The sequence below is a fragment of the Perca fluviatilis genome, chromosome 24 (genome assembly GCF_010015445.1).
Source record: "Perca fluviatilis chromosome 24, GENO_Pfluv_1.0, whole genome shotgun sequence".
NCBI lineage: Eukaryota > Metazoa > Chordata > Actinopteri > Perciformes > Percidae > Perca > Perca fluviatilis.
In genome coordinates, this window is record NC_053135.1 from 11,342,883 (window position 1) to 11,558,393 (window position 215,511).

Below are 215,511 nucleotides of genomic sequence, written 5' to 3' on the forward strand. Positions count from 1 at the left end.
TGTTTTCCAAACAACAAAGCGCAGTCGATCTGTCTCGCTCGTCTCTTTTCTTTCTCTCTTTCTCTGTGACATTAAGCTGAAACACCAAGCTCAATAAACGATCTGACGGAAAACACTAACTGTGAAATATGAAGTCTACCTGTGCTGAATTGTCCAGAACAGAACAGGACATCGCGCAAATGGGCCGTTTTAGTGACGCTCCCACACTGCCGCGCAACCCTGCAGCAAATCAGAAAACTAGAGTCCTTCAGAAGCTTTTGGAGGCAAAACAGAAATGTCTCGGGAAAAAGCTACCTCTCCTTATGACCTGTCTCTCTTAGTTACCTGTTATAGTTACGCTGTTATAGTCCTAGACTGCCGGGGGACTTCCTTCCTTTGACACACTGAGCTGCTCTCTCTTCTCCCTTTCTATTACTGTTTCTATTACTGTTACTATTACTATTACTATTTGTGTGCAGCCCGTCCCAGAAATGCTTGTTACTAATCCTAGCTTCTGGGGAGTTTACTCCCCGGAGTCCTTATGCTTTTTTCCCCAGCGCGTATTTCCTTGGAGAACGTTGGCACCAAGACCCTGGTTGCAGCTGTCGCCGCGTGGTCCTGCTGCCCTCCCTGCTGAGCTTAGCGATGCCCTGCAATGTCATGCTGCGTCCTGCTGAACCCTGCAGCTTCCCGCTACATCCAGTCACTGTTCCATTATTAATGTGACTACTATCGCCACTGTTCATCACACCCCCAACCGTTTGGCGTCAGACACCGCCTACCAAGAGCCTGGGTCTGTCCGAGGTTTCTTCCCAAGAGGGAGTTTTTCCTCGCCACTGTCGCACTGCTTGCTCTTGAGGGAATTACTGGAATTGTTGGAATTGTTGGGGCTTTGTAAAATATAGAGTGTGGTCTAGACCTACTCTATCTGTAAAGTGTCTCGAGATAACTTATGTTATGATTTGATACTATAAATAAAATTGAATTGAATTGAACTCTGACAGCCAAACAGCTACACCAAATTCCGCCTTTTAAAGTCTTCATTACGTGATTCCACATGAGCTGAAGAGTAGGATGAAGAAAACAAAAGGTGACTCACCTTCTGCAGCAAACGTGGGTAATGGGTTTCTGGAAATAATCCTGTTGGAAATAAAAGAGTCAGCACTGACCGTGACTTTGGGATGAATTTACAATGATATAAAAGCAGAAAATCCTCACAATTTAGAAGGTCTTGTTATGAAAGATGTATTCTTTTTCTACCTCACTGATTACAGAATGTGAAATCCCTTCTGTTGGTGCTGAAAACAGGCTATCTACAACATGACCAAAGACAACAGACTGCACTGTACCTCCATTAGAAAGACACTGTCAACGATGAGGTGTCCTGGGCGGTTTTGGTCAGTCCTGGTTTAGGTGTCCTGTGCTGTTTTGGTCAGTCCTGGTTTGGGTGCATGATGAGTAAAAAAATAAATAACAACAGAGAGGGAAGGGCGGTCAGCAATTCATCATTTTACTCTGTTTTTGACAATTTACATAAATACACTGGCACATGCACATACCTGAAGAGCAGCTCCAGGGCCACAGTGTCTCCATAGTCATGGGACACCAGAGTCACTCGCTGGTTGCTCAGACCCAAGTGAGCCACCAGGGCCCCCACCACACTGGCCTGCTCGAAGATGGAGTACCTGTGGGGACCCTGGGATGGTCAGGCACAGGAGAAAATCAGCTACGGGTAAGTACAGTAACAGAGCACCAAGCAGGAAACCACAGAAACATGATTTACTAAATTAATCTGTAAAATAAAAGGCACTTAAACTGACACCAGATTTTACTCACTGGCTTGTCGCTGAAGCCAAAGCCCAGGAAGTCCAGTGCAATGACTCGATGGAAGCGCTGAGTGAGTGGCTCCCAGATCTGTATGGAAAAAGTCTCTGGCTTGCTCACATAAAGGCCCTCGATTTTTCCAGTGGTGTTGAGGTGTGTTGAATTAGCTACCGAGCGTGTGCAGTGGGTACCTTGTTCCAGTCGAAGCGGGAGGTGGGGAAGCCATGGAGCAGAACGACGACATCGGAGCTTCCCAAAGCCCCATAGGAATCTGGAGAAAAGAGAAATGCACGTATGTATACTATACATTGTATAGGCACAGAGGCAGATACGTTAGGCACAGAGGCAGATACGTTCACAACACAAAGAAGGCACAGTGACAGATACGTTCACAACACAAATAAGGCACAGTGACATTTTTTGCATGTTTTAATCCAAGTATAAATGTGACTGCTGGCATTAATGTGTGTATGTGTATGTGTGACGATGTGCGGTGACAGAAAAAAAAAGTCACATTTGAAGCTAAGATGACTCGCAAATTAATCAACTATTTAAGTGACAATTAACTGACAAGTATTTGACACTATATATTATTTGACACTATATATATTATTAAGTTAAACCATTAATCATAATTTGAAAGGATAATTAAAACAATAACTATTGTCAGCCATATAGTCACAGTTGGATACCATTACAACACTGTTGACAACCCATGGGGGTATTTAACAATACTACTGTGCATTGAGTCTCTCTCTTACCTCTGTAGAAGATCTCCCTGCCTCTGAAATGGAACACCTCCCCGGCACTATGCCACTTTTGCAGGGCAGCTAGGTGACAGCTGAGGGGGCGGGATGTGCAGGGAGACGGCCACCAGCGGGATGCAGCTCAAACCCGCATGAACCCACCACTCTCTCATCTTGAGCTCAGCAGTAGGGCAGTCTCATTCCTGCCTCTAAATAAAAGACAACAATAGAGTGAAAGGTAGGTTTTTGTGAATGGAACTTCCTACAGGTGAGATCACGCATAGAGGCGTGACCAGAGGCAGCAGGATCAGCAGCTGTTACTCCTGAGAGAAAGCATGTCCTACCTCAGAGCTTCAGCTCAGAGAAGATGTCCCTTCAGCTGGTCTGTATCTAGAAGGTTCCTCCTCTTCTTCCCAGATGGCATCCACTGAGGCTGCACATCTGCAGGTATGAGATAAATCAAAGCACTGCAGTCGCGACACAGCGGACGGTCAAAGTAAAAAGCATACAACGATAATCAACTGTTATGTAATGTACAGTTATATTTAGAGTTTACATTAGCACTGCAATGTGGAAATGTTCATGAATACAATGGGCAAAGACAAACCTGCGGACTTCCAGCTCCAACGGACCATGTAAACACCAGTCCACCTGCAACCGTCTATTTGCCGAAACACAAACAAAAACGATATCAAACGCCATATTCCTTCTCACGGCAATGCAGACTTTTCGCCTAGCGTCATTCCGGTGAATGTGACAGCTGGGTCGTTTGTTTATTCGCCCCGAACAGCCAAAGTATCAGCTGTACAGACGTTAGCATAAACTAGCTGTGAGTTAGCAACGGGACACAGGAACCGTGTGTTTGTTTTGTTCATTCCTGCAGCACAGTGGATAGTGCCGCGGATGATTATTGCCTAAGGACGGAGGGAGGCTGCTGTGTGGCATGCAGTCCAGCCTCTGGCTGACCTCATAACGTCCTCCATTCGTCTTTATGAAGCTGATTCATGATCCATAAATCCATCCGCTCAAGTTGCTAGCTACATGTTCAGAGGTCGCCGAGTCGTCTTTGGGTCAGTTGAAGTCGGCCGGGGGTCTGGAGTGTCAGTGCCACATGAGGGTCATCATCAGATACCTCTCACTTAGCATCATCATCATGATTATTTACAGAGGCATACCAAAAGAAGGGAAAGTGAGAAAAAAAATTAAGGATGAAGTTTTTTATAATTATTTTGCATTTCTCGAAAATTAAGTCGAAATGGCGAGAATAAAGTCGAAATGTCGAGAATAAGTCAACATGACGAATAAAGTTTAACTACCATTTCGATAATAATGTCGAAATTTCGAGATGAAAGTTGAAATGATGAGAATAAATTCAACTCCTTATCACTTAATCATATTAGAGCGACTGTCCTCCATATGCCAGCTGCCATGTAGGCAACATCATAGATATAGGCTACATGGGCAGTGACGGACTGGGATAAAAAACGGGCCTGGCATTTGCTACACACCGGCCCTATTTTTGTCAATGACCTAGCTTGGAAATCAGGAACTCTGCCTTAGTGTATCTTTCCACGCACCTCGCTACAGTAGGCTACAATCTTTAATATTTGTGGCTGCATGCATAAAATAACTTATCGAAATTTACCAAAGACACATTATCAGTAGTGGCCCATAGGGAACAATACCGGGGCGGCCCTTCTGGCATTTGCCCAAATTCCAGATGGCCAGTCCTCACTGACTTGGAGTGCAGCGCTCTCGCCTGAGCCCAACTCCTTCAGGATAAAACAATTTGATCAGTTGTCTTATTGTGTCTTGTTATACAACATATCCTCTCTGTAGCCTATTGCCCGTAGGCTATCCATCGATACCCTTGCACCTGTCCATAACAAGTTAGTTCAGTTTGCAGCCTTGAATACACGGCCACCTCTTCCAAGTTAGTGTGGTTTCTCCTTCTGAACAGACGCAATTTTCGGCACAATCTCTTCAAAATCCTAATCAATTTATCACCATACTGTGTTTTATGCGCTAAAATATGAAACATTTCCTTGTTATTAAAACCGATTCTGAAGTATAATTTCACGAGTTCATATAGGCCTTCAATGCATTTTGTAGAAGACTGTAGGCAAAGCTAAGTCCGATTCTTGAAATAGCCTATCAAGTTTTTTCTCGACATGTCGACTTTATTTTCGACATTTCGACTTTATTCTCGACATTTCGAATTTATTCTCGAAATGCAAAATAAATAAAAAATCTTCCTCCTTATTCTGAGCTGTACTGACACCATAGACCAGGGGTCTTCAACGTTTTTTAAGTCAAGGACCCCTTAACTGAGAGAGAGACGGAGCAGGGACCCCCTACTACATATATTGTATAAAATGAAGTTGGATATTAAACTGGGCCTACAATAATGTGTAGGGCAGCCTAAAGCCTTTATAGTTATCATTTTAGTGCATAGAATACTAAGCTATCAAAATAATAATTATTGGCATGATTTTATAAATAATATTTTAATTCTCAACATAAATGTGGCACAGTGAATCCTTTGGGATTAACTGTATCTGTGGATGGCTACCTTACTGACAGCGTAACCTATAGGCAAGTAAGCCCATCATCAGTGGGGATTTATATTTGCTAATAATATATTGGATTCATGTAAAGACTTCATATAGGCCTTCAATGCATTTTGTAGAAGACTGTAGGCAAAGCTAAGTCCGATTCTTGAAATAGCCTATCAAGTTTTTTCTCGACATGTCGACTTTATTTTCGACATTTCGACTTTATTCTCGACATTTCGAATTTATTCTCGAAATGCAAAATAAATAAAAAATCTTCCTCCTTATTCCCCCTTTATTGTGGCTTTCATGCTCCGTCGTAGGAAATGGCAAAGAACAACAATACAAAAACTTATCACAAAATCGGTGTGTGCAGGACTCTGTCAAAAACATGTATGACTCTGTGGTTGCGTCTGCAATCTTGTATGCAGTAGCCTAGCCTGCTGGGGAGCTGGGAGCACAGAGAGGGACAGGAAAAGGCTAAACAGACTGGTGAAGAGGACTATAGCTCTGTTCTGGTCTGCCCTCTGGACACCATAGAGGAGGTCGGGGAGAGGAGGATGTTAGCCAGGCTGGCATCAATCATGGCCAACACCTCTCACCCCCCCTACATGAGACTGGGAGTTCCCTGAGCAGCTCCTTCATTCCAGCAGCAGTCAGACTCTTTAATGCAACATCAGCAAGTATTTATCACACTTTGTTACCTCCAAATGTGCAATATGTCCTTTCTATTCATCTGCACCTTATTCATCTCTGTGTTTATATACTGTCTGTTTATATAAAGGGTGTTTATTGTGTAAATATGTTTTTTATTACTATTATTATTTTTAACTAATTCTATTTTTTTCTATTTCTTATATTTTATGTACATGTTTTCTAGGGATGCACCGAATCCAGATTTTTTGGGGTTCGGCCGAATACCGAATCCACTGGTTAAGATTCTGCAGAACCCAAAACCGAACCGAATCCTACTCCCATCCTCAGTCCATTAACACAGTAAACACATTAATGAAGTAAACAACGTCCACAGCCTCTGAAATAGTTAAATGTGCAACCAAGGGTTTCTTATATCGTCTAGACTCAGGTTTGGCCTTCAAATAAAGACACGGGCTTCCAATGCCGGTGTTGCACCAAATTCCAAGTTCATCTCGCTGCAGCCCCAAATTCTGTGACCTGTCGAATTTTGTGACTCTAGAGGGCGCTGTTGTATTGGAGTCAATGTCTGTACTGAACTGTACTGACACCATAGACCAGGGGTCTTCAACGTTTTTTAAGTCAAGGACCCCTTAACTGAGAGAGAGACGGAGGGACCCCCTACATATTGTATAAAATGAAGTTGGATATTAAACTGGGCCTACAATACTGTGTAGGGCAGCCTAAAGCCTTTATAGTTATCATTTTAGTGCATAGAATACTAAGCTATCAAAATAATAATTATTGCCATGATTTTATAAATAATATTTTAATTCTCAACATAAATGTGGCACAGTGAATCCTTAATCCTGTGGATGGCTACCTTACTGACAGCGTAACCTATAGGCAAGTAAGCCCATCATCAGTGGGGATTTATATTTGCTAATAATATATTGGATTCATGTAAAGACTTTTTAATTTTTGAAAAAACAACAAAACAAAAATTCAACAATAATTTGGAGGCACCCATGTTGAAGATCTCTGCCATAGACAGCATATAAGAAGATTGACACACTGACGAGGCACTTACGCAAAGACTTTTGCGCCAGACTTGTCTGTAGCAAGTCGGATCCACCGGAGTTGCGCAGACCGGACGCGCCACAACTGAATTGAGTCCGCTCGGCGGGTGTGGGCCAGATCCGCAGGAGCTGCGCAGACCAGACGCGCCACAACTAACGGAACGCTTTTTCCCCTGCATAAACCCGCAACTCTATTTGAAATGCAGAAAGGAAGACTGCAGGCTGCACCGTCTTTGTGATTATTGGTAAGTGCATTATACAAGTAAAAATGTAAAAAGTAAACTGCTGTTGATGTCATGTTAATCTGTTAAATATGTATAGGTTAAACATAAAAGTTTACAAACTTCGTTTACACTGACATTCTGACAACCAGAGACTTGTCAGACAATACGCTGGGTAGGCTAGTAGACCTATAGCTAGGCTATGCTTGTAGTAGCTATAGGTTCTTTTAAACATCCACAACTAATGTGAACAGGCTTTAAGGCTGAATCGGTGATCTTTGCTTATTATTCACCAAAATTACTGAATATCGTGTCCATTGTGTGTTAGCTGCAAAATCGTTTGTTAGCGCTATCCACTAGGCTAACCAGTCTTTTGTCTGTAGCTACCCTAACAATAAAAACTAATTCAGTGAGATGGCAACCAAGGCCATTATGGCTCGTAAGCATAGCCTATATAGATGCCTTTCACTCAGTCTTTACTTAATCACACTCTCACTCATTCACTCACTACACACCACGTCACATTTAGCCTAGCCTATTTGTGCAAGCATTTTACTATAATGTCATGTAATAAATAATCTTTGAATATTTAATCTAACATACTGTTTGTTTGCTTTGTGTGGTTTTTGTAGGCTACGTCTTACAGGAGCAGTGAGGAAGAATCGCATGTCTGACAAAGCCACGGAGATAAATCAATACGCCATCAGATGGTTTAATCTGCCTTGCGACTGCGGGGGTGGACGCAGTGCCCGGTCTCACCCAAATAATGAGCAGTAAATATACAGTAGGCGCAGTGTTCACATTAGGTTACTTGCTTTAGTATATTTCTTTTTTTTTTGTAATTTGAATAATTAACATTGATCTTTAATCATATGCTTTTTCTCTTTTTATTCATCTGGATTCACGTCAGATGGTTGTTCATGCTGTAGTTTTCTCTTATGCCTTTTTAAAATAAAAAATAAAAACTATTTTGAAAATTACAAATTGCTCGGGTATTTGTAAATATGAATCACAGATCAGGGCCAGATGAGCCCCAGATGTAAAATATGAGTCTGGGCCAGATCCGCACCACACGTCATGGCATTAATAACTGTACTGGGCCAATTCTGGCCCAGATCTGTCTCTGATCCGTAATTCCAACCTGTTCCGGTATTGGGCCGTTGGAAAGGATGAGCCCGGCCCAGGTCCGTTTAGCGGATCTGCGCCAAATGCTAATGAAGACCTGGTCCAAATCTGGCCCAACTACATTGCTGTCTGGGGGCTACTAAAGAAATGAACTAGGCCATAGCTATACTTACTGAAATTCGAATTCAGATATATTTACTGAAATTCTAACGCACAGTAAAAACCAGCTGCTCAATTTCATTTCATCCATTTTCTTTTAATTAATTAATCAATTCTACACAATTCTATTCTCTTTGTTGTTCACATGAGTGATGAAAGCTGTTTGGTTTAACATGGGAAAGTAAGAGGAGTCACCTGGGATGGTTTTATGTGTGTATCAGTCAATTTCTGCAGCTGGTACCATAATTTGACAGTAGGCCTACCAAACTATGTGACTGTTCATATGTCTTTAGTCCTCTATGAGCTTACGTTATTCGCGTAAGTGCCTCGTCAGTGTGTCAGTACAGCTCAGAACAGTCATCGACTCCAATACAACAGCGCCCTCTAGTGTCACAAAATTCGACAGTCAGTCACAGAATTTGGTGCAACAGGTGAGATAAGCAGGTAAGACGGCACTGCACGTCTCACTTTATTCCACCCCAACACAGTCAACAGTCAGAAAATACCACTCTTTATTCACTTCCGGTTTTCCCGTCACAATAAAAGCTCTATGTTTACTGTAACTTCCTTTTAACCTTCAACTGAGAGGTTACACAATAAAATACCTTACAAACGTAATGTTGAATTCACACGCTCTTTTCACAAAGTAGGAAAGCACATCGCTATCGCCAGATGAGTGACAATTTTGTTTGGCAAATTTTCGCTAACCGGTGTACGATGAAGGCGTGCAATTGGGTGGGTGAAATTAGAACGCTAACGTTAGCTAACGAGCAGCCGTCGCTCCGCTCCCACCGTAGGGAGACTCCGAGAGAACGGCTGAGAGCCCTGGAGAGGCTGTCTGGTTAACACCAGTTTTTAGCTGCCGTACCTGGGGTTGCTGCGTTTTGGCTGCTGTCTGTGGATTCCTTCATGCGCGGCTCGTGTTCTTTCGGATGTTTCATGCGCAGGTGTTCTGGCAGCGGCGATGTAGTGTGTTGTTTGGGGGTCCTTGCCGCCGCGGGACAGGTCGGCATTGCGGACTGTGCGTGTGGCTCGGCTTGGGTCGCTTTCCTTTGGGCTGGGGGTGCTGCCGGGCAGCGCTTTTTCTGCTCGCGAGTTCCATTTTCACTTTCTCACAGCCTACTGCATTGAACAGTCCACCTACGTCGACCAGCGTAGCGCCTATCATAAGTCTAGTAAAGTAGCCTACGCTATAGTTTGATAGGCCTAATATGTTTTTGATAAACAATTAAGCTACAAATAGCCCACGAATTTCTTTCAAATCACATATATAATGTAAACACATTGAGCAACCCCCAGCTTCGGGTGCTGGACCCTCAAAATTCACTAACACACTCAAGATTAACACCACAAAAATCTGTTAATTTCACTGAGCAAAATGCACAGGATGTTACAGAGTGTCAAACCTCGCAATCAAGTGCAAGTCTCATGAGGATTTGAACTCACCGGCCATTGTGTTCTCCTAACCAGTGTTCCATCACGCAGAGCTAGCCAGCTGAATGTGTAGTCAGTAGGTTATCTAAGTGGAATAATCAAAGAAAAAGGTTAAAGAAATGGCAGTTCAGTGTGTTTTCAACCCTTTTTTTGAAGAGAGAGCCCCATCTAGTGAACTCAAAAAAAAGAGAGAAAATGGTTCTTGAAGCTTAATTTGACCATCACTAGGTGAAAGACCTCGTGTTTCTGGGTGTTAAACCTCATAATAAAGTGCACCTCATGAGTATTGAGCTCCCCACCATTGTGCACTTCCAGCCAGTGTCCATCACACTGAGCCATCTGATTTGATAAACCACAGTGGTTGGAAGTTGTATTTATCGTTCACATTTCAGAGGCGAGACGTTGAAAAGCTGTGAGGACAAATGTGGGATTTGAGCCCTCAATCTCAGATGCTAAGTCAGTAGTTTATCTCAGTGAGCTATTCTTGAAGCTGACATTTTAAACTTTCATTCTATTATTTGTTGTTCACACTTTGTATTATAAACCTCTAAATAAATTGTCTGTCAGGATGACTGAACCCATGACCTCGTGTCCTCAAACCAGCATTCCATCCCGCTGAGCTATCTGATCTACTGCACTGTTCTACTGTTTAGAGTATTTGACTTTTCCCTTCTGGTTTTAGACTTTGAAAATTGACAGCACCTCAGAGGGCTTGAACTCAAAACCTCTAATTTTCTTGAGAGTTTAACCTTCACCTTATTTTGCTGCGCTATTTGCAAAGCTTATAAAGGCTGTGGTTGGAAGTTGTATTTATCATTCACATTTCAGAGGCGAGACGTTGAAAAACTGTCAAGATAAACTCAGGATTTGATTCTGCAACCTCAGATTGTGGAGTCAATAGCTTATCTCAGTGAGCTATTCTAGAAGCTGACGTTTCAATCTTTCGTTCTTTGTTGTTCACACTTTGTATTATAAACCTCTAAATAAATTGTCTGTTAGGATGATTTAACCCATGATCTGCGTGTCGTCAAACCAGCATTCCATCACACCGAGCTATCTGATCTACTGCACTGCGCTACTCTTTCGAGTATTTGACTTTTCCCTTCAAGTTTTACACTTTGAAAATTGACAGCACCTCAGAGGGCTTGAACTCTCAACCTCCAATTTTCTTGAGACTTTCACCTTCACCTTATTTTGCTGCGCTATTTGCAAAGCTCTAACAGCTTCCAGAATAGCTCACTGAGATAAGCTACTGACTCCACAATCTGAGGTTGCAGGATAAACTTTACTAAATTTCAACTTATCTACTCTGAAATGTTGTCACGACCTGGCTCAAAGGTATGACAAAAAAGGGGGAGACACACATGTATTTCCAATCAAATCAAATTTATTTAAATAACCAAGATAAACTTGAATTCAGTAAATCAGTAATGTGTGTAATGTATGGGTGTCTGTGAATGGATCAAAGCCACAACGCAAAATAACTAAACCCAAAATCCAAACAGCCTGGAGGAGGGAGAGACCATGACTACTCAGGCACTCCTATTTATAGACAGGTGAGCAATCAATTGCTCCAGGTGTCACTCATCAGTCCTCATTAGTCAATGCCCAACTCCCAGCCACCAAACAGCCTCCAAAGGAACTTAGGCCTAGGAGCCGTCACAATGTGAACGATAAATACAACTTCCAACCAGACCCTTTATAAGCTTTGCAGATAGTGCAGCAAAATAAGGTGACTGTTAAAGTCTCAAGAAAATTGGAGGTTGAGCGTTCAAGCCCTCTGAAGTGCTGTCAATTTTCAAAGTCTAATACTTGAAGAGAAAAGTCAAATACTCTAAACAGTAGAGCAGTGCAGTAGATCAGATAGCTCAGTGGGATGGAATGCTGGTTTGAGGACACGAGGTCATGGGTTCAGTCATCCTGACAGGCAATTTATTTAGAGGTTTATAATATAAAGTGTGAACACAACAAAAAATGGTTCTTGAAGCTTAATTTGGCCATCACTAGGTGAAAGACCTCGTGTTTCTGGGTGTTAAACCTCATAATAAAGTGCACCTCATGAGTATTGAGCTCCCCACCACTGTGCACTTCCAGCCAGTGTCCATCACACTGAGCCATCTGATTTGATAAACCACAGTGGTTGGAAGTTGTATTTATCGTTCACATTTCAGAGGAGAGACGTTGAAAAGCTGTGAGGACAAATGTGGGATTTGAGCCCTCAACCTCAGATTGCTGAGCCAGTAGTTTATCTCAGTGAGCTATTCTTGAAGCTGAAGTTTTAAACTTTCGTTCTATTATTTGTTGTTCACACTTTGTATTATAAACCTCTAAATAAATTGTCTGTCAGGACGATTGAACCCATAACCTTCGTGTCTTCAAACCAGCATTCCATCCCGCTGAGCTATCTGATCTACTGCACTGTTCTACTGTTTAGAGTATTTGACTTTTCCCTTCTGGTTTTAGACTTTGAAAATTGACAGCACCTCAGAGGGCTTGAACTCACAACCTCTAATTTTCTTGAGAGTTTAACCTTCACCTTATTTTGCTGCGCTATTTGCAAAGAAAACTTTTTTCAAGAGCTGTGGTTTGGAAGTTGTAATTATCATTCACATTTCAGAGGCGAGACGTTGAAAAACTGTCAAGATAAACTCAGGATTTGATTCTGCAACCTCAGATTGTGGAGTCAGTAGCTTATCTCAGTGAGCGATTCTAGAAGCTGACGTTTTTCTGTTTGTTTACAGTTTATTATAACACACTTTGTATAAAATAAAAATTGCCTGTCAGGATGACTGAACCCATGACCTCGTGTCCTCAAACCAGCATTCCATCCCGCTGAGCAATCTGATCTACTGCACCATTCTACTGTTTAGAGTATTTGACTTTTCCCTTCCGGTTTTAGACTTTGAAAAATGACAACACTTCAGAGGGCTTGAACTCACAACCTCCAATTTTCTTGAAAGTTTAACCTTCACCTTATTTTGCTGCGCTATTTGCAAAGCTTATAAAGGCTGTGGTTGGAAGTTGTATTTATCGTTCACATTTCAGAGGCGAGACGTTGAAAAGCTGTGAGGACAAATGTGGGATTTGAGCCCTCCACCTCAGATTGCTGAGCCAGTAGCTCATCTCAGTGAGCTGTTCTCAAACAAGCCCTCTGAGGTGCTGTCAATTTTCAAAGTGTAAAACTTGAAGGGAAAAGTCAAATACTCGAAAGAGTAGCGCAGTGCAGTAGATCAGATAGCTCGGTGTGATGGAATGCTGGTTTGACGACACATAGGTCATGGGTTCAATCATTCTAACAGACAATTTATTTAGTTTATAATACAAAGTGTGAACAACAAAGAACGAAAGATTGAAACGTCAGCTTCTAGAATAGCTCACTGAGATAAGCTACTGACTCCACAATCTGAGGTTGCAGAATCAAATCCTGAGTTTATCTTGACAGTTTTTCAACGTCTCGCCTCTGAAATATGAACGATAAATACAACTTCCAACCACAGCCTTTATAAGCATTGCAAATAGTGCAGCGAAATAAGGTGAAGGTTGAACTTTCAAGAAAATTGGAGGTTGTGAGTTCAAGCCCTCTGAGGTGCTGTCAATTTTCAAAGTCTAAAACCGGAAGGGAAAAGTCAAATACTCTAAACAGTACAACAGTGCAGTAGATCAGATAGCTCAGTGGGATGGAATGCTGGCTTGAGGACACGAGGTTATGGGTTCAGTCATCCTGACAGGCAATTTATTTAGAGGTTTATAATACAAAGTGTGAACAACAAATAATAGAACGAAAGTTTAAAATGTCAGCTTCAAGAATAGCTCACTGAGATAAACTACTGGCTCAGCAATCTGAGGTTGAGGGCTCAAATCCCACATTTGTCCTCACAACTTTTCAACGTCTCTCCTCTGAAATGTGAACGATAAATACAACTTCCAACCACTGTGGTTTATCAAATCAGATGGCTCAGTGTGATGGACACTGGCTGGAAGTGCACAATGGTGGGGAGTTCAATGCTCATGAGGTGCACTTTATTATGAGGTTTAACACCCAGAAACACGAGGTCTTTCACCTAGTGATGGTCAAATTAAGCTTCAAGAACCATTTTCTCTCTTTTTTTTGAGTTCACTAGATGGGGCTCTCTCTTCAGAAAAAGGGTTGAAAACACACTGAACTGCCATTTCTTTAACCTTTTTCTTTGATGATTCCACTTAGATAACCTACTGACTACACATTCAGCTGGCTAGCTCTGCGTGATGGAACACTGGTTAAGAGAACACAATGGCCGGTGAGTTCAAATCCTCATGAGACTTGCACTTGATTGCGAGGTTTGACACTCTGTAACATCCTGTGCTTTTTGCTCAGTGAAATTAACAGAGTTTTGTGGTGTTAATCTTGAGTGTGTTAGTGAATTTTGAGGGTCCAGCACCCGAAGCTGGGGGTTGCTCAATGTGTTTACATTATATATGTGATTTGAAAGAAATTCGTGGGCTATTTGTAGCTTAATTGTTTATCAAAAACATATTATCAAACTATAGCGTAGGCTACTTTACTAGACTTATGATAGGCGCTACGCTGGTCGACGTAGGTGGACTGTTCAATGCAGTAGGCTGTGAGAAAGTGAAAATGGAACTCGCGAGCAGAAAAAGCGCTGCCCGGCAGCACCCCCAGCCCAAAGGAAAGCGACCCAAGCCGAGCCACACGCACAGTCCGCAATGCCGACCTGTCCCGCGGCGGCAAGGACCCCCAAACAACACACTACATCGCCGCTGCCAGAACACCTGCGCATGAAACATCCGAAAGAACACGAGCCGCGCATGAAGGAATCCACAGACAGCAGCCAAAACGCAGCAACCCCAGGTACGGCAGCTAAAAACTGGTGTTAACCAGACAGCCTCTCCAGGGCTCTCAGCCGTTCTCTCGGAGTCTCCCTACGGTGGGAGCGGAGCGACGGCTGCTCGTTAGCTAACGTTAGCTTTCTAATTTCACCAGAGGTGTCAAGTAACGAAGTACAAATACTTCGTTACCTTACTTAAGTAGAATTTTGGGGTATCTATACTTTACTGGAGTAATTATTTTACAGCATACTTTTTACTTCTACTCCTTACATTTTCACGGAATTATCTGTACTTTCTACTCCTTACATTTTTAAAATAGCCTCGTTACTCACATTTCAGTTAGGCTTGTTTTCATTCCGGCTCGTCATCGTTCAAACACACACACTCAAAAAACCCTATCCGTCCGGAGAGAGTTAATTTGATTGTGGTTGGATGAGAAGTATAAACATAGCCATTCTGACACCCTATTGGTTTGTACGCGATCCATCAAACCTGCACAGACCCGGTGCTAATACGCCACCGGTGCCTTAACGACCGTTATCTACCGGACCGAATAGCAACGCGGATTTTGGTGCCTTATGTAGGTGCCACTTAAATGCCTGCGCTTCTCTCTGATGCTCCGAAAACGGACGTTAGAGGGAACTGAAACATCGCCGCACGGGACGCTAGTTAACACTACAGTTGGCAGCAGCTAACGTTAGCCTACGGTTAGCTAGCAGCTGCCGGAGTGAACACGGTTACAATTCTGACAGCTAAATGGTGTAAAAGTGTGTCTGTATTTCACTGGAGAGGATTCTAACACCAGACTGTAGCTGCCGTTGTCTGAAAAACACAGAAGAGATGTGTCACCTTTTTCAGCCCTTCTGAGTTTGCAGGTATGATTTTAATATAACATTATTATAGTTATATGATTTTGTCCTAACATTTTGGGGTTAAGCTGTTGTCCTTAATGGCAAGGACCCCTTAACTTAAAGTGAGATGTAGCAGGGACCCCCTACTACATATTGTATGAAATTAAGTTGCATATTAAACTGGGCTTACAATAACTGTTAGGGCTACCTAAAGCGTTCTTACATACCCTTTTTTCATAAGCTATTAAAATATTAATTGTTGGCATGATTTTATAAATCATATTTTAATGGTACATACTGTATGTGGCAATCAGTAAGCCTATCATCAGTGGGAATTTATATTTTCTAATAATATGTTGGAATTATGTTAAGACATTTTAATTTTAAAAGACTCAAAGATAATAAAAAGACTCAAAAATTTACAATAATTTGGAGGCCCCCCTGCAATGACTCTGAGGACCCCCTGTCGAAGATCTCTGCCTTACATTACTTTTACTTTTATACTTTAAGTAGTTTTGAAACCAGTACTTTTACACTTTTACTTAAGTAAAAAGCTTGAGGTAATACTTCAACTTCTACAAAAGTCTTTTCAAACCCTAGTATCTATACTTCTACTTGAGTAATGAATGTGAATACTTTTGACACCTCTGAATTTCACCCACCCAATTGCACGCCTTCATCGTACACCGGTTAGCGAAAATTTGCCAAACAAAATTGTCACTCATCTGGCGATAGCGATGTGCTTTCCTACTTTGTGAAAAGGGCGTGTGAATTCAACATTTCGTTTGTAAGGTATTTTATTGTGTAACCTCTCAGTTGAAGGTTAAAAGGAAGTTACAGTAAACATAGAGCTTTTATTGTGACGGGAAAACCGGAAGTGAATAAAGAGTGGTATTTTCTGACTGTTGACTGTGTTGGGGTGGAATAAAGTGAGACGTGCAGTGCCGTCTTACCTGTTTATCTCACCTGTTGCACCAAATTCTGTGACTGACTGTCGAATTTTGTGACACTAGAGTGCGCTGTTGTATTGGAGTCGATGACTGTACTGAGCTGTACTGACACACTGACGACGCACTTACGCGAATAACGTAAGCTCATAGAGGACTAAAGACATATGAACAGTCACATAGTTTGGTAGGCCTACTGTCAAATTATGGTACCAGCTGCAGAAATTGACTGATACACACATAAAACCATCTCAGGTGACTCCTCTTACTTTCCCATGTTAAACCAAACAGCTTTCATCACTCATGTGAACAACAAAGAGAATTGTGTAGAATTGATTAATTAATTTAAAAAAAAATGGATGAAATGTTATTTGCGTAAGTGCCTCGTCAGTGTGTCAGTAGCTTACGCCTCCAAGACTGTATGGGTACTACAGCTCAGTACAGTCATAGACTCCAATACAGCAGCGCCCTCTAGACTCACAAAATTCGTCAAAACACAAAATTGGTTAAACATGGGGCAGAGTCACCTGAGATGGTTTTATAGTTTTATGTGTACGTATCACTAAATATATCTGTATTCGAATTTCAGTAAGTAGGAATATTTCTTTAGTATCCCGTTCATATGTCTTTGCGTAATTAAGTGCCTCGTCAGTCTTCTTATATGCTGTCTATGGCAGAGATCTTCAACAGGGGGTCCGGGACCACTAGGGGGTCCTCAGAGTCACTGCATGGGTGCCTCCAAATTATTGTTGAATTTTTGTTTTGTTGTTTTTTCAAAAATTAAAAAGTCTTTACATGAATCCAATATATTATTAGCAAATATAAATCCCCACTGATGATGGGCTTACTTGCCTATAGGTTACGCTGTCAGTAAGGTAGCCATCCACAGATACAGTTAATCCCAAAGGATTCACTGTGCCACATTTATGTTGAGAATTAAAATATTATTTATAAAATCATGCCAATAATTATTATTTTGATAGCTTAGTATTCTATGCACTAAAATGATAACTATAAAGGCTTTAGGCTGCCCTACACATTATTGTAGGCCCAGTTTAATATCCAACTTCATTTTAAACAATATATGTAGTAGGGGGTCCCTGCTCCGTCTCTCTCTCAGTTAAGGGGTCCTTGACTTAAAAAACGTTGAAGACCCCTGGTCTATGGTGTCAGTACAGCTCAGTACAGTCATTGACTCCAATACAACAGCGCCCTCTAGAGTCACAAAATTCGACAGGTCACAGAATTTGGGGCTGCAGCGAGATGAACTTGGAATTTGGTGCAACACCGGCATTGGAAGCCCGTGTCTTTATTTGAAGGCCAAACCTGAGTCTAGACGATATAAGAAACCCTTGGTTGCACATTTAACTATTTCAGAGGCTGTGGACGTTGTTTACTTCATTAATGTGTTTACTGTGTTTACTGTGTTAATGGACTGAGGATGGGAGTAGGATTCGGTTCGGTTTTGGGTTCTGCAGAATCTTAACCAGTGGATTCGGTATTCGGCCGAACCCCAAAAAATCTGGATTCGGTGCATCCCTAGAAAACATGTACATAAAATATAAGAAATAGAAAAAAAATAGAATTAGTTAAAATAATAATAGTAATAAAAAACATATTTACACAATAAACACCCTTTATATAAACAGACAGTATATAAACACAGAGATGAATAAGGTGCAGATGAATAGAAAGGACATATTGCACATTTGGAGGTAACAAAGTGTGATAAATACTTGCTGATGTTGCATTAAAGAGTCTGACTGCTGCTGGAATGAAGGAGCTGCTCAGGGAACTCCCAGTCTCATGTAGGGGGGGGGGTGAGAGGTGTTGGCCATGATTGATGCCAGCCTGGCTAACATCCTCCTCTCCCCGACCTCCTCTATGGTGTCCAGAGGGCAGACCAGAACAGAGCTATAGTCCTCTTCACCAGTCTGTTTAGCCTTTTCCTGTCCCTCTCTGTGCTCCCAGCTCCCCAGCAGGCTAGGCTACTGCATACAAGATTGCAGACGCAACCACAGAGTCATACATGTTTTTGACAGAGTCCTGCACACACCGATTATGTGATATTGTGATAAGTTTTTGTATTGTTGTTCTTTGCCATTTCCTACGACGGAGCATGAAAGCCACAATAAAGGGGGAATAAGGAGGAAGATTTTTTTATTTATTTTGCATTTCGAGAATAAATTCGAAATGTCGAGAATAAAGTCGAAATGTCGAAAATAAAGTCGACATGTCGAGAAAAAACTTGATAGGCTATTTCAAGAATCGGACTTAACCAAACTACTATGCCTAGTCTTCTACAAAATGCATTGAAGGCCTATATGAACTCGTGAAATTATACTTCAGAATCGGTTTTAATAACAAGGAAATGTTTCATATTTTAGCGCATAAACACAGTATGGTGATAAATTGATTAGGACTTTGAAGAGATTGTGCCGAAAATTGCGTCTGTTCAGAAGGAGAAACCACACTAACTTGGAAGAGGTGGCCGTGTATTCAAGGCTGCAAACTGAACTAACTTGTTATGGACAGGTGCAAGGGTATCGATGGATAGCCTACGGGCAATAGGCTACAGAGAGGATATGTTGTATAACAAGACACAATAAGACAACTGATCAAATTGTTTGATCCTGAAGGAGTTGGGCTCAGGCGAGAGCGCTGCACTCCAAGTCAGTGAGGACTGGCCATCTGGAATTTGGGCAAATGCCAGAAGGGCCGCCCCGGTATTGTTCCCTATGGGCCACTACGGATAATGTGTCTTTGGTAAATTTCGATAAGTTATTTTATGCATGCAGCCACAAATATTAAAGATTGTAGCCTACTGTAGCGAGGTGCGTGGAAAGATACACTAAGGCAGAGTTCCTGATTTCCAAGCTAGGTCATTGACAAAAATAGGGCCGGTGTGTAGCAAATGCCAGGACCGTTTTTTATCCCAGTCCGTCACTGCCCATGTAGCCTATATCTATGATGTTGCCTACATGGCAGCTGGCATATGGAGGACAGTCGCTCTAATATGATTAAGTGATAAGGAGTTGAATTTATTCTCATCATTTCAACTTTCATCTCGAAATTTCGACATTATTATCGAAATGGTAGTTAAACTTTATTCGTCATGTTGACTTTATTCTCGACATTTCGACTTTATTCTCGCCATTTCGACTTTATTCTCGAAATGCAAAATAATTATAAAAAATCTTCCTCCTTATTTTTTTCTCACTTTCCCTTCTTTTGGTATGCCTCTGTAAATAATCATGATGATGATGCTAAGTGAGAGGTATCTGATGATGACCCTCATGTGGCACTGACACTCCAGACCCCCGGCCGACTTCAACTGACCCAAAGACGACTCGGCGACCTCTGAACATGTAGCTAGCAACTTGAGCGGATGGATTTATGGATCATGAATCAGCTTCATAAAGACGAATGGAGGACGTTATGAGGTCAGCCAGAGGCTGGACTGCATGCCACACAGCAGCCTCCCTCCGTCCTTAGGCAATAATCATCCGCGGCACTATCCACTGTGCCGCAGATAGACAACAAACACACGGTTCCTGTGTCCCGTTGCTAACTCACAGCTAGTTTATGCTAACGTCTGTACAGCTGATACTTTGGCTGTTCGGGGCGAATAAACAAACGACCCAGCTGTCACATTCACCGGAATGACGCTAGGCGAAAAGTCTGCATCGCCGTGAGAAGGAATATGGCGTTTGATATCGTTTTTGTTTGTGTTTCGGCAAATAGACGGTTGCAGGTGGACTGGTGTTTACATGGTCCGTGGGAGCTGGAAGTCCGCAGGTTTGTCTTTGCCCATTGTATTCATGAACATTTCCACATTGCAGTGCTAATGTAAACTCTAAATATAACTGTACATTACATAACAGTTGGTTATCGTTGTATGCTTTTTACTTTGACCGTCCGCTGTGTCGCGACTGCAGTGCTTTGATTTGTCTCATACCTGCAGATATACCGCCTCAGTGGATGCCATCTGGGAAGAAGAGGAGGAACCTTCTAGATACAGACCAGCTGAAGGGACATCTTCTCTGAGCTGAAGCTCTGAGGTAGGACATGCTTTCTCTCAGGAGTAACAGCTGCTGATCCTGCTGCCTCTGATCACTCAATGCGTGATCTCACTTGTAGGAAGTTCCATTCACAAAAACCTACCTTTCACTCTATTGTTGTCTTTTATTTAGAGGCAGGAATGAGACTGCCCTACTGCTGAGCTCAAGATGAGAGAGTGGTGGGTTCATGCGGGTTTGAGCTGCATCCCGCTGGTGGCCGTCTCCCTGCACATCCCGCCCCCTCAGCTGTCACCTAGCTGCCCTGCAGAAGTGGCATAGTGCCGGGGAGGTGTTCCATTTCAGAGGCAGGGAGATCTTCTACAGAGGTAAGAGAGAGACTCAATGCACAGTAGTATTGTTAAATACCCCCATGGGTTGGCAAGAGTGTTGTAATGGTATCCAACTGTGACTATATGGCTGACAATAGTTATTGTTTTAATTATCCTTTCAAATTATGAGTAATGGTTTAACTTAATAAATAATATATATAGTGTCAAATAATATATAGTGTCAAATACTTGTCAGTTAATTGTCACTTAAATAGTTGATTAATTTGCGAGTCATCTTAGCTTCAAATGTGACTTTTTTTTTCTGTCACCGCACATCGTCACACATACACATACACACATTAATGCCAGCAGTCACATTTTATACTTCGGATATTAAAAAATAAAAATTGTTCCTTTTTGTTACGTAACTGTGCCTTCTTTGTGTTGTGAACGTATCTGCCTCTGTGCCTAACGTATCTGCCTCTGTGCCTATACAATGTATAGTATACATACGTGCATTTCTCTTTTCTCCAGATTCCTATGGGGCTTTGGGAAGCTCCGATGTCGTCGTTCTGCTCCATGGCTTCCCCACCTCCCGCTTCGACTGGAACAAGGTACCCACTGCACACGCTCGGTAGCTAATTCAACACACCTCAACACCACTGGAAAAATCGAGGGCCTTTATGTGAGCAAGCCAGAGACTTTTTCCATACAGATCTGGGAGCCACTCACTCAGCGCTTCCATCGAGTCATTGCACTGGACTTCCTGGGCTTTGGCTTCAGCGACAAGCCAGTGAGTAAAATCTGGTGTCAGTTTAAGTGTCTTTATTTTACAGATTAATTTAGTAAATCATGTTTCTGTGGTTTCCTGCTTGGTGCTCTGTTACTGTACTTACCCGTAACTGATTTTCTCCTGTGCCTGACCATCCCAGGGTCCCCACAGGTACTCCATCTTCGAGCAGGCCAGTGTGGTGGGGGCCCTGGTGGCTCACTTGGGTCTGAGCAACCAGCGAGTGACTCTGGTGTCCCATGACTATGGAGACACTGTGGCCCTGGAGCTGCTCTTCAGGTATGTGCATGTGCCAGTGTATTTATGTAAATGTTCAAAAACAGAGTAAAATGATGAATTGCTGACCGCCCTTCCCTCTCTGTTGTTATTTATTTTTTTTACTCATCATGCACCCAAACCAGGACTGACCAAAACAGCACAGGACACCTAAACCAGGACTGACCAAAACCGCCCAGGACACCTCATCGTTGACAGTGTCTTTCTAATGGAGGTACAGTGCAGTCTGTACAGTACATTCTGTTGTCTTTGGTCATGTTGTAGATGGCCTCTTTTCAGCACCAACAGAAGGGATTTCACATTCTGTAATCAGTGAGGTAGAAAAAGAATACATCTTTCATAACAAGACCTTCTAAATTGTGAGGATTTTCTGCTTTTATATCATTGTAAATTCATCCCAAAGTCACGGTCAGTGCTGACTCTTTTATTTCCAACAGGATTATTTCCAGAAACCCATTACCCACGTTTGCTGCAGAAGGTGAGTCACCTTTTGTTTTCTTCATCCTACTCTTCAGCTCATGTGGAATCACGTAATGAAGACTTTAAAAGGCAGAATTTGGTGTAGCTGTTTGGCTGTCAGAGTTCTCACCGAGACATTTCTGTTTTGCCTCCAAAAGCTTCTGAAGGACTCTAGTTTTCTGATTTGCTGCAGGGTTGCGCGGCAGTGTGGGAGCGTCACTAAAACGGCCCATTTGCGCGATGTCCTGTTCTGTTCTGGACAATTCAGCACAGGTAGACTTCATATTTCACAGTTAGTGTTTTCCGTCAGATCGTTTATTGAGCTTGGTGTTTCAGCTTAATGTCACAGAGAAAGAGAGAAAGAAAAGAGACGAGCGAGACAGATCGACTGCGCTTTGTCGTTTGGCAAACATTTAGCTGTTAGACAAACTCCTGAGCAGTTCAGTGGTTGTGTTTCATGTTTTAAAACTTTCTTGTGGCAGCGATAGAAGCAGTACAGTTTCCTGTTTCCTGTACGGGACCCTCACGCCGCCTCCAAACCGACTGACAAGTCTGATTGCCGGTTACACGATTGGCCACCGCAGCGTGACGGGGTTGCGTTTCTCCAAAACTTGATTCAGTCTCAACTTTTCGCCGCAGCACGCTGCGTTTTTTTTGCACGTTCCCCCTGCGGCAATTCAAAATGAATGGAAAGACTTGCGGTTTTGTGTGAATGCCCACTTAGCCATGGTTTCTGAGCTGGTTCTTCAGAAGGAAATAATGTGGCCACCCTCCAGATATAAGTGCTTAAATCAAAAACTGGTTGGTTTACCAGTTAAATATATGAAAATGTAGACCTCATATCCACAACTTGTATTTGACTATTATCCTCCAATTTTAAACCAAGCCACCGTCCTTAAAGACTTGTCTTTTGTAACACTCCTCTATTTCTCAGTGTTCCATGATCCATCTTTTCCTCTATATGACTCTCTCTTATCCCTCCTTGACTTTCAGCGCACATGATCTACGGACCCCTGGACCCAGTCAACCCTCATCCTCAGTTGATCGGTCTTTACCAGTGAGTGCCCCCGCCTCTGATACTTAACCCTGGTTGAGATTATCTGCAGTACGCTCATCTCCTGCCGGCAGATCTTTGTTCAGCTCATTTGCTGGATGTAAATTAGGAAGAATTGCAGGGATAATTGCGGTTTTACAGATAATCTGAACTCTTTTCTCATTTTCTGCTGTTTTCTGTGATTTGACCTTAACAACATGAAGTAGTCTCCATAAAGCATGTTGTTTGGTTCTGAAATGTGGACATCATTTTAAAATAATGTCTGCTGCAATTACAAAAAATTATTCTGTATTTTTTAATTATTATTTCAAATTTCTTTACTTACTTTTTTTTTTTTGTTGCTTGTCCTGCTGCCTCGCTGTCAAATAGATGTTAAGCCATTCTCTTAGTGTGAGAGAGATGGTGTAGTGGTAAAGGAATGGCCTGGGACTGAATAGGTTGGTGGTTCTAGTCCTGCTCAAGGCTGAGACTGAAATTAACCAAAAAAAAGTCATTTTTTGCCTAAAAAAGTGAAAAAAATAATATTTTTTTTCCTTTTCCACATTTTGCCTGGCTCCTCTATCTCCTTCCCACGTTCCCTGTCTCCGTCTCCATCTCCATCTCTCCATCCCGGCCACACTTCTCCTACTTTTGGGAATCTCGTTCGTTTAGCGGGTCAACTCAACTCGTTTCACACCATCTTTCGGGATTTTTGTTTCTGGGAATCTCGTTTGTGTCTCTCTCTCTCTCTTTCGCTCCTCTGACTTAGCTCACTTTCCACCAACTTTCGCCGTTTGTATCTCGTTCGATTCAGAGTCCTTCCTCGCAGACCCAGTTCAGTCTTGAACTCGCAACTTTGCCGTTCTAAGGCCCTCGCCTTTCCACTGCACCATCTTTCGCATACATGTCATGACCGGGTTATGTCCGCTTTGATGGTGCAGTGGTAAGCATTCATGAGGACAAACTGAAAAAAGAGATTCCCTGCTGGATTTGAACTAACAACCTGTGGCACAACACATCACTGATATCTCCACTAAGCCACAGTGACGATGACTCAGTAGGTTCAGTTTGTTCACCTGAATGCAGCAGCAGGTGTTCAAGAGGACAGATATAAGAAAAAGTATGTCATAGCTGGATTTGAACCGGGAACCTTCAGAGTCACATACCATTGATAATACCACTACACCACAGCAGAGATGCCAGTGGAGCTTTAGTTTGTTTTTATGAATGCAGCAGTAGGTGTACAAGAGGACAGATTTAAAAGAATAGGTTACAGTAGGATTCAAACCAGGGACCTTTGGAACCATGTACCATTGACTTTACCACTACACCACAGAAGAGATACTCATGCAGCTTTAGGTTGTTGTTATGAATGCAGCAGTAAACATTCATGAGGACAAACTGAAAAAATAATCTACAGGGGGATTCAAACCAACACCCTTTGCAATCATGTACCCAGAACATTGCCTCTTATAAGAAAAAAAATAAAAATAAAATTGGCCTTGGCTGGGGATTCAAACCAAGAACCTTCGCTATCCTGCACCAATGCCATTGCCTCTACACCACCATCAAAGGACTGCAAGATGAGTTCATCTTTGTCCCAAAGAATAATCACTAGTCAGAAATGTTGAATATTTGGTTTAAACTGGGTTTTCTACTTATTGTTTGAGTGAAAATAATGCCACATTACGCAACTGTGTGCCAAAGAAAGTTTTTCTCCCAATTTATAAAAAAAAAAATAGAGTTCATAAATGGTTTCAAACCAACAACCTTTGTAATGCTGCATGCATAACTTTACCACTACACTATCATCAATTCACCGCACTGGCTTGTCGTCTTTGTCCTAAAGTATAATCACCAGTCAGAAATGTTGAATATTTGGTTTAAATCTGGGTTTTTACTTATTGTTTGAGTGAAAATAATCCCACATTACACAAGTGCGTGCCAAAGAAAGCTTTCCTTCAGTTTATCAGAAAACTAAAAAAAAATTGGTCATAGCTGGGGACTCAAACCAAGAACCTTTGCCATTCTGCACCAATAACATTGCCTCTACACCACCATCAAAGGACTGCAGCATGAGTTCATCTTTGTCCCAAAGAATAATCACTAGTCTGAACTGTTGAATATTTGGTTTAAATTGGGTTTTCTACTTATTGTTTGAGTGAAAATAATGCCACATTACGCAACTGTGTGCCAAAGAAAGTTTTTCTCCAATTTATAAAAAAAAAATAGAGTTCATAACTGGTTTCAAACCAACAACCTTTGTAATGCTGCATGCATAACTTTACCACTACACTATCATCAATTCACCGCACTGGCTTGTTGTCTTTGTCCTAAAGTATAATCACCAGTCAGAAATGTTGAATATTTGGTTTAAATCTGGGTTTCTACTTATTGTTTGAGTGATAATAATCCCACATTACACAAGTGCGTGCCAAAGAAAGCTTTCCTTCAGTTTATCAGAAAACAAAAAAAAAAATTGGTCATAGCTGGGGACTCAAACCAAGAACCTTTGCCATCTTGCACCAATAACATTGCCTCTACACCACCATCGAAAGACTGCAACCTGAGTTCATCTTTGTTCCAAAGAATAATCACTAGTCAGAAATGTTGAATATTTGGTTTAAACTGGGTTCATCTACTTATTGTTTGAGTGAAAATAATGCCACATTACACAACTGTGTGCCAAAGAAAGTTTTTCTCCAGTTTATAAAAAAATAAATATATAGTTCATAACTGGATTCAAGCTAACAACCTTTGTGATGATACATCAAGAACTTTACCTCTACACCACCATTTAATCACTGCAATGTGCAGTTGTCTTTGTCCCAAAGTATAATCACTAGTCAGAAATGTTGAACATTTGGTTTAAATCTGGGTTTCTACTTGTTTGAGTGAAAATAAGGATACATCACATTAGTTTGTGTCAAAGAAAGTTTTCCTTCAGTTAGTTAGAGGTCCACGGCATGAGGGTTTGCGGGTACTTTCCTTTCACACCATCCACACCAACCTACTTACACACCAATCTACTTAACCGGGGCACACCGGACGTGAACGCCAGTCTCCTGGGCGAAGGGCTGATGCATATTTGACTCTGCCACCTCCTCCGTTAGGGGCTGTTGGGTTTAGGCAAGAAAGACATTTTCCCTGAAATGCAGGACACTGAGTGTAAAGCCTCTTAATGAAGTGGACCTCATGAGTATTGAACTCACAAGCATTGTGGTCTTCTAACGAGCGTTCCGTCACTCACGTCAAATACTTGACACAGTAGTGTAGTGTACACTACTGTGTCCAGTATTTGACTTTTCGCTTTCAGTTTTAGACTTTGAAAAAGAAGTGCACCTAGGAAGGACTGAACCCTCAACCCTCCAGTTTTCATGTGCCTTTAACCTCCACCTTATCTTGCTGCTCTATATGCAAAGCTCAGCAATGCTTTGGTTGGAAGTTGTATTTATCGTTCACATTTCAGAGGAGAGAAGTTGAAAGAGTGTCAAGACAAAAGCAGGATTAGAGCCTTCAACCTCAGACAGTTGAGCCAGTAGCTTATCTCACTAAGCTACTTCTAAGGCTGGGGTTTCAATTTTTCGTTCTATTATTTGTTATTCACACTTTGTCCTTGTAGACTAATTGATTTCATGTGACAAATACAATTGATTGATTGATCGATTGATTGATCTGGTAATTGACCTGTCAATTGGTTGATTAATGTATTAATTGATTGGTGAATTTGTTGATTACTCAATTGATTAATTAGGAATAGCTCACTGAGATAAATTGCAGACTCAATAATCTGAGATTGAAGGATTGAATTCCACTTTTGTCTTGGCAGTTTTTAATTTCTCTCCTCTGTAGTGTGAACAATAAATACAACTTCCAACCTTGTCTCAATTTCTAGGGACCTTCCTTTCATTCTAGGTCTAGAAGGTATAGCCTTCTATGTGTTTATTTCTCTGGCTATGCTTTCTGTTTATGTGTCTGTTCCTCTGTGTAAGAGGGCAGCATGTGGCTCAGAGTGTTGGGAGTTTGGCCCTTTTCCCCGAGATTGCCGGTTCAATACGGGGCCTGGTCCTCCCTGTGCTAAATCCCGAAATGCTCTGGTTTGATTTTGTACTTAATGTTAACATTACTGAACTTAATATTTAGTGCCCCTCAAAAGGATCAAACTCACAACCTTCTGAACAGACCACAAGATATTCATTGCTCTGAGCTATTTGTGAAGCTGGAAAAGTAGCAGTTCAAGGTTGTATTTATTGTTCGCATTGCTGAGGAAACACTCCAATGACAGATGGGTTTTGATCCAGCAACCTGGAATTGACATGCCAGCTACTTATCCTGATATCCAAGTTCTTGCATGCGATGGTGCCATCAAACTCTGCTTGGCTCCTGTAGTTTGCGGTTCAGGTTGGGGTCAGACCCACAAACACAACTGCATCAACAGAATTAAGGCTTTTGTTTAGTTTCAGTGAAGCATTATTCTCCAATTCCTCTGCCCAATGGTTTTGGTTCTTAATGTTTATTCAATTCATTGTTTGTGGTTTGTATGTTTGGTTCCATTCAAATCATATAAACTGGCTCATGCACTCCGGTTTTCTCATCTGTAATACATATTTTTAGAGTGTGTTAGAGTGTATAAATTAGTGGACAACTTGTGTTTAATTTCAGTATTTGCAGACAATGATTTACATTAATGGAATTAGTCCATTAACATCTATTGTAACAACACAGGTTTTTGCACCACCTTTTAACAAATCCAATTCCCTGTCGATATGTTTGGAAAAAAGAAATGATCAACAAAACACCACTTGGACAATTTCTCATTTAGCATTTATGAAAAAGAGGAGGCATTATTACATAACAGTCCATATATAATTTTGTATGATAAAACAAATGGTCAAAAATAATTAGGTTACATCTAATCAATTATGAGTACAGTAACAGGAATATTCCATATATTAATGACAATTTGTTTGCTTTATTACTGTGCAAAACAAAATATACATATCTACTGAATGTGTGAGAAGTACAGTATCAGTGAATGGGCCCACGTAGTGACACAACGCTCGTTTTACATAACTAATCATATGACTGACAAAACAACTTAATGTTCCTATAAATACTCCTGTTTGACGATGAATTCCAACAAAACAAGTTATCAACAGTAAGATGCTATGTTTTTAGTCATTTTCTGGTGTGTCTGAGCCAAATATTACTTATTGATATGCAACGTCACCAACCCAGGTCTTATAATAATGTGTCCCCTTTGGAAAACTAGCTGCAAATATTGTATCAGGGGAAAAACAGAAATTAGAGAAAAATCAAAGAAACAGGAACATTTGATTGACAAGAATTTGTTAAACATAGACAAATAATGTAATAGCTCGTAATATGGTGGATTTAATCGTCACCCCTGCCTCATCTAGGTCAAGTCGCATCACAAGGCTGCTACGGAGGCTCTTAGTCAAATCCACGGTTTCATTCATCAGTCAACACATGGTATTGTCAACGCATATGAGGGAGATAACAAGAGGCCTGCCAGAGGCCACGCTGCTCCTTAGAACTGCCTGGACCAACATCACCATGTAGCGCTAATAAAACAATACCGATTCAATGTGTAGGTCCACATGTGATCAATGAGTTAAAAAAAAAAAAAAAGGAAAATTCCACCCTCAAATCATTTTTTGATAATTTCCCAGAATGCCTTTTTTTTGGCAACTTGAATGAATAATGAGTAGTACTGTGACTATCTCTGCCTCTTCTGGGATTTATTTGTCCAAAAAGGTCTATGTGAAATGACAACTACATGAAAGAAAATCGGACATTTGCGGTTCACGTTTCGGATCTACTAAACTCCGTCGTAGCTGCGCTAGAATGATATCAACATTACGCCATGTCAATCCAACAGAATAAGACCACCCAGCCAAATACCATAAAAGGACCCAGAGGTGCAAAAATAAATCACCAACAGCTGTTTATTACCAGTTCAGAGTGGATTTCACCTTTAAATCTGGACCGAATTAAACCACCTTTTGTTTTCAAAGGTGTGTCTCCTCACCAGACACAGCATACTCATTACAAAGTCCTGAATTTTTATTTTTTACAGCCTACGTGTACCGCGTAGAAAAAAAAGAAAGAAAACATTGTACTTTGAAGCTTATGAAAACCCAACCGATAAACCACACTGTAACCTTTTTTTGCATCATACAACTGTCTCTTACCATATCAAATACAGTCTGTAAAAATGCTGTGAGAAATTCAAGTTTTGTGTGTAGGAACAGAACCCATAGGAGGAGTCCATCCTGGCCCTCTTGTCTCTGGGGTCATAACATCTATTGACATCCGAGTGCAGATACATTGCATTTCGGCTCTCCATCAATCTTTTAAACCACCTTTGGAAATCTGCATCCGAAAAAACAAAAGCAGCTGCTCTATCACTCTCATGTGCAGATGGTTTGATATTCATATTAGTGTCTTACTTGGCTTGTCATATGGCTTATTGTTTTTGGTCTATACCAATGAAGAAAAAGAAAAAAAAAAGGGATTTTAATGGTTTACACTGATTTTCCAACTTACTGCCTCAGGGTTCAGAAAGTTGTATTGCTTCTTGCAGCAAAAGGACTTTTTGCCCCCACCTATTTTGATACTAGAATTAAATAATCTAAAAAACAAAAAAAGTATCCCATTTATTATGCAATGCTGTTTTGTAAGCAGAGTTTAGTATACAAATTGTGCTAAAATCAATTTGTTTACAGTAAAAGGGAGGACTGTACTATAGAAAATAGACTGTACTTGCAGAGTGCTGTCCAATCATTTTGTTATTAGTGAACTTAACAACTCCTGATCACAACTTTTTCTGATCAGATTCTTTCGTAACGCTGTCATGATTATTGAAAATCACGTCGCTCTAAAAACTCTAAAATGACAGCCGAGGATCACATGTGCTTTGACTGCAGACAAATAGTGTGATCATTCACAACATTAGGGTGTGTGACAAAGATGATGTTATTCCAAAACGTTTAAAAAGAAAAAGACATCTACAGCACGTATACACCATCTGCTCTTTCAATGACGAAATGACTAGGCTGATCGACTTTATTTGCATGTAAATCTTTCCAAAAATAAAATAAAAAATCCTTTCCACTTGATTCCTGCTTAACAAATCCCTGCATCGTTTGCAGGAGCAGACTGTTGAATCCATGAGAAGTCCAGTACCCAGGATTCATCGCTACTACTTTATTAACTGCACTTCGTGACACTGCAGAAATGTCCTTAAAAAAAAAATAATTAAAAAACATGCATCCATCCATTCGCTCACATCAGCTGGTTCACGGTAAGGCTGATAGGGAGAAAGTTACAAGGCAAATTACAGGTTGTTTTTTTTTCTGTTTGACCAGGAGGTGGCAGTGATGACGCCATCAAAGTCCCTAAACGGGATCTTGGTTTGATACTGGGAAGGTAAAAAGCTCAGTCAGCTGTGAAGCAGTCTGTGTTCTGGTGGGCAGTGACAGCTGGTGCTGGTGCTGGTGCTGGTGCTGGTGCTGGTGCTGGAGCCCCTCGCCGGTGTGGGTATATCCGTTTTGTACGCCGTTTTTGTTTCGGGGCTGAGATGAGAAGTCGAACACCGTTAGCTCGCGGCCCCTTGGTGCCTGAGGACCGTGTAGACGTTATCCACTTTGCTCAGCCTCTCGAAGAAGGGGATGAGGTCCAGCAGCTCGGTGTCGGACATGTCGTCGAACCACGAGGCCACGGGCACCTGGTCGAAAGGGAAAGTGGTCAGCGACAGCATTGTTGAATCTTTTTTGCAAGAAACTAGTTTGTGTGCTTTAGGCAGCGGTGGGAGAAAGGTTATCATTTTTTTCCCCACAAGCCATCACTCTGATGAACAGCTGACTTCTGACTCACGTGTCAGGTTCAATTCCTGTGCAATGACCCAGCAACACTGTCTCTAATCAGCACCTGTTTACTGGTTCCACTTATTATTTATTCATCATTCTCTATTTCAGAGCTGTTCATACTGTAATATAATACTTATATAATAACATAATACTTATTTATTCCTTTGCACCTTTGCTCCATAATTAAAATAATAATTTATCATAAAAATGATTTACTCCTGCACACTTTATTGCACTACTGCCTCAACCGGTCAATATAGTTTCTGTTTATAGTGTGTATATATTGTTTGTTTTGTATGAGTAAGCATTGTGAGCATTGTAAAATTCAGCAAAATTCCTCGTATGGCAAATAAAGCGGATTCTGACTTCAGCTGGACTTGTAGGCCGTTATATTGTTGGGTAGTTGAATTGAAAATAAAACATTGTATTTTATAAACTACCTGTTTTTGTGTAAAAATCTTAATTTGTAAAGTAACTAAAGCTGTCAGATAGTGGAGTAAGAAGTACAATAGTTCTCTCTGAAATGTAGCGGAGTAGAACTAGAAAGTGGCAAGAAAAGACTCAAGTACAAGTACAAGTACCTCAAATGTGTACTTAAGTGCAGTACTTTGGTAAATGTACTTAGTTACACTCCACCACTGGCTTTAGGAACTTTCTCAGGCAGGGGGATTCATTCCACAACTTGCTGTTCCACCCAAAAGGTACTGTGTGTGTTCAACTCACTGCGTTGTCCGGGTGGAAGATGTAGGAGGCGGGGGAGTTGTCCACGATGATGACCTTGTTTAGATCGCGGCCCAGTCGACTCAGGTCCTTGACGTAATTCCCTCGGTGGAAGACGCAGGACTCACGGAACAGGCGGGAGCGGAAAGCGCCCCACTTGTCCAGGAGGTCGGAGACGGGGTCTGCATACTGCAGCGATAACAAAATAAATAAGGGTGATTGCACCCCTGGTACAATTAGCAGTGTATGCTATTCGTACCCTGGTGCAATTAGAAATAAATGCTATTCATACCCCGCTGTTGCACACAGCAATGTGTTCTATTAATACCCCATCTGGTACAAATATCAATGTATGCTATTTGCACCCCTGTGCATTTACAGTACCTTGGCATATATTTACACACAGTTATCCATACTACTCATGTATTACACCTTTTTGGAATATTATCGCCCTGACAGTCTTACCCTAACCATAACCAATCCCACTCTTCTTGCCTAAACCTAACCAACCCAACCAGAGCAGGCATATTCATGAGTCTTCCCCTACCACCCTCCGTCTAATCCAAAATGAAAAAAACAAGATCACCTCACTGGGGAATTGAACTCCAAACTCCCAGACCAAAGCCCAGAGTCCTAACCACTCACCTATAAGTTTGCCACTTGGTGTCTTCAAGCCTCGGATTGCTAGGTAACCATACTGTATACAAAAAATAGGTAGGCTACTATGGTACTACCTAACAAACTAACGGTTGTATGCTTTCACTGAAGACAGAAAGCGCAACTGTAGTATCCATTTCCGCTAGAAATTCAATTGTTATAAACTTGTGCAGTAATTTACACTCAGCAGCGGGCGGCTGCAGTGCAGTAGTTTCTCACCTTAGCTAAACTGGCAGTGAACAGGACGCACTCAAACAGCTCTCCCATTCTCTTCAGGAACTCGTCGACGTGGGGCCGCTTCAGGACATACACCTGGAATACACAGGAATGTTTTAAACCAGGTTCCTGCATAGCATACATTTAAAACATGTTTAAAAAAAACTAAAACAAAACATGTTTCTACAAACCTTTACTGCCTGAGGAACTACTGTAGGACGCTTTCTTTTAATATAATCTGTGCAAATTGGGACTAATGCAAATTACTCTATCCATATATTAGAATCTCAGGCATTGTAGACTTGCATTGAAAACCAAATAAGATACGTCACCTTCCTAAAATAATTGCCTAAGTCATTTTTTCACGTTTTTCAGAAAACACAAAAAATAAAAACGGCCTAAGTCACATGCTTGACATAGGTAATTATACTAAAGGTGTAGAATTACATGACCTGTTCAACTTGGGATGTAGGCAATTTTACCAGAGGTGGCCAGCACCATGAGGACATGATTTAGGCAAATACATCATTTTTGTTAAGTCATTTTTTCAGGTTTTTCGAAAAAAAATAAAAAATAAAACGGCCTAAATCACATGCTTGACATAGGTAATTATACTAAAGGTGTAGAATCACATGACCTGTTCAACTGAGGATGTAGGCAATTTTACCAGAGGTGGCCAGCACCATGAGGACATGATTTAGGCGACAAAATCATTTTTGTTAAAAAATGACTTAGGCAATTATTTTAGGAAGGTGACGTGTAGATTACAGACAGATAAGCATTTGGCTCCAAAAGTAAAACCCAGGACTCGTTTCTTTGAGGTTTCTCCATTTGTTTTTTTTTCCTTTCTGTGGTGTCGGCGGCTGAGGGTAGCGTTCCTGAACCAAGTCATCCGGAATAGGCTGTGCTTGTCTGAACAAACCTATCCTGGATTACTTGAATCAGGCCCAGACCCACGATATGTCATCCATCTCCACGCAGCCGTCTCCAAAAACCCCGCAGCCGTCTCCAAAAACGCTGACAGCGTCTACTACACTCAGCAATTTAAACCGTGAGAGCCCTGCTATCACACAACCACGGGGGGGAGGGGGGTAGAAGCGCCGTCCTGTTAAGAGGACGGCAGATGACAACAAGTTTACAGTTTGGACATTGTTTGCAGAGTTTATCGAGTGGGGAGTGCGATGCCAACATTACCTGGTGTACTGTTCCATCTATTTCCACAGGAATAATGAAATCGGCATTGTTTACAGGCTGTTGGAATGACAGAAAGAAAAGAAAGAAAAAAAAAAAAAAGAGTTGATTTTTAACAAACAAGATGATTCTACGAAAACAAGACAGAAGATTTTCTACTGCAGGGTGAAAGACAACATTAAATCACAAGAACATCTGTTTACTAGTTTACTGGGAATGGGGGCTTGTTTTACTAAATTACTCACGATAGAAAATATGACTGTGGTATTATTGCAGGAAAGATGCAGGTAGAGACAAACAGTCTGCGGTGTGTGTGTGTGTGTGTGCGTGTGTGTGTGTGTGTGTGTGCGTGCGTACGGAGGAGCAACTGTTTATTTTAGTTTGAGAACCAGCTCGTTTGGGTTTGGCATTCGCCAGCAATGACAGGAATTACGGAAATGTCACCGTCAGAGCAAACAACAACCAGATGTGGAAATGTGGACCTTAAAGTAGTGTTTTTTGTTTTTTTTTACTATTAACATATTTATCTCATGATGTAATGTGATCACAGGGGACAACGATGTGCTTTAAAGCAACTTTGTTCTTAAAAAAAAAAAAAAGCCCAGATCCTATTTCTTAAAAGTCCCTGCGTGATCGAGGAAAATTAAAGGTCCCATGACATGGTGCTCTTTGGATGCTTTTATATAGGCCTTAGTGGTCCCCTAATACTGTATCTGAATTCTCTTTTATATTGACCTTAGTGGTCCCCTAATACTGTATCTGAAGTCTCTTTTATATTGACCTTAGTGGTCCCCTAATACTGTATCTGAAGTCTCTTTTATATAGACCTTAGTGGTCCCCTAATACTGTATCTGAAGTCTCTTTTATATAGACCTTAGTGGTCCCCTAATACTGTATCTGAATTCTCTTTTATATAGACCTTAGTGGTCCCCTAATACTGTATCTGAAGTCTCTTTTATATAGACCTTAGTGGTCCCCTAATACTGTATCTGAAGTCTCTTTTATATAGACCTTAGTGGTCCCCTAATACTGTATCTGAAGTCTCTTTTATATAGACCTTAGTGGTCCCCTAATACTGTATCTGAAGTCCCTTTCCCGAAATTCAGCCTTGGTGCAGAATTACAGCCACTAGAGCCAGTCCCACAATGAGCTTTCCTTAGGATGTGCCATTTCTGTGTCTGTAGCTGTTGAGGAGGAGAGAGGGGGGGGCAAGGTGGAGGGTGGGGGTGTGGCCTTGACCAACTGCCACTTTGCTCGTTTGAAAGTCATGATGTCTCTCTCTCATGGGTGGGAAATATTCTCTGTGCGGGCAAAGCAGAGAAAGGGGAGGTAACCTTGCTCCTTATGACCTCATAAGGAGAAGATTCCAGATCGGCCCATCTGAGCTTTCATTTTCTCAAAAGCAGAGCAGGATACCCAGGGCTCGGTTTACACCTATCACCATTTCTAGCCACTGGGGGACCATAGGCAGGCTGGGGGAATGCATATTAATGTTAAAAAACCTTATAAAAAGGGACATTTTCATGCCATGGGACCTTTAAAGAACACATTGGCAATGCTGGACTTGCAAGTAGCTGGTTGTAATGAAAATTCACCTTAAAAGAGCTGTGAACTAACGTCTCATCCAGATCTATAACCACACAGATCTTTCCAGAGTGTTTTGACTTTGCCGGAGGCAGCAGTGGCTTCACCTGGTTCTGGAAAAAAAAAAAAACACAAAATGATATTTATTTGAACCTAGACACGGCAAAATCCAGCAATACGTGAACAAAATTTGAGAGATGACAAAGTAGAGAAGAAAGTAGGCAGTTACATTCTGGCTTTAACAGCGATGTTATCTTTCCACTGCTGTCAAAACAGGACAAAAATTCAACCGGACGAGACGAAGGTAAACACACCTTGGAGACGGTTCCGTTCTCCTCGACCAGCAGAGGGGCATTGTTGTTGACTGGTGGGGGTTCAGGCTGGTCTCGACGCAGGCAGCAGAAAAGGCTGGAGAACAGGCCTTCGCCCCTGGGCTTCTTGGAGGACAGAGAGGGTGAGGAACCTGCAGAGGAAGAAGAGGTCACCAAGCTGCATTTTCCTTGGGAATACCTTGCACATTTGTAGAGCTGTAACAATTCCAAATTTGACTGTACAATTAATTGTCTCAAAAGTAATCGCGATTAACAATATAATTGTCTATTTCAGTCAAATTAGAAAAAGTTTTTTTTATTCATGTATGACTTTTTCCAGAATCCCAGGATACATCTTTGTGCTATGTCACTGACTACGTTTACATGCACATAATATTCCGGATTTTGCCCTTATTCCGAAAAAGACGATATTCCGACTAAGCTGTTTACATGGCTAATGAAAGTGAATATTCCACTAATATTCCCGTTTACATGTAGCCGTGCAAAACAGGATTTTTTTCAAAGTTTACCAGCGGCGGTGGACTTGTTGGAGCGTGTGAACGCAGCCTCCCTCTTTCATCCCTTCAAACCAGCTCCTTGAAAAGGTCGGCGTACAGATGCGTGTGAATATCCAAAAACCTGTTGATATCCAAGTCTTTGATAATGTTTAAAAGGTAGCTGTGTTTCTCCTTCTTATCGGGTCTGCAGCCCTGCAAACTGCGGTTAAAACCCAGAATGAGCTGCATATTCCGACTGCGCTGTATTCATGTCCAAAGAATGCCTCTAAAACCCGAATAATACCGGAATATCCCACATGTCTTCACCGGAAAATGCTATATTCAGAAAAAGGCCTTACTCGGAATATCCAACCGGAATATGCAGTTTACATTACCTGTATCAAATTCGGAATATTTTCATATTCTGAATAATAGTGGAATATTGGGGTGCGTGTAAACGTACTCAGTGTTCTGTGAGCCAGATAATGTAATAACACAGGTATAGAGCCTATGATGTAAACCACACCTCTTAAATCATCATAAAACGTTTTTTTTCTTTTTAAATGAACATACAATTGACAATTACCATCAACATTCATACCCCTTAGCTTATGTTAGTAATTAATTGCAGTTAAACAAAGAAAAATGTGATTATGTAAAAAAAAAAAAAAAAAAAATTGTGATTAAGACGATTATGTAATAAGTGTTACAGGCCTACATATTTGGCTTACCAAAAATGTTACAATCTCTTTTCTTTTACTTTCTATTTAAGACCTCAGATTCTACATAGCCACTACCAGGACCACTAGGATCCATCTTCAAATTCCCGGTTTTATTTGACCGAAACCCAAATATATTCAGTTTGCGATCACATTTGACAAAGATACAGCTTAATCCTTTCATTTGAGAAGCTAGAGTCGGTGGATTCTTTTTTTTCCTGTAGGTTTTCTGCTTAATTCCTGCAAAGTGCCACCTAACTGATGGTGCCACCTTGTCAGTGAATGTAAGAAAACAGTAAAAACATAACAAAAAGAACATCCAGCAGCTTTCCTCATGCTTTTGTCATGTGCACAAACCCTTCTGGAGTCCCTGCCAAGAGCTCTTGCGTAACTCTCTGATGACGTCAGCAGCAAACAGCCTCAATCACCACCAATGCAAAATTCAGCACTTTTAACAGCATTATAAAAAGGCATCATACACACATCATGAGAACTGGGCAGATATGACCATTCATAAAAGACTGATTGTCAGAAGTCAGCACAATGCATGATAAACACTATATGCCCTTAGCTTATACGGATGTTTTTATCTTCTATTCCTTTTTGTAAATGAAGGTACTTCTTTTTAAAGTTAGCCCTCTTGGCATATAATAAGAGCAGAGCATAACAGCAATAATGATGCACATTGCACACAACAGTTAGCAGGTAATGAAAATAGTCTATTTTCAATAAGAATGTACAACAACAAAATAAAAGTTAACCATTGACAGCAATTTTAGTCAATAAATACTATAAAAACACATATGTACGCTGATGACGATTGAAATTCATTAGCTTGGTATGAAAACCCCAATACTTTGCAACCAAACTGCTCAGACAGTATCAAACCTCTACTTTAGATTCATTCTTGTCTATATCCACGACCTTCCACTTCGCACACGCACACGTTCCACCAAAACAAGTTATCTCCCGAGGCTATTTCGCGTTGCTCCGTGCGGCGGAATGTGCAGCCCGCGGTGATTGTGGTTGGTTTAAAGACATGCCAATAAACCGGAGAACGTTTCTCTCCCATCCCGGAATGCTGTGTGGACTAGCCAGACCCTCCTTCGCAGCGCTGTGGAGGAAGGTCCGGCAACGCCGAGACTAGGTTCATTATAATCCGTGGTGAACAACCCCAAAAATAGCTTGTCTCAAATATTTTTTTTTTTTTCAAAATGTATGTGGCAATGAGTTATTTTTGTCACTCGTTCCTGATTTTTATCTTCATGACGATATCTTGAAAGGTTAGCGGACTAACTGGCTGACCGAGACAACTTCTTAGAGGAAGAAATTTAAAAAAAAAGGTGGTATTAGGGATTTCCGGCTTCACCGTGTCCAGTTTAATGATTTAGCCAGAACATGCGGTTCTTTAGCCATTCCCACTCAAGTTTATGTCTGTCATTGAGATTATTTCTGCTCTCACAACTTGTTTGTCAAGCCGAAACTCCCAATTGCTTCATTTCTCAGTCCCATTAATCTCCGATTAACAAACCTCCGCACTTCTCTGTGTCGTATTAGACTTTGTTTCGGTCTCTTTGTGCACCCTACTCCCCTCTCTCTCTGCGGGTCTAAACGTGACTGTGTTACCAACACACAAACCTCTGTTGTGCGTCTCTCTCGCCTCCATTCATTTGCCTCTCTGCCATTCCCTCCTACTCCATTTGTGGATTCAAACCCCGTCTGACCCTCCGCTGGCCTCTGGCGCGCTCAGGCCAAAACAGGAAGAGGAAACAGACGGATATCAGCGGAGGAAGCTGCTTGCCATCGGGTTTTAGTGTCGCAGGAGTAGGCTTGACATACTATTATCCATTTACGGTTTCTTCTTCATACCGATTTCATAGGCAGGTTCTCAATTCTTTCATGTATTTGAGTGCTTTCTTCCATTTATTTATTTTTTGTCGTAGACAACTCTGATCTCAACTAAGAAAAAGGTCATCCCAAGAATGTAGCCTCATTTTCCAAATACCACCTAAAAGCTATCAACTTCAGCAATAGGAAGTCATTTGTGAATTGGTCACATTTTAGCTGTGAAATGAATAAAAAGGCTCTTATTCAGTCCCTTATGACTTGATCTACTCCCTTATGTCCTTACTCATTGGCCTCTTCGCTCCTTTGTTTCCTTTTTCACTCCCTTGTGCTCTCACTACCTCCCTTTGTGTCCGTATCATTTCCAGCGTTCACTCCCATGTCCTTTTTTGCTCCCTCAGGTTTCCGTTAGCTTCAATATTTATGTTTTCTTTTCATCACACGCCTTTCACCAGAAAAAAAAAAAAGACTAACTGGGTACGTGCCAGGAAACACAGAGCGTGTATTAATTCATAAAAAAGGGGCATTATGTAAATGACAAGGAAGGAGCTTATGAAGAAGCTCAAGCATTTAATTCCCAGCTAAAACAGTGCTCATTGGGTCATTCTTAAAATATGTTTCTACTGTTAAAAGCACCATAGAAGAAGCAGACTTCCACATTTGGCTGCATTTTTAAAAAGGGACGCAACTATTGTTACCTAATTTAACTATTGTTTTGATTAGCGGTTAATCTGCTGATTATTTTCTTGATTAATCTATTGTTTGATTAAGTATTCATTCATGTAATCTGCTGTCATATTTCTTTTTAATAGCTGGAACCAGACATTATCTGGAATCTTTGCTTGAAAAATGACCATAACGATTATCATAAAATCAATCGATTTTTTTTAACAATTTCAGCTTTCGCATTTTCAAATACTTAAATCATACATTTCCAGAGGCTGACACTACGGAAACGGTATTCATCAAAGCTTCTCGGGTCAAATTCAAAATTGGTCTTCCTTTGACGTGCGTTTGGAGGTTTCCAACATGGACACCCAGGCCCTCTACCATGTGCTAAACAGTAGGGGCGTTGAAATTCATCACTGCATCGCGGTGCGGACCTAGACTGTTCTGCACCAAGGCAGTGACCGACCATAATCCATTATATATGTACGGTATGTTCTTTTTTTCGACCGGATGTCCATTACCTAATGCTTCCTTTGTGTTGGCATTTTTAACTCTGGTGGATTTGTGAGGACTATGGTTAACTGCTCCTCAGATCTCTGCAGGGTAAATCCAGACAGCTAGCTAGACTATCTGTCCAATCGGAGTTTTCTGTTGCACGGCTAAAAGAACTTTTGAACGTACACTTGTTCCACCAAAACAAGTTCCTTCCCGAAGCGATTTTCCAGCGGCACCGTGGCTCCATGGCCCGTGACGACTGTGATTGGTTTTAAGAAATGCCAATAAACCAGAGCACGTTTTTTTCTCCCATCCCGGGAATGCTGTGTGGATAAGCCAGACCCTCCTCCGCAGCTCTGTGGAGGAAGGTCTGGCAAAGCGAGACTAATACTGTATGTATCTGACCGTTTGAATTTGTTGATGAAAACCATGTGTAGCAATATCTAATATTGAGGAGGTGACGCATCGTGATGCATCGGGATATCGAATATACTATACTATGCAGTGGAAGACATTGTGCCCATCTTCCGTATTGGTGTCAGCTCTGGGGCATCAAAGCTCTTCAAACTGCTGTATCCCTACCATTATCTCAGCTCTTTCAACTGAAGACAATTTATTTTTTATTTTTTTAAAAGGGCACAATGTCCAAATGCTACAATTATTAACATATATATTGCCTATAAATAAAAGTGTCATACACTGTTATTTAAGAAGTAGCATTTCATTTTGCAGTATTATAAGTTGTGGCTTTTTAACAGCCCTCCAACACATCTGGCTTCAAACGAAGACCAAGCAGTCGCCTGATGTATGATCTAGTGCTGTGTAAAGTCTCTGTGAAGTCTGCTCAGGGCAAAAACATATTTAAAGCTGATTTTCATTTTCACTATACCAACATTATCAACAGTTAAATAATGCAGGAAAAAGCACGTATAGGCTTGAGACAAACTCTTGATTTGTCATATTATAAAATACCAGAATATTCAATGCATCGCTACCTGGACTCCAAGCTAATTTTAAAACAGAAATGCCTACCTGTTAACGTGTTATCTCCTATCGCACAACTTACTGAAAATGAACGGTTCAGTGTTGCTTTATCTCTGCGTGACATTAGTGTGGAATAATTCACACTTCAAGCGCTCGTGATTAGATGCCTTGCCTTATGAGATCATCTTATCAGCCCAGGATCCATTTTTGAAGCCTGACAGTGTGAATAATTTCCTGTAAACGACGTTTTCACTCTTAATAATTTCTGCCTCTTTTGACGGCTGAGCTGAGCTTTAGTCACATCGTAAATTTGGCCGTTTTTCTGTGGCTGCTATGATGTCTGACAGATTCAAACCACGGTATTGACTAAGCTGCCAATATTTTTTTTAAAAAGAATCGCCTTAATCAGTGACAAGAATTCAACTATTTTTAAGGGTTTATTTCTTTCAATCAAACAGCCTGTGAACTCTCATGTGATAATAAAACTCTCCAGTAAACCAGGCTAATGGAACTTTTTAGATTGCTTGGTGAAATTATCAACCTTTCAAGTTTAAAAAGAAACACTCTACTTGCCAAAAGAATACGAAAAGTGCCTCGAGAAGGAGCGGTTTCAGGCAGACTTGTAATTTAGATGGGATAGTTGTACCTGATGTACAATAAGATGCTGATATTCGCCTGACGACCTGATATATGATAAGTACCAGCGTGGTTTGCGGCCGGCTTAGAGAAACTACAACGCTAGAATTAGTGGTAAATGATAAACTGACCCGACAGCAAATAGAATAATGCTGCCCTTTTGTAAATGAGCGGTAAATCACGAACAAACCAAACGCTGGATTTGTCCAGTGACGGTTCGAGTATATTTGCATCTTTCACTTGACGAATCACTCTAAGCCAAAGACACTAAGATAATCTAATAAATATACATCTCAAAAACATGTATAGTCTGACCCAGGGTCTCTGAAATGCAGTTAAAAGAGTCATCATGTCAGCTTATGTGAAGCTGAGTATGGAACAGCTATTTGTATTCGGTCTTTAATGGATGGAGTTCTGAAAGGATTATATAGAAATGATGTTGGATTTCAACATTGCTCGTTGTAGGTTGTAGGAAAAAAAATGCAAATAAAAACAGCCACAATCAGTCGCAGTGATCTCAACTTAACTCGACTTACTCTGTCGGCCTATGAAGCAACAGCTTGTTCAGTCCTGAAGTTGAGAAATGCTTACTTACCGCGCTTACTTACCACATCAAAGATGACCTTGCATGATTAGACATTTATTTGTAGACTTCGTTTTGACAACTAATAGGCTCACGATTATTTTTAACGTTTCACTCATGTGCCAATGTATAGCTCTCAAAAGCTTTAAAAACCACAGATCTGACACTACCAGTACTTTCGTCCACCAGAAAGTTTTGTCGGCGTGGAAGTACAAAAAAACAAAACTGCAAAAGATCCTCTGAACACAACCTGAAACCACAGAGAACTTTATGACTTAATAAAGCTAACAAGTTATTATGTCAGAAACTCTTCAGGCGGGACGAAGAGAACATGCTGTTTTGAGACAGCGGCTGCGTGCCTCAGTGGGGGAGTATGCATGTTCACAAAGTGTGTGTGTGTGTGTGGGGGGGGGGCAAGGTTATGTAATAAATTACGCTAGCACACATTTACAAGAAAGCCACTGCTGGACTTTTTCAGCCGCCCATAATCTATATACTATATCTTTGTGTGTACCGTAAGTCTTTTAATTCCAGACAAAATTCCAATATCACTAACATGCATTAAATGTGACATTATTCAGGCTGGAAGTGACACTGGAAATTGGCCCTCACACTAGCAGCAGTTTCTCAGGGATGATCACTGACAGGTCACTCGGGTTATTCAGTAACCTGCATAAACTCTGTGGCATCTCATTGGTTTGAGTACAGTGGTGGTGCCAGAAATGCATGCTCGTGAAAACAGCGATACATTGACCAAATCTGAATTTCACAGGTCTGTCATTATTAGTTAAGGAGGGAAACAGAGTGGCATTGTAATAAAATAGAAACAGCACTCCGAGCCATGACAGCAAGGAAGAGATATGAGGAGATTAAGGAAAAACACACACAATCTCAGTAAATGAAAAGTAATATTTGATTATCACACTGATGCCATTAGAACACACATTTTTGAGAATATTTTATATTGCTATGCTGCAAATGATATCCCTATAATATTCTATATAGGATTTTAAAGTGGGTTTTTGGTGACTGTGAATATATTTTCTCTTTTATTAAACGTCATTTCCTTTACTTTCATCACAGGCCAAAAGGCCGCAGCCATAATCTATTCAGAAGTGGGAAACAGTGACAGTTGTTGTGCTGGGACTTGTTTTCAGACAACTGTCCCAACAGCGCGATTTCTAAATTGTGCAGAAGTTGTTGCAGTAAAGCAGATTACGGTGCGGTTTCTAAATCGAGGATCGTAAACTCGAAGACTCACAGAGCAGCACAACTTTTTTTTTTTTTGGACATGAACACAAGCGGGGACAAAAAAATAAAAGCCACTTACCCCTCTCTGCTGTGGCTTTATTTCCCTCTTCATCCCGGCTGACTTGGGTGATTATTGAGGACGGATTGTCCATCACATCCAGGTCTGGTCCAGAGTGCTGATCTCACACTTTTAAAGTTAGAGATTGTTCGCTGACTCCGTGCATTTAAAAACCAACTTAACATGTACGACAACGAAGCCGAAGCGCCCCGGGAAACATCGCAACAAGTTGCCTTACAGCACGTCCATTACACCTCGGGTGTTGTTGTCCGCTCAGATAGCCTACCCGCTAAAGTTTGAAGTCTGAAACTTAGACAACATTTGTCACGGAGATGGCAACTTTGATTCAATATGGTGCTCAACTCCGCTCGCAATTTCAAGATACAAACATGGAGGTTTCAAGGCTTCCCATTTCACTTAAAGTGGCGCAGTCAGCGAATGGCTGTGCATAATCACACTCCCTCTCCTGGCGTCTGCAAGTTTGACGATGATCCCTTAAAGTAGTCCGAAACAAAAGTTACTGAAAAGTTAGCGAGTTAGCCGCGCACCGATCGTATTCTAGTAAATATATACTGCTTAAAGACATTTTTACACCATTTACACGGCTAACGTTAGAAAATGGTGTCTACGCCACCTGAACAGGGCTTTACTATGCGACCATAACGTTAAAAGCACCGTATTTGCTACAATTGACCGACAAGTTTATGTGTATGTGTGGGTTAACACTACTTTGGTTGTTTTGTAATAGCCAATGTTAGTGAAAACTTGGCCAACAGCAAAACTTTTTTGTAAAAGTAGCGGCAAAGAAACGCCCAGTTTGGGTCCCTTGAAACTGCCTGGAGTCAGGGAGCGTCGCACAAGTGCCGTCTCTGTCTCTGGTGTATATATTTTTTATCTCTAAAATACAGTAGCAGGAAGTCTGACTGCTTGTGTAGACACTGTTTAAAGGTATTGATAGCTTGTAAAGTAAAGATGGTTTTGTGCAAATAATTTGCTTGTATTTGCCATATCGTAGAATTTGGATGTTTTCCCTACTGTGTGATTATTGTGATGTGTTTATTTGTATCAGAATATTGTTATAATTAGGAAGGATAAACAATAAGTCATGCATTTTCATAGAGGCCTACTGTACATGGGGTGGGCAATATGGATAAAATCCTATGCAATAATAATAATTAATGCAAAAATAATACATATCTTATGTTGCCAGAAAGCAGTCCTGCTCATTGATTTGCAACTTTGTCCATTAATGTTTTACAATTGTAAACAAATGTCTGATGGTAGACACATTTATATTGAGTCACAGTATGTAATACTGCACAATACTGTTGCTAACTTACCTTTTACTTTAAAAGCTTTCTATCACACCTTTGTCCTTTATTTTTTTCCTTTTTCTAACTGTTAGTATTATTTGTGTTGTGTATTGCATTGTGGCCCCGCAAAACAGACATTTTGACTTGAAAAAGTAGGAAAGGCATGGGGTGAAATAATATTTCTAATGCTGGCTGTGTTCCATGTAAGTGTGCCTGTAAACCATGACAGTGAGCCAGCATGAACATTAGCGTCCTGGAGCTGGCACACCTGAATGGAATGAGGCTATTATTATTGGTATTAATTACCGGTGTGCTTAGTAGTCAAACACTACACTCATAAATTAAGCAATTTTAGTCTTCATGTTGGCATTATACTTAATTCAGTTAATACTTAATTTGTCTTTTTTTCAGTGTGAACATAATAAAATGGCCAGAATTTTAGGGGACACATACAGTATTCAGGCTATTATTGGTTGCCATCGGTGTTAAATTCCTTTTGCATTGTGTTTTGCAAGCAAACAAACTAAAGGAGTTAACACTCAAGCGTTTGAATGAACTGCTTCAGCCATATTGGTTGTGTTAGAGGTTCCATCAGGGGTCCTTGAGGTTTCCAGGTGATCCTCAGCAAAACAAACTGCAGTTTTGCTCACAAGCGGGGGACTGAACAATGGTGTTAAGTGTATGAATGCATTCTTTTTGCAGCAAACATCTAAAGAATTAAAAAATGTTATCAAAATTTGGAGCCCTGAGCCCCAAACTGCATTCCACAGAGAGAGAAGCAAGTTCATTTTCCCAATTGTATCAACAGTTTATTACATACTATCTCATAAAAACATCTTAAATTTTCCCCCACATATAAACACCGCAAATTGGTACATTTACAAATCTTCAACCGTCCAAATTCATACAAAAAGGAACACTGTGATAGAGCAATACACAAGACGTTCTATTATTACAAGGACCGCATGTACTGTGTGTATGCATGTAGAAATGTATGCATGTTTGTAAGAATCTATATGCATCTGTGTTGTTGTAAAGTCCAAATATTGCAGTAATATGTTTGCTTTGTTCAAAGAATTCATCAATTGTGAATTAGTACCAATAGAGACACATTTACAAGATAAATATTTTGGATATTAATCCGATTTAGGCACTGACTGGGTGATCACGATTTAAGCAACCTGACCAACTGTTGGGTAATACTAAGAAACCACAGCAATTTACCATTGTATGACTTTTCCAAGTAAAACGTTATCTACATTATGGACTGCTGTTCATAGTTTATTACAGTTAGACTTCAGTTTTAACCACAGAACAAGAAGTTTTACCATAAATTCCTAGCTCACCCTACAATAGTTCGTTTCTACTGTGAATTTTAACACCAATCACAAAGACACTCCTTATTTTCATTTTTTTTTACCTTGATACTAATTCGAAAAGTAAATCAAAATGCTCGCGCGCACGCACACACACACACACACACATGCAAATAAATTAACATGAAAAAAGTAAACAATTTTAAGAAAAAAAATATTTTTGGTTTTGAGTTTTAAAATGTGTAAGTAAATGCAAAAAATTAATTAGCAGCTTAAATCATGGTACATTCACATGAGTTGTTTACTACTAAATTTAGTGACATAAACAAGGTAACGCAGTAAAAACGCTAGTGATACACATGTTCCAGGCTGATCGTGCAGAGTGGAGACCAATGTTTATCTAAACCAAATATTAATGTGCAATTTCAAAATCCACAAGGTGACAGAGAAATTGTGCAATCAATCAAAGAAAATCAAAGAACATCCTGTGTCCTTTCAGCGGATTAACCGTTTCTGAGCAGTTTCTGAAACACGTTACGGCTTCTTGTTCTGTTTCTCTTTGTGTTTTTGTTTCATCTCAGAATCCTTTAAGTGTTGCATGTTAAAGTATCCCAAAATAACACATGGACTCCTGTCTTTTCTTTGGATATTTAAACTATATCCAGCTGTCTGCCCAGCCCCTGTGCCTCTCTAGGCAGGCTGACATTTTTCATGCAGTGGCCGGTGGTTTACAGAGGTGTTATTTGGCAGATCCAACTCTGCAAACTCATGTGTGGTGCTGCATTTTCACCGTCATCTCACTTCGGGCTGGGAACATGCGGTGCAGTCACAGATGCCGGAGACTGGGGTGAGCTCTGGTAGGTGCGCAGCATCACCTTGTGCTTGGTAGCGCCCTCTGTGCGCCGGCATTGTTGTTCCACCAGGAACTCTTTGAGTCGGCTGGAAGTGAAGGTGAGCGTCTGTCTCCTCAGCTTCATAAGGTAGGAGTCCTGCAGCCAGGCTTGTGTGAAGCAGTCTCGTGAATTTGGACGGGCCCTGGAAATGCACACAGAAATACACAGAACCTAAGAGTTTATATTCTTTTTTTTAACAGGACGTGTAATAATCCAATTTTGTTGGCACTCACCATGGGTAACTGCTCAACATCTTCTTGAGAAAGGCGGAGGCACTTTGGGACACATTTGGGTACAGTTTTGTCGGGTCAAACTTCGCCATTAGAATTTTGGATTCAACTTGTAGAGGGTCTTTATCTTCGAAGGGCAGTCGACCACTAAGCCTGGTTGTAAACACAGAAAAAAAACAAGGTTTGGGAGGATCATTCAACAATGTAATATTTAATCAATTAGCAAAATGTGGCACCTACTTTACAAATTATAAAATAATGTACTTATTGATTGAGCTCTTGACACATTACAAGACACATTAAAGGTCCCAAGGCATGAAAATTTGTATGTTTAAGTTTTTTAACATTAATATGAGTTCCCCCAGCCTGCCTATGGTCCCCCAGTGGCTAGAAATGGTGATAGGTGTAAACCGAGCCCTGGGTATCCTGCTCTGCCTTTGAGAAAATGAAAGCTCAGATGGGCCGATCTGGAATCTTCTCCTTATGAGGTCATAAGGAGCAAGGTTACCTCCCCTTTCTCTGCTTTGCCCGCCCAGAGAATTTGGCCCACCCATGAGAGAGAGACATCATGGCTTTCAAACGAGCAAAGTGGAAGTTGGTCAAGGCCACACCCCCACCCTCCACCTTGCCCCCCCCCTCTCTCCTCCTCAATAGCTACAGACACAGAAATGGCACATACTAAGGAAAGCTCATTGTGGGATTGACTCTAGTGGCTGTAATTCTGCACCAAGGCTGAATTTTTAGACTTCAGATACAGTATTAGGGGACCACTAAGGCTTATATAAAAGAGACTTCAGATACAGTATTAGGGGACCACTAAGGTCTATATAAAAGAGACTTCAGATACAGTATTAGGGGACCACTAAGGTCTATATAAAAGAGACTTCAGATACAGTATTAGGGGACCACTAAGGTCTATATAAAAGAGACTTCAGATACAGTATTAGGGGACCACTAAGGTCTATATAAAAGAGACTTCAGATACAGTATTAGGGGACCACTAAGGTCTATATAAAAGAGACATCAGATACAGTATTAGGGGACCACTAAGGTCTATATAAAAAAGACTTCAGATACAGTATTAGGGGACCACTAAGGCCTATATAAAAGAGACTTCAGATACAGTATTAGGGGACCACTAAGGTCTATATAAAAGAGACTTCAGATACAGTATTAGGGGACCACTAAGGTCTATATAAAAGAGACTTCAGATACAGTATTAGGGGACCACTAAGGTCTATATAAAAGAGACTTCAGATACAGTATTAGGGGACCACTAAGGTCTATATAAAAGAGACTTCAGATACAGTATTAGGGGACCACTAAGGCCTATATATAAAAGAGACTTCAGATACAGTATTAGGGGACCACTAAGGTCTATATAAAAGAGACTTCAGATACAGTATTAGGGGACCACTAAGGTCTATATAAAAGAGACTTCAGATACAGTATTAGGGGACCACTAAGGTCTATATAAAAGAGACTTCAGATACAGTATTAGGGGACCACTAAGGTCTATATAAAAGAGACTTCAGATACAGTATTAGGGGACCACTAAGGTCTATATAAAAGAGACTTCAGATACAGTATTAGGGGACCACTAAGGTCTATATAAAAGAGACTTCAGATACAGTATTAGGGGACCACTAAGGTCTATATAAAAGAGACTTCAGATACAGTATTAGGGGACCACTAAGGTCTATATAAAAGAGACTTCAGATACAGTATTAGGGGACCACTAAGGTCTATATAAAAGAGACTTCAGATACAGTATTAGGGGACCACTAAGGTCTATATAAAAGAGACTTCAGATACAGTATTAGGGGACCACTAAGGTCTATATAAAAGAGACTTCAGATACAGTATTAGGGGACCACTAAGGTCTATATAAAAGAGACTTCAGATACAGTAATAGGGGACCACTAAGGTCTATATAAAAGAGACTTCAGATACAGTATTAGGGGACCACTAAGGTCTATATAAAAGAGACTTCAGATACAGTATTAGGGGACCACTAAGGTCTATATAAAAGAGACTTCAGATACAGTATTAGGGGACCACTAAGGCCTATATAAAAGCATCCAAAGAGCACCATGTCATGGGACCTTTAAGAAAAACACAAGTCTTTTCTTAAATGTTAAGTAATCATGTTTTTTTCTAAATAAAATGCATGTTTTGGCAGCAATATATACACTGAAGGTTTTATCATGCTATACCGAAAAACAAATTAAAAACAAACAAAAAAAAAAAGGGTAAAGGTTATTTCTGCGATCTGAAATTCCAAAAGTGCGTCTCACTTACATAATGTAGGTGACAACGCCAACGGTCCAAATATCAGCAGGAGGACCAACCACTTCACCTTTTACCATCTCCGGAGCTTAGATCACATTTGAGGATGAAAATGTAGAAGCGTTAAAAGATCGAGGGTTGTCAAATCTTTGCGTAAATAGTGGATCTATGGAACCTAAAAAGTGAGTTTGCTCAAAATGTTTGGAGTTAGAGAGACAACTGAACAATATCCGTACATCAAAGACGTCAAACAAGTTGCTCTTGTCCTCACCCATGTACTCCAGTGTTCCTGCTCCTGAGTCCTGGTGTTTGAGGCTGAGGGGGTTGAAGCTCTGAGCACTTCCAAAGTCCACAATCTTGATGGCGTTGAGGTTGGTCACCATGACGTTGTCGGGCCTGAGGTCTAGGTGGAGGACGCGGCGGTTGTGGAGGTACTCGACTGCCTGGAGGATCTGGACCAGGTAACCCGCCACGTCGTCCTCGGAGTACCGGAACCTGTCAGAATCAGAATCATTTATTTGTCATTGTAAAACAGTGTCACAACGAAATTGAAGTGCTACTCCTTCTGCTGCCTAGAAGTACACATTCATACGCACACGCCATACCCTTCCACAAACCATACCCTCACATACACATAATGGGACAGGTGCTGCAAATGCAGTGCAAAACAGGCAAGATAGAGAGATCACTCAGCAAGATGAAAGCCTAAATCCTATTTCTGTAATTGAATGTTTAGAGCTGTGATGGCAATCTGTTACGGATCGCGAGCAAAAAGGAGGTTCTCAAATGGTCGAATCCTCCAAGACTGGAAAAGTGTGAGCACGACTTGTCAACTTTCCCTAAAAATATAAATGCAATGAATGAATCAACTATTCTGTGGAGTCAACATCTCCCAATTTCTGTGATTGGACGATTTTTGTTTTATTCCCTGGGGAATAACTAAACAGAATCCTAAACATCCATGCCGCCTTTATATATGCACTTATACTCTAAACAACTTGTTTAACTAAAGTACAATTAGCCTTCATTTAAATTAGTCATTGTTGGCTCAACCCACCAAATGGACTGCATCTAAGAAGGAAAAGGTCTTCTCCCTAGCCCCCCTGCTGTGTAAGTCTGTCTGAGTTTGTGTATCTCAGTATGGAGGTGACAGATCCGTCCTCCTACCTGTCTATGAGGCTGTACAGCAGCTCTTTGCCGGTGCAGTACTCGGCCACGAGCACCAGGTAGCGCGGCGTGACGTAGGCTTCGTGCAGAGACATGACCTTTTCATTGTGAAGGGATTTCAGGATCTCGTATTCCTTCAGCACTTCCTGCTTGTTCTCCTGGCTGTAGGAAATGATCTTTGCCATGTAGATTTTGCCCGTCGCGTTCTCACGGCACTCTCGGATGACTCCAAAACGACCCCTGGCAAAAAAAAAAACAACAACCCAAAAACATATGAAACTATTACAACAACAACAAAAAACTAAAGTAGGAGAAGATTCATCTTGTCAAGACCGTATAATACAATGACAGTATAATACAATGACAGTATAATACAATGACAGTATAATACAATGTTGTCGTGATGAAATTCTTTATACATCCAATTGTCCAATCCAATCTAGGATTTTTATAAAGACATGAATATTTTTCTTACTTATCACCATTATGATTACGAGATATACATTATCTTTGCCCTAATTATTATGAATGATATGAACAAGTGTTTGATCCCATAAGGTTTTTTATGGGTATTAGGATGTAAATATTTTCAAACTAAAGCCCTTAAAAGCTAAATTTAAAATTTAAATATTGCAAGTCACACAAAACCCATACAAATGTCCCTAAGAATGGCAGTTTCAGTACGGTGTAACCTCTGAAAGTGCATTTAGACCATCAGGCACTAAAGAAGTGCATAAAAAGTCGGATTAATTAACTTCAGCAGCTCCTGGGCTTAGTGCAGGTTCCATTGCAGGTTTAATGGACTAGCAGCGTTGAATCTGGTGAGAAAAATCCTCCTACAGTACACACATTGTTCAGATCTAAAATAAAAACATAATCAGTTAAGAATGGACTAGTTATGGCCTCCATCATATTGCAATTCAGGCCAAAACAATAACCTAAATTGGTTATTTGAAACGTGTTTTCTATGATTTATAGCCATTCAGTTTTTTTTTCTCCCTGGTCAGTATCTGTCTCACCTGGCTTTCTCATCAAGAAATGTGTAGGGTTTCTGTGGAACCCCCTGTCGTAGAGCAGTGGAGGGCATAGTGCGTCCTGATGGGGTGCCTCTGGTGGGGGTACTGGCCCCCTCACCAATGGGGCTCAGGCTGGAGGTCTGGAGCACTTGCGGGGTAAAGGAGACAGGAGTTGGGGTCACGCGAGCAGTGGCGGCGGTGCTGGGGATGTACGTGGGCACAGAGGCCACTGCTGGTTTGGTTGGCGTCGACGGCGGGGTTACGAGAGGGGGCGGCGGTGATATTGGCGGGTTCTGGGTCATGGGCGACACCACGTTTACTGGACTCTGGGGTTTGGGGAGGACAAAGGGTGGAGGAGCCTTGACTGTGGGTGAAGAGGGAAGCGCAGATGGCAGCGGTGGGTTTGCTGTCGGGCTGGAGGGCAGAGAGGGCGCAGGACTGGGGGTGACCACTGTTTTAGATGCCGGTGTAGGCGGGAGAGGTAGAGCAGCGGGGGAGGCTGCATCTTTTGGAGAGGCGGAAGTGGAAGCGACGGTGGAGACAGCAATCCTGGGAGCGTGGTTCTGGACCGGTTTGAGTGGAGGCGCGGTCACTGTGGAGGGGACAACTGATTCAAGCGCAGCGGGGGCCGTCTTTACGACGGCCAGGGCAGGCGAAGCTCCTCCAGCTGTTAAAACAGAGTGACGGATGAATTACAACGGTTTTTTTGTTTGTTCTATAGATATGCTTTTAAGTAATGACCTTTAGTTATTGCTTTTACCTACCCTGTTGTTACTGTAGCCTTCCTTATCCATTTAACACATTCACTACTTTACAGCCGGGTTGGGCTACATGACAATAGCATTTTCAAATTTGATATCTGTCTTAGACTTTGCCATAATGCTCATGATCTGTCATTGCATTTTATTCCTCGTGTAGCCTTGATTTTGTTATTGAGGAAGCTCTCCTCTTTAATTTTTCTGCGGACAATATGTTAAAATATACAAATCACATATACCACTCAGTGCGACTTTGAAAAATGTACGTTATTTAGTCTTTCCAGTACAATTCCAGTGAACTATCTTTTTCCCTTAACTCTGTGCAGTTATTTACATTTTGACCGTGCAAAATACCTGTTGAGTCCAGGCTGACTGGAGCAGAGCAGTTGCTGTACGGCCCCTGTCCTGCCTTGTTGACGCAGGCGACGCGGAATCTAAAGGACCTGCCGGGTGGCAGGTCTGTGACGTTGTAGTAGCAGTCGACAACTCCGGTGGCCACAGTCAGCCAGTTAGAATCCCCTGTAGGACAGAGGGAAACAAAAAGAGCGTGCTTTAGATCATACTGCAGCCATCTTAATGGATGGAGTTATAAATGAGGCAACCAAATGCTGTATAGGTATTTGTAAATATGTATATGTAAGTATGCATACTGGATATATATGTATGGTAAGTGAAATTATGAAGAGAATAAAGACGATTCTTGGGGGAAACAATGTTGAATAAGTAAAAGTTAGAAACTAAATCCTGATCTTCTGTTTTCTCGAGTGACAAATGACTTGCTTGTAGCTCACATATTGAACACCAGATGGCGGTGTTGTCAAACTGATGAACTGAACATGGATAAAAGTCAATTGTTACTCAGAGTCTGCTACTCCCAAGTTTGTGCGACTTTATTTTTATCCACCACATTATGAGATAATGATGATTCATCATGCATACTGACAAACCACTTTGACAGCAGCACTGTTCCCAGTTCCAGTCACTATTCCCTTGTGGGCTGACTCATTTTCTCTGTCTAAGCGGTGTCTATGGATTTGGAAACTTATTTCCTCGAGCACTCTTCACATACGGTACAAAGCCAAACATAGTCAAAGCTCTTCAAACACTGCTACCTCCTAAGAATACCACATCACACTGACAATAGGACACAACGGGAATGCAGTTTTAAAGCCCTCAAAGCTACCTACAAAGCAAATAGCAGCGACGCATTTCATAAATTTTGTTTTATTTCTTTGGATGATCTGCATGCTGCTGAAGGATGAATAAAAGTGGAGTGAAAGAATGTCACTACTCACTCACCTTCTGTTTTTCTTTCCAGGGTGTAGCTGCACGGGGACTTGGTGTCTGCTGGCTTCCAGAGCACCAGGGCTGTGTTGTTGTAAGTTTGGGGGACTTCAGGGGTCCCTGGCTGTTTTGGGACATCTTAAAAACGGGGGGGGAAAAACAAAAAAGAACAAATTAGATGAGGGTACACAGGAATGCAGACACACATGACAGATCATGGCAGGCTCTAGTGTGGTTATACTGAGCAGGTGTGATTGTGCGCGTGCACTTGTGGTCAGCAAACCCACCCTGGGTTTAGAAATGTAAGATATTCCTGTGGGTTGGTTTAGTCAAGAGGATTTTCATGTGTGTGTGCAGGGTTTTAACTGTTTTGTGCATGTGGTTTTAAGTGTGTGTAGTCACTGTAAAGTGTGCATTATAATGGGGGTTTTCAGTTGTTTGTGTTGTACAGGTATGTGTGCACAGCTTTACTACTGTGTGAGCAAGATTGAATTGGGTCTTGTACAGGCCTTCATAAAAGGTGCTTTTGCATGCCAAGTGGTAATCTTTACATTTCTTGTTTTCTATTCTTTTGCTTTGCTCATTGGTAGGGTGTTTTTTTTAACTACACTTCCCAGAGGCCAATTGTTAATCAACGATAATCTGATGTCTTCAGGTTGAAATTGTTTGACTTTCTGTAGTTGGGGGTTTGTCTGTTTAATCATCACTGATCATGCGTAATGCAGTTTTTCCAGTTCTTTTCCAAACAAATGCTTGATGTTTAACTTTCACGGGGAAGACTTAGACCGACAGCATGAATTTAGCATAGTTTACATTACAAATCTGTTATAGCAATCACTGTTTTCAGTTTGTTCATGTATTTACATGAAAATGTCACATTAAGCACGTTGAGATTCAAGATACCAAAGTAGAAAAGAGAGATGTTAATTTAATCAAGCCCGGGGTACAGAAACGGTCCAGATGGTTTGAGTTTGGTTGTTACACCAAACCAAACTTGACACAAATAGTGTCATTCCTTTATTTCAAAATGCATTTCCATTAAGCCTGTGCAATGAACAATGGAGTCAATGTCTTCAGGCGAGATAAACTGTCTGAAGTAGTTTTTTTTTCGCTCTGCTGACAGATTATCAAGGGGAGACAAATACCATCAGTGGTTGAGATAAGAAATGCAATCGATTGCACCAGGTATCTGAGAAACATATTTTCCATTGAAGCCTCAAAATTCTCATTATTATTGTTGCATTTGTGGGCAGCGTTGGCAGTTTTCATTACACACTATTTGTGCAAAGGCATGACTGGAGTCTTGAATATGACCCGCCCGATGACGATTTCAAATCCCAGAAAGCATAAATTGCTCCTATTGCGTGATGAATACGAGAAGGGCCTCAAATTATAATTGTGATTATAATAATCTACTGTAACGTTAATCTCTTGACATTAACGATCATTTCAACTGCATTAATATTCATGCCATTCTTCCTGCAATTAAAACTAAATTATGTAAAATACATCACATCATGATAATAATTACCGTATGTCCATGAAAGGCAAAGGAGCAGCTATGCCTCTGGGAAGAGAACTCGCTCCATGTTGTAATTTGCGGCACTGAAGTTAATGAATACGATTTCCCCCCAATTCCCATTTTCCCCCAATCTATACAATAACAACATGAGCTACAAAACAACAGTTTCTGAATAGCTACGGGCTAAACCATCTACTTACAAGCTATTGACAACGTGCAGGAGGTGGTGATGGTAGCTATAGGGTTGGTAGCAACACATTCGTAAACTCCAGCGTCCCTTCGGCTGGACTTGGTGATCATAAGAAGCTGCCTGCCATCTGGGTGGGACCTCAGGTTGATTCTGTCATCCACCTGCAGCGGTTTCCGATCTGGAATGCACACAAAAAAAAAAAATTCAGCAGCTGAACGGCAGCTTTTGGATAAAACCACAAAAAACGGGAGAATTTAAGTGATACCTATCGTCCATGTGATTTCTGGATGTGGGCTTCCAGCTGGAAGGCAGCTAAGCGTGACAGGTTCCCCCTCCAATAAGATGCAGTCTTTCAGTTTGATGTGGAACACGGGGGCAAAATCCGAAGCGGAACGGATGAACTGCTGGCTTTTTGACAAACCATCCTCTTTGGGGACGGATGAAGGCAGATCAGATTGAGACGAGGTTTTGTCTTTCTTGCCCCTTGTCAAACCCCACCTGTCCCACCGTGATCGCCTGTCAGTTTCTGAGGCTTTTTCGGAATGGATGCTAGAAGCGGATTCAATCGATTCCTTGGACGCAGCAGCGCCGGCCTGTTTTGCTAGTTGATTCTCGGGGATGCCCATTCCTTTGAGTCCTCGCCCCTCAGATTGGGAATGACGATGGCGGGTAAACAGGGGTGTCCTCTTTCCCTCTTCATCCTCTTTTCTCTCCTCAGACTGGCTGCGGATTTTCGAGGAAATTCCTGCCACTTTTTTCTCAAACTTCCGTCGCATTGCCAGGACAGGGGAATCAGTGGCTTTCTTCAAATCATTTTGCACCAGCTCTTTCTGACTCCCCCCAGCTTCTTTGTCCTTCCTCTCCTCTGACTGGGTCCTTATTTTGGCAGAGATTCCTGCCACTTTGGACTCAAACTTGCGCCTCATAGCAGAAACCGATGACTCCTCAGCTTTTCTTTGTTCTCGCTCATCCGGCTGCCCCTGTGCCCCTGCACTGTTCAGCTCCTTTGTATCCAGGGACTTACTGCGCCCAATAATCCATGAAACCCTCTTGCTTCCAGCAGTTTCCTGCACATCCTGGTGCTTTTCCTCCTTTGACTTCTCCCCCTTCTTATCAACGGATGTTGACCTCTTGGCCCGCAAGGAAAACCTCCCAATGAGGCCGAAGCCTGTTTCCTTCTCTTCTTCTCGTAAATCTTGAACAGATTTGGATTTCTCCTGTAGTCCTTTTGGTACCATTTCAAGAGGTGCCCCCCTTGGCCCCGGCCTATAAACCTCTTCACCTCCCTCGCCCACCTTCCGGTTTAGTACGGGGGATTTCTCCTCCGATTTGTTTCTGGTCAGTTTTCGGAGGCCACGGGTCAAAGACGACTCCCGCTTCTTAAACCTGGCTTCAAAGACCTCCTCCGAGTCAATGTCTTTGATGTCCGTTCTGAGCGTAGGCCGACGGGGGATGGCAGCGAGATCGGGGTTCGATGATGTGGAAACAGAGCTAGGAGATCGCTCAGCAGTTGCTACTTTAGCAAACACTGCTGGATGTTCCGGCAATGTGGGGATTTCTGTGGACTTTGTATCATGTGGTGTGGCCGGATGCTCGGATTGGGCCTTGTCAGATGTTACAGATTGCGCTGCAACAGCTTTACCATTTTGTGTGTCATCTCCCTTCATATCCTTTTCATTAATATGTAGCTCATCTTCTTCCCTTCCTTTACTCTCTTCTTCTTCTTCATCATCCTCCTCTATTACAATTATAGGAGTAATTACAGAGGGTGAGCTAGACTCAGATTCTACTGGGCCTGGCTTTTCTAACTGGGTTTTGGTCCTTTTCTCTGTTATCCCATCCATGTTCTTCTCATTCATACTTTGCATATCCTTATGTTCTTTCACATTGTTCTGTTTTTGCTGTTGGTCCAATCCTCCTGGTGTTGGGAGTGTAGCCGAAATCTTTTTTGTAGGTGAGGCAGATATAGACTCCAGTGTTGTTTGTTCTGTGAGTGCGGACATTGAGGTTGCCTCCTGGAGCTTCTTTCCTTCTATGCTACCGTTGCCCATCGATGGGATCTCTAAGGGGGCTCCAAACCTGCGGTGCAGGGGCATGGGCTCAGAATCCCCCTGAGTGAAGGAGGCGCTTTTACGAAAAACTTTGGTCTTTGGCGTGTCCTCTGTAGGGCTCTCTGAAGACGCCGCTCTGGTGAGAGTTGATGGCCCCGCTCTGGATCTCCTCAAGTTCCGATCAAGAGACCCTGTCCGCCTCTCATCTTCCATGCCGAGGGTTTCAAACAAGGGCCCTCGCAGGCCGCTCATCTTTTTGTCCACATTTCCTCCCCTTAGCAACCGCTGTCTCATCAGTTCCAGTTTTAGGGCATAATCCTCCTGGCTTAACTTCGCCGCCCCGGGGCTCGGGCTGCGATTGGGTAGTTCCATAGAAACAGCCTTTTTCAGGCTCTTGTTACTTGCTTCTGAGTCCTTGTTTGCATTTCCCTCTTCTGGGTCAATGTGGAGAAGCAGTGCTGAATCAGCAGAGCTGCCTCTCCTCATGGTAGCCCGCCTGGATTTCGTCTGGGATTCTTCCGACTCCACACTTGATCCTTTTTTTAGAGGAGCTCGTTGTGTATTTTCCATTTTCTCGTCATCTGGGGTTTCCGCTTCATCTTTTGCACTTTTATTTGCCCCTCCTCTCGTGCCTACCTCCATGTTGTCCTTTTTCTTCGTCCCATGAGCAGCGACACTGGGCCATCCAGTGGCATCTTCGTCCCCCGGGATCTCGTTAAGGGAGACCCTGGAACCCGAAAAGACCATGGACAGCGGCATAGGGATGAAGGGAAGCTCGTCCACATCCGCGTCGGAGTCAGAGGAAGAGGAGGGTGGTGGGGAGCCTTCTTTTAAATGCCGGGCCACAGCGATGGAGACGTGGTTGGATGAGTCATTCAAAAGCTCTGGGATCGACCGCATCACCATCTTGGATTTGTAGCTGATAAGAGAACGCTGAAAAAAGGACAACAGAGGACAACGTGAGACAGTTTATATTTACCCCTACTTTATATGCAGTCTCCAGGTCTGACTCAAAAATACAGATTGAAACTTGGTTTTGGTTGAAATAGACAAAAAAACTATGGCATCTCAAATGATGGAAAGCTTTATATCCTTCCACCTTTGGAGGTTTAAATTGGGCCTTAATTTAGTCCTGGACTATGTCTAATCTTTTTTTTTTTTTTAGGAAATTTAATTTAGTTCATGAGTATGGTAAATGTGGGACTATTCCAAACTATGTCTGAGAAATGTGGGAATCAGCCCTCGGTGTTTTAATCTTTTATGTGCAGTGGCTTACCTGCCATCGCCTTCTAGACAAAACTTGCTTTAGCATCGCTGTGCTGATGCTCTTGTTCGTTGGTGACTGCAAGACAAAAAGAGTGGAGATATACATTCAAATCCTATTACACATGTAAATAGTTTGAGGATGGGTGATGCATTTTCTAAATTGTAACTTACCTTGAACCAAGGATGACGAAGGCACTCAACGGCACTGGGCCTCCTAGAAGAGGGGAAAAAATGCACATGCAGGAATATGAAGGAGGGGCATGCTACTGTTTAGACAACATTATTTATATTTACATAGGTTTATGGTAAAATAATCATCAAGATGCTTACAGTCGGTCCGCTACCAAAAGCTTGATGACAAATCCCTTTGCTTCTTTGCAGAGGTCAGTGAACATGCCCTCTTCGAACGCCACATTGTAGTTACGGATGTTTAAGGCAGTAGCTCTGTCATTTTCACCAGCAAAGGGAGACACACCAGTCAGGCTAAAATAAAAAATAAAAAAAAACACATCATTATCAACAAAAGAAAGCTTTCTGTTCTTGATCCATTATATTTAAACTATAAAAAGTAGTAACACATCTATATAACATACCAGAGGTACGTGATGACACCAGCAGGCCTGTAGGAGAGCAAGACAGATGAATGACAAGTGGATTTTTGGAAACATCAAATTAAAGCAGAGTAAAATACTTTATTTTGTTGCAGAGAACAAGGTATCGCCTTCAGGGTGTTGTCACTTCTCCACGCTGGAGAACAGGTGGCTCACCATATGTCTGTTGCCGTGGAGACGGGAGTTTGGTTAACAATCTCTGGTGCAACAAATTCTGGCGTGCCGTATTTACAGTAGCACTCCTCGGAAGTATCCAATTTCATGGCATTACCAAAGTCACAAATGCGGATCTGGTCACTCCCGGGACTTGCCATTAAAATATTTTCTGGCTAGAGAGGGGTGTACACAAACACAACAGTGTTAGGTGCATAACAAGGGTATAACAATCTTGTAAACAATGTTGATCAAATACATTTGATTCAGCGCCAGATGTGGGATGGGCCGATACCTTTATGTCCAGGTGAGCTATGTTTTTTTGGTGAAGATAACGAAGACCTTCCAAAACCTGCTGAACACTACAGCGGATCTGTAGAGAAACATAAGGGAATGAACGTAACAGTCATGTTATGTAATGATAGCGCAGTGCAGTCAGCAGAAGCACACACACACCTCCAGTTCCTTGACTGTTGTTTTTTTGGCCATTCTTTCCAGCAAGTCCTCGTGACATCTTCACACAACAGTTAAGGAAAAAACAAACAAAAAAAACACACACACAAAAAAAACAGAGCTGTGACTTGACTGCACAGTCCAAGTGGTAGGTGCATGAGAAGTGAATTATAAATGAGCAAAACTCCCACACATCCTATCTCTTGTTAATTCCACTCATCGGCGATGAGTCAGAGAGAAAAAGCTGTGCTGCGCTTCATTCATGTCTCCAGGGGACTGCAGAAGACATTAGGATTAATGCTTTGGATCTTTCGTGTCCTTGAGGTGCATTTAAGAGCAGTTTTAATCAGCAACGAAGCAGATACAATTTAAAGGTAGTGATTTTTGACTTAAAGACATGAACGTGTTTGCCCTCGTTAGAAAAAACTTGTATTGTCTTAACAACAAGAGCTTAAAACCCTAGTCTGTTGTTGCAGGATAATATACTGTAGGTCACTCACAGAAACTGCACGATAAATGGAACATATTAAAGTACATTTCCTAATCATAGACAATAGCATTACACTGAAAGGATACAACTCTGTGATGAGCACTACCACACTCTTCTTCTCAAAGGCATCATGGAAATAGAGAATCCTCTCGTTGTCCAGCTCAGACAGCAGCTCCATCTCTCGGAGGGCCAAGGCTTTCCTCCTTCCTCCCGCAGAAATGAACTTGGCAGCGAACTCAGCCTTTCCCTTTTTCTGAATCACCCTCTTCACATAGGAGAAGGTACCCCTGCATCAAACAGCGGCAACGAGTTGGGTTAAATTAAATCTGTTAGTTATTATTCTATTAAACAGTCCTACAAGAAAAAGCAAAAAAAGCAGTGAAGAAATTACAAATTGACGTTGAATTCTTTAGTTCCATACTTCACGAGATATTAAAAAATTACATCAAAAGAATATTTTCAAGGGGGGATTGCCTCTTTTTTTCATAATATTAAGAGAATGGATGTTCATACTTGACTCTTGTTAACAGTCTACAAAATAGTGTCCGCTCAAATGTCAATTCACTAGCTTTTTGCAGCTTTATACCTAGAGAATAAAAATAGCTTTTAAAATGTATTCCAAGAACAGGGACAGAGACATTTTAACCATTGAATTACTGATGGTTTTGCCCTTTTCATTTCAATTCAATAATAAATTCTTCTTTGCAAGAGGTAGCACTACTACAGGAGAATGGAGAGACAAAGATGGACACATGGCCATTGTATAATTAACTTTCAATCTCTGTGAATGTTTTATTTTTTTTTGTGTGAGGTGGAGAAATCTGTATTCTATTTAAGTTTGCTTGCTCTATTTAACAACCAAAACACATTGTCTGTTGGAAAACAGATTTTCCAATCTGCCTGTTCCAATTGCTTTACAATTCACAGTAAATGCCCGTCTCCACCAAGTCAGACCAAAACAAATCCTCTGTCAGCTAATGTGTTCACTCCACTCAGGCTGGTGACTCATCTCTTTTGTCTCTGTCTACTGTTGTTAAGCAGGTGAGACTGCCTGCCCTCCAACAGCCCTGACCCTCAGCGCTCAAACAGCCATTAAACGCTGATGTACTTGCTGCATGTGAAGGGATGCGAGACAGAATGAGTGTGCGGTCAGTCACACACACACACACACACACACACACACACACACACACACACACACACACACACACACACACACACACACACACACACTCACCTCCCTATCTCTTTGTGGATATCATAGTAATCCGTCAAACGCCTCATTTTCCTCAGAATGGTTCCTTCATCCTCCATTGGCTCTGCTGCTTCTTTTCGCTCTGCAGGGAGCACCAACAGAGGCATTTTTTATGTGTGTGTTTGGGTGTGTGTGTGTGTGTGTGTGTGTGTGTGTGTGTGTGCGCGCACGCGTGTGTTTGGCTGTACATGTGTGCCAGCTTAGTGACAGATGGTTTCATATTGTAGTCTCTAAACACCTGGTGGTCTCGCCCATATGGTGTAGATTCAGAGGTATAATTTCCAACAACAACCAGCTTATATTGGCGTGTGCTGCATCAGTGGATGGATATAATCTAAACTAAATGGTGAAGATCGACGGCAAGTGGAAGAAAAGCCCGTTGGCTGTAGTACTTTCTTGGAAGAGACTATCACCATTTAAATGATTCTCAACACAAAACTGATTGAGAATATATCATCAAAAGATGCAACCTCCTCATATCTTTCTTCATTTCGACACGGAATTAGAATCCTTTTTTCCTCGGATGACTCTGTCCACGTGCAAAGTATGTGTGTGCAGACAGTGTTGTTGGGACTGCTGACCTGTATGAACTGTGAGTTCAGCTTTGCAGGAGTTGGAGCCGGCCAGGTTCTTTGCAGTGCAGGTGTACACGCCGGAGTGTTCGGGGCGGGCGTTGAGGACAACGAGGGAATATTCTGGGTCGTCGTACACAAAGGTGAAGTGGCTGCTCTCAGAGAGAAGCACATCATCCTGCGACAGACCGATCAACTGTTAATATGGTTTCAGATTACACTAATAATTCTGCCAATTTCTGGTTGTGCTGCAACCCCTTTTTTTTTTTTTTTTTTAAATAAATACAAAAGGAAACACTCTTTATCAATTTTACAATTTTACCTTATACCACAGAATATCTGGGTCTGGTTTGCCTTCAACCACAACAGCCAGACGGGACGTCTCCCCAATGTGCACATCCACATCCTCCATGATGGTTTCAAATTTAGGAGGCACTACAAAAGAATAAGTAAAAAAAAAAAGAGACCGTATATATATTCTCATTTTCTCATATAAACACATTTTTTTTTACCACAATAATAATTCTAAATAGATACAAAAGCCCCCTGAGGATGCTGACATCTTTGTATTTTAAAAACCTTAATTCCAACAATGACGAGGCAGGAGGCACAAGTCTTTACTTCAAAGTCATTTTTAGAGAAGCTATTCTAAATTCATGATCCTTTACTTCAAAAATAGCTAAAGCTCAATTACACACCGCTTCCCTTTGTTGGCATTAACTGCTGCCAAGAGTAAGTAGTAAGTTCTTTGGATTCAAACTGAAAAGCTAAATGTATCATGTGGTGTTCTGCCTGGACTGAACTGACCTGCCATAGCCAGCTGAGGCGTGCAGAGGTCGCTGCCAAACTGGTTGCTGGCCGTGACCACTAGCTGACCGATGTCTGCACTCCTGACTCGCTGAAGCTTCAGGGTGTGTTGATCGTCGTCTGGCATGCTCAGCTCATACATCCCCAGTCTGTTGACCAACGCCACCCCCCTCCTAGGGGAAGACAGTGGCAATGTACCACAGTTAAAGCTGTAGTCTAACAATCAAGACCTGAGCCCTTCCCCACCCCCAACTGTCCACATATGTATGCAAGGATCTTCTTTAGCAGCAGGTAGGAAAGAGAACAAAGCTTTTTTCTTACAAGAAATTGCAGAACTCCGCAGAGAAAATGTGCTGGGCCATCAAATGCTCAATTTAATCAAAGCAATGTGAACCACTGCACAGCGGTGTTTCTCAGTCCTGGTCCTCTGGAGCTACAATCCTGCCATTTTAAATTTTTATGTGCAGAGGTTAGGATAAGCCTGTTCACATGTTATATCCCCAATTTATGAAACAGTCCCGGATGAGAATAGAAATGGAATGAAACCCAGCATGTGCTCTGGCTCCTGAGAGACTTTTTCTACGGTTTCTGTTTGAAATGAGCTTCCTGCACTGTCACTGTCCCAGTATTTAAACAAAGATTAAGAACTCATCAATTCAGCGCCAGCTTGGGCACGTCCCTACAGTATTTGCAATCTTGCAGACTGGTGTATTACTGTTTGTATTTTTGCACAAAAAAAAAAAAAAACTCTCCGCACACTATACTTTACATACAAACCTGTGCCACTAGAGATAGAGGAACTAACCTTTTCCAGGTGACAACTGCGTGCACATGGTTCAGCGTGATGGTGATGCTCGCAGGTTGGTTCTCAACCACATAAACAATGTCAGGTTTGTCCAAAATGACTGGGGCCTTCCTCAAATAGGGTCCTACACGGGTAAAAGATTTAAAAAAGAAATCATCAAATAAACTAAATAGAATGTTTGTTTTTTTACCAGTGGTGGCAACATCTTCAACTTCGTTACCCCTGTCCAGCAGCTGGACCAGGTCAGTAGAGGGTGACGGTTTGCTTAAAGTCTTCCCAGTGGACGTCAGGACTCTGAAAGCGTAGCGAACTCCTTTGGACAGGGAGGTGACGGTGTACTTGGTCTCCCTCAGGTTAGACGCCACGACAGACCACTGGATGGAGCCCAGAGGCTGCTGCTGGACCACGTATAGCAAGGAGTCGGCATCTGCACACACACATATGGGGTTTGAGTTACTTAATCTGGACGACCAAACACATAGCGAGGTGCTTAAAGCTATTGTGCGTAGTTTCTGTCTCGCCCCTGAGGAACTCTATGTAATGACAACAAAACTGTCGGCGCGTCCACACGATACAAGCCTTTCGTGATCGCGCACGCGCTCCCACCCCCACCCCTCCTCCACGCAGTTGCTTGTAGCCAAGGAGGACATGGAGGATTAAGAGGTAATTTATCTTTGCCGAAATGAAAGTTTGAATTTTGCGGAGCTGACTGTCTTAATTTGCTTTGTAGCAACTCATTTTGGCAATGTTACGGACGTTCATATATAATAATAAAAATTCATTAAAAACTTTTTTATTCATTTATTTATTTTTTTTTAATCTGTGCTGATGACATGTAAAATCCAAAAGGGCCTTAAAACATCTCAGAATGAAAAGACAGCAAACATATAGGACACACATGCTATAAAGAGCTTACCCTGAAAGTTTTTTATTTCATTTTAGCTGTTTTTGTTAAAGCATTTCTCAAGATTGCAACAACAAAAACATATCACGAACGAAATTGTGTAATATTTTAGGCACAAAAAAAATGTAAATAAACTAATGAACCTACCAAATGAAGAGTCAACCCTCTTTGGTCTTTTCCAGCTGAGGCTTATAGTTTTCCCTGTGATGGCCTCAATCACTGGAGGACCATCAGGGGGTTCAGGAACAATATCTGATTTAAAATAAATACACAAATATAAACGTCATACGTACATATCACATTGGAAATGTTGTATTCTCTCAACTCAAACATTAAGCCTCCATCCGTACCTGTGACGTAAAGATGTGCATAGCAGGCTGCTTTGCCCAATTTATTGGAGATGACGGCCTTGTAGACGCCCCCATGAGCGTGACAAGCGCTCCGAATGACCATACTGTGGACATCCCTGTCTGAAGAACAGACACACATCTTTCTCATTTACTATAGCTCCCCCCCAAAAAATGGCTTCTCTTGGGTTTGAAATTTGGTTCTTTGCTTACGCTGGGACATTTTGCGTGCTTCGCTGCTCTCGATGCGCTTGCCGTTGTGGTACCAGGCGATGGTTGGGTAGGGCAGGCCCGCCACCTTGCATTTCAGCAGAGCCTCTTTGCCTTCAGTCACGTCCACATCAGCCAGAGGTTTGACGAAGTCTGGCATGGTCCTCTTTTCCACCTCACTCTCCAGCACCTCAGGCTCCTCGGGGATGGATGGCATCTTCTCCAACTTGGCCCTGGAGGAAGGAAGGAGCGATTTAAAGAATCTGAGAACGTACACTGAAAGATTGAGGGGTACATTTCATTGTTGACATTCACTTCTTTAGAAAGATTTCCTTCCTCCTGATTTTTCTTTGACCTTGAAAACAAAAAATGGCTCCTCTGACTTCTACACTGACAGCTTGGTTTTATTTCCCCCTTTCAAAGCCTTTTAAAATGCCACAATGGCTCATGGAGATGTTTTCCATATGAATTACTTCTCTTACATGTGAGGCAAGATGGCAGCGCGAGGTTCTTGCATGTAGAGCTCGGCGGTGCATTCAGACTTCCCGTGAATGTTTTGAGCGATTGCTGTGTAGAAGCCTTCTGTGTCGCTGCTAACATGGGTGATGACAAGCGAGTGACGACCCCCCTCTTGAAGGATGCAAACGTTATCGCTCTCCTCCACTCTTGTGTCTGAAAGCGTGGAAGCAAAAAAATAAAATAAAATTCAGATGAGGCATTTCCCCTGAAGAGTTCACAGCTGTTAGTTATCTGGAAACCCACACATATCAAATATCAGACCCAACACTGGAGATTCTTACCGAAATGCATCCAAGTGACTCGAGGAGCAGGTGATCCGCTCACTTTACAGTCAAACCGGGCAGTGCGGCCTTCGATGACTTCCAGGATGTCCAGCTTACGGGTGAACAGAGGCTCCTTGGATGGGGCCACCCTCAGGTTTGCGTTTGAGGTCAACTCCTCTGTAAATGCAATGACACGTACCTTAGCAACAAGTTTTTTTTCCAAGGCTTTTTTCAGCATCCTTAATGTATGTATTTTTTTAATCACTCCTTTTACTTTTAGCTTGAAAGCTATTGTGCGTAGTTTCTGTCGCCCCCCCATGAGGAATTCTACGTAATGACAACAACGCTGTCCACATGACGCAAGCCTTCAGTGGTTGCGCCACCCCTACCCCACCAGTTGCAAGTAAGCTCAAGTAGGAAACGGTGGATTCAAAAACATGATGGACTCATCAGAAGAGGTCATTATCTTTTAGTAATGTCTTCTTCGTCTCCGAAGCTGATCACTGCTGTTGTTCTTTTTGCAGCGGTGACGTAAAACGTATCACTAGAGCTTCTGCGTGAGAAAGTTGCCGGACGACACCATTTTGTAAACATAGCCATACTGAGAAACACCGAGAGAGAGTTTTGTGGAGCTGATAGGCAGCATTAGCTTTGTATCAACTCATTTGGCGATGGCTTAAATGTAACGGATGTTCATTAAAAAGGTGCTCTAAGCAATATCACGCTACAACATTTTTTTGTCACATACAGCAAACATCTCCTCACTATCCGCGAGCTGCCTGTCCCCTGAACACACTATAAAAAAAACATGGTCTCTGTAGACACAAACGGCAAGAAAAACAAACTGGGCCAACCTGCACCACCAAACATAACAAACAGTCTTCCAGCGTATAACCGCCAATAACCGACAAGAAAGATTTGAGGGGCGAGCTAGCCTCGTTTTGTTTGAAAATACTTCCAACGTCAACAAGAAGTGCCGTCACCCAACATCGCTTAGAGCACCTTTAATGTAATATAGTTGCGCAGTATAGGTTTAATATTCAATTATGTTGCGTCTCAAATCTAGTGAAGTTTGGAATCCAAATTTGTAAAGACTGGTGACAGTTCAAAAGGCAGAAAAGACAGAAACTGATGCAGCCTATATTCATAGATTTGTTTGGAACCAAGGAATGCAGGAAAATTGCACTCCAATTCTGGAGGTCACTCATGGTGGTGTTACTGACTCCAGATGACTTGATCTTGGCCCCTAGCCAAACTTTTCCCCACATATTGAAATCTGTTGACATATTTTCAAGTTATTTCTGTCATGATTGTGAGTTTCTGTTCCGTTTCCTGTTTTATTTTGTAGTTCGTCTTTCCTCACTCGTCTTGTCTAGTTTTACTTCCTGCCTTGTGTTTTCCCGCTTTTTTGGATTGTTCTGCCCAGCCCTGATGTGTTTCACCTGTTCCCCAGCCCTTGTGTCACCTTTCTCTTGTTTGCTCGTTACCTGGTGTATTTTAGTCTCTGTTCAGTCTTTGTCTCTTGTTGGCTCATTGTTTCTGTTGAGTGTTGTTGTTTGTCAGTGGATTGCTTGCTACTGTTTCTGTGTTTTTCCTGTTCCTGTTTTTGGGATTCTGCCTATTTCCAGTTTTTTGGGGATTTTGCCTGCTGTTACAGGACAGCTTCTGTTTGGTATGGACTGTTTTGAATTAAAATCCTAAAATCCATCTCTGCATTTGGGTCCTACATTCGCTGAAACTGTGTCAATTTCGCTAAAAGACAAACCAACAAACCAAAAGAAACACAACCATAACCTTACTAGCAGAGATATGATGAGCAGATATGAATATGCATTTTCCAACTTCTCCTAAACAACAGGGATAACGGTGTTTGTAGATCACCTTTGGCAGTGCTCAGCTTGCAAGTGTATGTTCCACTATCATCCTCGTGTACTGAATTTAGCAGCAGACGGCACCTGTAAGATTATACAAAACAGCCTTTTCAAAAACATTAATTCCAGAATATAAAACTTCCCGTTTTATGAACATTTATTTACAATAATTCAGACTAACGAAATAAAGAAGAAAAGAGTTAAACGCATATCGTAAACGTCACCAAAAGAGATTTTACAACACACACGAGCCCACCTCTTGCCATCAAAGTGCATTTTGCAGTTGAGCAGCGCTGGCTGGATCAGCTTCCCGTTCGAGAGCCAGTCCACGTCCACGTCTAGAGGTCCCGTAATGTGACACTCGAACATGGCCGACTCTCCAGCCCTCACCGCCACATCTTTTACCTGCCTGGTGATTTTCAGTGTGGTTTGTGCTGCAGACTCTGATACAGACATAGTCAGAAGCAGCAAAGAAAATATTACAACATATTTGTTAGAAGATTAAACTTAGTCTAATATCCACGACGTTCCACTTCCGGGATTGCTCCCTTGCCGCCGGAAATTCCGCTGGATGTCTTTCTTTTCGGCCGGATGTCCGTTACCTTTCTCTTTCTTTGAGTTGTAATTTTAAACTCCGGTGGATTTCTGAGGACTATGGTTAACTGCTCCTCCGATCTCTGCAGGGTAAATCCAGACAGCTAGCTAGACTATCTGTCCAATCAGAGTTTTCTGTTGCACGACTAAAACAACTTTTGAACGTACACATGTTCCAACAAAACAAGTTCCTTCTCGAGGCTATTTTGCAGCGGCACCGTGGCTCTGCTCGGCGCTTAGCACCGCGCAAGACAATTGTGACTGGTGTAAAGAAATGCCGCTGAACCTCCCATAGCGCTGCAGAGGAAGGTCCGGCAATGCGAGACTAGATTAAACTAGACAAGATCCATTTCATTCGTCACTACTCACCTCTGACCACCACTCTGCACTCCGCTTGCTCGGATCCGTACTTGTTGGCGATCTTGCAGACGTAAAGCCCTGCGTCTGACCTCTGAGCTGAGCTGATTTTCATTTCGCTGGTGCCGTCGTCTGTCTCTCGCACGGCGAAGCGCCCCGCTGTCTTCACCGGGACTCTGTCCTTCAACCTGGGGTCAATATAAAGTGGCCCATCACAGTGGTTTACACTCAGGTGTTTAATAGAGGGCCTTGGTGACAGGGTAACAGTAAGTGACCTTGGTTGAGACAATTATTATTTATTTTTTTTTGTCTGCAATGAAGCTTTTAGGAAAGATGTCTCACCAGTAAACCATGGGTTTGGGCTGCCCCTCCACCTTCGCTGAGATAACGACATCTTGACCGTGAGTTACCTCCTGGTCCCATGGTGCCACCTTTCAAAGGATCACAACATACTTATGTATAAATGCTTTTAGGATTTGAGGATGGTCATTATCAAATTTTAATTTAGAGCCTGAAACAATAAGTCTATTAATCATTAAACATTTATCTGCATCTGTTTTGGTAAAGTGTTTGAGTCACTTTTCAAGCAAATAGGCCATCTATCTAGATAGATAGATAGATAGATAGATTTCTATGATCATTTTCCCACAATTTTCAGGAATGAATTTCAAAAGTGGGTTTCAGTCAGTTGATTAAATTGGATTCAGAACTGTCCTTCAAGTGACATGATATCATGACAGTGCTCAAAATGGGTTCATTTATCAACCTCTTCCTCTCTTTCTGACAATGGTGTGATGAAGGAGTTAGATGTAGCGTGCTGCTTTGGGTCGGTACTGGGAAAATGAGCACAGTTTTGTGGCCACCCGGCATCCATAATGTTGACAGTCAGTCCTAAAGAACGGATTTGAAAAACAAAATCTACAATTTTGCCTCTGAGACTCTCCTACCTGAAATGAGGGAGGTTCTTTGAAGTGGACTCTTTTACTCGGAGCAGGCAAGTCCCCGAGCTCCATCGCCTCCTCCTGAGGGCTCAAGTCCTCCTCATCTGGCTGGGTCGGACTACTGACTTCAAAGGCCCTGGCTGGTTTCCCACATTGCATGTGGGTTGGCTCTGGAAGAAAAGAAAAAAACAGGAGAGAGAGATACTGGCCATAAGTATAATAGACTTTCAAGCAAACCTCAGCTTCATCTAATTCACCTTTACTCGTGTCTGTGAAAAAGTCAATTCTGATTTGCACACCTCTTAATTTGTGTAATTAAGTGCAAATTTCTTTGAAATATGGTTAACATGGCACAAGGGCGGCCTGTTAAACCTTTAGAGGGGAACAATCTGTCAGGGCTCTAATGTTTAGTCTTTGCTTTTCTGGAGATGACCGTCTTTGCCAAGATGAGCAGTTGGCAACATAGAGCGGTTATTTAAGAGATGAGTGGGCCACAAGTGTACGTACACGTGTGTGTACACACACACACACACACACACACACACACACACACACACACACACACACACACACACACACACACACACACACACACACACACACACACACACACACACACACACACACACACACACACACACACACACACACACACACACACACACACACAGCGTAGAGACCTCTCTGAAGTGACCGTAACTGAACAGATAATGAATTAATCCCTTAATCCCTGACCCAATCATTCGCTTATTCCCATGGAGTTCCAGAGCAGACACTGTGTCTGGACTCCTGGCAGCTTTTACTAAAGTCAGAATTAATTCACAGCTGGATAGAGAAATATAAAACACTGCCACCCTACAGCACCTCTCTTTAGAGTCCTCTGTCTTTCTCTTTCTGCCTTGTCACTTTCCTTTTGTCTGTGCTTTTCACTTTCTCTGCAAAACCTAAACCTCAGGCATCTGGCATAAACAGATAACACTGAAAATGAATAACATCTTTGGAATAGAATTAAGACATGTTCCTCTCTGAGGAGAAAACAACAGCAGAATGGATGAAGACAGGCCTGTCCACATGCGCAGGGGCAGGAAAATACATATAAACCTATGTAAGAACTGACTTACGGCAATTAAACATTCAAATTAAGAGATTCCCTCTAGAAAAACACAATTTGTGATAGCTTAGGTAGGTAGGTATTCTAATGAACGATCATCACGCTGACATTAAAAAGGTAAAATAACTGAATAACGTACCTAGAGTCACATCTCTGAGCCGCGTCTGTGCACCAGGGGATAAGTCCCGGGAGTATTTACACAAACCTGCCAACTCTTACACAACTGCTGCATAGTCCGAGCCAGCTAACCTTCCTCTATTCTCTCCTCTGCTTCCCGTCACAGCTATGTCCATAGCCTCTAACATTCCTGACATCCTGAAGCTTACACAATAGCATCTGGAAAGTTATATAGTGTGTATGTTCATTAAAGATTTTTTTTTTTTACTATAGTGGATGATGATATTGTGTAATGTGTAATGTGTAACCAGCTTTTGATCTTTTATGCAGAAATGACCAGAATACAGTGTTAATCTCCTTCACCATATTGAGTTTTGACATGCTTTGTAGCCTAGAAGTCATTCTCTTGCTCTATGTTGGCTTGCCCTGCCCAAAAAAAAATCTACTCCCAGCTAAACCAGCTAAAGTGACTCACGCTTTCTCCCAGCACATTCAGACAACTCCAACTCCAAGCCCTGAGGCGTGAAAATCTAGATCGAGATGAAAAACTCCCATGATTGCAGCAGTAATCTCACAAAGGGACATAAAGCAGACTGCAATTACCCGAGAGAACAAGAGGGTGGCTAAAAATACTCCTGCAAGTTAGACTCCACTGGCCTAATATGGCAACACAGGCCCCGTGCTGCTGGGGAGACAGTACGAGTGTATGCTCACATTTGTTGACAAAACTGGTGCAGTTTGCATTTACATGAACTGAATTAACACTCTGGGAGCGGTACAAGCTTTTCACAAACAGCTTACAATATAAACACACATCCACCGCAGGCACATCTTTAACGGAAACCTTTTTCCAAAAGGAATATTGATTTTGTTTACTCCCGATTCTGAATGCCATGCCTGCCTTTAAGACTCGGGAGACCTTTGTGTGATGGGGCAGGTCTGTGTTTTGAGTCCCCACACCGAGGGGAGCTCAGTGCCTTTAAGAATTAATGGGTTGTCATGGCAACTATCGCTGCGAGGAGGCCCGGTCGGGATGGTGAGCTCTAGCAGGCCTTTGTAGTCATTAAGACCGAATGTCAGGCGGAGGAGGACTGGCGGTGGATTACAGCCAATTTGTGTGTGTGTGTGTGTGTGTGTGTGTGTGTGTGTGTGTGTGTGTGTGTGTGTGTGTGTGTGTGTGTGTGTGTGAGTCAACGTGTTCATGTATTTCAAGCACGGCATCGTTTCCGTGTGCCTCAACGTCTCCGTCTTCACTTGAATTTGTGTTTGGGAATGTGACTCTGTAGCACCAAATCTCACAGCAAATCACTTTACGCGTCTTCCCGTCTCTGTCTCACCTGATTGGATAAAGAGCGTAGCGCTGCAGGACGCTCTGCCCGCTGTGTTGACAGCTGTGACGCAGTACGACCCTGCGTTGTTCGGCCTCAACTGCTTTATCACCAGACTGTGCCTCTCACCCTCAGCCCTAACCACGTGGAAGGCATCGCTTCGTATCTCCACGTTATTCTTCCTCCACGTCACTGAGAAGGCAGAGAAAAACACATTCACACCGATGACAAATATAATACAACCTCCCACAGAAGAAAATGGATCCAGCTGTATTGACTTTTTAAACTTATTTTTCATAATCTACTTTTAATCCTAATTTTCCAAAATAAAGAAACAAAAAACAAATAAATACATAAAAAACATAAAAAGAAAGAAACAAAATAGAAAATGACACAAAAAAACACAAAATGAGCCATCGTGCATATATCTATATTATTTTTAATAATATTCCATTATGTCACTGCTACTATATTGCACATATCTGTACATGTTGTTCATACATTATTCATATTACATAGCCATATTTATTCTGCTCTTATAACACTGCAATATATTTCTTGTCCTGCCTATGCACCACCTGTCTATACTTTGTATATCGCATTGCACTTTTCTGCTCTTTTTGCACTTCTGGTTGGAGGCAAATTGCATTTCATTGTCTTTGTACTTGTACTGTGCCACAATGACAGTAAAGTTGAAGCTAATCTAAACGTAATCAATAAAGCGTGTTCTCAGTGGTACCTGTAGGGGACGGACTCCCTGTGATGATGCATGTCAGTGTGATCTCAGAGCCGCTGGGTCCCTTGGTGTCCACAAGAGCCCTCTCAAACCTTGGGCCCTCAGCTGGATCCTCATCAGCAGACAGGTACGAGTCATCAGATGAGCCCCCTGAAAACAACAGGTCAGGTTTATGTGGGACTGCCTGATTTTAGAAATGGGTCAAGTCCCAAAATTAGTCATAAATTGGCCTATGTGGAAATGAGTTCTATTAATGAGTCTGAGCCCTGCGGCTAGTCTGTGTATTGGATTCATTCACAACATAATAGGTACATTATTTTGTTCAGTTTTAAATCCGTTTCTACATTTTTGTTTTGTGTGAAGTGATCACTCTGTAGTTGTTGTTTTTAGTGATACTGTGTTCATTTGATCTAATTATTTACTATACATCTTTTACTGTAAACTTTAAAACTGTTTTAATAAGCTTTACTAAAGTTTATTGGGATTTTTTTTACAGTTATGTACAGTTTTACAGTGCTATGGACCGTTTCTTTTTTTGTGTCCTGAATAAAGAATAAAGTAAAGTAGGTATACTTAGGCTCGGCTCTCCCAACCTTTTTGGCTTGTGACCCATAACAACTTGAAATGTCACCAGAGATCCATAAACAAACATGACATTTTAATAAGCTGTGAGCCCTTCAAGCTAAAAAAAAAGTAGTTTTTAGTTTTTTAGTGTTCAATTGAAATAATCTTAAATTAGCCAAAGACTTAACCCTAACTAACCTTAACTAACTAACTAACCCTTACTATCCAGTGTCGGAAAAAAAGCAAATGTAAGACAAATATTAGAATTTAGCAAACCGTTTTTCCTCTTTCCTAATTAGTTTATCATCTCATAACCCAACAAATGAATCTTGCAGGATCCCACCCTTACAGTAGGTTGGAAACGACTCACTTATGTTAATAGAACAGAAGTACTACTCAACATACTTAAAAGGAAAGTGGATCAAACATTGGGTCCACTAAATCCAGAAAAAAGATGGACATTGGACATCTAAATGGTAATTTCAAACGTGACATTTTGGGTTCAGTTGAGTTCAGGTTGGTCATGCAAGCAGCAGCCACTGTTGTATGAAATTGCCTGAGAGACCTGTCAATATAGCCAGAAATATACATCTCTATAACCCTAAAAAAAATATTAAAAATAAAAGCCACCTAGAAAGACAAAAGACAAAAACATTTCTCTCGTCTTGAGAGAAGTTTTCTCATTGACTTTGGTGCAGTCCAAGTGTTTTTGGAGCCAGCAGCTGGTGGCCATTAAGTGAACTGCGTCATTACACAGTTGTGAATTGGCTTAACCATCTGTGGTGGCTTCTGCTAGTTTTGGCTTAATCTAGATTTTTACGAAGACAATCATTATAAAATATGTAAGCCTAAACCCTAACCCTACCTTCCTCTGGAGACTTGGGTTGAACAGAACGGCCTTGCTTGCTCTTGCGAACTTTCCCCTCTTTCTTTCTGGTCTTGCTTCTCTCGTTGCTCCTGCCTGCAGCACATTCTGTCTCCATGGGTTCACCTTCCACCAGGATGGTGGGGATGTTGACTTTCAAGGTCGGAGGCGTCCGCCCCGCTTCCGCCTTCCTCCTTTTTAGGAGAGGGCTGACGGAAGGAGTGGGTGATGGGGTGAGCCTGGGGGGCTTGGATGGGAACTGGGACCCTGGTTCCCTCATGGTTATTGGGGATGCTCTCTTCCCACTCGGGCTTGGTGATCTATGATCTGCTTCCTTGTCCATCTTTGTCTCCCTGTTTGAATCCATCCCCAGATCTCCGGTGGGGGATGAGAATTTTTGAGACACGGCAACAAGTGCGTTTTTGTCAGCTGCCGGAGAGCTTTGTCGGGTTTCCCTGTGTGCAAAGACAAAAAAAAGAAAAAGAAAAAAAAAGTGTGGCATAAATATTCAAGAAGTGTTAAATGAATTTCAATTTTGTGTCCAGTTCAATTTTGTCGACAAATAACAAATCAAATCTTTCTAAAAGAAAAATACCAAAGACACACATGCATACGATTTTAAAAACACACAAAAGTAAAAATAATCTCCTCCAAACCTGGCGAGTCTTGTCCTTGTGGCTGTTGGCAATGGTTGCCCTGGTAACTGGTGAACTGGTGCCGTCTCCATGGTAACAGAGACTTTCCCTGTGCTTCCTCGTGATGAGCTATCCACTGGTTTCCCCTGTGAATCTGGCTGTGTCATCTTTTCAGGGACCTTCCTTTCATTCCCCAGACCTTTGCCTTGGGCCTGTGGAGAAATCTGCAATCTGCTGTCCCCTTCCCTCTCCCCAGCTTTTTTGTCCTCCAGGGCTCGCTCCCTTGCCTCCAACTTTTTAACCACTTGGGGAGGAATGGGCTCTATTTTGCCCGTGGTCAGCCTCTCTTTCTGCGACAGCTGCTCAGTGGAATACGCCTTTTTCAGGCTTGGTTTCCCCACAAGTTTCTTGATCCTCTGGAGCTCTTCGGCAAACTTGCTCTGGTAGCTCTGGACCATCTGGGAGTAGCTTGTCTTGTCCTCCAAAGAAGAGGCCCGTTGCTTGAACAGTACTCGCTTCTGGGCTGCGCCCTGCAGGATTCGGTCCTCCCCTTCGCTGGGGCCTCCTGTCTTCTTCCCGCTGTCGTCTGAGGAAGCTGCTCCTCCAAATCGAGATCCTGATCCAGCTCTGACTCCCCCTGGCAGATCCACACTAGCCCTTCGCTCCTCAAAAGCACAGACCTTGTCAAAGATCTTGGGCCCAGCACGAGCCAGTTTGGGTGTCATGACAACACTGTTGACACTTGATGCCTGGTCGGTCTTCGATGATTGGGGATCCGACGGTTTGGTTTTATCTGGGTCTTGGTCTTGGGTACGGAGGTTGTTATTTTGCGAACTGAGAGGTGGCTGGGGAGAAGACAGGGGGACAGGGGAGGAGAGGCCCTGTGATCTGTCAGCAGTTTGACTCCTAGAGGGGGGAGGATTGTAGGAAAATTGAGGTGTGAAGTTAGAGCTCTGGTGCAGCTGCCGTAGGCGTTGGAAAAGCAATAAAGAAGCAGATAAAAGTCCATTTGCGTCAATTTGTCTTATTTTTTTCATATTCACCAGTGAGTTCCTTGTGTTTTGCCTGTGCTCTTTGCATCTCATTTTCAGAGAGCAACACACCAGACAGTGTAAAATGAAATGGCAGGTAAAAGGTATAAAATAATGTTGCCCACTTTAAGATTTCACACAATCTTAAGAACTTAATCGAACTGGTGAAGTGGAAGACACCCTAAGACACTAATAATTGGAAATGATAGGCATTTAGCAGCAACAAAGTTGCAGATTTACCACATTAACTCTTACAAAAAAGGCAAGAAAAAAAGACCCCTGCTTTAACTTCAAATACAAAAACAGCATGCCTAAAAAGAAGCTGTGAATCACATGATCATTAATTTTCTGAGAACATTCATGCTAATATTAGCTCGGATCAAAGCCAGCAACCCATGCATGCCACAGCAGACCTATAAAGATATGGTGTTGATCCAAAAGTGAGGGGTGGCTCTACAAAACATGCAGTGGGTAAAAAGAGTAATCACAGTTTTCAAAAGTGCTGAATAATACATTAGCAGACCGTACCAGTGTGTCCTCTCTAATGGCTCTGAGAAATATTACCAGTGATATTTTTTTAAGACCTGCGATCATTGTTAGATTGAAACCAAACCACACTCACAGCAATAAAAACAAACAGAGTCGAAGGAAAGTGTGACATCAAAATAAAAATGGGAAGTAAAAACACTGTATGAAAAAAGCTTGAATATAAGAAATAAGAGTTAAAAAAAAAAAAATGAATAGCTTTTGTAACTTGGATTACATACGGAGTACAATTTTTGCGAGTTGGGTCTATGGAGGATGTAATGTCGTGTCTTGTCTTATGTGTCGGTTTTCATCGCAATTTGGGGTTTGTGGCCAGTCTTTTTTTTTTTGTTTTATAGTGGAATCCTAAAAAGAAAAAATGCCATGTGCTATAGCGGCATCGAAAATGTCCTCCCTCTGTAGAGGCTGAACATGCTCCCATAGTAGTCGCTGCCTACGGAAACACTTTCCTCTGACCCTTGAACAGGCCGTGCCAGGTTAGCGTGAGACGCCCGGATCAGCGGTTCCACACCCAGGTGACGGACAGGGGGGGCCCCCTCAGCGGGAGCCCCGCCGAGGGCTTGCCTGGCAGGGTTTGGGTCCAAGTGGGGCCCTGGAGGGCGGGAGCCCAGAGCGCGGAGCTCTCGCTCCACTACAGGGTCATAGGCGCCAGGTAGGGTGGCTCTGCGATCTGAAGCGTCTGGGTTATAGTCCATCATCCCGCCTCCCTCAACTGGGGAAAGAGAGAGAGAGACTCAGTAATTTCCTAAAACAGCCTTTTGGCTACACAGGCAGTGCTGGGATAGTACAATCAATTCATGGTTGCGTTCGCCCTTATAGAATATCACCAGTCACGCTTTAAGAGAGATGGATGGTAAGAAAGATCAACTTCAATATCAGGCAAAAAAAAAATGTGTGTCAATTGAAAGGTGAGTTAATGTCAGATTTTTGTGAGAATTGTGGAGAGATGGATCATGTGTTTTACACTTTTAAGTCCATTTCTGTTGAATGTCAAACCTTTTGAAAATGTAATATCATGGAAACACTCTTACACTCTGGTGGAAGCACTTTAATTTCTAAACTTTCTTCTTTAGACTGTTCTCTCTTCTCCTTTTAATTAAAGAAAATAAATGTCTCTGAAAAAAAATCTCTGCTGGTAGTCCCTCGTGTCAGACTAAAGCAGAGAGGGGAGCGCGCTTTTGCAGTGGCAGGGCCTCGTCTGTGGAACTCCCTGCCTTTAGAGATTAGAACAGCCCCCAACCTTGCTATCTTCAAGTCGTTGGTAAAAACGTATTTATTCTCATTAGCGTGTTGATTTCCTCTTTAGGGTGGTCCTTCTTTTGTATACTTGAGTCAGTGTTTCAAGGTTGCTCTTAGCTTCGTTGTTTTTATTCTGTGTTTTTGCTTTGTCTTTGTCTGGTTCTATGTTTTTACATGCTTGCTCTGTAAAGCACTTTGGTCTGTCTAGTGGCTGTTTAAATGTGCTATATAAATAAATGAACTTGAACTAAAAAAAAAGCATGTAAACAAATAATTAATTAACTGAACGATTCAGCAACACAAAGAGCAAGAATCCTGTGCTGGTAGGAAATGGTACTGATGTGAAGCCGAGTGCAGGAGAGGGTGAGATGGATAAAGAGGCTATTGATCGTTTGAAAACAGGAAATGAAACGGAACGTGTAAGGGCAACGTTGTGGAGCGTGCACCCACTTAAAGAGATCCTCCCCCCCCATCGCAAATCAGGTCATGATTGACATTTTAGTGATGAGCCAACGGAGACAAGAGTGCTTTGGCAGCGAAAAGAAAGAGCAGTCAGCATCTTCCGTTAACGACGGAAACCACGAAACAGCGATGTGTCGGGGGGATATAAAACGACGGACTCCTACTGCAATCACAAACGGTCCTGACTCAGCGCCGCCGTCAGAAAACCTACATCACTTCCTCTTAAAGCAGAAAACACAATGAGAAATCTTTTCAGAGGGGCCACTGAGGAACACATGACACACTAAAACGCATCCGTTAGGTGTTGCAGAAGCTTTCGTTTTACTGGGAAGCAGAACGGGCTTTTCAGTGCTGCGTTTTGACGCTAATGGAGATTGTCATTTTCACAAACAATCCTGCTCACGCATTGTCCACTGGATCCGAAAAACAAGGTCCGTCTGGAGCGACACAGAGCTGATTCTCCTGCAGAAATGCATCATTTAGGAAGGAAAAAGCATCTTGTTAACATTCGCATTCTAGTGTTTGCATGCAGCTGAGGCAGCCAGAATCGGTTCCCTGAAGATAACAAATGATGTATCACCTCATCCCTCCCTCATTTGATATTCTATTTCTATTTTTTATTTTTTTTGGTTTGTTTGTTTATTGTCTCTGGAGGGACGTGATGAGGCCATAGTCAGCCCGCCAACACGAAAGCTTAGAAAGTGCAAACACTGTGTACAAGCGAGGGAAGAATCTAAAATGTCTCCCTGGTAGAGGAGAAGGGTGTCAATATTTCTGATCTATATTCAGACATCCTGTTGCCTGGTTAGGAACAGGTGGTAAGGGCATGCAGGTTCTGGGACGCCAGTCGAACCAACGCCACTTCAGCAAAATGAGATTCTCAGGAATCCTTTTTGACCTGTGCGATGCCGACGGAAAAAAGGCTCGTTAGGTTGTAATTGGGTATTGCCCGCCACTCAAGGAAATTATTTTTCTTTGCGTTAAGAGATCATGAGCGAGTGGATAAACATTTCTTTGGCCCTCTTCTTATCAAAAATGAAAAAAGGCCTTTAGGCTTAATCACATTTAGCCTAAGTGTCATATTAGACTAAATGGGTTGATGGGACACACGCCAGAAACAATGACTCCTTTATTTTTTTTAAATACAAGACACATCAGGGCAACTTTGCTTCTGTTGGGAGACAATGCAATTTTTTAGATCAGAGTTGAATAACATTGAACTTTGACTAGTCTATAACCACGACATTCCACTTCCGGAATCGCTCCGTTGCTGCCGGGAAAAACTATGGTTGACTGCTCCTCAGATCTCTGCAGGGTCAATCCAGACAGCTAGCTAGACTATCTGTCCAGTCGGAGTTTTCTGTTGCACGACTAGAACAACCTTTGAACGTCCACACTTTCCACCAAAACAAGTTCCTTCCCGAGGCTATTTTACAGCGGCACCGTGGCTCCGCTCGGCACTTAGCACCGCCCAAAACGATTGCAAATTGGTTTAAAGAAATGCCGATAAACCAGAGCGCGTTTTTCCCCTATCCCGGAATGCTGTGTGGACTAGCCAGACCCTCCTCCGCAGCGCTGTGGAGGAGGGTCTGGCAAAGCGCTGACTAAACTTTGACTAATAATGCCTGTCACAGTTTCCCAGGTTTGACCAACCAAACTGCAAAAATACTCAATACAAAGATATAAAACAGAGAAAAGCGGCAAAGCCTCACACTGGAGAAGTTGGAAGAAGAAACATGTTTCTGCTCTTGCTTGCTTAAAAATAAATGACTTAAACGTGCAGCTCTGACACACACAGATCTATCTAAACTTAATGCTCTCTAGTTATGTCCTAATTGATTAAAATTGGCAAAGCACAAGTACACAATATAGTCAAATAATTGGTGCCATTAGCTGCGAGCTCATTCATCTAGCAGAAAACGGTCTCGCAGTGAGATCCAGACCTGAGACAGGTTCCCTGCTGAAACTAGGGCAGTGTGTCACATTGCTGCATCACACCATGGGGGATTCATGCATTCTGCCATATCGGATTTTATCCAATGCACGTCTTGGGCCAAGTTGATAACAGTCCTCCATTAAATCTATCAATCCGCATTGAATCATAATTTCGTAGAAGTGTGTTTTTGGCAGTGATGTTGGTGCTGCAGTAAATCATTTGACTATCACCTCATGAAGGTTTAAAGAGCTACAGAATATGTCTATGGTGCACTTCTCGCATCTTTTTTTGCAAGCATTGCCTGTTTGCAACTATAAAAATATAAATTGAAAAAGAAAAAGAAAAAAAGCTGAAATGTCAGTTTTAAAGCGCTAATGTAGGCAAGATTTTTTTGATTTAATACCTGAAGGTCCTCTCCGTCCAGCCTTGTCTTGGTGCCTCCCGGGCCCTTCTTTGGTTTCCATCTGAGGTTCTGTGGTCTCATCCTCTGTGTTCTCAGAGTCTGAAATGAAGAGAAGAAAGAAGAAAAAAAATGATATGAGAGAAAGAAGGGGGAAATTCAGATAAGAGAAATTAAGGTGGAGGAAAAGAGGCGGCTGAAAACAACAATAGAATCCCGGTGTAAATGACATTTCACATTTGCTTAGCGGCACAGAGTTTGATGGGGCCTTGAAAAGAGCCGTGGAGGGGGGCCCCCAGAGTGCAATGTAATTGGTTGAAGCTTGAGCGTGACATGAAGCCAGCTCTGGCTTATAAATATACTTGGCCGATACATGGAGAGGAGCAGTATGTATAGGTGCTCTCTCCTCGGGTCTGGATGTGTTTTGACTTTGGTAAGAAAAACAGAAGAGTGTGCTTATTTTCCTTCATTACGCTTTGTTCTGTTCATTTTTTTTTTACACTTTGATTTAAAAATGTTATTACTTACACCTTCCTAAACCCCAGCACTGCTTAACCAAAGTAGATTTAGAATTCAATGAAGAGTTAGAATAGCACAACATATTAAGAAAATGCATGTGATGCCAGAAAAGTAGGTATTGATGACTCCAAATTAAAACTAAAATGTGACTAAAGGTCAACAGGATGCAATGATTACTGGGTAACCTTTTCAAAAGGACCAGTATAAGTGAAACAACATGAAGACAAGATATTTCTGTGCAGCAGTGAAGGAAATGCCAACCATTTACAAAATGCTATAACAAATGGGAGATACGGTCACAGAAACTACAAAAATGGAATACGTGCCAACAAAAAGAAAGACAGGGACAACATCCATTTGATTGTGGTCTTGAGTTTATAAAAAGGTACATTCAAAATCAGAAGGAAGAGACACATATGGGTGTAGACAAATAAAATATTATGCAGTACAGATTTCTCGAGGAAGTTAATCCTAAATATTAAAGAACAGAAAACACATTGAAGGGAAGTGGGAAACCACAGATACAGTAGGGTCACAAAAAACAGCCTGGAACCACATCTCTGTGGCTGAGATCACACTGAACAGATGAAGTTAAGGAGGGACGGATGGGCGGATGGGAAGAAAAAAATAAAAATGAAAAAGGGGCAGAAGATCAATCAAGAGAGGCAGGTTTACCATAGCTTTGCTTTCGGCAGGAGCGGAAAACTTCACTTCCATAGTGGCAGCAAGAGAGGGCAGACGGGAGAGCACCGTTACTATGGAAACCAGCATCTCTCTCACCCACACGACCAATCCTCTTCGTACCCATTAGAGTCTAAAATCACCAGCCAAACTGCTGCGAGGCTGACAGATATGTTTACTGGTTAGAGAGCTCGGGAAGGAGGACGACGCCAACCACAAAATAGGTTGCACCTAATTGCGCCTCACATCAAGTCAGATCCTGATTAGATCATTCTAGATTCTATTCTAGGTCTGCCTGATGATAAAAAAAGCCAACGTAACATGAACAATGACCATTAACTCATTACATTGCAAGCAGCGTGTGTGTGTGTTTTCCTGGGTGTGGGGTATGTAGATCCACCCATCTGAGTCAAATTAAGTTAAATAGCTTGCACACCATGGGCGAGGGAAATGGACTCAGCAATGTAATCATGGGGGGGGGGGGTATATTTTACAGCGTATGGCTTGTTTCATAATGTAAATATGATTTGGAGTCGAGTACGGCAAGCCTCTGGTTTGGCTTGGATCAGAGAGTGCAAATTATTTTCCAAATATTATGCCATAAACCATCAAGGCCACACATTATTCACTCGAGGCTTTTATGCAGAGAGGCAACAACGCAATTACAAAAAAATAGTGCTGTGTGGGGGTGGATGCACATTATTAAAGCCCACTCTGGTTGTAAGCAGTCAAGCAGTAAAAACGGATAAATACACTAAAGCAATATACATGTTCTACAACAGCAACTTTCATATATAAAAGAGTTATTAGAGGAATACATCAAAGTGAGGCACATGCTCTTGAAGGCTCAAACTAACAGAAAAAGAGGCCTGAGAAAATCATAAGGCTGCAGTAGATTAGATTTGTAACAGAAAAGAACAGACTACAACATAATAGAATTAGTGTAAAGCTTATACTGACAACACACCATGGGTAAATCTGCCAAATGTCCGTGTGGAATGCCCAGTTCTCTGAAACAAGATACAAAGTACAATGCATTATTAAACAGCAAACGCAGCCAAAGATTGTTATACACAAAACACTGGAGTGCAAATGGCAAAGGTCCCTTTGACCCAACAGTATTGTTGTCACATCCTGAACTCTAGGTAGCACAAAGAATACCTTCAACATGCTGGGTTTGTAGTAGAATTTGTCACCGTTGTGTATGAAGAAATGTTATCCAAAAGGTATAATGTTAACATGTTATAGTGCATACAATGTGCAAACCTATAGAGTTGACTGTATGGGGAACTGTATGGCAATAGACATTAGATATCATAATGGCATCTAGTGGTATATTCCTTGGGAACAGTATGTGTGACAAAACAATCCCAACTCAAAAGCTTTTTAACGGTCCTCCTCAGTTGTCACAAATTGGTAAAAAAAAAAACTAAAACATGCCCATCACAAATTCTTAAAGTTCAAGCTGATCTTCAAATGTCTCGTTCTGTCAGTCTATGACATGAGACAAACTGAATAGCTGAGAAAATGACTTAAACAATTAATTGCGCATCAAAATAGTAGATTTACTTTGTCTTGATTGACTAATCGGCTGGTTAAAAATAATTAAATTGATATTCAATGCACTAAACCTTGTTCCACGCATCACACCAGACAAAAAACTAAAACATGATATGATCATATGAGGATTAGAGATTCTGCTGAGATAAATGATAATATTGAATCCTCGCCCAGCCATATCCATAAGAAAGATGCATGTCTATAAATGATAAATATCTCACAAACTCTCCAGGCCGCGTTTCAGTAAGTGTCTCTGGCTGCTGATAAAGCAGTTGGTAAAACTGCTTCTTGGACAGTCTGTCAATCAGCACCAAGGAGAGCTCCTCAGAATGACTCACTGCTTGCAGCAGATGGAAAGCAAAAGTAGCAAAAGTGCGAAGTTGAAATGACTCATTTCACACTCATTTCCCCCCACGTTTGCTGCGCACTCCCCATTGGTTAATGTTTTTGTGTCAAAAGCAATTTGAGTAACTGTTGCCTGTTGGTAAACTGCTGTTTGACTCCACTAGAAGCTTCCATCGTTGTCGTGATTTCCATTGTTATGGCCTCAAGGCAATCATATCAGCAAACGCCAGCCACAAACGGCATCCTTTTTGAAAAGGATGCTTTTGGCAAATACTTAAAAAATATTCTATGGGTATAATCCAAATCCTACCAGCATACATTTGGGCAGATCTGCTGCTGAATGCAAAAGAGCATGTCCCAAGGGTTTGATATTGATGCAGAATTCAGAGGAGGCAGCGCGACCGTCAGAAATCAGCTTTATCCTGTGCTTTGCTCACTTCGTAGCCATTCGGACTGGCTGCCCTGATTCTCATGTCTCCATGGAGTGTAGCCTACTGACACACTTTTCATCTGCTTCCAATTGGTGAAGCCTGCTATAAGAATGACTTATTATATGACAAAACTTCCACGACTTCCAGTGCAAGATACACATTTGACAACACAGAATGTGGAGCAGAAATGTGGGCTGGGGTTTGATGATATTCATTGCTTATACTGTACTGAAATACATTATTTTTTTTTTACCTGGCAACCAGAGTTTTCCTGAGCTGACTTTCTTTGTAGCGTTGTCCTGACTTGCCCTCAATTTATCGACCGATAATAGAATGTGGAATACTGCAAACATCACCTCTCCTAGCCATAGTTTCGCTCTTTCAGCTTTTCCCCCCCCCAACTGAATTAAATGCCTAAAATAGTGGTGCTAGGTTGTAATCGATACATGCCCTACACAATATTCTTAAAATGTTTCTTTTACCACAGTTATGTTACAAATTGACACATTTGCATCTCATTATCAGGTAAAGGGTGTGGCATGACATCCCAATATGTAAAAAAAAAAATCTACTAATATCTATGAAAAAACAACAACCCAGATACAGCTTAATAACACAATCATTAAATGCAATTGCTTGCCATAAAAGAAGCAAACTCACCTGAAATCTCTTCTTGGACCAGATTTTCTTCATGTCTTCAAGTAGTGCTCCCTGTCAAGCGTGCAAAATTACCTGTGGCATGAGCTCACAAAAACCCCACAAACCAATTTACCGAAACCGAATAAGCCCAGGGTGTGGCATCAAAAAAAGAAGAAGAAAAAAAAAAAAACAAGATTCAAAACGGGATTGAGCTGCCTTTCGTGCGTGGGTGTGTTTACTCTCCAGTCTGGCAGCAAGACGGGGAGAAAGCGAGAGGATGCAAATAAGCCCGAGCCAGGTGTCTTTGTGTCTGAGTGTGTATCCGCTGATGTGAACAGCGTCTCTCTCTGACGTAGACGTTGCCTTTAGAGGGACAATTCTCAGCTGGTTTGTCCAACTCCCCCACCCCCCCCACCCCTCCCCTCTGCCCGTTCTGCCTCAATCGAGAGCACACTCAGCACAAGAGGGAGTGGGGGTTGGAAGTCTGAGCATAAGGGCTGTGTTGGTCTTGATTGCAGTGATGAGAATGGTGAATAAGAAGAGGAGGAGGTGGAAAAAAAAATGAGGAAGAAAACAACTGGCTTCAACAGAGCATGTTGACTTTTTTTTTTTTTTTTTGAGCAGCCCGAGTGAAAGATGAAAGCGACAAAGCGAAAGACTGAGGCAAAGAAAGAGTCAGACAGAGAAGAAGATAGACAAAGAGAGGAGATAGAGAGCAGAGAGTGGAGGCGAGAGCAAGAGACAAGGTTGGTGGGGAAAGATTGACGAGGGTGGAGGCAAAGCAGGGGAGAAACAGAAAGCAAGAGGAAGGGAATAGATCATAGGAAAGGGGGTTAAAGTGGCTAGACATTAAAGAGAGAGGGAGGGGGGGAGGGTGAGTGTAATATTTCAATTTTCTTAAAAAATATGTACAACCTGACTACAAACAAACACAATCGTTCTTACACCCTCTGCCGCTCCGTATATTCTCTTTTTGCTCCATTTGTTTTCCTCTATGAGGAAGGTAGCAGCCCTCAGCAAAAGCCATAAGCCATCAATTATGTATCTATATTCCACGTCTCTGTGAGCTTTAACCATTGATAGGGTTAGGTTACTACAACCGAGGGCTATTTGGACTAGAAGAGCAAACGTGTTCCCCCTACTGGATTACAGCATAATGCAGATTTCTTATTTCGGGTACACAACAAGCAGCAGCCACAGTTCAACCTCAAAATCATATTTGCAATATGGATTAATTGTTTAGTCTATTTAAATGACGAAATTTTACGGCAAAATGTCTTACCAACAATAGAAAACCCAGATATTTTCATCTCACTAAGCCATCACTGATATAATAGGTGTATCTATTTCCAGAGGCCTGTGTAAATCAGACAAAGAGAATATTATAAAACGCTATCCTCCAGGACATCTGATTTGTTGAGCAAATCTAACTGCTTTCCACAATCTATCTCCTCCTTCAAACTCCCTCTCTCTCTCTATCTAACACATTCTGACACACGTTAGTTGTTCTTTCAGACACATCTGTGCTCCCCACACCTCCTCCATCAAATGAATCTAAAAATAATTACAGTCAGACCCAGATCTCATCCCAAATGAGAGCCCAGGATCCCTGTCCACATTTCAGCACAGCTCTTCTATCCCCGACTGCTTTTTTTTTTAGCATTGTTAAGTAAGACATGTTACTGTTTATGGCCTTGTAAACACAGAATCAATATGTGAGATTTACTCCTGCCGTGAATCAGGAGTTTCTTAGTGAATGATTTCGGATTCTGGTCATTAACTCTTTTTCCTCCTTTTCCATTTATTTGATTATTATTATCCAGCTACTAGTGGAATCTTTCTATCCTAACAACATCGCAAACTAGATTTAAAGTTAAATAGTCATCCTCTAAAGACAAACCTGGATGCACTGGACTGCAGTTTTCAATTGTTATTTTAACAAACCTCCCTCTCTTCAACCCTCGCCCGCCTCGCACTCCTCCTCCATCAATCACCAGTGAGAGGCATTCGTTCCAACAGAAAGCGCAGCAATCAATACCAGTGCTTTATGCGTGATATGGGATACACCCCCAAGTAACCGTTCAAACGCCTCCAGATCAATAAGCCCATCGTAACAGAAGATTCCATGACCAGCATCCAATGAGAGGCCAGATATTGGGACTAGGCTTCCATTTGTTGGAAATATGTCTCATAGAGTGTTTTTTTAATTTTTTTATGCTCACTAAAGCCACGACGACTCCGCTTCAACCAAGCTATGGCTGGAATATCCTAAAATATCAGCCACTGAGATAAGATAATTGGATTTTATTGGTGCATGTCATTTATCTTACTCTGAATCTGGTTTTGTTTGATGGCTCAGGAGGCCACGTCGTCCTCTGCACTGCTTAAACCTGCAAAAATTCGGCTTCTGCGATCTAAACACAGATGGAGAATCCATAGACACCGAATGAGCGTTGAAAACATTTTGGACAGGTGCTATTCGAAACATACCAATAGTTTAATTATCTTAAAACAACAATAGAGTAAGCAGACTTCACGGAGACCCATTGATTTTGTGACAGAGGCCGCTTTCTGTGGAGCAGCCTTGATGGATGCCTTCCAGGCATGCAGCTTTATCAGCAGCATAATCTCTCCGCAACGGGAAAACAGAAACTGCTGCCGTTACATCACACTGTGATCACACTTTTTGGTTTTTTCAGTGAATACAAATCCAACTATATAATGTATGAAGACATTACATTTGTAACCAGTCTTATGTATGACTGTGAAACAGTGAAGTGCTGCACTGAAGAATCCTCCAAGAAAAACCTGCTCATAAACCAAGCATGAAGTCATATTTAAATTGAATTTGGAAAGCCAGCATCCGTAAACACCAAGATTATTTGTATTAATACTTCACTGTATTGGTCAATGGGACCTTCCTGTGATTTTGTGGCGCTAATCTATGTTGGCATAGACATACATAGACAACATAGACATAAGGGTCAACAACATAGACATAAGGGTCTAATGGTGATATATATATATATATATATATATACACATATATATATATATATATCCTAGGCTACAACATTCCACACCATCCAAAATGGAATATTTAATTTAGTATAGTTGGCAAAGAAACGCAAGGTTTTCAAATTAGGGACAAAATACAAATCCATGCTCAAAATCCTTGTGTTCAGCAAAGTATTGCGACCTTTTCCGTGGCTATACTGTCTCGATACATGGACGCCAAGTATATTATCTAAATTGCACATGAGAATTTACTTTGGAACTAGAAAAATAAAATCAATTGCTTTTTCAGTCCACTAGATTATGCAGTTGAGTATACATTTATCTTTTTAGATAAAACAGGAGTGACACAGTTTTTCTTTGGGGACATAATGTGTTGTTTGGAAAAAGAGGTAATAGATCGCAAAATATATAGCAGAATATCGCAATATGCTTAAAATCGCAATAATATCGTATCGTGACATAAGTATTGTGATAATAGCGTATCATGGGGCCTCTGGTGATTTCTACCCCTACTGGGGGTATCCAACAAAAAATCTGGGCTGTACATTAGGCCATAGATTTGCATCCACACTATACTCACAAAACACTCAGTTGGTTTCTGCACTCAGTGCCACCACCTGTGTTAAAGGTGCAGTATATAAGCCTTATAAAACTAACTTTCTGTCATATTTGCTGAAACTGACCCTATGTTTCAGTAGAACTACATGAAGCAGGTAATAAAAAAAAAAAATCTGGCTATAATCCACCGATCCCTGTTCAGATGCACCAATCAGGGCCGGGGGGTGTCTAACTGCGTGTCAATCACTGCTCATGCAAATGCATTCATTCTCCCTTGTGGGGGGGAGGGGCTTAGGAGACTGTTTTGGGCTTTAGCAGATAGGGGGGAGGGACTAAGAAGTTGTCGATGTTCAAATTTTTTGGCTAAATCCTGAATCTTCACAATCCGACCTACAGCACCTTTAAAGGAATACGCCACCGTTTGTTGAAATAGGGCTTATCCCGGTCTCCCCTAGCTGTAGATAGGTGAGCTAACACATTTGTTGTCTCAGTGCAAGTAATTAGGTTGTTTTTTTGTCTTTTGTTGGCTCACTTTTATTCACAACATGCTAACCGGCAACATAGGATTCCATTCACTACGCTAAGCTAACTAGCGACGGCGCTGCCGATGTTGCACCGGACTAAAACAATGCATGCACAAAAAATGCGTTGGCCCACCTATCTACAGCTAGGGGAGACCGTGATAAGCCCTATTTCAACAAACCGTGGCGTATCCCTTTAAATTAGAGTTGTATTAAAAAGACAAATGTGTGAAGAAAACCTGACATTTTATGTGAACACATTTTAAGTTGTGACCCTGCACACTACATTTGTAGTATTAGACCAAAGCATTAACCAAGTAGACAATTTGCACCACATTTGGCAGCCATTTATCAAAGGAGAACGTTTTTAATAAATCTGGTTCTTGATTTGCCCCTCAAATCCCTTCAGAGGCAAATGTGAGTGGGGGTATGTCGATTCAGATCATATGGTGAGGTGATCTGGAAATCCCCAATGACAGTGGCTAATGTTGACAGTCACGCTGCAACCCGATCCTACCACCTAATCCTCACCAAATCCCGGAGGGTTCCTGTGAATGGCTGTGTACCGGCGGGATGGAACACAAACACACCCTTTGCCAGACAAACACCAGGGAAACAGCGGTGGCTTTACCCCCACATATTGCCTCAGCTGCCTCATGAGAACAGAGAACCTAATTAATTGTACTGCATGCTCAATCCACTTGAACGTAATATTTAGAGAATGTGAACTCATCAAGCGGCTATAGATTATCCCTGCTCCAGTATGCCGATGTAAGCCGTTCGCAATCCAGAGAAGAGGACTGGGTCGATAAGGAATGGTGAGAGCAGGAATGCCATGCTACGTACGATCTATTAAACAGACACTGACTGAGCAGATAAATGGGTTTAAGGCTTAACTGCAGCACATTTGCAGGATAGACAACTATTAAATATAACATTTATAGCCCTAGTTTAAAAGCAAATTCTTTCATTTTTGTTTCATCCAAAGTAACAATTTGCTCCAAATAAATCTTAGGTATTTTGCGTATTTGCATATATAATTGCAGTTTCACTTAATAAACACCTTATCTACAATATACTGTACGTCTTGCTGGCCCCTTTATAATTCTGTTTAACATATTCCCAATGTAAACAAAACTTTAAAAGCATCAACAAACTCTTCGTCTAGTGGTAGTCCATGTATTTATACACCCGTCAGTCAGTTTTGGGAGTCTGATTTCAAATCTTGTTCTGGGGACTTAGGGGGTGGGGCGACCCCTTTGTTTACATTTGGATCATGGTGTGGACCTGGTTGGACAAAATTAGATATTTTCTGGAAAAAGTCAATTGTACAGTATATGCTGGTTCCCGGCTAGCGCTTTCGGAAAAAAAGGATAGGCCAATGATGTCATTACCACTACCATTTTTAAGTATTTCAAATGTGATCCAGTTAAAATTTTAAAGTCAAGCCTGCAGTAAAAAGCATTATTCATGTAAAGCTGGGGCTTCGTAGAACAGGGCAAGACATAGAAGTCACAAACTGAATCCAATTAAGCAGCAGCAATAGCGGCCTTTCTATTACAGCTCTTCCACTTAGTTGAGCATGCATTTTCTAAATTGCCTGCAACAGTGTGATCGTTCTCTTACTTCAACCTGTTGAAAGGATCCCCGACAAACCAGTTTATGCTTTCATAGTACATGTTTTGTATTGATAAAAGCTCCCACTCACCTCTCTGCTTTTTGCTTCTCGGCCCACTCACACCTTCCCTAGCACTCCTCAAAGCTTTCCGTGCATCAAGCAGCTCCTTCCGCAACATGGCTCTCGTCTTCCTTTGTATGTTCCTTTAAAAAACGACTAGGTGGCTACTTGTGCCCAAGAGAACTTCTCCTCTGTGTACAAGTCTTCCAACTAGTCTTTTCCATTGGGACACACCACTTAAAAGCATGGAAACTTCCTCAAAATGACTCCTATCGTTTCCCCCAGTTTCATCTTCTCTTAGTAGGTTGTTAAAATGGCTTCCTCTGCAGCATGAAATGAGGAATTGGTCAAACAAGGATGTGTCGTCTTAAGATCACTGCCGGACCATTCAACTTTATCTTCCGTAGCCCGTGTCTGTCCTTATTGTCCTCTCCCTGTCTTCCCCCAGTCCTCCCTAACTTTGACTGTCAACCACGGCAGTCTATTTCGAGTTTTGCATAGTACAACCCCTTCAGTTGTACTGTACTTTCCCCTTGCACCCCCTTTCACAGAGCCTGCCCCCCCCCCCAGTTATAGCAGGAGAATAAACACTGCTACACAGAAACCTTAACAACCTTGCTGTCCTCTGCTTGTTTGTTGAGTTTTGAAAGTTGAGTACAGTCAGACATGGTGTGATACACCATGAAGGATATGCTTCAACTGCACATACATTATGGGACAATGGGACAGTTACAGGGACACCAGTCGAAGAGACGTGGATCTATTTCAGACAGCAAAGTGCTCATAGACCTTGGAGCTGGAGGTGAAAATATCACTGGAGCATTAAATGACTCAAGTTTAGACTGCGTGACTAAATGAGTACATAAAGAAATTGGTATTCATGTCGACGCTTTGCATCATTGCAATCTAAAAATGAATGCGATTATGGATCGCCATGGGCATTTACTACGACTGTCTCATGAATAAGAATATCAAATGCTTACCACACCCTGGTGGCAAGTTATTATGAGCGGAATGTCCTGTACAGTAGGGCTGAACCCTATCCGTCAACTTATCACTCTACTTTATAGCCGTCTTTTAGGTGATGTAGCAGACCCTTTGGCGTTCATATGGGGTGGGGGGGCACGCTGCTTGGAAAACGACATCACTAACAAATGATAGCATCTGAACAGCTTTCTCCAACAGGAATGGTGAATTTCAGTGCTGTATTTGACTGACCTGATAAATTGTCATCCAATAGATATGGTGTCAAGATCACTATCAACTTGTTAGTATGCTAAATATACGTTTCCAGTACAAATATTACTTCCTATTTGACATGTAAGCCATTCATTAGTCAATGTTTTAGCCTGTTTATTAGTGTACTATGTTTATTAGCCCAGTGGCTTGTTACTGTATATTTAAAGAGGAACTTATTTGATGAGTTTTCACACAAAGATCAGTTTACGAGTCATTTGTACTACTCTGCCTGTTAAAACGACTGCACAATGTCTTTCTTGGTTCTGAAGGGAGGATTCACAGCAACAAGTCTACATTACAGGCTGCATTCTGAGGGCATGGAGTTTGAAAGACGTGGACGGTCTAATGAAAATTTGCTATTGGTTGCATTAAATCCGGATATTTTGTATCTTGGCCCCTGCTGCTTCAAATTTGACTTTTCTTTTTTTAATGTTTCTTCAATTTTATGTAAGTGCAATACTAAATCGCTGGACCCCTGGAAGTTGACTGTGCTACTTTAAGTGCTTTAGACTAGAGACCAGTGCAACAGTTTGCTGTAATCCGGAAACCTAAATCTACCTGATCAGACTGTTAATATTACTGAAAAGATCTACGCCTAAACAACAATCTCTCTCAACAGTATCTCAAGAATGCAAACTGCTTTTTTGAAATCACATGAAAATGGGTTAAAGTGAGAACCTGTGAAAAATAACAAAAGCATGGACAGGTTTGAACACTGTAGCATATACTGTACAGATCTAGTTCCAACATCTACTTCAGCTAAACCAAATTAAGTTAACTAGGTTCGGGACCAGTGCCATGTCTCAACCACAACTTCCTGTCAAGCCTACTTATACCAGGTTAACTGGTCCTTTTACCCTTTACCTTTCCACCGCATCCCCCTTTGTCATTCCGTCTCTCTTCCCTCCAGTCTACCGCTCTGTTTTTCAATTCTCTGCACACCTCTCTTCTCCAGCTACAGTCCAGGCATCATTATTGGCTTGGGTGACAGAATACCAAAGACGGGTCCCTGGACTTTCCTCCTTCACGGCTTCCACTACCAGCTTAACCCAACAACTTCCTCCTCCTTTCACCCTCTTTCTCACATCAATGCATCCTCAACGTTCAATACTTCCCTAATACAATAAAAATGTTAATCACACACTGTTGTAACGTGATGTCACTTGCACAAAACAAAGTAAACATGACCATAGACCTTGAAAAGCATCTTAGATTTGAAATGATTTGATTGCCTTAGAGCTGCGTTTTCCACCTGTTTTGGCATGTCACCCCTAACATGAAACAATGTCTACTTGCAAACCCTGAGCACAGGATGCATAAGTCTATAGGTTTATGAAAACTGAAAAAAAAAAACTGTAACTTTATTTTCTGCTCTCCCTTCCTGTAAATCGCATTGCAACCCCACAGATTTGTCTTGCAAGCCCTTATGGGGTCCTGACACACAGGGTGGAAACCACTGCTTCAAAAGGTGACCTTTCAAATGTTCTTATGAGTAACTGCAAGTCATGACTGGGATGCTCACGCTCCTGCGTCACAATACGACGATGATCTCCTATTGTAAAAGAAGCTGAAAATACCACAGGTGACCGATGTGCTGCTTTCTCAGAGCTTCCATCAAACTGCTTATCTGGCCTTTAGATGCCTAACGGTATGTTAATCAGAAGCTATACGCCAGAGAGTGACGTCAATAGGGTAGTCTAGACTTGTGACACAGCACTACTCTGGTTTCTGGTTGGTCTGATCTCTCAGGGTGATATCTTAAAGTGACAGACCTGACTGGCTATATGACTCACTGCACGATGCTCAAAAGCAGCCTGAATAGCCATTAAAACTAACTGCACAGAAGTGTAAAAATACACAGACACCCACAAAAATAAAACGTTCACCCCTCCCCTCCTCCTCCCCCTACCCAAGCATACCCACCCAGTCTCTCTTTCATCACCCTGACCGTAACTGAGCGTGACAGCGCCGCGTCTTGACCGTGGTGATGCTATAATTATCTGTGATGTCTGCTGGTGCAATCGGAGAAGGGGCCGTCGGCATCCACACATCACTAGAGCACGAGCCCTCTGCTCAGCACGGCACATACCAGGCCATAAATAACCACAAGGAGAGAGAGAGAGAGAGAGAGAGAGAGAGGAGGGGAGGGGAGTTGTAGGAGGGAGGCAGAGGTCAGAGAGATCATAAGACAACTAGGATCTAGAGAATGGATAAAGAGAACATTGTGGTGTGAAAAAAGGTGGTATTTTGCCATCTTTTACACGTTTGTCATTCATGTAAATCGTAACATTAATCTATCAAAAGTTAGGCAAGAAACAAAAAGACTGTCGTTTTTAAGTCTTCTGGGGAACTCCAAGTCTTCCTAAGCCAATTATTTTCAGGTCTAAATGCAGACAATTAAAATGGCCTGTCTTACATATTACATCTCTATTCAATACACAAGCCTGATAATTCAATATTTAAAAGGTATACTTTGCCAATAGTCAACCAACTTTGTATCATAATAATGTTGGTAGTATGTGTACATTAACTATGTTAAACTTCCCCTCCAATTTACCAGTGCCCAGATTGAGAGAGAGAGAGAGACGCCCCTCTCTCTCTCGCAAACTCAGACCGAACTCAGATTGAATTGTAAAACTAGACAGCGGTGATCAAATATAAACCAAAAATTCTCTTACTGGATTGCCTACTTCTCACCTACACTCTGGCCATGAAGCACCAAATAAAAAAAAATGCACAATTTTACTGCATAGACAGCTCAATTTTTCCAGCAGTAAAATACTTCTTTAAATTTCACAGCTATGCAAGGCCTGCCTGTCAAGGTCTTATTATTTTTATCTTTCCAGGATTTAAAAAATGCCAAAATTTGGGAGGATTATATCTTAAAGTGATAGTTCGGAGTAATTCACCCTAGGGTCCTTTGCACCATGACCTCGAGCCAAACACCCCCCCAGAAGCTTTTTTCACCTGGGTCTAACATTTGGTAAGCATGAGAAGTTACGCTGAATAGCTTAAGGCGGGGCTAATGGACCCACCTTTTTAACTCTTAAATGACCCCACTAATAATGCGAAATGATAAAAGGACTATACTAGTATATATAGGTTATGCACTCATAAAACGATGGATTGGAAAGTTTGTAAGTACACCAGAAGTTTATGTAAAGAACACTTGCCTGCTGGCTTCTGCTCTCTGCTGTTGTTGTTGCTGCTGTGAGACGAGTGCTTAGGGACTGTCTACAAATTACAACACCGAAAAGAGATGCAACAAAAATATTTTTTAATTTAACTTATTTTTTAAAGTAAGTGCTGTAGCAGGAGATAAGTAATAATTGAGGTAAGATTGGAGACATTACCTTATTTAATCATTAAATTAATACATATTTTTGTTGTAACTCTTTTCGGTGTAGTAATTTATAGACGGCCCTAAGCACTCGCTCTAACTGCAGTAGCAGACGCAGCAACAGAGAGCAGAAGAGAGCAGTGCGTTCATAAACTTCTGTGTAACCTACAAACTTTCCAATCCATCGTTTTTATGAGAGCATAACCTATATATACTAGTGTAGACCTTTGGTATCATTTCGGCATATTAGTGGGGTCATTTAAGAGATACAAACGTGTCCATTAGCGCCCCGCGCTAAGTTACTCAGCGGCTAACGCTACTCTACGCTAACTCGCCCAGTGTTAGACCCAGTTGAAAAAAGCTTCTGGGGGGGGTGTTTGGCTCGAGGTCATGGTGCAAAGGACCCTAGGGTAAATTACTCCGAACCATCACTTTAAGTAAGTCTCACAACAGTCAAAGTCAAACCTACAGCTCTGGACATAGAGATTTAATCAAAATAGGGACAAGAAATATAAAAATGGACCAAAAATAATGCATGTGATCTGTGCTGTCTTGTAGCGTTCTTAGATACATCTGATTCATAACTTCAATTAAGCTGAAATGAGCAGACCGAGACAAAAGAGGAGACAGTGAGTGGCAGATGAAAAGAAAGAAACGAAGAGCAGAAATAGGTAATGAGGAACAGAGGTCAAAAAGTAGAAACTGGATGCTGGATTGAAGTAAGAAGTTCAAAAAGTAGGAGAGCGAGACAGAGAGGTGCTGAGTGATGCGCCAGCTGGACCATGTGTGCCAGCAAATAGTGCGAGAGCGGGTGACATGTGAGCCCAACTTTCTCCACAGGCCAAGGGGACAAGACCATGATCGGCCAGCTAAACAATGATCTCACTGAACATTTTATTCTGTATTCTACGCACGAGACTCGGTCACTCAAATGGATGATGCAAACTAGTCAGGAGTATTTATACCACCAAATGTGATGTCAATATCCTTGCAAAATGCAGTTGACGAGCCAGCTCTAAAATTCATTATAACATTGTCTGCTTATTAGGCCCTAAATAGAGTTGAAAATCACCACTCAATTGAATCTCAAACTCAGTTTGTAACAATGCAACTGCAGTGCAGGTATAGCAGATTGTGCATGAACTGCTCATTTGATCTATAAAATAAAGAATATCTGGTGTTGGCTTTACCTGTAGAAAATCCTATTTTTCTTATCCTTAGCAACAATGGTATGGTATTAGTCATGTTGTTTTCAGGTGAGTCAAATGTGTTTCAGAAACCATCAAAATGTATATCACATAATAAGAAAGAACAGAGACAGAGCCACTGGAAAGACATTGATACTTGATTTAAGGATCAGTTCTGTTATTGTGTTCTCTCACCACAATTGCGCACACACGCACACACACACACACACACAATTTCGTAAAAACCTGCACTGCACTGCAACCAATGTCACATGACTTGCAAGGCTATACGTGACATATAGGGCTCTGGGGTATGCTTATCCAAGAGTTGGTTACTGAGGAGAGTTAAGCTTAAAAAAGCCACAGAAGCTTCACTGACAAATGCCATCCTTATCTCTGCAAGGCAGAGGTGACAAGATAAAGTGGGAAATAATAGACAATCTATTCAAATCCATCATGCTTAAAGTGCAAAACACTAAAGCATATCCAGAAATGTTAACAATGCATGAGATAGTTACCTTTTTTTTTTTTTTAAAGTAACTGGTTAGTTTACTTCATAACCTGCTCTAAATTATTTGGAGTCCAGCGCATTAAAAAGGCAATTGAAAAGGCTAACGATATGCTCAGAGTTTGAGAGTTGTGAGTGAGACATGATAAAGATGATGTGGAGGATGGGACAGACAGGACTAACAGAGGCCTTTGAGAAAAAGAATCTATGTCTTGCACCCGAGCGAAACTGTCCCGCCAAATGTTGTAATCCTGGGAATGTTACAGAGCTGCAACGGCAGAAATTCTAACACAGAGATCATCTTTACAGCTTAATCCTGAACTTGGTAAGTAAATCTTGAAGGTTTTCATCGTCAGCGAAACCTACGCAAACATAGTCTATATACGCGACGTTCCACTTCTGGGATCGCTCCGTTGCCGCTGGAAAATGCGCCAGATTTCACTCTTTTCGGCCGGATGTACGGTAGCTTCTGCTTTCTTTGTGTTGGAATTTTAAACTCGGGGGGATTTGTGAGGACTATGGTTAACTGCTCCTCAGATCTCTGCAGGGTAAATCCAGACAGCTAGCTAGACTATCTGTCCAATCGGAGTTTTCTGTTGCACGACTAAAACAACCTTTGAACGTACACATGCAGTGGCACTGTGGCCTCGCTCGGCGCTTAGCACCGCCAATGACGATTGTGATTGGTTTAAAAGAAATGCCAATAAACCAGAGCACGTTTTTTCGTAGTTCTACGTTAATCTACAGCAGTGGATGATAGTGATTACCGATATAACTACTAAATCACGTAAACAGCCGATGTTTCTCAGTTTTAAAGTCTTGAAGGTTACTTTCCCCAGGCTCATTCCCCTAGCTTAAATTAGATACAACATCCTAATATCCTAACATTTGTTCTGCAAATGTTCTGCAAATCCCAATTTCCTCAGCTCAGTAAACATAACAAACAGCACCCAAAGGTTCCGCTGTGCAGCTAATAGAAAGCAATGGCGATACTCCTCCCCTCCAACAAGTCTCTACTTACGTCAACAAGCTTATTTTAAGTATCCCCCAGTGCTGATCTGCAGACATGGAAACTGTCTGATGATCAAAAGCAAAGTCTGGGATATATTGTTTTCTCTGGGTGAGCTTTCACCGATTGGGTTAATGTTTCAAAGGATCTACTATTAATTAGAAAAGTGTTGAGAATGGCCATTAGTTTAACAGATTTTAATATTTTTATCTAGAAATATAAGGGTGTTCCAGTGTTTGTCCTAAATCAACCGGTATTCTGTATACACATGGAAATGCAAAAACGGTGTAAATTAGTGATTGGTCCATTTGAGGAACCTTTTGGGTCTTAAAAATAACAGCTATTGCCAAATATTAACCTGTGTTGTAAGTAAAGAAAGTGTAAGTTTCAGTTGCTTGTGATTACCTTCACCAAGGTCCATAATGGCCAAGACGGCACTGCAGCTTGCCTCCCCCAGCTCGTTGGTCGCCACGCAAGTGTACAAGCCAGCGTCGCTCGTGCGGCAGTCCCGTATCCACAGCCCGCCTGAGCCCTGGGCTTCTGACGCTGGGAGGAGCTCATCGTTGTGGTACCAAGTCAGCAGAGGTTTTGGAAATCCTGCCACTGACACCCTCAGCCGGATATCACAACTTGTTCCTACGGCTGCTTTGCGGAGCTTGCGGGTGAAAACTGGCGCCGTGGGTTCTTGCATTGCAACCTCAGCGTCTGGAACAATCTGGTCCTTGGTGACTTTGGGCCTCTTGGAAGGGATGTTGAGACTGGGACTGGATCCGGGGCCTTCTGCCATCTTGATTTCTCTCGAACGTCTTCACGGACTGGAGTTTTTATCTGGTAATTGATTGGGGTATCAAGATGAGCTGCAGTTATTGAATGTCTCTTCTGAAAGCCTCCATTGCTTCAGATATCTCTGGGCTCACAGGGAGTGCAGAGGACGTTTGACCTGGGCTGTTGCACCGGGGACTGTAATCACCGGAGTACATCAATCAGAATGACGTCAAAGTTATGTTCAGATATTTCACAGTTTGAACACAGACACGGTTTGCTAGTGAATGTGCTCATCAGATAAAATTCAAATCAGCGTTAATCCGTTCAAACAGCTTCAAACTTTTGCAGTTTTTTTATTTTGTGAATAATAAGTTCCTATCCATAAAAATGACAGCATTGCTGTGCAGAAACCTTAAAAACTAAGGCATTCTACATTCAGTAAAGGGAGGCCTCACTAAAGATGCTATTGTTGAGTTACATTATGTAAAGCGTAGGACCCAACGTTTTGGGAGTTTGATCCATACGGTAGGCTAAAAGTCAAGATGTGTCTGCCTCTTTATCGGTCTCCTGCAAGTCCCCCAAAACTTAGTGTTAGAATCAGAAAGCGGTTCATTACCAAGGTTTAGACTTACAGGGAATTTGCCTTGTTGTTTGGTGCATACAATAAACATATTGAGGAAATGAAAATACAGGCAAAGCACTGCAACGGTCAAGAACATTAAAAAAAAGAAAAAACTGCACTAAAAATATGAAAAAGATACTATAAAAAAATACCATACCATAACAAATATGTACAGTATAGCTGTATCAGAATGAGAAAGCGGTACAGTCTTGTGCAGGATGTAGGCCACTACATTGTTGGAGTACTCTTTAGCAAAGCAAGATATGACCTAATGTTTCTATTACACATCAACCTGTGTCCGTAGTACGTACACATAACGTGCAATACAGACAGAAGTAGTCATGGTACTGTAGCCAGGATGTGAGGATTCAAGACACTACTGGTGTGTGTGATCAAAAACAGTAGCCAGGGGTGTTTTAAAGCATGGGATATAAGTTATAGAAGTCTTAAGAATGAGGTTGGTAGGATGGCCCAAAGGACTTTGACACTGAAGGCAGGGATTTGCTTCCCGTTTCCTCGCCACAATTACCTCGGACAACCTTTCCCTAAGTAGTTCTTCCTCAAAAACGAGTTACTGCTGGTGTGTCTTTGTCCTACTGATAGGAGCAGCTCACACAGGGCCTCACTTTTTGGTATCAGGACTTCCTGCAATTTCATAATCCATGAAAGTAATTTTTAGGGGGGAAACAATCGAATAACTATTCAAAATGGCAATACATAGAATAATTAATGATCAAAGAATACATTAGCATATGGATTTGCTGCATATGCTAATTTCTGATATCCCACTAATTTGCTGATCCACAGAGTTTCCTGAAATAGACTTTCCCCGATAATACAAAGAAATGCATCTTACCTCACTTTTGCCACTAAAGCTGAAAGGAATCCCTTTGAACATCCCTGCAAAGTCAAAGTTAAGGTAACAAGATCCATGAAGCAAAATATTTCATCTCAAATCATTTGCTAAAGCCCGTGTCTCTACGTGTCCTTTAGCGAGCATGGGCTGTAGGTGTAAGTCCACCCTAGATCATGTAGCATTAGCAGCCACTGCCATGGTCCCTTTCAACAGCTTCAGCCCCGGGGAAGAGTGGTGAGACAGAGAGAGATCCTTTTTCCTAAATGTCAAACCACTCAGGCCTTCTGCTCTAGTGTGTTTTCAGTAACTACATGTGAGCACTTATATATATTAAAAAAAATCCAATTTAACCTTTTTTTGTCTTCTAGGCACTTAAATCAGCTCATGTTTTCTGTCTCCCTCTCCCATCTCCACCCCCCAAACTCCCTCAGGTTTGGAACGACAGCTGCACCACCACAGATAGGTCACATTTCTTGGGCTGCCGTGTATGACCCCCCCCCCCACACACACACACACACACACACACACTCAGTTGATAACATTATCTAAAGGGCTTGGAGTGTGGGAGCTTGTGTGTGTGTGTGTGTGTGTGTGTGTGTGTGTGTGTGTGTGTGTTTATGTGTGTGTGTGAGTGACAGGCAGAACAGAAACAGCATGCATGTGGCAGTTGGAGTTGCTATAAAAAGAAAGTCTAAGAATAAAGGGCAGTGATTCATCCAACTGTAGGGCAGTGATATAACAATGCCATGCAATGTAAGTGGTCGGATAGGGATAGACCGATTATCAGGCCGTTTTTCTTGGCAGTTTGCAGATTATCTGTATCTGTGTTTTATTTAATTGATAACCGATAAAGTTAATGAATTAAAAAGTGCTCTACTTTGGCTCGGCTACAGCTCTGTGTGTGTCCCTCAGCTTCAGTTTCACTCACCACTGAGTCTGACTTAATGTATGTATTTGTATACTTTCCCTTTTATTTCTTTATGAATTTATGTTTATGAACTTTGTTACATCTAGCCGTTCCAGTTATTCTTTGAATTGTTATATTGGTATTATTAAATAGGATCACAAACTTGCAAATGTAAAAGCGTCTACACACACTGAATGCGTGTTTTTTTCCTTTAATCTATTCACAAAGCAAAATAAGAGTGCGTTCTTCGGTATCAAGGGTCTCATTCAAAAGCACAAGTAAAAATTCACTATCTTCCATTCATCCCAAAAAGCAATTGTAATTTTGTTCTTCAAAAACATAGAAGTTGCATAGCTGGACCTGCAGGAAACCACTTAATATTACATTTAAATTAAGCTTTTTGTGTGTGTAAGCGCAGATTCAGTCATTCATGGGCTAAATATGCAGCAATTTGTGAAACAGTTTTAAGATTTTATAAATACATTTTAAAAAAACCTGGCAGTTTAATTTTTTAGTCCTATAAAGTTTTTTTCACGCTGAAAATATTAGTTTTAAATTTTGTTGGTTATACATTTTTTTTTATAAATTTCATGAATTAGGATGCTCCCAAGCAAAATGTTTTCTGACCAAGAGCTTGCATGTGACTGTGTTAAGATTATAAAGAATAATATCAGCTGATACCAAGATCTGTTATTAGTATTAAGAGAGCTGAAATGTAATTATTAGTCTTAGGTTATGCTTGTCTTCTCAAAGTTCCCCACAGGAACAAAGTGTTCTAACTTGTCTGTGTTGTACCCTGAGGTGTGCTAATATTTGGCAAAGACAAAGATGAATATACTAAATACACTGCACTGCATAGCCAAATGTCATCTAGTTATATTAAGTAAATGTTTGTCATCGGTTTGTTTTTCTGAATTTATTTAAGCTTCAGAGAATGAATACAGCATTTCTACAAGTCATCATGTTATCTCTAATTTATATAACACACTGAGTGGTCATGTTTCTTTTTGAAACAACGATGCAATGGACAGGGAGCGACTTCACAGTCAATGTTAAGATGACTTGTTCTGTATTCAAACGCAGCATAGTCAAAATCTCAGATATACATAAATAATTTCATGAGTATATATATATATATATATATATATATATATATATATATATATATATATACATATATATACATACATACAGTATCTCACAGAAGTGAGTACACCCCTCACATTTTAGTAAATATTTCATTATATCTTTTAATGGGACAACACTGGAGAAATGACACTTTGCTGCAATGTAAAGTATTAAGTATACAGCTTGTATAACAGTGTAAATGTGCAGTCCCCTCAAAATAACTCAACACACAGCCATTAATGTCTAAACCGCTGGCAACAAAAGTGAGTACACCCCTATGTTAAATTCCCATAGAGGCAGGCAGATGTTTATTTTTAAAGGCCAGTTATTTCATGGATCCAGGATACTATGCATCCTGATAAAGTTCCCTTGGCCTTTGGAATTAAAATAGCCCCACATCACCACATAGCCTTCACCATACCTGGAGATTGGCATGGGGTACTTTCCATAAGATCATCTCTCAATGCAAATCAAACCAGCTATTAGGCTAACCAACATAAAACCATGCCAATCTCTAGGCCAATCACATATATACATACACACTATTTTTCCTGTAAAAAAAATTTGTCAAACTTAAGCCAAGCACCTTGATCCACTGACACCCCTCTGAGGGAACGGGCCACCCAATGTGGAGCCGAGGTAATGGATGACTGAATTTGAAAGGACCCGGGCATGCTTCAGATCTCCCCGACTTTATCCCGCTTATGGCAGGTTTGACTTTGAGGAGCTGTGAAGTCCTTCCAGCCACAGAACACTCCAGTTCATATGAATTCAAAATCAGTTATCCAAGTATGAGGAGTACAGCCAAAGTGCTGGACCTCACTGTATGATAGTATTCTTCTTCTGCCTTAAAACAGTCTCATAAAACATAAATCATAATCAAATTCTGTACTGTATTTACTGTACTGTGTACACACCCAGAGCTGTTTACTGTAGGTAAACAACTGTAGGTTTTCAGGGCAGTCCTATTTAAGGATGTCTGCGTTTGCATACAAAACAAATAAAGAAGAAATTGTATAAAAAGCTGAGCTCTGCTGTGTCACTTGCTACGACTGGCAAGATGCTTTCCACAAGATTGACAATCATCGCCGGTGGGTATACCACCTGTTCTGTTGTCTTTAAATGGTCATTAACTGAGAGTTACTTGAAAAATGGGACCAAATTATTTTGTTATGTTGTCATTTAAAGGATCAATTCTATCTTTTTTTTATGTTTTGTATCTTTCAGTCTTGGCTGCAACTTGGTGTTGGATATCAGATGGTAAATCATTACAATTTATATTATATGGTCCTCTGATTTCCTTCCTTGATTTATGTTTTGTTTGTGCCAGTAAATGGTTTTATTCTGTAAAGAATAAAACCCCAAGAAACAAAATGATCCAGTAATTCTCCTGTCAATCATATCACGACCCTTCAAATATTCCCTGCAAACGCCATTCCATGTTGGGAACCTCTACTCTATACAGTGCGATCAACTGATATACAGTACTTACACAATGTTTTGCTGCAGGACAACTCTATGATGTGGCATGTCCTGGTGTAAACAGCCAGCTGCAATGCCGTAAGTATTCTATCCATTGACTCTCGGGCTTCAGCTCCGTTCTCTCCCTTTCCTACAATCACCCATTGTTAATATTTTGCTTCATGATCCATGTTGTGTGTGTGTGTGTATGATCAGCTGAAGAACACGTGATTGAAGTGCTGTCAGTGCAGCATGGTGCGAAGAGCTCTGCTGACTGCACTGCCAGAAGCCAGCCTGCCGTGGTCTCAGACGAGAAGTGCATACACAAAGACATGATAGGATGGATCAAGTTCATGTGAGTTACATTTACTTCAAATCAAACAAAAAACATAAGTAAGTCGAGAAAAGTCAAAATAATGAATACAAATGTGTGTTGCAGAACTGTGTTTGTTCTTCTTTCCTGCCCCATCAATCATCTCACGAGCCCCCGTATTTATCTTGTGACATAGACAGATAATTGTGCCAGACATTAGCTTGCACATAAGATAATCTTGACTGTGCAATATTTTGATCTTTTGTAATATTTCTATAGCTGTGACAAACTGGAACAATGCCGACTGCCCAAGCCCAATAGGCAGATGTTTGTGTGCGACTATTCAGAAGATACCTTCGTTCAGATCACCTACAACTGTAACAAGAAAAGTGCTGGTGAGTATTTTAAAGCACTAGCAGAGGCTAAATATAACAGCCGGATAATTCTGCAGATATCGCTGGAGATGTTAGGATGATTTTAGGATTGGCAAGCTAAGACCTGACCTTATCTCCTGATGTTTTTACAGATGTGCGTACCACTGTTGTATGTGAAGATCAAGCTGGAGTGCTAGAGTGTGGTAAGAACGCGTCTACAATTCTGGCTGCATGGATATGTTTGTTTATTTTTTTTTTTTTAAGTCTCTCCATGATGTTTTTTTAATAAATATAGTCATACTTAAATATACAATCAATACAATCTACAGTATACTGTGTACATACATACACATACATATTAGGGGTGGGGGAAAAAATCGATACAGCATAGTATCGCGATATTTTCCGTGGCAATACTGTATCGATACACAGATGCCAAGTATCGATCTATTATTATATATGTGTTGGTCAGTTTGCCTGCTTGACAATCCCATTTTGCAGCAACAAAATTGAAGTGAGTTGAACAAACAGAGAAATGTATCTTTTTAGATAAAACAGCTGTTGACAAAATTTCCTTTTGGGGACATATTTTGAAATTGGGAAAAATTTGAAGTTGGAAAAAAGGTAATAAATTGCGATAAATAGCAGAATATATGTTCAAAATCGCAATAATATGTGATATAGGTGATTCCCACCCCTAATACAAACACACACATTATATATATATATATATATATATATATATATAATATAGATGTGTTGATTGGAATATAATTGATTATAATGGTAAGGTTTAGGGAAGAAATGCTTAAGACATTACAAGAAGAAGGGTATATGGCTGTGGATTGCATAACATAAAATTTCTTTTTAAGTTAATTCATTGTATGTCTAATAAGGTTTCTGTTTAGCTTAAGTCAGTCTTAGGGCTGGGCGATATGGAGAAAATCAAATATCATGATATTTTTGACCAAATACTTCGATATTGATACCGCAACGATATTGGAGTGTTGACTATTGGTGCTTTCACAAAATATTATTATATAATTATTATTATATGATATCCAAAACCTAAGACAATATCTAGTCTCATATCCTGATATTGATAGAATATTGATCTATTGCCCAGCTCTAGTCAGTCTTGTCTGTGTTATGACACATTTTGTCTTCATCTCTCTTCCACCCTCAGAAACAGGAGTCCTTAACATCGTGAGGGCCAATTTCGGGCGTTTGGACATGAACACCTGCACCGACACTCCTTCGGACATGACCTTCTGTGCAAGTCCCACAGCTGCGGGGAGATTGAAAACATTGTGTGTATTGTGTGTATTACTATTTGTGCTATACAATAATAATAATAATAATAATAATAATAATAATAATAATAATAAACGTAGATGCAGTAAATCTCTGAATAGTAATAATACTGGCAGTATAAATGGCTGGTCATATTTTTTTCTCAATGCAGAATAGGCCTACATTTCCAAAGTGGTTGGGTTTCTGGGTTATTAATGAAAAAAATATGCATTAGTGACCCCTTGCTTTTCTTTTGAATGTACCCTCAGGTGTGAGGGCAAACAATCATGCGACGGTAACGCCACCTCTGCCAATCTGGGAGAACCTGCTCAGTGCGATGATCTTCCCAAGTATCTGACTGTGGATTATGTTTGTCAGTGATTGGTAAGTTTAATAATAAAACACACGTACTGCACGGCACTGTGCACGGTTTTTGCAAACAGTTGAAGCGTTAAACGTGTCATACCTGAGGCTGTTTTCCTGTCACCTTTAGGAGATTTGCGTCTGACAACAGTGTCCCAGGGAGGAGCGGTGACGTCCTAATTGATTTCATCTAGGGCTGCGACTAACTAATTGTTTTCATGACTATTGTTTCGATTAATCGATTGGTTGTCTGGTCTATAAAATGTAGGAAAATGGTGAAAAAATTCAATCCGTGTTTCCCCAAAGTCCAGTGTACGTCCTCCGGCCTTGTTTTGTCCACAACTCTAAAGATATTCAGTTGACTTGTCATAGAGGAGAGAAGAAACTAGAAAATATTCATATTTGAGAAGCTGGAATCAGAGAATTTGTACTTTTTTAACATAAAGATGACTCAAACCGAACTAATCAATTATCAAAATATTTGGCGATTCATTTGATAGTCGACAACTAATCGATTCATCCTTGCAGCTCTAATTTCATCCAATGTATCCATTGGTTTTATCCAAACGCATATAAAAAAACAATGTGATGAGATGAATTATTAAAAGGGTACTGCTAAAGATTGTGTTTTGGTCTTTTTTTTGTCACATCTGCACCAGTAAAATCTATTCTATTCTATGCACGTGTGAAAGTCAGTTCTGCTGTTAACTTTTTATTTAAACACATTTTTCTCCCTGTGATACCAAAATGGGGGATGTAAATATGAAAATGTTCAACCTATTCACTTATTTATCATGGTTTTTCTTAGAGCTTGAATTCTTTAACCGTTAAACTGCAGGAATTAGCCCGTCCTCAACCAAGAGTCTGGCTTTTCCTTGTACATCTTTTTATAATGTTACTTACATGAATAGGTGTTTCAAGACAATTTAAACGTTTCAATGTTGAAAAAATGATAAGCAACAGATGAAGTATTGATCAAGTTTTCCTTCACTGAACTATTTTGAGTAGGTAGACCAGACGTCCCGGTTTGACCGGGACAGTCTCGATTTTTAGTTGCCTGTCCCGAGTCCCGACAAAACCCACCAACCGCTAGGAAATTGTCCTGGTTGTCAGCTATTACATAGCCGACGTGGTCTTATTATAGCCCGAGCATTAACTAAACCCATGTAGAAATACTTACAAAGTGTCCAGCGTATGATTTTCACGTGTGTGTGTGTGTGTGTATGTGTGTGTGTGTGTGTGTGTGTGTGTCAGTCAATCGTAGCGGTCTACGTCTGTAATCTGTCTGTGACCTATGTTTGACCTGGGCTGGCACATGTTCATGTTAAAAAGCGGGTGGGAGCACGGGCACTACGGTCACGCGAAAAAGTGTCCCGGTTTTAGTTCCGGGAAATCTGGTCCCCCTAATTTTGAGACTTTTTAATCTTCATCAACATGATGATGGGACAAGAGTTAATGTTGAGTTACAGGTGTTAAAATCATGCTGAATTATGCACATACAATTTCAGTTGAAGTATATCGATATATAGACGACCACCTCTCCTCCCCTTCACTGCCAACAATGCTGCAACTACCCCATCGTGTAGATACATGCTGCATAACATCAGAGGGACACGTCCCCTTCTAACGCAGAAGACGGCTCAGGTTCTGCTTCAGGCTCTAGTCATCTCACGTCTAGACTACTTCAACTCCCGTCCTGATTGGCCTGCCGGCATGTGCCATCTGACCCTTGCGGCTCATTCAGAACGGCAGCAGCTCGACTGGTCTTCAACCTCCCCCAAGTTCTCTCACACTACACCGCTCCTCCGCTCTCTTCACTGGTTACCAGTTGCGGCCCGAATCCACTTCAAGACACTAGTACTTGCATACCGGGCCTCGAACGGATCAGCCCCAGCATACATCCAGGACATGGTCAAACCCTACACCCCACCCCGTTCACTCCGCTCTGCATCAGCCAACCTGCTTGCTACCCCCTCACAGCGAGGGACAACTAATCACTCAACGAAGTCCCGACTGTCTGCTGTCCTGGCTCCTAAATGGTGGAATGAGCTCCCTATTGACATCAGGACGGCTGAAAGCCTACGCATCTTCCGCATAGGCTAAAAACACATCTCTTCCGACTACACCTCGGATAAACATAAAAATAAATTTAAAAAAATGTATATATATTTCCTGAAGCTGTACTTTCATATGGCTCTTTGTAGTTTTGCTTATTTAAAGCTAATGTAGTTTGTACTACTTGTCTGGAGTTTGCCCCTTGAGGGTTTGAAAGCACTTTATTGGAAGTGTCAGCTAAATGACATGTAATGTAACATGTAATATATATATATATATATATATATATATATATATATATATATATATATATATATATATATATATTGCATGCCTGTGCTGTGTTTTGGCCAAAAGAATGTTGCTGTCATGAAAGACACACATCTGGTGATGTAGTGTTTTAACGCCCTCTTCTGGTAAATTATGTCATTTTTCATTTCAGTCTGACAATTAAGACTATCAGCGTCATAACCGCATACGTAATGCATCACTCGAAACACACCGACATTGATTTTTAGTGCACTGCATCCATATTTTATCTTGAGATCCACATGTTCATTACATATTTGTTTCTGATATAAAAGCATCATTGGAAGTTTCCACCATAATTATAAGCATAATATAATGGAAACTGTAGCCATGCTTGGAGCAGGCGATTCACAACCTGCATAGTTTGGTCAAGACAATAAGACTTTAAGTATTAAGTATGGAGGCAATTAACTTTTTTAGCATTTATTAGCCCCCTGTTCCATTATCAGCTATGCCTCCGTGGAGATTCATTATGCCATCCATAGATACAAGTCTGCAGCAAAAATTAAAAGAGAAACGTAAACTGCTACCCAAGCAGTTAATAGTACAAAACATCACTGAACAACACAAGATATTCAGGCTCAAAAGAACCAGAGACTGGGGCATACAGGTGCTGCATTCTTCATCCCTTATTATGATGTAGTGACGCAGTGATGCAGTGAAAAAGAGAGTTTCAGACCGCCTTTCAGTGTACATAGTAGGGCTGCACAACAAAAAACATTGTTTTTTTACGATTGTCATCGCAATATTAACTGGCGCAATATACACATCGCGAAAGGCTGCAACATATCGTGAAAGACACTCCGATTTTTTTTATCAGCAGAAAGCTGCACTTTAAAACGTAACTTTTTTTTAATTTATTTTTTTTCCCCAGTGGTGCCTTTTATATTCAATTCAATGTTCAATTTGTTCAATGAAATAATGCTGGAAATTATTTCCTTTTATTTGTTTGAGATTCAACAAGCAATGTGTTGTATTTCAGCAGAATACTGAAAGCAGCAGAAATGAGGACACTTGAATATCTGTTTATTTATCGCAAGTAATATCGTTATCGCTATATTCAACAACGTTATTGCATACCGCATGTTTTTCTAATAGCGTGTAGCCCTAGTAGCTGATGTAGGCCTACTTGGAATATGGGGGTGGAAGACAATAACCAGCCCAGTGTTGTAATCGCTTCAGACAGTTTGCCAGCACAGTCAAAGTCTGGAAAGTTGTCACGCAGGCAGGATATTGTGTATGACATTGTTCATGTGCTACTGAGGCTACATAGGGGATTTGATAGCTTCTTCCTTTGGGTTCCTGCTCATGTATGGGTGGGAGGAAATGGAAAAAGGAGACATATTTGGCTAAAACAATTATTTAAAACAACAGGTGGTTGAGGTTACAGTAAAACTATCATGCACAAAACCTGGCAGGAATACTGGGACTTGCTTGACACAGCGAGGCACCTTTGTATTCAAAAAGCAGGAGATGGCCATTATACCCGTCTGAAAATAGGACACATACAAGATTAAATCAAACACTCAATAGAATAGGCAAGCACCCTAGTAGGCTGCACGTGATATTGTACAAACCGGAAACGAACATGTTGCAGGTATGATTTGAATGTAAAGATAGAAAGTTATCTAATATTGTAAATCTCTTTATTTTATTAGGTAAGTTCCATATCCATAAGGCGAAATTTTCCAGATCGACACCGTGCTTCAAATTATTCCAAGTTGATTTCATTGATTCCAATGTACTTTAGAGTCTCTAAAGCTGGTATCCAATAAGAAAGCTACCTTAATATCTGATGTCTACTCAAATTTCTCTGTTTAAGTGCTCCTGGTGTCTATATTATTAACGATTTTTGAAAGTCTGTCCCTTTTGTATCTTTTATTTCCCTCTGTTTAGACTATTACTTCCATTTTTACCTTAATATTGTATTATTTGTTTATATTTCTGTATCTTATCTGTTTACGTACTGCATTGACTGATCATATGTATTCTATTTTCCAGTAAAAAAAAAATATAATAATAATTGTTGCAGGTATGATGAAGAAATAAGATAATGAATAACAAAATTGATTAAAAAAAATATTTCGTTAGGGAATCTGCTGGGTAAAGACATCATGGGAAGTACGCACTCTTCTAACTAATAATACATTAACAATAGACATAATTTAGTTCTTTTGTTAGCTAAGCTAAGCTAACATTAGCAAAGTTGAGACATTGCTGTGTAACAGACGTTATATACTGCGTCAGTTTGCTGACTCTGTGACATTCTCTTCTCGTGTTACTGCCAGACTAACGCTACGTTGGAGCATGCCACAAAAGAGACATTTCAACATCACAAAAAGTAAAGCAAAGTGTGTAGCCTAGCTAGCTAACTCACCGGGAGAGTTGGTTGTTTCCTGACGGTTTGCGCAGGTGTTGCTATAACGTTGCTGATGATGAGTTATATTTAAAAATGCCCCCCCCCCCCAAAAAAAAAAAAAAGCCATGGCAGTGAGCCAGTATGAAAAATACCAGAATCCTGAAACCGGCGAAGCTAAATTTAATTGAGCTATCGTTCTTTTTATTACACGTTTTCCTTTTCCACCGTGATACGTCAAAGTGCCAGCATTCTGTAATGACTACTTGTGACCACAGTGGCCGCTGTTTAACAAGTTATATAGTCTCACTGATCAGATGTCATAAAGTAAAACCGTTGTCATAAACAGCTTAGTTAATGTAAATATATCAGTACATTAGAACGCATCATCACCTATTAGCCTATTTTAGTTTGACCAAATCATTTGTAATAATTAGTTGTTTGTTTTAAGATTCATTTTTGGGGCTTTTCCCTTTATTCGATAGTGACAGTGGATATAGAGAGGAAATAGGGGGGAGAGAAAGAGAGGCAGGGCTTTAGACTTTTGGGGGCCCTAAGCAGGATTTGGTTTGGGGACTCTCCACATTGTAACATGCTGCCACTGCACTTGGCACTAAACCAACTTGTGTATTGTAAATATTAGTTTAAGCACTCATAATGTACAAATATACATTTAAAAACTAATTAGCAGCAAGATTATCTTTGAATAGACCGGCTCTTATGAGCTCTATTGTGGGACATTTCAAGTGCTTTTGGGGGCCCTCTGGTAGCCACGGGGCCCTAAGCAGCCGCTTAGTTCGCTTATGGGTCGGGCCGGCTCTTAGAGAGGAGATGACATGCAGCAAAGGACCGCAGGTCGGATTCGAACCCGGGCCGCTGAGAAGGACTCAGCCTACTACGTGGGGTATTTTCAACAATAGAACATTGAGTGTGACTGACCTTGCTTTAACATTATTTGTGTCAAAGTGTAAACGTCTTAGCCTACTCTAAAATACAACTCCACAGACAACTGGTTGGTTCAAAACAAAGCTGTCGTAACCATCTGGTCTTTGGCCTGTTAAACAGCTGATAACATGTCCTAGTAGGCCCACGGAAACACACACACAAAAAAACATTTCTCTGAGACGGATTCAAGGATTCAAGGCCAGTCAGATAAAGGAGGGAGACTTTTTTTGTGTGTCAGATGCCCGCCACGATGAAGTCAAAGTGTGCACAATGAACACTCCTGCAATAAAGTAGCCTAACCTGACTCTGCCAGATGGATTGCTTCGCATTTGCTCGGCATATCTGCGAGTGGAAAACTAGAGCTCGCGAGATCAGGACGGTCTCACGAGGCTAGCAATAAAGGGCACAGATTCATGTTTTAAGGCTCTTGAGAAGGTTGCTCTACAACTACAAACATCAAGATGTCTTTTATTTTACAGAGAAACATTTTTAGTTGTTGTTGGTATAATTACAGTAAGCAATTATTATCCACATACTACAGTTGATGATAAAAAAAAACAGAAGATGTGTTATTTAATATAATCAGGATGACGTAAGGCTACAGTATGGGGAAATGTAAAAAAGTTAAGTTTAGAGTATGTTATCATTTTCACGTAAAGGCAAAATAGCTCTGAAGACTTGACACTAGCTATAGAGTGTAAAAAAAAACAACTTTCCACGTAGCCTACAGCGTGTGACAGTGGCTGATTTCTTGACCCTCGTTCAGGCAAAAAAGTCAACTACGCCAACGGGGGAAAAAAAAGCAACTCCGCAGGACACAAAAGGAGAAAATAAAACATGCAGAAACAGATAACGCAACATCCCAGCCGCCAAGGCCATTATTTGCTATCTTCCATTCATGTGTTGGCAACAAATAGCTTCTGCTTGCAGACTTAACTCGGACCCAGATAGCTGCAGAGCCAGACTAATATGCGTGAGAATAAAGGAAGTCACGGGAGAGATTGAATTTTCTGGGGCTAACTGGACCTCCGGCCTTTATAGAAACTCTGTGCTTCTCTGAACCGGTCCAAGTCGTCAGACTTCTGCTTTAGTTGTTACGCGTGGAAGGTGTTTTGCGCCCAAGAGTGTCAAGTGGTTGTCAAAACAGTCCAGCCATGGCGTCCTGTGCTCTCTTTATCCTGGGCCCTCTGTGGATCCACGTTCTGACACAGGCCTGCAGCGGAGAGGAGCTGTCCCGGGAAGCGGTGTTGTCCTGGTTCAGAGAGCGGGTTCTGGAGGGCCTCGGGCTGGAGGAGCCTCCTCTAGCGCATAGTCCCGACAGGGACATGGCCCAGCCCGAAGCAAGGCACGCACCCCGGAGGGCCCCCAGGACAAGCAGGACAGCGTGGGTCAACCGTCAAAGCCGTCCGACCAAAGAAACATCTCAAATTATTCTCTTTCCCGGCTCTGGTGAGACGCTTTGTTGCTTTGTTGTTGTTGTTGTTGTTGTTGTTGTTGTTGTTGTTTTTTTTACTAACTAAACTGCCCATTCATGTGAAAATACATTCATCAAGATTTGGTTTTCTCTAAAAGTGCAGCAAAGTGCTTCCGTGAACATTTGGATTTTTGTTCTTTCTTTGAACCACACTGCTAATTGTCAGATATTCCACGTAGCCATTGCTTTGCCTATCTTAATGCTGAAATCACATTATTTCATATTGCAGTAAACTCACTATATGCAAGCTGCAGATGTGAAACAAATAAAGTCAAATACTTAAAGGGGTGATAGAATGATTATATAGGGTATTTCACACTGTTCCTTATGGTCTCCTAATGGGGTATGGAACATTGGTTGGGCTGAAAATGGCCCGGTTGATATTTTATTGGCCCTTATGCGTCCCTGTGTTTTGGCCCTATTTGTAACAAGAGTTTTTCTTCCAAATATGGTATGCTCATGACTATTTAGATGAGCTGCGCGCTGATTGGTTGAGCGAATTGCAATACACACACATGATTGGTTGAGCGAATCCCCAATACACACACATTAGAGACGAGACAGAATCTCATATTCCAGACACTATGAGATGTTCATAGTAAAGGGGTGTCAATGGGATTTTGAGCTTCTATGTATGTCCTATTTACCCACCGAACTGTCGTTATTCAACTATGACAAGGTCAAATCGGTTTTGCATTCTATCACCCCTTTAACACTATATATAAATATGATATAACAACTGAAGTGGCCTTTAGGCTACTTAAAGACCCTATTTGTATATTGTTTATGTTTAATGTGCTTTAAAGAGCAACTTAACGCCTGGCTGAAATGCAGTTTCACGGCCCCTCTCTCTTTTACCTATGTGTGGTCACAACCAACAAGTGATGTCACAGTGTCCTGGACATAGATAGAAGAGTGCTGCTGTGCATAACTGCGGCAGAGTAAGAAGTTAAACCACTAGAGTTCAGCAAAATCAAGATTTTATGGGCGATTATAATTTGTTTGCAAATCTCATTTAAAAAGTATAGTGCTGTGTATTATCTGAAAGAATCCGTAGACACTGGAGCCTCCTCTAGATAATAGCAGGACCCTGAGGGAGCCCCAAATTGCCCACTAAAAAAAAACAATAAACGTCGCTAACTGCTCTCATATATTACTTTGGCAGACTCATCCTGTGCCAGACCTGACTCAGCTCCTGGAGGAACCTCCAACAGCCACTTCACATATTACTTCCAGCCCTCCACCAACAACCACGAGACCCTTGTCACATCTGCCCACTTCTGGTTCTATGCGGGCGAAGGAGCCGCGGCCAACTCCTCTGCCCAGCTGTTCATCCTCACTGCAGCGCAGCAGCTTCTTCGGGCGGCAGAGGCTCCATCCGAGACGAGCTCGGATGGATGGACCACCTACCACCTGGATCAAACCCTGCTCGCCTCTCTGCGCGAGGGCCCTTTTCTGCTCCAGGTCCGCTGTCCAGCCTGCCAGTGCCGCGCCAATGAGCCAGACAAGACGCCCTTCCTTCACCTCCACGCTCAGCCTCGTGGTCCCGTCCGCTCCCCCCGCCACGCGCCAGTGACCATTCCCTGGTCTCTTTCTGCCATCGACCTGCTCCGGCGGCCCTCTCAGGAGAGACCTCAGCACGACGACTGCCACAGAGCAGAGATTGAAATCAGCTTCGAGGAGCTGGGCTGGGACAACTGGATCGTCCATCCAAAGCTGATGACTTTCTACTACTGTCACGGGAACTGCTCCGCCCGGGATCGAACCGCCGCCATGCTGGGGATCACGCAGTGCTGCGCTCCGGTCCCAGGGACCATGAAGTCCCTGAGGATCACCACAACATCTGACGGCTGGTACTCGTTCAAGTATGAGACCTTGCCCAACATCATACCTGAAGAGTGTTCTTGTATCTGAACATTTTAGCTTAAAAGAGCCCGTTCTCCCAAATGACCAAAAAATAAATAAATGACATGTATTGTTTACTTATCTAGCTATCTCGCAAAGCGGTCATTTCTGGTTTTATGTGCTGAGGTTTTTGACATTTCTGCCTCTAATTTGAACTAACTGCTACCAAAGAATTAGTCCCCTCTGAAAACTGTCCACAGCAAGTCTGGAAAATCTGAAGCACATAAAACGTCAGATACAACTTAGTTAGAAAAAGTATTCTAATTTATGTGAATAGAACCTTTAAAGCTCTGCTTTTTAATGCCACTTGCTAAATCACATACTTTCATTTAGGTACGGTAAGTAGAAATGGTGCAAGGCCGAGCCTGTGGGTGTGATTCCGACCTTTAGAGGGCAGTGTAATACTACTTTTCCCCTGTATCACTTATCAATACCTTCATGTATAGCCTGACTGCTATTAACTACAATATGATAAATAATTGATTTGAACATGGAACTCCTGTGTTCTGTAAATTCCAGACATTTCATAGTTTAAGCTCCCGATTCATATCTTTGACCATTTACAAAAAAAAAAAAAGTATGTGCTGCAACTTTACCACAGAAAGAGGCAAGCCTATAAAATACTGTTCAAATATATTTATTTACTCTGAAGACAAAATAATCTCTACAGTTACAAAGACTACAAAACTGGCAATAGAAAAAAAAAAAAAAAAACATTGAAGAAATACCATATTCAAAACGGAATGTCGTACCTTGCAATAAGTAGCAAAAGTGGAAGTGAGAGGATTACACACACAAAAAAAAAAAATACAGCATCAGACAGCTCTTTGGCAATCTGTAGTTTCATTATTTCAGCCAAAGATCATTAATCTGACAGGTTATGAAAAAGTATGACCTCTGTATGAACACTGAAAGCTATTGATCAAAAGTCTCATGATGAATTGTAGATTATGCGTGTTTACATGGCACAGGGCCGTGTGTCAGCAGCCAACTGTCATCCTTTCCTCAGCTGGGTTGCGTTTCTTCCAGGATAGATGAAAGCATCCATGTTTCAGCACAACCGAGGGGTAGTGGTGCATGTCAAGGATGGAAAATATGTCTCACCAAAGAAGAATGTAAATTTCAAAAAGGATAGAATTTCATTGTTGACGGTAGCCCAGAAGACAGATGTTTCCAGCTGTTAGCCAAAAAAAAAAAAAAAAACTCACAAAAAAAAATTGTTCTTTAAATTTCTGCAATGACTAACATTGTGATGAATAATTTTTTCTTTTATAGTACTGCATTTAGGAAAGAAGGGGTTTACTGACATCTAAGAGCGTGTGAAATAGCTGGCATTTGTGATGCCAAAACTTCCCTTCTAGACAAAAGTAAATATTGGAGTTAAGTACTGGTAAAAATATGGAATATTTTAAATGAATTGATTGTACAAAAGAAAAAAATTTATTCTTAGGAACATTTCCTGTCGTTAAAGAATTCAAGCATTTCCCAGGTAAACATTTTGGCCGATTGGAGTAAATATACAGGCTTCAAAATTCTGTCAAATATTTCTGAAATGGTGTGGTTTGTGGCTGATCAACGCCAATAATCCCCAACATTAATCTGTTTGAATTAAACAGGACTCATCTAGCGTAGGTTAGGCCGCCCTTGTTGCTGCACACGCTCCAGAAATGACATAACCAAAGGCTGCGTTCTTTGAGATTGTCAAAAGTGAGACCAACATTCGGCGACATTTCATAAATAGAGAGCCTCTCTTTGTGAGGGAGACAACACAAGCACACTTGGCCAGAGGACTTTAAAGCTTTCGATAATCCTTACAAGGTCTGAAATGGACGAGGATTACTGCATGGCCACAAAAACACAAGAGCAGGCGAAAGAACAGGGTGTAGACAAGGTTTCAGCCGAAGGCACAGTCAAGGTTTGGAAGGAGGTCAGCATGCAGTAACCAGAGATGTGGCCGGCTTTCAAGTTTAGAGTCCTGGAGATGAACCATTTGTCACAACACAGCTTGGTCAGCATTTTTCTCTTTTCTTTCTGACCCCTAATACTGAAAGGCTTATTTCTCTCATCCACACACACACACACACACACACACACACACACACACACACACACACACACACACACACACACACACACACACACACACACACACACACACACACACACACACACACACACACACACACACACACACACGCAGTGGTCTCCCTCAGTGGTCTGACTGCACTCCGATATGTGCTTCCTCCATGTGTTTAAGGCCAGTGGGAATGGAAGAACAGACGTTTGAGGCAGGAAGCACGCTCAGGCATGTATTCCTAGGAGAAGACAAGACGAAACAGAGGAATATTCAGCATGTTTGTTCACTTTTTAGAAGGTTCTTGAGCAACATGATGTTTTGCTGACTTGAGGTCATGCTTTATATAAAAAAAAAAAAAAAAGGCAGCTATGTTTACAACGGAGATAAAACATATCGATCGACAGAAAATGATCTGCAATTATTTTAACAATTGATCCGATTCATAGTCTAGAAAATTACGTTTACAAAAAGTATTGCTATATGTTGGCAATACTTTCTTTCTGGATGTTACACACACACACACACACACACACACACACACACACACACACACACACACACACACACACACACACACACACACACACACACACACACAACACACACGTGATATGCTCACAGCAAGCCTGTCTGAGAATATAGTTCCCAGTTTGTTTACTGTTAGAAGATGGCTGTGTCTCGTGTTACATTGTTTTTTGTACACGATGTGACTCTACAAATCACAACATGTAAATAGGAACATGTTGGCGTTATTTTGTCACTTTTGTCACAATTCGGAGCAGTAGGCTAGTTGGAACCAGTTACCTGCAGGATCTGTGCTGGGCTAAGCTAATGCTGGAGCCATCAGACAGCGTTAAAGCACGCACGGAGATGAGAAGGGTATGTATCGACTTGCCTTACTCTGGGGGTTACGGTGAATAAGCTAAATTCCCAATAAGTCGGCGTGTTCCTGTAAGAGTTATCGCCTTATTGCTTCCTTTACTATGAAAGGTTGAACTCCTTGGTTCACTGGTCTCAGTGTCGCAATGGAATCAATAAAGACAGTCCTGTTGCCATGTGTCAAACGGAGATGGTACTATATAAAAAGTGCCTGTATAGAGCTATTCTTAGAAACAATCATTTGAACCAGTTAAAGGGCATATTCTAGCAGTGTAATCATTACCTTTCTCGCTTGCCTCCCCCTGCTTTTCCTGGGCAAAGTTGAGGCGATTCTGCTCGGCGGCCGTCTGTGCAGCCGCGTTGACCTCGGGGCTGTTGCTCCGTGAAGGGCTTCCCTCATCGACCTGGTAGGCCAGGTCCAGGTGCTGCTGGGCCAGCTTCAGGTGCCTCCTCAACCGCTCCAGCTCTTTGGACGACGGCCCCTCGTCCCCGAAACTCTCCCGCCCGGAGTCGGCCATCGGCGAGTCCCTCAGGTCTCCTTTCAGTTTCTCCTTCCTGACGGTGGCGTGGTAGCCGGGCGGAGCCGTGGGCATGGAACGCGAGGAGGACGGAAGGGGGGCACGTGAGCCGAGCATGGCCCGCTTGCGGAAGGTGTCGCGGATGCCACCCACGCCCAAATGGATGATTTCAAAGAGGGTGAGGAGCAGGCAGAGGAAAGACACGACGTACATCACCAGCAGGAAAATGGTCTTCTCGGTGGGGCGGGACACAAAGCAGTCCACGGTGTGCGGGCACGGCGAGCGAGTGCAGACGTAGGAGGGTATCACCTCAAAGCCGTAGAGGACGTACTGGCCGAAAAGGAAGGCGACCTCGAAGGAGGAGCGCCACAGCAGCTGGCACACGTAGACTTTCATCAGGCCGTCGCGCAGGATCCGCCGACGGCCGTCATGCTTTTTCTCGGAGCCTTGAAAATAAAACGGACTGGTCAGAATTCCATATAGACAGCATGATAAGGGGGTAAAACATACTGGGACACAATATTGAAACTGCTTGCGATTGCTATAGTTCGGCTCAAATCTCCTACGTACTTTTTTCTTCTTTGTCAGGCTTGTCTTGTTCAATCTCTTCAGCTATCATGGGGTCTTCCTCTCCATTGTCCTCGGCTTCCTCGTAATCTCGAACTGCCCCGCGGCTGACGATGGGCATCCTCTTCTTGGGGCTCCGGACGGGCCGGTACTCGTTGTCATCCATGCGAGCAATCTTGTGCATGGCGAAGCCCAGGTACATAATGGTGGGGGTGGTGATCAAGATCACCTGGACAAAAAATAAATAAAATGTACATGTTGGGACCCATTTTGCTAGACTCAACTATTCAGAGGCATAAAAGTTTAAAGTAAGACTGCACATACATCGACGATCGCAGCTCACCTGAAAGATCCAGAATCGTACGTGCGAGAGCGGAGCAAACGCGTCGTAGCACACGTTCTCACAACCGGGCTGCTGCGTGTTGCAGATAAATTTACTCTGTTCATCGTAGTAGATGGTTTCACCGCCGACGGCTGTCAGCACGATGCGGAAGATGATGAGCACAGTCAGCCAGATCTTCCCCACGAAGGTGGAGTGGTTGGAGATCTCATCCAGCAGACGGGTTAGGAAGCTCCAACTCATGGTGCCAAGGTGACCAGGGCGCTAAAAGAGCTCTGGATGGAAAAAAGAACAGACAGAACATCGATTGTAATGAGCAATTTAGTACTATTTTACTATACTATTTTGACCCACCTAAGGCACAGTAGCCTCTCATTGCATTTCAAACACAGGGTATTTTACTCTCACTGTGCAAACTAGAATGAACTGACATGAAAAGCAACTATAAGCAGCAAGTTTGATATTAAAAGCTGAAGCAATTAGTTGATTCATCATTTAGTCAACAGAAAATTATTGGCAATTTCCAGCCCCTAACGTGTGAATATTTGCTGAGTTTCTTAGTTTCCTGCAATGTAAAACTCAATATCTCTAGCTTTTGGACTGTTGGTTGAGCAAAACAAGACCAAATTATTAAATCAAGAAAATAATCTGCTTATTACTCCGTAATGAAAAGGGTCTTTTGGCGATGAACTTTGAAAGCCTCGAGGCATTACTCAAATCCTCATCACCGGATTAATAAAAGTGTACACATGCATCACATTACCACAATGATTAAAGAGTGCAAGTGCAAACACTGGCATTCAAAGTATTTTATGTACACCTCAACTGCAGGGCTAAGAAATAAAAACAGCCACATGCAGGTATCCATGCGGACACTACACAACAACCTGGGAATCAGTCCAGTTGGTCAGAATGCACTAGTCCTGGTCTAGTCCGCGGTTTGTGGTAAACGCACATTCTTACAGCTCCCTGACATGCTAAGCTTGAGCTGCTTAATCAAACATCAAAGTGTTGGCTGGCAAGTTGCAGCTAGCTGTGAGGAGACCTGCTGTGGCTTTGGACTGCAGGAATTATGATACTAAGGCAGAGCATGGGGTTAGGAATTTATTTCCTGCCACACTGCCAGAAGCTGTCCCTTTAAATTCTTTAAAAGGAACAACTTGATACCTTAACCTGGCCGAGACATTTAGAGCAGTGCTGGTCCTTTTTCAGTTCAGTAACCATTATAAGGCAGTGTGTCTTTAACGTGGATCACTTAGTTAGCATTTACAGAAAAGGTTTGAATAGCATTTTTTGGAGATTAATTGAAAACTAAACAAAATCAGAATTCAGACCATGTCCGACTGAGTAGTTTGTAAACTTTTCAAATTAAGATTAGGTTTGGTTCTCAAAAATGAACTGAAAAGGTCACCCTGAAGTCTATTTTAGCACTGAAAATGAATGTTACGCATCAAATACAGCACAAAAACTTAAAAAAAAAAAAAAAGGTATCTAGAATCAGTTTGGTTAAATATCTGGATGGGTCTATCCCTGAACCTAACGGTTTAAATGATATGAATGTCACAATAACTTCATTTGAATAACACCAACACAAACAGAGCTGAACAAACTAAGGCCCTAAAGAACCTTTCAGATCTTGATCCTTGAACCTACCTTCTCTACTTTAAGAGAAACTGGGTGTAGCAACAAAAACAACCAGCATTTCATGACTCATTGGAACAGGACAAGGCTTTAGCTACGAGCATCTGTAGACATGTCTCCTCATACTCCGAGCCCTCCCACGCCAGGTTACTCATCTATTCCTTTGCAAAATTCCTTGTCAGGAACTGGCACCTTCTTCACATGGTTAGGCTGACTTGCTTGAACCTGACCAGAAAAAAAATATTCTACCAAGAACAGAACCTTTATGTTAAGACTCACCAGCTACACCAAAGCTATGGAAACATGTTAGAAGTTGCCCGTCTTGGCACGATCCAGACCGTGAAAATGAAAGGCCTTGAAACACTTCTCAGATCTAAAAGTTAAAATACAGAACTAAGGGATCATCATCTCCCAAGAACCATCCCCTGTACCTACATGTAGCCTAACTGTTGATTCTTGGTGGTGGGAATGGTTAAATGTTTGAAAAAACAACAGACAGCTCTGTGACCCTGACAGAAAGCCTGAGATGGGAACAAGTACAGCTGCGATGTGTGACGTCTGTTTTACCCTACCATACAATTACAAACCCCACCTAAATGACATGGTGTTTCAGTAGAGGCATGGAAACCCATATATGTTTTGGTTTCTCACAGCTAAAAAGTCAGCACTGACATTTTAAAGCCCTTTTGACGTTCAGTGAGACAGATTGGCCCTTTAAAACATCATGCGTCCCAGTTAGCAGCGTGTTGTGTTTCCTCCACCGAAACTCTTTCTGGAAGTTGTTATTCAGCCATCCCCAGTTCAAACTGTGCTCCGAGGACACGACCCGTTACGCAAAAACCAAAAAAGCATCTTTTGAGAAATGAAAAGCATTATGAATGCACAGCAGCCTAACCACTAATGCACGTCTAATATCAGTATAATAAATAAAAAAAAAATAAACAACATGCTGCCAGAAACAGAAGAAGCAAAAGGCTGGCGTTTGAATTTGACCTCTGAAGCAGTTCAACCTCTGTTTGGGCCATCTTATCACCCTTTAAAACAAATACACTTACTGGATATTACTTGCCCTTGCCAACACAAAAAAGGTTAGACATGCAGTGTTTGACCTGCTATCAAACATTCATGGAGCCACTGCAGTCAAACTGTTTGATATTCTCCAAAACATTCTGAATAAATTAACATCTTTCCGTGTCTTTTTTACGTTTTAAGTGCTCTCATGCCATATTCTTGCAGTCTGAATTCAACCGTATAAAAGTACAAATTTAAATCTATGCAAATTTGCAAGTTTAACATGCGTATCACATGAAACGTCACAAACATCACAGCCTTGGGTGGTAGGCTCTCTTTCTTAGTGTGTGTGTGTGTGTGTGTGTGTGTGTGTGTGTGTGTGTGTGTGTGTGTCTCTGCTAAGAACTAAACGATTTCAGTCTACTGACTCTTGGCAGGAGAACCAAAAAGTTTCTGCAATTTCAGACTTGATTCTCAGCTGTAGTTCACTGCGATATAAAGTCTGTGCAGCAGGTGTTACCGCCCCAAAAAAAAGATGAGTTTAGCTCCTGCTGAGGGCCCATGAAGGGTTTCCAGGAGGTGCAGGGCTAACGGAAAAGGTTTAACACCCCTCTCTCTCCTCCCACAGTAGACAGGCCAAATGTACTCAGATGAAACTTTTACAGCACCCCTTGTTAAACTGTTAAACGCCCTCCCTGCCATCTCTCTCTCTCTCTAAATAAAGACAAGAGGAAAACAAACACAAAAAAGTCACCAAACATATATATTTGACTAAGACAAACTGGTTTCCTAACTCAAGTAAACACAACTTTCTTTTTATTTTTATTTTGCAATGCCACCCTCGCCAACAGCTAACCAAAGACAGCTTTTAAACAGTAGCTTATTTGCTCATGTGGGCTAAACCCAGCTCAACTGATTTAATGGCTTTTCTGCTTCAGGAGTCAATGTGCTGCAGGAGGAGATGGAGGGGGTTGGAGAGTTTTTTGGGCAAAGGATCTGGACAAAGCGAAGGCGAGCGAACATTCCTGCCTAACCAAAAGCAGAGAGTTGGATTTTTTAGGGTTCAGGGAGCAGACAGAGGGCACATGCAATTCCCATTTAGCCTGAGCAGGAAAAAAATAAAAAATAAAAATACACAGCACCTACAAAATGTGTAGGTGTCAATCACTGCGCTTGTGTGGCGTCACTACGCTAGAAAACGGTTTCTGACTTTGCGATACATCCAGATGGGAGCCAGAGTTGATCCATTTTCTTTTCTGTTGCAAATAAGCATTAAAAAAAGAAGAAGTTAAAGAGGGAGGGTTAAAAAGATCCTCAGCGGAACCGTTGAAGGCTATGGACACGCTTTGCTGAGTCAGACTGAATTGTTTTGGAAATTGTGGCATTCCTGGAGGAAAAGAAAGTTCTGCCAAGCTTCAGTGGGGAAACAAAAAATCCGGTGAATTGGAAGATGAAGCCATCATTTCGAAGAGTCAGAGACCCGATTAGTTCGGAAAGTCCAAACCACTATTATTAGCTAGTAGGAGAAATTGGGCTACTCGTTAAAAAGAAAACGCAGGGAAAAACCACTGCAATGCTAAAGTCCGTGGTGTGACTTTATTTAAGCTAGCCATTCCGATGTGGCGGTTATTAATCTCCTATGGTGTCAACCAAAAAACATTTTTTTGGGCAGTTTTATCAAACTCTACATGAACTCGTGACATTTTGAGTCGAACTAACAGCGACTTCTGTAACGTGTTACAGGTTTACATGTTCTCCTTTAAGGTTTTAAACGGACGGAGAAAATAAAAGACTTAGCTAGGACTCACCGCTCTCCGGCACGCGCACTCCAAAACTCGTTATAGCCTACGTGGAACCCCACAAATTGAGACTAAACCCCTGCTTGTAAAAACACAGCAGCCGGACGCCAAAAACAGCTCAACTCAAGGTTTTTAAAATTAAAATAAAAATCACTTGGAGAAAGAAACTAAACTTGTCTTAACAAACTCCTGTTGCTGCCGAACACCCACCTTTCCGCGCGGCTTCTCTCCTCGGTGTTAATTGCTCGACCAGGTTTTCCTAATTAGCGCGCGCTCTCTCATCGGCGTCTGCGTGCGTCCGAGTCCGAGGCAGTCTTTTCAGTAGGAACCCATTCAGCCCGCGTTGACCCCATGTGTCGGGGTCCCGAGAACGAGAGGACAAAAGAAAGGTCTCTGATTCCTGCAGGCTCCTGCTCTGCTCTCCTCCCCCTCCTCCCCGCGCCACCTCCACGTAAATCGGCCTCATTCAAGGAGAGGAGGCCCCTCGCCTGAAACCTGAGATCCAAGACGACTACCGTTCTGCCCTCGCGACAAAGGACTATTGGAATCCTATTATACGTTTTACAATGATGCTATGCAAGTGCTAACCCCAGGTCTTCATAGGGAACTTATGGGAATTAAACGCTATAGGAGATTTTTTGTATTATTATTAACCATGAGGCACAGTGACGCCAATATATACCCTTTCTGCTGCAAGCTGTTATAGACAAATGCCTAAGGTTATTTTAGCACATAACCATGCTCCAAAAATGAAATAAAGGTCAAACAATGTCTAGCTAAAATATTTTCAAATATATAAAAATCCTTCTAAATGCAGTTAAAAGTTAGATAGTAAGTTCATAGAGGTTCATTAATACACAAGCTGTGTACACTTTCAATAGCAGACTTTCCCGTACACTCATAACGCACACCTACATAATACAACAGTCCTGCAATGAATTATATCTTCATGGAGGTTATAATGTTCACTTCATTAGACTGCAGCGTGTCTGTATTATTTGCCATTATATTAATTGGATGGACAAAATATTCACATCTTCCGAAATGATCTTGCTGTATAAAATGGGCGGACTGCCCCTTTAAACACTCCCATGTCCAAAGGAACTCCACCTGAGAAGAATTATGTTGTAAGAAACTGTTTACATTCTTGATTTTTTTTAATGCTAAAAAGTACAGAGTGCAACAACACCATAATCTAATCATTCCCCTTTCTGCCGAGGACCCCGTGCTATCCACTGGACCACAGTTTGGCAGCCCACCGGCCTGACAGAGCACTGCGTGACTACAGCCTTTAGACGGAGGAGGCCCACCATCCAAAAATTTAGTTGACTCGAGCGTTCAGCAAAACAACAGATTTCTTGCTGTCATGCACAGTGCAGCTGTAGTGCTCCTGATTTACCGGCCAAATCTCCATGGCTGCAGCCCAGCTTCGACTCATACTAACTATCCTCCCCGTTTCTCAAATCTGATCTAAGTGAGGCATGAACTCATTCACCTGCACCTTTTTTTTTTATCCTCACAGACAAAAATAATGATTCTTTTTGCATCTTGGGAGGGAGGGGTGTCTTCATTTTTCATTTTCACTTGTGGATTCTTGGGAGAACTAGCATTGTTTTCATATTGGAACCTGGTAGCCACTGAATTAGTGTTGTCGAGGAGTAAAAGGTGCGACAATTAGGGCCCCATATCTAAAAAAAAAACAACAGGGATTATGCAATTTAAGCCAAAATGGAATCAGGGGTGGAGTAAGTCTCTCTTGGGACTTCGGAATTCCTTCCTACACCCCTGCAGTGCATATATTAATTGCTTGAATGAGGGCAGAACTCACTGGTATGGAGCACGCCTTTTCATACAGAAATATACAAATGTTGTGGTTATGTTTTAGTATCATTCTCGATTGCTTATTTCCTCCCGTAACATAAAACTGTGTGACATAAATCCGTGGCGTGCAATCGTTATGACTCATGGATTTTTTAAGGCTGAGTTTCTGGGCTCATTAATTTGACCACATTTTAGGCCAAAACCAAAAAGGCATCCTGGCAGGATGGATAAGGCTCTGAAATATTTACAAAAAAAAAAAATGAACAATTAACACATGGAGAAGCATAATAAAAATGTGAAATGCATGGCGTAATATGGGCACGTGTTAGTGGGAAAAATGGTCCCAGATGCCATATCAGATCCATAAAATAGAATTAATGATGTACAATTTACTTCACCATTAACTCAGTTTTATGTACCTGCCCTCTATACTTTAATGCAAACTACTTTTTAGGGGAAAGAAATAGCGCTTTTAATCCCCGGCTTTCCCCAAAAACAGAAAAACACTCAGATGTCATTATGAGACATATTGTAGGTCAAATGCATTTTTATATATATATATAAATAAATGATCAACTTCTACAGTAACTTCTTATCAAACAAACCATCCATCCATAAAGGCACCATGCACAGTTAAGAGTACTTTTTGACTTCAATTCAAGCTCTTAATGTATGTGTTGTTGATTTATGTGCTAAATGAAATCCTAAAATCCCAACAAGGGAAGCTGCAGCTGTTTACACAAGAGTTCTTGAATATGAAAGCAAAGCTTTGGCGATTTTCTCCGCACATATATCTGTTATTCCTTCGGTTCTTTTGGATTTGTTCACAGTGAAAGAGCTGTAACGTGTCAACAGAAACCCTAACCCACCCCCCCAGAGATTTTGGGGGTTCAAACTTCTGAGGCAGCAAGCATCCACAGTGCAGCATCTTTTTGCAAGACAGCCGATCATATCAGCTCCAAGGTCGCTATTCTGCACCTGACACTTTCCTACTTTTGCAGGGACAAGAAATGGAAAGGGGAAAAAAAATAGAGAATGAACTCGAATATGTTCTGTTGTTTACTGTCTGAATCAGATTTATGAGTGAGTAGTCACCAGTCATTTGTATGTAAACCTGCTCCTGCCTACTGGTTTGGGGATCTGGGGTTTGTCAGCCACGTGGGCGCAATTGAAAGTGATCCAGGTCTCCAACAAGCATGTGCACAGCACATGTACAGCACCGGTGGCTAAAGAAATATTTACACTGTGAAATTGGTTAACATACCTTTACACAGCTGAGCATGGACTAAAACGGAGCTTCGCCTAGGGGGACATTTGGTGGTGTTGTTGTTGTTGTTGTTGTTAGTGACAAAAAAGAATGCTGTGTAAGCAAAAGGCCTCAAGTTTGATCCACTAATCAAACACCCCTGACTTCTTCTGCATGTTTTGAGCATTCCTTCACTAGTGCTGCTTTAAACTGCAGCATGAACAACATGTTGGTGATTAAGCTGACCCAATAAAGTAGAAGTGGCTGTGGGAGAAGTAAAAAAAAACAACCAAAAAATGTAAATCACAAGTTTCCGCGGGTTGATATGAAACCTTTTGAAATTTACATATGTTTTTGTCAACAAGCAAACTACAGCAATGCACAACCTTTTTTTTTTTGAGACACATTTTTACTTTCTCTGGTTGAGTCAGTAAAGTTCAAAAGGGAAGTTTCTGTCACTCTGTAAACATAAATGTGCAGATATTTTCAGTTTTTCTGAAAAAGAAACCACACAGACGAACACATTCACTTTCATATTCAATTAGACACGATACAGGAGATGTTGTTCTTCATATTTATATAAAAATAAAAGACTTTTTGCATCGACCCATAATGAAAAAGAATGCTAACAAATAAATAAATAAAGTAATACTGGTTAATCTAAATGAACGTTGCGGAGTCGATTTTGATCTTTACCGCGTCTGTGCATGATGCTGCTGTACAGATTCGCATCGATACATACAGTTATGCATACGGCTGCAGAGGTTTCTGTATTACATTTTTAAACCGATACATGAACTAAATAAACAGAAGGGTTTAGTTGATAATTAAATGCTACTTTTCATCTTTGCAACGGCCACAGACTTCCTGCACCGTTGCGCTTCTGGTATCCTTTTTCTGCTCACATAAGTGCAGAGCAACATCATAAGACCCTAATTGGGGGTGTGAGGTGACCCTCCATGACACGGTATTGAGCCTTGGCCTTTCAGAAGCACCTCCAGCCTTATGTTGAGCATGTGATGTCACAAAACACTGCACCCTAAGACAGCCAGGAATGACTCTGTCCAGCTTAATAAGGGGGGGGTGGACATATTTTAAGGCTTAGCTAACAACCCCAACCTAATGCCCTCTTAGTTCCCAAAACCCACATTTTTGTGTCATCTTGATCGCAGAACGCTACGGAATGCAATAAGGTGCATTTCAACAGGAAAGCATGGCTGCTGTGAAAGAAACAAGGAACCCTCCATTTCAGCTGTAGACATGATGGATGGTATCTGGAGAATAAAGAATTATGCAACCAGTGCTTTTACAGGCTTGTGTACCACATGAATGAGTGCAATCATTTCCAAGTTTTAAAAAGACGATGAAAGCTACGAGCGTAATGGGACCAGACTGAGTGCAGACTGTGCAGAGAGAAAATAAAGACAAACTCGCTCACGCTCACTAAACATTTCCCAGTACCAACAATTCATGCTCACAAAACACACAGACTGTAACTAGTTTTTTTCTTCTTCTTTTTCTCCTCCCCCTATTATGTTGCTTTGTCTTGCAGGCTTGTGTGCAGTTTTACTCCGAACATGGCCTCCCACTGTGCTCTGACCCAGGCCAGCAGACCCTGGAGGAGCTCAGTACTCTCGGAGCGCACACACCACGTCTTCTCCTGTTTCACCGTCTGCACGAGCAAAACACAGCAAGAGAAACTATGGAAGTTAAAGAGAAACACACACACGCACACACCAAAACTGCTGCTGACAGTACAGACTGGGAAAATACTGCGCATCTTTCCCTGATCCTGAAGAAGTCACCAGAAAGCACCCTTTGCGTACTAAGTTACCAACCTCGTCGTAAAGCTTAATATCCATCCTGCACTGGTCTGAAGGCCACAGGTGGACCGAGCTCACGCAGCTCATTGGCAGCGTTTCCAAAATGGTAACGCTCCCGCTGCTCGGCTCTTTGTTTTCAGTCACTGTCGGGCTGTTTGAGCTTTTCCTCCACTGGTGATCCTCTTTGAGCAGGTACAGGGTTTCCCGGGTAGCCAGGACTGTCAGCGGTGTCCAAATATCCTCTGAAATAAAAATGCGAAAATATAAGCCGTTTCGCATTATTTTAATCATCAAGAAATTTTAGCTAATTGTTTAAAGTTTTTAATGCCTCCTACTGTTTGGAGCCACATGATTAGTGAACTTTGCCCTCCTGCATTGCATAGTTTTGATAAAAAAAAAAAATGAATGATTTAGTACTATAGGTCACAGTCATGAATCACTGACTTAAAAAGCATTACAAAGTACCTTTCTGCTACAAAGATGAGTTTTTTGGCATTATATGTCATGTCTGAAAGCTCTGTCTTCAACAGAGCAAGCAGAGGGGAAAGGCAGATCTAGGCATGTTGAAAATTAAAGCACTTGACATTCCATGGGCGTGCACAGCTGTGTGCGCAGCCTGCAGCTACATTGGCTCTGTAAGGGTCTGCTGAAGCACAGACAGTGAGGCATCCCGCACATGTACGGACCACATGCATATCAACGCAGTCGTCCGTCACTCAGTTCAGTCAAAAAAACGGATTTCTGCCTCATTCTATGGCAAAGGTTGTTGATGTGGATCTTTAACAGGGGACTCACATCAGCCGCTGCCCACAAATGGCATCCTCTCTTCCATATTTTCCTCTTCCTGCCATAGTTTGGTTTTTATTTTGAAGAAAATCAAATCTTGTATCCATTTTGTTATTATTTTTCCAGTTATTATATTTTCCTGGCACTTCTTTCTTTTCTTTTTTTTTTTTACATTTCAAGGGTCGCAGGAATATTATGAGGGCTTTTATTGTGGCATTTACTCTTGGCTTTTGTCCAGCTGGTTAAAATAAATGTTCCAGCTTCCTAGCTTATTCTACTTTTTCTCCAGACTGTAAGCTAAATTACCTACAAATTAGATAGTAAGTAAGTAAAGTTTATTTCTATAGCACATTTAAAAACAGCTTGCGCTGACCAAAGTGCTGTACATAGCGCATTACCCACAGGGTAATAAAATAAAAAAATAAAATAAAATCAGTGATTTAGGCTAAAAATTACATCGAAAGACAAACCCTTAATTACAAACATAGCAGGATAAGACAATTAAGATGCCGTGAAGGTCAATGTAAAAAGATGAGTTTTGAGCCTGGCTTTGAATATCACAATTGAAGGGGCATTTCTGATGTCAGGTGGCAGTCGGTTCCACAGCTGAGGGCCAGCAATAGAAAAGGCTCTGTCACCTTTTTGCTTAAGCCGGGACCGTGGGACATGGAGGAAGCCTTGGCTAGAGGATCTGAGGGACCTGGGGCTACGTGAAGATGAATGATATCAGCTATGTATCTTTAGTTCCATACAGAGCACCAGTATGAATCCAGAAAAGATGCCAGGAAGATAGCAGGGTCATAAGTAAATAGTATCATCTTTGCACATTCAGAAGCCATTATACACGACCTGTTGTGTCTTGAAATCTTATCTTTCTTGTAACACGTGAACATGTTAAAAAAAAAAAAAAAAAAACTTCTGTAAGATGGAGGATCACAGGTGAAAGCAGAACCCTCTACCGATACCAGAGAGATATTCGGCAAGGAATGTAAAGATCCTAAAAACCTAAAATGGGATGCATAATAAAGTTTACGGTGTATGTCTTTATGCGGAAGTAATGGGAATGTTACCTTGCCGAACAAAAGCCAGAATGTAGAAAAACTGCAGCTGGCCATCCTCCACATCTGCCTGGATGTCTTCACACACTAGAGGCCTAACAGACCAAAAGAAATCAATAATATTACATGTACATAATATTAGCACAACAATCTCCTAGCATACATGAACCTGGCTGCTTTATATAAAGCACAGACACTGTTTTCAGAAAGAAAACAAGAGGGTTCGGAGTGTGGTGGCTTATGGCCGACAGGTGCTGCCATGCTGTCTCAGATGGAAGCACTTCAGCATCACGTGGGTGAATTTCACAGTAACTGTGAAGCAAAGGGGATAATTGACATAATAATAGCTGACAGAGCTTGGATTGTGAAAACCTTGCGAGTGTGTTCTGGGACTGTGGTTAGCTGACTCGTAACACATGGAGGGGGTGCTTTGATGTGTCTGTTTTTGTGATAATTGAGCGGTTTGCTTAAGGACAAATAAAAAAATCGTGATTTGAGGTATAAGTGGTACCTGGATATACTACTCTTCATGATTAAGGCTAGTCTTGGCATATGTCACAGAAAATGCTCCATTTTTCATTTCCTAATCCAACCTAAAGGAAATTTGCTATTTATTTGACTTCTGCTGGTAGGGTGAAGCATGTTTGCCAGATTGTCTAAACTGCTACAAAGGCATAAACTATGTCTGTATACTTAAAATGTTTGATTATTCACAGTGGTTTTTTCTCCCCCATTTAAAACTTTTTTTTTTTCTTTTTTTTTTTTTTTCCTCTGAAATATGTTTAATAAGATAACCCACAGGGCCTAGAGAAGGCTACTATCTTCTGTTTCGGAGAGAAAAACAAACAAAAAGAGGTGTGGAAATACTCCTGGAGGTGATAACAAACTACACCACATGATTTAGGATTCGTAGCGCAGCACGTGTTACAAATTAAGATGTGGTTTACCAGCTAATTTAGTGGTGCAGTTTTACAAAAAAAGTAAAAAAAATAAATAAATAAAGCCTATTGTAATCAACTAAAGATGTGCCAACAATGTGCAGTGTTAGAACTGCCTTTAACTTACACCTCCCAACAACACAGACATGTGCACAACACTATGCAGACCACATATTTCAGCATATAAACAAAAGAAATCAAAGATGCCAGTTTCTCTGGAGTTGGAGTGGAGCGTACCAGAGATGGTGCAGAGGGTTGAGTCTTGTGGTAGAGATGGACTGCAGCTTGCTCTCGGATTTGTGCGCCATCTCACGCACAATTCCTGAGGGAATAACAACAAAAATATTGAATTTTTATTATATATATAGTTGTCAGTTGTGTCATCCTTCTTCAGTTAACTGTAGAAATAACTAGACGGATAATTATGTCTTGACTTTTGAAGTAAACATTTGACGTTTCCAGCTTCTCAAATGAGAGGATTTGTTGGCTTTCTCAGCTTTACAAAACTATAAGTTGCATATCTATTGGCTTTTCTGACATTTGGTTGAACAAAATGAAGAATTTGAAGATGTAAAGTGTGGTTATTTACACTATTTACATTTGTATTATTCATCAAAATAATCAACAGATAAACCCATTATGATCATTAACGGCAATATCAAAATACCAATACCAAAGACAAAAAAAAATAAAAAAATAAAAAGGAAGTAAGAGGATTCAACCCGTGAAAACTCATCAGCCAACCAAAGCTGTGTTCCAGCTCGGAGCTAGTGGAAACAGCTGGGAAGGTGCATAGCTGTGAGTAACTGTTCAAACACGAGATGTCAAACACATCTCACACTAAGTGAAAGCATCTCTGCGCTCCCTTTTATCAGACGTTTGGAAGGAAATAGAGGATGCAAGTACTTCTTGGAATAGGTTTTGACAGCCATAGTTGACTATTGGATAAAACAGTAACAGATTTGTGCAGGGTAAACATTTATACATGTGGGAAATGTAGAAACAACACACTTCCTCGAACTTGTAAAGGACACGGAAAAAAGTACAATAGCCTTAAAAATGTCACACCCAAGCATTCATGCCAAACACAAAAGCCAAACTCAATCGGAGACTTCTTCTTCTGCTCTTGTAACTACGATAAGAAAGCCAACAGGTCTCTTGTTGCAAGTGTAAGATTTCGGCTCCATGGAATCAGTTGGTGAGAAAAATGTCGGGAACACAACGGCCTGGGTCACGCTCGCATTCACGGATTGTAGTGTGTCATCGAGTGTGACAAGAATACAGGACAGAGACGTATGGGCAGTGTGGCTTCGCAGTCAAGTTTGAATAGACGGACTTCAAAAGGATTTAAGGAGGAGGAGAGGGGGAGAAAGATGGGGGTTCACAGTCGAGGAATGTAAAATGTTGGCAAAACCAACCCTGCCTTATCAATATTCTTATAATGAAGAAGGTGCAAGGAACAAAAAAAAGGAGTCTCATGAATATCGTTTCATTGGTCGTGTTTGTCAAAAATCACACACACACACACACACACACACACACACACACACACACACACACACACACACACACACACACACACACACACACACACACACACACACACACACACACACACACACACACACACACACACGTGTGTGTTACCTGTGACTTTCCCTGACTAAAATGATTTAAAAGGGAACTATCTGATCAAATAATAAGTAAACAAGACGAGAAATCTGAGCAAGCATTCAAACGCCAACTTTCGCCACTTGATTGTTTTCAAAACTCCGGTCTACGGACACATTTCTGTCAGCGCTCAACAAGTATTGGTATGAGAGGGGATTATGATAAACCCAAACAGATCACACCCTCAGTTTATTTATGTTCATTTCTTCTCTCCCTCTGAATTCTCTCTTCGCCTTCTTTGATTTCAATTGAGTTTTTATTACTTTTTTCAAATCATTTTATTTTCACAATGCTGTCCCCCTGTTACTTATGTGTCCTTTTCTAGGTTATGTCAATCGATAACATCTGTTGCCTATTTGTTACTGTGTCCATATTGTCTACATGTGCATGCACTAATTGGTGAATAAAAGGGAAACACAAAATGGGATGAGCAATCAATGTAAATGCTTACAGCTCATTAACAGGGGTCGAAAAACAGACATTGCTTCTTATTGAGGGGTCACCACCGTACTAAGTGATACCTTGACTGGTTGAACTTAACCACAAGGATGCCCTACGTAGAGATGTACCGTATGCCCAGTAAGAAATTAACACTTGCCAGAAGCCAAATACAACATTTTCACTGCGGTGAATACTTAGCCAGCCACAAGTATTGAATTGTTCAAATGTTGTGGACACTGGAGTCAATCAAACAGTGTTGCTGTTGGATGAAAATGTAACATTCTTGCCCGGTTCTCCTTCATGTCTTGGATGCTTTTAAATACTCGGCAAAACACAAATCTGTCAGTTGGAATCGGATTCATTTCGCCATTCAAAGTTAAATGGTCAGTAAAAAAAGCCTTAAAAATAGCAGACTTTCACAAACATTTGCATTGGACTCGAGTCAAAGTCTTCTGCGTTATCGGTCCCTTCATTTCTTAGGTGTTGAAGAAAACCAGTTGAGTGTCAGACTAACCCAAAGCTTAAATAACACGTTACCATGGACAGTTTTAACGAGGTGCCATCCATGATCGCAATCACAGGTAAGCATACGTGACGGGCCGAGCCCAGTTTGCAGTGGTCGGCCTTTGGTTGGTGCTCTGGTCTATGTCAGTATTCCTGCTTCCTCTTGTTTCAGTCCCAGATTCTTTGGCTGCCTCCGCCGCCAACAACAATGCCCCTGATGATTTTCACATGAAATCAAATACCACTGTTTGATAAGTCGGACAGCTGGGACAGGACATTATGAAAACGGGGGGGAATTGGATTTCCTAGTTTCAAAAGCATGTTCTCTCTCTCTCTCTTGCTACCAATGAAAACCATAAAACATGTTTGGGAGGTGGGGGGGTATGCATCCATCTCCACCTTACCAGATCTCCCATAGCACAGTTTGACAGGAACAACAATGAAAACTGACAAATTCCTCTACGTGAGAGGAAAACAACTGGCCAACAAAAACAGAAGGTCAATATGGCTGCAGATTCCAGAGGCCTCGTGTTATCTCTCATGTTTCAATGAAGTTTTGTCAGACTCGGTTAGTTTCTGAGCTCCAGAAAACTGTCCCAGTTATAACCACATCCTCTCTCTCTCTCTCTCTCTCTCTCTCTCTCTCTCTCTCTCTCTCTCTCTCTCTCTCTCTCTCTCTCTCTCTCTCTCTCTCTCTCTCTCTCTCTCTCTCTCTCTCTCTCTCTCTCTCTCTCTCTCTCTCTCTCTCTCTCTCTCTCAGCCAGCGAGTCCTCCGTCATTCCAGTTGTGGTTTTCATCTTTGTCCACATGACAGGAGCCAGTTTAGACAACAGTCAGGGTTTGTTATGGTTAAGCTTTTCCGTACTTCTTTGGACAAAATATTACAACAGCTGTTTTGGGGTTAATCTGGCATTAGGGAAGAGAGAGTTTGCCATCATAAGAACGTAGTGTCTCCAAGGATCAAAGCAAACCTAAACATCCTATACTTTATGTGTAGGTGGTTGGCATTTAAACATGATGCATCTGGAAGTAAACCATCGTTCGTGTTTTTTTTTTTTCTTTTCAACTTGTCTGCTCCGTCTTGGACAAACTCTGCGGTCTCGCCGAAAGCAATCTGGAATCATTTTCCGCCACAAAGAATACAATGCACTAAATGAGCTGTTTGTGAATTAATACCGAAAGAAAAAGCTCTCAGAGGACAGAGGGGAGGCAAGAGAAAGAGTGAGAGGGATAAGAAAGGAAAAAAAAAAAGAACATTTTGTGTAGGAGGAAATGCATCTAAAAAGTCGCTTAACGCCGGTCAGTCAGAGGATCAAATGTGACTTTGGGGCATAAGTTAATGAATACCCACATGTTTCTGAGTGGGGCTTCGAAACTGCATTTTCTTCAACTCATCAATTTACTTTTCTCTTTATATAACATTCCTCTGGGCAGTGGTGAAATGTAACTAAGTACGTTTACTCAAGTACTGTACTCAAGTACAATTTTGACATACTTGTACTTTACTTTGCATTTCCATTCTATGCTACTTTATCCTTCACTACGTTTTAGCGGGGGAATTGTACTTTTTACTCCCCTACATTTATTTGACACTTATAGTTACTAGTCACTTTTCACACGACGTTCCACTTCTTGGGATTGCTCTGTTGCCGCCTGAAATTCCACCTGATGTCCCTCGTTTAGGGCGGATGTCCGTTACCTTGGGCTTCCTTTGTGTTGGCGTTCTAAACTCCGGTGGATTTCTGAGGACTATGGTTGACTGCTCCTCAGATCTCTGCAGGGTAAATCCAGACAGCTAGCTAGACTATCTGTCCAATCGGAGCTTTCTGTTGCACGACTAAAACGACCTTTGAACGTCCACACGTTCCACCAAAACAAGTTCCTTCCCGAGGCTATTTTGCAGAGGCGCCGTTGCTCCGTACGTCCGCTTAGCGCCGCCCAAGACGATTGTGATTGGTTTACAGAAATGCCGATAAACCAGAGCATGTTTCTCTCCCATCCCGGAATGCTGTGTGGACTCGCCAGACCCTCCTCCGCAGCGCTGTGGAGTAAGGTCTGGCAATGCGAGACTACTTTTTACATAACAAAAGGTATATGTTTATATGAGACGATGCAGTACTATACTACTAATGTGCCCAGTAGTACTGTATACAAAAGTATTCAAATTGGCTCCACACTGACAAACTTCTTTACATGTATTCGTTGGTGATAAAAACAGAATAATATATACATTTCTTCTTCTTCTTCTATAATTGCAGGAACGTCTGTCTGTCTGTCTGTCCGTCTGGGTGTTAAGCGTATATCTCTCGAACCGTTAGTCCGATGGATTTCAAACTTGACAGGTGTCTTGCTATGGGCACGTGTAAGTGCAGTGACAAGTTTGACGTTGTTTGGATTAGAAATGCAAAAGATATCGTTAAATATAAAAAGGTAAAAGAAGCATACATTGGCTTTTGCCTCTCTAGCCGCTGGCCACTCCCCCTCTCACACTGAGTGAGCAGTGAGCAGGAGAGAGAGAGAGAGAGAGAGCAGTAGAGCTTTGGCAGCAAAAATGTGTGCAAATTAGCACTACTTTGGACTGTCTTTGACTTTGAATAAACAAACGACAATTCCCGAATTTAAGGATGTTTCAGAATCCCACACATGCAAAGCACAACCAGCTAAAACAAGTGCAGACAGAGCGTGATGTCACTTATAGGCAAGCTATCTATCTATCTATCTATCTATCTTATAAAGCGTAAAGCGTATCTGTATGTGTGTCCGGGTTTGGGGGGGGGAGGTAACCTGCACATCAGCGCCTCTGACTCTTTTCCTGCTATTGTATTAAATTGCTGTGAGCTGGCAGAACATAATGTAGCCTAATCTCTGAGATTATTCCTTCAGAGCGCTGTGCAATGCAAGACAATCTCAGAGCTGAACCGGACAGATAGCCTACATCAGATTTCATCAGACTCACCCGCAAATCAAATCCCCAACTTCACCGTTAACCGTCAAGCCACTAAAACTGTATGGACATGAACACCTCTGCTGGAATGTTAAATTAGCAGGTAGCCGATTCTGGGGTATCAACCGCGATCAGCTTCGTGGGAAATTAAGAACTCTCTGCACTGGTGGTGGATGTCGTTGATGCACTTGCATCATTAGCTTTGCTTTTTTAATAACAAAGCCGTCCATTTCATTCTCACTCTGATTAACTAACGCACATGCACGCACTGTGGTGGGGATGGAGCGTTTTCATCCAAGATACGCTGTGATTGGTGGATAGGATATGGAGCAGGGGACTGACAGCGACATAACCAATCACATTATGACAGACGCTCCACTTAGCACCAATTGCAATGTTTAATTTTAAATAAATGTAGCCTACTGGCATTCTGTTACACGTGGGTGCTCAGTGGGTGCTCGGTATTTTCCGTGGGTGCTCGAACTCCGGAGCACCCACGGTATCGGCGCCTATGTCTTCCTCTGATGTAGAAGTAGCCTACGCTAAGTCAATAGATAGTAGGCTATACAGTGGAGTTGCATATTAAGTGGTTCAGGGTCCTTCTGTAAGTCATTTTGCGGTACACTTTGGTTTTGATTAATTCTACAAGCAGCAACACCACAGGCCAAGCAATCAGCCCGTTTTCAACGGGCACAGCACTAGTTCTTATAACTGTGAAAGGAGACTGCATGAGTGCTTTTGATACTCAATTACATTTTGCTGATAATACTTGTGTACTTTTAGTAACTAACATTTTAGACTGGGGTATTACTACTGTAGCGTCAGTAGCGGATCTTCCACCACTGCCTCTGGGTAAAGGAAGGGGCAGCATACATGTATTCAAAAAGCTATTGTCTGTCATGACAGTTGTCTGTTGTTTGTATTTATTGCAGAGTTAAATCAAGAAAAAATTAAATAAATTGAAACCTAAAAAAAAAAAAAAAAACTGTACGAGATGCTAGAACATTATGTATGAAACAACACTTTTATATACTTCCAAAACTATTCTTGCTTGATTGTGTATGAGTGAAAGCTGGACAAAACCCCATCAGACAGCAGCTGGAGGCAGAGAGTTGTGGAAAAAAGTGGGACTGCTCTTCTAATCTAATCTGTTTGCTGAATTAGATTTTGTTGTTGTCACCTGTGTTCAGTATCTTGTACCCTGAAATTGGTAATATAACACAGTAATTAGGGGGAAAATACTGTCGTACGTCACACTGTCTGTTACAAATTTCCAGAATTATGTGTACTGAGCAGCAATGCTTTTCCATAAGTGCCAAGATGTTTTCCTGTTTTCTGCACAAGTTTAGGGGCTGGACATTGTCAAATTCATTTTCCATATTTTTCCAGACATTCCAGGCCCGAGCAAGAGCCCCCGTCTAATAAAAAGGTTTTCCTCTCAGCCGCTGGTTCCCCCTTGCAGACACGTTGGTCTGGGCAGGATGTAATCAGTCTGAGTGAACCCAATACCGAGGGGGGCAGAGATTTGCGTCACGTAGCACACATATGGTATCATATTAGTTTGTGAGGGGAGTGGGTCGGGTTTCTGTGGCACAATGCTCGTTAGTGGAACATGCTGTTCCAATACCTGCCTCAGGGATTCAATAGTACTCTACAATTTATTTGTAACCTAGTGCGCGTTTGTTTTTTCTTCCATACATTAAAACACAAACCATTTTCCACTTTGCTTGTAATTGGCATTGTTTCCTTTTACCTGTCAAAAGGCCAAAGAAGCGCTTGCAGCGTAAACTGTCCCTCACGAGGAGGGTGTAGGCCATTTCCCCGTCTCCAAACTCCATGTGGATGCTCTGAGAGCCCAGTCCCACCTCCAGGTAGCTGAGCTCCACGATTGGGTGGCTGTCCCTCTTCTGCAGCCAATCAGAGAGCTGGCCTCTGCTGGGGGTAAACGTTTCAGAAAGTGCAGCAAATGTATTGTCACAGTGAGCTGCATTAAACAGTTTACTTGATCTCTGACCCTTGGAGGCGTGACTGCCAGAACAACACTTTAAAATGTGTTTGTTTAAGCCAAAAGTTTACTCAGTACAATCATGGCAATGACTTAATCATTTTTCAAGGATTAAGATATGAGGTAAAAATAACAGTTTGACTTCTTGCACAGTGCCAAGAACAAGTGAAGTCAGTTCATGTGGTCAGAAAATCACGGTGACTGCAGGAATTTTGCCACAGCCATCACAGCATGGGCTCACGTCTAAAGGGACAGATTCCTAGTTGGACGAGAGAAGAAAAGCTTTTCGTGTGGGCGACGGAGGAGAGAAAAAATAATAAAAGGAGAAAAGACTCCACAGTCAGCAGACACTGCAAGGTCAATGTGTTCTCAAGATGTGACCCAAAAACCTGGGCAGGTTATGCAATATATTCCACATCCTAAAAAAGGAGAGGGTGTGGAACTTACACACCAGCATTAAAAGTCATAATTGTTAACTGCAGAGTGGCGCCCTCGCTGTCCACACCAGCAGGATTTCATTACTCTTTTGATGAATCGGAATGTGTTGTATCAATATCTCACTGACTTAGCTTTAGACTTTCAAGCTATCTTTAAGCATTCATTTCTTTGTCATGCGTACATATATAATACACCCACAATTAATGCAAAAAACATATAATATTGCGTACAATATATAATACTGCAAGAATGCAGCGTAACTTGAAATAAGTGTGTGCACTCTTGCAATTAAGTTTCTCATACTGAAGAAGTACTGTCTGTATGCTGTTATTGCTCTACTCACTGGGTTTCTGATGTCATTTCCAAGAAATAGATCCGCTGGTTTGACACCACCAACAGAGAGGGAACTTGCCCTGGCTCCCCAAATTTGACAGCTGACATCTGAAGGCACACAGAAAAAAAGGGGATACATGACATAAAGCAGCAACATTCTCATTGTCTCCGTAGTGGACATTTTCTCTAAAAGATAGCAAAACTGATTCTACAGGTGCTGCGCTCACCCGTGATTACTGTCTTTTACAGCATAATAATGAGCACCACAGGGCTACAAATTCAATACCGAACTATTCACCATATTCTCTAGCAGTTTGTAGTTTTTCACAAGCTCTGTGGGGGTTTCAAATTAAACCGCTAGACCAAGGTCTTGCTAAATGTCCTCTCAAACAACACACAAGAAGTAAAAAAAAAAAAAAGTGAAACAGCGAGCAGCCCCTGTCTCTGGATAAATAAATATAACTAAGATGAATGGAGCGAGACCTCCTGTTTCCAGCTGTGGTTTGCTTGGTCCTGTTCCGCTCTTTGCTCCATGTCCAGGTGTCTGACAGAGAAAAGCAATAGCAATTTCAAGAGCTCCCAGGATGCAATACATATTAAAGAGGTCTCAGAGAACGCTGAGGGACAGCAGGGGGAGCACAAAACTCTTAAAAAAAAAGCCACAAAGAGGAAGATGACTGTGGGAGATTTACTGACTGCATTCACTTTGGCAGACTGAGATTTAGTGTTGCAGGTCTTAAAGCTGTCGCCAACCATTTAGCTGGAATCTTTTTAGCCATCATCAAATGTGTTAGAGGACTTTTTAAAAACCGCAATCACAAAACATACAACATAAAAACATTATACTGCTACATTTGAGCAATCAGTCACAGACCACCATCACTGGCAAAATTCTGCTAACACAGCAGAGTCTGGCAATAATACTGTTTCTAGCCTTAATATTAGCTCTATTAAAGATTTAAAGGCCCTAAAAAAAACTATTTTCTCAATCTGCTTCTTATTGTGAGCCATGGAGTAAAACAAAATGTGATGACCGTTATTGGGGTTATGGCTTATGGTGCCAGCACTGTCAATCAAACCTGATCCAACAACACACGCACAAATAAAAACAGACAGGATCTTTGAGTGCCTTTCATGTCAGTCCGTTAAATATAAGGCTACAGCCAACAAGCTGCTTAGCTTAGCATAAAGAGTGGAAACAGGGGGAGCTAGCCTGGCTCTGTCCGAAGGCAACAGCACATCCAAAGCAAACTAATAATTACATCTTGTTTGTTTAAGCCGTACAAAAACTGTAGAGTTAAAAAGGACAACTTGTGGTTTCACGGGGGTTATGTGCCTGACTATTTCTTGCCCGAGATTAGAATAAAAAAAAGATTTTCAGCGGCTTACATACTTTGAGGAAAGAGTGAAGCTCTTCCTCCTCCTCGAAGACGTCCACATCCAGGAAAAGCTGCAACCGATGGTCCACCGCCTCGTAGTCCTCAGACAGTAGGTCCAACTCATCTACAGAGACATCAACAGTTGGTCAGCCTTAAAATTGTTGGTCTAACACAACGACGGTGTTTGAGAGCAGTCAGCAGTTCCATCCCTATTAATGCTTGCATTTTTCAGCACTAAATGAAGTACAATGGAGTACAATTTATAAAAAAAAACTAAACTCACTCAAAATGAATTCACCTTTTTGCCTACTTTATTTATTCCCCCCAAATGATATCTTTCACTAATAGTTAAGCCACAGTTTCCTGGCAGCTTACGTATTTCTTGGCTTTTATAAAGCCGTCGGCCAATTTTACTGCAGTCGACTGTAGCGATAGCCAACAGCCCTCGCGCAGAAAAGGCATTTAAGAGCAATAAATTCACGAATGTACAGCAATGGAGGTTATTTGAACATTGATGAATGGTTACAACGAATCAAAAATGACAGGGCACTGACCTGCGGAGGCCAAAACAAACCCAACGGCTTTCATTTGAAGAGAGAGTGCAAACAGAGATCAGATTAAAAAAGGCTTCTTTGTACGTACATGTACACACACACACGTACGCACACGTACATGTACACACACACACGTACGCACACGTACACACAAAGCGCTTCTTCAGAAAGAAAGAAAATTATGGCCTCTGCTCCACAACAATGGGTCCACTGTGTCACCAGAAAAAGTTACTATATTCAGTGTCTGTCAGTGTTTTAGGATGAGTACAATGTCTCCAGTACTGTGGTTACAGAAGGACAGATAACATGCTATTGGCACCGCAACTACAGTATTACAACAACAAAGAAGACACAGAATGCTATCATTACGACGCAGCCCTCCCTCTCTCAGGCTTTGATTCCTCTCCCATCACTTCCAGTAATGATTCCAATCTGTCTTGTTGCACAGTTACCATGTGGTTCATCCTAAAATGGCAGACAGATGTGGAGGAAATCGGATGCTGTCACAGAGATACAGAGCTCCTCGAAGGATTTCTGCACCACACAATATCCGCGGGATACAAGAGTTCCCATCTCTGTTCACTTTCAATTAAGATTTAAATATATCTCTAGGAAGAGGCAATGAAGCTGACGTAAACAGTTTATACCGCATGCCACAGTTGATGTGTTTTACAATGACCATATGAACTGCAGAATCCAAATCAAGTAATAAAATAGTATTTATATTTTACTGCTGTTTGGGCTTTCCTCCAATACGTAGTCCTGCCAACATCACAATGTTATTTTGGATGTAAAAAAAAAAGTCAAATCCATAAACTGTTTCGGTTTGTCCCAGCTTTAAAAATGCGATCTTGAAGATGTCACTCTGAGACAGTTTTGGTGATTTTTCCGCTATTGTTTTGACATTTTCATACATCAAACCAGTGGTTCCCAATTGGTGGGGTGCGGTTAAAAAATGGTTCCACCCTGGTTGGCCCTTAAGCGGTTCAGCTTTGTCATAAAAACATTGCTTCGAAATGTTACACATTTCCAGAGTAGTGCTTTTATTTTCCAATTTTCGCTTTTTTGGCAACGAGGACTCCTTCTCCTGTGGCTTGGCATAAGTACGATCCTCCATTATGAACTAAAGTGCAGTGCAGGCTTTCAAATTTGCCGGGGCAGTGACAAGCGCCTCTCACTGATCACCTTCTCCGTTTCAGCTGGTTTCAGTCATGTGGCGCTGGCTCGAACGAAAACACGTTGTGGATTAGCTAGACAGGTAGGCTAGTGCTTTATGTCCCTCTCAGTGATTACAGTTTTTCAAAATGACGGAACGACATGGAAGCCTCCTTGGACTTACCCGTCCAATGTAAATACAGATAAGAAATTCTTCGCTTACGAGGATGAGTCAGATCATTGGCAGAGGTCATTTTACACCAATGAGGACATATTTATGAATGAAGACATTGATTTTAGCCAATAAAATACTTAAAACACTACACAGTGTACCTTTAAGGCCTCTTCACATATTATGCACTAAAATAGTTTAATTGGCCTGAGTAAGTTATAACTTCTACTGCAATGCTTTTAATGTTTGCTGTTTTCATTTTGTGAGTTAAAATTGAAGAGCAGCAGAGCAGTTATCACTGTATGATCGCAGTATGGGACAATTTGGACCCTGAGACTACACCAGTTCTGAGCCACTGTACTTATCGCTTAGTTAAAAAAAAAAAAAAAGTGAGTTGCGGCCCTAAAAAAAAACTGGGTTTCTGCACGGTTCACCAAGTTCAATGTAAGATTTTTTAAGACACATTGAATGCAATTTATTACCTGCTTCACAATCTTACTAGTCAAAATATTAAAGTATGATGGATGGAAAACCTGTAGGGACGATATAGCCCAGAATTATTACCAATTATACAACTTTTGTCTGTACTGCCAAAAATATAATTAATCAAATTAATCTGACCTGGACTCAGATAAGTGGCAGGAAATGACCAAAATTATGTTAAATATTTAAGAATTTTGTAAATTAAATGTATTCCATTTAACACCTTAAACTGCCTCTTTTTTAGCCTGGAAATCCAGACCCAAATCCGAAAGATTAAGGGTCTGGCATTGAGTAATGAAAATGGCCCAACTCGAGGGGTGGCTCCAAGCGTGGATTTGAAAATCTCACTGCACGCAATTGGATAACACTACAACCAATCACAACAATACACGGGGTGATGTATACAGAGTCCCATATGCTTAGCTACCAGCGGAGCTAACCGGTAGATTAAACTGTCGTCATCTGTTTAGCTCGCCTCTGGCCCGCCTATATCAGATACACCGATGTGATTGGTGCAGCTCGGCTACGAGGGCATAGTTAATGAGCATCATTACTCGATGCCAGAGTGACTCGCTGAGCAAATTCAAATTGTGCTCTCGCGAGAACTCTGGATTTCCAGGATACCTCTTTTTAAGGAAACTTGGGAAGAAAAAAACGTGAAAAAAACCCCCACCATTGTGGGCGGATCTTCCTGCAGGTTGGGCTTTGACTTCAGGTGGTGTGGCACCGGTAGCAATGTAATGGTAGCTCCCAGCCAGATCCTCTTTACTTTGGCACTCTGATTTGTAGGAGAGACTGGACGTATCACCCTGACCATCCCCGATGAAGAAGGAGCTTCCCTGGGCAGTGACGAAGGCGGTGTCTTCTGTAGTGGTGGCAGCTCCGAGGACAGGACTACTGCTAACACTGCCATCTGTGTAATCATCCTGTTGTGATAAAGATGACAACATTGAAATTAGTTTCTGGTTGAACATTTTTGGAATTAAAAGAGAAAACAGATGGAGGAGAACGTGTTTTACTGCTCTGAAAGACCTTATTTGCACTCTGGTTTATATCGAGATGATCGTCCCCACTCTCCGGCCTTGGTGAGCGCTTGATGGGCGTACTGCTGTAGGGAGTTGATTGGCCAGCCAGCTGGACCACATGATCGCTACCACATTCTGGACAAATGTTACTGTTTCCTAAAAAAAAAAAAAAAAGAGGAAAAAATAAAGCAATGGTTATTGCGATGACTAAACCTGAAACAGTGTGGTCTGTTGATGACTCCTAGTTTAAGGCTGTTGTTTTTTTTCCATCCATGGTATGAATGTAGACAGAAAATATTTTCATTAAAAAAGCAAACTAAATGATGATGGCGCAGTGGATCTGACACATGCCTTTGGTGTGGGAGATCTGGGTTCAATTCCCACTGCGATACATCAACCAATGTGTCCCTGAGCAAGACACTTAACCCTTAGTTGCTCCAGAGGCGTGCGGCCTCTGACATATATAGCAATTCTAAGTCGCTTTGGATAAAAGCTACATGTAATGTAAATGTTATTACTATACTGTGTGAAACTAAATGAAAAACACAAGGGTTGCATTTTTAAAACTATATCGTCTGTGTTGATCGCTACTCAAGAACATGACAGTGAATGATTCTGACAACCAAATTACTTATGATGCAAGAAAACAGACAGAAAAACGTGCACGCCTTCATTGCAAACAAGTTTCATATGAAGGAGACACGCTTTGCTTTGTATCTGCATGTATTTCTGTTACCCACAGGCAAACAAATGCCTAAGTTCCGACACGTGCAAGTGAAAAAGGTTTTTATTGCCTGAAATGCCAAGACTAATGCTAACAAAAGGAGCACAGATCCACGAAATCCCCAAAACATCTGTCGAACAAAGCCTGTGCGCAGTCTGTGCATGCCGGAGCAGGGTCTTAATGCTAGGTTTGGTTGAAGCACTGGGAGGTGTCTGCTGCAGCAAAGGGTATTATCTATCTGCTGCTAACTATAGGAGGTGGGAACTCAGCAGAGCAGCCCACTTGGAAATGAAAGAGAGGAGATAACTCCTGGGATGCTTCACTCGCGGCCATCTGAAGCCAAAAGTTTGTTTTGGGAAAATATGCAGCCCTGTGCAGACTACCAATAGTAACCTGATAACTGAGGAGTAGTCATTTGACGTCAATTGATGATAAAACATTTCTTTTCTTTTTTGCATGAATGTGACAACGTTCCAGGTGGAATGTGTGACCTTCTTTAGTGTCTTTTCTGTCTTATCTCCAATTTTTAACAACACACCCAGCTGACCCTGACATGTGAAAGCACTGATTTTAGTGGAAGGAAATTTTCGGATGGTCTGCGATGGGCTGAGCATGACTCAACCGAGACCGTGCGTGACTCAGTGTGAGGGATGAATCAGAAAAAGGCTTTTCTGGCTGCTGTGTGTGTGTGGGTGGGATTATCTGACATCTAAGGATGACAGATTCAGGTATAAACTAAAGCCAAACATCACGTTGCTTCAGGAATTTCGTCACATATGAGCTGTGTTTAAACAGGGTTTCTGCATGTTTCACCAAGTCAAAATTAAGACTTTTCAAGACCATTATGAATGAAATTTAAGACCTATATCACAAAATAAAAAATAACACACACACACACACACACACAAAAAAAAGAAAGATATCAGACATCAGAGTCTGGAAACATCGTCGGGAACAGTTACCCGATTTCCTTATTCGCATTACAGGACTGGTAGTCTCGCATTGCCAGACCTTCCTCCACAGCGCTGCGGAGGAGAGTCTGGCGAGTCCACACAGCATTCTGAGATGGGAGAAAAACGCGCTCTGGTTTTTTAGCAATTCTTTAAACCAAACACAATCGTCTTGGGTGGTGCTAAGCGCCGTCCGGAGCAACGGCGCCTCTGCTAAATAGCCTCGGGAAGGAACTTGTTTTGGCGGAACATGCGTATGTTCAAAAGTTGTTTTAGCCGTGCAACAGAAAACTCAGATTGGACAGATAGTCTAGCTAGCTGCGTGGATTTACCCTGCAGAGATCTGAGAAAAGGTCAACCATAGACCTCATAAATCGACCGTTTAGAATTTAAAGTTTAAAATGCCAACACAAAGGAAGCCCGAGGCAAGGCCTAAATGAGTGAAATCCAGCGGAATATCCGTCAGCAACGGAGCAATCCCGGAAGTGATTTTCGAGGATACAGACTATAGGACTGGTGTCTAGTCACCATGTGGAGGACCAAGAGCACCTCTGCTCTTAGTGTTGGCTCTGATCCAAAAGTGACACGGAGATCCCTTTTGGTGTGTGGCAGTGTGTGTGGTGTGTATTGTGGAGGTAGTGCTGGGGCCGGGGTTGGAGCTGCCCAATACTTGGCAGAACTGGCTGATGACCGTTTGCTAGAGACCCTTCACAGCAGTTATAGGTTTCTCACTTTTTGTGTGAGACTCCAGTGGCCGTGCACTCAACTTTCCCACTTGAATTGCTTTCTTGCATTAGAAGCAGTAGGCTTCAAATTCATTCTTAGCAACTAGCTTTAACCAAGCCCTAAATTACATTTTTTCCAAGCAAAGTATCACTAAACTTGTACTTCCCCATAGCATAGTAGAATGAAATCCGTTTTATGTCTGTGGTACAATCTGAAAGAGACTCGAACCAATAACATGAAAGCTGATTAGCTGTAATAGAAGTAGCAGGTTGGTCTCATTTGTAATCTTAATGCAGAGAAATATATTTGGACTACAAAAAAGAAAAAAAAGAACTACAACACCACGGAATCAAAACAACATTTCAAAGCACTGCGGGAGCATTTCAATGAGCATTAGAGGTAGCGTTACATGGACGTAGGGAAATTAAGACCTGTTTAAAATGATGTAAGAGCTAGAACACAATACTTCAGCAAATGTAAGACTTTCTAAGGCCTAAAATTGAAATAGACTTTTTAAGACCCTGCGGAAACCCTGTTAAAAAGGGCTCTTTTTATTTTATTCTATTTCAAGATGCCTTTTAACATCTGGTCAGTGACAACTGATTTTTTTAACACCTTTTTTTTTAACATCCCTGCCACACTCTAAAGTAATGGCGTTTTTCCATTACATGGTACCTGCTCGACTCGCCTCGACTCTACTCGCCTCGACGCGCTGTGCGTCCGTTTTCCATTGCAGTTTTTAGTACCGCCTCAGCGTGGCTGGTCGGCATAGTGACTGCCGTGGGCGTGGCTTAGTAGCGTTGCTTTTCCCCGACTCATTTCCTGGTTCTCCGTCTCCGTAAACAACATGATATCAAAGAGATAGTTAACTTTTACTGCTCCAGATTTCCCACCGTGGTCAGAAAGAACAGGGGAGACACTTTGTTTCTCTCACATATATATGACTCTAGAGTCGCTTCCGCAAGTTAGGGAGATAATCGCCGACACTCTCTCACTTCTCCCTCGCTCACCAGCTCCCCACACACACACACACACACACACACACATCAGCGCACAAGTATAAACATCAGGCCACTTGTATGCTACGGAGAAAGCTCTGCGTGGAGCCTCCGGCAGCAAAAAACCACCGCTGGCTAAACTATTTAAAAATGCCGTCTCTCGCTAGCAATGCAGTGATCAGTGACGATTCTTTCCGACCAGTCAGCAGCCTGCAGGTTTTCACGTCACCTTTTCGGGTCGCCTCAGCTCGCTTGGAACCTCGACTGAGGTGGTACTAAAAAAAGTATCTGTTAGCAGGTACCAGGTACTTTTTTTCGTAATGGAAAACCAAAAAAGGCGAGTAGAGTCGAGGCGAGTCGAGCAGGTACCATGTAATGGAAAAGCGCCATAATTGTTTTTCCTGTGTTGTGTTTGTCTTGCATTTGCTTTTTGTTGCTTTGTTCCTCTTTGCATGCTAACTTTGTAAGCATTTTAATTGGGAGGGTGCCTTAAACATCTTCATCAAAACATCATATTAGAACATTTACAGTTTTCATGCTGATTAACAGGTCAACAAAACACACAATATTAAAATCAAAGAAAGGAAATTGCAGGCAACTTCAACTAAATTGAAATGAAAAGAGACATTGTTTTGGCAACAACAACAACGCCAAGTATTTAAAAAAAGAAAACATAGAGCAATATTTGCTTCAAGGCTACTGTAAAATTGTCTATCATCACTCTCACCTTTGCTGTCATCATCAAACTCCGCAAACGCCTCCTGATCCTGTTCTTCCGCACCCTCTGGTAGCATGGCAGCCCCTCTCCTCCTCGCTCTCCCCCTGGCCTCCTCCTCCTCCCTCCCTTCTCCCTTCAGCGTGAACTCTGACCTGCAGCGAAGGCACTGCAGGCGAACACAGCTGGGCCGGAGCACAGAGTCACGTTGCTGGTTTTCCTCCGCCACACTTGTCAGCACGTCAGTCAGAGCCTAGTAAGCAACAAGTCATGTTTTTTTTACAACAGTTTGTTGACACCCTGAGCAATAGAAACAGTCAATTTATGAGCAATAGAACCGAGCCACCAGTTGACAAATGTCAGTTTGTCAGTCGAGAAAAGTTGGCCAAAGTAGACTTTTTGGCTGCCAAGAGCTGTCTTATAGGCCAGCTTGCTGACATTTTGGTCATGAAAAAAAGAATCTGTGTGGCAAGTACAAAATGCACAGTAAGCTATTTTGATGTTGGTGAGGAGAAACTGTAGGCGCTACATGGAGCTTCTTGAAGATGCAAAACTAGAGCGATAATTTGAGGAACTGATCTGGTACTGTAGGACACCATGTGTGTGTTTCTGTTCTGCCATGAGCAGCCATGGTAAAGCCGAAGGTGTTTGTTGGGGGTTTTATACTTTTCACTTCAGCTATGTGTCTGTTTATAAAACACAATCCAAAAAGTCCCTGACCGCTCACCACAAATCTGAAGTACCGGAATTGGTATCGGCCTTTTTGTGTTAAAATAACTCCTGGCGCAGATTTGATGTTGCAAAATGTGAGAGGACAAAAGTCATAAACAAAGTAGTAAACATGGTACAGAGTGTGCCGCTGGATGCTGACGTCACCAACAAAAACAAAGGTAACAGGGTTTGATAGGAGGGCAGCCTGTGAGCATGACCAGGCTGGTCCCAGAAGTCAGTGGGTGGGTGTTTTTGTGCATTGCTTCACTGTACAATTTGATGTGGTGCACATCGTGCATGTGGGTGTGTAGATTAACATATCTGGGTTTAGTGTCTCCCTCTTTTGCAGGAGTGTGCCATCTTACAAGATACAAGTTGTCCAATATCTCTAAAAAGGTACACTCTGTAGTGCTTTAAGTATTTTATTAGCTAATATCAATGTCTTCATTCATAAATATGTCCTCATTGGTGTAAAATGACCTCTGCCAATGATCTGACTCATCCTCGTAAGCGAAGAATTTCTTATCTGTATTTACATTGGACGGGCAAGTCCAAGGAGGCTTCCAAGTCGTTCTGTCATATTGAAAAACTATAATCGCTGAGAGGTAGAGCTGGGCAATATAGAAAAAAATCTAATATCATGATATTGTTGACCAAATACCTCAATATCGATATTGCGGCGATATTGTAGGGTTGACAAGAGAGCACTATTGGTTTGAATGCAAAATACAATTTCACCGCTAGATGGGAGAAATTCCTACACAGTGTACCTTTAAGAAAAAATGGAATCAAAAAAGGACTCAAGTGTGTGTGTGTGTGTGTATGAATTTCACTTTGTGTGTTATTAACCTGCAATGCCTGCTGCGGCTCATCATCAAGCATGACGTAGCGTCTCCTCCTCTTCTCCCAGCTGATGTATTCGAACTGAAGCTCCACAGCCGGAAGCATCTCTTCTGTCTCCTGAGAGGAAGAAAGAAACCTCAAATTGACAACTTTTTGAAACTCAGCGATATGGTTGAAATCTATATCACAATATACAAAGTTTATTTAGCAAAGTTTATTATGCAACCTAAGCAATACACTGAGGAGGGAACTCATTGTAGTTTCCTTCATTCAAATAGTGAGAGATTAAAAAGACATCTCTTAAATCCCAGAACACCACCAAGTCATTTCCCATTGATCCACCTCTTTTATTATCCCTCCCGTCCTCCTCTCACCCCTCGGGTCCAGGCAGCCTCTGTGGTCTCCACCCCAACCAGGCTGCGTAGCTCCAGGCGGCATCTCTCCCGCCCGCTCTGCATGTCCACCTCCAGCGCCAGGCCCTGTTTGATGCGCAGGAACACCTCTTCCCTTCTCCTCCTTCTCCTCATCCTCCTCTCCCCCTGGCCTTCGCCATCTTCTTCCTCTTTGTCAGATAAGACACCCACAAGTAGGGGGTGACACAAGTCCACTAACAAAGAGAGGAGATCAGGAGAAGGAGAAGCTTAAAAACCTTGTTGTGCTGATTTTTTTTTTTTTTTAGAAGGATTGCAATGTATATTCTAATGAAACAATACTGTATGTAAGTAGGTTGATATGTGAGTAGTCTCGCATTGCCAGACCTTCCTCCACAGCGCTGCGGAGGAGGGTCTGGCTAGTCCATACAGCATTCCGGGATGGGAGAAAAACGTGCTCTGGCTTATTGGCATTTCTTTAAACCAATCACAAATCGCCTTGAGCGTCGCTAAGCGCCAGGCGAGGGAAGGGACATCCGGCGGATCTACCGGCGGCGCCGGAGCAATCCCCCTAAATGAATCGTTGTCATTATACCGAATATTTTGATGCTACTGATACCCTACCTCCCAGATCCTCCTCCTCCTCTTCTTCTTCCTCCTTGGTGTCTCCGCTCTCCCCTCTAGCCGAACCCCGGGACTCGGGACTCGCTCCTGGTAAGCTCGCCACTCCTCGACTCGCCACCACGCCGTCCACCGCGCTGTCCTCCAAGGTGGACCGTGAGCTCTGACCGGGCCACCGTAGGGTAGACTCCATTTCCAGGTCTGCATCCATGGATGTCTCTAATCCTGGCTCGGACGAGATCAACGATGCGGGGAGGACCTCTGGGACGTCCAGGGACGATGGAGCCGCCTGCCGCCCAGGGCTAGTGGATGGACATGCGGTGGCGTTAAGGCCGTTGGGGAGGGGGAGGGGTTGGGAGCGAGGAGGCGGCGGGTTGGTGTTGACAGCGGCGGTGATGGTAGAGGAGGAATCATCTAGATGATGTTGGTATCTCAGCCAATCCTCGCCCAGCTGGTCTCTGAAGCTGGACATGCGCTCAATCTCCTGCTGGTGGGGGAGGACGATGCCTGGTGGAGGAAAAACATATTAACATGTATAGTCTAGATGGAAACAGGGGTCCATGCGTACCCCCCACCTTTTTTTATGCCACCTGATTTTTTTTAAATCCTTAAAGTGTCTATTTTCAGAATCTGCCAGGTACCAAGCTGAAATAATGTCCCAAAGGCTTCATTTTTAACCCTTTACCGCACCCGACCGGAACCCGAAAAATCTAAAAATGATATAGAAAGTGGCATAACATTTGAAGTAAACAACATACAGAGACAAATTAACACATTTTCCCATACAATTCTGACCCTAGGAATTTAATGGAATGGTTATTTTTGACATTTGACAACATATTGACCCTAATTTCTGGACAAAAAAAAAAAAAAAAATGGCCAAAGATGTGTAGAGGATCAACTATTTTTTCGTTTTCTCAAGCGCATGCACCAAACCCGAAAAATCTAAATATGATATAAAGTGGCATAAGTTTTGATGTAAACAACTACAGAGACAAATGGACACATTTTTCTATACAATTCTGTAAGAATGGTTTAGATATTTACACAGCCGCTGAATAAGCTTTGATCTTAGCCAGCAACATTACACAAGTGGAAAAACTTGGATAAAATAAAAGCCGGGGAGACGGGGGGCGAATTTAGATATGCTTTCGAAACTCACTCTGTGAGGAGGAAAGCAGTCTGGGCTCGTAGTCTGTATCGCTGGGCTCGGATATACTGGCCCTCCGCACTTTCACCTTACTCTGAAACACAAAATGGTTTTAAAGTAAATAAATAAATGTGGCACAGCATTTAGACAGATTGGTAAAGAATACCAATTTGTGAGTTCAAATCTTTTTAAAATGGAAGTGACTCTTGGAGAAGATTTAGTTATCGTTTAGGACATATTTCGCATCACAGAGAAAGGCTACATAACCAGTTTAAACGCCTTAAGCTCCTTTCTTACCCTGGATTTCTTCTTCCGAATGTGTGAGACTGCCACTTCTCCAACTGACTGGCTGTCACTAAGCTCCCCAGCACCACTAGACACATCTTGGTTACTCCGTTCTGGTGGCATGGCAACTGGAGGTGCAGTCTGTACCTGGACGATCAGCCTGCCTGGTTTTGGAAGAACCTGCAGGAGAGAGTGGTCTAATATTAAAACTATGAATTCAGAAAACAACAACAACAGAGAAGATATAACACACACACACACAACACACACACACACACACACACACACACACACACACACACACACACACACACACACACACACACACACACACACACACACACACACACACACACACACACACACACACACACACACACACACACACACACACACACACACACACACACACATTTATTATCACTAGGGCTGGGCGATATAGAGAAAATCAAATATCATGATATTCTTGACCAAATACCTAGATGTCGATATTGCGACGCTATTGTATGGTTGACTATTGGTGCTTTAACAAAATGTCATTTACACAATGAGATTTTTGATAAATAATCTCCAGAAATGATTTAATGACTTGGGTCAGAGTGGGTAAAGGTAAATAATAGCACAGATAGAACAGTCTGGTAAGTTCAGAAAAAATACATCACTTTACTGTAATGCAGCCTTTAAAACCAGGAAAAGACACTTACCATATTACGATATCCAAAATGTAAGACGGTATCTAGTCTCATATTGCAATATTGATATAACATTGATACATTGCCCAGCCCTAATTATCACTGCAATATATTTCAGCAACACACTGTGCATGTATATGTTAGTGCATATTATACCTTACTATAATGCAACTGCACATCATTTACTTATACAATTTACCATCCATTACATTATTTACCCAGACATTTCTGCAGAGAGAAAATAACACACTTAACTTTCAAGAGAGGTTGATTATAGATTGAGAAACTTACTGATAACTCAGATGAGGACAGCGGGGTACCATCAAGTTTGAGCTGGAAAGAAAAACAAGAAAATGTGTTAAAAAGAAAGAATCATGCAGAACCACCTTTGAGTTCCCAGTGGTCGACAGGAAGCTGTTTTGGAGCTGTTCTGTATGTTTAGAGAGGCTGTGCTTTCAGATAAATAAAGACATACAGTATGTCTTTGTTGATACAAAGATGAGCCAACAGCTGCTATAACTGGAAGAGTTGATTATCAGATCACAGCGCACTTTGGAAATTGAACAGCTTCTTTTCTATTTTTTAGATCAGGACAAAATGTGATCTGCGGTCTTGTACTATAAAGTGTGCTGCTGCCTTGATGCCTTTTTTTTTTTTAAGGTGCTTCAGCATTCTGCAAGTTTGAAAGAAAATGGAATACACGTCTAGCTAGAGTCATTACTCACTCTAAGGTTCGCAGCCTTTGGGGAGAGATGTCGGACGGTGCAGGTGCGGTGGGTCTTCTGGAAGTACAGCGGGTTGCCCTCCAGGTTAAGCTACAAGGAGATATTACATTTTGGTCTCACATACGGTAAATGTGAAGCACATATTTTGTTAAATGTGTCCACAAATTATATACTTCCGCATTAGTTTTCTTACTGTGTTGAGGCAGTGCAGCAGGGAGAGAGGAGCCAGCTGGGAGTGCTCCAACAGGAGGTTGTAGGCAAGGTCTAATTCCTGGAGTGAAGACAAGTGCTCCACACCTACTTAATCAGAAAGCACAGCAATGCAGGAAAACTCTTTTTGACATGATGTCAAGAACATACAGTGTAAACAACATACGCACACAAATTCATCAACATAAAAAAAAACCTGCAGCTCAAATATATAATTTGATAATCATGCTATTCCCCTTTCTCATCCAAACAGGCATAGCAAACAGGCAGGTGTAAGGTGATCTAATGCTGGACTGAGTGATGATAAAAAATGTCCAAGATAAACAGAAGAGCTACCAAAACAGCTGGAGGTGGGGGGGGGTCACTGCACAGTGATCAGCTTCCTGTTTTTCCAGTTTTTTTAGGTTTCATTGGCTCACTCCTCTCTGAGCTCTGTGATTTTATTGGCTACCTACTCTGTCTGATCTGACCAGGGACTGATTGTCTGTGTTTAAAGAACAAGATGACAAAGTCTGTGACTATATCTATATCAGTTGAATTTACCGTTAATAGCCTCCAGTTCATTGTTCCTGAGGATAAGTGTGAGGAGTTTGGCCCTGGCACTCATGCCCAGCGTTGGCGCCCTCTGCAGGCAGTTGTAGCCCAGGTTTAAGTGTTCCAGTTCACTCAAGGGCTGAAAAAAAGACAACGTGGAAATAAGAGATCGCCAGAAGCAGAACAAGTTTTAGATTAAGTTAAATTATAATCAAACAAACCTTTAGAAATTCAGCACACTCCTGAATCTTGTTATGGCTTAAATCTAAGAACTTCAGGACGTTCAGTAAACTCTATGAAAGAGAAGAGAAGAGAATAAAAGAGAAGAGAAGGTTAAAGTCCGGTGAAGAGAACAACCAGCAAATAAGTCAGTGATGATGCATATGCGCGTATTTTTCTCACTAGTGACTGGTCAAGGCAAACAATGGAGTTGTAGCTAAAGTTGAGCGTGTGCAGTTCCAGCCAAGGCAGTGCAGAGCTCAGGTCACCTCCACACAGGGAAAGCAGCTCCTAAAAAAAACAAAAAACAAAAAAAACAGAAGATACACACATATATCACTTTAGCTTTGACTAGGCAGACATGCACTCACTGACACTTGCTGACAAATGTGCTGCAAAGTGAGAGTACCTCCAGGGAGCTGAGGCCCTTTGAACATGTAAAGACCTCTAACTGGGAGTAAATTCCTCTAAGTCCCTCGAGACAGTGTGGAGGGATTCTCTTCAGCTGGTGAGGAAGAGAGACAAAAATCAACATATAATGTTTTCACGGCAGAAAGAGGGAATGGTTTGAGAGATGGAGATTGAGGAAGAAGCAGGGAATGCAATAAAAAGAAACTGGGGTGAGGAAAGAAATGAAAGGAATGAATGAAGTCATGGTTCATACTCTACCTCCAAGCACTTCAAAGACTTGAATGGGAAGATTTTCACTACGGACTGAAGTCTCACCCCTGATGGGTTGATGAGCTGCGTTTAAGAATCAAGACACAAAACATGTCATAAGTAAGAAATCCAGTAGTAGGTATAACATAAGAATCACTTCTGTCCCAAAAAACACACTTAAGATGACTCCCATGAAAGTTTATAAAATAAATAAATGTCTTGATTAAGCCATGATTGGATGCAAATGCTGTCAGTCACACAGTTAACAGTATAAGGAAAGAGAAGAGGCCTTTTCATATACACTACTGGTCTAAAGTATTAGAACACCCCAATTTTTCTAGTTTTTTTATTGAAATTTAAAAATGTAAGGTTACCCTTTTCAGAATTTTACAAAAAGGCCTTTTTCAGGGAACAAGAAATGGGTTAACAACGTGAAGCTGTTCTGCAGCAATGGAGGTTGATCAAGCTTTGAAAGTTGGTGCTACCAATTCCCACAGGTGTTCCAACTTGTCTGGATTACTTACAACCCCCTCTGTTTGTATAAAAGTATTGTTGGAACACACTGTGGTACTGTACCCTTGTGAGCATTATTTTAACAGTATTGTACTGCAGAAAGTAGTGTGTTGCCATAAAAATGGCAGGAAAAAGGCAATTAACAATGGAAGAGAGACAGACCATCATAACACTTCAGAATGTTAGTCTTTCCTTCAGAGAAATTGCGAAGAAAGTCAAGGTGTCAGTGAGTACAGTATTCTTCACCATCAAAAGGCACTTAGAAACTGGGGGAAACTCTGACAGGAAAAAAGGAAGAGATCGCCCCAAAGCCACAACAGAATCAGAAGACAACTTTCTGAGAGTCAACAGCTTGCGTGATAGGCGGCTCACAGGACAACAGCTTCAAGCACAGCTTAATAGTGGTCGTAATAAGCAAGTCTCAGTTTCAACTGTAAAGAGAAGACTTCGAGCTGCAGGTTTGATAGGTCCAGTTACAGCAAGAAAGCCATTGCTGAGACGTCAGAATAAGAAAAAGAGGCTTGCCAGGGCCAAGAAACACTGCCAGTGGACTACTGAAGACTGGAAGAAGGTGCTATGGACTGATGAATCTTCGGTTCATCACGCAGGATTTTTGTACGCCGTCGAGTAGGCGAAAGGATGGCTCCTCAGTGTGTGACATCAACTGTCAAACATGGAGGAGGAAGCGTGATGGTCTGGGGCTGTTTTGCTGGATCCAGGGTCGTTGATTTGTACAGAGTGAAAGGCACCCTGAACCAAAACGGCTACCACAGCATCTTGCAGCCATGCAGTACCCTCTGGTATCGCCCTAGTTGGTCGGGGTTCATCCTACAGCAAGATAATGACCCAAAACATAAGTCCAATCTATGCCAGAACTACCTTAGCAAAAAAGAACAAGATGGTAAGCTTAAAAACATGGAGTGGCCAGCACAGTCACCAGACTTAAACCCCATTGAGCTGGTTTGGGATGAACTGGACAGAAAAGTTAAAGCAAAGCAACCTACAAGTGCCACACATTTATGGGAACTTCTGCAACAGAGCTGGGAAGAACTTTCTGAAGAATATTTGATTTCCATTGTAGAAAGAATGCCACAAGTGTGTTCAGCTGTTCTGAACTGTCAGCTGTATCTGCCAAAGGGGGCTACTTTGATGAGTCAAAAATTTAGAATACATTTTGGTTTATAAATTGATTCCATGATTTCTCTGTTTGTTCTATTCTTTCATTTCAGAGTACAAAAAGACATTGAACTGTATGAATTTCAATAAAAACCTGGAAAATTGGGGTGTTCTAAAACTTTCAACCAGTGTACATAGAGGCTTTTTCCACGTGAGAACCCTTGACCACATTTTGGGGGTCCTGGCCCCATAGGAAGGCCTTCTAAATCACGCAAAAAAGGTTTCAGCTTAAATGTACAAAAAGTCCACTTGTGAAACTTGGGTAAGGACTTTTCCCCATAGAACTGACATATATATTTGAGACTTTTTCAATGGTAGAAATAGGTCACGTGGAGACCAATTTCAGGGGCCCCAGCTCACTTTAAGGGAGATGGTTTTCTGCAGGACGTCAAACAGGAACTGCAGCTGTAGCAGGGAAGCAGTGTCAGCAGGGTGGGAGGGCAGCGCAAGGAACCCATGCTGCTGGCTCCTGGACAACAAGTACTGTTCAAACAGCCTGATGAGCTGCTGCAAGCTGGCCGCCGGCAAGGTCAGAGTGCTGCTGCCGTCCAGCACCAAGTCGCCTAGAGGTCGGGAGAGACAAGTCATTTTAATCTAAGGGATCCAACTTCAATCCACAGCAAATTATAACAAGTGTTCATGTTAAATTACAAGATCAAACTAAGCATCTAATTCACACCTGGTGGACAGGTGCATAGGGAAATGACATTGTGGAAAGGAAAAGGGAATAAACAAACAAAAGGTCACAGACAAACAATGGGGCTCTAATACTCTCGGTGTTCACAGTGTGGTAGAATTCAAATTTTTACATGAACTACACGATAAAAAAACAATGTACGCATGCCTCAGAATAAGCTTTCCAAATTTACACAACAAATATTACGAGACAAGCAAACATTTCAGTTGACAAAAAAGGCTAGAGCCACTGTGCAAAAATACCTTTGGAATATTATCCCGGTCCAATTTTGATGTCAGTTCAAGTTGGCAAACAAGTGCGCTCAGACTGATATACTAATAACAGTGTCACTTTGTTTTGAACTAAATGAAGGAGACGTTAACATCAATCACCCACTCTGTATTAATTTTACCCACCTACCAATTATACATCCATATCTGATAGGATATCTCTGAGCACGATCCAAGCAGGACACGGCGACATATTTAATATAGACAAAGTGCCTGTCGGAGGGAATACACCCACTGACACAGAGCACCATGCTGTTGTTTCGTCTCCCAAACCCATACCCAATTTGGCTATTAATTGGGGTATATTAAGAGTCTGTGTATCTTACTTTAACATACCATCATTTCGGAGGAGCGTGGCCAAGCTGTGTACAAGGGAGGACTGGCCACTCTGAGGTGAAGCCATCCTGAAACGTTTCAAACGAGTCATGATGTTAGCACGAATATATGAACAGAAATTAAGTAGCTACGTTGTCGCTCTTAAGCAGCTAATACATACAAGTTATATAACAGTTTTAACGTGCTATTGTAGTTCGTGTAACTGTCAATGCATTTATAGCAACATTAGCATCAAACACTCTGCACTTAACACAGTTAATAGCTCAGCTAATGTGAACTAGCTAGCTAACGTTAAGCAATTTCCTGGTAGCCTAGCTAAAAAAAACGACATACCTGTGCAGTGACAGCCAAAAAATGGATAGCTAACATAAAATTTGACTTCGAGAGAGCAGTACTACAAGTTGCTCATGTTTATACATGAATAAAAACGACGTTTCAGTAGTAATTTGCTGGTTTCATAATACACTACAGTGCACGGTGATGTTGACATATTTTCATCACATGACAACTTGCCTAAAACGTCTACGGTGGCCCCGATGTACCAAAAAGGGTAGTCACTAAAAGTCAACTGTCAAATAAAGGAAAATGAATTACAGTTTTTAGTTTTTTTTATGTTATCTATAATTTAAGATGTATTTCCTGCTGCTTGAAAGACATAAAGAGGAGACATAAAAAAAGGAAAAGGGCCTTTACCTGTGTAAACTTCTTTTTTTAGCGTTTATTTCCCCTCTTGACTCAGCAAAACTGCTTGACAAATGCTGTCTCATGTTTGAAAATGCATGGCTATAATATTTACATGAGATTTCAACCACGCATTTGCTTAATGTCAAAATCACACTAAATTGGCACATGCTGCATTTTTATTGTAGGGTGACGGCGCTGCTCTTGATTAATTCCTGCAGGTGGCCACAGGGTGGCGCGCTCTAGCAAAGATCCCAGACTTCAGATACAGACATGAGTGCAAACGAAAACGTCAAATTAAGTCCTCACTTTGACCAGCAAATACACTAAATCCATTCAACCATTCATATATTAAAACGCAGAGCAGCTGCACCTTGCAAGAGTGGTTAACAGTATTTTGTTCTTTTATGCAGCCTGAAGCAAATTGAGGTCTGTTTCAACCTTAAAGCCACACAGTATTTCAAATACCATCTATGGACTCAACAGAGGCCATTACTAGTCATTGTTGTGCCTCCCAGCATTTAAGACCCAAGCAGTAAGGCACAGGCTTCGTAGTGGCTGAGGTTTTAATAAATGCCAGCTGTCAAATTTACCAACCTGAGTCTCATACCACATCTGCCTGTTGGCAGCTGTTGGTCAAACCATATCCGAGACATGGCACCTATAAAAAACAGAGCTGGGTAGCTGGTTGGCAAAGGAGTGTGAGAGTTGATAATGCTTATATTGCATGGCTGATAAAAGTGTACTGATTTTTCTGTAAGCTACACACAGTAGAAAGACAATTGCACAACCTGAATTGCCTATTAGATGACATTGCTTCGAAGGTATCAACTTTGTTAGAGGAAAAACAATAATGTCAGTGAATAGTATAATGCTGACATCAGCATGTAACCAGGCTGAGAGCTCCGACTTCTGGACTGTAAAACCACGCATTAACTCAACACATTAGGAGAGTAGTTTTCAGCAGGTCTTTATTTTGTTTCATTGGGGAGTACGCAACGCTGTGGCTCCGTAACAGATACTTCACAAAGATTTGCATGGGCAAATAAAGTAATAACTTTCCTAAATTGCAAATGCATCACTTGTTGCTAGGCAGCACAAACACACACACACACACACACACACACACACACACACACACACACACACACACACACACACACACACACACACACACACAAACATTTTTCCATTTGGAACTTGTAATGCGAACGTTTCCATGTAAGGATTTATGTACTGTAATTTGGTAAACATTTCCAGTCAGTGAGATGTTGCACATTGCACCAGTTGGTTAACTGTGCATGCATGAAAGCTAGTTTTGACAGTTTTCTTGCCCATATGAACTCAAATAAAAAATGTCACACAGCACAATTTAGAACATTTTAGATAGGATATAAACACATAACCCAGCTGTTTAGTTGCTGTAAGTGTGACTTCATTTTAGGCCCACTAATCAGATGATGAATTACTTTTCCAACCCCCCTACTCATTGCCTCTACTTATCTAATCAGTAGTCTAAGCAAAGGGGCCTTAATTAAGTATAATCAAAGCCAAACACTAAACAGTGCACTCGATCATTATCAAAGCCTGAAAAATGAACATGAGGAGGTCTTTAGAGACCGTTTTTTGTTGATAAAAATCCACCATAGATCCAAAATTACAGTAATACCACACTTAGTTTGCTTTAGGAATATGCATTTTGGATTTAGAGACAATTGTAGGGTTAAATAGGTTTTAGGGACGCAGTCTTTGCAGCTTTCTTACTTTTCCTTTAAACAGGCTGCTGCCATTGTTGCAGCTATTTTTTAGAAGATTTTTTTTTTTTTTTTGCCAAAAAAGTGGGTTGGATTTTATTTTTTTTTTTTTTTTTTTTTTTTTTTTTTGTTTTTTTTTTTTTTTTTTTTTTTTTTTTTTTTTTTTTTTTTTTTTTTTTTTTTTTTTGTCAATTAAGGAATTTTTTTGTGTTTGTAATAATAAGCATCAGCCTGTGTGAATGACATCATATAAATATAAACACATTTATGCTGTATATTAAATGTAATTGACTAATTTAACTTAACCCTATTTAGTAGTAGCATATGAGCAACTGACAGATGATTTCTAACACACTTCAGTTGTAAACAGATTTAAGGACAGTGTTTAATAATTATACTTTTTTTTTCAACAACTATAACTCATCATATGAAGCATCCATAACTGAGGTATAAACAGATAATGAATGCTTGACAACACAACAGTTATAGTAAAGTAAAACGTGTTGTGATATATGGTTAAAAGAGCAGGCACATCTTGGGGGACTTACTGTACTCTAATTAAGAAGATGACCTCTTTGACAAACCTCTCTCTGTACGTTTGCTGAGGCACATGTACTGTATGCGTCCTCAGCCCATCAGTAATCCCATACCTTCCTCTATCAATGTGGAGTTTATCCAGAGTTTGTGTTTGCTTAACAGCTCCATGGGGAGGAATTTAAGTAACTGACCTTGGTGGGGATTACTTTGCACACATGGGCAGATACTGCGGCCTGTTAGGCCTATTAGCTAGTGGCCGTCCGGCTGCTTTTCCACCCATGGTTTCATAAAATGACATATGAGGTTCTATGTGCAAACAGCCCTCTGGGCATCCTCCTGACTCACACCCCTGAGATACAAGACAGCTTCAAATGTGCCCTTTCTCCCTCCTCACGCCCCCCCAAGGTGAGCTCGGATGCACATCGTGAATAGGGCCAAATAGCATTAAATCAGGGGGCACCCACAAAACAAAATAATCTGCATTTATATCTGCGGAGTAAGGTTACACATGCCACTTCTATTTCTGGGCCCTTGGATAAACACCGATTAGTCTACCGCACTGGACAGGGTTAATAGGAGCTTGTTTGGTGGGCAAGCACGACACCTCAAGGCTTGGCCTCACCGATCGATAGGAAACATTGCTGAATACGTGCACAGTAGCATTACTGTACACAGGCATATAAGTTGGTAGCAGCTGGCAAGTTTTAATTGAGTGTCAATGGACATGTCTGCCACGGTGGGAAGGTCTTTCCATGTAAGGAATGCTCTGCACATAGTACTTTTGTTTGATTGTTTATTTATTTATGCATTCTGGGAGTTGGGGTGGACTGTGCTGATTGAAACAAACACACCACAGTATGTATAGCAATGTAGAGTCTTCCAGCCAGGGAGCTATAATTTACTGCCTTGTTTTTGATACTGGAGCACAAGCTCAAGTTTCACATCTTCTCTCTAGTTCTGTAAATTCTGTTCAGCAAAACAGTTTTATTTATAATATCAAGGAGGTTCTCTGCCCAATGCAGAGGTCAGGGGTCAGGGTCAGCAGAAGATGTCACCTAGAGGGAGATTAAATGATGATGGTGATGATAATGATTACACCTAAATGGAACACCTAGATATACACAGTAAAACATGTATTGAGCTTGTAGGCTACACACACTGTTTTTTTTTTAAATAACATTTTACATATGTCTGTATTTGCAGTAATGTACTATGGTCAAAATTAAGACTTTTAACAGTGACATGAATCTGTGTCTGATCAAGAATAGGTTTGGTCTGTCAATGTGTCCCTATTACAGGCAGTTACAGCTGGTTTACTTATAGGGGCTTGTAATTATGTCCAATCAGGTTGCTATATTCTTTGAACTTAAAAATGCATTCAATTTAACCTTAATTAGACCTTTATTCTCATTCTAGGCCATGCCAGGATAAAATAAAGAAACACATTTTTATCATAATTAGTGTAATTTACTGACAACATTTCAGCAGATCTAAAAAAAAAAAAATAGGCATTTGAAGTAAATCCAGTGTCTCCCGATGTTCCCATATAAACACCCCACATGTGGCCCCAAGAGCAAACCTGGGAATTTGTAGGACCCAGCAGACCTCCCAGCCCCCGGCTTCACCTGTTCGCATACACATTTCTTCCCCCTTTTTTTCACTTGGGATTGCCTTCCATCGCCCCATGATAATGACCAAAAACCTCATGCCTTTAACAATGCTGTCGTACGCGGGCTGCAGCTTGCTGATCCTCGGTGCGTCTCTCGCCGGTGCCTCCCTGGCCGAGATGGTGTTCCGCTGTCCCGGCTGCACCGCGGAGCGCCAGGCGCTATGCCCAAGGCTCACCGAGACTTGTGCAGAGATAGTGCGCGAACCGGGCTGCGGATGTTGCCCCGTGTGCGCCCGGCAAGAGGGCGAGATGTGCGGCGTGTACACCCCGAGGTGCTCCACCGGTCTGCGATGCTACCCGACGCCAGACTCGGAGCTTCCTCTGGAGCAACTGGTGCAGGGCCAGGGGCAATGCCGGCGCAAAGTGGACACCGAGACGACCACGTACAGCCAGGAGCACCGGGAGCAAACAAGCGGTCAGTCAGTTTACTGGAAACCTGGTTTTCTTCTATCAATTTTTAATGATACTGTCTAGACTGCAGCCTGAGGCATAGTGTCGAAATTTTGCATTGTCATGAAGGCTGAGCCCAAATCTGTGTAACCATTTTGCACTAGTGGATGCTATTTCTCAGACATTTTCGTATGAAATTACACACAGTTGTGCTTTGAAGTCTGCAGTGCATCCTTTAAAGGATAGACACATTTTGCGCCCTTTAAGAGCCCCATGACCTTATGCCGTCAGAATTTAGCCTACCTACAGACTTGAAATAATCTTGAAGTTTGTACAACCAGCACTTTGTCAGATGTATTATGGTGCATTACATTGCTCATGTCCTTTACTATGCATTTGAGGTGTAACTTCTACTGCAGTAATAGCCTATTGTATGTGTGTTGCATGATGTATTCTTACACTCATGTTAAAGGCTGTGTTGCATACACCTGTTTATAGTGTTGTGAATCATTCTAGTGTGCATTTGGGGAGAGAGAAACAAAAGGAACAGTTAACCTCAGCTATGCTCCAAACATCTGGCCCTCCACTCTTTCCCAAAATCCCCCCATACCCCCCAATCTGCCTTTAAAACACTGTAACAGAGAACAAGGTAGTGGCCTGCAAAAATTCCCAGAAGTTGTACTGAAACATCATAGTATTGATGTTGACATTTCCACAGGGGAGTGGAGAGAAAGAAACAGAGGGAGACAGCAGGAGGAATGCTGCATTGATTGGAAAAGTGGACTTTAGGCTTTGACCAGAAGTAGCTATAAAGTGATGTTGACAGTGACTACATTAACTTGGTTGTCTACCTTGAGCTGGATATGTGCAAGAGGATCACAATGAAGCTTGGTACAGCCTGGAGCCAACAAAGCTCATGTGGCTTGTGTTTAAATCAGGGCAGGTCACGGCGAAGAAGAAAAGTGAACAGCCTCATTAATTGGCTGATTTTTGAAGCTACAAACACACACAGTCAATGAGCGTCCAGTGGAGCCAACCGGTGGAGCCGTGTGATTTCTACTCATTTCCAAATCCGTGCTTTGTCAAAGTTTACCTCCAGACTGACACGTGTTTGTTTTGGCACCGAACTCCTGGAACGTAGAGAAACTACCGGAGACGGCATTCAGAGTAAACTCTGGTCTCTGTAAGGACTCTCCGGCAGCACACTGACAAAAGGTCCAAAATGCTTCACGACACAACTGTGATGTAATAAGCAGCCATCATAATGACTTAATTCCACATTTATGTAACCAGTTTTTTATTTCTGTAGCCCTCTTCAGACACTACCAAGCGAACAGTAAAACAGGCACGAATTGCACAGTTACATAAGAGCAAACAAGTGAACAAAATGCACAGACACATCATGTAAGGGCTTGCTTGCAAGAAGGCAGTTTCTTCCGTCACTGATTGGGTTTGGGTCAGGCTTCGCTTTGCAGGTTGAAAGGTCTGAGATTTAATTAAATGTGTCCAAAAAAGAGCAAAAGCTTAGAAATAGGCTCTAAAAGGCTGAAGTTGATCTGGATAAAAGCCTTGCTGCAGATGGAAGAGTCATTCCTGACAAAGACAGAGTGAGTGGTTGAAGTGAAGTGTACAGCTTTCTCAACGTCAAAAGGAAAATATTTTTTATCAAGAGGAAGCACCGGGCTTTCTTCTTCTTCTTGGGTCTAACTGAAATATAATTCAAATTTCTAAGTAGAAGTGCAGCCATACCACTGTATCAGCTTCAAAATGAGTTGCTCTGTCCAATTCCCTTCTATTTATGCCATTTGATTTTCATACTATACCGCAAAACCTTTTTCTTTTAAATTGTTGGTGTTACAGATGCTAACTGTTAGTCCCCTGCTTTGTGGTTTGGCCCAGTTTGAGACTACACAGACTTGATTTCCTGTCATAAATTCTTCTCAGATACACAGCAAAAAGAGAAAGTAATGACATCCCTAGATTTCAGCTCACGGGGGCTGTTGGAAGATTGAGCGCAAACTTGAACGTTCTGGCTACAATCCACTGCATCTCCTTTATTCCCGGCATTGACAGAAAAAAAAAGGCTGATTATAATGCAATAATTAAGTACGTAGTTGCATTGAGTTGAGCATGGGGAGCAGTGACTCCTGAGCGGGTTGGACATCCTGGGCAAAGAATCAAAGGATGAAATATTGCAGCTGCTTCTCTCGGATGTTTATAAGCCTCAACATCCTAGCATCCTGTCTTCCTGCTTATTTTATTCCAATTAAATGGCACAGGCACAAATAACACAACCTAGAGCTATTGGACACAAGTTAAGTTACATTTCAAATCAGTATAATTAGTTATGAGTTAGTGTCTGATTAAAAAGGCCAGCATGAAACCACTGAATAAATCAGTTCTTTGAAGAATTCAAAAAACGTCCCTATTTTGATTACATCTTGTTAGAGGTGGGATTCATAGAAGTGTGTGAGTGATATATACTTCTGCGTTAAATCTATGCCGTGGCTACGTACGAGGGTACGTGGAGGCACGGAACTTAGGCCGTAGGTCTTGGTCCCCTGCATCGCATGAGGATGCAGTGAAAGTCAGAATGATTAGGCAAACGAAGGTGATCTGAGGTGAATGGAAAGTGCAGTGATCAAGTCAACATGAGCTGTAAATGCATACAATTTCATACATTCCTCGGTAGCTCACTTGCACTTCTCGAAAAAATGGAACTAAACGTCACACCGTGGCTCGGTAGCGTTGGATTTTCCCCGACTCATTTGCTTGTTCACTTTCTCCATGAACAACATGAAATCAAGGAGAGGGTTAACTTGTCCTGCTACAGATTTCCCACCGTGGTCAGAAAATACTACGCCTCTAGAGTCGAAGCACACACACACACGCACACACACGCACACACACACACACACACACACACACACACACACACACACACACACACACACACACACACACACACACACACAAACACACACACACATGCCGACCCTGCTATTCTCTTAAAGAGATTGACGCACACACCAAAACACAAGTATAAACTTCAGGCCACTTACGTAGGCTTCGGCGAAAGCTCTGCGTAAAGCCTCCGCAGAAGCATAAGTCACACTTTACAGCAATTAATAAATATTAATCTCATGGTCTTATCCATCGCAACTTGCAATGACAGCAGCAGTAAAATCCCTGCAAACTCCTGGATCAGCACTACAAACAACTAAAGAGCTCAAAGGTCAGAGCCAATATTCTTTCGGCCCCAGAATGATCATGTGAGAGAAAAGACCTGGGGAAAGTAAGGGAGGTGGAAATCAGCCAGAGGAGAGGGAATGGGAGATTACAAATGTGTGTGGAAGATACAAATTCAGTTTTTGGTTATTTGCACTCAACCCAAAAGACTTGATTAGGCTCATGATGCAAGGTTACATTATGAAGAAAAACAATATCAGTGGAGTTCTTGTTTAAATAACACTGATACACCTACAGGACACAATACCAAATAGGAAAAGAAATTGTCAGTTGAAGCTTTGAAAAAGTGGAACAATGACCTAATTTTGTTTTTTGTTTGTTTTTAATGAAACTGATTGGATGATATGTACTGGCGCCGCGCTGGCTTATTTTCTTCTCTGGTCCTTAAGGCCACAGGCGAGTTTTGTTCCCTGTTTTAATTGATCAAAGCAACTGATTACAGCATATTAGTAATTCAGTAACAGAAATTGCTTTTATAAATCTCTTCGAAATGAACTCCCCAGAGTACGTTGAACCATTTCAAAATGCAGTGAGGTCTTGTTTAGCTCAGCAGGAAGTTTATCAGGCCACACTGAAAGTTCACTTATGAAAGACTCACATTTCAATTTGCTATATCAAACATCAAAGTCTTTGAAAGTGCATACGATTTTTAGTGTATTATAAGTAGGGCTACAAGATGCAGATGTGACAGTACTCCTAATTCAGCAAATAGCCTGTAATGTTTCTGTGGTCCATGGGACCACGCAAACACGTGTATCCACCAGAACGTCTGAATTGTAAACATGAAAATATGAAATTGCACTTGGTTGTAAGTTGAATAAAAGACCAAAACCAAATCCTGTGCACTCTGGTTACTCATGGTTTGGTAGAGTATCATGGGATGGACATGGGATGTGGTGAAAACAGGAGGATTAAATAAGATACTCTAGCGCTGGAAGATGAAAAAATGTATCGACATCGAAATTCTGAAGCCGTTATCGACGTATTTTTCCCATAACGATAATTTTGATAATTTATTCCTGTTGATATGCCTACTTTCTTCTTAAAAACATTCTACTGCACGTGTAGTCACGTGACTTCGCCCGGACCAGTCAGCCGCACGGAAAGCATAATGGAGGATAACTCAAACCCTGAGTCCGAGTTAACTGAGCAACGTCTGGAAACATTTTGGCTTCAGAAAAGATGATTTAGAACAACGTGATTAATTGTCGTTCATTTATCGTTATTGAGGTAAAATGTGCAATTTAATCGTGATTTTAGGTCATATTGTGCAGCCCTAAGATACTCCCTTAGGAACCCAGACACTGATTAAAATGGGTCATTTAAAAAAATTAAGTAGATTTTTATTTCAATTTCATTCATTTTGAGCTGAAATGTCTCCCTATTCCAAACTAACACCCACAACTTCCCCACTACATTCTCTGTTAATGCACAGTATGACTTGATATTCTGTTCCCACAGAAACCTGGCCCCAATAAAGGACTGGATGGGCGTTTCGGGTAATTGTTTTGGCTGGGATCAAACCATATGTGACCTCGATAGGGAACAGGCTGATTAACAAAGCCCAAACAGAGTCCATAGTCGGTTGCATGAAGGTCACACGAATAAAAAAAAAAAAAGTGATGCTGCCTATTCTTTATTAAAGACTTGGTTATTCATCTTCAAAATAACATTTTGTTTGTGTGGTAATTTTGCCCAAAGCTATCCAGTCAGCTTTACATGTTGACAATGAAAAGTCGTTTGTATCAATGCCGTTATAAAAGTCGAAAACGAAGAGCATAAATGAGGTGGAAAGAAAAGTGGAAAACTCCTGTGCCATCTGGTCGCTGAAATAACATTGTTAGCTAACAAGGGGCATTCCTGTGTACCTGCGGGGGCATCCAGACAGAGCCCACAGGACTGAAATAGCTCAGAGATAATCCCACCCCACACCTCCACCCTTAGGCTTCTCCAAAAACAGGGGCATCCGTGCCAAGAATCTCCTCGTGCCTATTGAGATCCAGAATAACTTCCCACCCTCCTTTTTGGTCAAGGGTGATTTAAGACAATACAAACAGTGTCTGAAATGCTACTGACACTGGAGGGGAAGGGGACGTAGGCCGTTGCATAGACAGGGGATAGTTTCTTAACTTGTTTTAATAGTTTACTGGGCGAGATAAAAAAAAAAAAAAGAAATGGAAAAGACCCCTTCCATCATATAGAATCGCACTTGACTTGTAATAGCTTGCAGAGCAGGACATGTGCAAAATCTTTGTTTACGTGCACAACAACATGATTGCGGTCTTATCAATGATTCCCTTATCCTCCTCCTAACAATGGTCATGAGGGTGGAGTCTGCTGCCGTGTCTTCAGAGCCTCCATGCACCCTCTTAATTCTCACTTTTGTGTAGGCATGGTGGAGCTAGAGGGGGGGATCCTCAAGGTTATTAGGATTTATCCACTGCGCAGCATGAATAGCTGTACCAAATATCAAATACAATAGTTGTTAAAATATGTCACTAAAAAACAAACATGCCAAACTCTCTGTGGTGCTACTGGTAACATTTTGGGACCACCAAAGTCAATAGAATACATCCTTTAATGTCATTACACATTTCGTGGTTCTCTACATGGTTGAGAAAGATGTTGGCTGTACACATTGATGAATTTGCAGAATGCACCATGTGCAAAACGTGCCAGGATGCATTGTTCCCCACCAAAATAGGTTCTAAGAAGGGATGTTTAGTAGCTGCTCACATTATGGATTGAAATTAGAGCCCGACTGATATATCGGCGGGCCGATATTATCGGCCGATATTAGGCATTTTCCAAACTATCGGTATCAGCGTTTATAATGGCCGATAAATGAATATTTAAAAATTAAAATAAAAACGGACGAAACACCATTCAACCATGTTATGAGTTGGCTTTGTATAGTTGGTCCATCAGAGGGCGCTCTACAACGTCCCTGTTGGCAACACTCGTGTTTAACCCTTTAAGTTTCATATCTTAAGTTTGTATTTTTATATATTTTATTTATCAGAACTGTAATATATGTTGATGTTCCTCTGTTCTGTTGTGACAGTTAAACAAACAAGTTTATTTTTTAAACTGCATTATCATATTATTTTAGTGGGGACTCATAAATAACTACAAATAACTAATGTTAGGGAAATCTGTTTATGTTTTTTTACGCGTTTCTGGATTTATCTTTTATTTTTTTATATATCGGCCGATATATCGGAATATCGGATTTTTAAATCACCAAATATTTGTATCGATATCGGCCTTAAAAATCCTTTATCAGCTGGGCTCTAATGGAAATGTTAATATTTGCAAAATAGGACCTGTTTTCTTCGTTGATGTGCAATCGTAGTCTCTGAATGCTTCTTTTATTCAGTGGTTTTCAAAAGCTAGTGATAAATGAAAATAGGATTTTATATTTTATCCTGGCGGTATTAGTCTAATTAGTTAAAAAGTTGTATTACAAATCCCTTCCTACCTAATGACTTTTCATTTCTAAGAAAAAATAAGGTGGAATTGTTGGTGCCTGGTCTAATTCTCATGTTGTTCTTGTTGTTGCCTTAATTTTGTACTGGTTAAAACCATGCAACCTCACTTTAATTTCAATTTATTTTTCTGCTCTAACTTTAGTTGCAGGATAAAATAGTCCTCTATACGATGATGTTATCTATAGGATAACCCCAAGCAGTTTAGCCCTCTCTGTCCACTCACATCCCACATATCTCTCCCACAGTGGTTGGGAATGACTGTCAGTGGTAGCTGAATGTGATGCCCTACTGTACAAGTTCGATGTGTTCCAGCTTGCCTCAGTTCGTGTCCTAGTTTAGGACCTGTACAATCGCCCCGAGAGTTCACCCAGCGGTGCCGGTAGAGAGCGAGATGCCTGGCCTTGGATGCCGGAGTGTGCACATACGTGCCAGAGCCTGTCCAAAGCCTGCTTTTAGATGACTGTTGCGGGCCAGAAAGCCTGGAAGGTAAACATATCTGCACTTTGCTGAGTTTGTGTTTCTAGGAAAACAGTCCCACTCGACCTCGCAATGGATGATAGACTACAGCTACTCTTCGCAGTGCCTTTCATCGACTTCTTAAGTGGCGCACAACCTATTTCACACCTCAGAGCTGCGTTAAAAGCCATATTGAGAGAGGAGACTTTTTCAGAAGAAGAAGATCTTCAGAGAAGATTTCCACATTCCGACATTTAAAGGGATAGTTCAGTTTTGGGTGAATACTATTCCTATCCAGAGTCAGATTGGTGCTTTCCTGATGTATTTGTGTACATCTTGAATACCTGGATGTCAATGGAATCAAGTACATACAAACTGTTAAACAAAACACCTTTGGCTTATGAAAGTTTGAAAATATATCAGCTTTCCAATCCAAAAACTAAAACATAACTTAACAAGTTATAATAGTTAAGTTGTGTTGAGTTTATAAGCAGTTGTTGATCTCCAGGGGGAATTTCCTTAGAATAACTGCTCCATTTAAACCCAAGTAAATATTCATTAAATATTTATTTATTATGTAAAACTCCATAATTGTTGAATTGTGTCGTTGCCTGTAGACAAATTTCACATTTCAGTTCCTCTCTACGAAATGATATGAAACTACGCTACCCGTTGAAAATAAGGGTTTTTCTACCTTTGAGAGAAGCTGCTTCTTGATCCCATTGACATCCACTAACTTTGGTGAGCTAAGCTAACCAGTCATCATCCCTTCAAACTGCACGGCGAGATATAAGAAAGGCATCACATCCATGAGTTTGTCTTATAATGAAAGACGGGGCTATTTTGTATCTGTGGAAATAGGATGGAGCGAGAATGCTGATGTGGTCCGATCTTTCCATTTTCAACCTTTCCATTCTCCACCACCCGGCCAAGTCTGCCATTTGCTCAGTTGACCAGAATCTAGACAATCAGATATGACACTTCTGGCCTACGTGCCATCTGGGAATTCGACATGAATCAGATATAGAAAGGAAGCCTCTCGGGCCATTGTGTGGGGATTAACTCAAGCAGTAGACTGGACAGTAGGCCTGCCGCTCTGTTGATACTGCTGATCCCAAGCCCACCGCTGTGGAACGGCTTGGACTGCAGAGGCCTAGCGCCTAGTGTGTGTGTACATTCGACAGGGAGATCGCTGATTTCGCTGCGTACAAATTGTGCGCTCATGTGTGTATCTATATGCGATCAGACTGTGTGTTTGAGTGAACATCTCAGGTTTCCTTAGAATAGAGGGAGTGATGGTATTGCACGTGGATAATGTGGGGATTATGTAAGACAGCAAAGCAAAAGGCACCCCAGCCGCCAGTGTTTTGTGTCGTGTGTTTATCTGCGCCACTTGTGTACGCACACACACACACACACACACACACACACACACACACACACACACACACACACACACACACACACACACACACACACCCACACACCCACCCATGAGAGCACACACCTGATTTCAGTTGACTTTTGCCCCTTTTTGGAAAGAAACTCAGCCTTCAAAGAAAAGCACAGTGTAGCGTCATAAGGGGAACTGAAGTCCAACAACACCAGATCTATCTGATGGCAAAAGGCGCCAGCACCTTGTTATTGCTTCGTTTGGAATTTCCTTTCTCCCGTTCTCTCTTAGGCCTTTTGTAATCATATTCTACAACCGGATGGCAAATTTACCTCTTGCAGAGCGCAGAGAATGCCTCTCCAGTCCACCACCACCAGTAACACACACTCACTTTCATTCTCTCAGCGCGCCTTTCTACAAGTCTGCACGTTACAGCTTTTGCCCTTGAATAACTGTAAACTATCCACTTACTGGCCCACTATTTGACCTTCTCTACTGTCTGTCTGCTTATTTCCCCTTCTGTCCTTCGGGTGTCAAGCGAGGTCCTGCGTACAAGAAATACACGCTCAACTGAAAATCAGTGAAAAAAAAAAAAATCACTTTTCTGACATGTATTCTGCATATTCACATACTCTGGCTAGCTAAACTGAGCTGATATGTGATCATGTTGCTTTCTGGGGCATCATGAAACATTTTCTTTTGGTCTAAAATCAGCTGTTTTGGAAATGACACTCCTTTTCCACTCCCTCCCTGTCAACCCTCAACCCCTAAGTATGCTCTGTTGTCAGAAACAACATGATGGGTTGGACCTGATGGCCTCTCACATTGTTTGCTCCATCTGTTGGACGATATGTTTTTTTTTTTAGGTTGATGTTTAACAAGACTCCAAGGAGAGAGGAGACGGTCAAACTGAATGAAAACCGCCTGGAGGAATTACTAGATGGCCACAGGGACTCAGCTGTTGTGACATGCAATGCATTTGTTGCTGGTAAAGGGCAGTGGGAAGTTTGCTACGTGACTAAATATGAATTCCTTGTTCTTTAAGTGTATTTTTATTTTATTTTATTCAGGACACTGTAAGTTGCCTATTTATTGTATTTCAGGTCTGAACCACTGATGTGAAATGCTTGAACTTCACTGGTTTTAAACTAAGATATAATGTATTTTGGGCTGAATTTTCACATTATAACATCCTTTAAATTTAGCATTTAGGCCAGAGGTTCACATATATGAAATTCTAAACCATTTTGGTCATTTTCCACTGCACCACAATTCACACTGTGACGTGTCTGTGATGATTATGACGCACAAGGTGATCAGAGGTGATAGCTAAGAGTCTTAAGTATTAGATGTATTGATACCCAATCATTTTGACCTTGCCCCGACTGGGATCAGGTCTAAGAAAGCCTCATTTTAGCTTGAATTCATCAAGTAGTCCTTTTTTGAAAAGTGTAAATCCCCGATGATTTTTTTCATTTACAGTATATCACCGCTTTTAACATCTGCTCATGAAATTAAATCACACCAGTTAGGAAAAAAGCAACCATGGAAACCTAACTGTGACTAAAGTTCAGCAGTGGCCAACTTTTTCTCAGCCCTCAAGCTTGTTAACGGAGCTGCATGTGGTTACTTCGCTCTATGAGAAAGGAATGGTTTGTAGTGACTCATTGATTGTGCTGATGCTTTTTTAGAGCACTTTAAAAGGGTGGGGGGTTGGACTTTGGACACGTCAGAGCTTGTTCCCCCCACCCCCACCACCCCGACATTATCTTTAGGGAAAATGTCTGTTGTGACTATTGAGTAATAAAAATGTCACAAACACAAGAAATACAATTGTACAAAATTTGAACCTAAAGCTAATAAACAACAGGGAGAGGAAATTAGCAATGTCAGCAATGAGAGCAAAGCGTGGATGTGAGCTATTTGCTCTAGAGGCCTTGAATTGTGCCTAAATGAAAAGAGAGAAATGCAGAGTGACTGCCGGCTGAAGAGAGAGTTCAGCTCACGGGCTAGCTGTTATATCCTGGAGGGTGCAGGGGTGAGCTACAGCTGACGAACCTTCCACAAGTTTTATTTATGTAATTATCATCGGACGCAGTGGGAGGGACGTCGGGGAAAAAAAAAATATCAGAAAATTGTGTTTGGCATTTCACTCCCATTCAAACCCTCTCATCTTCACTACTACTCAAGGCAAGGCGAAACTATTTTGCGTTATATTTTTTCATTTCGAGCATGTAAAAGTCAACATAAAAAAGACAACAGCAGTTGTTGAAAACACACCCAACCAAATAGACAAAAAGAAAGAGACAACAGAATTAATTTCATTAGAGAATTTCCTTGATTTATATGCACGAAAAGGAGTAAGAAGAAGTATAAACTTATTTAATCCTACCCCTTAATAATGAAATCATTACTTACCAAAACTTCGTTTGACATACATGGCACTTATCACATCCATAGTTACCTAATTACAGTTCAATACAGTAAATAATTACACAGCTATTTACATAGAATCTTAATTGTCTCTCCATAGTATTCTCCTCAATTTCCAAAAAAAATACTTTTTAGCGGAGCAGGCCACTAACTTTGTCGCTTTGACAAATGATCTATGCAGTTTAAAGCTTTCAGCTCCCTTCCAGGCTCTAAAAGGCTCTATCCATTACCAAAATGACAGCAGGAGGGCAACAGGGCGGGATTAGTGCACATGAGAGACAGTCCTGAAAAGTCACAGGTTTAAAGCTTTTAGCAGTCAATATGTCCATCAAAGTGTCCTTGAGCAAGACATCAAATCCTGTCCTGCCCAATGTTTTTTTCCTTCTCTGTTGGCAACACTGTTGTGTCACGTTTTTTTTCGATCGATGAATTGATGCAGTAGAAATTTGGGATCCTTAAGTTTAGAGTTTTTCATCGAATTTTTTGTTGTGTCTCCACAACTGCAGGCGAGGCTGTGGAGGCGCTGCCTGAGCAGGGTGTGAGTGAGATCCCGGCCATCCGAAAGCCCAGCAAAGAGACCACCTGGCTGGGACCCAAAGAGAGCGCTGTGCGCCAGCACAGACAGGAGATGAAGACCAAGATGAAGACCAACAAGGTGGAGGAGGTGAAACCTGCACGGCCCAAACAGGTGAGGCAAGCGCTTTTTTTTCTTTTTTTCCCCCTGTCACTTGATTCTTGGTAGTCTGTATCCTCAACGTTCCACTTCTGGGATTGCTCCGTTGCTGACGGAAATTCCGCTAGATTTCACTCATTTAGGCCGGATATCCGTTGCGTTGGACTTCCTTTGTGTTGGCATTTTAAACTCCGGTGGATTTATGAGGACTATGGTTAAATGCTCCTCAGATCTCTGCAGGGTAAATCCAGACAGCTAGCTAGACTATCTGTCCAACCGGAGTTTTCTGTTGCACGGCTAAAACAACCTTTGAACGTACACATTTTGTAACACACGTTATAATGCTCGCCTAGCTGCTAAGTGTGGCACACCCTCAAACCAAACTAGTAAGAGCAGAGGCCCGAAGAGTTCACATAGTTGTATCACCATGTCCAGGAGACAGTGACAGAATCAAAACATTATGTATGAAAAGACTAATTTGTTAATATTTAAATAACTTACAACACTGAAACGTCTTGCTCCCGTCTAGGTTGTACAGCTGAGCCAAAGTCATAGGTTATCGGCTTAAGTGGGTTTGTTATAGATCAAACTAGCGTGCTTGTCAGGACCCGCCTTAGACTGCTTCTGACTGGCTAGTAGTCCTTACCTAGGTACTGCGCATGTGAGACTCCCAACAAAGATGGAACAGAAGTGTGATGCCTCACTCTGTAGCTAAAACGGAGAGCTCAACACACAGGGTGAATAGAGGAGCTGCAGCAATGTGCAGTATGACAAAAATTTGGTGTTTTTTGAAAATGAAACCAGTATTGCATTTGATGGATTACATCTGATACCGATCAATTACATACGATCGGTATCAGCACAGATACAATATATGGGCTCATCACAAGACTAAACCATTAGAAAGCACAAAGCAGTGTGTGGGTGACCAGAGGTGTTTTATGGACCTTTTTCACAGCAGACATTTTGACTTGTCATAGTAGGAAAAGCACAGCTAAGAATTTAAGAATTATTTATTTTGATTAGGACAATGCACATTAATCAACATTTCTGTAAACGCGCCAGTGTTAGCCAGTCGGCTAATTTTCAACTGTAGTCCTAGTTGCAGGCATTGATAAAATTGATAACCTTAACGATGGCTCAATTCCATCAAGTGTCCCAGTAAGCTATTTCAGTGAGTCAGCATGCCCAATACCAGGGCCTCTCCTAAGTGGAATGCAGCCATCATTGATGGTTTTGAATACACCTGTGCTTTTCCTACTACGTTTGCCGTGAAAAAGTCTATTGTCAGAAAAGAAATATCTGCAATACATACATGTCATAATAATGACTAAAGATAATAATGTATAGGTAGTGCTATTGTTTTTTGTAAACACCCTTTATATGTGTTAGTGTAGAAAAGACTACAGTACACTAACTAACTCCTCACACTACTGAGGGAAGAAATATAAGGAGTGCAGCGCCGCCTCCTTCTGGAACTAAAGCAGCTGGTGATGTTTGGATGCTGCATCGAAGTCTTTTATTGCCATATTTTAATATCATTCAGTGCAGTTAATGCTTAATGGTAGGCACTTTGAATTCATTTCAAAGCCTGAGAAGGAAATACAGCAAAAACAATAATTTTAAGGGGATAAAAACAGTCATGGCACAAAGACAAGGCTTTCATTTTTCTTCCATTCAACACTCCCACAAACTAATGCCCTTTATTCAAAAGGCAGATATTTACTGACCTTAAATACACCTGACCCGCTCTGTGGGACTCACCATCATTTCTAACCGGCATCGTGATATTTTCCATCCACCATAAAAAACATTAACGGTTATTGCTCTACCAGAAACTTGTAACTGTCTCAACAAGATATATTTGGCTCTGTGAAATTGTGAGGTAAACCTGAGGTCACTGGCCGGACTTGTTATTCATTACCGGCAAGAAAACATGATTAATTTGCTCGTTACAGAAAGCTCCTTACCTTTATTATGTGAATGTTTGCCTGAATCTCTGTGTGTGTGTGTGTGTATATGTTCCTTTTATATGAGATTTTATGTAGGATGTAGCAAAAATGTGTTGATTGCCTTGCAAACACAACTTTTCTGCTGTGTTCATGGATTTTACTCAGATTTGTGATTCTTTTTAAATAAAAACAAAGAAGTGATATAAAAATGGTCAGATCTTTATTTTAAAAAAATAATAATAATTGGAAAAAGTGATTTCTGTGCACAAAAGTTAGAATGAATGGAATAATTTGTACAGAACATTTTATCGCCGCTATAACAGAAACCTGATGACTCTAACGCCGCTATACGGGCCTGTGAATGTGACTTGTGTTGTGGTTTTGGCTGTTTTTCCAAGACTCAGTGTCAGCAGGAGCTCGACCAGATCCTGGAGAGGATATCTAAGATGCCCTTCAGAGATAACCGAGGTCCCCTGGAAGACCTGTATGCCCTGCACATCCCCAACTGCGACAAGAGGGGGCAGTATAATCTCAAACAGGTGACTCCAGGCCTTTTGGGTTAGAGGGTGGTAGGCTGAGAGGGAGTAGCCACCTGATTGTATCCAAGTATTTAGAGGAGAAAAGGTGGGTAAAGCATCATAACCACCAATTTGGACAAAAATGGGTTGCGTTTTCACAGCAAAATAAAACGGAGTCATATAGTTACCCCTTGAAGTACTACATTTGTCAAACTAGTGTATTTATATTGTTTTATCTTACACTACATCCTTAATATAGTGGTACTACCCTATAAATCAGAGAGTTACCATTGCTGTAAAAAGTAACTGAAGGAAGGATGGGAGGCAAACAAGATAGACACCCTCCTTTTGAGGAAAACCTACTTGCATATGCTCTGGACAGCACTGTTTGCTGCTAGCCAGCACAACAATACATTGCAAGTACTGGAAGGGCTGAAGAGGTGGGTTTTCCTCTCCTTTATACAGGTAGCTGAACACAGGTGTGCTCACTTAGCAATCACCAACCTGGGAAAGAGAGGGAGGAGGCACACACACACACACACACACACGCGACGCCCCCGTGCGCACGCACACACACACACACACACACACACACACACACACACACACACACACACACACACACACACACAGGTTTGTGGCACTATCTTTATGGGGACCCGTCATTGACATAATGCATTCCCTAGCCCCTTACCTTAACCCTTACCCTAACCATAACCTAATTTTATCCCTAATCCTAAAACCAAGTCTTAACCCTCAAACAGCCCTTTAAAGTTATACTGGACTCCCAGTTTGTGGACCCCACGAATGTAGTTAAACAAGAACACACACACACACACACACACACACAATCACACACACACACTAAAAAGAAAATCCCTATGTAACAATTGGTAAAAGTAACACAATAATGATTTTCGATGATGCTTAATAGAGCATCTAATTCCAAATACATGTATTTAAATACAGAAATATGTAGAAAAGAAAGGGGATCTAAATAAAACACGTGCTCTGTAAAGCTGATGACCTTTTGCAGCATATTTTTGTACAAACATGCATATTCGGGGTTGTCACAAGTATCTAAAACGACGTTTAAACATGCTGAAACGAACAACACTGCATTTTGTGTTTCAGTGCAAGATGTCTCTCCACGGTCAGAGGGGCGAGTGTTGGTGCGTCAACCCTCACACTGGCCGACCTATCCCATCAGCCCCTACTGTGAGGGGCGACCCCAACTGCAGCCAGTACCTCACCGAGCTGGAGCTAGAGCTTCCTGACATGGCCCAGATATAATGCGTCATGAAACAAAAACTGTAAAAGTACTTGGGAACAAAGAACATCTGAGTAAGCTATATATTATCTTTCCGTGTGTATGTGTCTCTAGTTCATTTGATGAAATCTTAACCACCAGAAAGGATTAAATGATAGAATCCAGCTTGCTGAGGGTGTAACTGCAGATAATTTGTAGGTGAAGTAAAAAAATCAGGCTCCCTTTTCCTCGTAGCTATTCAGTAGACGTCAACTGGAGTGCCGGTGACTTTGCTTTACTAATTTTGACTTAGCTCAGATTTGCTCCGTTATCAGTGTTTTGTACTGTATTGTATGTGTTGAAAAATGAAAAGCCTTCAACATATTTGTTTTTTTTAGGTGCGTTTTCCTGTCCTAGCTTGCAGACTACTGTCACGCCTAATTAACAGATAATGCTAATAAAATGGTAATACATTCAGTTTGTGCCTGCCTGTGTTTTAATTCGTAGACATACTTTGAATTTGGTGCATTAATGACGGGTTTTATATTTGAGAAAAGGAAAGGAAAACTCATGAGGCCTACGTTTTTGAAAATGAAAAGTGGACTTGGAAATTCATCAATCAGTCTCAGATTTGTGGCACTGTAGCATGGAAATTTCAAATCCTGGAAGAAATCTTATGATGGAGATTTATGATGCTAGTTCACCTGCATTATTGCGTTATTAAACTTCATGATTTGCCAGTTGGACTCAAACAAGACTAAAAGTATTTACAGTCATGCTTGTTGCTACGTTTGAGGCTGTACTTTGATAAATGCTAATGTCAACATGCTAACATGCTCACAATGATAAAGTTAAAGGAATTTGTTGAAATAGGGCTTATCACGGTCTACCCTGGCTGTAGATAGGTGGGCCAATGCATTTTTTGTCTCAGTGCAAGTAATTAGGTTGTTTTTTTGTCTTTTGTTGGCTCACTTTTACTCACAACATGCTAACCGGCAACATAGGATTCCATTCACTACGCTAAGCTAACTAGCGACGGCGCTGCCGATGTTGCACCGGACTAAAACAATGTATGCACAAAAAATGCGTTGGCCCACCTATCTACAGCTAGGGGAGACCGTGATAAGCTCTATTTCAACAAACGGTGGCATATCCCTTTAACAAACTGATGTTTTAATGCGTGATTTAAAAAAAAACATAGCTTACATCTTAGTTTAGCGTACTAGCATGGTCACATTCGCTAATTGGAACAAAACACAAAGTCCAGGTGAGGCTAAGCGGAACATGCAGAAGTCCTGCAGGAATTTGGTCATTAACCAAATACTGGACAAATGACAATTTTGACCTGATGAGGGCACCAGATGAAAAGTCAGGGGTTTACCAAATTTATTACAATTCATCCTGAGGGGGACATGAATGTCTGTAGCAAATTTCATGACAATCCAATCAATAGTTATCGAGGCATTTCAGTCAAAAACACAAATGTCAGCATCATGGCGCTAGAGGAAAAGTCAGGGGCTTACCGATGTCAGAAGGATACATCATGGGGATCACGAATGTCTGTATCCATCCATTTAGGGCTGAAACAATTTGTTCATCCCAGTTTACGGGCTGTGTACAGGTAACGTGACCAAGACGATGCGGATTGCAAAATGGAGGAAGAGATAAAAAAATACGTAGAGATAAAAACACAGCAAGGGGGCGGAGAGAAGAGACAGGCCAGAGAAAATGACAAAAAGTTTCCAAAGTTTGGGATCATTTCAAGCTGAAACAGAAAAGGAAAACTCTGAACTGTGTGTCTATTGTAAAACCGATCTAGCTTTCCACAGTAGCTCGACGTCAATGCTTCAGCATGCAGTTTCAGCAGATGGAAACCACCTGCATGGAGTACCACATGTCTATAACAGTGTCAAGATTAGAGAGATAGCAGTCATAAAAACACACAACCACTGACTCAACAAGAGTTCCCACATTGAAGACAAATGTGCATATATGGTTTTTTGTGAGTACATGCACTTTATTTAAATAGTGATTTGCCATTACAAAATAAGTCGAGTACATCAATTACACACCTGATAAATATTTCACCATAATGTTCACATTAATCTTTTTTTTTTTAACTGAGATTCTGAAATGTTTTAAAGTGTCACCGTGTTGTTGTGTTTACATGTGTGCTAGAATCAAAACCATGAGAGAGGTGTTTCACCGGGAAGAATTGGCTGATGAGCCTCTGTCAGTGCTCTAATTAAAAATGTCTGACATTACAAAGTCATTAAATGAACTATAAGATTATAACAAAAACAAAAAAAGGATCTTAAGCAAATTTTGAACTATAGAACAAAAGTTCTCTGTCATTGTACGTTCAGCAGTGCTTGCCTGGGAGATCATGATAATCTTTGTCAGCAACCAACGGAAAAAAATAAATCAGACAAAACAATCGGACTACATCCACAACCAAAATTGTTTTCCTCCTTTGTGCTCGAGTGTCCCTCATTCAACCACACAATGGGTCCACATGCAAATGAAAATTCAAAGTGGTGTGGGGCAGAAGGCACTTGAATTTACATAGAAACTCAGCGACCTTGCTCTTTGCAGGATAAAGGACCCAGTAAACCCTGAGAGCAAGTCATCGACAGATTTGCCTGTTTGGCGGCAGTAAAGACCCTACACATGGAAACATAAACACTGCGGGGCCTTTGCATACTATTTGTCTGCGAAGGGAAATGCACAGCACCACATTTGTCGGACAGTAGCTCGAGGCTTGTGAGAATTTAAACCAGAGCTTCTTGTAGTCGAGAACTACGTATAAGGGCATGGCACAAACAGTACAGTACAGTACAGTACACATACATACAGACACACTCAGGAGCATTACCACACACACACACACACACACACACACACACACACACACACACACACACACACACACTGTACATACATTTACAAACAGTGGACTCATTTGTCTAGACTTGAAAAAGGCCTTTAAAAAGGAGACAGAGTGTCAAATAACTAACCTTTTACAGTACAAGTTTGTTTATGAGTGCTGCTGGGTGATCGAATGTCGTCCCATTGTGATGTAGAAAATAATCATCTCTAACTGGCAAAAACATAGCATACTTTGAATGAATTTCCTTGAGTTTTGAGCATAGGTTTTCATTTCTTGGCTCTCAGCGTTTGCCAGGCAACCAGCCAAAAAGACTCAAAAAAGTTAATTAAGTTAAAAAGGTCAAAGCCAAGAAATAGTCCAGCACACAAAACCCACATAAAAAGGCAAACTGATGTTTTTAAGTCTTTTTGACGGATTAAACTAACTAACATTCCTACACTCCTAAATTGCCAAACTATTCCTTTAAGTGTGTAGGCTTCTTTTAACTCTAGGTCTATAGATTTGGCTCCAATTAGTGAAAACAGGCCAATGATTTTGTGAATCTATGCTGAACAAACAATGATAGCTATCATGCTGACATGGCTATGGCATATGAAATGGCTGCCAGCTGACTCTGTCTATCTCCTGCCCACTGATGGGTTGGTTTCTCCAATCTGATGACAAAATGATATACCCAGCCTCCTACAGGAATCCTGCAGAACCTTCCCCCCTTTTCCTGCTTGCCAAAGTAGCCTTAATTTGGGAAAGTGTTCAGTGACAGTAGGTCGCGGGCTGGATTAAATGGCCATTATTTGATACATAAAAAAATACCTTTTACATCAGAATGTCATTCCTATGATTAACAATTAGCAAAACATTGCTACTTGAGACGAGAACTGACTCACTCTTCAATGGTGTCTCCTTGATCACCACTATGACAAAAATGAAAACAAATGTTGATGTTTTTTAGCCACATTGAAAATATGTCTTGTCTCAGAATTTCGCAAAAGAAATTTAGCAATACACTTCAATACACAACATATTATCAATATCATACATATATATATACTGTATATATATATAATCCTCTATTATATATGGGTATAAAGAGGTAAGGTGTTAGCTAACCTCAAACATAGTACACGGTCAGCAGGGAGCCACAGTTACATTTGAAGATTTTCACTTACGCAAGCTCTTCAGTACAGCTCCCTTTTGAAAGAAAAAAAAAAAAAACAGTCCATCACACTCGACCATATATATAAGTATTTGTGCCATATTTTCCTGATTGGCAGTCGTGAAGTGTGCTAGCTTGATTGGCAGGTTTTTAAGAGAAGCAGGGCTCAACGAGTACACTCTCATTCGTTGCTGTTGCTGCTGCTGTCGAAATCTTTGCACTGCAGGTTTCCTCCGGCATAGTTGCTGCCGGGGATTGCTGCGCCAAACCGGTCGACGCACCAGCAGATCCCCCTCCTCCGACCACGGGATGGCTTACACTGCAAGTATAGAGTTAACGGAAAGGGATGAGATGCTTGTGTGTGATGCAATTCCTGCTTTACTGGACAGTTAAAAGGTTTGTCTCAAAGCCAAGCTGCCGTAGTTACAGTACAAAGCAGAGAGGATGCAACCCATGTCTGACAAATTATGTAACATAAAAATATGTTTCCATACCTGTTTGCGTTTGAAGAAGCCCTTCTTGTCACAGTTGGGGATGTACAGAGAGAGAGCAAAGACCCTAGAAGTGTCCTTCATGCTTTGAATGAGATCATCCAGTTTTCTTCTGCAGGGGCCCTACACGCACAGACAGATGGACACAGGTGTCAGTGTTTGCATGGTCACAATGTGTGTTAAAAATGATAGTTTAAAATGCCTCTGAAAGTTTGTGAAATGCCCCAGAAATGAACACAGCATGAAGGTGGGAAATACCTCCAATAATCAGTACTTTAGTAATGTAGCATTTCACTCTGTTCACACCATGTTGTCTCGTGTGAAAGTGGCCCAGCGGGGCATCTTGGCTGATTTGTCCGAACTGGTTTCTTTATATTTATTTCCCTCTAAGCTGAATCAGTGTTTCACTCTTTTTCACTTACAAACTCAGGCTCCAGTTTATCCAGGCTGAGCGGGGGAAAGTTCAGATTGCTTGCGTGTCCCGGCCTGGCCAACTGCTTCTTGCGGTCCTTGGCCTGCTTCATGGCCTGGGCCTTGAGACTGCTGATGTGTTCTCCTCCGTATATGGGCACCTTGGTTTGGGGCAGCATTGACTCTGGGATGCGTAACATGGCGCCATCATGAGATTCTCCGTCTGATAGGGAGACAAAAGACAGACGAGGTCCCTCATCATTATCATGCATGTTTGAGGTTTATTAAAGGTGCCCTGTGGGCTTTTCTTGTAAACAGTAAGTTATATTTACATTGGGCATTGCTCATCAAAATAAACTGTGTGTATCATTGAGGACTAATAAAAGTGTTGAATGCATTTCCTTCCTCATAAAACATTTGCAAAGCTGATTGTACTGAATTCCTACTATTCCTACTAGGTGGCAGTATTAGCTAGATAAATGGACATTAGGCCAGACAACTAAGCAAGGCCTGGATCCTTTACCACTGCGGCAGCATCTCGTAGTTATTTATTCCACTCGGGAATGCCAAGGAATGAACATTGTGTGCGTGCATGAGAACCTGTAAGTTTGTTAAATAACCAGAATACATGTTTCAGTTACTTTGATGTTCTGTGGCAGAGCTTTACTCTGTTTAAGGACGATTTAGAGAGTTTGATTGTTGTTAATAATATTTCTGTGAGTAGATTTAATAGTTTCCACATCGCTGTTAATAAGCTAATGCTAATGTGCTAATGCTAACTTGCTAATGCTAATCTGTGAGTGTAGCATATTAATATAGCTGGTGCTAATATGACAGTTTTGTATTCATTTGACAGTTTTACTGTCATATTGACTCACTATTGTTTCCTATTGTGATTATTATTTCAGATACCATACGTACACACCATACAGACATCATACTACCTTCCTACACAGACGGGAAGCTGTTACTACTGTTCAAACAACTGTACCTGATTCTGAACACCAGTAAAGTTTGAGTGGAATCAAGACCTCTGCCCCCTGTGTCTATCCCTCTAACCGGAGACCTACTGTAGATGAGGAGCCGGCCTACAGCTGTTACGGATATACTTATTCAGTCCTGCTAATTCTTACATTGGTCCTTCGAGTCGGATATCTTCACCTCAGTGGAACAGAATGGCATAAAAGGAAGCAGCAACAGTTCTACCGACAATACTCGGACAGAGACGGAGCAGACATCTTCCTGCACACCTGCAAGATTATCAGGTGAACCTACCTCAAGTCTTGCTCATGTCTAAACCTCTTAGTGCCAGCAATCCAGAACTGCGGTCATTAAGCAGAGAACCAACATACTTTCTGACAGGTGACCAGTTTCCAGCAGTGCTCGGGTACTAGACGAGATTGGATCAGAGACCCATCACACCGGCCATGAGCCTGGCACGTGTACACTAAAGAAGCCATGCAGTGAATGTCAGGAGATTCACCTTCATGTACTGCATGTCCTCGCTAAGCCAAGTTCAGGTGTCTACCTCATCACCTCAGCATCACTTACCCCTATCAAACAAGTTGCAGGAGTCTATCTGAAGGTCGTCCCGTCATTGTGAGTGCATACTTATGCAATTCTGGATGACGGCGTCGAACGTACCATCATTCTCACAGAGGCGACACACCATCTTGGGCTTGCGGGAGAACTTGAGTCCATGGCCCTGAGAACAATAAGACATTCACACATCAAGGGGTCACATCAAGGGGTCATCTGTTAGTTTCCACATAGCATCACCGGCTCAACCTGACAAAGGGGCAGTCTCTGCCAACCGCCTGACATTGGCTGAACAGTCGTACCCAGTGCCTGCTTTGCCGCCACCTGAGAGGAATCCTGATCCAGCCCTTCAGCAAAGTGCAGCCACTTCTCCTCATCGGAGCTGACAACATGCACGTGATCGTGGCCAAGGAACCCGAACGTCTCAGCTCTAGTGGCGGACCAGCAGCAGTACACACATAGCTTGGCTGGGCTCTCCAGGGGCCTGACGGACTCATGCCTCATCAAGTGTCAACCAGCTGCTACTTTTCCTGCTGCAGATCAGCTCCCGATGACCTTTATCCACACGTGGAACGTTTGTGGCAGCTCGATGTCCTGCCTTTTAGGAGCGAGAAAATGGCAACACGGTCACGTCAGGACCAAGAGGCTGTTAATCTCCTGGAGGAGCGCACAATTCGTGTGAAGGATGGTGACACTCTGAGATATGCTACGCCATTGCTGCGTATCAAAAATGCACCTCTACTGAGAGCACCTGTTGACGCCGTGATGCAGACTCTGCGGTGTACGGAAAGGAGACTGGCAGGCGACCCGGCCAAAGCTCTCATCTACGAGGCAGATTTAAAGAAGCTTATTGATGCAGGGTGTGTCCAAGAGCTCATACGAGAGGAGGTTACCCAGACGTGTGAGTCGTGGTTTATTCCACATCACTTGGTTGAACACAACGGAAAACACAGGCTTGTGTTTAATTGCTCCTTCACTTATCAGGGACTCTCCCTCAATGACCAACTCACTCCAGGTCCAGCTCGTAGTCCGTCACTGCTTGGGGTGCTCTTGAGGTTCAGAGACCATTCTGTGGCAGTGAGCAGCGACATTAAGGTGTGCCTGTTACCTGAGGATCAACCCCTGGTGTGTTTCACCTGGAGGAACCTAGGATGGAATGAGCCCCCAGACGTCTATCAGTGGAAAGTCCTTCGCACTTCAAAGGCATGTGAACGATCATGCAGCTGCGAATGAGAACGTTGTGCAGGCTCTAGAAGAGTCATTCTACATCAACAACTGTCTCCGGAGCCTTTCTACTGCTGCAGCTGCTACACGTCTGGTGGACAAAATTCGCAACCTGCTGGAAACTGGTGAGTTTGAGATCCGTCAATGGGCAAGTAATGACTCGTCAGTTGTCTCTCATCTCCCTGCTGAAGCTAAATCCCAAACCACCGACCTCTGGCTTCTGGAGAAGCTCCGACCCACAAGAACAGGCTCTGGGACTGAGGTGGCACTGCCTTTCTGATAGGCTTGGCAACAAGATCAGAACGCTAGAGACATTAGCGCCTACCATGTGCACTATGTACTGTGTGGTGGCCACCCAGTATGATCCCTTAGGTGTGATCATCCCATACACTACATGGGCAAAGGTTCTGATCCAGAAGTTATGGGTAAAAGAGAGGGACTGGGATGATCCCAACTTCCCACCTGATATCTTGGCAGCATGGGTCAACTGGGAGAAAGAACTACCAGACTTGGCGAACATTACATTGCCTCAGAGGTACATAACACGACAGTTCGACCCAGCAGACACAGAATACAATTTAAATTGTTTCTGTGACGCGTCTGAGCAGGCTTATGGATCTGTGGCCTACTTGGTGATGGTGAGTGTAGGCAAGGTTCATGTCACTGGCCCGCTCACGTGTCGCACCAAAGCAGCAATTATCAATGCCACGACTTGAACTCTGCACAGCATTAACCGGGGCCCAACCATCTTCCCTCCTGCACAAGGAGCTCACGTTACCACTTAAGAACACCCATCTCTGGACTGATTCAACGACAGTCTTGTCCTGGCTGAAATCCGACTTCTGTCGCTTTAAGGTTTTCGTTGGCACCAGAGTCACAGAGATACAGGAGTTAACTAACCCCTGTGATTGGAGATACGTCGATTCAGCCAACAACCCAACAGATGATGTCACCAGAGGCAAAACGCTGGCTGAGCTCACAGTCCCAAACTGTTGGATCCAAGGAACTGCATTCCCCTGGGTAGAACAATGGCCAGCTCCACCAAGTGTACGCGAGTCAGAGGTTCCAGATGAACTGAGAAGGGATGTCTTCTGTGGGCTAACTCAGTCAGCTCCGTCCCTGCCAACCCCAGATGTCACACAGTTTACAGACTGGACAGAACTGGTAAAGGCCACGCAGCAAGCTTTAAACGGGGCAGCAGTAACGGACACTAATGCACAGAAGTATGAACTGCGCAAGGCAGAACTCAGACTCATGCAATCATGCCAGGCTGACAGCTTCCTGGAAGAAATGAAAGCACTCAAAACCAACAAACCAGTTTCATCACACAGTCGATTGAAGATGCTGGCACCGGACATGGATGTTCATACTGGACTGATGAGAGTGGGAGGATGCCTACAGCATGTCAACCAAACTAGCGTAGAGGATATCCATCCTATTATCCTGGACTGCAATCAACAAATGACACATCTCCTCATTAAAGCATTTGACATAAACCTGCTGCATCCAGGACCCAAACTGGTATTCGCTGAACTGCGGCACCAATACTGGGTTCTCCGGGGTCCACAGGCATTCAAGCAACACCAGAGGACATGTTGCTTGAATCTTTGGCAGTGTGGACTGCCAAAGATGGAGAGGCAAGCCAGCAGTGCCAGTTATGGCGGACTTGCTACTGGCACGCCTGCGGCTTTTCCAACCACTGTTCTTCTCCACATGGGTGGATTGCTTCGGACCAGACACTGTAAAGGTCGGTCAGTGCCATGAGAAGCGCTGTTGGCTAATCTTCAAGTGCCTAACAACGAAGTACATACACCTGGATCTGATCAACATTCTGATGCCTTTTTGCTAGCCCTCAGACGTTTCATCGCCCGTCGCGGCCTCCTGGACTTGTGGCCAGAGTGGTCAAAGTCCACACCAGCGCTGATGGATGTGTTAGATCAGCCGAGGTCAAAATCAATGGCCGCATTTATCATCGCCCAGTTGCACGTTTGGTCCAATTGCCAGGAATCCCGGATGACGACAACTGACCGACGGAGTTATGGATAAGGGAATTCATGCCACTAGGTGGCAGTATTAGCTAGATAAATGGACAGACATTAGGCCAGACAACTAAGCAAAGCGCCCGCATCTCGTAGTGATTTATTCCACTCGGGACTGCCAAGGAATAGACCTTTTTCACGGCAGATATGTTGACATGTCATAGTAAGAAAAGCACAGGTGTATTCAAAACCATTAATGATGGCTGCATTCGACTTAGGAGAGGCCCTGGTATTGTGCATGCTGACTCACTGAAATAGCTTACTGGGATACATAAGGTTATCAATTTCAGCTGTGCTTTTCCTACTATGACAAGTCAAAATGTCTGCAGTGAAAAAGGTCCATGAACATTGTATGTGTGAATGAGCACCTGTAAGTTTGTTAAATAACCAGAATACATGTTTCAGTTACTTTGATGTTCTGTGGCAGAGCTTTACTGGGTATTAAGGACGTTTTAGAGAGTTTGATTGTTGTTAATGATATTTCTGTGAGTAGATTTAATACTGTTTCCACATCGCTGTTAATAAGATAATGCTAATGCGCTAATGCTAATCTGTGAGTGTAGCATATTAATATAGCTGGTGCTAATGTGAAAGTTTTGTATTCATTTGATGGTTTTACTGTCATATTGACTCTATTGTTTCCTATTATGATTATTATTTCAGATACCATACATACATACATACATACATACATACATACATACATACATACATACATACATACATACATACATACATACATACATACATACATACATACATACATACATACCATACAGACATCATACTACCTTCCTACATAGACAGGAGGCTGTTACTAGCCTACTGCTCAAACCACTGTACCCGATTCTGAACACCAGTAAAGTTTGAGTGGAATCAACATCTCTGCCCCCTGTGTCTATCCCTCTAACCGGAGACCCATTGTAGATGAGGAGCCAGCCTACAGCTGTTACAGATATACATATTCAGTCCTGCTATTCTTACACTGATAGTTCATATATTTTTAACACTGCATTGTTTGCACCCATCAGCAGTTTTTTTTCTTCTCTGCCTTTTTCTGTAGCTTTCCTATATTTCTTGCCGTGTTACCACCAACAACTATCACCAGTTAAATAGCGTTAAACAGAGCGAGATCATATAGCCCTTTGCATTAGATAGGAAAGTGTACTGTATCACACGCATGGTCAAGTATGTGCATATACAAAGGAAATGTGCTTGTAGGAGCCACTCATAAAAACACTGCTCCATAGCGCTACTGGTGGTAAAAAAAAAAACTCCAAACAATGCCTTTAAGTCTCACTCCCAATGCACTTGAAGTCTCTGCCAAACATGTTTTAAACATTATATATCTTCAAAACTCTTCCTCTAAGTTCTGCTGTTGTGTCAATGGCACAGCATTTCTTTTTTTTTATTGGAGAATCAGTTGCACTACTACATAATAATAATATAAGCATGGGATGACAAAAAAAACAAACACAACTACAAAAGCAAGAACAAGAACAAGAATGTGTACCAGAAGTCCAGCTGCAGTTAGCTGAAGCTTGATTCACACAGGATTACTATTATCAGAGTAGAATTGTCTACACCACAGCACAGTAATTCACACTGGAACTTTTTTTAAATTACAGACACGCAGGATTAAAATAACCAGTGATACCAATTATTACAAACAACTTGATGTCCACAGGTGTAATATTAGTCCTGTGTAAAACAGGGGCTTCAAAGCATTGTTCTGCTGCTTTTAAGAGACTGTTTGAAGAAGGGTCAAATTCAACAGCACTGGGATGGCTCCCACCAGGAAATGTACCTATTAGAGTGGCTAAAATGAAAAAGTAAAGCTAAACTCATGAGGGCACAGGACAGGAGTGTCAAATTTGGTAACGTCACAACACGACGTGATGAGTTTACTAAACCAGCTGAATGCTTATTGAGCACAGTTAGTGGCTCCTGGCCAGTTTCAGATTGGAAGTGTTGACATACGGGACAACATAGTCTACATTTATGGCAGGTTAGTCTGCCAGTTTGGGGTATATGTAGACCAGGGGTTTTAAAACGTTTATAGCCGTTGACCTAAATGAGATATTTAGTCTCACCCTGGCACCCAGGCCCATGAAAACATGCTATTAAACTTGTCATGTGGCGAGCCACCAGAAACAGCCGCAGCCCATTTTGGGTCCCAAACCCCCACAGAAGCCCTCATGTACATGCATCTTTCATCTGGGCAAAAATACAACTCTTTGCTACATTTTGGGGAGTTGCACATGGTCGCACTAACCTCAGCGCTTGCCCCTCTCCTCGTCCCACCCTCTATTCATATGACCACGACGACTGTATCAAGGCCAGAATGAGCGGTTGTGGCTTTTTTTTCCCAAAAGCACTTTAAACTGATATTTCACTTCATTTATAGCTTTAAACATGCATTAGCCTTGTGTATGTGTCCTGAGCCACAGCTGGCCCATTTCCACTGCTGTGTCACGCACTTGTTTCCATTTAATTTAGTCAGATTGCAAATTCTGCACATAAACCCCTCCGTTTGTGCACTGGCGTGATCGCTAAGCTACTAAGCTAACTGGGCGGTGGAACAAGGTCATTGCCGCGCCGCAAATGATGCTTAAAACCTCCTGAGCCCCTCCACCCCCAGTGATGATAATGAAGATCACGATGATGTCATCCATCCCCATAATGACAGGTTCTTGGAAAAAGGCGGAGAGATTCCCCATCCTCTGATTTCCTGCTGACACCGTTTTTCTCTCCAGAGAAAACTGAGGCAGATCAGCAGCCAGCATAAACCCAATCAAGTCCTCACTTGCTAATCCTCGAGTTTGTCTAATCTGACCCATGCTGACGGATCACGTCTTTCATTTCGTCTTTCTTTCTCTCCTTTTTCCTCGTGTTTGAATTGAGAGACATGGTGATCCCGGAGAGCCGGATCCATGAAGGAGTTAGTGACAGAAAACTCCTATCTAGCATCTTTCCTAATAAGGAGTTTTCTTCCTTTCTTCATCCGGAAAATCAACATAAAGTCTGTCCAGATGATGTTGCAGAGAATTTAATTTAGTTTCATATGTCATGCACTTGCAAAAATGTAAAAAGGCAACTAAATACTACTGTTTTTAGCTTTAATCCAGGTTTTAAATGACAGCTTGTGTCATTGCTGTCTGATCTTTGACACTTGACAAATGTGAAAAATGCTCAAAATGCACACATGCAAGATGGTGCATCAATGTAGCATGTACATATACATATGCGCATATAACCTTTTTGGCAACTCCTACTACATTTTATGGATTTACAGTATGCATACACCTTTTGCAGGTCATTTTGTAGATCTTCTCAAGTGGTTATAAAATGTCATTTAGGTACGAGGTGTGTATATTTATTAGTGTGCATATGGGTTTTGTTTAATTTATGTGTTGAGAGAGCGCCCAGCAGGAGATGTGGAGTTAATGGAGAAGCTGGCTGACGGGCAGACAGATGGGGGATCAGTAACCCACGCTCAGCCTGCATTCTGCTGAATCACTGCACAGCCTGGGCCTGCCTGCAGCGCCGAGACGGAGAGAGGGAGGGGAGGGGAGGGAGGGACACAGATGAAGAGACCAGGGTGGGACTAACAAAGAGAGGTGGGAGGGAGCAGAGGATAGTGTGGGAAAGAGAGGAAAAGGGAAGGGGAGATGAATAGAAGATTGGAGTTTCTTTTGCATTATTATTCAACAATTTCTCAGATGCAGAGCTGCTCTGAAGGATCTTGAGTGAGTGCAGCCAAAGATCTTTTTAAGTGCAAACTGACTAACTGCAAACTGTAATGGTAAAAACAATACAATGGACTGAACGTATAGGGAATGAGCTTATCTTGTGTAAGGCTAATTTGAATGTGACACTGATTTATAATGCAGTATTTCTATGCTTCCCCCTTTCTTATCTTCTGCCTTTTCTTACTGGACTTCACTCATAACATTAATTAGCCAGAAAAACAAAACTGTGGCTTTTTTAGCTCAGCCCGGTGAGATTTAACACAGCCAGTGAGATTATATATGTTTCCAGAGTTTGCTTCTATACTAAAACTCCAATCTGCAGGAAAGTAAAGCAAAACACAGAATGAAAAGAGTGAAAATGGGGATAGGGGGGGGGAAGAAAGAATAGGGTTGAAAAGATGAAGAGGGACAGTAGCCAGGCAGGGAAAGAGGAGAAGAGGCAGTGTGGTGGGAGAGAATAGAGAGACAGAGACAAAAAGGTGGGTTAGGTGTGGGAAAAGGCACAGGTGGATGAAGAAACGTAGAGGCGTTCAGGGGAACTGACAGAAGAAAGGCTAAGAGACAACAAAAGAAAAAGAAAAAAAAAGAAACTGTAGAGGAAGGGAAAATGGCAAAACATGATTTCACACCTTGAAGATATAGTGCAAGGGCCACAAGCCAACATTTCCCACAAAGCGCTCCCCAGCAGACACTGTGACTGCCATTCAAAGGAGCCAAAAACAAGCCTCGCAGAGCACCACCTGTAATCTTCTCTCTTGTTTTATGTCGGCTGGGGGCCCCGAGGCGATGGGCCACTCACACGAAACCTACTGATTTACAGCTCGCAGCCCCACAAAGGCTTTTCAAATCGAGATGACAGGTTGATCGATGCTCGGCACCAATTGTTGACAGAGTTCATAGGGTCAAGGCGCACGCAGGGTAAAGGGTGTCAGCCCGTCTAATGGAGGGCTGTGAGCTGACTCACATCAGCCTCACTGGCTCCCAAAGAGACAGAGGAGGTCAATTAAACTCACTTTACCCTGTCCTTTTTCATACTCACCACCTTTCGAAAATGTTTGACTGTGTGATTTTTGGACTAGTGATTACAGTCTGGAGGTCATTCCTCCATCTTTTTTTCTAATTCACTGCATCACTGGCTGACTCTGTGTGTATGTGTCATTTGAGGGCTTTATTAAAATTCCTGCATTGACAAGGGAGAAGAAACATCTCTATCCAGCTGTTTGCTATTTCTTTGCACCAGAGCCCTTTAGATGTACAGTTGAAACACCATTCCTGGAATGCAAATGCAATAGAGAAACGATCAGAGCTGACATGAATATCTTACCATAGTAGGCTATAATAATTATTGCTTAACCAAGTGGAGCACTGCACATTTAGTGCTGTAATTTGACTTTAATGGCATATAGTGGAATGTAATGGATGGGAGGAAGATACAAAAAGGGTTACCCTAATTATAATGAATAAAAAATGAAGCTGCCATCAATTAATGACTCAATCCATTCAGTTAATGAATGTTCCTTTAAAGCCAGTGACCTTTTTCAGCCTAATTACTGTAATGATCTGAATCAGTCATCTCTCCACAAGCCTACCTTTGGACGAATACAGCAGTTTGTACAACTTCTCGTTCCTGCACACCCCCCGGCCGTGCAGGAGCGCGTGCAGCGGCTTCTCCTCGCTATTCTTGGGCAGGCAGCGAAGCCCGCGCGTGCACGGCCCGGTGTACACGCCGCACGGCTGGCCGTCTTCGAGCGCGCACGTCAGGCAGCAGCCGCAGCCGGGCTCCTTCACCAGCTGACAACCCACCGGCACCGGCGGACACATGGACAGGGCCTTCTCATCGCACGGCTGGCACGGCACGTACGACGAGCCGCAGCCGGTTATGCTCAGCAGCAGGGGAAGCACCAGGAAGGAAACACTCAACAGCATGGCGCGCTTCTTGTCTAAACTGCAGGCTGTTTGATCGAAACCGCAACGATTAGCAATTATATCTTGAGGTGAATCCTTTCTTTGCGAACGATTTGAGTCAAAACACCAGAGGGGGTGTTTCATCCACAGGTGCCTTGCGCGCTCAAGTCCCGAATGTCACCTACGCTCGCAATCCACAAAGGCACAGTCACTCTGCTCCCCTTGCGCTGTCCTTCAAACCCGCAGTCACAAATAAATTAAAAAAGAAACAAAAATATCCCGACGCCTCGGATCTCTCCGTTCAGTGATGCCCGGTGCCGTTTACGCGCAAGCTGTTCGTCTCCAAATGAGAGCTGAAAAGCCTGATTCCCGCTGTTTGCTCTCTCCGTAGGTTATTTTACCAGCACGGTTTGGGAGCGAAATGTATAATCTGTGGCTTTGAGCTTGCCTTTTAAAAAAGAAACGGCCAGAGGCGAAGCCTACAACGATGGGTATGTCAAACAACGTTTGGAGGGGGAGGCGCACTTGTCAACTCCGTGCGCTGCGATGCTGATTTGACAGGGCGGGTGCTGGCATGCATCCAGATCTGCCAGATACGAAACGATGCTCCTGAAGGCGACTGAATAAGACCTCTCTCACTGCAGAGTGGCCATTTAGTATTCCCAGGCTCTCGCAGACAACATTTGTGTTATCAGTTGACTTGTTCGTGCTTAAGAACAAGGCAGATCACTTCTTACAGCATCACTTATAGGATATTCTGGAAACACTTAATACATTGCTGACTAGGTCGTTTGAAAGACAGCATATGAACTTCCAATCCATGCTGCTGGATTTAGAAGTTATTTAAAAGTAGTTTTAGTGTTTACAGACATATATCACATATAGAAACGGTGTCTTTGCTGCAAGCAAGGCAGAAACAACTTGGCAGAAAAGGAATATAAATGTGACCTAATGCAACTGAATTCATGTCAACCATGTGGTTTGTCTTGTTTTAAGAAGACCTATTTAGGGTCAACAAAACTGAACGACTTGTTAAGATAGAGATTTACGCTGAATACATTTTCTTGGATAGATTATGAGTGACAACATATTGTTTGTTCATTGTATTAAGACACTTTTACAGTGCTCATCAACATAAGGATGAGGGTTTTCTGTTACAGTAATGATCAATCTGTATATCTGTCAGAAGACATAAGCAGACTTGCTGTTTCTCCACTTTTCTGTATACAAAACGTACAACACTTAAATTCCTAGTTTGATTACTTGACCCCAGGAACATGGTGTTTAGATTTGGTATTGGTCTCGATCGCTACAAGTTTCACTAGAAATCCCAGATCTCCCTCAAAATCCTTGTTCGTCATAACCTCCTTGGAAGAAGAAAAAAAAACAAGATCTTATGTTGACCATAATAATGGTTTTCACTGACTGTTCCCCTGTGGAGCTGCCAGATGGATACTTAGACCCCACTGCACCCTAAATCTTAACGTGTCATTTTCCTCTTTCTTTGTTTATAATCAGAAACCTTTTGCTGATGTTTGACCGTAGACAGTAACAGCACCAAATCATAAACGTACGTAAGGGTGGGTTCTTGCTTGTGAAACAAGAACGCTTTTATAATTCCCCTTAGATATCTTTGGGTTTCTCTCTCTCGCCAAAGTACTGTAGCTTTAAATATTTGTGCGATGCTGTCTTAACCATAACAAATGTATTCTCCAAAGACTTTTTGCTGTAAAAAGGTCCAGATCAGGGCAAACACACTCGGGCTGACCTTATTTTATGACTCAGCGAGGTCAGCGTCCAGTGAGATAAGTGGACAGCTCTCATGGAGTGTAACTTAGGACAAAACACTCATAATTCACTTGATGTTTTGGCAGATACCAATATATGTCTGAGGATTCTTTTTTTTTTTTTTCTTAGTATACAGAGTCCCTGCAGAGTCCAAGATGAGTTCATTTAATGCTTTTGACCCTGCATGTCCATGTGCTTGGAATAGACTTTTATTGCTGTGTGTCATTTCTTCATTATTTGGTTTTATTAACCCTTTTTGTTTACATCCAGTTTATTCTTCATTTTTTTTTTTTCACTTTAAGTGGAGTTTTAGTGTCCCATAGGGTAAACGTCAGTCAGTACTGAAACTGACCTCAAAAAAATCCACATGGAGGAAAGCTTTTATCTCTTTGCTGCGTCGAGTTTCACTTCCTATTTTAACCCTTGGCCCCATTTGTGAAACTTTGTCGGCAAACTCTTTTCAGGTCATCCGACCCCTGTTTGCCTTTGCCCTTGACCTTTGTGCCGGATGAGGTGTCAGATTCCGTCACGGGGGACGTGGCGGAAAGGTCAGCTCAGCGTCGCCCACGCACCCCTTTCATGTCCTTTCGCCTACCTGTCCAGATTTGAAGAAAGAGCGCCATTCACATTGTAAACCTGTGCGACGCATCTGTCTTCCACAGGTTCCAACAGAAAAACCTCCCTCTCAAAGATTGTCCTGAGATTCTCCTATGCATTTATGGTTCATAAATTGATGATTTATTACCCAGAGGCATAAGGGCAGATATGCTGATATGTTGACATTTGTTTTGTTTTCTCCAGATGTTAGTTATGGAGAAACTATGGTCCAATGGCTGCTAGGGTCCCTAAACCCCGTCGCTACCTCCGTTACGGTTGGGTTTCCTGTGTAGTTTGGGTCTGAGTCACTTGCTGTATATGGGCCATATGATGCACAGATGGTGGATGTAGCTGCTTTGAATAGAGGTATATAGTCTGATATGTCCCTTGAAATTAAGCCCAAGGCTAAATATGGGCCCAAGTGTCAAGTCTGTGGGATGGTTTAACGCTTTAGGTGTCTGTATTAGCAATGTCTATTATGTTCCTTAGCTGTCAAGGGTGTAATAGTACACAAAATTCACGATTCATTGCATAACTTGGCCTTGAATTCACGGTTTAGTGTCTTCAACTTCGGCACAGTAATGTTGAAACACAGTTTTAGTCCGTTCCATCACACTTGGCCCAGTGTTGCTGTAACTTACTGGGAAACCAAAACATCCCAAAAGACTCTTCCAGCTCTAGTTTTGGTAACACTTTACAATGAGGTACACCAAAAAGTAGGTAGTTAATGATTAACAAATTTGGAACGAATCAGGAATGAATGAGGAACGAATGGTAATAGTTAATGAGAAGTTACCGATTGACTGTGATTCAAGCACTAATGATTAGTCACTAGTAAACAGACTGGTAGTTACTGTTAAATGAATGAGGAATGAATGGTTAGTTAATGAGTAGTTACTGATTGTGATTCAAGCACTAATGATTAGTTACTTGGTAAACAGACTGGTAGTTACTGTTAAATGAACAAGGAATGAATGGTTAGTTAATGAGTAGTTACTGATTGTGATTCAAGCACTAATGATTAGTTACTTGGTAAACAGACTGGTAGTTACTGTTAAATGAACGAGGAATGAATGGTTAGTTAATGAGTAGTTACTGATTGTGATTCAAGCACTAATGATTAGTTACTATTAAACAGACTGGTAGATACTGTTAAATGCATGAGGAACGAATGAGAAACTACTGGTAAGTTAATGATGAGTTACTGATAAAACAGACTGTGTGTGTGCGCGTGTATTACTGTATTTATGAATCATTAGGATATCAGTTACTCTGTTCATGGGATTCATAGTAATAAAAAGAATAGACATGATACAGGATGATTCTCATAATATATTTTAATAATGATATTCACAAAACATTTACATTGACAAACAAGGTATTTTCTGTAGCATTGTCATTGTCGAAGGCTTAAAAGCAATTGTATGCTGCTGCAGGGCATGCTTTAATCCTGCCACCCTGGGTTTCGTGCACCGTCGAGCGGTAGTTAAAGACCAAAGAAGGATTGGTCCTTAGTTAGCAGCTAGTTATTAAAGCTACATTGTATAAGAATTTCTCCCATCTAGCGGTGAAATTGTATATGACAACCAACTGAATATTACTTCCCATTCCGATCGCGTTTTGACTGCTACGGTGGCCGAACCCTAAATTAGCTCTTAGCATCTCCATCGTTTACAAGCAGCTGTTCTAGCCACTCCAATATTAACTTTGGTCTTGTTGCTTTGCCTGTCGCGTTGTCGTTTTAATTCTCTTTTTCGCTTCCCTGGCGAGTAATCTCCCCCTTGCATTCGTCACGATGCGGAGTGCCACTGAGTGTAAAAGGGCGAAAGGTATGTCGGAGGTATGTCCCTCTTGGGCTAAAGTATTTTAAAGATGGAGGCGCTACATGGCTGCCGTCGTTCGAGCAACTCGCCTGTATGTATTCTGAATGATTCTGAATGGCAGATTCTACGCTTACGAGAACTCTTTGATTTGTTGGTGGAAGTAATTACACATGAATGAGCACATATTTGTGAAAGAACAAAAGTTTTTTTTTTGCTAAGAATCAACTAAAAATATGACACAAGGTAGGTTTAACGAATGATTACCTTAACCATTAATTACCATTACTGAAGCATTGTGTACCTGCAAATAAAGTGATGCATCATACTGAGTGGTTAATCATTAAGGAATGATTAGTTAAGCATTCACTAGCATTGGTACTGTGTGGTGGTTAATCATTAAGAATGATTAGTTAAGCATTCACTACCATTGGTACTGAGTGGTGGTTAATCATTAAGGAATGATTAGTTAAGCATTCACTACCATTGGTACTGAGTGGTGGTTAATCATTAAGGAATGATTAGTTAAGCATTCACTACCATTGGTACTGAGTGGTGGTTAATCATTAGCGAATGATTAGTTAAGCATTCACTACCATTAGTTAAGCATTGTGCGTACCTAGAGATAAAGTGATATCTCATTCGTTAATGATTAACCACTCAGTGTGATGCATCACTTCATTTGCAGGTACGCACACTGCTTCAGTAATGCTAATTAATGGTTAGGTAATCATTCGTTAATAAGTAGCAGCTAACTAAGGATCAATCCTTCTTTGGTCTTTAACTACCGCTCAACAGTGCACGCAACCCAGGGTGGCAGGATTAAAGCATGCCCTGCAGCTGCATGCAATTGCTTTTAAGTGCAGGTTCATGTCCCAGTCTTCAGGTGTTTCGGGACACAGGTACTGAAACTGCATCAGCTCCAGTAATGCTGACCTTTGACCCCCTCCTGTGAAAACAAGTCAATAGTACAGCCCTTTTCTCTCTCTGTTTCCCTGACTCTTAACCTTTGCCTGCGTTTTCTTTTGTGAGTGGAGTTGTAGTACAAAGTGCAAGTCAATCTTAAATAGTGTTCGCAATAGAACATTGAGAAAAAGTGATGCATACTTTGATAATATATGGAAGCTGGCATGAAAGCAAGAACATTCTGAAAGATATTTAAGTTTCCCTGTGGATTACCAAGCGGTTTGAGAGTTTTTTTGTTTTTTTTTCCCCTCTACCGTTGTTAGTGTGTCTATGTCTGCAACTTTGCTTTCTTATCCTGACCTACTTTATCTGTTTAAAGACACTGAAGCTGCGGCTGCACTTGTTCTGGAAGAGATAATGGAGCTTGAGTCAACTTGAGCGATGTCTGAAACGAGAAAATGATGAAAAGCGGAGAAAAGGAGCAACCTCGGCACAAAAATGGTTTCGGAGCTGTGATACAATCTATGGGAAACGGCGCTCCAGTGTCGTATTTCTCTTCAGCCCCGGGACCTCAGGCTAACGTGCTGCATTACAGGAGAGTCTTGAGAGAAAAAGTTTGCCAGACAATGAAGTAATCCTTGTTAAAGTGATACCTTGAAAGCCTGTGCTGCAAGATGTTTTCCGGGGTTGGAAGTATTTATTTGTTATGTCGTTATAACCTATTTCATTAACATTTATTATTTTTTAGACATTATTGATAGTTTGTGTCTGATTATTTTGTTTGCTATTCTTCATCCCAAACCCTTCTTACTGCCAACCTTAAAAATGCTACCGAGTTAGATTAGCTAGTTTTCATAGCTGGCATTCCAAATAAAATGATTAAATACTAGCTATTTTATTTTTTGCCATACTTTGCCATTTGTTTGCCATTCAAAAACCTGCTACTATTTAAAGCTCAAAGCCTGTTTTGCATTGGTATAAGGGCATAGTGGCTCTAACCCAAGCACTCCTTACTTTAAGGGGAACTATGCAGTTTTTGTAGCTTAATTTACCTTAACTGAACAGCTTCAGAGTCATTGGAATGGTCATATGATTTTTTTCGGGTTGAATGGTGGCCGTCTCGCTTCCCTCCTAGCGCCTGTGAGCGGAAAAACACCCTTGCAACTTTGGGCCAGTGGGCCGACGGCCTCGGCCAGGAAGTATCGCGTGATATCAGGTCTCGCGATAAACGCCCATTCAGGAACCGGCTAACAAGGTACCAATGGAGTTTTTCACACTATCGTCATGGCTGAGCCGGCAAAAAAGAAACAGAAAGCTAGGAAGGCATTGTCAGAGGAACAGAGGAACAGAGAAAGAGGAAACGGCAGACTGACCGAGCGAGGAGTCAGACACGAGTAAACATCGGACCTGCGTTTTCAGAATGCCAAGAACTGAGACGAACAGAAGCCTGCAAATCCGATGCTGACCTGGCGTTCTTGCTGTTGCACATCTTTGGGATAACTGTTTAATCTTTGTATTTCTTGTTATTGTGACCTCAGGATGTTTGCTATTGTCTGTAAAGGTTTTTATTATGATCGCTGTCTGTTACCGGTTTAATAGCCGTGCGTTCGCCGGCTTCTTTGAAAACAAATGCACATGGCCAGAGGGAGAAGATGGGAAGGGGAGAGTCGCCAACGAGTTTTTATGACAATGTTGCCAAATATCTATTCCGAAGCTGTAGGGGGAGCTCTATAGAGAAACCTGCGAGCAAAAAGCGATTGATTCTAGCAATCTAGATTCTAGAGGCTGCTTTGGACAAAAGTGGTAGTGTTTTTACCACACCTGCTGTCGTAAAGGTCTTTTCTTTACGGTGCATTATTTGCCCACTGTAGATTACTGAGTTAGCCTTACCGAGAGGTCACGTAGTCCCAATGAATATGTTGCTCAGACAAAAAACATTCATTTGCAATAAGAGAATACGTTACAGATGCATGGTTGCATTTCAAGTGTTGCATACGGTAGTCTACTTTGGATGTTTCGTGAGCTAAACCGGGTATCACTGTCACTGTGTCACGATCCACAGCATTAAAGGTCCCATGACATGGTGCTCTTTGGATGCTTTTATATAGACCTTAGTGATCCCCTAATACTATATCTTATCTTTATCTTTATGACCTCATAACAAGCAAGACTCCAGAACGGCTCATCTGAGCTTTCATTTTCTCAAAGGCAGAGCAGGATACCCAGAGCTCGGTTTACACCAATCACCATTTCAAGCCAATTGGGGACCATAGGCAGGCTGGGGGAACGCATATTAATGTTAAAAAAACTCATAAAGTGAAATTTTTATGCCATGGGACCTTTAAGAGATTGTTGTAGAGACAGACACAAGGATAGGAGGACAAGGGAAAAGAAAATAGTAGGCCAGCACAAACACGGAGCAAGAGGAATAAAATGGAAGGGGGTGTAATTTAATGTTGGCTACAGCAGATACTAACTTCTAAAATAAAATAAAAATACAATTAGGCCTATATAAAGACATCTCCTGCTACCTTTTACCTGCATACTCACTAACACTGCTTTTCCGGTGTTCAGACAAAATCTGTGACGCATCAGAATGTGTTACTGTAGCACTGGCGAAAATCATTTTGTGACTTTGCGGGAAAAATCGGACCCGGGCAGAGTAAAACTATATAAAACTAGTGTTCTTTTCAATGTTAGTCTCATTTGCTGTTACAGGTCATTTATGATCATCAGATGGAACAATACACAGTTTCAGAAACGTTTAAAAAGGCCACATGTAACGGTGGTGATCAAAACATTTGGCTTTATTTGACTGTAAAACTGATAGAAGGTTAATGAAAAAGCATAAGATCAAGAATTAGATTGACAGGTGGATTGGAGCAACATCCGTTTTTGTGCAAATGGTGGTATTGATTTTCCAGTCACCTGACTGACCGGACATCAGAAGCAGGTTAAAATGTTGAGCCAGTATCTGATCAGAGTTCCTGCTGGATGTGGAAGTATTTTGATCAGGTTTGACTCCGAGGAGAACCACAGGCAGACCTCGATCATGCTGGAGTGACTACATATCCCACTGCACGACGTCTGCGGCTAGAAAGAAGAGGGCTGGCTTGAAGTTGCTGCTGCTAGTTATCATGCCAACTGCATACAGCTTGATGTGGATCAGCAGATGACTAGTTTGTGTGACTGATGTGCACCATATGACACAGTCAGAGCTTACTGTAAGCAACAAAGCAGACTAAACCGCTGGAAATGTGCTGAGGCAGCGTTGTGCCCTCCCCCTCTCACACAGAGATAAAGTCAGCTCCCAGATTACTGTAAGCACTTGATTTTCAGAAACAATTAGAGGAGTCCACACTGGATAAACTGGGGCTGAAACTTTAAGCAAGCGTGTCTGTATTTATTGTCAAGTACAGGTGGAGCTCATGGATATTAACCTCTGTGTGTTTCCCACAAGGCATTCTAGGAAGAAAATTACTGAGAAAGACTAATGAATGAGATATACATAGCATGCCTAATGGCTGTTTAAGTATAACAAACTGACATTTTAGTATGAATAATTGTCCCATGCTGCACAGGAAGTGATGTATTTCATGTTTCTGGCATCAGCAGCAGTGTTTGTTTGAAATAAACAGATAAAAAGCATCTGGGTAAAAAGCATCAGCTGTGATCAAGCAGAGCGCCACCTACAGAAACTCCAGTTTAATCAAGGGAAAGGAAAAAAACATGCCCGAGTCATGGCCACACTGTCAGATTTCTACTTCATATGTGGGAAGTGAAGTGCAACAATACCACATCAATGGCTGCTTAGCATCCATGACGGTATCTGAATCAAACAACAGAAAAACAACCGCGTAATGTGTTGTGTACAGGCTGCAGCAAAGAAAACAAATCTTGTGCCAATCAATATTTTGTCCCGGCGAAAAAAAAAAAAGCCATTTACTGTAAACAGTCTTTCTGCGGTTGCTCTGTTTCACAAACTTGTTAAGATGATACCGCACTTTTATTTCCATGACACAGCAGCTGCAGTCACCCACACAAAATTACACATCGGGCATCGCATGTTTGGGAAATGTGAACCGCAAATCAGCAGGGTGCTGTGATCTGCATGCAAAACTATAGCGCAAGAAAACCAGGCGTTTAGAGAGCTCTAAAGGCTGGGGGGTTTGGTGGAGGAGGAGGAGGATTATAGGAAGCAGTACGTGAGATGGCAGATTGGCTAAAACCCTGTCAGCACATCTGTGTGGCCCTGGCAACTGTGGATTGGACAAAGGCAGATCATTGGATCCAGATGTTGGAAAAGCGTTGGTGCGTCTGTGCCATGACGATTCTATTCAAAGACGAGTGCTTTTTATTTTCTTTGAATTCGTGGAACCTGAATATTCAAATCTGTCGGCAAACCATCTGTCTTTCGTAAATTGAGCTGCATTTAAATGACTTGCTGCGGAGACGAACTGGTGTTCCTTCTCTCAGAGGTATCTCGGATTTGATCTTTAACAAGTTTACGAACATGCGACGAGGACATGTACATCAACCTTTAACTCTCTGTGGAAATTCCTGTATTTCCAATATCCCACATTCAAAAAACACACTCTTATTTTTACTTAAAGTATAAGCGTATGCACTGACTATTCGTCAGGGCTTGGCCCCGGATGCACAGCATCCCCGCTGCTGCACCTGCAAAGCAAAAAGTCTGAAACTAGCAAAACATTTCTTGGAAAACCCGAATTTGGCACCCTTGTTACCGTCATCGGTCATATGAATATGCTTTCTCAGAATTTGGAGTTTGTACTCGTCTACAGAGTGGCATGCAGAACATCTCCCAAGAAAATATGGATGAATTTGGCGAGAGGAGGCTCTCCCGAGGAATCGTTTTGATTTACTGCTCCTAGGCTTCAGGCCTTGTTGTGGGACTGAACAGTTTGAATTTGTGGTCGCGCTGTCCTCCACTTCTCCACTTTGTTGCATTCCCACTGGCGTCGGTGCACAACGCGATGAGTGATGGTTAGGTTTTTTTTGTAAAGGGTCTTTCCCAGAATAAGTCTCACTGTGGTTTTCGAGGTCAGTGTGATTTGGAGAGGCTCAACTAAGTCCTCCTGGCTTCACTCGTGCATCATTTGTGTCAGTGTGTCTACACATGAAGTGCCGGAGAAGTGTTTCCTCCAGTTAACGTCCTCTTTTTAAGACACAGAAACAAATACATATGCACACGCACGAACACAGCCACTGACAGAGAATATGGGTGACTGGGTTTCAAAAAGGCATGAAACAGACATAACATTCAACCTCTGCTCCCCCAGTGACCTTTGTGTGTTTGTGTACAAGTTGGGCTGCAACCGGAAGAAGATATGCGCTGGGATTGTCTCATTCATTTGGTTTCCTAATGATTCAAAATTGGTAGATGAAAAAAATTTGCAATGTGGATTTGAATGTGAATACCATTTGTAACACAATCTGGGTTTGGGGTAGTATCTCTCCAAAAACAGCAAAGCATGGTGACACTGTGGCCTGTGTTCTATTTGATTTCTTAACGCTGCTCATCAATAAAGCCTTTGTTTGCGCACCACAGAACAGCTTCCTCCTTTTAAAGTGATTAGAAAATGATCCTCAGATGTGTAGGGGAGGTACTAACCTGCGATGAATGGGGATGTTTGGCTTCAAAATAACCTGCGCAAATGAAGCTATTTCTCAGCCGAGCTCATTTTTAAAGAAGACCTCGTCTATTATTGAAAATGGCTATGCAATGACCAATGTGTTCTTGTAGCAGAAAACAAATCAACTGGGATCCGATAAACAATAAACCTCCTTACTGCCTCGATCTTTGCATCAATCCCAACCACAAATAACCAGAGGCTGTGTCTTCACAATGTAGGACTTTGTGTCCTCCACTCAGCACAATAAAGCAACTGTGTAATCGGGTTAATCAGGTTGGTTCCTGTCTCGATTAAGCCAGAGTAATTTGGTTCGAAATAGTTGAATCATTCATTGAAATTTGCTGACGAGGGAATGCGCGCACACCTCACTGCAACCTTTAATCAAGTAGTAAATATGTCAGGTTTGAACGCTCATAAAGCAACACCCCTAATTTAATCTTGTTTGACTATAGAAGAATGGCATTTTATAGAGGGCATATCCCTCAGCTTGACTCAAAGAAAAGAATGTGCCTCAAACTGAAAAGCATGCTTTGGGGCAGATGCAACATTAAGCTTTTTTTTTACCCTGACATACTCATGTCCACCCTTACACCGACTTTGTTCCTTTATACATATGCATGCTTTTCCAAATTGCTGTATCGGTCACCCGCAGCGGATTCCAAGCGGAATTTTTGTCACCACAGCACGATAACGACGGTGTACGCTTTTTGCAAAGAATTTGTTGTGGGTTTTGGTGGTGTTGATACATTTCTACGTGTTTCTGTCTGGCCTATTACACACTATTTGGTAAGTTTTCCACTCTAGTCACACACTTTGCCTCTTAAAAAGTTGTGTTTAGTTTAGTTCCAACATGCATTGCTCGTAACTAGAGTTGTCATCACTGGGCAACCCTCTGCCAAGTTAGTTGTTTCATATTAACATCCCTGTAGATGTACATAGATGTATCATGAAGTAGGCCATAGGTAAATCACAATCTTTTAATTTGCACAGAATTTTAAATATAGCATGTGTACAGGAGAATAAAGGAAGCGCGTTGGCTACTGCTCTGCAAAAGTTGACTCAGAGTCAACCATGGATGTATAACTGGATACTAGATCTTGAAATGGCGCCAACTTGTAGTCAACTTTTTGAGCCTTAGACAGAAATGACTTCTTGATAAGATCGAGACTTTTTGCAGTGCTCAAAACTCAGAAATGTTACATCAACTCTCCTGTGGGTGTGGGCTTGTATAAACAGTGGTACGCTGGGGTTTAACACCCTCACAGGTTAATTATCTTTAACTACTTTGCCCTGTGTATACTGATGTGTCAGTATGTAGGGAATCTGCGGTGGAAGTGCAATTCAGGGCTTTATTTTATGACGCTGGCACAGTTTGCATCAGGAAAGACATCTCCACCATTTAAGAAATCCTGCTTTTGTCAGTGTCCTTGGGGATCTTGCATATCATGGCAATGTGAGAGGCCAAGGAGATCAGCATGTTGAGGGGACGAGAGAGAGAGAAAAAACTGTTTTCCGTGAGCGTTGCAGATTTCTATCAGGTGCTGAGCTCGTCAGTTCCACATTTTTGGATCCTGAGATACCGAGAGATTGTACACTGATGAGAACCATGGAAACGTGCATGACGAACACCGTCTCCTGCAAGAAAAAATACGCACACAAAAAACTACCTGTCTCTTCTCTTACTGGTCTGAGTTATCAGTGTCCCTCCCGCTCGAAATCTGTCAAGTATCAGATACGTGCAGTGCGTCCAAAAGTCAGCTGGATTGAAGCTCCTGTTTTCATGTCTGGTGATCTGTGAGCCGCTGCCAGAGCAGTGTCTCCTTGCAAGACATGCAATACCATAACAGGAGGGCATTGTCAGGCTGGACTGAGTCAGAGGGTGTTGTGTTTTGTAGACAGAAACTCTTCAACAGCTAGTGAGTGCACATATTCGCTGGTGAATAAAAGACACACTTGTCATCTTGGGTTTCATGAGCTTAGCTGCAGAGATTTGAAGAGAGGGACACTTTCAGCCAGTGAGATGTTTTAAAAAGAGGCGTAAAGTTCGAGAAGTTCGAGAATAAGTTTGGGGCCACTTAGAAAGTTGACTTCAAAATGTGGAATGTACACTTATTTTAAACCTTAACTTGTCATTTCTACACTTCCGGAATAAACAAACGTAACATGATAACTAGTGAGCTTTAGAGGTGGTGTCTCAAATGTAAATATGAAGCTACAGCGAGGAGACAGTTAGCTTAGCATAAAGAAATGGAAACTTGGGGAAACAGCTAGCCTGGCCCGGCTACCAGCCAGGGGCTAGGCTAGAATGGGAGCACGGGGTGGCACCGCCTCCCCCCACCCCCGAAATATGATTGGCCCCCTGGTGCCAATCATATTGCAATCATAGTGCCCCTCCCCCTGCTGTCTGACAATTGTGATTTCCATTGGATCAGAGTTCTGTCACTTTGCTGCGTGTTCTGCCAATCTTCCCAGCCCTTGTCACATGACCAATTAATGTTTCCATGACGAATATCAAAATTCTGATACCGTGGAACCAGCACTAGAATTGTTTTTTCTAAAAAAAAGTGGCAGACTGAGCTTAAAGAAAATGTGTATTGTATTTGGATATACAATTTGTTTAAAATGAAAACAAGTGAAATTAACAATGAATGTGATGTTTTATTTAGCAGAATTACATTGTGCTGTTCTATCCTATCCAATAGATCCTTATATTTCCAAGCAGATTTTCTAAGCTGTATTCTGATCCCATTATGTTCCAATAGATCCTATATTTCTAAGCAGATTTTCTAAGCTGTATTCTGATCCCTTTTTGTTCCAATAGATCCTTATATTTCCAAGCAGATTTTCTAAGCTGTATTCTGATCCCTTTTTTTTTTCCTCGACCCGTCAAGAGCTGAACTACAACAGCCGTCACCCATCTGAAAAGAAAAACAACGCGAAACAAACCTTTCACTAAGCTGTCACTGACACGTCTTAATACCCACTACAGTCTTGATTTAATGACGTGTCGTGAGTGCGGCCTGAGTCACTCTTCTTGGCGGAGATGAGCCTCTTACAATCACACTGGGGAGTTGATGGAAATCTGTCAGAGGGATGCACCTCTTTCCTCACCACACATACAGAGTATCTCTTGTTTTTGGCCAGAGGCGGATGTGTGTCGTGTGCAGGTTGACGTTTTGGCCACTGTGTGAAGGGCTTATACTTTACATAAGGTTTAAATAGGTTAAAGTGGATTTCTTCCACTTCCTAAATACAGGGGTTTACAGCGAGAGATGTGGGTGCGTTGCGCTGGTGCAGAGATTTATCAACTAAATTCATACGTCACATCCTCATAGGTCCTCCAAATGTACGTGAGACGTCTGCATTCAGGCCTCCACTAATATCTTAAGGGAGCTTTTAGCTGTAGTGTATTCGCAAAGCGAGAGTCTTAAAGCCTTCCAGGATTATGGCTTTAGACAGTGGCATTTCTCGGGGATTATGCTGCATGTACTGCTTGTACTCTTCTTGATGCCAATTCACGTAGAGCTCAAGCCAAGTTAATGAACCTGCTGACATCAGACAAGGTAGGAGATGGAAATACAAGAGGCAATTTAACCTCACGCCTTTCAGTCTTTGTTAAGATTAACATTGTTGGAAGAGTATCTTTTCGCAGAGCCACTTTGTGATGTATCACGTTGCATTAATGCTTAGTTTGTCAGACACACGACATCTTCAGGTCTCAAATTGGGACTTTTACTTTGCATCTCCACTCTAGAAGACTCTAAGTAGCTGCAGGAACTTGGGAACTCTGTACTATCAGTTTAGTAAAGAGGGGAGTTGGTTTTTGTACAGGATTAGTGGAAAAGTAGTTCAGGACATTCTACTTCTTTCCTTTTCTGGAGCTGAGTGAGATGGCTGGATTCAGTCTTTTGCGCAACCACTTGAGCAGGGCAGATCCTCACTGCCACGGGGGCCTGAACCTGAATTCTCGCGGTCGAGGGACGCTTTCCCCCGCTGCCTCCATCCAGCTGATCCAACTCAACCACGGCAGGCAAGGAAGCGAAGTTTCCTTCTCTCTGTGTTTGCAAACCAGCTTCCTTTCCCAGCCAAAATACAGAACAGGCTGCTATTAATTACAAAGAAATATTATCCTCTTGCGGGAGGTTCGCAGCAACACCAGTATCCAAAGCAAACAGATACGGTGTGCTTGGAAGCTTGGTGCCTTGTACAGCTGCCATGCCAAATCCAGGCCCACAGATCCCCTTACAGCAGACAGAGAGAGAGAGAGAGAGAGAGAGAGAGAGAGAGAGAGAGAGAGAGGAGGGGAGGATTGTTATCATGCATGCTGCAGCATCATGGTTCCCTTTTCATCTTCACTTCTTGACTACAAAACTGATAGGAAAGCGGCAAAAGGGATTTTATTGTGTCCCCTACTGTAACGTTCACAATCTGCGACAAGAGAAGTTGTCTGAACAAACCTCTGCAGGATGAGAGGACTCTGATTGCACGAGTGTGTGATAAATACTTTCCAACACACGGCGCGATAGCAGATGGTTGTGTGGGAGGTTGTGAGTTTTTAAAACATGCATAACACCATATCAACCCTGCAAAACAGCGCTGGAGGATGAGGCAGGATCGCATTCATTACACTCAAAATTTTACATTTTGTTATAGGAAGCCCTTCCGAGGTCAAAAACCTACTGAGCTGTGATGAACAAACTTGGATTTCCCCCATCAGGTGGTCCTTTCACTGTACTCGAAATATATTTTTGACACGCTGAAGCTTTTCTGAAGGTAGAAACCATCAAAAATGAGTCAATCAAGTCACCCTCATTTACTGTAGCTAGAAATGCTTTTAGTTAAGCTCTTCCAAACCGGTAATTTACAGTATGAATCTCCAAAGCTAGGGCCCCCCCCCCCCACCCCTGACAAGGTCCCGCAGTACTGTGCATAAAGACATCGTAAATAGCCATTTATCCTTTGACATTACCTGCAAACTGTGAGGAGAGGACATCCTGTGCATTCAAAGGGAGAACACTCAGTGTCAGAATGATGGATGAGGCTAGACAGTGTTGTTTTCATGGAAAGATGTGGCGGGAGATCTGCCTGTGGAGGTGTGTGAGAGAGATGATACCCAGAGGGCTGTTTGAGTGACGGCCAGAGGTGCAGCGCACTGCTGCTGGTTTTTGTGTGAACAGCGAATTTGTGCGTCCCAGAAGGGCTTTCAGGATCGTCCCTGAGCGGGGAAACTCTTATGGCTAAACATGTGGGATATGATGACAGTTCCAGACATTTAGATTAATGTCTGCAGGAAGTTTAAGATGCTTTGCTATTACACGGAACATTTCAAACTGTTAAACTTGCTTGTAACACGTTTGGAAACACTTCATTTTACAAGCCCCATTATATTCTAATGCTTTCCCAATAAAGAACCTGGAAAGAAAGTTTCCTGGAAAGAGCTATGTAATGTGGAACTAATTATAAGGAAAATCAGACAGTGTTCAGTTGTGTCCAGTTGATAACTTGAGAATTAAAGTCTTTTCCTCAGAGCGCAGAAGGTCAACCTAAACAAAAACCTGAGCCTACGGTTTCAGAAATATTGAGTATAAACTTTCAGGAAAATATATGATCTTTTGTGTGGGTTGACACAACATGATATCGACATTGTGATTGACTGCTACATGAGTCAGTTGCAAAAAAAGGTCCAATGGTTTTGACTTCGTGCTACTACGGGACAGTAGGCGGGGATGTGCGGCGCAACTGTTCCAAGTCGATATACAGTAGAAGCAGCAGAGCAGGGACATGAGTGCAAGGATTTTATTGATTATGCGTTTTGCATTTTAACGAATGGAACTGCCATCTAAAGCATGTTTTAGTCAAAGACACTTCAGCTGTGCACATCCTGACCTTCCATCAACACTAGAAAGGCCAGCGTTCCATTTACTCCTAAAACCGCCAAGCAGGTCATTTTAACCCGCTGCCACAACAGCGTAAGCACTTGCAAATATGGCATTTCTATAAGCTCATTCATTTTTTTTTTTTTTTAAACAATAAGTACGAATTGACAACATAACTCAAAACTCAAAGCCAGTGTGTCAAATCCATCAAGTATATCAGCAAATTATTGTCAAATGTCCTCATACTTATCACTTACATTCTGGGTCATCTTATAGATTGTATAGAATAGGCAAAAGTAAGCCTTGGACTTCATCCTATTTCTACATTGTCATGCTTTGTAATATAATGTATTACATAATGTAAACCGAAATCAACGATAAATTCATTCTTTCATTCATTCATTCATAATTATCTGGTAGGCCCATATAAATAAATAGGCACAGGTGTGTGTGTGTGTGTGTGTGTGTGTGTGTGTGTGTGTGTGTGTGCGTGCGTCGCGGACTACAACATGCAACAGTCATCAAAGACTCAATCATCGGTTTCTTTCTACAAGAGGCTCAGGGGAAGACCAAACAGCCATAGCATGCTCATATCGTCAGGGAGGCCTGTGGTTTTCCGCCTCCCTTCACCTCCCACGATGACTGGAAATTAAGTAAATTTCAGACGTTCCCCTGCGATTTTTTTGAAACACTTTTGACATGTAAACACTAGGGGTGGGAATCACCAGAGGCCTCACAATACGATATCATCACGATATTAATGTCGTGATACGATATTATTGCGATTTTAAACATTACAATATGCTGCGACACATTGCAATTTCTTTACCTTTTTTCCAATTTCAAAATATGTTCCCAAAAGGAAACTTTGTCAACATCTGTTTTATCTAAAAAGATCAATTTCTCCGTTTGTTCATCTCAGTTCAATTTTATTGCTGCAAAATGGTAATCTGTGTATCAATATTGCCACGGAATATATCGCGATACCATGCTGTATCAATTTTTTTTCCCACCCCTAGTAAGCACTAACAGCAGAGATGAAAATAGTTCATAGTGGTAACAATTACACACAATGAATTCATCCCATCATGGAAACTTTGCAGTTATTTTTCACCCATATCTGATTCTGTTGACCTCATGTTTATACCAACTTTTTCATGTGACCCATATCTGATTCCCGTATTTATACCGGAAGTCTTTTGTTGACACTAAAAACAACGTGCATTAATAAGTGGCGTTGCAGATGTGGTCGTCAACAAGTACATAAGGGAGCAGGAAGCACAGTCAGCCTCCACAGCTAAAGCAGCATTTTTTAATGGATAAAAACAAGGCCGACATAATGATCCAAGATCATGTTTTGTGAAACATCAGCAATGATCTAATAAAATGTAAGATGATAGACGAAGAGGAAAGCCCTGACTGTAGCCTGGAAATAAGTTGGTGAATGAAAGTCTACAAACATAGTAATCATAGATTTGGATATGTCTATAAAATATAACATTTGTTGTATTATGCCATAGCTTTGTGTCTAGCTTTGAAAAAACGTTCTTACATACGGATCTCAATACAGTTGACCCTCTTCTCAACTGCAATTTAAGTTTCCTGATATGGTTCGATTCAACGTATTTCCCTTCTCCATTCACCTTGGAAGAAGGTGAAGTTGTGCCAGAAATTCTGAGAGATTCAACATGTGTACAAGGATGAAATATTAAAATTAGGCTTATCAGTTTGTTTTGTGCCAAGGTTTAAAACAAGCTCAAAAAAAAATATTTCTGCAATATGTTTCTTATGTACTGCAGATTTTCTCCAATCAATTTTCATAATGAATTACTGAATAAACTTACATCCTCAGGTCTCTAAAAATGATGCAAATGAATCGATCGATGAAGGAAAAATGACTTTTTTTGCCAACTGTACATACACATCGCAGACCTAAACTGTGTTGAGGGGCCAAAAACACATGGCTTCATTAAGGACTCAAAAGGGTTGGGAACCACTGACTTAAATAACACATGTAATGTAAAGTCAAACAGTCACTGGAGCTGTGGACCTCATCTCTTTGCTTCACACTTGCTTTATTTCCACATAAGGGCCACCTCAGAAAGACGATACTAGGTGAATTATTTTATCCAGAGTCAATTCGCACCAGAACTTTGCCTCGAGACAAAAAGATGGATTTCAAACAGCTGATGATGGACACATTGGCTGTCATTAGGGTTGAACCGGTGACCTTTTTTATTCACGGACAGAGGCCAAAGATGCTGTCATCCCTGATCTCCAGACATTGCTGCTTTCCCTGTCAGGTAAGGTGAGAGAAGGGATTTTGCCAACAACGCATTGTAAGCCCCCTCCAGGCAAACAGTGAGTTCAGCTCAAGTCCAGTGGTGTGTTGAGAGCCGAGACAGTCCTTTTGTTGCACCTCAGGAGATATTCCCCCAATGACTGATATGTATGTTTATTTTTCTCACCAAAAGGTTTGCTGAGCAGGCACACTCTCCTCTCTGCATCACCCCGCTCATAAAGAAAAATTTCACAGCATCACACCTGGGAGGCACTAAGTGAAACCACAGTTTTCTGCTGCTGACCGCTGAGCAGCTCCTCTGGCGCAGTTGTGGGTTGAGTATTTTGCTCGAGGGTACTTCTGACAGTCAGTGTTGAGAGAAGGGTGAATTATGCTCTTTTTTTTTTCACTTCCTCTAACCACCGTTTTCCAGGCAGACTGGGGGATTTAAAGTCTAGTCTTGCTAGTGGAACCTAGCAAACACAGGCCTGTGTGCGTGTGCGTGTGTGTGTGTTTCCACACTACAGTAGGAGTTTGCATCTTTGCGGGATTGACAGGGCTGATGACCAGTGCCACTGATTCATTGATTACTTTGCCAGCTGCTGAAATTCCTGGCTTTCGAAATCTGTTGCTAGTGGGTTTTGTGTCTTCACTGCACACGGATAGCCAATTCAAAATTATTTTCTCATGTCACACAGAACAAGTTGCACTGTACGATGAAATCCAGCTGTCTGAATGCCGTATATTTAACAATACTTAAGTACACAGAAGTAAAATAAAGAGAAGTAAGAACATACAACTAGAAAGAAAATAAGTAATAAGACAAGTTTTAAAATGACAAAACTGTACAATGAGAATGTTATTAACGCTGATATACCGGTAATCAGACAACTTCAGTAGCTTTGACAGTTTCTTCATAAAGGAGAGGTGAACTAAATGGAAAAATAAAAATGCAGTATGATTGAGGTCAAGATCTTCACACATCTTGAGAAGTATAAGGATGGAGTTAAAGGGGTACTACGGCTATTTGGTATTGTACCTGCATTGTACCTGGGAATTCAAGAAATCCATAAATCAATGGTTAAAATCGAGAGGCCGAGATAATCTGACTTTTAGTGTCTAGTAGGGGTAGTCTCACATTGCCAGACCTTTCTCTACAGCGCTGCGGTGGAGGGTCTTGCGAGTCTACACAGCATTCTGGGATGGGAGAAAAACATGCTCTGGTTTATTGGCATTTCTTTAAACCAATCACAATCGTCTTAGGCGGCACTAAGCGCCGGATGGAGCAACAGCACCTCTGCAAAATAGCCTCGGGAAGGACCTTGTCTGGGTGGAACATGTGTACGTTCAAAGGTTGTTTCAGTCGTGCAACAGAAAAGTCAGATTGGACAGATAGTCTAGCTAGCTGTCTGGATTTACCCTGCAGAGATCTGAGGAGCAAAAAAATCTTTTCTAAAGCACCTTTCTGGAAATTCTCTCACTGTAGATGGAAATTAAACGTACAGCAGAACAGAACACGGTGAAAAGGAAAGAAAATATTATGAATAAAAGAGAGCACATACCATACTGAAGATTCACAGTATCATATATAGGATATCCTGTTAATGCAGAACTCCTACTATCCTGAAAGAATTCTTGCTATGTCAGACTCTGAC

General features: G+C 41.8%; 8 protein-coding genes, 1 long non-coding RNA gene and 2 pseudogenes across 20 annotated transcripts; 5 read left to right on the forward strand and 6 right to left on the reverse strand.

Moving 5' to 3' along the window:
- Positions 1-1,048: 1,048 nt before the first annotated feature.
- On the reverse strand, positions 1,049-3,410 carry LOC120554167 (annotated as a pseudogene).
- A 16,243-nt stretch (positions 3,411-19,653) lies between these two features.
- On the forward strand, positions 19,654-23,464 carry LOC120554165 (annotated as a pseudogene).
- Positions 23,465-28,070: 4,606 nt separating this feature from the next.
- On the reverse strand, positions 28,071-44,370 carry LOC120554162 (carboxy-terminal domain RNA polymerase II polypeptide A small phosphatase 1-like). 2 transcript variants are annotated; one of them, XM_039792850.1, is made up of 7 exons: positions 43,595-44,370; positions 35,840-35,988; positions 35,537-35,638; positions 33,945-34,001; positions 32,754-32,846; positions 31,881-32,066; positions 28,071-31,015 (listed from the first exon to the last, which is right to left on the reverse strand). In XM_039792850.1, exons 1-7 carry the CDS (start codon positions 43,665-43,667, stop codon positions 30,887-30,889), a joined length of 789 nt encoding a protein of 262 aa, XP_039648784.1. In that variant the 5' UTR covers positions 43,668-44,370; the 3' UTR covers positions 28,071-30,886. The 2 variants fall into 2 exon arrangements, with proteins under 2 accessions (XP_039648784.1, XP_039648785.1); XM_039792851.1 differs by lacking the exon at positions 43,595-44,370 and adding an exon at positions 38,691-39,357.
- A 1,299-nt stretch (positions 44,371-45,669) lies between these two features.
- Positions 45,670-99,044, reverse strand: spega (striated muscle enriched protein kinase a). Of its 7 annotated transcripts, XM_039792787.1 has the most exons (43): positions 85,187-85,542; positions 83,158-83,200; positions 82,185-82,214; positions 80,994-81,092; positions 77,518-77,665; positions 75,398-76,282; positions 74,742-75,196; positions 73,316-73,462; positions 72,586-72,768; positions 70,027-70,190; positions 69,422-69,510; positions 69,092-69,267; positions 68,385-68,571; positions 68,139-68,212; positions 66,276-66,434; positions 65,958-66,147; positions 65,479-65,708; positions 65,269-65,388; positions 65,066-65,170; positions 64,235-64,441; positions 64,015-64,138; positions 63,210-63,382; positions 62,725-62,837; positions 62,412-62,580; positions 61,813-61,912; positions 60,662-60,862; positions 60,089-60,146; positions 59,928-60,005; positions 59,636-59,808; positions 59,462-59,488; positions 59,199-59,351; positions 59,040-59,082; positions 58,879-58,944; positions 55,817-58,535; positions 55,562-55,729; positions 53,855-53,977; positions 52,910-53,074; positions 51,801-52,464; positions 50,782-51,021; positions 49,886-50,109; positions 49,627-49,702; positions 47,329-47,478; positions 45,670-47,237 (listed from the first exon to the last, which is right to left on the reverse strand). In XM_039792787.1, exons 1-43 carry the CDS (start codon positions 85,217-85,219, stop codon positions 47,000-47,002), a joined length of 9,969 nt encoding a protein of 3,322 aa, XP_039648721.1. In that variant the 5' UTR covers positions 85,220-85,542; the 3' UTR covers positions 45,670-46,999. The 7 variants fall into 7 exon arrangements, 6 of the variants coding, with proteins under 6 accessions (XP_039648721.1, XP_039648723.1, XP_039648720.1 ...); XM_039792789.1 differs by lacking the exon at positions 82,185-82,214; XM_039792786.1 differs by lacking the exon at positions 85,187-85,542 and having other exon boundaries at positions 82,185-82,352; positions 83,158-83,184.
- On the forward strand, positions 89,788-93,320 carry LOC120554172. The gene is made up of 2 exons (XR_005638327.1): positions 89,788-90,080; positions 93,135-93,320. It is a non-coding gene; the product is annotated as an uncharacterized LOC120554172 (long non-coding RNA).
- On the forward strand, positions 98,928-106,954 carry LOC120554163 (L-rhamnose-binding lectin CSL3-like). Of its 3 annotated transcripts, none has more exons than XM_039792852.1 (9): positions 98,955-99,054; positions 103,729-103,761; positions 104,011-104,061; positions 104,179-104,317; positions 104,555-104,670; positions 104,802-104,852; positions 105,836-105,968; positions 106,212-106,326; positions 106,436-106,954. In XM_039792852.1, the coding sequence occupies exons 1-8, from the start codon at positions 98,973-98,975 to the stop codon at positions 106,321-106,323; spliced, it is 717 nt and encodes a 238-aa protein (XP_039648786.1). In that variant the 5' UTR covers positions 98,955-98,972; the 3' UTR covers positions 106,324-106,326; positions 106,436-106,954. The 3 variants fall into 3 exon arrangements, with proteins under 3 accessions (XP_039648789.1, XP_039648786.1, XP_039648787.1); XM_039792853.1 differs by having other exon boundaries at positions 105,836-105,959; XM_039792855.1 differs by lacking the exon at positions 103,729-103,761 and having other exon boundaries at positions 98,928-99,054.
- A 6,170-nt stretch (positions 106,955-113,124) lies between these two features.
- On the forward strand, positions 113,125-115,838 carry inha (inhibin subunit alpha). Its single transcript, XM_039792838.1, has 2 exons — positions 113,125-113,419; positions 114,610-115,838. The coding sequence occupies exons 1-2, from the start codon at positions 113,125-113,127 to the stop codon at positions 115,356-115,358; spliced, it is 1,044 nt and encodes a 347-aa protein (XP_039648772.1). The 3' UTR covers positions 115,359-115,838.
- Positions 115,839-116,523: 685 nt separating this feature from the next.
- LOC120554153 (gap junction gamma-1 protein-like) lies at positions 116,524-124,619 on the reverse strand. Of its 2 annotated transcripts, none has more exons than XM_039792836.1 (5): positions 124,392-124,619; positions 119,734-120,005; positions 119,394-119,619; positions 118,589-119,269; positions 116,524-117,664 (listed from the first exon to the last, which is right to left on the reverse strand). In XM_039792836.1, the coding sequence occupies exons 2-5, from the start codon at positions 119,971-119,973 to the stop codon at positions 117,651-117,653; spliced, it is 1,161 nt and encodes a 386-aa protein (XP_039648770.1). In that variant the 5' UTR covers positions 119,974-120,005; positions 124,392-124,619; the 3' UTR covers positions 116,524-117,650. The 2 variants fall into 2 exon arrangements, with proteins under 2 accessions (XP_039648770.1, XP_039648771.1); XM_039792837.1 differs by lacking the exon at positions 124,392-124,619 and adding an exon at positions 124,191-124,378.
- A 2,949-nt stretch (positions 124,620-127,568) lies between these two features.
- On the reverse strand, positions 127,569-159,599 carry LOC120554150 (serine/threonine kinase 11 interacting protein). Of its 2 annotated transcripts, none has more exons than XM_039792832.1 (26): positions 159,416-159,599; positions 159,083-159,150; positions 158,141-158,343; positions 156,101-156,175; positions 155,841-155,936; positions 155,615-155,722; positions 155,434-155,505; positions 155,222-155,351; positions 154,662-154,765; positions 154,469-154,558; positions 154,035-154,076; positions 153,064-153,231; positions 152,779-152,860; positions 151,620-152,123; positions 150,999-151,231; positions 150,631-150,741; positions 149,083-149,323; positions 144,965-145,113; positions 144,606-144,858; positions 141,583-141,692; positions 140,200-140,297; positions 139,167-139,345; positions 132,091-132,175; positions 130,928-131,010; positions 129,087-129,313; positions 127,569-128,920 (listed from the first exon to the last, which is right to left on the reverse strand). In XM_039792832.1, exons 2-26 carry the CDS (start codon positions 159,147-159,149, stop codon positions 128,780-128,782), a joined length of 3,651 nt encoding a protein of 1,216 aa, XP_039648766.1. In that variant the 5' UTR covers position 159,150; positions 159,416-159,599; the 3' UTR covers positions 127,569-128,779. The 2 variants fall into 2 exon arrangements, with proteins under 2 accessions (XP_039648766.1, XP_039648765.1); XM_039792831.1 differs by having other exon boundaries at positions 139,167-139,348.
- Positions 159,600-163,626: 4,027 nt separating this feature from the next.
- Positions 163,627-180,004, forward strand: igfbp2a (insulin-like growth factor binding protein 2a). The gene is made up of 4 exons (XM_039792848.1): positions 163,627-164,138; positions 175,642-175,823; positions 178,159-178,299; positions 179,413-180,004. Exons 1-4 carry the CDS (start codon positions 163,739-163,741, stop codon positions 179,569-179,571), a joined length of 882 nt encoding a protein of 293 aa, XP_039648782.1. The 5' UTR covers positions 163,627-163,738; the 3' UTR covers positions 179,572-180,004.
- Positions 180,005-181,499: 1,495 nt separating this feature from the next.
- On the reverse strand, positions 181,500-195,439 carry igfbp5a (insulin-like growth factor binding protein 5a). Its single transcript, XM_039792847.1, has 4 exons — positions 194,616-195,439; positions 184,484-184,695; positions 184,065-184,184; positions 181,500-183,889 (listed from the first exon to the last, which is right to left on the reverse strand). Exons 1-4 carry the CDS (start codon positions 195,073-195,075, stop codon positions 183,752-183,754), a joined length of 930 nt encoding a protein of 309 aa, XP_039648781.1. The 5' UTR covers positions 195,076-195,439; the 3' UTR covers positions 181,500-183,751.
- Between the last annotated feature and the right edge of the window lie 20,072 nt (positions 195,440-215,511).

Excerpts from the sequence above, each read along its gene's own strand:
- LOC120554163 (XM_039792852.1), top strand. The coding sequence starts at position 98,973 with ATGTTGAGACTGGGACTGGATCCGGGGCCTTCTGCCATCTTGATTTCT. Across the intron at positions 99,055-103,728 it reads CGGACTGGAGTTTTTATCTG|TCTTGGCTGCAACTTGGTGT; the intron begins GTAATTGATTGG and ends TGTATCTTTCAG. Across the intron at positions 105,969-106,211 it reads TTGAAAACATTGTGTGTATT|GTGTGAGGGCAAACAATCAT; the intron begins GTGTGTATTACT and ends ATGTACCCTCAG.
- spega (XM_039792785.1), bottom strand. The coding sequence starts at position 99,010 with ATGGCAGAAGGCCCCGGATCCAGTCCCAGTCTCAACATCCCTTCCAAG. Across the intron at positions 73,463-74,741 it reads ACCCAAGTCTCCAGAGGAAG|GGGGCTCATCTGATGACTCG; the intron begins GTAGGGTTAGGG and ends TGTTGTTTTCAG. Across the intron at positions 65,171-65,268 it reads TGCACATCTTTACGTCACAG|ATATTGTTCCTGAACCCCCT; the intron begins GTACGGATGGAG and ends ATTTTAAATCAG.
- LOC120554162 (XM_039792850.1), bottom strand. The coding sequence starts at position 43,667 with ATGGACAATCCGTCCTCAATAATCACCCAAGTCAGCCGGGATGAAGAG. Across the intron at positions 34,002-35,536 it reads TAGTTCACAGCTCTTTTAAG|CCTGTAAACAATGCCGATTT; the intron begins GTGAATTTTCAT and ends TCATTCCAACAG. Across the intron at positions 31,016-31,880 it reads TCTTCCACCCGGACAACGCA|GTGCCCGTGGCCTCGTGGTT; the intron begins GTGAGTTGAACA and ends CCTTTCGACCAG.
- LOC120554153 (XM_039792836.1), bottom strand. The coding sequence starts at position 119,973 with ATGAGTTGGAGCTTCCTAACCCGTCTGCTGGATGAGATCTCCAACCAC. Across the intron at positions 119,620-119,733 it reads TACGATTCTGGATCTTTCAG|GTGATCTTGATCACCACCCC; the intron begins GTGAGCTGCGAT and ends TTTTTTGTCCAG. Across the intron at positions 119,270-119,393 it reads GCCTGACAAAGAAGAAAAAA|GCTCCGAGAAAAAGCATGAC; the intron begins GTACGTAGGAGA and ends TTTATTTTCAAG.
- inha (XM_039792838.1), top strand. The coding sequence starts at position 113,125 with ATGGCGTCCTGTGCTCTCTTTATCCTGGGCCCTCTGTGGATCCACGTT. Across the intron at positions 113,420-114,609 it reads TATTCTCTTTCCCGGCTCTG|ACTCATCCTGTGCCAGACCT; the intron begins GTGAGACGCTTT and ends TTACTTTGGCAG.
- igfbp5a (XM_039792847.1), bottom strand. The coding sequence starts at position 195,075 with ATGAAACACCCCCTCTGGTGTTTTGACTCAAATCGTTCGCAAAGAAAG. Across the intron at positions 184,696-194,615 it reads ACTGCTGTATTCGTCCAAAG|ACGGAGAATCTCATGATGGC; the intron begins GTAGGCTTGTGG and ends TCTCCCTATCAG. Across the intron at positions 183,890-184,064 it reads GCTTCTTCAAACGCAAACAG|TGTAAGCCATCCCGTGGTCG; the intron begins GTATGGAAACAT and ends CTATACTTGCAG.
- igfbp2a (XM_039792848.1), top strand. The coding sequence starts at position 163,739 with ATGATAATGACCAAAAACCTCATGCCTTTAACAATGCTGTCGTACGCG. Across the intron at positions 175,824-178,158 it reads AACCTGCACGGCCCAAACAG|ACTCAGTGTCAGCAGGAGCT; the intron begins GTGAGGCAAGCG and ends TGTTTTTCCAAG. Across the intron at positions 178,300-179,412 it reads GGCAGTATAATCTCAAACAG|TGCAAGATGTCTCTCCACGG; the intron begins GTGACTCCAGGC and ends TTTGTGTTTCAG.
- LOC120554150 (XM_039792831.1), bottom strand. The coding sequence starts at position 159,149 with ATGGCTTCACCTCAGAGTGGCCAGTCCTCCCTTGTACACAGCTTGGCC. Across the intron at positions 158,344-159,082 it reads CACGCTCCTCCGAAATGATG|GCGACTTGGTGCTGGACGGC; the intron begins GTATGTTAAAGT and ends CCCGACCTCTAG. Across the intron at positions 155,937-156,100 it reads AGTCTTTGAAGTGCTTGGAG|CTGAAGAGAATCCCTCCACA; the intron begins GTAGAGTATGAA and ends CTTCCTCACCAG.